The 285,078-nt window shown below is 36.5% G+C and overlaps 37 protein-coding genes, 2 long non-coding RNA genes and 1 pseudogene across 44 annotated transcripts; 27 read left to right on the plus strand and 13 right to left on the minus strand.

Moving 5' to 3' along the window:
- The first annotated feature begins 1,010 nt into the window (after nt 1–1,010).
- Nucleotides 1,011–6,845, plus strand: LOC110614085 (triosephosphate isomerase, chloroplastic). Its single transcript, XM_021755558.2, has 9 exons — nt 1,011–1,417; nt 1,790–1,816; nt 2,747–2,816; nt 3,102–3,225; nt 4,189–4,273; nt 5,240–5,372; nt 5,475–5,648; nt 5,862–5,944; nt 6,489–6,845. Exons 1-9 carry the CDS (start codon nt 1,211–1,213, stop codon nt 6,543–6,545), a joined length of 960 nt encoding a protein of 319 aa, XP_021611250.1. The 5' UTR covers nt 1,011–1,210; the 3' UTR covers nt 6,546–6,845.
- A 4,512-nt stretch (nt 6,846–11,357) lies between these two features.
- On the minus strand, nt 11,358–11,750 carry LOC110612609. Its single transcript, XM_021753387.1, has one exon. The coding sequence runs from the start codon at nt 11,748–11,750 to the stop codon at nt 11,358–11,360; it is 393 nt and encodes a 130-aa protein (XP_021609079.1).
- A 14,059-nt stretch (nt 11,751–25,809) lies between these two features.
- Nucleotides 25,810–28,768, plus strand: LOC110614178 (ER lumen protein-retaining receptor erd-2.2). Its single transcript, XM_021755672.2, has 6 exons — nt 25,810–26,177; nt 26,996–27,195; nt 27,344–27,484; nt 27,563–27,643; nt 28,228–28,352; nt 28,469–28,768. The coding sequence occupies exons 1-6, from the start codon at nt 25,955–25,957 to the stop codon at nt 28,515–28,517; spliced, it is 819 nt and encodes a 272-aa protein (XP_021611364.1). The 5' UTR covers nt 25,810–25,954; the 3' UTR covers nt 28,518–28,768.
- Nucleotides 28,769–29,293: 525 nt separating this feature from the next.
- LOC110614177 (type III polyketide synthase B) lies at nt 29,294–31,490 on the minus strand. Its single transcript, XM_021755671.2, has 2 exons — nt 30,775–31,490; nt 29,294–30,532 (listed from the first exon to the last, which is right to left on the minus strand). The coding sequence occupies exons 1-2, from the start codon at nt 30,956–30,958 to the stop codon at nt 29,541–29,543; spliced, it is 1,176 nt and encodes a 391-aa protein (XP_021611363.1). The 5' UTR covers nt 30,959–31,490; the 3' UTR covers nt 29,294–29,540.
- Nucleotides 31,491–32,217: 727 nt separating this feature from the next.
- Nucleotides 32,218–39,712, minus strand: LOC110613712 (5'-methylthioadenosine nucleosidase). The gene is made up of 8 exons (XM_021754960.2): nt 39,434–39,712; nt 39,261–39,324; nt 38,227–38,318; nt 37,493–37,599; nt 37,143–37,217; nt 36,632–36,706; nt 35,092–35,184; nt 32,218–32,660 (listed from the first exon to the last, which is right to left on the minus strand). Exons 1-8 carry the CDS (start codon nt 39,516–39,518, stop codon nt 32,463–32,465), a joined length of 789 nt encoding a protein of 262 aa, XP_021610652.1. The 5' UTR covers nt 39,519–39,712; the 3' UTR covers nt 32,218–32,462.
- A 7,362-nt stretch (nt 39,713–47,074) lies between these two features.
- LOC122723579 lies at nt 47,075–48,718 on the plus strand. Its single transcript, XR_006350566.1, has 3 exons — nt 47,075–47,384; nt 47,796–48,393; nt 48,514–48,718. It is a non-coding gene; the product is annotated as an uncharacterized LOC122723579 (long non-coding RNA).
- Nucleotides 48,719–64,422: 15,704 nt separating this feature from the next.
- LOC110614020 (protein NTM1-like 9) lies at nt 64,423–66,029 on the minus strand. Of its 2 annotated transcripts, none has more exons than XM_021755469.2 (5): nt 65,956–66,029; nt 65,611–65,775; nt 65,272–65,537; nt 65,047–65,175; nt 64,423–64,812 (listed from the first exon to the last, which is right to left on the minus strand). In XM_021755469.2, exons 2-5 carry the CDS (start codon nt 65,756–65,758, stop codon nt 64,705–64,707), a joined length of 651 nt encoding a protein of 216 aa, XP_021611161.1. In that variant the 5' UTR covers nt 65,759–65,775; nt 65,956–66,029; the 3' UTR covers nt 64,423–64,704. The 2 variants fall into 2 exon arrangements, with proteins under 2 accessions (XP_021611161.1, XP_021611160.1); XM_021755468.2 differs by having other exon boundaries at nt 65,929–66,014.
- Nucleotides 66,030–81,661: 15,632 nt separating this feature from the next.
- Nucleotides 81,662–83,037, plus strand: LOC110612906 (aquaporin TIP3-1). The gene is made up of 2 exons (XM_021753757.2): nt 81,662–81,873; nt 82,223–83,037. The coding sequence occupies exons 1-2, from the start codon at nt 81,721–81,723 to the stop codon at nt 82,952–82,954; spliced, it is 885 nt and encodes a 294-aa protein (XP_021609449.2). The 5' UTR covers nt 81,662–81,720; the 3' UTR covers nt 82,955–83,037.
- A 238-nt stretch (nt 83,038–83,275) lies between these two features.
- On the minus strand, nt 83,276–88,225 carry LOC110614164. Its single transcript, XM_021755653.1, has 5 exons — nt 87,732–88,225; nt 85,197–85,493; nt 84,719–84,937; nt 84,481–84,609; nt 83,276–83,696 (listed from the first exon to the last, which is right to left on the minus strand). The coding sequence occupies exons 1-5, from the start codon at nt 87,996–87,998 to the stop codon at nt 83,490–83,492; spliced, it is 1,119 nt and encodes a 372-aa protein (XP_021611345.1). The 5' UTR covers nt 87,999–88,225; the 3' UTR covers nt 83,276–83,489.
- Nucleotides 88,226–108,349: 20,124 nt separating this feature from the next.
- Nucleotides 108,350–108,967, minus strand: LOC122723570 (auxin-responsive protein SAUR22-like). The gene has a single exon (XM_043956259.1). It carries the CDS (start codon nt 108,810–108,812, stop codon nt 108,513–108,515), a length of 300 nt encoding a protein of 99 aa, XP_043812194.1. The 5' UTR covers nt 108,813–108,967; the 3' UTR covers nt 108,350–108,512.
- A 14,913-nt stretch (nt 108,968–123,880) lies between these two features.
- LOC110614071 (auxin-induced protein 15A) lies at nt 123,881–124,750 on the minus strand. Its single transcript, XM_021755534.2, has one exon. The coding sequence runs from the start codon at nt 124,494–124,496 to the stop codon at nt 124,191–124,193; it is 306 nt and encodes a 101-aa protein (XP_021611226.1). The 5' UTR covers nt 124,497–124,750; the 3' UTR covers nt 123,881–124,190.
- Nucleotides 124,751–127,212: 2,462 nt separating this feature from the next.
- LOC122723536 lies at nt 127,213–128,273 on the minus strand. Its single transcript, XR_006350468.1, has 2 exons — nt 128,170–128,273; nt 127,213–127,366 (listed from the first exon to the last, which is right to left on the minus strand). It is a non-coding gene; the product is annotated as an uncharacterized LOC122723536 (long non-coding RNA).
- A 6,846-nt stretch (nt 128,274–135,119) lies between these two features.
- LOC110614078 (auxin-induced protein 15A) lies at nt 135,120–135,623 on the plus strand. The gene has a single exon (XM_021755543.2). The coding sequence runs from the start codon at nt 135,220–135,222 to the stop codon at nt 135,517–135,519; it is 300 nt and encodes a 99-aa protein (XP_021611235.1). The 5' UTR covers nt 135,120–135,219; the 3' UTR covers nt 135,520–135,623.
- An 8,027-nt stretch (nt 135,624–143,650) lies between these two features.
- LOC110614080 (auxin-induced protein 15A) lies at nt 143,651–146,994 on the plus strand. The gene is made up of 4 exons (XM_021755546.2): nt 143,651–143,671; nt 143,810–143,927; nt 145,546–145,621; nt 145,697–146,994. The coding sequence occupies exon 4, from the start codon at nt 146,604–146,606 to the stop codon at nt 146,895–146,897; it is 294 nt and encodes a 97-aa protein (XP_021611238.1). The 5' UTR covers nt 143,651–143,671; nt 143,810–143,927; nt 145,546–145,621; nt 145,697–146,603; the 3' UTR covers nt 146,898–146,994.
- Nucleotides 143,652–162,810, plus strand: LOC110614081 (auxin-induced protein 15A). 4 transcript variants are annotated; one of them, XM_043955983.1, is made up of 5 exons: nt 153,561–153,827; nt 153,986–154,424; nt 161,348–161,421; nt 161,497–161,571; nt 162,458–162,810. In XM_043955983.1, exons 2-5 carry the CDS (start codon nt 154,385–154,387, stop codon nt 162,701–162,703), a joined length of 435 nt encoding a protein of 144 aa, XP_043811918.1. In that variant the 5' UTR covers nt 153,561–153,827; nt 153,986–154,384; the 3' UTR covers nt 162,704–162,810. The 4 variants fall into 4 exon arrangements, with proteins under 4 accessions (XP_043811919.1, XP_043811918.1, XP_043811920.1 ...); XM_043955982.1 differs by having other exon boundaries at nt 153,565–154,127; nt 154,277–154,424; XM_043955984.1 differs by lacking the exons at nt 153,561–153,827; nt 153,986–154,424 and adding exons at nt 143,652–143,671; nt 143,810–143,927 and having other exon boundaries at nt 161,497–162,810.
- LOC110614073 (auxin-induced protein 15A) lies at nt 143,924–144,694 on the plus strand. Its single transcript, XM_021755536.2, has one exon. The coding sequence runs from the start codon at nt 144,296–144,298 to the stop codon at nt 144,593–144,595; it is 300 nt and encodes a 99-aa protein (XP_021611228.1). The 5' UTR covers nt 143,924–144,295; the 3' UTR covers nt 144,596–144,694.
- Nucleotides 151,983–152,644, plus strand: LOC110614075 (auxin-induced protein 15A). Its single transcript, XM_021755540.2, has one exon. The coding sequence runs from the start codon at nt 152,245–152,247 to the stop codon at nt 152,542–152,544; it is 300 nt and encodes a 99-aa protein (XP_021611232.1). The 5' UTR covers nt 151,983–152,244; the 3' UTR covers nt 152,545–152,644.
- On the plus strand, nt 154,709–155,477 carry LOC110614077 (auxin-induced protein 15A). Its single transcript, XM_021755542.2, has one exon. The coding sequence runs from the start codon at nt 155,079–155,081 to the stop codon at nt 155,376–155,378; it is 300 nt and encodes a 99-aa protein (XP_021611234.1). The 5' UTR covers nt 154,709–155,078; the 3' UTR covers nt 155,379–155,477.
- Nucleotides 162,811–165,313: 2,503 nt separating the features above from the next.
- LOC110613305 (auxin-induced protein 15A) lies at nt 165,314–167,361 on the plus strand. The gene has a single exon (XM_043955987.1). The coding sequence runs from the start codon at nt 166,962–166,964 to the stop codon at nt 167,259–167,261; it is 300 nt and encodes a 99-aa protein (XP_043811922.1). The 5' UTR covers nt 165,314–166,961; the 3' UTR covers nt 167,262–167,361.
- Nucleotides 167,362–168,444: 1,083 nt separating this feature from the next.
- On the plus strand, nt 168,445–169,695 carry LOC122723535 (auxin-induced protein 15A-like). Its single transcript, XM_043955989.1, has one exon. The coding sequence runs from the start codon at nt 169,295–169,297 to the stop codon at nt 169,586–169,588; it is 294 nt and encodes a 97-aa protein (XP_043811924.1). The 5' UTR covers nt 168,445–169,294; the 3' UTR covers nt 169,589–169,695.
- A 2,503-nt stretch (nt 169,696–172,198) lies between these two features.
- On the plus strand, nt 172,199–174,241 carry LOC122723534 (auxin-induced protein 15A-like). The gene has a single exon (XM_043955988.1). It carries the CDS (start codon nt 173,846–173,848, stop codon nt 174,143–174,145), a length of 300 nt encoding a protein of 99 aa, XP_043811923.1. The 5' UTR covers nt 172,199–173,845; the 3' UTR covers nt 174,146–174,241.
- A 181-nt stretch (nt 174,242–174,422) lies between these two features.
- Nucleotides 174,423–176,551, plus strand: LOC110614083 (auxin-induced protein 15A). Its single transcript, XM_021755552.2, has one exon. It carries the CDS (start codon nt 176,170–176,172, stop codon nt 176,452–176,454), a length of 285 nt encoding a protein of 94 aa, XP_021611244.1. The 5' UTR covers nt 174,423–176,169; the 3' UTR covers nt 176,455–176,551.
- Nucleotides 176,552–179,543: 2,992 nt separating this feature from the next.
- LOC110614074 (auxin-induced protein 15A) lies at nt 179,544–182,133 on the plus strand. 2 transcript variants are annotated; one of them, XM_021755538.1, is made up of 3 exons: nt 179,544–179,885; nt 180,777–180,956; nt 181,731–182,133. In XM_021755538.1, the coding sequence occupies exon 3, from the start codon at nt 181,734–181,736 to the stop codon at nt 182,031–182,033; it is 300 nt and encodes a 99-aa protein (XP_021611230.1). In that variant the 5' UTR covers nt 179,544–179,885; nt 180,777–180,956; nt 181,731–181,733; the 3' UTR covers nt 182,034–182,133. The 2 variants fall into 2 exon arrangements, with proteins under 2 accessions (XP_021611230.1, XP_021611229.1); XM_021755537.1 differs by having other exon boundaries at nt 179,544–179,866.
- A 1,841-nt stretch (nt 182,134–183,974) lies between these two features.
- LOC110612610 (auxin-responsive protein SAUR21) lies at nt 183,975–186,671 on the minus strand. Its single transcript, XM_021753388.1, has 3 exons — nt 186,395–186,671; nt 185,388–185,452; nt 183,975–184,112 (listed from the first exon to the last, which is right to left on the minus strand). The coding sequence occupies exons 1-3, from the start codon at nt 186,669–186,671 to the stop codon at nt 183,975–183,977; spliced, it is 480 nt and encodes a 159-aa protein (XP_021609080.1).
- A 3,231-nt stretch (nt 186,672–189,902) lies between these two features.
- LOC110614082 (auxin-responsive protein SAUR23) lies at nt 189,903–190,542 on the minus strand. The gene has a single exon (XM_021755551.2). It carries the CDS (start codon nt 190,286–190,288, stop codon nt 189,995–189,997), a length of 294 nt encoding a protein of 97 aa, XP_021611243.1. The 5' UTR covers nt 190,289–190,542; the 3' UTR covers nt 189,903–189,994.
- A 702-nt stretch (nt 190,543–191,244) lies between these two features.
- LOC110614079 (auxin-induced protein 15A) lies at nt 191,245–192,948 on the minus strand. Its single transcript, XM_043955986.1, has one exon. It carries the CDS (start codon nt 191,710–191,712, stop codon nt 191,413–191,415), a length of 300 nt encoding a protein of 99 aa, XP_043811921.1. The 5' UTR covers nt 191,713–192,948; the 3' UTR covers nt 191,245–191,412.
- Nucleotides 192,949–193,092: 144 nt separating this feature from the next.
- Nucleotides 193,093–193,490, minus strand: LOC110614084 (auxin-induced protein 15A). Its single transcript, XM_043955990.1, has one exon. It carries the CDS (start codon nt 193,488–193,490, stop codon nt 193,209–193,211), a length of 282 nt encoding a protein of 93 aa, XP_043811925.1. The 3' UTR covers nt 193,093–193,208.
- A 6,181-nt stretch (nt 193,491–199,671) lies between these two features.
- On the plus strand, nt 199,672–200,346 carry LOC110614072 (auxin-induced protein 15A). The gene has a single exon (XM_021755535.2). The coding sequence runs from the start codon at nt 199,945–199,947 to the stop codon at nt 200,248–200,250; it is 306 nt and encodes a 101-aa protein (XP_021611227.1). The 5' UTR covers nt 199,672–199,944; the 3' UTR covers nt 200,251–200,346.
- A 1,532-nt stretch (nt 200,347–201,878) lies between these two features.
- On the plus strand, nt 201,879–202,471 carry LOC110613304 (auxin-responsive protein SAUR21). The gene has a single exon (XM_021754360.2). The coding sequence runs from the start codon at nt 202,024–202,026 to the stop codon at nt 202,312–202,314; it is 291 nt and encodes a 96-aa protein (XP_021610052.1). The 5' UTR covers nt 201,879–202,023; the 3' UTR covers nt 202,315–202,471.
- A 1,847-nt stretch (nt 202,472–204,318) lies between these two features.
- LOC110613194 lies at nt 204,319–204,945 on the plus strand (annotated as a pseudogene).
- An 825-nt stretch (nt 204,946–205,770) lies between these two features.
- On the plus strand, nt 205,771–206,405 carry LOC122723568 (auxin-responsive protein SAUR21-like). The gene has a single exon (XM_043956253.1). The coding sequence runs from the start codon at nt 206,007–206,009 to the stop codon at nt 206,307–206,309; it is 303 nt and encodes a 100-aa protein (XP_043812188.1). The 5' UTR covers nt 205,771–206,006; the 3' UTR covers nt 206,310–206,405.
- A 6,843-nt stretch (nt 206,406–213,248) lies between these two features.
- On the plus strand, nt 213,249–213,757 carry LOC110613195 (auxin-responsive protein SAUR21). Its single transcript, XM_021754211.2, has one exon. It carries the CDS (start codon nt 213,384–213,386, stop codon nt 213,672–213,674), a length of 291 nt encoding a protein of 96 aa, XP_021609903.1. The 5' UTR covers nt 213,249–213,383; the 3' UTR covers nt 213,675–213,757.
- A 26,817-nt stretch (nt 213,758–240,574) lies between these two features.
- On the minus strand, nt 240,575–241,425 carry LOC122723463 (cell surface glycoprotein 1-like). The gene is made up of 2 exons (XM_043955615.1): nt 240,837–241,425; nt 240,575–240,600 (listed from the first exon to the last, which is right to left on the minus strand). The coding sequence occupies exons 1-2, from the start codon at nt 241,423–241,425 to the stop codon at nt 240,575–240,577; spliced, it is 615 nt and encodes a 204-aa protein (XP_043811550.1).
- Nucleotides 241,426–255,742: 14,317 nt separating this feature from the next.
- On the plus strand, nt 255,743–256,326 carry LOC110612947 (auxin-induced protein 15A). The gene has a single exon (XM_021753810.2). The coding sequence runs from the start codon at nt 255,927–255,929 to the stop codon at nt 256,227–256,229; it is 303 nt and encodes a 100-aa protein (XP_021609502.1). The 5' UTR covers nt 255,743–255,926; the 3' UTR covers nt 256,230–256,326.
- Nucleotides 256,327–256,959: 633 nt separating this feature from the next.
- LOC110612946 (auxin-responsive protein SAUR23) lies at nt 256,960–257,784 on the plus strand. The gene has a single exon (XM_021753809.2). The coding sequence runs from the start codon at nt 257,386–257,388 to the stop codon at nt 257,686–257,688; it is 303 nt and encodes a 100-aa protein (XP_021609501.1). The 5' UTR covers nt 256,960–257,385; the 3' UTR covers nt 257,689–257,784.
- Nucleotides 257,785–259,682: 1,898 nt separating this feature from the next.
- Nucleotides 259,683–260,333, plus strand: LOC122723481 (auxin-responsive protein SAUR21-like). Its single transcript, XM_043955645.1, has one exon. The coding sequence runs from the start codon at nt 259,955–259,957 to the stop codon at nt 260,243–260,245; it is 291 nt and encodes a 96-aa protein (XP_043811580.1). The 5' UTR covers nt 259,683–259,954; the 3' UTR covers nt 260,246–260,333.
- A 3,129-nt stretch (nt 260,334–263,462) lies between these two features.
- On the plus strand, nt 263,463–264,101 carry LOC122723563 (auxin-induced protein 15A-like). Its single transcript, XM_043956233.1, has one exon. It carries the CDS (start codon nt 263,716–263,718, stop codon nt 264,016–264,018), a length of 303 nt encoding a protein of 100 aa, XP_043812168.1. The 5' UTR covers nt 263,463–263,715; the 3' UTR covers nt 264,019–264,101.
- Nucleotides 264,102–264,568: 467 nt separating this feature from the next.
- Nucleotides 264,569–265,735, plus strand: LOC122723464. Its single transcript, XM_043955616.1, has one exon. It carries the CDS (start codon nt 264,569–264,571, stop codon nt 265,733–265,735), a length of 1,167 nt encoding a protein of 388 aa, XP_043811551.1.
- Nucleotides 265,736–274,054: 8,319 nt separating this feature from the next.
- On the plus strand, nt 274,055–274,883 carry LOC122723562 (auxin-induced protein X10A-like). The gene has a single exon (XM_043956232.1). It carries the CDS (start codon nt 274,260–274,262, stop codon nt 274,791–274,793), a length of 534 nt encoding a protein of 177 aa, XP_043812167.1. The 5' UTR covers nt 274,055–274,259; the 3' UTR covers nt 274,794–274,883.
- Nucleotides 274,884–276,605: 1,722 nt separating this feature from the next.
- Nucleotides 276,606–277,496, plus strand: LOC110608407 (auxin-responsive protein SAUR21). The gene has a single exon (XM_021747624.2). It carries the CDS (start codon nt 277,118–277,120, stop codon nt 277,406–277,408), a length of 291 nt encoding a protein of 96 aa, XP_021603316.1. The 5' UTR covers nt 276,606–277,117; the 3' UTR covers nt 277,409–277,496.
- Nucleotides 277,497–285,078: the final 7,582 nt, after the last annotated feature.

The following is a 285,078-nucleotide window of genomic DNA, read 5'->3' on the forward strand; positions in this document are numbered from 1 at the left end:
TAGTAAGATATCAAATTACAGTATAATTATAAATATATTTTTTATATATACTACAGATTGAAATGTTTATAAAATAGAGAAAATTCTGTGAAAATTTTAATTTAAAATATTATATTTACTTTACTTTTTTATAGAATTATATATAAAAAAAAGATTTAATTTTAAAATATTTAAAAAAATATAATTTACAGTAATTTTTATTCTGTCTACATTATGTCTACATTTTAACAAGATAGGAGATGTTACATAAATAAATATATGTTACTTCGTATAAAATATTTTTCATAAATTGATTCATAAAAAAATAATAGAGTAATTAGGGATGAGATGTTAATAGAGTGGTGAGATAATTTATATAAATTAATTTTTTTAATGTGAGTAAATGTATTTTTTAATGTAACATTTACTATTTAATTTTTATATTATAGAAAAATTTATTAATTAAATTTTTAATTTTAAAAAACATATTACAATGTTTATAAAATTTTTAAAAAATTATTAATTAGACATTATTTTTAATTAATAAATATTTTATTATTTAATTTATATAATTTAAAAAAATTATTAGTTATTCGCTTAATTTTATAAAAAGTTTATTAATTTTTTTATTTGAAAATATTTTAATTTTTTATAATATTTAATAGTTAAAATTAATAAAAAGTTAATTTTTAGACTTTTAAAATTTTAGAAATATTTTAATATAGTTTTTAAAATTGATAAATTAATTAATAGATTTTTTAATAAAATAAAAAGTAAATAATAATTTTAAAATTAAAATTTATAGACATTTTAAATTAAATTAATATAAATAAATAGATAAATAACGATAGAAGTAAATTCAGAATCAATTCGGTATTTTTTCAAGTGAAAGTATATTGTTTGTGGCTAAGCTAAAACAGTTAGTTAATTAGTTTGTCAGTTTGTTTGTTTTTTTTTTTCAAAAAAACAAAGGAGAGGAAACCAGTAAAATTTTAGGACACGAAACGGAAGGACCAAGAGACCCAGTGGTCTGGATATCAGGAAATCATCGTTTTTGACCGTGCGTGTGACGCGAAGGAGACTCGCGTGAACCTGATCCAGCCGCCCAGTCCCTTTCGATTAACCTAACACACACATACGAACGCAACAACACCCACAGCTTCTTCTCCCATTTCCATTCTCCCACACAGACCACAGTAGAGAAAGTGAATAAGTCACAGCCAATTCAACCATGGCGATGCTCTCTACATCTCTCTCCGGCCCCAAATCAACTATCTCATGTCCCGCTCCTCAGTTCTCTGGTCTCCGCCGTTTATGCACTAAGCTCGACGCCACGAAATCTAACTCTTCCTTTCTCCATCATTTCAATTCTCAACTCCGCTTTTCTTCTCCTCGTAAAACTTCCAGACAAATCGTCGCCATGGCCGGCACAGGAACGGTGCGTTCTTTCTTTTGTAATGTATCTCTCCTGGATCTTGTTTCAATGCTTTCAAATACTGTTTAGTCTTATTTTGGTTATTGCTTTCTGTGTAGTTAATCTTTGTTCTTTTGCTTGTTTACTGTGGACATTGTGAAGAAACCGGTAATGAATATAGTAGATCTAATATAATTGGAACTTTACCGTTATTTAGTTATTTTGTGTTTGCTTGGAAAGTGAAAGTAATTTGCTTAAAACTGTGGTTTACAAGCAGCCAGATCTTTCAAGATTGGTTGCTTTGTTTCTTTAGTTGTGTTTTTTTTTTTTTTTTTTTTTTTTGGCTTTTTTGACATGCCATTTATTAATTGGTATTTCTCTTTGCTCTGCTTGCAGTTCTTTGTTGGGGGGAATTGGAAGTGTGTAAGTATCTTTGTTCCTCACTGATTCAATCATTTCAACTTGTTTCATTTGGTTTATATATATATATATATATATATATATTTACTTTATCACTATCATTGTTACTTCTAGCGTATTGTTTCCTCATTAACTTGTGTAATTCTTGACTGAACTTGACCTTGAACAAAAGTGTTGCTAGACCATTATAACATGCCTTTGAACAAAAGTATTGTCGGACCCATCTAAGTTGACACAATGAAAGATGATAATCTTGTGTTAGATCTAGTAAAATAAGAAGAAGATGCAGTTATTTATTTAGAACACATTTTAAATCTGCAAGTGTATGTTTTTGACCTTTATTGGGAATATTTCTTTACACTTTGAAAATTACGCTCTTTGCATTCACTGTTAATGACCTCGTAACCTTTCTCACTGATGTATTCATAAATTTGCGAGATTTGGTGAAGTGTTTTTTGATTGAATTGATAATATCTCCATTGCCACATAAGTTATGAAAAATTTGAAGTTTATGCTGGTTATTCAGATGCGTTCCTGTTCTTTATATTGTTATTGCTGTCAGTGTGGGTTTCTTCTGTTTAAACGTTTAACTATACACTTTTCATCTGTGTTATTGCAACGATTGGCATTATTTCCTTTTTGTAAGCTTTATTATTATGAACTATTTATTCTCTGGACACTGCCTCAACCTTTTAACAAGTTCTGATGATTCTTTTTTTTTTTTGGTCATGCCATTTAAATTATAGTGCGGTTACTTTTATGTACATTTCTCAACTTTAGTTTTTCCTGGGTTCTGAGAAGGTCTTTAGCTTTCTGTCTTTTCTTTTTGTTAGCATCTTGGTGTGGGTAGTGGATAGTGCGGCTGGATAGCTATTGTATCCTTTCATTTCTTCTCTTTGGTTTCTCTAATTACTTTATTTTTACGGTTTCCAGAATGGGACGAAAGAATCTATCACTAAGCTTGTTTCTGACCTGAATGATGCAAAATTGGAGACCGATGTAGGTGAGATAATATTTTTCTCTAGTTCTGGTGTCTCATTTTCTGATTTCCATTAAGTTTTCTATTTTTGTGAATAATCTCGTGCTATACAAGATATGCTTGTCATGCAGCGTATTCTAGTTTGACATGGTTGATTGTGTAATGTCCAAACTTCACAATGCTCTATATCCTTATAGAAAAGGGAACTCTACACTTGGAGCTTTATTCCTATTTTATCTCGTTTTTAGGAAAAAAAAATCCAAATACTGTATTGTTCTTACCTTTTCCTTTTTACCTGTGAATGGGCAGATGTTGTTGTAGCGCCTCCCTTTCTTTACATAGATCAGTTGAAGGCTTCATTAACAGATAGAATTGAGATTTCTGCTCAAAACTCATGGGTTGGAAAAGGTGGGGCATTCACAGGAGAAATTAGGTTGGTTTCATTTCCCTTTTTAGTTCCTCTTTGGCATAGCTATGACAATTGGTATTAATTTTCAAACCCTTCACATGATTTTCATTTAGATATGAGTCATAGCAATAGATTTTGGTATTGATTTAATAATCCTTAAATTATTTTATTCCTTTCCTTGTTTTCTCTCTGCTGTATCTTAAGGTGACAAAACTATGTAGCTTGAAGCATGAAAACTTCAGCTTACCTAAAAGTTAATATTTGTTGCTGTATTGAATAGTTTACTAGATGGTAGAAGAAAATGTGAGTGATATATTGCAGCCTGATCCTTTTTTAATTTTTAATTTTCTTTTTCCCCCTCTATGTTTGTGTTTATCTTTAAAGGGTCAAACTATATTTGTATTGAGTTTAGACTTATTTATTGAAGGAAATAAGATCACCCTGCTTGGCTTTTCAAAACTGTTCTTTGGTTCCGTTCTAATTTGTGTGTGCCTTTGAAATGATATCTCATTCTAGTTTTTCCTTTTGTAATGTCTGATCTAAGAAACTCAAATACCATTATATCTGTAGCTTATGTGAACCAGATAGTAGTTAATTGCATGTTCTGTTTCCCACTTATTCTCTTGTAACTTTGACTAATACACAAGCACTTTCTATTGTTTATGGTTGGAGGATATATGCTATTGCTTAGGTGCAAAATGCCATTAGTTTACTGTTGATGCCAGAGTTTTCACCATATGCAGCCAAACACAAGTCTAATTTTATTGTTCTTAGACGATAAGCAGTGGGTTGTAGTTAGTTTCAAATGCAACGACTCCAATACTCCACCCTTGCTTTGCTTTAGTGCTTTACATGTGTGGATTAGGATATCCAGGTTAAGAAACTATGGTGTGTCTTACTCTCGTAAATTAACTCATGCATGAGGCTTATCCGTTGTTTCTCTTCTCCTGAATTTTTTTTCATATAATTGTTATACTCTATTTTCAGCGCGGAACAACTGAAAGATATTGGCTGCAAGTGGGTCATTCTTGGGCATTCTGAACGCAGACATATAATTGGTGAAGACAATGAGGTGAAAATATTAGAAGCTAAAAGTATTATGTTTTTGAGAGGTTTGAATGAGTAGATTGTTGTCTTGTGGCTTATTGTCATTTTGTTCAGTTAAGTTATCACTGAATATCAATATAGTCACTAAATTCAATTTGCTGCAGCAAAATCATTCACCTTTGACTTAGTTTCAATGCTATCACTGTTACTGGATTTTGGTAGAATTTCCACCAAAATTTTGACTTGACATCCTAGTAAAATTTGCTAATTTAGTTGTATAATTGAAACTAGGATATTAAATTTTATTAGTCAACACAAAAAAAGTTGTCTAAATGTTTGCAAGAATTTGGAAATGATAACATCGTTAACACAAATTCAAAGACACAATTTTTGTATTACAAATTGGAGTTTTATCTGTTGTGCTTATTAGTGATGCATCAAAACCATGTGTTTGATTGATGTAAGTAGATAGAGAAGAGGACAAATTCAATGGCAGAAATTCTATTTGTACCAGGGAATATGGAAGTTCAATGAACAGGAACTGGAACTAGATACAGAAGAGAAGAGAAGAGAAGAGAAGAGAGAATCCTGTAGAGAGAGAAAAATGTAATTGATCTTCCCTACCAGAATGATACAATCTGCTAGCTTAAGTAGGTCACCTTGTATGTTATGGATTATATTATCACTTTTCCTTAACTATTACAACTTTCTACAGCTGGCTTAAGCTAGTTAGCATAATTATAAAATTTAACTACCCTTCCCCAATTATTTGAATTTGTTGTTTTTTTTTTTTCATGATCAGCTAGTCTGATATTAATTACATTATCATTACATTTGTTTAACAGTTACAACCATCTACAGCTGGCAACAACTAACTAAACTTCTCCTATTGTTTAAGTTTCTGTTAGATCTTCCACACATAAGAGATTATGCATTGTTTTTTGTTTAATTATTTGGATTTATTTTGACTGAAGTTGTTTTCTTGTTTCAGTTTATAGGAAAGAAGGCTGCTTATGCCTTGAGCCAGGGTCTGGGTGTGATGGCTTGTATTGGTGAACTTTTAGAAGAAAGAGAGGCAGGGAAAACCTTTGATGTTTGTTTTGAACAGTTGAAGGCATTTGCAGGTAATTGCTGATTTTTGTTTCTTTCGACATACAAAGTGAATCGTACATGCATTGTGAAAGAGAAGAGACATGTCCTTAAATCACTAATATCATTATTTGTAGATGCTGTGCCCAGTTGGGATAATATAGTTATTGCATATGAGCCTGTATGGGCTATTGGGACGGGAAAAGTGGCCACACCTGTGCAAGCTCAGGAAGTGCATGCAGCTGTCCGTGACTGGCTTAAAAAGAGTGTCTCAGAAGAAGTTGCATCCAAAACACGTATCATCTACGGAGGTACTTTACGTGTCTACAATGTGAAGTGCTTTTTTCTTTCTTCCTCTGCAATGTTTACTAGACAAAAGGAAAATACTCAGTTCACTTTTTCTTTCTACAAATAGACAGAATAATCTATGAACCCTGCATCTAGGAAGGATTTTGGAATATTATGGTTCTCTATGTCTTGTTAGCTTCCACTTATAATCTCATACATCTGAGTTGCCTTATTAGGATCTGTAAATGGAGGCAATTGTGCTGAACTTGCAAAGCAAGAGGATATTGATGGTTTTCTTGTTGGCGGTGCATCCTTAAAGGTATACTATCCTGCTATTATTGTTTGCTTCAAGATTTCAGGACTGTTGAAATATTTAGGGTAATTTATAATATAGTCCTTGAAGTTTAATAAAACCCAACTTAGTCCATGCCATTTTAATGAAAAACAATTTAGTCATCGAGGTTTCATTCTGTTAACAAAATGGTCCTATTAAAAATTCATTGTTAGAATATAACATTTTAGTCCTTCTGATTTCGCTTTTTATAATAGTTTAGTCCCCTTAATTTTAATAATATGCAACAATTTAGTCTTTATAGTTTTACTATTTATAACAATTTAGTCCTTTTAATTTGAGTTGACTTCTTCCATTAAGAGTTGACTAAGAACAAAATTAACAGAAGGACTATTCTGTTAACAAAATAAAAATTTGGGGACTAAATTGTTTACTATTAAAAAAGTAGCAAACTTCAGGGACTATGCTGTAAAATGCCCAAATATTTCTGCTCTGGTTGTGAAAGGCCTCGGCATAGTTTCAATCTTTAATGTATTGGGGTTGCTGGATGACTAAAATGCTTGTAATGTAGGGCCCTGAATTTGCAACTATTATCAATTCTGTAACAAGCAAGAAAGTTGCTGCTTGATTATGCACTAGTCTTGGCGACTCAAACAAACAAAGGACATACAGCGGATACATCAGTTTGAAGCTTATCACGATCAACATATGAGCTAGTCCTTATTAGGTGTATTAATCCATTTTTATTAATTTCCCAGAAGAAAGAAATAATCTGTTCACTTGTATCAATGTTTGTAAAATGGAACTGCTATACTATGAATCATGTAATAATCTCTGTGAAACAGTCTTTTTGTGACAAGAAGCTTACTTGATGAAGTATGTTATTCTGAATACAAAAAATTAAAAAAAAAAATCTTATTAGCATTCACATGGGGCATATCATAAAATGAGGGAATGGTCGTGCATGGATTGGTTCCCTATCTTTAGCTTGTGCAAGTGCTTATTGCTTACTTTTAGTATTTAGTATTTCTCGGGGAATTAGCTGAAATGGAAATTAGTTCGCAGATGTGACTGAGTTTGTTTGGTATCGAGTTTGAGGAATCAGAAAAGCACTTAACGGACCTTTACATATTGGAAAATGGAAATGCATATGCAACTGTAGTGTTTTCTTTTTCCCCATGCGAAGAAGAATTTTCTCATCCAATCTCGTGAGCTAAAAGTTTAAACTTCTTTCGAAAGGACAACCAATTCTAAGTAATAAATAAAATGAATAGAATCTAATTGAAATATTTAGTTTAGTTCTATTCAGTTAATTAGTTTCTCTATTCAATGTATACGCATTTGTATTCTCAATCTAAAATACAGATATGAATGACAGCTGAGTAGGTATTTTGGATATCTAACTCTTCTAAATCTTAATGGGATAGATTTGAACAAGTTTTAGGACGGATTTGGACTAAATGAGGTTTAAAGCTTTGGACTGAATGAGGTTTAAAAGATTATACTCGTTGCAAGAGTTCAACACTAGGATATTTACTATCCAAACTCATTGGATATCCATATGTTCTCTAACTAATTTATTTTATGTCAAATACATGATGTAGCCTTTTACCTTTATAAAAAAAAAAAAGATAATTAACTTGATATTTTTATTTTTAGCTTTTAATACCTGATATTTATAAAAGTTTCACTATTTTAACTCCTAAAATTTATAAACATAACTAATAAATTGTGAAATTTTATAATATATAATTATTTAACCCTTGAAATTTAGAGTATATATAACTTACATTAATAAAAAGGTTAATTTGCCTAACTGACCTTTTTATATAAAATTTAAGGGTCAAATTACATATTCAACATTTATTTTATTTAAAACTTATGGTTAAAGTTTTTAATTTGTTTTTATTCACGTTGTGGTAATTAAGATTTTTTCATGACTATAATTAACTTGAATTTTAATTTATATGTCATACCCTTTTATGATTTACTTAATAAAATTAACATGTGAAATGGAATTGTAGTATTATTTTTATTTAATTATTTTTAAGTATATAATTTTTCACCAATATTTTTTCATATTCTGAATATGAGTTTACACTTTTTAGTAAAAATATAAAAATAATCAGATTCATATAATATCAGCAATAGTAGAAAATGGTTCAGGATGAGTATAAACGAAAAAAAAAAAAAAATATATATATATATATATATATATATATATATATATATATATATATATATAATTAGATTTAGAATGAATTTAAATACTCTGCATTTAATTTTATCGGTACCTTACTCGAAATAAATTTTAATATTTAAATTATTAATTTAATTAATATTGAAGTATAATGAATTTTTTATATGTATTGTATTTTGTGTTATCCCTATATGTATACATATTTAAGATATTCAAACTCTGTTTCAAATTTATTTCAATTTCAGTTAAATTTTACTTTTTTTTATTAAAAATTTATCAAAACAACCGTTGTCCATGTGGCAAAATAAATTAATAAAATAGGATATTTATATAAAATTATATATATTCTTTTTTAAAAAATACTAATTAATTATATTTTTTTATAATTTAATTAAACTCAAATCGCTATTTTGGGTGCAAATTTTAGTTTTTTTTTTTTGAGTCATTTGTCGGGCAATTGTAAATATTTTTTTTTCTTGTATGATTAATAATATATTTGCTTAAATAAAAGATTAGAAGAAAAGTGCAAATCTTAATCTTTTTTCTCTGAATTTAAAAAAATATGCAAACAAATCTTTAATATCACTCTTTTTCTCATCACATTTTATGCGAGAAAAATAAGAACTTAGAATCAAGCTTTAAGAGTGCTCATTAGCCTAACAAAAAAGTCTACTAAGGAGATTTCCTCACTCAAAGCATATATTCTCTAAGGACTAAATATTAAAGCAAATCCACCCTAATCACATCTTGCACAAAATTCACTCAATCTTGAAATCAATTGGGAAAAAACATGGAGTGGTTCCATCCAAAAAGAAGGGGTCCACAGTGGAAACATGGGTGGGCAAGCCAGACTTTGGCTTCCATGTCTACACCACCACCACCTCCATTGCTCACCATTTTCTTCATAGTTATTCTCCTGTTGTGGCTCTCTCAATACACAGGTTACAAGGCCCAGTTCCACCAAACAGCCATCAACTTTCAGCTGTTTCTTTTCTTGCTGCCTATTTTGCTTATTTTCTTGATAGCTTCTTATTCCACTGACTGGATGCTTTACTTTCGGCCCCGGCAGCCACAACATCATCGGAGTCGTTCGGCTCATGGGGGATCTTCGCCTTGGGTTATTGCCATCTTTGTGGCTGTGCTTCTTGTTTTGCTTTCTTACCAATCTACCTTTCATTCTAAATGGTTTGGACCTCTTAGATCAGATTAAATTATATATGTTTTTTTATTTTGAAAAGAAAAACTACAGGCATTGTAATGGAGCATTGTGTTGGAAGAAAATGTTCCCTTTCCTACCTTTGTAACCTGCTGTCGAAAGCAAAGTAGCCTATAGAATATAATTAAATATGAAAATTTTAATTTTTATGCTTAAGATTTTTCCATAATTTCAATTTTTGTTCTTTTAGCTTTATCCTGACAAGCAACCAAATTGAAAATGCCGAAAGTATTAAGCGATCAATGTAGGAGATGAGCCCACAGTCAGTTCTAAATTCTAATGGTTCCAGGCTTCATTAACATTGGACCACAGTCACTACTCAATTAAGCAGGAATGGGTTCTTCTCCTCAAATTTTTTTTTTCACTGCATCTTCACGGGAAAAACTTGTAGCACAGTCAAGCTTACAAAAGCATGCCCCACCATCCATACACAAGCTACTAAAAAACATGGCAACGTGATTTCTTCCAGGATTCAGTAGTGCAAGTTTGGTTTGGCTTGAGTGGACAAGTTTGGCTTCGGTCCCTCTCCTTGTAACTCTCTTTGTGAGATGTTCCTTCCATTGAGGATGACTCTAGGTGGCCAAAGAATGCCATTTGTTGGAAAAGCTTGTCCTTTGCAATTGTAAATCAATTTCCAACTAGGGTTTCATTACAATCGCTGAGAACTGCTCTAACTTGATTGCTTTGAATTTGAATGTTTAATTTTGTCGAAGCATAGGTAACGAAGACTTGCAAGCTATTGGGAATTTTGCCCAAGCTGCAGTCCATCTCCATTAAAGGCTGCCTCTTACTTGGGACCACAAGACATCAAGTTTATTGTAATCATCTACTTGGTAAAGCTTCAGGCATTGAACATCACAGATTTCTCCTTTGTTGTCATAAGCACTATGAGAAGACTGTTACCAATCTTGTCCTATCCGCAGTTTGCGGCATGTGAGTGAGAAGGGTTCTTGGGTCATGGGTAATACTCAGGATTTGTAGAAATTATTATCTCTGGCAATCTCTTCTTGTTAGGTAATGCTCAACAGTAGTCGCCCTTTGATCGCTTGAGAACCATGAGAAAGAAGCAATCCTTCTTGCAAGAAATCGTTGGCGAAGGATTGCAGTCTTTGCTTGATGCAGTATAGTTTAGTTTCTAGGGAGACCATGTGGCTTGAAATTGAATTTATGATATTCTATGGAACAAAGGGCATAATAGTTATTTCAACAATAATAAACCGCACTTTAACAAATGTATTACACTAAATCAAAATCTATAAATTAATTAGGGTTCTCTATAAATTAATTACTGTTAAAATAAGTGTGATTTGACTTTTTTTTTAAATGAAATTGAAACTTTATGATAAAATAAATACCCGTTTAAAGTATGTTTTTTTCTTAACCGGTCGATTCGACTATTCGGTGAATTATGAAAATTACCTTTTATTTTTTTTTGATGTGATACAAATCTGACCAATGGCACCTTGTAAATGGAGCGATGACTTGACTTTTAAAACAATTATTAGCCATAAACAATTAAGCAAGGGTTGGTTAGTGCCTAAAAAAGCAGCAGCAGCAGCTTCAAAATCAACATAAAAAACTTCACTACTTCCTTTGTGATTAATTAATTAATTTTCAAGGTTCTGTTAATAATCATTAGAAGACATACAGCACAAGGAAATAAATTAGGAAGTTCTGTGAATCCAAAATTATTCTTCACGATAGATATCCAAGAAAAGAAATACTAATCTTACCCTGACTATATGATTTCTTCATATTACCATAATTTCCTCTGCATCCAAACAGGGTAAACATTTGCAATCAGAAAAGAAAATGAATTAGAGATAGCCAAAAATAAATAAATAAAGATACCCTTCACTAAAATCTCACAGAACCATATCAAACAAAGGCAGCAAACTCCAATCATACAGCTTAATCCATCAAAAAAAAAAACAAACTCTCTATATTTAAACTGTCTATCTTATGAACACAAAACCCAAAATCCAAATTCTTGAAAACCAGACCCAGAAAGAGCATATACAGTGTCAAAACCAGCTATCAAGAAAGGCAGACTGGAATTGCACCAAAACAAGCAGCAACACAATCAAAGCAGCCACACCCCACGGTGAGCTTCCCTCCGGTGGACGGTGGTAGGTCCGCCTTTTCCATTCCCACGGTGATTTAGCAAACAACATGTCAGGATTCTCCATAGACGACAGCCAACGGACGAGGAAGAGCAACAGTAGAGGTGTGGCCAAAAGCAACAAGTTCATTTGCAGCTTTGCAGTCTCCACAATTTCTTCGTAGCTGAAGTACCATGATATGCCAAGAAAGATTGAGATGACAGCCAAGATTAGAAGAACTGGGTATGGCAGAGGATCGAGAGTGAAGGCCTCAAAGATTGAGTTGCTTCTTCTGCCATAGTAGTAGTAGCTCATTTTCTTGGCTTGCAAGGCTTATTACAAATTATCATGGCTCGAGAGGCCTTTAAGAACTGCAGGCTCTCTTTATTTATAGCAAAATTTGTGCTAAGGTATGGTAATGACTATTGAACTAAGTTATTTTAACCGTTGATTTCTTGATTTTGTTGTTTAGTCAATTGGTCAAATGATCTGGCGGTGGTGATTATGCAGACTTCAGATTTGTTAGGCCCAGTAATCAAATTTAGCTTTAGTGGTTGAGTACTTAAAGGTAAAGTTTAGACTATTAACACCAATGAGAGATTTTTTTTGTCTTTTTATCAATGCTAGCTATAAAAATTTGTTGAATAAATACTAAAATAAAGTTTAATATTTTACATTACATCATGGTAAAACAATATAAATTATTTTTCAGGAGTTATTTAAAATAAAGTAAAATAAAATATTTCCTGAGTACATAAATAAAAAAACTAAATCCCTCACCCTAGATCAAAGGTCTTGAACTTAAATTTGATTGGTTTAAGTTTAATTTGGTCCATGTTCTAAATTGATTGCGAGCTTTGATTTTATTATTTTATTTTTTGAAATGATTTTGTTCTCTTCGTCAACACATATACGATTCAAATTAAAAAAATCGATAAAACTAAATTAATTTAAAAGTTCAGTTTAATTTTTTATTTATTTCGGTTTAATTTTTAATTTCAAAAATTTTGATTATTTTGATTCGATTTAATTTTAATAAAAAAATTAAAAAAATCGAACGAACATATTAAATTATATTAAAATTAAAATATTTTAATTAAATTTTAAAATATTAAAAATAAAGTGTAAAAAATAAAAAATCTATTAAAAATTGAAACCGATCAAACCGAACCAGATTGAATCAAATCAGACCGGTTTAGTTCTATTTCTGATAGAAATCAGTTCGATTTGATTTTTATAAATACTAAAATTTTGATTTTCAATTTATTCGGTTCAGTTCGATTTTAAATCTAACCGACCGAATGTTCACCCCTACTCATTAGCCTTCGATTTTTTTTTAAGATTACTATTTAGTTTTTAATATTGTTATTATTATAAAACAATTCCTATATTTTCAGAAATTTATTAAAATGTGTTTATCTTTTTTTTTTTCGTCAATAAAATATTCTCTTCATCAATAAAATAATTATTACGTTCTCTTCATTATGTTATCTTTTTCATTAAAAATAGGTGAATAATGAGAGAAAAAATTTTTAAAATCTAATTTTATCCTCAAATAAAAATTTTTATTTAGTCCATTAATATTGTAATTATTAACAAGTCAGCGCTTACATTTTTGAAAATTTATTAAAACATTTTATCTTTTCAAAAATTTATTAAAATATTTTTATATTTTCTCTCCGTCAACGAAATAGTCCCTCCTCCTCCTCTTAAAGAAGAAGAAGAAGCGAAGAAGAATAAGAAGTTTTAATAGATTTCTCAAAACTAAGAGACTGACTCGTTAATAATGACAATTGTTACGTAATAAATAAAAGGTACGACGACCGTTCCAAAAGTCGAACGGTCATTCAAGATCATATGAAAGTCGGACAAGTCAAACGACTATTCTAAAAGATCAGGTCGGACGACCAATCAAAGTCAAACGAAGATCGGACAGGTCGAATAATCATTCCAGAAGATCAAGTCAGATGACCATCCAAGACCAGGCCAAATCACTCCAATTACAATCAATTAACCGGTCGGATGATGACTCCAATAAATCAGGTTGGACGATCACTTTAAGATGACCAGGTCTGACAACTATTCTAAAAATGACCGGATTGGAATTAATGGACGATCAAACGATCACTCCAAGATGACCAAGTTAGGTAATTATTGTAAAATGATCGGATTAATGAACGGCCAGACGATTACTCCAACAACAAGAAGAAGAAGGGTAAGAATTTGTTTTTTGCTATATTTTTAATGGCAGAAATAAATGGAAGAATGATTTCGTTGACGAAGAAAAAAGATAAAAATGTTTTAATAGATTTTTTAAAATCGAGAGACTGACTTGTTAATAATGGTAATTATTACGTGATAAATAAAATTGTAACAGCCCGGAAACCGAACTGCCACCGGCACTAGGATCCAGATCGACTTAAGGTCGCCGGGACCCGTAGTAAGCCTGCTATCCTGTCTGTAGACCTGTGAACTCCCATACATGATCATACATTTTCTGTAAAACCATAAAACTTTTCTTTAGTCCAAGGCTTAACCTGTGCATGCACTCTCTCTGTGCTCTACTAATCCCTACTAGAGCTCCTCATGGCTCTAGGCGGATCAAGCTCATAATGTTAAGCCTGGTTTTACTCATAAACATACAACAATAAAGAAACATACATAAACTGATCATGTGACTCCAAGGGATTACAAGTCTTATAAATCAAGCACCATTCTATACACTGTACATATACATTATCTCTGTCCAAATACATGTCCACACTAGCTATTACAAAACTCTGTACTCTTCCTGTACCCTGCTGAGTTCTCTCTGATCTCTGAACCTGCACAACTGAAGTTAGGAGAGAGGGATGAGCTACAATAGCCCAGTGAGTAGAATAGGCAAATACAGGTGATAAAACATGCTCTCATGGAATGCAACACATAATCACATAACCTCGGCCGGACGGATCAAAACTCCCTCTATCTCATCTGGGGTACCTAAGTACCATTTGCCTGGTCCCCGTAGGGCTGTTCCAGGTCTTTATGCCTGGTCCTCGTAAGGCTGTTCCAGGTCTTTCCTCTGAGGGCTAATGAATCCTCACGAAGTCCGTGCCGTCTCACATAAGCAATGTACAAGGAGCAATGCCAAGTACAAGGATCAATGCAATGCATCATCTTTGTGTACACTAATGCACTCACCCTAAAGCATATTCATGATGCATGAAGCATGATAAAATATCAGTTTTCATATTAAAACATTAAGTTAAATTCCACTCACCTGTAGTTCTCTCTGAACTGACTCTGCAGGTTCTGACACTGAACTCACTGCTGATGTCCCTGATTCCTCTGGTCCGTACCTACACAGGTGGACTCAAATGAGGGACTAAACTCACTCAAGAACATCTCTAAGAAACTCCCCAAAACCCCTCTAAACAATCCTCAAACCATCACATAAAACATGCAAAAGGAAGCTGGACAGGGCACTTTCGGCGGCAGGTTCGGCGGCCGAAACCCCACTCCAGAGACGAAACTCATGCATGTTCGGCGGCACCTTCGGCGGCCGAAGGTCTCGTCCAGAGACGAAACTCACATACTTTCGGCGGCCGAACTCCCTCTTTCGGCGGCCGAAAGTCCCTTTCTAAACCGAAAGCCTAGCTTTCGGGGGCAACCTTTGGCAGCCGAACTGCCTCCACAAAGGGTTCGGCGGCCGAACCTTCCTTCGGCGGCCGAACCTGGTTTTGCCCGAAGGGCAGAACCCTGCTCTGTTTCATGCAAACTTTGCCCAAAAACCTACCAACATGCATAGCAACTACTCCCAACTAGCATATACACATATATATGCACAAAGGGGTCTAAAACTATCCTAAAACCCCAAACAAACATAGCACATAACACTTAATCATGCTAGAACACCACAAATCACCAAAACCTCACCTAAACCTAAACATGCATACTACCCATACAAACTTCATAAAACCTTTCAAAATCATCAAAGAAGCTCAGGATCTTCACTTACCTCTTACACAACTTGAGGATGAAGGATCCTAACGTGGAGATATGAAGAAAAGCTCTTCCAAAGCTCCAAGCTTCAAAACTTGGTTCTTTTGCTCAAAACCTTCATAAATCACCAAAACTCTTAAAACTCTTGAAAGATTTGATGAAAATCATGGAAAACAGGAAAGTCAACGTAGGAGAGGCTGGAACTCACCTCTGGCTGCAAGTGGAGGAGAAATAACCTCCTTCCACCGACCCTTGGCCCTTTTATAGGTGGCTGGCCAGACCACCTTCGGCAGCCGAACGTGAAGCCGCAACCATGCAATGTTCGGCGGCCGAAAGTTACCTTCGGCGGCCGAACCTTTGCATTTCTCCCTTGTTGCTTTTCTTTCAAAACTCAAGTCTTTTAACCCTTCAAACCATGAAAACAAATGAAAAGACTTTAGAAAACATATGCATTACCCTTCTCGAGGGTTCCGACACCCGAGATTCCACCGGACTACAGGAATTCCGATGCCGGACTCGAGCCGGGTATTACATTCTCCCCCCCTTAAGAACATTCGTCCCCGAATGTCCCTAACACAACATAAACACATAGAAAAAGGGAAAACTAACCTCAAAACAGATATGGGTATTGCTGGAGCATGGACTCCCGAGTCTCCCAAGTGCACTCTTCTAGGTTGTGGTGGTTCCACAAAACTTTCACCATTGGTATCTCCTTGTTTCTCAGCTTTCTGATCTGGGTGTCAAGGATCCGCACTGGCTGCTCTACATAGGTGAGATCACTTAAGATTTCCACCTCAGGTTCACTAAGAACCTTCTCTGGATCTGACACAAACTTTCTCAACATAGAAACATGGAATACCGGGTGAATTCGTTCCATAGAAGCCGGTAAATCTAGCTTATACGATACAGGCCCGATCTTCTGCAAGATCTCAAAGGGACCAATGTACCGTGGGGCTAGTTTACCCTTCTTTCCAAACCGAACCACTCCCTTCATCGGAGACACCTTAAGCAATACCATATCCCCCTCCTGGAACTCTATCTGCTTCCTACGGATGTCTGCATAACTTTTCTGTCTGCTTACAGCTGTTCTGATCCGCTCTCTGATGATAGGCACTAACTTGCTGGTTATCTCAACTAACTCTGGCCCTGCAAGAGTTTTCTCTCCTACTTCTTCCCAGCAAACAGGTGTTCGGCACTTCCTCCCATACAAAGCTTCATAAGGGGCCATCCCTATGCTAGCATGATGGCTGTTGTTGTAGGCAAACTCCACCAAAGGTAGATGCTGCCTCCAAGAACCGCCAAAGTCTAACACACACATTCTCAACATATCTTCAATGGTCTGGATGGTCCTCTCAGACTGACCGTCTGTCTGTGGATGGAAAGCAGTGCTGAAATCCAACCTTGTGCCCATTTCATTTTGCAGACTCCGCCAAAACTTGGAGGTGAACTGAGGTCCTCGATCTGATACTATCGACACTGGAACTCCATGCAACCTTACTATCTCGTCTACATACACCTGCGCCAACTTGTCCACAGAGTAGTTACTCCTGACTGGAATGAAGTGAGCAGATTTAGTGAGTCTATCCACAATCACCCATATGGAGTCTAGTCTGTTAGACGTCGCCGGTAACCCCACTACAAAATCCATAGCTATGTTCTCCCATTTCCATTCTGGGATCGGCAGTGGGTTAAGCATTCCAGCCGGCTTCTGGTGCTCTAGCTTCACCCTTTGACATGTCTCGCAGGCTGACACGAACTGTGCCACTTCTCTCTTCATTGCTGGCCACCAATACACCTTTCTCAGATCTTGATACATCTTGGTGGCTCCCGGGTGAATGCTATACCGCGCATTATGAGCTTCCCTCATAATGTCTGCCTTCAAACTGCTATCATCTGGTACACATAACCTCTTACCGTGCCGAAGAATCCCCTCACTATCAAATCTGAACTCTGTACTGTTGCCCGACTGAACAGTCCTGGCAATCTTCACTAACTCGGGGTCTTCGTGCTGTTTCAGAGCCACTTGCTCTAGAACCCCTGGTGTCACTCTCATCTGTGCGATCAAAGCACCCGTACCAGATAACTGCAATTGTAACCCTTCTTCTACGAGCTTGTAGAAATCCTTCACCACCGGTCTTCTCTCTACTGCAATGTGGGATAAACTGCCAAGTGACTTTCGGCTTAAGGCATCAGCGACAACATTAGCCTTACCCGGATGATACTGGATCTTACAATCATAATCACTGAGCAATTCTACCCACCGTCTCTGCCTCAAGTTTAACTCTCTCTGACTTAAGATGTGCTGCAGGCTCTTATGATCCGTATAGATCTCACACTTTACCCCATAGAGGTAATGCCTCCACATCTTAAGTGCAAAGATAACAGCTGCCATCTCCAGATCGTGTGTCGGGTAATTCAGCTCGTGCTTCTTCAGCTGTCTAGAAGCATAAGCTATCACTCTATCATTCTGCATCAACACACAACCTAATCCCACTCGGGATGCATCACAGAACACTGTGAAATCTTCATCACTGATCGGCAGCGCTAACACTGGTGCTGAAGTTAACCGTCTCTTCACCTCTGCAAAACTTTCCTCACATTCCTCTGACCACACAAACTTCTGATTCTTTCTGGTCAGTCTGGTCATAGGAGCAGCTATCTTCGAAAAGTCCTGAACGAACCTCCGATAGTAGCCTGCCAAACCCAGAAAACTCTTGATCTCGGTCACCGTAGTGGGTGTAGGCCAGTTGGCTACTGCCTCTACCTTTTTGGGATCTACGGATATACCGTCCTCTGATACAACATGTCCCAAAAAGGAAATGCTCCTTAACCAGAACTCACACTTGGAGAACTTGGCATACAAGCCATGCTCTCTCAAGGTTTGCAGCACTATCCTCAGATGCTGGGCATGGTCCTCTGCATTCCTGGAGTACACCCAGATATCATCAATAAAGACGATCACAAAACGATCCAAGTACTCCCTGAAAACCCTGTTCATGAGATCCATGAATGCTGCAGGGGCGTTAGTCAACCCGAACGGCATCACAAGGAACTCATAATGCCCATATCTGGTTCGGAAAGCAGTCTTGGATACATCTCCTTCCCTGATCTTCAACTGGTGGTATCCGGATCTCAGATCTATTTTAGAAAAACAACCTGCTCCTGCCAGCTGGTCGAATAGATCATCGATCCTGGGTAAAGGATACTTGTTTTTGATAGTGACTTTGTTCAACTGTCTGTAGTCGACACAAAGTCTCAGAGGTCCATCCTTCTTTCTGACAAATAATACTGGAGCACCCCAGGGTGAGGTACTCGGGCGGATGAAACCCTTAGCTACCAAATCCTGTAACTGCTCTTTCAACTCTCGCAACTCTGCTGGTGCCATCCTGTAGGGAGGAATAGAGATCGGTCTAGCATTGGGCATCAACTCAATCTCGAACTCTATTTCCCTATCTGGTGGCAATCCTGGAAGCTCTTCAGGAAACAAATCTGGAAAGTCTCGAACAACTGGTACTGAGGATGGTTCCCTAACCTGACTGTCTAGCTCTCTCACATAAGCTAGGAACCCCTGACACCCCTTCCTTAACATTCTACGAGCCTGGAGGGCTGATATCAAACCCCTAGGTGTCCCTCTCCTGTCTCCTCTGAAGACACACTCTGATCCATCCTGGTCTCTGACACTGACTACCTTGTCTCTACAGTTCAGGGTAGCATCATACGTAGATAACCAATCCATCCCTAGAATGACATCAAAATCTGTCAACTCTAGAACCACCAGGTCAGCTGGAAGGTATCTACTCTCTATGCACACTGGACTGAACCGACAGACTGACTCTGCCAAAGATGGATCACATTTGGGTCCACTGACCCATAGAGGACACTCTAACTCAGACACTATCAGACCCAACCTCTCTGCAGCTCTAGAAGAAATGAAAGAGTGAGAAGCACCGGGGTCCATTAAAGCATACACCTCTGAACACCCAATGATGAGATTACCTGACACCACTGTGTTCGACGTGTCTGCCTCCTGCTGAGTCAGGGTGAAAATCCGTGCTGGGGCTGACGGACCTGCACCTCGGGAACCCATCCCTGATGAAGAGGCTGCCCCTCTTCCTCTTCCTCTGCCACTGCTTGGTGGTACGGCTGAAGCTACGGGCTGAACTACACTGCCCGTACTCATCTGCTGGGATGGTGCAACCAAAGTCGCCTGAGGACATTCCCGTGCATAATGTCCCTCCTGCCCACATCTATAGCAGGCTGTGGATCCCAACTGACAAGCTCCTCTATGCTGTTTACCACACCTCTTGCACACTGGAAAATCTGCGCCAGAACTGGAGCCACTACTCATTCCTAGACCCGACTTAAGCCTGTTCCAGAACTTGCCTCTCTTTCCTCTGAATTTCTCCCATCTTCTCTTACTTGCACTTACTGTACCCTGTGAGGAGGAACCTGGTTTACCACCAGAAGACTGTGCCTTGACTACACCTTGACTTATGGCACTGGCCTCCATCTTTCTAGCAGCATCCACAATAGAGTGGAAACTTTCCTTCTCCGCATGAAGAATCAAAGAGAAATACCTGGGATGAAGCCTTGTGGCATATCTCTTTGCCTTCTTCTGATCTGTATCATATGCTTGACCGACATATGGCAACAATTCCAGGAACTTATCTGTATATTCATCAACGCTCATCACCTCCGTCTGTCTCAACTGCTCAAACTCCACAACCTTTAGTTCCCTAGAACTGTCAGGAAAAGCCCATCCAGCAAATTCATTGGCGAACTCTTCCCATGTCATACTCTCAAGTCTCGGGTCCACATAGTTCTTGAACCATTCTCTAGCTTTCTTGCACTTTAACGTGAACCCTGCCATCTCAATGGCTCTACCATCATCTGCTCCCAACTCACTTGTTATCATTCTGACTGCACTGAGATACTCAAAGGGATCATCTCCTGTATTGAATTTCGGAGCATCCAACTTTAAGTACTCGGTCATCTTCACCTTACTTCCCCCTGACGAACTGGGTTGCTGTGCTTCCACAACAGGGGCTACTGGTTCAGGAGGTGGTGGTGGAGGAACTGATTCCCTCACTTCAGGCTGTACTGGACTTGGATGAACAGGTGGGGGTGGATACATGTGATAGGGTGGATAAAAGGAAGGATAGGGCATATATGGCATGTAGGGTGGATATGGGGCAAAACTGGAGTAATCCGACGTGCCTCCCATCGGATACTCTGGGCCCTGTGGAAAGGGTGGATAGCCAAATCCCGAGGCCTGCATGCCTCCCTGGGACTCCCCCATACCTTCTTCTGACCTTCCTATACCCATGCTTGCATCTCTACTCTGATCCTCTTCCCTCACACCTCTTTCTTCTACTGACCTTCCCCCTCTACTTACTCCTCTCCTGCTCTCGTCAGAAGACCTTCTAGGGTCTCGTGACGTTCCTTCCCTGCTTGACCTGTGAGATCTTGCCCTTGGCAAGGCAGGTGGACGAGCAGCTGTACCCTCACTTACGGGTGGGACTCCTGTCAATCTCGCGGATCGACGAGTTCCTCGCATCTTCACTCTCTGGAACACAACATCACATAACACATCAGCAACACATCAAAAACATGCACATGCATAACTCAGGGCATTGCACATCAGCATATAGACAGGACTGACATCCTATCCTAGTGGACATGTTTTCCTATGGTGCTTGACCTACTAAACTTCTCTATGAGCCCAACTCTCTCTATAGGTCCGACCATGTGAACCTAGGGCTCTGATACCAATCTGTAACAGCCCGGAAACCGAACTGCCACCGGCACTAGGATCCAGATCGACTTAAGGTCGCCGGGACCCGTAGTAAGCCTGCTATCCTGTCTGTAGACCTGTGAACTCCCATACATGATCATACATTTTCTGTAAAACCATAAAACTTTTCTTTAGTCCAAGGCTTAACCTGTGCATGCACTCTCTCTGTGCTCTACTAATCCCTACTAGAGCTCCTCATGGCTCTAGGCGGATCAAGCTCATAATGTTAAGCCTGGTTTTACTCATAAACATACAACAATAAAGAAACATACATAAACTGATCATGTGACTCCAAGGGATTACAAGTCTTATAAATCAAGCACCATTCTATACACTGTACATATACATTATCTCTGTCCAAATACATGTCCACACTAGCTATTACAAAACTCTGTACTCTTCCTGTACCCTGCTGAGTTCTCTCTGATCTCTGAACCTGCACAACTGAAGTTAGGAGAGAGGGATGAGCTACAATAGCCCAGTGAGTAGAATAGGCAAATACAGGTGATAAAACATGCTCTCATGGAATGCAACACATAATCACATAACCTCGGCCGGACGGATCAAAACTCCCTCTATCTCATCTGGGGTACCTAAGTACCATTTGCCTGGTCCCCGTAGGGCTGTTCCAGGTCTTTATGCCTGGTCCTCGTAAGGCTGTTCCAGGTCTTTCCTCTGAGGGCTAATGAATCCTCACGAAGTCCGTGCCGTCTCACATAAGCAATGTACAAGGAGCAATGCCAAGTACAAGGATCAATGCAATGCATCATCTTTGTGTACACTAATGCACTCACCCTAAAGCATATTCATGATGCATGAAGCATGATAAAATATCAGTTTTCATATTAAAACATTAAGTTAAATTCCACTCACCTGTAGTTCTCTCTGAACTGACTCTGCAGGTTCTGACACTGAACTCACTGCTGATGTCCCTGATTCCTCTGGTCCGTACCTACACAGGTGGACTCAAATGAGGGACTAAACTCACTCAAGAACATCTCTAAGAAACTCCCCAAAACCCCTCTAAACAATCCTCAAACCATCACATAAAACATGCAAAAGGAAGCTGGACAGGGCACTTTCGGCGGCAGGTTCGGCGGCCGAAACCCCACTCCAGAGACGAAACTCATGCATGTTCGGCGGCACCTTCGGCGGCCGAAGGTCTCGTCCAGAGACGAAACTCACATACTTTCGGCGGCCGAACTCCCTCTTTCGGCGGCCGAAAGTCCCTTTCTAAACCGAAAGCCTAGCTTTCGGGGGCAACCTTTGGCAGCCGAACTGCCTCCACAAAGGGTTCGGCGGCCGAACCTTCCTTCGGCGGCCGAACCTGGTTTTGCCCGAAGGGCAGAACCCTGCTCTGTTTCATGCAAACTTTGCCCAAAAACCTACCAACATGCATAGCAACTACTCCCAACTAGCATATACACATATATATGCACAAAGGGGTCTAAAACTATCCTAAAACCCCAAACAAACATAGCACATAACACTTAATCATGCTAGAACACCACAAATCACCAAAACCTCACCTAAACCTAAACATGCATACTACCCATACAAACTTCATAAAACCTTTCAAAATCATCAAAGAAGCTCAGGATCTTCACTTACCTCTTACACAACTTGAGGATGAAGGATCCTAACGTGGAGATATGAAGAAAAGCTCTTCCAAAGCTCCAAGCTTCAAAACTTGGTTCTTTTGCTCAAAACCTTCATAAATCACCAAAACTCTTAAAACTCTTGAAAGATTTGATGAAAATCATGGAAAACAGGAAAGTCAACGTAGGAGAGGCTGGAACTCACCTCTGGCTGCAAGTGGAGGAGAAATAACCTCCTTCCACCGACCCTTGGCCCTTTTATAGGTGGCTGGCCAGACCACCTTCGGCAGCCGAACGTGAAGCCGCAACCATGCAATGTTCGGCGGCCGAAAGTTACCTTCGGCGGCCGAACCTTTGCATTTCTCCCTTGTTGCTTTTCTTTCAAAACTCAAGTCTTTTAACCCTTCAAACCATGAAAACAAATGAAAAGACTTTAGAAAACATATGCATTACCCTTCTCGAGGGTTCCGACACCCGAGATTCCACCGGACTACAGGAATTCCGATGCCGGACTCGAGCCGGGTATTACAAAAATGTTGGACTGAAAATCGAACAGGTTGGACGATCATTCCATAAGATCAGGTTGGACGATCACCCAAGGTTAGATGAAGGTCGGACAGGTCAAACGATCATTTCAAAAGATCAGGTCAGACAACTACTCCAATAAATCAGGTCGGACGATCACTCCAAAATGATCAAGTCAGATAACTATTCTAAAAATGACTGGATTGAAATCAATGGACGACCAGACGATCACCCTAAATTAAAATGATGGGATTAATGAACGACCGGCTGTTACTCCAAGATGACTAGGTCAAATAATTGCTCTAAAATGACTAGATTGGAATCGATCAGATATTCCAACAACAGTTGAACATTATGACGCATACTTTCTTCCAGAATACTCAATAGAACTGTATATAAACACATTCTATTCAAATAAAATAATCAAGTTTGTTTTACTTTAATGTCTCTGTTTCAGTCAAGTTTCTTTTTGTAACGACAATATCCAGAGACTAAATAGTAAATCTTTTTTTTTTTTTTTACCGGAAGATAAAGAAGTTTCAATAATAATAATGGCTTAATTGTAGAGGACGAAGCCTAATTACAAAGAAAATAAATAGATTCTGAAGTTCAAAAGTCCAAAAACAAATTAAAGCTGACTGGTCCAAGGAAAACTTAAAGCTAATGAGAGACTTTCAATAACTTCACGGCTACCACCTTCATCGGCTCCACTACACAGCTGAAAACAGCATTTCTGAGGATACAACTATCAAAACCAAGCACACTGAAGAGTTTCAAGAAAGACAACCAAAAGGGAGGAAGCAACAGCACCAAACTGGCTCAAATTCTAATAAGCATAATACACAAATGAAGCCCCAAAACAGAATGTCCACCTTAAAAACAATTGATCTAGGACGGAATGACAGGATTAGGGTACATGCAATCAAGAAGAACTTGGGATTTGAAGAGTAGAGATCTGAATGCTATTTAGGGCATATTTGGTTTAATTGTTAGATATAGCAACTAAATACCATTTAAAGTATGTTTGGTTTAGCTATTAAATATAATTGATAACTATTATTGATGGCTAATAGCCGATAATTGATTGTAATTGGACTGATTCTAAGTGATATATGTTAAGTGATTGATAAATTATTACTATTAGTATGTAAAATGACTAATACGAATATATATTAGTTTATTATATTAATGAAATAAATATAAAAATTTTAATTTATTATATAATATATAAATAATTAAAATTAAAATTTTAGAATTTAATTATTTTTTATACACATGTTAATATAATAATGAATATTATAACTAATTTAATTATTGATGCTCCCTCGAACATAAAACCTGAAAAAAAATATGGTTCAAAACTCATGAATTCAATAAAAATAAGTCTAAAATTTCGATACTAAGTTCTATTAAAAACCTGGTTTCTAAGATGTCAAAATCTTTAATGAATTAGATTGTAACTAAATTTTTGAAAGATTGAGTCTTTATTAATCGAATCCCTTAAAGAATTCGACAAATTCAAGGGATTCGACAGTTTTTGCTGAATCCCTAGAAAGGGATTTCAAGGAATTCGGTGGTCCGAATCTAAGAAACTTGGCAAAGACTATCGAAACTCAAAGAGTTCAGCAATCAAGGTGGAAACAAAATTGATCAAGGCTGAATTTTTTTTTCTTGGTGTGGATCCGAAAACAAACACTCTAAACAAAAAGATAACTTAAAGAGTCCATATTTTCAAGGGATTGAGTTCCACTTTGGTCACAAAACAAAGATCATTAAATCGTATAAAAAGAAATATTTCAGGGATGTTCCTCCTCAAGTTATTTATTTTATAGTCTTGTTATCATACATCAATTACTAATTTAAGTATCGAAAGTTGCCAAACAAACTCACTGATATCCTCTTTACTCTTACAAATTCATATTTGATATGTCAATCCGACAAATAAATAAGAACAATATTAATTATTATTATTTATAGTATTTTTAATTTATATATTATGTATCATAATTTTAAATAATATATTAATATAAAAATTATATTTTTTAAAATTATAATTTATAAAAAATAATATAATCTATAAAAAAAAATTAAATTAAATCAGCTATTAATTTATTAAAAACCACTCTAATTTTAGAGTTATCTAAAATACAACTCATAATTTTCATATGAGCTGTCCTTTATTTTTTAAAAAATTTACTAAATATTTAATTTAAGTGTTTAACACTAAGAATTGATTATGCATACCATATAACATCCAATAGAAAAAAGACTGTCATCCTATTTTATTTTTGGATAAAAAAATGCTAATAATAAAATAAAAAAACAGAAAAAAAATTTTTGATTTCGTAGGAAAGCACCAAAAGATTTGAAATTGATTCCATAGCGAAATTGGGGTTTAGCTTAGAGTAATTTCTTATCCGGACACGTAACCCATCAAACCCACCAGCCCTAAACCCCCGGTCTCCGGAATTTAATATAATTCAAAGCAACCCAAACTCCCAAAGTCCTAAATTTGTAAACTCCCGCAAACTAATAAATAAAATCCACTTACGTATTCTCTCTCATTAATTCTCTCCCACTTTCCATCCTTTTCTGGGAAAAATCAATCCTTTTCGCCGATGAGGCCGCAGCAAAGGCCGATTCACGCCGTCACTTCATGGGTACGGCGACAGCCGTCCAAGGTCAAGGCTTTTTTGGGCGTGGTGTTGGGGATGGCCGCTCTCGTTTTCCTCAGATTTATTGTACATGATCATGACAGTCTCTTTATCGCTGCTGAGGCTGTTCACTCAATCGGTATCATTGTACTTATATACAAGCTTACGAAGGAGAGGACTTGCGCTGGTAAAAAGAGGAAAATTTTAGTTTTTTTTTTCTTTTGATGGTAATTGTAGGAATTAGAGAGAAATTCACGACGTAACACTAAGTTTTGGAATTTCTTACTGGTTTTGCCTATTAATTTTGATTTTGATTTTGATCGTTTTATGTTGGGTTTCTTTCTTTGGGTTGTCGGGTGTTGTGCATAAATATTGGCTTTTTTTATTTTAATTTATTTTTTGTTTTACATGAATGCAAACTTCTGAAGAACAGCGAAATCCTTTTTATACCCTTCAGCTAGTTAGCTTTCTCGTAGGATTCTCTTCTATGAGTGGCGAGCTATGATTTTTTATTTTTTTGTGAACTTAAAATTTCAAGTTCAATTCTTTGGTGGATTTGTGCATATTCAGCTTGTTGGTGTGAGTGATCTCTATTGAATTGGATGATAAAAAGAATGTGCAATGCAAATTTTTTGGATTGGTTGCTTAGGATGGGCTATAATTGGCATCGTCTTGCTTAGTGCGAGTACATTCTAATAGTCTCATCGACTTATTCCTTCTGGATTCACTGTAGTAGGTCTGAGTCCAATGATAGGGGCAAAAGCCTTTTTTTTTTAGTATAGCCTATTTTCATCAGATTTTGTTTTAGTAAGGATCCTTCTGGCTAATCTTGTTTAGCTTGAAGTGGGTTTTTCTTACTTGAAGTCTCCTTCCAGCAAACTAACGGAAGGATTAATTGACACTTCACCAATCTCATTAATTGACAATAAGGGTTACATAGGTCTTTATTTTGTTTTCCTTGAAAGATATCAGTTCTTTCTTGACAATCCATTCAATGATTTGCAGGACTATCACTCAAGTCCCAGGAATTGACAGCTATGTTTTTAGCTGTCCGGCTGTATTGCAGCTTTGTGATGGAGTATGATATACATACCTTACTTGATTTGGCCACGTTGGCTACGACTTTGTGGGTCATTTATATGATCCGTTTCAAATTGAAGTCTAGTTATATGGAGGACAAAGACAACTTTGCTATATATTATGTGGTGAGTATACATCTGAAACCACCTTTGCAGTTGTTGCTTGTCAGACTCCTTTCATTCTCTTGTTATTGAATGATGTTTTATGTCTGACATTCATATCTCTTTAACTGAAATCCTTGTTTTCTTTTTTAAATTTTTAATTCTGATGCAGGTGCTACCCTGTGCTATTCTAGCACTTCTTATTCATCCATCAACATCTCATAATTTATTGAATAGGATTTCATGGGCATTCTGTGTGTACCTGGAAGCTGTCTCAGTATTACCTCAGTTGCGGGTCATGCAGAACACAAAGGTATTGTTGCATAAGGTAGAAGATTTATGTTTAAAAGGTTTTTGAGTTGAAAATTATCATCGTCTCTTGTACTTTCAGATAGTTGAACCATTCACAGCACATTATGTATTTGCGTTGGGTGTTGCGAGGTTCTTGAGTTGTGCCCATTGGGTTCTCCAGGTTTGTTCTTGCAAAATTCAAGCTGTATTTATTATGTTTGAGTTAGTTTGTATTTGGTTTCAAATGATTGAGCCCTCATCTAAGTTGTTGGGAACTAATTACATCTTGTATTCAATCTAGATAGTTCTATCTTGGTACCTGAATCTGCATGAAGGGATGTCAGGATATCACTTGAATTCCTATTCTGTTCTTATATTTACTTATATTTTGATGATGTATTTGCTCAGTTATCCATAATTGAGCGGTATCAATGTTATTTAGGAGGGTCACTTTGAATAATTCTGCAAAATATGTAATACTTTTATCAAAATTTGTAGAACTTGCATATTTTAAATTGCAATATGATAAGGAATTCATGCAGAGTGGTTATCATTCAACAATTCTCTTTTCCTGCAACCCATCATATATTCCTATATATACCCTGTAATAATACAAATCTACAAAATGATGTTGAGGCTTAATTGTATGTGGTCATTTTACAAGCATCCGTTTGTTTGCAATCTGGTTGGTTAACTGGCACCACAAGTTATTCTCCATCTATATTCCTGTTTTGATTCTCATATTATTGCTTATAGCTTGAACAGGTTTTAGATACTCGTGGACGCTTGCTGGTAGCCTTGGGGTATGGATTATGGCCTTCTATGGTTCTTATCTCAGAAATTGTCCAGACTTTCATCTTAGCAGACTTTTGTTACTATTATGTCAAGAGGTATGTTAATTTTTGAGCATCTTTTCTTTTAACCAGGGACTAAATAGATGTGCCATTTGACATTTTTCATGACAATTTTGTCATTCTTATTATGAATTTCAATTTGGGTTTTGCAGTGTGTTTGGAGGACAGCTTGTTCTCCGCCTTCCCTCAGGAGTGGTGTGATTTAAGTTTGTCATCTGTTGTGGTGCTTTGAGCAACATAACCATCCAAAATTAATGTTTCCAGGCAATTTTTCCCCCATACATTGTTCTCCCCTGCTGTTATGACTGGAAGTAGAGTAGGTCATTTGTAAATTTGGGGATGCAGAAAATCTGATGGATATTTATATTTGAGACAGTTTTTTATAGTTGGATTAACTTATTTTGTCAGTGCTGATCATTTACTGAAGTGTATAGACCAGTCCCTTGCCTTTTTTTCCCCTTCTTATGGATATAATCCTTGTCAATTTTGAAACTAGTTGGATTACTTCTGAGCAAATTGTCGATATTGGAGGTTGTCACTAGGAATGTGAGGCGACATTCTGTGTTGCTTTCGCTTATTGAATGTGATTTTCATAAAGTAACAGGCATGATTCTGTCTGCAAATTGTTGGCAGATTCTAAAAGACATGAATGCATCGCAACTGCTGCCACAAATGACTCTTGATTTCATCTGCAAATTGTCAGCAGATTCTAAAAGACATGCCATTAATCTGCTCATTAACGCAACAGCTTGAGCATTTTGTTTATAGTATGCCCTTTTGTCCAATGAGATTTCTGTGTTCTCTGAAATTTGATGAATCTTCGTCCGTGTAGCATGCAAGTGTACATTTAACACAAACTGATCTCTGGATGCTTTACTCCTACCACTTTGATTAATCCATATCTTGTCTTTGTTTAAATTAAAAGGTGCACTTCCTATCAGGCTGAGCACGTCGGTGCATGTTGAAACTATATTCAGTATCTGTTTTACATATTGAGCTAATCTAATATGCAAGATGACTGCACAGTTGCAGCAGCTCAATTGAAAGAAAACATCGATATTGGATACGTCACTAAGATCTAAGTTTGAGTGAGAGAAGAAACAAAATGGATTATCAAGTTACACGGAATTCATTTTATTAGGCGGATGAAAATTCAAGTACAGACATCCCTGGTATGACATCTAGAGGGAACCCAGGTTATTACATAGAAACATGACATTGTAATTAGACGGTGAGGTTCCTGGCAAGAATTCCCTCAAAGGTAATTCCAGGTCCAAAAGCGAGTATCAATCCCCATTCACAATTCTCATTTTTCTCCTTGATCTTGAAGCTCTCTTCTATCATGTACTCCAGCACATAGACAATGGTATTACTGCTAGCATTACCATAGTCCATCAGAGCTCGTCTACTGGCATTTAGTTTCTCCGGCAGCAAATCAAGTCGCTTTTCGATCCTATTCAATATTGCAGGTCCTCCTGGATGAACTGCCCAAAACAGCTTATTGTACTCCTTTTCTGCTACTCCAGCATTTCTCATTAACTTATGACAGAATCCCTCAACATTGTCTTCAATTATATGGGGAAGCTCCCTTGCCAGCTTGAAGCTGATCCCTTCTTCTGTGAGCTTGCCATCAATAATCTTTTCTGTTTCAGGCAAGAAATTTTGGATTGCTGTGTGAAGTTCGAAGAGTGGACGCTCACTGTATGAAACTGGGTCTGTGCCGATTATCATGGCTCCGGCACCATCACCGAAGAGTGCAACCCCAACTAGATCATATGGTCTATCTATACTTGGTGGTTTGAATCCAATTATGGTAGTTTCAGAAGTAGCTAGCAAAACTCTACTCCCAGGGTTGTTCTCAGCAATGTCCTTTGCGACCCGGAGACCGGCCACGCCTCCAGAGCAACCCATGAAGTATAGCATGATACGCTGTGTTTCGGGGTTGAGACCAAGGCCTCTTGCAAGATAAAGATCGCCACCTGGTAGCCTAGCTTCACTTGAGGAAACGTAGACTAAGTGAGTTATGTCTGACATTGACCTGCCCCAGTTCTTGATGCAAATTTGTGAAGCTTCAATAGCCATCTGCGTCACAGCATCATTGCAGATATCCAATCGCTGCTTTACAGTAGGGAGGCCTTCGGCCGCGAGTTCGGGGTATTTCTGTAGTATTTCCTCCGACATCACCACATACCTTGTTTTGACGGTTGTTGTCTTGCCTGTAAGAAGCCACAGAGGAAATAAAAGACAGTTACTTCGGTTAGGATAGTGAATGTATTTGTTGTATTAAGTTCTAAGTTCTGAGTTCTGCCAAAACCAATAGCTGGCACTAGTAACAAGTTTCAGTTATATATTATAGTACTTTGTCCCTTCATTTTAAGTTTGTCTCAATAGATATGCAAGCATTTATCATAAAAATGGAAGCAAAAATCAGTAAACAAAAGAGAAAAGTTGAAATTACAGAGTCTAGCTAGCTTCTGCTTGAGATCTGGATTATCACAATTGGTGTTCTTGAAATACCCATCAACCAGAAACTCCTGCATGACAAGTTGGTGAGGAAATGCCTTGCCAAGAGCCAAAATTGTAGCTTTGCCAGGATTGGCCTTCTTCGAAGAACCTGATTGTACAGTCTCTTCACTCCCCATTCCTTCACTTCCGAAAATAGAAACCGAAGAAAACTACAGTGTCTAGAAGAAATAGTATACGAGCTTCTTTATGGGCAATGAAGCAACGAGCAATCCTTGTGTATACATATATATATAACTGCAGTACATGCAATGGATATTCAAAAGGCTTATGGGAAGCCTAAGTATTTTAAGTTTTCTTGCAGAAGGGTGCGAGACACAAGTGTGCTTTTGTGGTATATATATAAAGCAGTAGTTGAGAAGCAAGCCTTTCATGCAGGTTATTTTTAAAGATCTTGGTAATTTTTTGGTGCTTAGTCATAGCTGAACTGATGGTGCTGCTACATATACTTCAAAAATGTATGCCTATACCCTTCTATCGAGGATGACAATTTATCTGAATCCGATCATTTTCCCTGAATTCACCATGTCTGCTCCGATTTTGTGTGGGGCAGAAACGAGAGAAGATAACTCCGCCGCCGAATCTCTATAATTCAACTGGACAGTAATTTATATATTTATTAAAAATTTATTTATATATATAAACATTTAACATTTTATTAAAATATATGTATGTTTAAAGTTTATTCTTTTAATAAAATAAATTTATATTTTTCATTTATTAAATTAAAATAAAAAAAAATAAACGCTTAAAACTATCTTCAATCTCATCATGATTTAATTCTCAACCGCTATCTTCAATCTCATGATTTAATTCTCAACTGAGAGAAATAAAAGAGTAATTTCACATTCGACCTATCCTATTATCATTTATAAAGACTTTTTTTTTCGAAAAATCACACTTTACAAAGACTTTTTTTTTGAAAAATCACACTTCACAACTAATATAACTAGTATAGAATCCTGAATTTCGAAGAATTGAGCTTCATAATCAATGTAATAACATATTTGTTGAAGTTGAAAAAAAAGGCATCAGGAAGTGGCATGCAATCTTAAAGATTTGTCAAGACAAATAGCCACTGAAATAAATAGGTGCAGAAAAACTTAATATTTTTGAAATACTAGCTAGCATATTTGGGTCATCTCGAAATAAATAAGGATGTCTATATCTGAAATTTCCCATTCCAAGTTTATTTTTGGAATGACTTGATCGAGTTTAATGAACTTACAAAATTACACATAAAAAGCATGTCTTTTTAACATAAATTCATGAAAAATACAAAATATCATTAAGAAAATGAATCTTCTTGTGAACCGAATAAGAAAAAAACTATTAAAAGCAGCAGCATCGCAACCACAACTATCTCAGACACAAGTAATGAACTAAATCCGTGTATTGAAATAATTGTAAATCAAGGTGTGAACACTCACAAATCGAGTAAAATGACTATGATTTATCAACATTCACCTTTTAAGCCGCTCAATTCATATGCTTTCAAGTAATAGTGGTTCTAGCCCAGACATCACATTTCTTTAAACAAACATGGCAACTTATACACCAATCCACATATGATACTTTCTCAGATAATATTCAGATTAATCATGAAGTGAAGCTCGAGGGATTTCAAAGTTCAGAGAGAGACTTTCCGTTGATGAAATCAACTACTTGGGCAACTGCCTGGTCAAGTGCAGCAGTCACTGCAGCCAAATTCTGCAGGAATTCCTCTGCAGTTGGCTTGTCACCATCTACAATATCAGTCACTGCTTTTACAAATATTACAGGGACTTTCAAAAGGTCAGCAACATAAGCAACTGCAGCTCCCTGAAACAAAATTTCAAGAAAATAATTAAACCTTTGTGGAAGCAGAAGGAACATGCACAATGCATTGAGGACTGTTACAAAGGCAGCAATAGAAAAGGGTCCAAACCATTTATGGTTTATTCTAGAAGGCTAAAAGAGAATAACAGAATTGATGACGCAGTAGGGGGCACGTGAGAGAGGCTAGCTAGTAGCAGGGATAGGTATCAGTTATAAATAAGAGTAGAATGAGAAAGGCATGTTTTTTATTCCTTGTATGTGGTGACTCCTTGCGAGTGGCTGGTTATACTCTGCTGTAATAAGATTTCTCCCCTTGGGTATTTGGCCATTGATATGAGTAAAGAAACACCAACTCATCTCTTCCTATTGTTTTTGTCTGTTAATTGTTCCTTACTCTACCAAAATGGTCCGACCTGCCGGTGTTAGTCCATGCCCAAGACTAGAATGGAGTCGCTTCTCGTTCCTTACTCTACCAAAGTGGTCCGACCTGCCGGTGTTAGTCCATGCCCAAGACTAGAATGGAGTTGCGTGTCGATTAGGTGGAGAGTAACACGATAGACTTGGAAGATGTCTTTGAATCATTCCGACTGGAACAAGCTGCTTGGCGATCTGAACAAGACCAGCGTTTTACCAAACTGGAATCTCTCGACTTCCTTCATCCGGAGTAAGTCTATTGCTTTGGATGATTCCACTACTTCCCAATACATCCCTTTCACCTCTTCTTCCCCAATTATCAACATTACCTTCTGCTACTTCCCTTACTGAGAAAATTGAGATGTCATTGTTCGACAGGATAGACCCAGTAGGTTGGATTGCCTCATTTTGCATTCACCCGGTTTTCCATGTGTCTCAACTAAAATGTGTCGTTGGAAATCATACTCCTGTTTCTACCTTACCTGCAGATTTGGCTACTCATGACTTACCAATGGTTGAACGAGGGGCTGTTTTGAATACACGCACCATTCGTAAACAAGAACTTCCAATCCAACAACTCTTAGTTCATTGGGTGGGCCAATTGGTTGAGAATGCTACTTGGATAGACAGTTGATTTCAAGGGCCAATTTCCTTTATTTAGCCTTGAGGCCAAGGCTTCTTCTTTAGGGGATGTGATGTTACAAAGGCAACAATAGAAAAGGGCCCAAAACCATTTATGGTTTGTTCTAGAAGGCTAAAATGGAATAACAAAATTGATGACTCATCTGGGGGCACATGAGAGAGGCTAGCTAGTAGCAGGGATAGGTATAATTATAAATAAGAGAGTATAGAATAACGAGAAAGGCATGTTTTTTATTCCTTGCATGCGGTGACTCCTTGAGAGTGGTTGGTTATACTCTGCTGTAATAAGATTTCTCCCCTTGGCTATTTGGCCATTGACATCAGTAAAGAAACACCAACTCAACACTTATTTATAATTGATACCTATCCCTGCTGCTAGCTAGCCTCTCTCGCGTGCCCCTGCTGAGTCATCAATTCTGTTATTCTCTTTTAGCTTTCTAGAATAAACCATAGATGATTTTGGGCCCTTTTCTATTGCTGCCTTTGTAACAAGGACTGTTATCATTCCTTTAAAATAGCATTCTCCCTAAATCATTTTAAGCAAGTAAATTATCATAACAGCAGTGAACAGAATGTAAATGACGACCACCTAATTTTTATGCAATTCCTAGATCAGGAGGAACTAGAGAGTGAATATCCACATTCTTCTCCATGAATGAAATTATTTTCCATCCATTGCTGCAATGTGGCCAAAGATGTTCTCAAAAATCACTCTCTTTTTGGTATAGAAAGCGTGCTATGAAATTGAAACTATAAACATATGCACAAAGGTACTGCCTTTAAAAGGAAAAAGAATGAAGTTAAATATGTGCAAACTGCAGGGAGGTATTGAACACGAGGTTTGGCTGTGAAAAACACATTGTTTTAAGTTCATCAAAACTGAAATGAGTTGGCATGAAATCCAAACCTGAAAGTCATGCATTGTATGCAACAGCGCCATTGTTTGGCAGTCCAATACGACGCAAGAAAATGAAGGGCAAAAAGAATTTCATAAGCCTCACATCTAAGACAGCTAGATTACAGGAAGAAAAGAATTCAAATCTTTGAGAATACAACTATGGAATAATAGATAATCTTCATCTAACATGAAAGAATAGCACAGGAAGTCTAAGACTAAATAAACATTTGCCATGAGGCTATTACAGAGTTGACAACTTGATTTGTACATACTTTCACTTGTTTGACCTTCCACAATAAGGCATAAACAAATAATCATGATCCATTATCAAAATGCAAGGCTCCTTACATGAAAATCTTAGTTATACCAATCGCAACAGCTTAAATAAGCATACATCTAATCTATAAGATACTAAAATCTAAGGCAGGGATGCCATGACCCATTCAGCTCAAATCTTATTAGATGATGTTCAAACGTTACCTCCATGTCTTTAACTGAAGCATCATTTGCAATAATTGTTGCTTCGTCCTGTGTAGACATGTCCAAAGAGTCTCCAGTAGACAACTTGCCAATCTGAACCATGAACAGATTGCATATTAGAACTTCTAGCTGATGCTGAAGGCTCCAAATGAATGAATCAGAAAAATTCAATCATGCTTTAAAAATAAATACAAATTCTTGTAGAAGAACTCTTATATTATTTTTCATGAATTCAAATGATCCCAAAATATGTTCAAGCCTATCCTTGTTATTTGAAGGAAAATCCTACCTATATATAATTCAATTTTTCACTTAGCACTATTAAATTAAAGGCACCACAAACAGTAAAACTCAACCAACAAAAGGTTTTGTTAACTGAGTCTGGCAAAAGCACATAGGTGATAGGACTGACAAATCACCTGTAAAACAGATAGTACACATGTACAAATGAGATCAATAGATGTCACACTTAATACTGCATTCGACAGCAAGGCCATTGAGAACTATAATAAAATGAATCGTTCAAAGGAATAATAGTCCAAACCACCACCACATAAAATAAGTAAAACAAAATACACATAAAGTGCACCTTTTCCGGCAGGGTTGGTTTGCTGTGAAATCTGAAAAGGCCTAAACTATACTCCCATCATTGAAACAATAAAAAGGTTCATTTATGAATCTCACCTCTTTCGCACGCCTATTAAAGAGAAATAGCAAGGGCCCAAAATTATGTTCACTTTCTTTAGCACCAAGAACAATATGAGGATGCATTTTGAACATCCACAGTTGAAGTTCTCAAGCAACATATTCAGATCCTTTTTCTCTTAAGATGTCCATGCCTTATCAACACAATGGTAATCATTGAGAATCAAATACAAAAAACAGAGCAAGACAATAAACCACCTACACTTGATGACTTGCCAAAAAGTTATGCAAGTTTTTGAAGTTAGGGTCCATGAAAAAGAAGATCGATTACAACCTCCTGGCAATAATTACTAATTAACAGTCTTTAATTTGCATAAGTATATTTCTACTCTAGTTACTCCATAAGCTTAGCAAGAACCCAGACTGAACACATATGACCCTTTGGCACTCCAGAAAAATACCTGGAATGATGCTTTTAAATTGCATCTCCTTGTTGACTAATGCGTATCCTTTTCACATCCAAACCAATTTTACGGCACAACATGATATTTGACAGAACATGCAACACGCATATACTCTTTTTTGGCAAAGGAAAAAAACACATGCTAATTTCAAAATGTAATATTGAGTCCATAGTGGATTATTAGCCATGTCTAAATTACAAGTCAAGGCAGGTAGTTAAGTTTCCCATAAGTATTTTTACCTTAGGGTGGCTTTTTCTTCTGTTTTTTTTTTTTTTTTCTGGCATGTGTCTGGACCCTAGGTATTGGGTTCCATTTCCATATGGAGATATGCAGGAGGCTAAAATTGCAACAAACTAAAATCTAATTCCTGAAAGAAAACATTTTATAACACACAAATAAGGAGTGATTTTCCAGGCATTCAGTGTAACTACCTTCAGGTTAAGGTCCTTCCGAAGATTGGGTGTTGAGTAAGCCTGACGTAAACCAACACCATACAGATCAAAAACCTACAAGAGGCAAAATAAAGGCATAAATTGAAGGGAAAAGGGCACAAAATCCATTACAGAGAAATGTAGAAATTTACTTTGTAATGCATGCAGCAGAATTGAAGTTCTTAATCTCAACCTTAGCCATTTGCTAGGGACATGCATATATTTTCCATCTTGTCTGAGATTTTTGGTTTGCTTCAAGATTTCACTAGGATTTCCAGTGATCTTTAGCATCTACAGAACTCTAGTTCTAGGTTGCAAATGTAAGGGCTAAAGTAAGCAATTTGATTTGGCAAAAAATAATGATAAAAAAGTAACTAAGTTTGTAGCTTGTATATATACTCTTAGGCAATCACAAGGTTCTATATACAACAAGAATAGAGATACGTGAATTTCAAGTCCTGTTGCATCATTAAGAGGATAAGAAGCAAATGAAGGAAAACTGAGTACTTACAGGGATAGGGATTCTTCTGTCATGGAAAGCAACATCGCTTACAAGGTACACATCACCAATAGATGATCCTTTCGCCTGGAAACATCAAATTTAAAAGAAAATGCATTATTTTGCTTCTAATGGAAATAAAAACATGCTATATCTTGCTTAGTGCCAGTGCAATCCTTACAATACTAGCAAATTCCAAGTAGCTCAGACCCAGAAAATGATATCATACACCATAATATGATAAATTAAAAGAACAAAGAAAAGAATCCTTACTGTAATGGAAGAAATTTCAGTATAAACAGTAGAAAGATAACTAGAAGTTCATTTAAGTTTTCGAACTCTATTAAAGAAGAAGAACAAACCTTAAAGCCACCAGCAGTGCCTGCATTGATGATTAAGTCAGGCTGTAATGCTTGGATAGCAGCATATGTCACAAGAGATGCAGAAACTGTGCCTACACTATCGACCCCTGAAAGAAATGGATGGTTTAAACATGTAATTGAGAGACTAATCCATGCAGCTGCTATTGGCATATAATGTCTGCTCTTAGACATTCTAATTAGTTCAAGTATTGCAGCAGCATACGAAATTTGATGCCCACTTCAAAAAACGTGCATCCTATTGGCACTACTTATGTCTTAAAATTTGTGATATAGGTGTAGTAGTGGAACATTCAGTCTAAAATACATAAAAAATTTAAATAACAGTTAAAAAAACAGAAAATATAAGAACCATTATCATTATTATTATTTCTTTCAATAATCTTATATCAAAAGAGTGTATTGCCCTTTTATTCCCCCCCCCCCCCCACTAGTGTTTAATGTTTAAAGCTATTTGTTAATTATTGTAACAACTCAACTCTAACTGGCCAAAAAAAACTTTGGGATCCTTTTTTCACTAGGCTCAAAATAGTTAACACAAATTATTTAGTAGTTCTGGACTATGATTACATATAACTCTTGCAAATTTCATTTCCTTTCAAAGTGGGACGGAAGTGCCTGCTCGGGACGTTATGATTATCATGGAAAGCTAGCCAAAAATCCTTCAAAGAACTATGAAATTACGGGAGAAAAACTTGCAATCAAAAACAACTTACCTAGATTTGAATCTTTTCCTGGCCACACCAGGTTGATATGGAGATCCTTGTAAATACCATGATAGCGAACCCAAGGAACCCCTTTTGGAAACCTACGCAATCAGACATTGACTCATTAATGTTAAGCACAACCAAGAACATGTATGGTACCTAAACAGAACAGGAAAACACATCAAATTTCACAAATTAAATTAGCCAGTAATGATAGTTACATCAGCACAAAGGGTAACTATTTTCACATTATGCGTAAAGCAAACAAAAGGGCCACTGCTAATTGCAAGCAAGAATCTAATTTTCTGAAGAAGTTTGTTAACTGAACTACAACTCAAACATAGATTAGAGACCTTAGGGAGAGATAGAGAGAGAAGAAATTTTGTTTTGTTGTTAGAAAAGAAGAGCTCTCTGCGGTCAATAAAGAGGAAAAAGAAAAGCACCAAGGTCTAAGAAATATATACATATCGATGTTCTGTAAATTAGTTTAGCCCAACAAAATTGGAACAATCAAATTACTTCATTTCACAAAAAAATGCGGCCAAGAAGAGGGGGGAAAAATACTAGCATAGGTTTAATAAGCATAAAAAATAAAAATAAAAAGAATAAAAAAACAGTGTCATCTAGCTAAGAGCTATCTCATACCATATTCACTGACAAAACCAATTAAAGCACAGAAACTCCATACCCAAGTAATTTTTCTCCGCTTATTTGAGAAAGAAAACGAAAATCCCTGAATTACCCATCAAGCTCAAAAGTAAAAGAATTGACTATTTACACAGATAAGAGAATGAAATGAAAATTAAAAGAAAAATTGACTCTTTTTACACAAATATAAGAGAATGAAACGAAAAAGGGAAAAAACGCAAGAAAGAAAGCTTCATTAGAACGTAAAGAACTATAATAAGACCGCGAGTTCCACGACAATATCAATTAACTCAAACTAAGAAAAAAAAAATTAAAGCCTAATAACAAAGTCCAGAGGAGTAGAGGAAAAAAAATGAAAAGAAGCACCGATTAAGATTTAGGAAACGAAAACTCACGCAGGCTCTGGTTCCTCCGTAAGCTGGAATCTGTTCACCACAGGCATCGCTTCCGTCTGCATAGCTGATTACTCCATCAAAAATCCAATCAATAAAGACAGTAAAAATCTATGCATATCAAACATACACTTGTACAGTGATATAATCAAAGGTAAAATACAAGAAAGGAGTACCGATTATAATGAGGATATTGGAAATTGGGCCTTGAGCAACCATGGCTTCACCTGCAGCGCCTGATTCCTCGCCGGCAGGAGCCATAGCCTGTTTCTATCTCTCTGACTAACGGAGTAATGGTAGTAACAAATTTCTTGGAAAGCTAAAGAAAAGGCCAAGAAAACAATTCAACAATGTAGTTTCCAATTTCTTCTTCACCCTACCCCCTTTCGGCCAATAGAAGAACACTGACAAATATTTTGCGGGGTAACAAATTATTATTATTTTCTGTGAAAAAATTTTTTTTTTCATGGATTTATAACTATTTATGTATTTAGAAAATATACTATTTTTTTTAATGCGATCACAAATAAATTTATAAAAAAATTATAAAAAATTATTTTAGTGGTTTTATGCATTTTTCAAATTAGATTTTAAGATTATTTTGTGATAAAAAATATTATATTAGTAAAGACATACTTTTCAATTAATATTATTAAATTTTGATCACATGATATTGAATATTTAATTAAAATAAAAAAATTACAAATGACTTTGTGATTTGAGTTAGGGTCTGAAGTTTATTTTTTTAATAAAAGGATGATGTATTTTTTGTCATTTAATAAAGTATGATTTTTTTATTAATCCTATTAAATTTTAATAATAAATTATTAAATATTTAATTTTAAATAATATATTGATGACCGCCGTATTTCACGCGTTCTAAGAGAGGGTTGAGTCTATGAAGACAGTGCTGGCCCAAAGCCCATGAAGTTTCTCTGTCAGATCGGCCCGACACTTCTAGCCCTGGCCGGAGTCCACGGAGCGGATCGGGTCACTCAAGAGTCCGGGTATATTAGGAGGGAGCCCAGCTCTGTGAGATGAGAAGGGGAAAGGCAGCAGACCCAATCATTTCGCAGCCTTGCCCGCATATGCGCCAAAGGGAATTAAATGGCCGACTGGCATTAAATGGCCGACTGGCATGGAGAGGGCATCTGACGCTTCCGTACGCACGGACCTGCGTGACATAAGAAGGTAGCACTGTAGCAGAGAGGCCATTAGGCGTCACTAGCAGACAAAAGGGAAAGAATAAAAGGAGAGGAACACCCTCATCTCAAGCCAAACTTACACAATTATTGTAAACCATATTCTCTGAATCTCATAATATCATATATAATTATAAATATGAGTTATATTTAAAAAATTAAAAAAATTGAATTCAATTTAGATCATTCTCAAATCAATTTCAATGCTTGAAGTGTCAATACTCATAAACTCATTTAGAGATAAAATGCTATGTGCTAACAATTCCTAGAGTTTGGTTCTCGTTTAAACACATACACCCTCCCTTTTCATTTTGCTTCTGATTCACTCACTGATAGTTGTAAATTAGAGGGTTGGGCAGTTATAGAGTTGGAGAAAAGAAGAAACAAAAGGGAAAATTAATAAGTTAGAAGTGTAGTTTAAGTTTTCTCTCTTTTCATTAAATTAATAGGTTACTTCAGTCAAAATGGTAAGGGTGAGTTCAACTATGAAATTTGCTAATGTCTGTACTTTCAAGGCTTGTTTTGATGTGTATCTGATATATCATACGTCCTTAATTGGATTTACCATTTAGTTAACCGCGCAGTAATTTTTTACCTATGAAGTGCCTTCTTAAGGAAGGAAATTTTAATTGTGTGGGCTTCAAAATAAGGGTGCAGCACACTGCATTTGCATAGGCTAACTTTTTTAGAGTTGGGTAATTGATGTTTACCCCTTCAATATCTAGCTTGTATAGTAGATAGAAAATTATTCCCCATGGTCCTCTCTTATCAGTACCAAGTTCACTTTTTCAATTGTTACCGAAAGGTATAAATATAAAATTTTACCCTCTCTTGATGTGTCTAGCAAAGGCGGTGTTGAAAGGAACGCTTTTAGTTCCTCGAAAGCAGTGTGGCAATCTTCTCTCCATTGAAACTGCTTTCTTGCTTTCAAAAGTCGCTAGAAGGGAAGGCATCTTCACGTGGAGTATGATATGAATCTACCGAGCACTGTTATTTTCCCATCAATTGTTACACCTCTTTTATGGTTTTTAGAGGTTGCTTGTCCATGATCACCTTAATCATATCTGGGTTGGCTTCTATCCCTCTCTCTGAAACTATAAACCCCAAGAACTTCCCAGCTCTAATCTCGAAGGTTCACTTTTCTGAATTAACATGTTTGCCTTATCAAGGATGTTGAAAGCAGTGACAATATTGTAGGCATAGTCTTCCATCCTCTTACTCTTAATGATTATAACATTAATATAAACTTCTACAATCTTGCCAATGTGATCTTGAAATAATCCATTCACTAAATGCTGATATGTTGCTCCAACATTTTTGAGACCAAAAGGCATAACTTTGTAACAGAATACTCCCTCATCAGTAATAAAAATTGTCTTCTTTGCATTAAGTTCATCCATTATAATATGGTGGTATCCTAAAATTGCATCCACTAAAGAGCAAACAATATGTCCAGCCATTGCATCTATCAATCGAAGGGAGAGGGTAGTGGTCTTTTAGGAAGGCTTTGTTCAAATCAGTAAAATTAACACACATCCTCCATTTTCCATTTGCATTTTTTCACAAACACCACATTCGCCATCCAAGTTGAGTATTAAACTTCTTTGACAAAACTAACATTTTTCAAATTTTGTACTTCTTTAGCAATTATCTTTTACCTCTTAAAGGTGAACTTTATCTTTTACCTCTTAAAGGTGAACTTTCTCTTTTTCTGTTTGACTAGTTTGGCAGATGGATCCACATTCAGCTTATAGGTGATGATGGAGGGATCTAACCCTATTACGTCTTCAGGCTTTAAGGCAGAAATGGAGATGTAGCTTTGGAAAGTTTTCAGAACCACCTGGTTCTGACCATCCAATACTGAATCCAACCTAACCTTCTTCCTTTCATCTAATTCACCATAGTAACCTTGTCTACTAGTTTTGGGGAGATAGCAACTCAAGTTTCTTTAGAAGGGTAGAGATGTTTGATAGATCACCTTAGTAGATTGCCTGTAACATTCTTAGGCGGACTTCTAGATCCTTTTTGCCACTATTATCCCCCTTACCACGGGGATTTTCAAGCATAGATACTCCACACTGATGATGATCCCATTATTGTTAAGTATGGCTTGCCCAAATATTGGATTATATGACAAAGAAATGTCCACAATTGCAAGTTTAGCATATGTCTCTTTTTTGAATTTCTCATTTCCAATCACTATTGTCAAGTTGGTGACACCAATTACTAGATCGACTTTTTTTTTCCAAACCCACTTAGTGATAGGGGACTCGATAGAGATTCTTTTTCTGGTGCAGTCCTAACTTTTCAAATACGTCTAATATGATCAAGTTCATGAAACTCCCATTGTCAATTAAAATTCTCTTCACAACAAATTTGTTTATTCGTGTCGTGATGACCAGTGGGTAAAAGTGAGGTGTTGAAATCTTGTTGTCAATTTCTACCCAAAAGATTATTGGATTTTGAGATAGTGATTTTATTTAGGGGTGAGCAGTATTCAGTTCAAATGGAAAAAACTAATTAAACTGAATTAATTTGAAAAATTGGTTTGGTTTTTTTATTTATTTCGATTCGGTTCGGTTTTTAATTTTGAAAATTTTGGTTATTTTAGTTCCGTTTGATTTGATCAGAAAAAATAAAAAAAATCTGAACTGAACCGATTAGTGATAAAAATATATTATTTTCAATAATATAGAGAGATTAGATTATATTAAGGTTTAAATATTCCAATTAAATTTTAAAATATTAAAAATAAAGTGTAAAAATAAAAAATTATTAAAAATTAAAACTGATCAAACCGAACCGAATCAGATCGATTCGATTCGATTTGATTTCTGATCAAAATCAGTTCGGTTCGATTTTTAAAAATACTTAAATTTCAATTTTCGGTTTATTCGATTCGGTTTGATTTTAAACCGAACCGACCGAATGCTCACCCCTAATTATATTGCCATGATTTTAGCTTCCTCGCTAACTTGCTTTCTCTTCTTTCGTTTATCCTTGACAGGATCAAGACTATCTACAATTATATTAATTATTTGCAGAGGTTCATTATCATCCTCTTCACCCTGGCTTTGCCCGTAAATTCATTCCTCATTCTTGTATATTCTGCCCTTCCATCTTCTCTTCTACGGTTCTGACTATCTAATACTGAGTCCAATATGAGCTTTTTCCCTTCATCTAATTCACCGTGGTAACCTCATTTACTGGTTTTAAGGAGGTAGCAACTCAGGTTTCTTTAGAAGGTTGATTGGTAGAGATGTTTGATAGATCACCTTAGTAGACTGCCTGTAACATTCTTAAGCGGACTTCTGACTCCTTTTTGCCACTATTATCCTTCGTACCGCCAAAATTTTCAAGCATAAATACTCCACACTGATGATGATCCCATTATTATTAAGTATGGGTTGCCCAAATATTGCATTATATGACAGAGAGATGTCCACAACTGCAAATTTAGCATATATCTCTTTTCTGAATTTCCCGTCTCTAATCACTATTGTCAAGTTGGTGACACCAACTACTAGGATCAACTTTGTAACGACCCGGAGACCGGACCGCTACCGGCGCTAGGATTCAGATCGACTTAAGATCGCCGGAACCCGTAGCAAGCCTACTATACATTCTGTAAACCTGGTAAATCCCATACATGATCAACAATTTCCATAAAAATTTGAAACTTTACATCTACCAAGCTTAATCCTGTGCATGCATATTTATCTGTAAACATAAAACCCCATACTAGAACCCTCATCAAATGCTCTAGTTGGGTCATCATTTCATATATTAAGCTTGGTTCTCAACATATATCATTATAACACATAATAATATACAGATCATGTACAAAAGGGATCAACCAACTCTAGGGCCAAGCACAATTCTATCAATATACATTACATGACTTTACATCATTTTACAATACATGTCCACTACCACTCTTACATAAACTTTGACTCTTGCAGCTATCCCATGCTATTTTTGGCCCTGCAAACCTGGGGGTTAGGGAGAGGGGTGAGCTACTAGAATCTAGTGAGTAGAACAATAATAAAAACCTTTTTCCTAAACCCACTTAGGGATAGGGGACTCGGGAGAGATTCTTTTTCTAATGCAATCCTAACTTTTCAAATACGTCTAATGTGATCAGGTTCACGAAACTCCAACTATCAATTGAAATTTTCTTCACAACAAATTTATTTATTCTTGTCGTGATGACCAGTGGGTCAAAGTGAGGTGTTGAAATCTTATTGTTAGTTTCTAGCCTAAAGATTATTGGATTCTAGGATATTGATTCTATTGCCATGATCTTAACTTCCTCGCTAACTTGCTTTCTCTTCTTCCATTTAACCCTGACTGGATCAGGACTATCTACAATTATATTAATTGTTTGCATAGGTTCATTATCATCCTCTTCACCTTGGCTTTGCCCTTAAATTCATTCCTCCTTCCTATGTATTCCGCGCTTCCATCTTCTCTTCTACAGGTAAATTTCCTCAAGTTTTCCTACCGAATCAGCCTTTCGATTTCATCTTTAAGGTTTCTACACTCATCAATGGTGTGGCCATAATCATTATGGAATCGGAAAAACTTGCTTTCATCCCTTTTTCCTGCTCCGTCAAGATTCAACCTTCTGGGATATTTGATAGACTCATATTCTTTTAGATCTACACTAGAATGCGGAACCTACTTTCGGTTAGGGAAGTGTGGTTTCGTAATTTGTCCTTTCCTCTATTTGTTAGCATCCCCCTTCCCTTTCAAAGTTGCCTATCATCCTTGCTTTCAACTTTCTAGACTTGGTTTTTGTCATTCAAATGGATATACTTTTGGGCCCTCTTTATCAATTGGTAATAATCTTTAGCCAGATTATTTATTAAAGATTCCACAAACCTGGTGTTTTGGCATCCCTTTTTGATTGCTTCACAAGTTGTTTCACGGTTTAAGTTATCCACCTGAATCGCTTCTACGTTGAATCTCTGCACATAACTTTTCAGTGATTTGGTTTCGCACTACCTTATTTTGTGCAAATATGATACAACTTCTTAGGAGGAATGCATATGATGAGCTGCTGCTTGAAAGCATAAGCTAGCTCCTTAACATCATAAATGGAATTGGAATGAAGGTGCTGATGCTATTTTTGTGCTAATCCGGTGAGGGTAAAGGGGAATACTCGATAGAGAATCAGGTCATTAATGTCTTGAAGGAGCATGGTTGTATGAAAGTTGGCCAAATGACTATGTGGATTTGTCTTCTCGTCATACTTGTCTAAAGAAGGCAACTTGAACTTCGAGAGAAAAGCTTCCGTTAATATTTTGGGAGAAAGAGGGGAGATGTCTCCAATTCCAGAATCATCATCCAACTGCTCCTTTTGGATATCCCTCAGCATCATGATTGCTAAACTTTGTTCTAAAAATCTTTTACCTTTAGACTAGTCTTTGTATAATTTGGATACATTACGCTCTTTGTTGCAATACTTTCCTACTATTTGCAACCATGCAATGCAACTTTGATTGCTAGTAAAAAAAAAAAGAAAGAAAGAAAGGTTCCAAGAAATAACACCCCTTTTTAGAATAAAGAAAAGGAGAGAGAATAAGGAGAAGCGATTTCGTTGAATGATTTTTGCCCTTTTTCTCTACCATTCGAGTAAGGAAAGGTTCTTTTTATTATCTTTTTTCTAGTTTGTATAGTTTTAAGCTTCTATTTCGGTTTTGGTCTTCCCTCTCCAAAGATGGGTAGAAGCTATAGTTTTTGTTTAATTTAGGTTCAATGATTTTCATCTGTAGATTGGTGTTTTTGGGTGTAAGGCATGAGGGTATCTTATGAAGTTTGCAATTGGACGTTTGTGTTGGTTCTAGTCTCTGATGTTTTTGTACTATAAGAGCTCTTGCATGCGTGTGATGCTAGTGGCTCTAGGGAGTATATGACCGGTTCGATTGATGTCTAGCTTCCTTTAGGCAATTGAAAAAAATGGCATTGACGAGCTTGACCCATCACCCTACCAAAGTTTTCTTCAGTTGTTGTGTAGCCAGAGCCATACTTTGCTAATGTTGCCAATCTCTTTAGAGTTTTTCTGTGGTAGTTTTGACTAGGTTGGTGGAACAGTTGATTAGGAGACAGTGGTTAGTTTCCATACACTTCTTTCTCGGGTAGGGTTGGATAGTGTCGTAGGCTCCTATGGATTAGTTTAGAATGTGGTTGTAAGAACTTTGAGCTATGTTTTGAGCCCTTTACTATATCAGTCTTGTCCAAGTTGGGACTTGCAGTACAAGTATGCAATTCAAAAAAATAAAAAAAAGGAAGGAAAGAAAGATTCCAAGAAATGGAGCATCACTTTGGTGCTTACCTCACTTGCATTGATCCTCATAATGAGATTTTATCCTATTATATATCCTCAAGAGAAAAAAAAATCCTTAGCATCAATATTGATGTTAACAAAGTGTTTTCCTGCCATTATCGATATTGCCAAATGATGTTAATACGAATAATCAATCACATGATCTTGCCACCCCCTTTCTCATTTCTCTCAGGTAGTCTTTTTTATCCAGGAACCAGGTTCCCTTAATCTATCTTTGTGTCGGTCTCCTTTTGCCTCGTTCAGATAGGGGGGAGACCTCCTTCCTTCCACCTAAAGTGTGGGTTCCCTCCCACCTCTGGGTGGCTTTTTGGTTTTATTTCTGTTTTGTTTTTTCTCGATTTATGGCAGATATGTGGATGTCTGTGGATGGTTCTTTAATCTTTTTTTTTTTTTTTCAGTTCGTTTTGTGATGAGTTTATTACATGCAGGTTTTGACTTCATAGATCAACAGCTCTGTTCTTCTGTCTAGACTAGTGATTGGTTGTCGGAGGCAACTCGCAGAGTTATATCTCAAAAGGCGTGATTGGATCGCTAAAGAGCACATCTTCCACACCTTTAGCCAGCGTCATCTTCAATGTAAAGGAGTTCTTTGATCTTAGTACTAGATCTATGGTTTTAACATTTCATAAAGGCTTTTGATGACGATTCAAAAATAAAGATGCGAAATGATTTTTTTTTTAGAAAGTTAAAGAGTTAAATAATTAAAATTTATAAAATTTAAATATAAAATAGTATATTGGGAAATGTGAAGGTGTAAAAAATGTATAAAATTCAAATATAAGATAGTATATTGGTAAATGTGAAGATGTAAAATAACTTTTCTCACAAAAGCAAGATGGTTAAATGATGCCTTTTGTGATTATTTAATATTTTTTTCCTTGTCTCTATTTTTATCTTCATCTTCAATCTGTTTTATCTCTTTTTGGTGTTATTTGTCTTTCTTAACCTCTCTAATATTTTATGTTTCTTCTTCTTTCTCTATGGCAGGAGAGATACAAAAGATGGAGAGATTAGAAGAGACAAAAACAAGAAGAGAGAGGGAAAGAAAGCAGCAAAGGAGAGATAAAGGGAGGATAAAGGAATGCACATATAAAGATAAATAAAATAGAATCCTAGAAGTGTATATAAATTCTTATTTGTACTAGCTTTAGAGAAAAAAGAAAGCGACAAAAAAAAGAGAGTAAGAGATCGAAAAGATGACGGTTTTCAAGGTTGAGATTTCTTAGCCCATCGGTGGAGGAATCCTACCCTGTCCATGGTAAAGAGTTTCATTCAATTTTGATGATTCTCTTGCTGTGATTTCTGTATAGTTTTAGTTTTGGTCTTATGATCTGTAGTGAGGTGTTTGGTTGGGATTCGATTTTGTTCGTGTTCGGTGTGTGAGCAGTGCAATTGTGTCTTTGGTTGCATGGTTTATTTTTACGCCTCAAATCTTGTTGTTGAAGGTGGTGCGAATGATAGATTACTCGGCGCTGGAGTGCGAATCTGCCTCCTTCTTGCGGCCCCATAGTTATATGAAATTGAAAACACCATGACATCATTTCTTCACTTTGGATTTCAATTGGCGATTCTGGTCTTGAGTCTGGTATGAGTTGGATGTGTTTCATTGTTTGGATTATTTCGTTTTCTTCCCTGTTAGGATATTGCTCTCTTGAGTTGTTTCTGAATTTGGATTGCTGATTGTTTGCTTGAATTTTATTCTCAGTGCGTATGGTTGTCAGCAGTCTCATTCTGGCGAGGTAGAGGGATGGAGCAATGGATTGTTCAAAAAAATTCTTGAGATGAGCTAGATTCTATTCGGGTTTAGGCTGGGATTTGAGTTTATTTTGCTACTAGGCTAGTTTGGCTTTGGAATCAGTTGTCTACTTGGACTTTAAGTGCAATTAGCCTTGTATGATAAAAAAAAATTAGAAACCTAGAAATGGAATTTAATTAGTTTATTTTTAAAATATATAGATTTAAAATATTATTAATAATAAAATAAATAAAAAAATTGTTAAGAAAAAATGAGTGTGGATTTTGACGCTTGAAAGTTGTGCTTCAAATTGCGTAATTAATTAATATAATAATATAAAATAATTTTTTAATGCAACATAATGAAATTAATTAATTAATGAAAATATACATAATAAAATTATTTAAATAAAAATTGAGACTTTTTTATTTGAATGAATATAAAATAACAGAATGATCAAATTCATTTCCAAATTATATATTAAAACTAAAAATATTCAATTTCATCTTTTTATTTAAATATATATAAATTATCATTTAAAAAATTAAATAAACAATAAATCATCAAAACTTTGAAATGTGAGATATGTCTTTTTGTGGATAGTGTAAAGTTTTTTAGAATAAAATAATAAGGTAATGAAAAAAAAGTTTTTTCTAAATTCAAAAAATATATATTTTTTAAAGTCTTTTTTGTTCGATCCAAAAATCTTTCAAATTGGTTAATGTGCAACCCTGCTGATATCAGGTGACCGTCTTCGTTGATTCCGACCTTCATTTCCCATCTTCCTTTTACGATTTTATCTGCTCTCTATCCCTATGGACTTCATAAAGAAGTGCAGAGATAAGGAAAATTGTATTTGTAAAAATCCAACTCTTTCTACCGTCACCGCTTCAACCCCCTTAACCCCACAAGCCATTTGCAAGGGTACACTACAAGAAAACATGGCTTTATTTCATTGCAAAAAGCTTAAGCAACAGATTGGCGACAACACTTAACCCGTTTATGATACTCTCATATGAAAAAATAAAATACTTTTAAAATTAATTTTAAGAAAAAATAATTTTTTTTAAAAATATTTTATTATTTAGTTTTTAAATATTACCATAATTAATATTGATTAAGTTCTTATATTTTAAAAATCTATTAAAATATATTTTTTTCTGTCAACAAAACAATACTTCTATTTTTTATCCGTTAAAAATAAGTGAAAAATATTGGAGAAAATTTTTTAAAATCCAATATTACTCTCAAATCTAACTTTTTATTTAGTCTCTAGATATTGTCATTATAAATAAATCATTCTTATATTTTCATAAATTTATTAAAACGTTATTATCTTTTTTAGATCTATTAAAACGTCATTATCTTTATTCAGATCTATTAAATCATTATTATTATTATTTTTATTAATAAAATAGTTCATCATCCTCTTCAAAAAAAAAAAAAGAAGAAAAAGAACCGAAGAAGAAGAGAAAAAATAATCGAAGAAGAAGGAGAAAAAGGAGAAAAAGGGGTAATATGTCTTTTATTATATTTTTAATAATAGAAATAGATAGAAGACCTATTTTATTGACAGATAGAAAAAATAAAAATATTTTAATAAATTTTTGAAAATACAAAAATTGACTTGTTAATAATAGTAACATTCAGAACTAAATAATAAATCTCTTTTTATTCTAATTCAGTAACAGAGCTAAGGGTAGTCAAGAAAGGACCGTCTCTCCTTAAAAAATTAATTTTTAAATGAAAGTAGATTAAATATGAATTTATTTTTAATATATAATTACATTTTGTCTTTATTTTTAACAAAAAGTTTAGAGAATTGCTTTTTTCATTGTTAGTCCAACCGAATAAAAATTTAATAAATTAAATTAGAACTATATTTTACTAAATTTAATTATAATTTAATTATAATTAATTTAATATAATTATATTAAATTTAAATCTACTAAATATATATTTTGCTCCTACTAAATATCAATAGTAATTACTTTTATCTCTTAAATATAAATATTATGTTGGTCCTATAATTAAAAGTGCTACATTCATAATTGTAAATAGGTTTTTCATTCTAATATGATATTTATAAATGTTATGAAATAGAGATTGAAAATGAATATTAGAGAATGATTGATGATCTATTTATTTTCTAGCTACTCAAGCTTGCCGACTGTACCAATTCAATAACCGATTGGCTTAACTTATTATAATTGATGGTCTGAGATCCAGAAAATAGGGTTTTTACAAAGGGTTCTGTAAAACTTAGAAAAGGCTTAAACATAGAGAGGAGTATTTCTCCTTTTATATGTTTCCTTTTGTCTGCTAGTGACGTGTAACAGAATGTATGTCATTGGGCCACCTGTCCCTGCTACGCTGATACGGACGTACAAGGGAATCAGATCTCTGCCCCATGCGTAACGGCCTTTGATTCTCTCTGTGCGCGTGTAGGCGGGTCTACGAGGCGGATGGATGAATCCTTCTTCGGGTTCCGGGCTGGGCCGGAGGATTGGAACAAAGCTGGGCCCAAATGGGATCGGTCCGAGGTGCAGTGAAGATGAGGCCGGCCTGGTGGAGAAAGCCAGATGAAGCCCGGTCGTGAGGCTGAGCGGACTGGACCCAATTGGCGCGAGTGGCTTGAGGGTCTCTAAGTAATGGACTATTTTCTTGGGCCTGGCCCTAGACTGGGGTGAGGTGAACTCAGGAGTCATCAATTGCCCCTTTACCTTCTCGGCAGTTATTGCCCCAACTGTCGAGGGGGTAAACCCCTAGGATCATTATGACCGCGTCTGTTTGAATTTGGCTTGCCCTTTCATCTTATTGTCACTTGTAGCTTTAAATCTTCTCTGTCTTTTTTCTATTTTTAGCTTTCCTCTGCTCTTTGTACGCGCTGTTATCCTCACTTTCTTACTTTTATCTTCCCGGTACGCTTTCTTTCCTTTCTGGTGAATAGCCTTTAAGGATTCTGATGCTATTAGCCTAGAGTATAAAGTCGCCCTGTTTCACATTAAAAGCTTAGCCTCTGACTATATATTACTAACCTTTCCTTCTCATCCTTGGGATCCTTAACGAAACAGCGAGATTTCTCTTTTCGATCTTTCTTCCTCTTGTTCAACCAATCTCCCGAAAGATGCGGGTTTAGTTTTCTTTGTTGTGCTGAAGGGGTATGGTTTGCCTTTCCCTTGCTCCAGCTCGGGCTTCCATGCCGAGCTCTCGAGGTTTCGAATCTTCAAGGCTGTACGTCAGTGTCACGTTAGTCTCAGCTGCTCTAATTGTTCGAACTCTCAGGTCCTCTCGGACTTTGAGATCAATCGAAGACTTTAGGTCGACAGGAACGAAGCCTGTCCCACCTCTTGATGGTGCCTTTCCACATATGTTTCAAGATATTGAAAGTTTAACTTGTTCCATTGCTCTTCAGAATGTTTCGCTGGTTTTCCTGGGTGTGCACGAGTGTATCGTGCATCACACTTGGGTGTAGGTTTGCAACATTCACTTGTTCCATTGCTCTTCAGAACGCCTATCTATGACGGAACAGTGAAGGATGCTTATAGGGATCGACTTGTTCAGTTCCCCTATAATAACGAGACAGAGCTCAACCGACCTGCAGAGCTCGTCTTCCGAACTATGAGAATTCTTCTAAAGTCGAAAGCTAAGGTAGTGGTGTAGGTGATGATGATGTAAACGTAGATGATGATGTATCCGGGCATGTAAATCCTTTAAGGGTAGCCCGTTATCCCGTAGTGTGGGTATTTGTGACATGCTGTAATGTGTTTTTCTTTTAATGAAATTCTTGTTTTGCGTTCATACTCGAGCTGTTCTTTCCTTGCCATAAATGAAGTACTTAGATTGCTTGCTCCGTAACTTTTCTCGAGGGATCTGCTGTATTGTTTTTTCCTTCTCGCCCCCTTAGTCGTTCAGGACTAGAGTTCATTTAGCCAACTGAGCTTTTGACTTACTTTTTCCGAGCCTGACCAGTCGTACCCGTGGGCTCTGTTTTTAACCTGTGAGTCGAGCTCTTGATCTTCTTAGGTGATGAGCAGGCCTGGTCTTTATCACGCTTCCATCTACTTGCGTCTTTGAACTTTTTATCTATCTTTTTTCCGAGCTAGACTAGTCGTAACCATGAGCTCTGTTTTTAACCTGGGAGCCGAGCTCCTAATCTTTTTAGGTGATGAGCAGGCTTGGTCTTTATCGCTGAGTGAGAGGTCCAAGTGGAGCCTGGTCTTAATGTTTGAGCAAGTTGGGTTTGTTTTATGCAGATATCGTGTGGGCCTTCAGGTGACAAGCTATTGCCATGGGCTTGGCCCTAGACCGGGTGAGGAGAATCCAGCGGTCATCATTGCCCCTTTACCTTCTCGTCAGTTATTGTCTAACTGATGAGGGGGTAAACTTCGAGAGTGGTTAATGACTGCGCCGCTCCAAGATAAAATTGTGCAGAGCAACGCTTCGTCTCATTATTGCCTTTCATTTTGAATTCTTTCTGTCTTCTGAAGAAACTAGTTCTCGTCTGCTCTCTGTTTTCCTTCGACTTCTTCTGCTTTCTCAACCTTATTGCACTTCAGGTACGCTCTCTCACTCTTCCATGGAGGGTCCTAAGCTTCCCGATGTTGCTAATCTCGAGTCGCACATTACTCCTTCTTCCATAACCAAGTATATTTCTCGGAGTTATTTAGACACTCCACTCTATCTTATTCGAGCGCCTCTCCGAAATGAAAGGATAGTTCTTCCAAACCCTTCCCCTCCTGGCTTGGTAGATCCCCAAAGGGGTCGTTGCATAATCTTCTTCCTTAAGCAGAGGGATTTCGGTCTGACTTTCCCTTTTACCCCTTTCTTCATCGAGGTTTTCCAGTACTTTGGGGTAACCCCCCGGATGTTGTCCCCAAACTCCATTTTGTTCATGGCTTGTTTCGAATCCATTTGCTTGAGTTGGGGTTTTACGCCCACGGCGTGTCTATTTGTCACTTTCTTTCGCCTTGTTAGGGCGACTCAGAAGTTTTATTATTTCTCCCCCCATGGTGGATTGTCTCTTTTCACGGGCTACAAGGATTCAATAAAGGGATGGGTAGAGAATTTCCTTGTGGCGGAGCTGAGAAAAGAGACCGACTTGTCGTGGGGAGTGGGGCTAGACTGGGAGGATGTCCCCTCGGGCATCAACGACCTGCCCCAACTAAGCCTCACCGAGCAGGTGGGGTATCTTCGACTGACTTCTGTTGACAAGAAGTATGACGTCGAGAGGTGTATGTTCGTGTCTAACCTTAGGGATATCCGGGACACGGGTATAATGCCTTGTTTAGCAACTCCGCTTTTTCCTCATAAGTTATATTAGAAAGTACTCTAACTCTTTCTGGTTTTGTGTTTTTTGGCAGCTTCTAACGTTAAAATGGATGAGATCAAGCCCCCGAAGAACTTAGTTCTGTCCCGAGAGAGTATGCACACCGCCTTAGATGCCCTTCTGGCTGGGCGCCGCGTATCTGAGGTCGCTGCAGAGGTGGCTCAGGTTGTTTCTGCCAAGAAGGTTAGGCGACCTCCTGCCAGAGCTTCCTCTAAAGCTCCTAAGTCGAGCTCCCACGGTGCCCAGTCCTCTCGGCCGTCTGGCCATGGTAGGTCGGCTCCTACCCTAAAACCTGTTCAGGAGTCAGAGTCTGGTCAGGGTTCTACGGAGGATGCGGGGGGAGCTCCCCTAGTTGTTGTGAAGCAGGCTGGGGACATCGAACAGGCGAGGGCGGATCCTGCTCTTCCTTTGGAGGAGGCACCAAAAGGAAGGTTTGAATCCCCTGTTATTGAAGAGGAGGCTCCCGGGACAAGGCTGGAGATCATTCTTGTTGAGGATAGTGTCCCAGAGGCTCCTACCAGGGATGCCCCTGAAGAGATGGGGTCTGACCTTGCTAAGGACAAGGATGTCATAGAGAAGGTAGGGGACAAGCGTCCTGCCTCCCTCGAAGTGCCATCCCCAGCTCCAGCTCAGAAAAAATCCAAAGCTTCCAAGGGATCAGCTCCAGCTCTCCCTCCTATTGGAAAAGAGAAAGAAGTCCCTGTGATACCACTGCTGTCCACTCCTGATAACGACATTCTGAATGCAGAGGATATCACTCATTAGTCCCCAGCGAGCGTGGTTGCTGAGATTGTCAAGGAACGGATGTTCGGTGGTGTCTTGGAGGCCTCGGATCCGCGCTTGCTTGCTCTCACTGGTCTTTTAGCCAGCTCTACTAGGGAGCAAGCAGCGTTCCATTCCCGACCTCGCGGGGAGCTTGGAGACACGATTAGGGAGATGCTTTTGATGGTAAGCTAAGCTACCTTCTTTGTTTTCATTCTGGTTTTCTTTGTTTTAACAGTTTTTTCCTTTGTATTAGGTGATGGGCCTCTTCATGGAGGTGGATGCCCGCGATCACTCCCTCCGGGAATCTGTAGACCGCCGGATAGAGGAGGCGCGTCTGGAGGAGAATTTGTCCGCAACTAGTGATGCTAGGGGCAACCTTACAGCAGCTCGAGCTCATACCCAGTCCCTCCAGGCGGAGCTACATTCTGCATTGGAGGCCCTCAAAAGAGCTGACGAGAGAACGGCTGAGGCGCAAGAGCATACCAAGTCCCTAGAGGCAGAGTTGTCTCATACTCGCAGGGTTCTCAAGGAGTCTGATGAGAGGGCGGCTGCAGCAGAGATTCAAAGTGAAGAAGTTTTGAAGCAGCTGTCCTCCCTGGTGAAGACCCTTCGTGAAAGGGATGAAGCTATAAGTCAGAAGGAGGAGGTCCAGCGCCGATATGAGGCCTTGAAGGCTGATTTTGAAGGGCTTCAAGTTCACCTGAATAAGGTGAATATTCAAAAGGAGAAGGCCTTGGTTCGGGTGGAGGTCCTTGAGCAGGAGCTGAGCACGAGTTCTGAGCGTATCAGAGACCTGGCTTCATCGGCCGAGGAGTCTACGCTTCGTAATCAACAGCTTAGCCATGAAGTCAGGGCTTTAGAACGTAAATGTTCGGCCCTGCTCGAGGTGGCTAGACAGGCTGAGGATAAGATCCAGCTGGAGTGCGAGAAACGTCTGGAGGAGTATCAGGAGTCGGATGAGCTGAAAAGAAAGATTGAGCAGGCCTGTGAAGCTCACCTCCAAGACTATAAGGATTCCTCTGAATTTAAGGCAGTTATAGCTGAGGTCTGTGAGTCGCATCTGGATGAGTATAAAGCCTCTGCGGAGATGAAGACTACTATCTAGCAGAAAGCCTTCCGCATGTTCAGGTCTGGCTACAATAGGGGTTTAAGAGAAGCCAGACGTGCTCCTGATACTCCTCTGGCAAAACTTTGAGCTAGAGAAGTGGATTCTGATGGCGAGGATGTTCTTTATGGGGAAGATGATTTCCCCTTGCCTAGAGGGACCTCTCGCATTGCAGCTGGGTCTTCTGGGGAAGAGTCCGAGCAACAGGGGGACAATATGGAGGACTTCGGGTCTGAAGGCGAAGGCCCCGAGCCTGAAGAGGGAGACCCTAGCCCAGAGTTGGAGGGTGCCAGATCTCCTTCGGATGTAAATGTGAATGTAAATAAAGATACTATAGGTGATGACATTCCGAGAGATATAAGTCCCTTAAGGACTGTGTTTCCTTCAAACTCATCAGATAAATAAGTTGTACTATCTTCTTCTTCTAATGAAATTTTAATTTCTTTTACTTGGACTATTGTTGCTTTTATTTCATTCTTGAACTTATTTTTTCTTATCGTAATTGGAGCACTTAATCTTCATATCTCGTGATTTTTCTTGAAAGGTCCCCTATGATGTCTTCTTCTTTTTGCCTTTAGATCCATCAGAACTGAAATTCTGGATCAGCACTGAAATTCTGGCTTGTAGATTTATCTATTTTACTGAGATATTTCGCTAAGAAATCTTTATTCATGAGCTTTTTCCGACCTAAACTAGTCGAGCTGAACTAGTTTTTAGCCATGAGCTCGATTTTTAGCTAATTGTCCGATCTTATGGGAAGTCAGATCACGTACCTTTTAACGGTGAATAACAGGGCTGACTTTTTGCCTTTAATTCTGTCTTGACGGGGACTGGAGCTGAGGTTTTATCTGTTTCATGCCATTAGATTTTCCTCGGATTGCCCCTTTACTTCCTCAATATTTATTACATGAATAGCGAGGGAGTGGATCCCTGTATTTTATTTGTACTTGCATAGCCTCTTCTTAGGTGATTTTACTTTGCTTTTTTAGTTGCGAGCCCGGCTTTCTGGTCCTCTTCGAAGTGACCTTTCGTCTGGTGGTGCCACTCAATCTGCGTGCTCTACTGGGACGAGGAGGTCGGCTTTTATCGTTTTCCCTCTGCTTGGGTTGTTCTTTGCTAAATGTTTGTTCATGACCGACTGGCTCGAGCTAGGAACACGATCCTTTGCCCCTATTTATCCTCCTGAATGCTGCATATTGCGAGTCTATCCGAGCTGGGAGTTCGGTTCTTTATTTTTTACTTAGGCTTTTATACCTATAATTTGCGACGCTTCTTTGTACCCCTGAGTATTTTCCGGGCTCTTTGCTGTTCGGACCTCTTTCTAGGCTAGCTGGTTCAGCGCCAGAGGTCAATATGCGAGGTTGATGCTGTACCGAGCTCGCTATTGCACCCCGAGTTCCTTTGGGAGGTCGGAATTTGATTTTCATCGGTAGCTTAGGACTTGTCTTTCATGTGAGGTCGGAACCATATTTTTAGGAGTTGTCCCTGCATATGATATTGGGAATTTTTGCTTTGGGGGGTCCTTAAGGCCTTCTCCGATTGTTTTGTGTTTTCCCGGGAGTTCTAGGGGATCCCGGTCTTCTTTGTTTTCCCGGGAGTTCTTAAGGGATCCCAGTCTTCTTTGTTTTCCCGGGAGTTCTTAGGGGATCCCAGTCTTCTTTGTTTTTTCGGGAGTTCTTAGGGGATCCCGGTCTTCTTTGTTTACCCTGGAGTTCTTGGGGGATCCCGGTCTTCATGCTCCGGGAGGTCTTTAAGATCCTCACCGGCCATTTTTTGTTTTGTTTTCCTGGGAGTTCTTAGGGGATCCCGGTCTTCTTTGTTTACCTGGGAGTTCTTGGGGAATCCCGGTCTTCATGCTCCGGGAGGTCTTTAAGATCCTCACCGGCCGTTTTTATTTTGTTTTCCCAGGAGTTCTTAGGAGATCTCGGTCTTCTTTGTTTATCCGGGAGTTCTTGGGGGATCCCAGTCTTCATGCTCCGGGAGGTCTTTAAGATCCTCACCGGCCGTTTTTGTTTTGTTTTCCCGGGAGTTCTTAGGGGATCCCAGTCTTCTTTGTTTACCCGGGAGTTCTTGGGGGATCCCGGTCTTCATGCTCCGGGAGGTCTTTTAAGATCCTCACCGGCCGTTTTTGTTTTGTTTTCCCGGGAGTTCTTAGGGGATCCCGGTCTTCTTTGTTTACCCGGGAGTTCTTGGGGGATCCCGGTCTTCATGCTCCGGGAGGTCTTTTAAGATCCTCACCGGCCGTTTTTGTTTTGTTTTTCCGGGAGTTCTTAGGGGATCCCGGTCTTCTACCCCTGAGGTTTCTCTGGTACAGGGTCTTCATATTTTGTTTTTCCTTTTGAAGAGTAACATTCAGAGTAGAAATAACATTATCATATAAAGAATGACGTCATTTTATTAAGTTGTGTTTTTTCAGAGTATAATATTTTTCTTTACAAATATTTTAAGGGAAATACCTCTTTAAGTGCTGGATATTCCAAGCATGGGGCTCAGGGTTTCCCTGCATATCCTCAATTCGGTATACCCTCGGCCTGACCACTTTTGTTATTCTGAATGGGCCCTCCCAGGTCGGTGCCAACTTACCCATTGCGGCTCTTTTTCCCGTGGCTTCCAAGTTTCTGAGGGCTAGGTCCCCTACCTTTAGACTTCTTTCCCTGATCTTTTGGTTGTAGTAACGGGCTACCCGTTGTTGATAGGCGGCAGCTTGGACTTGAGCTTCCTCCCTAATTTCTTCGAGAGCGTCCAAGTTGCTCCTTAGTTTGTCGTCGTTACTGTTCTCGCTGACAAATTAGACTCGATGAGTGGGGATTTGCAACTCCACTAGGACTACAGCCTCTGTGCCGTAAGCAAGGGCAAAAGGTGTTTCTTTAGTGGACGTTCTGGGGGTAGTTTGGAGTGCCCACAGGATGCTGTTGATCTCTTCTGCCCAGTTCGCCTTTGCTCCACCTAGCCGTTTCTTTAATCCTTAGAGGATAGTTCTGTTAGTAACCTCTGTTTGGCCATTAGTCTGAGGATGAGCTACGGAGGAGAATTTGTGCAATATGCCCATGTTTACCTTAAATGCTCGGAAGGTGCTACAGTTGAACTGTCTGCCATTGTCTGAAATAAGTACTCTTGGTATGCCAAATCTGCAGATAATATTTCCCCATACAAAGTCTATCATCTTGCGAGCTGTGATCGTGGCTATTGCTTCCGCCTCCATCCATTTTGAGAAGTATTCTACAGCCACCACCACGAATTTCCTCTGCCCCATGGTCTTGGGAAAGGGTCCCAGGATGTCTATTCCCCATTGTGAGAAGGGCCATGGACTGGATATGCTGGCTTGAGGAGTGGCTGGGACTCTGATGGCATTAGCAAATCTTTGGCATATGTCACACCTTCGGACGAACTCTTCTGCCTCCCTTTTAACAGTGGGCCAGTAGTACCCTTGCCTGAATATTTTGTTGGCTACTGTCCCTGCCCCTTCGTGAGCTCCACATATTCCCCTGTGTATCTCTTCCATCACCTTTGTAGCCTCCTCCGGGCTCACACACCGGAGCCACGGGCTGGACTTTCCTTTTCTGTACAAGGTTCCCCTTATCGCTTGATAGTTGGCGGCACGAGTTGCTATCTTTATGGCCTCGTCGTTATCCTCGGGAAGCTTTCCCTTCTCCAGGTATTCTAGGTATGGGGTCATCCAAGTCGGGCTTTGTTCCACCTGCAGCACCATGTTTGTTTTGCTAAAAACAGGGGTATGGACATGTTGTATGTACACTTCATCGGGGAGCTGTTCTAGCTCTTCTTTGGACAACCGACTAAGCAGGTCTGCTTTCTCATTTTCTTCTCGTGGTATTCTTTGAAATTTGATTGTAACTCCCTGTTCTATGAACTCAACCTCCATTGCTTTTACTTTTGCCAGGTAGCTCTGCATGGTTGGATCCCTGGCCTGATATGCCCCAGTTATCTGATTGACCACCAGTTGTGAGTCGCTATTTACTTCGAGGTCGGTTACCCCTACCTCCATTGCCACCATCATTCCGTTTATTAGGGCTTCGTATTCCGCCACATTATTGGAGGCCTTGAATCTTAAGCGCAGGGCGTAGCAAACCTTAAATTCTCCAGGCCCCTTAAGCATTATTCCTGCACCGCTGCCTCCGGCTCCTGAAGCCCCGTCCACATATAACTTCCAGTTGAACTTTTGGAAGAGTTCTTCCTTTCTTTCCTTCCCCGATACTTCCGAAGATGATTCTCCTTGTTCCTTACTGAATGTGCACTCTGCTATGAAGTCGGCGAGGGCCTGAGATTTTATAGCTGTTCGAGGTCGGTACTCTAGGCAGTAAAGACTGATCTCCAAGGACCATGCTAGCATCCGGCCTGAGGTCTCTGGTCTATGCAGAATTTTCTTCAATGGTTGATCTGTCATTACTACTCCTTGGTGGCTTTCTAGATAAACCCTGAACTTTCGGACTGCCAATAGTAGAGTGTACGCTATCTTCTCAATATTCATATATCTGACCTCGGCATCTTTAAGCACCTTGCTAACATAGAAAACAGGCTTCTGCTCTCCTTCTTCTACTCTTATCAACACAGCGCTGACTGCTTGCTCAGAGGCTGCTAGATATATCAGAAGTTCTTCGCCCTCTATGGGATTACTAAGCACGTGAGGCGAGCTGAGGTAACTTTTGAGTTCTTTGAAGGCTTCTCGACAATCTTCTGTCCATTCGAAGTTTGGCACTTTCCTCAACTTTTTGAAGAATGGTAAACACTTTTCTGCTGACCTCGACATGAATCGATTAAGTGCCACTACTCTTCCGGTCAATCTCTGGACGTCCCTTACGCAGGTCGGTTCTGGCATATTCAATATGGCCTCTACCTTCTCCGGGTTGGGCTCGATGCCTTTCCCACTCACCATGTATCCCAGGAATTTTCCTCCTCTGATGAAGAAGGCGCACTTTGCTGGATTCAGCTTCATTCTGTATTGATCTAACACTCCGAACACCTCCCTCAAATCTGTCACGTGCTGTTGGAAAGTTAGACTCTTGACCACCATATCGTCCACATAAACTTCTACGTTTTTGCCGATCTGTTCTTTGAAGATTTTGTTCATCAGTCTTTGGTAAGTTGCCCTAGTGTTTTTCAATCCGAAAGGCATGGCTCTATAGCAATAAGTCCCATCTTCTGTTATGAACGAGGTCTTTTCTTCATCCGACTTATCCATTGGGATTTGATGATAACCAGACATTGCATCCAAAGACGACATATAATCAAAACCGGCCGTAGAATCGACCATTTTATTAATATCAGGGAGGGGATAACAATCTTTAGGGCAAGCCTGATTCAAGTCAGTGAAATATATGCACATCCTATATTTGCCATTGGCTTTTTTGACTAGTACAGGATTAGCTAACCACTGCGGGTACATGACTTTCCTAATGAAGCCTGCCTCTTCCAACTTCTGTACTTCCTCCCTGGTAGCCTGTTGCTTTTCCTTTCCTACCACCCTCTTCTTCTGCTTCACTGGTTTGGCTTCGGGGAGGACATTCAGCTTATGTGTCATCACTTCGGGATCAATCCTGGGCATGTCAGAAGGCTTCCAGGCGAAGCTTGGTGCGTGACTTCGGATCAGAGTCATGACCTCGGTTTTCTGCTCTTTTGTGAGGCCGGCGTTGAGACTGAAGACTTTGTCTGTTTCCCCCTCTGATAATGGAAAAATCTCCAGTTCTCCTACCGGCTCTGTCCTTGCCTCTGTTTTCTCGTCCCTGACCTCTAAGACTTCTGAATCCAGCCCTTCCTCTGTTATGCTCGGCTCTGCCACTGTAGCCAGGTATACTGCCCTTGCTTCCTCTTGGCTTCCCCGAACTATCTCCACCCCTGCTTCTGTTGGGAACTTCATCGCCAGATATCTGATACTGGTGACAGCCTCAAAGTCGAACAGCACAGGTCGCCCCAGAATCGCGTTGTAGCTTAAGGGGAGTTTAGCCACCAGGAACACCGCATAATGGGTGCGAGCCCTCGGAGCCTCTCCCAAAGTAAGGGCTAGCTTTATTTTCCCTTCCACTGTCACTGGTGTTCCTCCAATCCCTTTAATCGGAGCTTGATCCCGAACCAGTTGCTCTTCAGGAATTCCCATTTGCTGGAAGACTCGATAAGGCAACAGGTTCACCTTGCTTCCGTCATCCACCAAGATCTTCTTTACCCAGTAGTTGTGATTGACAGCTTCAATGACAAGGGCGTCGTCATGAGGCATCTGAACACCCTGAACGTCCTCCGAGGAGAAAGTGATGGTTGCTGGAGAGTGTTCGACGATCTGCATGACCTCAACACTGCTGTTTTCTCCCTCTCGGTTTCTCTTTTTCCCCCTTCGGCTCATCCGACCTCCTGTGCCTCCCACGATCATATTGATGGTTCCACTGGACCCGTCATTCACAGCGTTAGCTCCTGCTCTTCTCGGCGTTGGGACTGTCGGATTGGGTTGAGGTCTCTGTCCTTCCGGTTTTTTTACAAAGTTCTTTAGGTGCCCTCTCTTTATCAACCTCTCGATTTCTGCAATCAACTGGAAATAGTTATTGGTGTCGTGACCATGAGTACGATGGAACTGACAGTATTTGTCAGGATTTCGCTGGTCGGCTTCCGATTTCAGGGGCTTGGGCCATTGTAAGAATTCTCTGTCTTGGACGGCTATGAGCACTTCGGCTCTAGAGGCATTAAGTGGGGTCGGCTTCTCCGGAACCCATGAAGGGAGTAGCCTCTACTCTGAGGCCCGAGAGGGAAGAGATCTTTGGTCCCTTCGCTCCCAGGGCTGTCTGTAAGGCTCAGACCTTTTGCCATGTTTCTTTTCATGCTTCTCTGGCCTCCTTTCCTCCGGGGCTTTCTCCTTGCCTGCCACTCCCTTGGCGAATCGGCTCGTCACCAGAGCATCATCCTATCTTATATACTTCTCAGCCCTCTTCATCAGCTCGGCCAGTGAGGTCGGAGGCTTCCTGCTTAACGAGCCGAAAAACTCGGCAGAGGTCGTCCCTTTCTGCATGGCCTCCACCGCCCTTCCCTCATCGAGCTCGGGAATCTGCAGGGCTTCCGTATTGAAACGAGCTACATACTCTCTAAGCGATTCCTCCCGTCTCTGCCTTACTGTTTCCAGATAGCTCGTCTTCCTATCTGCTGGCACCCCGGTGATGAACCGGCTGATAAAACGAGTGGCCAGATCTCCAAAACTTCCAATGCTTCCAGTCTCCAAGCTGTTGAACCACGCTCGCGCTGGCCTCGAGAGCGTCGTTGGGGATACCTTACACATCAAGGCATCCAATAAAGTTTGTAGTTCCATGAAGGTCTTGTAGTTCATGACGTGTTCCCTTGGGTTACCAGCTCTGTCATAGGCTGCCATTGATGGCATCATAAACTTCTTAGGGACAGTCTCCTACTGTACCCACTTCGAGAAAGGCGAAGAAGTGGGCAGGAAGGTTTGGCTTTGGTCCTTCTTTCCTAGCTCGGCCAAGAGCTGCTCTCTCAACTTCCGCAGCTTCTGGTCCACATCCTCATCTTCCGGCCTGGGCTTCTTCTCTAGGCGATATTCTTCCTCCTCTGCTTCACTTCTGGTCCACCTGGTTGTTCCGACGGAACAGTTGTCAGCCTCATCATTTTCTATCATCTCCCTCACCCTCCTTCCATGGATTCGGGCCTCCGGCTCTTCCTTTTCTCCGGCTCTTCTCTCCCTTTCCCCGGCACCGCGGCTACTGGTTTGAAGGCGGTCGGGGATAGGTTGGGGCTCATTGGTTTGGGGTTCTTCTACCACTGGGAGTGTATTCATCGGGGTGCTGAGGTCCCTTTGTTGCATTATCTGGCCTAACCAGTGGGCGGTGTTCTGTAGTTGGAGGGCCATGGTTTGAAGGTCTTGGTTGGATAAGGTAGCGGTGGGAGCATTCCCTGCCAAACTTGGCGAGGGATTGAGAGGAATGGGTGTTTGGTTGTTTAGTGTTGTCGGGCTAGAAAAGGAGAACTGCTGCCCCTCTTGAGCAGAACTCAGGTCATTTGGGATGTTAAGGTTGCTTTCATTGTGATTAGCCATCGTGGATCTCAGTGGGTTTGGTTAAGAGTGGAACTCCGGTGATGAAAAGATCTCCTTCGCTTCCCACAGACGGCGCCAATTGATGGTCTGAGATCCAGAAAATAGGATTTTTACAAATGGCTCTGTAAAACTTAGAAAAGGCTTAAACATAGAGAGGAGTATTTCTCCTTTTATATGTTTCCTTTTGTCTGCTAGTTACGTGTAACAGAATGTATGTCATTGGGCCACCTGTCTCTGCTATGCTGATACGGACGTACGAGGGAATCAGATCTCTGCCCCATGCGTAACGGCCTTTGATTCTCTTTGTGCGCGTGTAGGCGGGTCTACGAGGCGGATGGATGAATCCTTCTTCGGGTTCCGGGCTGGGCCGGAGGATTGGAACAAAGCTGGGCCCAAATGGGATCGGCCCGAGGTGTAGTGAAGATGAGGCCGGCCTAGTGGAGAAAGTCAGATGAAGCCCGGTCGTGAGGCTGAGCGGACTGAACCCAATTGGCGCGAGTGGCTTGAGGGTCTCTAAGTAATGGGCTATTTTCTTGGGTCTGGCCCTAGACCGGCTTAAGGTGAACTCAGGAGTCATCAATAATAATATAGAAAATGACAACCATATACAATACAAAGACTTGGGTAATCAACAACAGTAATAAACAGTAGCTTTTGCTAAGTAACAGCTTTTTTTATTTCATCATGATAATAACTTGATGATAAAAGAGGTACAGAGACCAAATGCAAGTAGGTTTACATGGCACGAACAAACAAGCATGAAATACATATAAAACTGTAAGAAGAAAACCTAATCGCGTAGCTAGACTACAATTAACTGCAGATGCTGCATCTGGCTAGAGCTTCTTGTCATATCTGACAAGAAACCAAAACCATCTATGGCATCAGCTACGTACCCCTTTCAAACACCCATGTAAATTCTTAGTTATAATAGTTTGTCGGCCACTGCATTGCAGAGTTAAGATTGTAATCTGTCTCATTAATGCCACCCAATGAATCCATGTATGCTTGTAGCTGAGATGAGTCTTCCTGTAGTTCACAATAAAGGAGAAGTGAGCTCAAGTTCTTAACTAGCTTCTTCACAACGTAAAACCACTGGGAGAAACGTTAGCAATAGTCTATAATAATTAATACTTAATTAATGAGAGAAAATAATTATTAATATACTATATATATTTCATCCAAGAGTATCAGACAGTTGCTAACATTTTTCAAACCACCAAATAAATATGTATTATGAAAAAATTATGAGCTACTTCTTACATCTGCCGCATTATTTCCAGAAGCAGAAGCCACCATGGTACTTGATCCACCTTCTTCCTGGGTTGGAACATCATCTACATCATCTGCATCATCTGGCCTTCTCTTTAACTTGCAAAGAACGAGATCCCTCTACACAAATATTTACATATAATGCGTGAAATGCTGCACCATGAAGTATATATTACTAGAATGACGTAAAAATGACAGCAAAGTATATATCTTTACCTGGGTTCGGAAGCCGAAAGTGGGATTGTACTCATGCATGACCCAATTGGTCTTGACACCTTTTGGACGACCTTGATAGAAAACCAAAGTCTTTTTAATACCATTCTCGTTGATACGACGATCCTTGCTTGTCACCTTCCAGTATCCAGCATTTGTTGTCCTTTTTGCCCGATTGCTGTTTGAGTACTTGTAATTGCGAGGGCAAAAGAAATACCACACTTGGTCATTCGAATTATTAGCTATCGCTGCCTCTGGATGCTCGATATCTGCAATTTCGCAATCACTTAATACTGCAGAAGGAGAAAATAATCAATGATATACACATGTTCTTATGCTTACGAGGCAAATCCCAGGGTTCAAAATCCAAGAGATTAACTTCTGGGATCTCTTGGACTTGATCGTCATAGCCAAGCATCTTCAGCCTCAGGTAGTGATTCACCAATTCTTCATCGGTTGGATGGAATCTGTATCCAATTCCAGAGTCCATCTTTCACGCGCTTTTGTCTAAAACGAGACAGAAAACGTAGAATAAAATATGTTAGTAAAAGAAACACCATTTCCATACATATCATTCTAATATAGCAATGCATGAATAGAGAAGAAAATGCAATGGTTGATTTAGGAAACTGAAAATGAAATAGAGAAGAGGCAAGTAACTTGAAATGGAGCAAAGTAATTAAGTACAGTTGGGGTTTGAGAACACTTGACTAAAGAAGAAGAAGCAGCTAGCTTGTGTGTGTTCATATCTATCTAGTTAACAGCTTAAATAGACATCGTCAAAGGTATTGATTAGCTACTTCAATAAGAAGGTAGTTCCTGAAAAATGACTTGGATTGGAATATCAGTTGACTGGTTACTCTACTGAAAGAGTAGTACTAGTAGGGATTAAAAAACAAACAAAGAAAAACAAACCACAACTTATTCTCCAAGGTTGGTACGCAATATTCACCAACTTCCTTCACAATCCTAGGAAACACCATGAACATTCTCGAACTTTGAGAAGCTCATAGTTCTCATGTTAATAAAAAATATTTATTATAAAAAATATTTTTTTCATAATAAATATTTTTTAAATATAAATTATTTTTCACACAGAAGTCTAATAATAAATAAATAAATAAAAGCCAGCCGCTGGTCAAAATCAAAACAACCACCTTAACAAGTAGTTAGTTTGGGAATGAAGGTCGTCTCTTGGTTGACGGGATCATCCAATGTGTCCCTTTCCAAACCTGTATAAAAAAACAAAAAAAATGTTATATTCATTCTTCTCTGGACCCTTTTGTACTAAGTTTAAACAAATTAAATCAAAGCTTTTTTTTTCAATAGTTAAGTTATGCTGTACGATTAAAAATATTTTAAAAGATTTATTAATAAAATAAAATTAAATAAAGTTATAATAGTTAATTTTTTTTAAATTAAAATTGGCGATTAATCGGAGTAGAATCGGAGATCTATCAGATTTACTCATAGTTATAATAATTAATTTATATGTTATTACAGCGTAAAAAAAATTAATAATAATTTTGAAATAATTAAAAAAAATAGATAAAAATATTTAAAAGTTATTTTTTTCCGGATCAGGATTCCGTCGGAAACAGTAGCAACGGAATTTCGACGGATCTGAAATTCGTCGGATAATTTTGCGATGGATAATTTTGTCGGAAATTTTTGCGACGGATTTTATTCGTCGCTAAATCCGTCGGAAATTCCAAAGTCATCTATGAACAATCCGTCACTAATCTGTCGAAAATAATTAGCGACGAAAAATTTTCATCGGAAATCCATCGGAAATATTAATACATTTTAACGAATATTCTCACAAATATGTCGCTAATCTGTTAAAATTCAATCACAAAAAATAATTTCCTGATTTTATTTAGATATTTCCTGTATAATCAAATAATTTATAATTAAAAATCATATTTAATATAAATCAAATATCATTCATAATAATTATAATTAATTAGCATAATACTTAACAATATTCATAAAATTTAAAATAAATCCATAATATTTAACAATGTTCATAAAATTTAAAATAAATTCATAATATTTAACATTGGTCATAAAATTTAAAATAAATCCATAATACTTAACAATGTTCATAAAATTTAAAACTAATATATGAATTTGGTTAACCATCTGATAAAATGTCCCAAATTCGGACTTCTAGTTCGAACTGATATGATGAAGATGCGTTTGCTTGCCCCCCTAATGCTTGTGGAGTATGCTCCTATGTTTCCTCTTGCGCCTGTATTGCATCTTCTATTTTATTCATAGAGAGCTGCTGGCTATGTCCTCTACCTCTAGATGATACTGCTCTTCGAGGCATCTGAAAAAATAATTGTCCATAATTTTAAATTAACAATAAAGACAAACAATATATAAAACTATAATCAAATATTAAGTCTATGAATATATATAAAAATATGATATATTTTACAATGTATCATTCATAATCATCTTCTAAGTTGACATTATCATCACTATCAACACCATCAACTTCTAAATCGTCATCTGACTCTTCAGAGTCCTCATCCTCTTCCTCTTCCTCATCCTCTTCCTCATCCTCTTCCTCTTCCACCACTCCAAGTGGTTGTTGCACATATTACAATTCATAAACATCCACCTCAACTATAATACTTGAATCAAGTAACATTGTGGGATCATCAAGTTCGGTTGTTGGTACAATTTCTTGAGGTCTTGAGACATCATCATCCTGATAAGCAACATCACTGAAGTTTTGCTCATTTAAATTGTTGTTAACCATGGAAGGTCCAATATTGTAAGTGCTCCTAGCTTTGGTTTTGAAAACCGCACACCAGTCAACTCTGACTTTATTGATTTTAGGGTATTTAATATAGCAAACTTGATGAGCTTGTTGAGCTAAAATAAATGGATCAGATGAAGCTAGCCTTAATTTGACATTGATTTCCACAAGACCATGTTGAGGATGGACTCTTACCCCCTCTATTAGTGTCAAACCATTTACACTTGAAAAGGATTATCTTGTTTCTCTCTCCAAAGTACTCTAATTCTAATACCTCATTCAGCAAGCTATAGTAATCACTTTCATATTCATTATAACAACTTCCTTTGACCCATACACCACTATTTAATGTTTTTCGCTCTCTGCCATAATCATGTCGATGGAATTTAAATCCATTCACAAAGTATCATTTATATGATTGTACTTTTCGGCTGGGCTCTTGAGCTATTTGATAAATGCAATTATCAACTTCTTTCCTTCCCACCTAATGTTGAAACATTAAGTTAGAAGTAAACAACAATGCACATGTTAAAATCATCACTTGCAATACTTACATAGTCTTTTAACCAATTAGCCAGTTCTTGCTCTCGCATTCGCTCAATTTGTTGATCGTTGATATTTGGTATTGTTTCTCGTAAATGAGAATAAAAAATCCTACAAAAAATTAATTTTTTTATATCATAATTTATTTTACCATTAATATGTTAATACTTAATTTAAATCACTTACTCAATAAACAGATCAATTTCAGGACAATTCAACAACACATATAAATGTGCTGCGTGATACTCTTCATTTGACAACATTCTGCCATGATCCAAATGCCCAAAAGGCTGACCTGCATGAGTGAAAATTGAAAGGCGTCCCATAGGTTCTACATGTCCACTATCATCATTTATTGGGACTCTATTTAGCCTTGTCGAGATAGATGGCTCAAAGTAATGTGAGCAAAAAGATGAAATTTCCTCAATAAGATATATCTCAACAATTGAACCCTCAACAAAAGCTTTATTTTTGACTTTTTTCTTCAAGTCAAAGAGGTATCTAGTAAAAGAAAAATTAGACTGTTAGTTGGTTATTTGACATTTATTATTTACAATACACCATATGTAAATATTTAGTATTGCATTTACCGTTCAAAGGGATACATCCAACGATATTGCACAGGTCCACCTACTTTTGCCTCGTATGCCAAGTGAATAGGTAAATGCTCCATTGAGTCAAAGAAACCAGGTGGGAATATCTTCTCCATCTTGCAAATGCTCTCAATAATATTTTTTTTTAAGATATTCAAATTTTCTTCTGTGAGTGTGGTTGCAGTTATGTCTCTAAAAAAATGACTCAACTCAGTCAAACCATCCCAAACTGCTTTAGGCAATATGTCACGAAATGCAATTGGTATCAGTCTTTGCATCAATATGTGGCAATCATGGCTTTTTAATCCATAAAATTTACAATCATTCACACTAACAGACTGGGCAATGTTCGAAGCATAACCGTCAAGCAACCTCAAATCCTTAAGCCACTGATAAATTGACCGTTTCTGTTCTTTATTCAAAGAATAAGTGGCCTTAAGTTTGTACAATTTACCATTATTATACAACAATTCTAACTCGGGACAATTGCAATAGACTTTCAAATCTTGTCTTGCCTTGATATTGTCCTTTGATTTGCCATTCACATCCATAACTGTGTAGAATATGTTATTAAATACATTCTTTTCTATATGCATAATATCCAAATTATGTCGAAGTAAATTTGATTGCCAATATGGAAGCTCCCAAAATATACTCTTTTTTACCCAGTTATGCTGTACTCCAAACCCCGGTATTGTTTGCTTGTCCGCAGTTGTTCCAAACACAACATCACTCAACAAATTAACTCGATGTTATATAACATCACCTGCCATACGAGAAGGAGGAGGAGTTTTTTTCTATGGAACCTTTTCTAAATTTATCTTTTTGTCTTCGATATGGATGGTTAATAGGAAGGAATTGACGATGACAATAAAAAAAAAGATGGCTTCCCACCATGCTGAAGTATAAAGGCCTTACTATTTTCCATACAATATGGACATGACATTCTACCATGTGTGCTCCATCCAGATAACATACCATATGCAGGAAAATCACTTATTGTCCATAACAATGCTGCTTTCATTTGAAAGTTTTGGTTAGAATTAGCATCATGAGTCCAAACTCCTTCATGCCACAATAATTTCAGCTCATCAATCAAAGGCCTCAAAAAAACATCCAAGCTTTTTCCAGGGCTTTTAGGACCTGGAATTACCATATTCAGAAACATGTAAGGTTTTTTCATTGCCATCCATGGAGGTAAATTGTAAACTACAACAATTACGGGCCAACAAGAATACGGCTTAGACCGTTGCCCAAAAGGATTGAATCCATCAGTACATAATCCAAGTTGAACATTTCTTGGATCAGATGCAAACCAAGAGTGGGTGCGATCAAAATGTTTCCATGCCTCACTATCAACAGGATGCACCATACTACCATCTACATGTTGGTTAGAGCATGCCAAACCATATACTGAGCAGTTTTGGATGACATAAAAAGTCTTTGGAGTCTAGGAATCAAAGGTAGACATCACAACACTTTAAATGGTCTCTTTTTTCGTCGCCCTATAAATGATTGTATTGGTTTATATTGAGGGTGACCACATATTGTACATTATGTTCTGTCGATGTTTTCTTGAAAGTACAACATACAATTGTTTACACAAACATCGATTTTGTATAACCAAGGCCTAGGGTGGACATCATCTTCTTCGTATTATAAAAATTATTTGGTAAGAGGTTTCCTTCTGGTAGCATAGTTTTTACCGTTCCTATAAACTTATTAAAACAACTATGACTAATGTGAAATTCTGACATTAAGTTCAGCAATTGAGATACAGCAGATAACTTGGTATGATTATTGCAGCCTTCTCATAATGGCACATCCACACCATGTAATAATTCATAGAATTTTGAAACTTCTAAGTTCGGCTCCATGGTTTGATTGCCCATTTCAGAACTACCAACTCCAACTGTGCCATAATTTATATCCATTGCTTCTATGACCATGCTTCTATAATCATTGACATTGTTGGTTGTAGCAAGATAATCAGTAGACTGTTCCTCAAGTTGTTCAGAATTTATTTCATGAGTGATAGATTCACCATGCGCAATCCACTTAGTATATCCTCCAACAAATCCACTTTTGCAAAGGTGATAAGTAACATCTTGCCTATTCTGAAATTTTCTATTCTGACACTTAGAACATAGACAACGAATTTTATCTTGGCATATAAACTGTACTTGTGCATAGGCAAAGTTTAGAAATGTCTCCACTCCAATCTCAAATTCAGAATTAAGAAAGCCATTTTGATCTAGTCGCTCATACATCCATCTACGATCTACCGACATGATAAATATATTCTAAAATATAAGTAAATTCAACTCTAATTATATACTAATTTAACAAATCAAACACACTAATCAATTTAACAATACATATCAAAGAAAAGTTGAATGAAGGCACATAAAGTAAATTGACCAAGCCGAACTATACATTGATAAGGAGTAATATATATTAATAAAATTATATATTATTATTATTATTATTTTAAAATTTATAAAATGACTTATTCTTTTAAAATTAAAAATATATATATATATTTTTTAAAAGGTCAGTTTTCCCTTTTAATTAAAAAAATTATATTAATTAATTTTTTTAATCAATTTTAAACATTAAAAATATTTCATTGTTTATCCAATTTTTAAATTATTTGTTATCACTACTTTTGATTACCTCTATAAGCAATTCATCTAATTTGCTAGAAAAAAATAATTAATAATTAAAATATAAATATTGGAGGCAATTTACAAAATGGGGACAAAAAAAATTTTAATACAGCTGGGCAGCAAGGCAGGGCAGCACAGCAGCAGCAAGGCAGCAGCAAGCTAGCTGCTGCACAAGCAAGGCAGCAGCAAGCTAGCTGCTACACAAGCAAGGCAGCAGCAAGCTTGCTGCTGTGCAGCTATAAAAGTGCTGAGCACTTATTCTTTTTAAAACTAATGAATATAATTTCACATTATTTTTAACATAAATTTACAAGCTATATTTCATGATTTATAAAAATTAGTAGCATAATAAGCATGTCCTCAATAATTGATGTCATCTCAAAACCCCAAATAAATAAATAAAAAACATAAAAACAAACAATTAAGCAATAAACCCATCAAACTCAATGGCTAAATAATCACCTAATCTTTTTCAAAATTATTAATTTAATAATTAATATAAAATTAAAAATTAGTAGAATAAGCATATATTAGGATCAACCAATCATTCCATCACTAACTTACTAGGAGTAGCGACGATCGGCAGCTGCAACGGCGGTGAGTGGCAACGGTGGTGGCAGCATCGGTGGCAGCTCCAGCAATGACGACACAGCCGCGGCAGCAACAACAGCTACGGAGAGGCAACAGCAACGCGCGACAGCTCGGGAACGGCAGCGGCGGCGACAGTGGCAAGAAGAAGGATGGAGCGATAAGGAGAAGAGAGGAGAGGAAAAGGGCGGCTGAAATCAAAAAAGAGTCTTTCTAGATTAGGTTTTTAAATATACTTTTTCCAATTTTTGATGGATTAGTGACGGAATAGATTTCGTCGCTAATATTTTAAAAGTCCGTCGCTAATCCGTCGCAAATCTGTCAGAAATATAAACATTTAGCATTCGTCGCTGATCCGTCGTTAATTCCATCATTAAATTTTTTTTTCTGACGAAAGTAATTTCCGTCGCTAATAGTCCATTTTTTTGTGGTGTTTATTAATTTAATTAAATAAAAAAATTAATAATTTTAAATTTAATAAATTAAAAATTATATTTTCAATAAATTTAATTTTAATTAAATTATAATTATTTTAATATAATCTTATTAAATTTAAATTTATTAAATATATATTTTATTTCTCTTAGGTATATACTCTGACTTAAATATTGCATTCGCCCTTTAAGCGGTCACTGTTTTAATTAGATTGAAGAACAAACATAAGGAGAAAGGTAAAACGAGGATTAGGGATGACAACGGATAGGGTATTTTTGGATATCCGATTTGACCGAACCCTAATAGAACATATTTGGGTAATTATAATCGGATTTGGAATGGGTTTGAATTTTAAAAATAATACTCGTTGCGGGTTCGGATCGGATTCTGATTTTATGTACATGGTATTCACTACCCGAATCCGTTTATATAAATATTTAATTTAATATAAAAAATATATTTTATAATAATATTTATAAATTTTTTTTATATATTTTTATTTAAAAATTTAAATTTAAATATTCTTTAGAAATATTAGATTTTTTAAATGAAAATTATTAATGAAAAATATTTTTTTATATAAATTATTAATTAAAATATATAAGATTAAACGGGTTCTGATTTTATTCGGATAATAATAATCGGGTTCGGGACGGATTTGGATAGTTTAAATTAATTTTTAATCGAGTTCAAAATGGATTCGGATATTACTAATATAAATCGGGTTCGAGTTCGGGTAGTTTAATTTTTGCAGGTACCCTATTCGTTTACGTCCCTATGGAGGATATACTGAAAAAAATATGGTGAGAGGTTATGTTGAGATTTTTTTAAATTTTATTTAGAAAATTCAAAATTATTATTACTTAAAAATATGGTGAGAGGTTATGTCGAGAGCTTTTTCTCTTGCTCTACGTTAGCAAGTTTTTCCAATCTTATCATCTTCTGATCTACGATTTCCCTTTTTTTCTTCTATTTTTTTCTTTCTAATCTTTGCAATCTGTTCCTATGGGTAGTGCGGAGGATCGGTTGGTTCAGGAGGTTTATAGGAGATTAAATATAGGAACCAATGATGGGGTGCTTACTTATAATGACCCTATTCAAGCTCAACAACAGGAGGATTCGGAGGTTGGGTGGCAGAATTGTATAGTGGGACGACTATTAACGGAGAAAGTTATAAACTTTCAGATTTTTCAGAATATGCTGGCATGTATTTGGAAACCGGGGAAGGGTATGATGGTTAAGGAGTTGGGAAATAATTGCTATCTTTTTCAGTTCTTTCACGAGTTGGATGTTGAAAAAGTGATCGACGGAGGCCCCTGGAACTACCAGCAAATCCCAATCATTTTGCATGAACTACAACCCAATGAAAACCCTAGGCGAGTGGAACTGACAAAATTGTTAGTTTGGGTGCAGATTCATAATGTCCCGAGTGGATATCAATCTGAACAGGTGGTCAAGGATGTTGGAAATTTTCTAGGAGAATATGTTGCATCTGATCCTAGGAATTACATGCGCATATGGCGAGATTTTATGCGCGTTCGAGTTTTCTTGGATGTACGTGTTCCTATCAAAAGGGATATCATTATACAGAGACCAAACTGTCCTGATGTTTGTTTCAATTTCGAATACGAAAGGTTAAACACTTTTTGCTATTTTTGTGGTATAATCGGACATGGCGATAGAAACTGTAAGTTATTGTATGATATGCCGAAGATACCAAAGGAACGCTATCCTTATGGGCCATGGTTGAAAGCAGATTCGAAGAAAGTGAAACACTCTGGTGCTAAATGGTTGCGTTCTGAGAGAGATATATTACAGAGTAGCCGATCCCAAGCTACACCGGTGGATACCGCCGGATATTTTTTTCAACCAGGTCAAACGTCTGCCGGGCAGGGCAATTCAGATAAGGATAACCATATCCCTATCCCAAGTAATCAGGGAATCTTTTCCACAAATAATGCTAATCAAATGGGTAAGGAGGGCGATAATGGCGGGATTGCTGCTCATTTGAATATACAAACGGGTTCGATTTTACTTACGGATCCAAAACGGCGTAGGACTGATGACGTGGAGGATTTGGATACACAGTCTATGGAGGATGACGTCATACCCGAAACAAATGATTTGGGCTCAAAAAACTCTCAACAGGTGGGTTCCGAGTTTGGAATCCACCCAGCAATATGACGACTTTGAGTTGGAATTGTCGAGGGCTTGGGAACCAAGAGACAATTAGGGAGCTTCATGAGTTAGTTACATCTAAGAGACCCAATTTTATCTTTTTAATTGAAACAAAAATTAAAAAAGAACGTGTGTTTAAAATAAGGAAGGAGTTGGGGTTTGCTGGGGGTTTTGCAGTTGACCCGATTGGTATTGGAGGAGGTATTGCTCTTTTTTGGAAGATAGAAAATAGTGCACAGTTGCTGAGCTTTTCCAATCATCACATTGATGTTGAGGTTAAGCTAGATGGTTGTACGGGTTGGCGCTTGACAGGTTTTTATGGGTATTCAAAAACTTATCAACGAAGGCTAGGATGGAATTTACTTCGAATTCTGGAAAACAAGTCAACACTACCATGGTGTGTAATTGGCGATTTCAACGACATTTGTTTTCAATCTGAGAAGCAAAGTTCTACAGCTCATCCAACGTGGTTATTAACTGGTTTTCGACAAACTTTAACAGATTGTCAGCTGTATGACTTGGGTTTTGAAGGGGTAAAATTTACCTGGAATAATGGTCGGACAGATCTGACGAGGGAAAGACTTGATAGAGCTGTGGCTAGTAATTCATGGAAAAGCAAATTTCCTATGGCGAAACTGCATGTTTTACAGACAAGTGAGTCGGATCATTTGCCTTTATTTCTTTTTTTGGGCATTACAATTCAGAAATATGTAGCAAGGAGGTTTCGGTATGAAAATGCCTGGTCGTTGGAGATGGATTGTAAGAAGGTTGTTGAAGACGGATGGAGAGTAGAGCAGCATGCAGATATCGAGCATCGCATTTTTAACTGTACACAAACCATTCAACAGTGGGCGAAACATCACCAACAGGAATTTCGAACTCAGTTGAATGATGCAAAACGTCGGATGGACTGGCTTCAACGTCAATCAGCTCTAAATTCTTCAGAATTAAAAAAAGCACAGGAACGGTATAGTAATCTGTTGTTACAGAAGGAAATGTACTGGAAACAGAGATCTAAACAGTATTGGCTTGCTCACGGGGATGCTAATACGAAATATTTTCATGCTACCGCTTCCAATCGAAGACGAAAGAATATGTTCCAGAAGCTGAAAAATGACGATGGTAATTGGGTAGAATGGGAGTCGGGTCTGCCTAATCTGATTCTTGATTTTTACACGAAGCTGTTCACTTCTGAGGGTGGTGACACAGAACCAGTATTAAGATATGTACAGAAGCGGGTTACGGTGAGGCAGAATGAGAAACTGATGACTGATTTTTCTGCAGAGGAGGTCAGAGAAGCAATTTTTTCTATGCATCCGGATAAGGCACCAGGGCCTGATGGTTTAAATCCTGGTTTTTTCCAAGCCTATTGGGAGATTGTAGGTGAAGATGTTACAAAGGCTTGCCTAAAATGTCTTAATGAAGGGAATTCTTTGCCTGGAAAAAACGTGACGAACGTGGTGCTTATTCCCAAAAAGAAAACTCCAGAAGTGGTGGCTGATTTGCGCCCAATCTCGTTAAGTAATGTGGTGGATCGAATAGTATGTAAAGCCTTGGCAAATAGACTTAAATCTATATTAGCTGATGTGGTTTCTGATTCACAAAGTGCTTTCATACCAAATCGGTTAATCACGGACAGCATTATAGTGGCTTATGAATTGTTTCACACTATGAAGCGGAAGACCCAAGGGCTTACGGGTTTTTTATCTCTCAAAACAGACATGTCCAAAGCTTACGATAGAATTGAATGGGGTTACTTGAAGCAAATAATGTTGGGGCTTGGTTTTTGCGAATTGTGGGTGGAAAAAATTATGAGAATTGTAACTTCAGTTTCATATATATTTGTTCGAGGGGCAGAGGAGTATGGTCCGTTATTTCCACATAGAGGGTTGCGACAAGGGGATCCTCTGTCACCCTACTTATTCATTCTATGTGCTGATGGTTTATCTCAAATGCTGTCTAAAATGCAGGCTCAAGGGAAGATTCATGGGGCTCAAGTTTGTCGAAATGCTCCACCAATTTCTCATATTTTTTTCGCTGATGATGCCCTTTTTTTCACTAAAGCTACTGAAGGAGAGGCGGTACATTTAAAGGAAAGCTTGTTGGCATATGAAATTGCATCTGGTCAGAAGATAAATCTGTCCAAGTCATCAGTAATGTTCACTCCTTGTACACCACAACCGAAACGAGACGTTTGTTGTCATATTTTTGGAGTGCAGGCTGTAGATAATCACGGCAGCTATTTGGGGATGCCCTCAATTATTGGTAAGGATAAAAAAACAAATTTTTCAGTTTGTGGTGGAAAAATTGACGAAGAGGATTCAGGGCTGGAAAGCAAAAATTTTGTCCAAAGCGGGGAAAGACGTTCTTTTGAGAACAGTAGCACAAGCAATGCCGAATTACATCATGTCATTATTTCTACTTCCTATTGATGTTTGTAAGGAGTTAGAGATGGTGATGAATTCCTTTTTTTGGAACAATGGCAAGTCAAGCTCCATTCACTGGCTACGATGGAAAAGAATGGTGGTGCCCCAAGCCAATGGAGGTCTCGGATACAGGGACCTACGGCTGTTTAACTTGGCCCTTCTCGCCAAACAAGGGTGGCGGATTTTACGTCATCCAGATTCTTTGATGGCTAAGATTTTGAAACAACGGTATTTCCCTGATACTGATTTTTTCTCAGCTGAAGTAGGTGGAAATCCAAGCCAGATTTGGAGAAGTATATGTGCAAGTCGTTCAATTTTAATGGCAGGTTGTAGAAGAAGAATCGGTGATGGTCTCTCTACAAGGGTTCGAGAGGATCCATGGCTTTTAGATGACAACCCTTATATTCAGTCTGTTTTTTTGGATGATGAGATTCAGTTGGTTGCAGATTTAATTCAGGGTGGAAGATGGAATTCTCAATTCATTTTGAGTAATTTTCAAGCTAGAGATGTGGAGCTCATACAACAAATTCCTTTATCCATGCGCCAACAATCAGACATGTGGTATTGGAATCAGAACAGGCTTGGGGTTTACAAGGTGAAAGAAGGATATAGACTTGCTATAGATGAAGCGGACCATCAGTTTTATTTGAATGATGATATGTGGGAACGAATTTGGAAGGTGAAGGTACCAGCAAAAGTCAATTTTTTTATATGGAGAGTACTTCGTGGGTGCTTACCTTGTAATTTTAATTTGAGGAAGCGTAAGGTTGAAGTACAGGATGCTTGCATTGTTTGTGGCTTATTCCAGGAAACCGAGTTACACCTGCTTCATGATTGTACTCACGCCCAAGCTGTGTGGGTGTCTTCCATAATAGGATGGGAACCCATACATGATCTTAAAATATGGTTTTCTAATCTTATTATGACAGGTACACATACCCAGAAAGAAGAATTATTTATGTTGTCTTGGAGTCTATGGCACAGCAGGAATCAATTATTATGGCAGCAGAAGCATGAAGATTCTTTGGTGGTTCTTCATAGAGCCCGGTCAACTTTACAACAATGGCAGAATGCTCAACTAAAGCCGAAGGAGAATGTAGTGGCATTGGCGCGTAATAGACAATGGATAGCACCAGAAATTGGAAAGTTCAAATGCAATATTGACATAGCTATTTTGACAAACAGCAGGTTCGGGTTGGGTTTTATTCTGCGTAATCATCAGGGGTTATGTGAGGCTGGAAAGATTGAAGCTATTTATGGGAATGCTGACCCAACGATAGGAGAGGCGTTATGTTTCAGAGAAGCACTAAGTTGGTTGAAAACATTGCCATATCATCATGTTACTGTGGAGACGGATTGCCAGGTAGTAACGAAAGCCTTGATATCTCAAGATAATGAGGTTTTATCTTATTTTCAGAGTATTATCGTTGATTGTAAAGCTCTATTAAATGAGCTACCGAATGTGAGTTTTCGTTTTGTGTATAGATCAGCGAATCATGTTGCCCATTGTTGTGCAAGAGCGGCTGGTTCCATGTCTGGTCTTTCTTGGGGGGTATGCCCTCCTAATTTTCTGTATGAGGCTTTGATGATGGATTTTAATAATATGCGCTAATAGCGCGAAGCCAAAAATTTTCAAAAAAAAAAAAAAAAATTATTTATTTAAAATATATACTTAAATTATCATTATAAAATCTAAAATATTATGGTAGACACTCATAATAATTCAGTATTTAAACAATGACTAAAAATAATATTGAGAAAAGAATTTTACAAAATTATTTTTTTAAAAAATTTGATGTTTTAAAATTTTATTGATAAATAATCATATATAAAATATATATTTAATAAATAATGATTTTATTAAAAACTAAATAAATTTATTACTAAATATTAATTAATTTAACTATAAAATTAATTATTTTCTTTTTAATTTCTTCTAACATTGATATAATTAATTTATGCTTAGCACTCAAAATCCACGAGTTAAACGTTTTATAAAAATTATTTTCAACAACATCACATTTTGAATGAGACTGTCGAGGACTATTTTCAATAAGATAAGCTAAAAAATTTTCGTAGATATCTTTATCTAATTTTGCAACTCTTTCAAGTTTTATTTTTTTTTTTAACTTTACAATATCGCTGGTAATAAAAAATAATCTTTAAGAACATAATGTTAGAAAACATAAAATTACTTGATATGGTATATGTTATATATACCTAAGGCGTGTTGGTGGCGATAGCACTCTTTTTCCTGGTTTCAAGATCTAGTTCATCCTTTAAAACTCTTAATAAACCACTTCTATATAACTTTAGTCTCTAAATCTACAATTGGTCAAGCAACTAGAAATATTTGGCTGCTTCCACCTTTGGAGATAGCAACCAAATATTGTCCTCTCCAAGGTCTTGTAAGAAGTTATCCATCCAACTTGATGATCCTCATACGACTGAGCTTAAAGTTTTATTCTGTTGAATTGAAGCAAACGTTAAATCTATTAAATTGAATTTTTCTTTACTCGTTCCGTCTAAATCTGATGCGGAACAAGTAGCCCTAGATTTTATAAAAGATTTGAACTGAACTTAATTTTTAATGTAGATGTCCATTTGAAATCCATAATAATTTTTTGAAAAAGAAATTTCGAAATAAACGATTTTTGAAAATGCAACAAAAAGCTATACGTTTATTATAAAATTCGAAATTCAAATTTTATCATTTAAGAGTCAATTTTACATTTTAATTTTTTTAAAATTTTTTCTTAAATTCTCGTATTATAATTTTTTTGTTTTTTTATCATTATAAATAAATTTTTTCTTGATTGTTGGAAGCATTTTAAAAATTATCGAGAATAAATTTCTACTTTTAAACTTTTTAAATTTTATTTTAATCTAAATTTTATTTTAATCAAACGATATTATTAATATTCTCAACGGAGTATAAATTATCTTATTTTTATAAATCGTCATGTTTCATAATATTTATAAAGATAGTCTGAAGTCATCAACATAATCATATAACCTTGCATACTCAACCCTATAATTTCTCATGACTCTTTCTTAATATTTTTATCTTTTTAACTCTTTTACAACTAGTTTTTTCCTACAAAACATTCCTATTTTCCTTTACCCAATTTTTATAATTCCCAAAAACTTGATACCAGGCCGAGAAATAATCTTATTTCAAAATATTTTGCTATGAAATTTTAATTACACTATTTAGTTCGTTGGTTCTATATGTACTGGATTATAAGACTTAACAATAAAATTATTTGATTGTATCTCCAAACTAGCAAACAACCATGGATAATCTTCCTTGCATGTTATCTTCACTCTTGTAGGTTCATCGAGTTTTACTTTTAAAAAAAAACACCCCTTCTTTACAACAGGGTTACTAATAGTTTACGTAAATTGATTCGCATTGTCAAAACCATACCCAGTTTTCATTTTGGGATTTAGCAATATAGATCATGAGTTCTCATACTCTTTTTTCTAACTCGTGAATTTTCAATCTCATCATTTCAGTCATTTTCAGATAAGCTGAACTCTCAAAATATTCCTCTTTTCCAGCTATGTATGTATATAAATTATTTTAAAAGAAATTGAAATTATACACTATTTTATAAGAATTTTTTTTTTTTTCTAAGAATAATTGAAATTAATTAGTTGTAATATGATTGCCAAAAATATCTTTAAATTTATATTTTAAATTAACAAAACTTTATGAAAACCCAATTAATATATAATATTCCTATGTATATCTAAATAAACCTCGAGACACTAGAGAATCTACGAGAGTTTATTATCTTTGGATTCATAACTTTATGCTCTTTATTGCTCTCTTCCTTAATTTCGAGCCAATTTATGAACCATTTGAGAATAAGATTGACTTCACATGATAGTCCCTAGGGACAACTCATACTCGGGCAACCTGGCTACTTTCCAAACATTCTTAATTAGCTGTAAGAATTCTAATCTAATCTAATCATGATCCCTTTGTATTTTTCCTTATAACCTAACATTCTTTTTATGTATAATTGCAAAACCTAGGGATGTTTACGTAGTTTACAAATGGATTATTCCACTTGGGAAGTTTTTTTAATCAATGAACAAATCGGCAATAGCGAAGCATTATAATCCATTTCTTCTGTATGAGTATGATGATCATTCTATTCATATCATTTATATTATTGTCGACTTTCTTGCATGTTTGGAAATTAGAAGCCACCTTTCTTTCCTTTTCTTTCAGGCTCATGGATTTGTCGCCCCAACAAGATGATAATAATCACCATTCATTCTCAAAATCGCTTGAAAATTGCGAGGCAATCAATAATGTCACAGGGACAAAGTCCCCCAAGACAAGTTTTCTTGTTTTTGTTGGTGCCTATGAATTCTTTTCACCAGAGGTAATGCTACATTTGAGTACTTTAATTATTATAAAATAATGTATATAAATAGCTGCAAAAATTCATGATAAATGGTTAATAATTTAATGGCCAGTATTTCATATAGTCCTTATAATTTTAATTATACATATTATTTAGTTTTTGTAATTTTAATTATTCATATTATTTAGTACTACTAAGATTAAAATAAATTAATTAATGGTTTTTTTTACGGAATAACTAAAAAGTTTAATTTTATAAAATATAAAAATATTTTAATTAAATAATTTTAAAATAAAAAGGAACTAGTGAATTTTCTGAAAATCTAGGGATGTTATAGTGATTCTCCCTGTATTTGTTGATTTTCCAGATGTGGAGAGCAGTACTCGTGGAGCTAGTAGCAACAGCTTGTCTATTATTCACACTAACCATTTGCATACTCTCATGCTTGGAATCACGTGAGCCTGAACCCAAGCTTCTAGTCCCATTCGCCGTCTTCATTATCGCTTTCTTCTTCCTCTTAGCAACAGTTCCATTATCTGGGGGTCACATGAGCCCAGTTTTCACCTTCATTGCAGCTCTCAAAGGTGTTATAACTCTTGTTCGTGCCATCTTCTACATCTTGTCTCAATGTGTAGGTTCAATAATGGCTTACATGGTAATCAAGAGTGTGATGAACAATGCTACAGTAGAGAAGTATTCATTGGGTGGCTGCATGATTGATGGAAACGGGGGAGGGATAGCTCCAGGAACTGCACTGGTGCTGGAATTTTCTTGCACTTTTGTGGTGTTGTTTGTTGGTGTAACGGTGGCGTTTGACAAGAGAAGGTTCAAGGAGCTAGGCTTAATAATGGTCTGTGTGATATTGGCTGCATCCATGGGACTTGCAATTTTTGTGTCGATTACTGTAACTGGGAGAGCTGGGTATGCTGGTGTGGGGCTGAATCCTGCGAGATGCTTAGGTCCAGCACTGTTGCATGGAGGTTCATTGTGGCATGGGCATTGGGTCTTTTGGGTTGGGCCTTGTTTGGCTTGCACTGTTTATTATGTTTACACTTTGACCTTACCAAGGGATAGGATGGGAAGTGTAGATGAAGATTAGAAAAAGCAGGACTTTTGTTTTCTAATTTTTTTTTTTCCTGAGAGTTCTTGTTAGGAAATAATTAAGCTCTCCCTCAATCATGATCACTCTCATTTGAATTTAAAGAATTTAATTATTTTTTATTTTAAAAAAAATTATTTAAAAAATTATTCAAAGAAAAATAAAAATCATAAGAGATTGTGTAATAATTTATTTCATTTTTTTTTTAAAAAAAAATTTGTTCGATGACACGGGATAAAAGTGGGATAATGTAAATGGTTGAAATGAGAATTTCAGGAAGTCTATGTTCTAAGGATATAGCCACAAGGCCATGTGTACCTCTAGACGAAAGAAATTACAGATTATCATTGACAATGGTCGGCTAACCATGACCACATGATTGAATATTAGCACAATCAAGTTAATTGCACATAAAACACAACCATGAGTTGCCATCCACCTTCACTGTATGCTAACAAATAATTGTTCCTCTTTTTATATTTTTAATTATTCTGACATATTAATATATTTAGAACACCAAAGATAGATATAATAGCTAGGAAGTTGGCTGCAGAAGTTTAGAGGAGGAAGCAAGAGGCTCATGCACAACAGAATTTGAAGAAACTGAGATGGAATTTCCTTCTAATTGCAACATAACACTCCCCAGGATTTCAGTCAATATTCTCTTGAACTCATCTTCTTTAACCAGCTTTCCATCATCTGCATCGATCATCTTAAACACTTGATCTACCACCTTGTCTATCTGCAACAATTAATTAAACTCACATTAAAGACCATGCATGTTTACGTAATCGGAAATTTACTATTTTGATTTTTGTATAATGAAAAATTTTTTTAGTATTTTGAAACTGTTAAGTATTTTACTATTTAGTAGTTATGAGTTTTTCAATTTTGTGAAAATATCAACTAATATGACATGAAATACTTAGTTTTGAACTTTACGACAGACTTGAACCGAATCTAATTTTTAAGGTCGACGTTTAATAGAGACCCACAATAGTCTTTTAAAAAGAAATTTTCAATACGTAAGATTTTTAAAAGGGTGACGAGAGTCGTAGGCCTGTCACAAAGTTCGATACGGAAATTCCATCGTTTATGGATTAATTTTGCATTTTAATTATTTTTTTGAATATTTTTATAATTTTGCATATTAAGATTTTTTTCTATTATAAATAGTATTCCTTAACTATTAGAGACTCACCTTTTTAATTTTCAAAAAATTTTAATAAAACTTTTCGTTTTCTAGTATATTTTTCATCTTATATCATCTTAACCAAACCATATTAGTTAAAACTCTTGACAGAGTCTAAATAGTTCTTTATCATAATCAATTCCTCTATATTGAGGAAATATTAGATTTTTACGCCACATTTAGTGACTAAAATTAACGGATGGACTAATAAATAGACTTTTTTAAATCTCGTGAACGTTTTAATGTATTCTTTAAAATCAAAAAACTAATTAATGAGTTTTATAGAGACTAAATAATAATTTTTACTTGTGTAATTTAATTGTTGTTTTAGTACCTCGTCGACAGCACCAATTGGAGGTAGACCAGCTGATGGAGCCAATGAATCCAGTGCCACCCGTAAATACTCCTTGGACATTTTCCCATTTCTATCTCTTGGTACATTTTCTAAAGCTGCATTCAGAGTCTGCAATGTATAACAGAATGAATTTTAAGAAGAAAGCAGCTCGGATGGAGTAAAATTCAAGTAAACATGCATGAATGAATAAAGATAAAATTAAATTAAATTATTTAACCTTTTCTAATTCAAACTTGTTGGTTAATAGTCTCTTAATGCCACTCCCATCAAATGTATTTTCACTATGAGCAACAATAACAGGCTGTTCTTTGAGACGTTGAGCCATAAGTTCTGCTGCTTTTTTGAATTCCACCAAGAACGTTTCTTGAGATATGGGTTTATCATGATCTTGTCTAGTGCAAGATTCCAAGGCTGGTTCCACAATGTTGCTCGTTACCTGCACCCAAAAACAAGCCACATTAAATTTCATAACATAGTCCGAAACCCAACTCACAAGAAATAGTTCGAACTTAACAGTCCGAACCACTGTAAGAAAAGTAAAGCTAGGAGTTTGATGTTTGATGTCATCTTAAGAAAATAGACCTAATCTAACTTGCCTCTAAAAGCTAGGAGTTAGAAGACTAACATGGTAATTTAACAAAAAACTCTCTTCTTTTGCAGAAACTAGAAGCTCTTCCAAGGAGCAAAATCATTACCCAGGAATCTGAAGATGGGGGCATTCCTTGATCAACTGTAAGCTTTTCAAAGGCTTTAACGATGAAATCATGCAGGGATCCATCAGCTGATTGTAGCTGTGAAAATATGGAGACCAATTCTGGTTCATAACTTGGTCCGTTGATGAAGTCCAAGAGATCTTCACCATCCATGCGGAGGATAACTACAGGGTCTCGCTTCAAACCAGTAGCCATTCCTAGTAAAATATCTGAGAGAACCTCTTTGAATTCAGTCTTGGTCACCTTTTCTTGCTTGCCATGGGTGAATTCGTTGAGAACCTACAAGCTTGTAGAGTTCAGTTAGTTGTATATCTCAAAGATGTAACAATTGTCAGCAAACAGTACAAGCTCAAAGAGCTATAATTAATCCACAGGATGTGTAGAGAAAGAGACAATAAATAAAATAAATAAATAAATCCACTTGATTAAATGATTGATTTCAAAATATCAAAAACGTCTAAAATGATGATGTCCATATGAAAAGAACAGCAACATTCCTGATAATATACTTCAGGTTAGAATAAGGTAGCTTTTACAGTAAAACCTACAAGAAAAAAGTTTTAGGGTAAAATTATTATTGAGTCCCTATAGTATGAGCTTGTTTTTTAAAAGTACATTAAAAACGTTTTTTGAATTTTAAAAATTCTACTAATTAATTTTTCCGTTATTTTTAATTAAAGTAAATTTACTCATTTTAATTATTAAGTATTGAAAAAAACTCTAAAATACTCTTAATACGTAGAAACTAATTAGCAAACTTTCTTAAAATTTCAAATACATTTTATTATATTTTTTAAAATTGAATGACCTTATTAACGAGTTTTACATAGAAACTAAATAGTAAACACTAACAGCTAAAACTAACGATTGATCTCATAAGCATTTTAATATATATTCAAAATTTAAAGGACTAATTACTGAATTTTTCCATATCACATAAACTAAATAGTAATTTTATTTTTTAAGATTTAAATACTTAAATTAATTTGAACTAATTAATTACTATATTTGGCTAAGTAGGAATTTGTTTTAGTCATTTGTTTTGTTCATTTTATTATTTTTAAAATATATATTAATCTCATCAACATAAGAGGGAGATTTATATCTTTTCAAATAATTCAAAGCGAATATAAATAAAATATTAATCATTTTAGCTTTAAGATTAAATAAATAAAATATTTACTTAGGCGATTGCAGCCTCCGCTGGTTTACTAAAAAATATTGTTTAAAGAATATTTTTCATATTGTTTAAAATATTTAAAAAAAATTAATCAGGATAAAATATTTTCCTGATAAAAAAATTAAATTATTTAAAAAAAAAACAAATAAACGGAAGTATAAAAAATTATGGATCATATAGCACTATATATAGTAAATATTATCAATTAAAGTGTTTTTTATTTCTTCTAAAAATAAAACGGGATCCCACGTTTGAGGTTATTACTATTCATTTTCAATAATATATTTCTTTAGTCTCATAATTTTTATTTATTTTTACTCTTTTAATTATTTTAAAATTATTATCCATTTTTTCTTTTAAACTATAATAATAATATATAAATTCACTATTATAATTCTATTTAATCTTATATTATTTTTTAAAAAATTTAAAAATTTTTTAATATTTAATAAAATTTAATATATTTAAAATAAATATAATTAAAAAATTAATAAAAAAAATTATATTTTTTATTATATATAAAAAAGTAAAATAGATAAAAATTATAAGATAGAGGGTAACTCTCATAATCAACTTTTCATTATTTATAAAGCAAGCTCATTTAATAGATAAAGTATTATGTGTCATTTTCTCAAGAATTCAGAAGAGAAAAAAATAAAAGAAGATTAATATTAATTGGTTTATATTATAAAGGAAAAAAAAATTATGTGCATTTTTGTCATTTTAAATAGAGTTAATTTTGATAAATCAATCGTTATAAAATTATTATAAACATACTCTAATTTTTAATAATACATGTTGATGTAGCTATTAATTAGATTTTTTTAATAAATATTAAATAAAAATAAATTATTATTAAATATTTATACTTAGAGAAATGAGTAAATCTGATATATTTCAGATTTAATTTCTAATTTTTAATTAGATTTAAAAAAAATAAAAGTCAAGCGAGAAAAAAAAAAAAAAAAAAAAAAAGCTAAGGATGAAAAAGTGGAGTCCCACAACACCGACCACTGTTGAATATTCTGCAAGGATGATTCTCGAACTACCTAGAAGTAGAATTATTTTTTGTTACCATTTGTTTCAACAGAGGGCAGCTCTAATTTATTTATAGAATTTTTAAATAACAGTATATATTCATAATTTTTAATAATTATAACCCCATTTTTAAAAAATTTCTAAAATTCTAAATGACAACCAACAATTTTAATCAGTCCAACTAAACTAATTGAAATTAATAATTATCAAGCTAGGGTTCAAGAATTAATTAGAGATATCAAATCAAAACAAAGAATAATGAGAAACCCAAAATCAAAGATTTGAATAGAGAGACAAACCTCAGAATAGATATGATCAGAATCAGGAGATGAACCCTGAGCAGGCAAGCCAAGGGCAGCACCAATATCAGCAACAGCAGGCTCAAGTTCCTTCAAAGAGAGCTCACCGTCTTTGTCTCTATCAAGCTCCTGGAACTTATGATCCACGAAACTCCTAAACACCTCCTCGTTCTCAACCAACTCCATTATATCTGAACCGTCTAGAACTTGCCCATGTTCTTCTCCGCTTTTCTTTGTTTTCTCTGTGCTTCTGCTGCTCTTCTCCATTAATTCTCTTGCCTTTTTTTATCAATCCCGTTGTTTTTCTTGTGAGTTTAAGCGGTTCTCGTGACTCGCACGAGGTAAAGTTGGATTTTGCTGTGGATGCGGCTCCCTCCGCTGCTTTCTCTGCTTTTCTTGGGTTTTGTTCAGCCCTCTGCGGCCTTTAAATATGAGAGAGAGAGAGAGAGAGAGAGAGAGAGAGAGAGGCTGTGTGTCAGAGAGTAGATGAAAGAAGATGGATTCTTTAGCTTTTGTTTGTTTAAAGGAAGAGTATACAGGTATTTGACACGTTTACTTTATCTGTTTTTCAATCTCTTTATTATTATTTTACAATTAAACATGTGTCTTTGAAATTTTTCTCTCTGGTAGCACATCAAATTATTACCGAATTTTGATTTTGTTGTTCTCTTTCTCCTCTTCTTTTTTCTTTTTAATAATTTTTTTATATTTACTTCAAATAATTTTCATATCTATATTTATTTGAAGAAGAATTTAGGTTTATCCCATGTGATATAAACTGAGTGTTTTGATACATTTCATGGAGATGGAGATATCTTCCATAAATATCAAACGTGTTTTATTTTTTTATGGTATAATTTTATTAATTTTGGGCATCTTTTATGCTAACCCAGGGTTGTGGTTCTCTCCATAATATTTTACAAGTTCTAACTAACTAGTTTAGGTGAGGCATTTTGAGTAATCCTCTGTGCCTTATCTATCAGCCTTAACAAAAATTTATTAGAATATACTTTCTTTTGATGTCCCTACACTTAAGAATTTGAGGTCTTAATCTTTGTGGGTATCACTCTACTTTTGAGGGGTTCCTAATTTTCAAAAATAGTGGGAAGGCCTATTGGACAATTCTAGGCTAGATTTGGGTGGCATTTTGCTCTTGACCTTATCACAATTACTTTGTGGTACATTTGGAAATAGACAAATAAATATGTTTTTTTGATAAGGTGGAACCTAATCTTGTAGCTACTTCGATTGTATAATTAATGACTTCTAATAGTTCCAACAGAATAGTGTTTTTGCTTCCAAGACTTCCACATCTCCCCATACAAGATTATCAAAACTTAAATGTGGTGTGGTATCTATAGCTATTATTGTGATAGTTATGAATATTGTAAGGTTGACAATATCTGACATTCCAAAAAACTTTGATGTAGGCTCATGCCTTGTTAAAAGGGATTAAATGGACTTCTATAACTGGATTTTTATGTATTGATTATGAAACATATTTTGCAATTTTATTTACATTTCGATGTTCTCGACCTTTCCCATCGTGGAACATTATTAGTGCATTTATCACTAATAATTCGAACCGTTAGTTTTTATTTTCAACAAATCAATTTCAAATGTATTTCTTAGAAGGTTAATTATTTCACTTCACACGGTAGCTAAACTTTATTTAAAAAAATTTTTATCTTTGGATTAGACGACATGTGAATTGTTTGATCTACTGTTACTTTAATAAATAGAGTGTCAACCTGAGTTGCATCATTGTAAGGTCATTTTTGGCAGGTCAAAAAAAATAAAATCAAACTTGTGTCCTTTTAGAATAGATATCAAAGAAAATAAAATCAAAACTTGTGTTCTTTTAGAATAGATATTGAGCATGAAGGTGATTCTCTTTCTTATAAGAGTTTTTTATTTTAGTGGTTGAATATACTTATTAAAGAAAAAAAAATTACTACTTACTCTTTATGGTATGAAAAAATTTATTACTTGATCCTTCACTTTTAAAAAATACACTAAAACGTGTCTGACATTTTAAAAGGCTTATTAGTTAATTTCTTTATTAATTTTAACAGTTAAATATTTTATTATTTACTTTCAGTTATTTGAAAAAAAATTCATTAATTAATTTTTATATTTATAAAAAGTTCACTGATTAGTTCTTTCATATTAAAACTATTTTAAATTTCTTTTAATATTTAATGGATAAAATTAACGAGTACTAATTAATAAATTTTTAAAATATCAATAATATTTTAATATATTTTTTAAAATAAAAAGATTAATTAATAAATTTTTTTGTAGCATAATAAAATTACTAAAATAGGTAAATATTTATGTTTCTCAAACAGAGATTCTGAATTTAAAAATCATCCAATTAACTTGGTTGAGAAAAATCTTTTAAAAAAAGTATCACATAAAAGGCTAACCATTAGAAATAGAAATGCATTTCTTATCATTTTGTTCAAGTGACAATTTTATAGTATGCAATATAATATTCTATTAATTCAATTGGAATCACCTCTCTATAGTTGGTGCCCTTCACCTTTTGTTCGGAAAGAGATTCTTCTAAGTAAGGAATGATTCTTCAAAATTTAATGGATACGTATTCCAGAGAAAATGATTTTCTTTTAAAGTACGATTTTAAAGTTCTTAAAAATTGAAAGTTTTTTTGAAAATTTTTAAATATTTTAAAAAAAATTATTTCTCTTCTAAATAATAAAAAAATTATTAAGATTTAAAATTATTAAAAATTTTACTTTATAAAACCATATTTTAAAAAGACTTACTCTACTCTTCTTTTTTCTAAACAGAGTGTTAGTCTCTCTTTAGGGGAGCTCCAGCTAATATGACCATCGACTCTAAAGTTAAATTGATTTTTGAGGCACTTACTTTTTCCTTTTTATCCATGATATTTTTTTTAATGTATATTAAAGTTTCATGCTTTTTTTTTTAATTTTTTTATTAGTACATAATAGGTTGCATTTTAACGAAATCTATTAGATTATATACAAGAAGATTTAAAGAATCCATTTGTCCAATTTGGAACAATCAAATAAAAAAATGAACTAGTAGAAAAACCATAACAAAATAAATCAAAACACTCGACTAAATCAACTAAATCGAAAAGAAAAAGACATAGCAAATCCAATGCCACCGCTTCACCGATTGCACTAGTACCAATGTCACCACCGGTGCATCGATTTCTCCATAAACACACCACTGTAGATGATATCAGATTCAGAAATAAACAAAAAGGCAAGCAAAAGACACATCTAAAGATAAATCATGAAATAAAAAGAAAGAGACACATGCAATAGAGAACTAAACTGAATAAAATATCGAAAAAAAATCTAAAAATAATCATCCAACCATCCACACGAGGGAGGATATGGTAGAGTTTAGCCATTCAACGACGTATTATAATGGTACTCACTGAATATAGTTGAACGTAGCAGATCCCTAAATGCCACATCGTATAAATAAATCATCCTCCTCAGAAGATAATTAGTGCCCTTAGCAAACCCAAATTCATCAAAACAACTCTCTAACCAAGAACAATGGAACTTGCAAAATATGTAAAATAAAAACAATCAACTCAAAAAAAACAAAACCATCTCCACACTGATAAATGAAAAATAAAAAATGGCTCTTTAAAAATTGAAACAAAACAACCATCCCTTACCCTAAGATAGGGGATGCTAACCATAAGTATGCAAGACCGTCAACAAAGAAATCACTATAAAGGACCTCTCTAACGATGGTCAATTCCTTTCTTAAACATTTACTCTCACAATTACTTTCTCTTCTCGCTAGCTCTCTTTTCCTTTCTCTCACTTATAAGAGAATTTGAAATTCAAATAAGATACGAGGAATTGATATTAATAATTAATTTTATGAATTTTGTAACCATTTTTTAATCTAATCTTATTTTACATAAAGAATAATAATTTTATATCAAATAGTTATACTTAATTTTCTTAATTAGAATTAATTAGTGTCTAGATAATTGAAATAAGAGAAATTATTATTTAATTATTATATTATAATAAAATCAGTTTAAAAAACACTAGTAATTACTTCTTAAATTTTGATTAACTGGCCTCATCCCTCTGCCTTTTTTAACTCATTACATAATAATAAGAATAATTATTATTTTATCTACGAGTTTTTAATATTATAATTAAATATTTTTATCTTTTATATTTTTACCATTATATCACTTTTTAATATATATTGGGCAATGAATAAACAAACAAAAATAGATGAATCATATTAATTATTAGATTTTACATAATCAAATATTAAATAGTATCAGATAAAAAGAATTATAAAACCATAATTTTATATCAAGTTTCACTACTCAATTTTAATAATTTAATATTATATTTAAATAATAAATTATAATTTTGCTCATTCTATAACTTTTACATAATTTAAAAAGAAAGAAAAATCCGTCAAAATTTTTTTCATTTTCCAAATTTTTATTAAAAAAAAATAAAAGAAAGAGTTGTAATAATACAAGGGAGGGCCGGGGGAAAGAGGACCACTAATCGGTTTTGTGGACAGGACACGTGGGGCGGTTAGAGCAACTTTAAAATCGATGTGTAGATAACGCTGACACATGAAATGGTCTCACACTTTTAGCCTGCCTTCTCCGCTCGGCCTATAGCTGCGTGACACTTGGGCTGCTCAGGTCAAACTGCTCCTCTCTGCCAGCCCACCCGCCTGGATTTCGTAGCAATCGTCTATTTCGGTTGCTTTTTTTTTTTTTTAAAGAAAAAAAGAAAAAAAATTGTAAATTTCAAGTTTTCTTTTTTTTTTTTTCTTTTTTTCTTGCACCTTTCTGGCCCACTAGAACTCAGAACAGTTCCAAGCTAAAATGTATGGTTTTGATTCAAATCATGCTATAATGGGGATAAATTTTAATTAAGATAAATATTATTGTGAAGAATAGCTATAATTTCTAAATTAAATTTTGTTTGACAAAGTAATATCTACTTTACAAATTTTAAATAATTTAAAAGCTTGATTAAAAAAAAAAATAATTTAAAAGCAAATTAAACTATCAAATAAATTCCTGATTCAAAATTTATAAAAATAGTTTTTTTTGGAATAGTGACATTTATTAAAATTAACATTGGGCATTTTTTTATATAATTATATTTTAATAATTTTTAAATTATTATTAAATATTTTTTAATATATTTTTTAAAAAATATCTAAATTTTTATATGATATCACTGTTATTATTTATTTTGGATCATTATTTTTTTATATATATATAAAAATATATAATATTAGCTTCTAATGGGACTTCTACTGATCAAAAAGATATTATATAAATGAGATAATAAGGTAGGTAATAATTTCGAGATGGACTTTATAGACACTTTAAAGGTGATAATCTCGAGATGGATCTTATAGACACTCTAAATAAGATAAATTGTCTAGTGTAGTTTATTATCAATATGATTTTTTATAATTTTTTTGGAAATATTTTTTTCCCAAGACAAATAAAGATATATATATTTTTTAAGAATCGTACTGCCTAATTTCAATTTAAAAGAGAAATTTTAGATTTCATTTGGGAGAATGACAACGAGTTCAGTCGCCTTGTATTGAAATTTATTAGTAAATATTCTAAATAGTTACAAATAAGATGGTGTGTCGTTTGATAGTATATAGTTAAGTCTATTTTAGACATCAATAATTTCTTTTAAAAATTATTATTATTTATATAGTTTATTTACGCTGTTGTGGATAATTTTATAGTGAATAATTTATCTTTTATTATTTTATAATTTTAAATAATATATTATTTTATTTCATAAATTTCTAATTATTTATTATTGTTTACGCTATTGTGGATAATTTTATAGTGAATAATTTATCTTTCATTATTTTATAATTTTAAATAATGTATTATTTTATTTCATAAATTTCTAATTGTTCATTATTTTTATATTATATGTTGATATATGGTGCATGATTTAATATTTTTAAATATCAATCATAAAATATTTTAAAACTCTTAAATTATAAATAATTTAAGACATGAATCATAACATAATATTATAATTAATTTTTATAATATATTAGAATTTAAGACGATAATTGAGAACATAGTGAATTTTCGACTCTAAAATCTAATATAAAATAATTATTAATATAATTTATTATTATTAAGCTTAATATATTTATGAACTAAGACATTAACTCAATAGATATTTCTAATTTAGATTATGAATAATATCTATTTTCAAATCTTTTTAACTTATCTTAATAAGTGAGAGAAACTAAATTAGGATAATCATGAAATCTAAAGTAAAAAAATTCAATATGTGTTCGAGTAACAGGAAGTTCTAGAATCTCGTAATTTAGTTATAGAAATACTAAAATAGGGCAACAGGGCAATATGATCCAATATAGGCCAGACCGTGAGGCATATGATATCTGGAAGAAGTAAATTCAACTGCTCACATCACTTTAGTGAGCAATATACATGATATTGTTATGCATGAGTTTACAAAAATATAATTTAACAACAAACATATGATTTGAACCTGAAAGTGAAGTTTGATAAAATATCGCTTGTCAATTTTATAGCTTACACTATATAATAAGACACTTATGAGAAGAGTTGTCATCATGATATAAGAATACGTCTTAAGATCATGAGTAGTATAATGGATGAGTTAAAAGATATTTGTCATATTTTGATTGACAAACAGAATATTCAAGCGGTTATATATTTTTTGACTAAACACCTAGAATCACGTGAAAAATGCTATTTACTTACAACGTCCACATTAAGTATATGGAAGATGTTATGTGCTTCTTAGAATTAGAGAAGGAACGTCTGCGTTTAAATTTAATGAGTACAAATCTGCAACCCAGAAAATGATTACGAAAAAACCTTCCTCACGCAATTCAAAGAAGGTGTTTTATGTTCACTCATTTTCTCTCTTTTCGGTTTTCCACACTTCTTTTCATAAAACAGTTGTATTCACAGTATCACAAATACTAATCTATATAATAATAACAAATAATTAGTAATAATAATAATAATATCTTTATTAATATTATTATTAATTACGTTAACAGGCTCTTAGCCCATTAATATGACATAGCACATCAATGACGTTATTTTGTGTGTAACTCAATAGGCTCACATTAATTAGCAATAGGCCCAATCCAATAAGACCCATAAATTATAAGCGACCTCTAGCAAGATGTTATGACTATCCAATTAATATGAGGATCGATAGTCCGATAAAACCTAATAAACAGAACATGTATTAGTCTCTTTGTCACACGATATTCAGTTTGAACATAAGTCATGGTCAATGTCAAACTTATGATTTCTTGATCTTTAAGTAGACTGATAATATCAAATGATATTAATCATATTATCAATTCATTTGAGCACAGTCATGCATTTCTCAATTTCACTTATCGAGGGACCCAGAAGATATCTCTCAAAGAGAAAGACAAATCTTATCTTGATTATTCAATATTCTTTACATAGGGGTGTAAATGAGTCAAACCGTTCGTGAGTTATTCGAGGTTCGATTCGATAAAAGCTCGACCGAACTCGACTCGATTTATAAACGAGCCAAGCTCGAGCTTAATTTTTAGGCTCGTTTAGTAAACGAGCCAAGCTTGAGCTCCATAGTATTCGGCTCGTGAGCTCGACTCATTTCTGAGTTCATGAGCAGGCTCGCGAATAGGCTCGTGAACAGTCTCGTTAAGTAAACTGAAATTACTATCATAAGAGAAATAAACTAAACCCTACATATACTTTCATGAGCCAAATCTGAATTTTTTAAAATTCAGCTCTATATAGTTTAGTTATACTCTTAAACTTGCATATATTTAGATCATTAAGATTTAAAAACTCATCTTTATAAGTTTACATGCTAATTTATAGATATACTTATAAGTTTAACTAATAAGTTTAACTAAAATTATTTTAGTTTTAAACTTATTAGTTTTAAACTAAAACTCATTATACATGTAAATAAATTAAATTACTCGTGAACTATTTGAGACTCAGCTCGATAAAAGCTCGACTCAGGTCGATAAAAGCTCGACTCAGCTCGATAAAAGCTCGATTCGTCTAAGCTCGTTTGCTAAACGAGCCAAGCTTGAGCTTCTTAATACTCGGCTCGTGTTCGATATGAGTAAAGCTCGAATTCGGCTCGAGCTCGAAAAAATTTTAACGAACCAAGCTTGAGCTCTTCAAAGCTCGGCTCGACTCGGTTCGTTTACACCCCTATGACTTTACATAATTTCTATTATACTCAATTATAACCTTTATGATTGTCCGATTAAAAATAATATTTGGTTATGTCAAAATATAACCGTCCTTATGTTGAAAATTATAACAATTTCAAGACTAAAATATAACTATCTTGAGATTTACTTATGACAATAATCTATATAGTGATCTCAATTGTAATACCCGGCTAAGCTCCGACATCGGAATTCCAACTTTTCGGTGGAATCTCCGTTGGAATCTGGAATCCCGAGGTCAGAAACCCTTAGAAGGGTAGAAATGAAAGTTTTCATATCATGTTTTAATGTTTTTACGGTTTTAATAAAGAAAGAAAATTGAGTTTTGAAAAAGAAAAGAGCTTGAGGGAAAAATCCAGGTTCGGCTGCCGAACATAGGGCGGATGCGGAGGCACTTTTGGCCCCTGAAGGTGGTCTGACCAGCCACCTATAAAGGGCCCCTTGTCCGAAAATGAGCAAGTTTTCTCTCTTCATTTTCGAGCAAGGTGAGTCTCCGCCACCCCTTGTCGATTTTGTGCTTTTCCTTCAAGTCTCTCATGATTTTTATGAGTTTCTATCTTGTTTTTGAAGATTTTAAGCTAAGATCAAAGTTTTGAAGCTTGGAGACCCCCGGAGCTCGATTTCTCCCAATCTCCAAGTTTGGATCACCTCTCCTCTCGATCTTCAAGAGGTAAGCGTAGATCCTCACCTTGTTTTATGTTTTAAGTAAGTTTTGAGAGATTTTAAGGGTGTTTAATGTATGACTAGAGTAGATCTAGAATGTTAGGGTTTATGTTAGTTTAATGATAAATGTGATGTTATATTGATGTTTTGTTGGGGTTTATGCTAGTTTTATACCCCTATGTGCTTGAAAATGTGTTTATGCATGTTTTAGAATAGTTGGATGCAAGTTGGAAAGTTTTGGGTGGCTGGATGAGTGAGGCGGAATCAGGTTCTGCCCTTCGGGAGGACCCAGGTTTGGCCGCCGAAGCCAGTTTCGACCGCCGAACCTGCCTGTGGAGGCAGTTTTGGTAGCCTAAACTCGCCCCGAAAGTTTGGACTTTCGGCTCTGTGGAGGACTTTCGGCCGCCGAACCTTGCCCCCGAAAGTGCTTGACTTTTGGATCTGTAGGAACCTTTGGCCGCCGAACCTGCCGCCTAAAGTCCCCTGCCCAGCCTTCCTTTGCCTGTTTTCTATGCATGTTTTATGATGTTTTGGGGGGGTTTTTGGGGAGTTGTTTAGAGTCATGTTAGAGTATGTTTGGTCTCTCATTTGAGTCCACCTGTGTAGGATCGGACCTGAGGAACCGAGATGATCAACAGTGAGATAGCTGCTTCAGAGTTAGTTCAGAGTCAGCCAGAGGTGAGTAGAACTAAACTAATCTTTTATTGCGAGAAATCAAATGTTTTAAGCATGTTCATGCATCATGTATATGTAATAGGTTGGTTGCATTAGATCTCACGAATATGTCGCATTGCATAATTGGTTGTTGATGTGGATGGACAACAGGATGGACAACAGGACGACCATTAGCCCTCTAGATGTTATGTTATGTAATGAAAGACCAGGGCCGCCATTCTACGCCCCTGGCACAGCGTACAGAAAAGACCAGGTGTGGCCTGCACTACGCCCCTAGCACACAGCTTATGTTATGTAATAGAAGTCCTGAGGAGCTCCACTGAGAGCCGGGCACAGAGTAGAGGGATTTTTTGGTCAGTCCATCTGTGATGTGGATTGTTTGTATTGTGATGCATTTCATGAAAGCATATATTTAATGAACCGTTTTTACTGTTCTGCTCACTGGGCTCTTGTAGCTCACCCCCAGGTTTGCAGGGTCAGAGATAGCAGGAAGTCAGCAAGGGTAATGGCTATGTCATGTAATAGGCTTGTAACAACCCGGAAATCGGACCGCTATCGGCGCTAGGATCCAGATCGACTTAAGGTCGCCGGGACCCGTAGCAAGCCTAACATACATCCTGTATATCTGTTTAATACCATACATGATCAATCATTTACATAAAAATTTAAACTTTTTCTTTCATTCACCAAGCTTAACCTGTGCATGCACAACTCATAACCATAAAACCCCACACTGGAGCCCTCATCAAATGCTCCAATGGGGTAACATATCATATATTAAGCTTGGTTTACATAAACCTCAATAAAACATCTCATTAAAAGGATCATGTACCAAAGAGGGATTAACATACACCAAGGCCAAACACAATTCTATTCTCAACACAATTCTTTACATAATACCACATTACAACATTTTACAATACATGTCCACATCTAACTATTACATACAACATGACTTCTTTACTCTTGCTGACTTCCTGGTCTGTCCCGTACCTGCAAACCTAGGGATTAAGGGAATGGGGTGAGCTACTTGAGCCCAGTGAGCAGAATAATAAAATGTTGTATTTAAAACATATGATCTCATTGAATGCATCACATCACAAACAAATCACAATCAAGGATGGTCTTGTCACCAATAGTCCTCTACATATCCATTAATGCAAGGGGCGTAGAATGGGCCTCGACTTGGTCTTTCTCTTAACATAACATAGCATAACATTACATTCCAATAATGCCAGGGGCGTAGAATGGGCCTCGACTTGGTCTTTCTCTTAACATAGTGCCAGGGGCGTAGAATAGGCCTCGACCTGGACTTCCATACCATACCATATCACATCATATCACATCATATCATACGAGGACTAAAGGATCATCCAATACTCATCCACATCATCATCATATTATGCAATGCAACATATTCGTGAATTCTAATGCAAACAACCTAATATATCTCATGGCATACGTGATGCATGAACATGCTCAAAAATTGATTTATTTCCTTTGAAGCATAAAGAGTCATTATACTCACCTTAGGTTAGCTCTAAAAAGACACTGAAGCAGCTAACTCACTGCTGGGGTCCTCGGTTCCTCGGGTCCAAACCTACACAGGTGGACTCAAATGAGGGACCAAACATAGACTAACATAACTCTAAACTACTCCCCAAAAACCCCCTAAAACAACATAAAACAATCATAGAAATCATGCAAAGGAAGGCTGAACAGGGCACTTTCGGTGGCAGGTTCGGCAGCCGAAAGTCCCTCCAGAGCCGAAACTCAGTCACTTTCGGCGGCACCTTCGGCGGCCGAAAGTTCCTTCCAGAGACGAAACTCATGCATGTTCGGCGGCACCTTCGGCGGCCGAAACTCCCCTCCAGAGCCGAAAGTCCAACTTTCGGGGGCAGGGTTCGGCAGCCAAAGGCTTGCCTCCACAGGCAGGTTCGGCGGCCGAAAGTCCTTCGGCTGCCGAACCTGAGTTCTTCTAAAGGGTAGAACTCAGCCTCCTCATGCACAATTAGCCTCCCAAACCATTCAAACATGCATTTAGCTATTCTACAACATGCAAACCCAAGCAAACAAGCATATAGGGGTCTCAAACTAACCTAAACCCCAACGCAAACACATATAACAACTCATACAACACACATTATCCATAAACTCAACATTAATCTAAACATGCATTTCTACCCCATAACCCCTCAAAACTTGCTTAAAACATACAAGAAAGATAGGATCGAAGCTTACCTCTTGAAGATCGAGAGGAATGACGATCCTAACTTGGAGATGGGAGAAATCTAGCTCCTTGGGTTTCCAAGCTCCAAAACTTGATCTTAGCTTCAAAAACTTCAAAAACCAAGCAACCACTTGTTAAAACTTGAAAGATTTGAGGAAGAACATCAAAACCAACCATGGGAGGGCATGGACTCACCGTTGCCTGAAAATAGGGGAGAAAGCTCGCCCATTTTCGGCCATGGGGCCTTTTATAGGCGGCTGCCAGACCACCTTCGGAAGCCAAAGGTGGCCCCAAAACTCATGCAAGTTCGACGGCCGAACATGAGGTTCGGCGGTCGAACCTGGATTTCTCTCCATGGTCTTTTTTATTCAAAACTCAATTTCTTTCTTACTTAAAACCTTAAAATACATTAAAACATTTTATAAAAACATGATTTTACCCTTCTAGAGGTTTCTAACATCCGGGATTCCACCGAACGGTAGGAATTCCAATATCGGAGTCTAGCCGGGTATTATAAGGCTAGTAGTGGATATGTAATATCAATGGATTAGAATTGTGCTTGGTCCTAGTCTATGTTGTAAATCCCTTTTGTACATGATCTTTATATAAATGTTTTAATGATAAGTTATGTTGAACCAGGCTTGATGTATGAGATGTTGACCCAACTGGAGCATTTGATGAGGGCTCCAGTATGGGGTTTTTATGTTTACAGTTATGATGCATGCACAGGTCAAGCTTGGTATATGAAATGTTTTAAAGTTTTTATGAAATTTTGATCATGTATGAGATTTTAGCAAGTATACAGGATGCATGTTAGGCTTGCTACGAATTCCGGCGACCTTAAGTCGATCTGAATTCTAGCGCTGGTAGCGGTCCGGTTTCCAGGTCGTTACATCAATGTGGGTCCATTCAGTCATTCACATTCATTAAGTCTGTACCCACTTATGAGTTTGATACTTATAATAAATAATATTTTATTATGAAATAATATATTTTAATTTCATAGCTGCGCTGGTTTGAGCTTTTTAGTTTGAGTTATAACTTTCTAATTTTTAATATTATTATCAAATTAAATCCCATTGAGTTTTCATATAGTTCATTTGTTGATTAGAAACTAATTAGTGAACTGATCATTTTTAGTCTATTATCGAGAGAAAGATGACGCTATTAAACCGTATTAATAACTATGACGGATTGACTAGAAAATAATTTGGATATCCTTGCATTTATAACAAATCTCGAAAATTAACATTAAGATATTCTCAAAACTAGATATTTTCTTAATCTAGTTAATCTCTTTAATTATTTGTTTCTTAATTTTTTTACTTTATATTCATTTAAATCTCTTCAATTCTTTATAGATTAATTTGATACGTTCTCACAAAAAATAATAGTTAATCCGTTCTCTATTGATTTGATCTACTTATCATGTTCGCAAGATTTATTTTTATTAAATTCGACATCCAACCAAAATTTTAAAAAACTTTATTACAACCTTTTTTGAACTAAGAAATACTATCTCCCCACCTTTAGCTCTCGGGTTCAACAAGTTATTATCAATTTCAGTCTCATGTTTCTTCACAAAAAGTCGGAAGAAACTATCATAACAAATATGGTTTCCGATTATGAACGAAATCATCACAACAACCACATAGTATTTTTTCATATCATATAGACTAAAATCTTAGGAAAAAAATAAAAAGAAGTGAATTTATGAAGATGATTAATTTATATATACACCGTAACATGCATACCGATACAGAATTGAAAAAAAAAAAGAAGTGCATACCCAAATATCATACAGTTCAAACGTCATAAATGTTAGTATTGAAGAAAAGAGAAAAGGGATTGATTTAGAATTTGTTTTAGATCTTTGCAGCAGTAGTTTTAATCTGCAAATTGCAGTAATTAAAATATAATGTCCTAAATTCTGAGTAATCAAACCAAAAATAAATTATACTACTAAAAAAAAAAAAGAAAATACTTATTTAGATCAGATTCGCATTAAATGAGAGTAGGATCCATGTATGTGGTTACAGACAAAACGCAGAGCAGAGGACTTCACCACGAAATGAAAAGAAAGAAGTTACTGAAATGGAGAAGAAACCGAGAAATTAGAAATCGCTTGTTTGGCTTACGAGGGTTTTATTTTTATTTTTATTATCAAAGGCTTACGAGGGTTTGGTTTGGTCGCAACGCTTCAGAGTCTGCCAGGAGAGTGGATGGTTTTGAAATTTGGTGGACCGTGTTCCAGAATCAGGTCGAGACCAGCCCAGAGGAAATTGGGTCAGTGAAATCACTGTTCATCCATAGAGATTTATCCAATTGAATTATCACCAAACCTAGAATTGAAATTGAAACTAGGGTTCCTTAATTATTAAAATTATTATGCATGTAACTAATTAGTAGTGAGATGAGTGGTGAGATATTCTTCGAGAATTTGATTTTCATGAATAGGGAAAATACTTGCTGGGACTATTAATTTTTAATTTTTAATTATTTTTTATTAAAATTGTGTTTATGTATAATTTTTAATTATTTTTTCTTTAATATTATATATTTTCCGTAATATAATTGACTATGGAAAAATATTTGCTTTAAAAAATTTAAAGTAAAATATAATATTTTTATAAAATTTGATTTTTTCAATAAAATAATTGTTTATCATAGAAGTTAATTATATTCTTCTTGAAAACTTAACATTAATTGAGTTTATTTGAAAATTAAGGTGAGAATATAAAATGGTGGTCTGTGATGAGAGTATTAAATATTTTATCAGACATTTTTTTCTAATTATTTAAATATTTAAAAATTGGTGAATATAAAATATTTTTTTCAGATAAAAAAAATTAAATCAATTTTAAAAACATAACTTTATTCTTTTAAAAGAATAGATGTTGTTTATAAATTTTAAGAATATAATTAATATTATTATATATAAAATTATTTTTTTTATCTTATATATAAATTTATTAATATTATATATTTTTGAAATTACAATCAAACAATATAAAACAAGTTATTTAGTTTTTTTTTTAAATTGCTCAAATTAAAAAAAAAAGTTCTTATAGGTGAATAATCCAAGAAAATAACTTAATTGTGATTATAATTTGAAAATAAAGGATACTAATAAATTTATATATAACAGTTTTAATAGAATTCACATAATTTAAAAAATAACTTTATCTTTTTAAAAAAATAAATCATTATTCTTAAAAATAATTTAATTATTTTATTGATAAAAAATACTTTTCACTCACTAAAAGTTCAAAAAATCATGCTTTCATGTTGAACTTCCAAATTTGAATGCAATTACATTTTTAGTTAAAAAAAAAACTCAAAAAATCTAAAAAATACTTTTTCAATGAAAGTTATTTTCTGAAATTAATAATTTTATAAAAATTTAATTTAATTAATTTTTTTTATTTCAAATAAAAAAATTTAAATTTTTTTTAATTTAAAAAATTTTCATTATATATAAAGATAAAATTATCAATAATTAAATTATTTTTTTATACAAATAGATTTAAATTTTTTTATAAAATTATTTATACCAAACTAAAAAATTAAAATATTGAACCTGAAAACTTTTAATGTTTAATTAAATACAGCATATGTTTTATTAGGTCAAGATAAATATTATATAGTCTACCAAAGTAATTAATAATTTTTATTACTAGTCCTTTAATTTTAGGATATTTAACTATTTCTCTATTTTTATTTTTTTAATAATTTTTCTCTTTTTTGTTACAACAAAATTTCTAAAATTTTTAAAAGTTTGCAACAAAATCTCTTGTACTAAAATCCGGTGAATTCTCCAAGAATACTCATATGTTGCGGTGCAAAAGTATAATATATAATATAAAATAAAATAAAGAAAATTAACGAAAAAATTTATTAATTGATTTTTTAATTTTAAAATATATATTAAAATTATTAGTTAATTTTTTAAATTTTAAAAATTTATTAATTAATTTCTCTATATTATAAATATTTTAATTTTTTTATAATATTTAATAGTTAAAATTTATAATATTTAATATTAATTAATAAATTTTTTAAAAGGCTAAAAACACTAACAAATATTTTAGTTATAAAATACCTGTATTCGAGAATGAGAAGATAAATGGAGTATGACTCTTCCACGTAAAAATGGTGTCATAAGATTGGCTGAATTAGCATGAGCGATTTTATTATAATATTTTAAAAGTTTAGAAATATTATATTTTTACATTTTTAAAAATTTATTTTAAAAAATATAAATAATGTATGATTGTATAAAAATTTATTTAAATTTTTTTCTTTAGAATTTATTAAAAATTGTTTCTTTAAAATTTATAGCAGGAAAAATTGCTAACAAATTTTTAAATTTTTAAAACATTTATTACTTTATCTTTATTTCAAAATTACTAGTTAAAATATCTATATATTTTATAAAATCAAACTTTAAACTCTTTAGTGATTTTATTGAAAATATAAAAAAAATTAATTGAAAATTTTAAAAATAGAGATAAATTAGTGAGTTTTTTAAAATTAATAAATATTTTATAATTTTTTTTTCAAAATTATACCAAAATATATATATTTAGGATAGATTTAATATCGATAAAAAATGTAACTCAGAATTAATTTATTTCAAAAATTAATTTAAAGAGAAGGAGTCAACCGTATTATTATCTTTCAAATCGACATGAGAAATCTTTAAGGTTGGGCAAGGGTTATGTTCTTAGGGCCAACTTGGTCCATAGGCAAAGGTTGGGCAAGGGTTATGTTCTTAGGCACAACTTGGTCCATTGAGGTTGCCTATAGGGTAATTCATGTTCATATAGGGCTTGAGATAAATGTTTATACAAGGCTTGACCTCTGGCTACAAATATGAAGGTTTGAATAGTTGAGCCAGTTTGCGTCTAAGCTGGAATATAAAATTTCTAGCTTCCACCTGGCTAATCTCATAATAGGCTTATTATTGATATACAACTCATGCCCAAACTCATTGGTGAAGATTTTTCCATCCTCATCAAACAGTTTCACTATATGCTATTTTAAAATAGAACTTTCAAAATTAAAAAAAAAAAAAAAGTTAAGAATCTATAGAAAATATTTCTAATAAAACTCTCTGATATTAAAATTAAATCTAAATTATTAAAATTTGATTCTATTAATAATTAAATTATTAATTCAATGATAATCATGAAGTATATATGTGTAATTAATGATTGGCAGCGAAACCACGTGATTCCATGTGTTTAGATATGCAAAATTTTAGTAAACATGTTAAGCAGGCCGTCATTCTCCCTCCAAGTTCACATTCTCTCATATGGTTTTAATAAAAAATTTAATAAAAATATTAAATTTTATTAAATATTAAGAGATATTTTAAAAATAATAAAATAAAATAAAATTATTTATATATTATTTTTCAACTTTGTTTAGTGGTTCTTGTTTGACTTTGAACGATTGTGTGCAAAATTAGGAATGTTGCCACTCCACAAGGATTTCATAGGAGTTGATGAGTTGTTCCTGAAGTTTGAACATATATAGCTTATAAGTACTAAGCACATGTCAACTCCAAATTTAGTGGAAGTTTGAAAAAGCTGTCATGGACATATAGATAAATATAATTAAACTTAATTAATGATTAAGAAAAAAAAAATTACTAAAAGATCAAATTGATTGAAGAGAACTTAGCTCATACTTTTACATCTTTACAATAATGTCGTATTTGATACTTTAATAAAAATTTTGAATTGAAAAATATAAATTAATATTTTTAATTTCTACTATATCGTTTAAGAGTTAATTTAATATTATTTTTAATCAGTCAGTGAAATGAGCACGAATAGCCACTCCACCAAGCAAATGAATCTATCTATAGGTTTAATCATAAGACACTTATTTTCTTTTACAAAAATAAAAATTGATCAAGTATCCTAGATCAGCTCCCGTTTTACCGGATCGGCGAGTTTAAGGTCCTGTCTGAATCTTCAAATTTTGCTTTATAAGTTATCATTAAGTGTTTCCATGCAGTTTTCAATATTATAAGAAATCATGTTTTATCTTTAAGGAAAGCATTATTAATTGGTAAGAGTAAATCAAGGCAATAGTTTTTTGTTTGCGTACCATTAGAACCTCTCGCTTAGTTTTTTTTTTTTTTGGTGTCATCCATTACATTTTTTATCATTAGTGTGTGGCCGTTCTCTAATTCTTTGAGCGCAGAACGACTGTTTCCTCCCCATCCAATGATGGTTTCAGTCTTTTCTCCTTCTAGTGAGGTTTGTGGATAAATAAATATTTTCTCTTTTTGCCTCTGATCGGTGCTTTACAATGAGACATCATTTTAGATTTAGATTCGTGTGGTGTTTATTTGCATGTAGGTGCTTTTAAGGGGTTTGATGTGCATATTGTGCCTTGCTGCTTGTTTGGGAGAGTAGTTTTCTCAATATTAGGGTTCAGAAGTCATCTCTTTTTCTCCGTCTATAAGCTTCTTTTGGTGTATATCTTTTCCCAATCGTGAAAGAATTCTTCTTTTCCTGATGTCAAGCTTCTCCGAGATCGTTGTATCATTTTTCCCTTTCGTAGGTGGGATCTTTAAAGCATATAGTTTATTAGTAGGCTTTCTTGGTGTCCTCTCCCTTAGTCCAGATGAAGACTTAGTATAGTTCTTTCAATGACTTCAATGGTTGGAGGGTTTTTTTTTTTTTGTGTTTGATAATCACCTTTTTATGGTATTTTAAAACTTTTTTAAAAAAATATAATTACTAAGATTTAAATATTAAATTTCATATATTATAACGTAGCACTCCAAAATTAAATTATTAATTTCATAATATATCTTATTTCTTTAATTTCTACGACGTGGAGTCTTAAATTCTTGTTTTTTATTTAATAAATATTATAATTATTATTACTAAGTGAAATAACGATAAGGAAAGTAAAGGAGTCAAACATAAGAAATGGGTGCGTATGTGTGAAAAGAATAAATTATGGAGTAGTTATAAACAATTATTGCATCTACATGAAGATTTCATGTTGTATTTTCTATAATAAAACGTGGAGTAGTTGTAATTTCCTAAGACGAATATTCCATTATTCACATGATATATTGTATTGAGAAATTATTGTATAATCCTGGCGTATCATGTTACTATGATGATTTAGTGCATGCAACCAATGAAATGATAACACATTATGTGCAAGCAAATTATTTCCCTTACTTTTTGAAATATATGAACACACATAATATAAAAATGTTTGAATTTATTTTTTCATTCGTTTACTATTTCATCACGTAGTGATTTTAGCCCTTTAAAACTTCTAAAATATGGTATTTCAGTCTAGACAAGAGGTTTGATTGCTTTCCATTCATGAGATCATGTATTTTCTCCTAATGCTTGGGGATTCGAGATAATAATGATACTTTATTAAATAGAGTGACTAAATGTATTTTAAATTATTCTTTTTAATATCAGTAGTTCGTATAATACTTAAAACTTTCTAAATAATTTTAATTAGAGACACAATAGTTTATTTGTTCGAAAGATGTTAATGTTGTATTTAGTATCGACGGAGTTTGATTTTTCATTTTTTTAAAATAATTTGACTACTGTTACTACCATTACTATTATGTGATTTTAATTATTTAATTTCTCATTTAAATTTGTACATAAATACAGAATAATATAAATACATAATAAAAATTATATAAAATTTTATATATTTACCATATGAATTCATAAGAATTTAGTGTAGATAAATTTTTTTTATTTAATAATTTTATGTATTGTATTTTGTGTAGTAATATATTTTCTATTTTTGTTTTAGAAAAATTCGCACGGTACAATTTATATATATTTTTTGAAAATAGAAATTAGGGATTGAGAGAGTAAAATATGAAATCTCACAGATATATTTACTATCAGTTAAATCTGTGAGTAACACTAGGCGGTTTATATGTTCGCATTATTAGTTTCTATCTTAATTAGGTGACCAAATAGTTTATAATCTCTTAATCATAGCTTTAGAGAGGAAGAAACATGTGAAATTGATTGATAAGCCAACGGGCCAAAGCATAATATATATATAGAAAGCGAATATCCTTCCATCCTATAATTATTGTTATTTTTTTAATTATTTTAAAATTATTATCGTCTCTTTATACTCTAATAATATATAAATTAATTATTATAATTTATTTAGTTTTATTTTATTTATAAAATTTTTTTAAAAAAAATTCTCAAAATATTTTTTAATATTTAATAAAATTTAATATATTTAAAATGAATAAAATCAAAAAATTAATAAAAATTATTTTTCTATGAAAAAAATAAAAAATTATAAGACGAAAAAATAAAATTTTATTATTATTATATTGTCTATAATATTTATTTTTATAATGTTTCTAATAATATTTTAATTATCTCTATTAACAAAGGGTTAGATTGAGACAACATTTTACTCGAAGAAATTAATTAGCTAGGTGAGATATTTTGGTTCTACTGAATCATTATGGATGAAGGAAAATTTTTTGTAGGCATAGTGATGTAAAACTTATATACTCAACTGATGAAAAATTAAAATTTTATATTAAGAGTTTTATCATATTTCAAATAAATTTATTTTAATTTTAAATTATGTGTTAGAGTGTATATATCAAGTGCATGAAAAAATTTACCATGGATGAATCCGATTCCTTAATTCTCTCCGTCAGAAAAAAAAAAAAAAAAAAAAAAAAAACATGTCTTGCTACTAAACATTTGAAAAAACTATGTGGAATAATATGCATAGATGGTTTTACAGATTAATCCTTTTCTTTTTCTTAGAAAGAAAATTAAGAAATCAAGAAAAGGAAAAAAAAGGGAACAAAGAAAATATCCTACAAAAATTTGTGCAGAACTCAAATTTCCTAGTTAATTTTTTCATGAGGCCGTTTGCAGACGAGAAGTGAGTTCAATGAAGACGTGTTCTTGGCAAGGAATGGTAAGGCCACCCATGGGATGATTGAAGCCGAACTCTTCTTCAGCTCGATTAAGCAAGGCAACGAATAAAGGATGATTTATATAAGAAATCGGAACCACAAATCTCGTCTTCTGGTATTCTCCGACGTAGACAGCAATGTGGCCTTTAGGGACATCTCCTTGATTTCTGCTGAGAAGAGGCTGCTGCTTCTTCAGAATTTGCTTCGCACTGAAAATCTTGGATGCCAAGTGGATACCCATGATAGAAATTTTTTGCAGGAGCTGGAAAATTCTGCAGTGGGAGTGAGGATTTATAGAGAGTTCAGAATAATAATAATAATAAAAGCAAATGGGATCCTGATCCTCCCCCACATGAAGGTGGTCACATGGCTTTAGCTATGGTGATGGAGCTGACCCACTTGATTCTTGGAAGGTTATGGTTTCAAATAAATACACATCACACTGTGTTTCCTTTTAAACTTCAAAACAGGCGGCCGTACACCGGTAAATTATAACCGCCGAATCTAACCAGCCGTCTCCATATTTACTTGTACGTAATTTGTATAAATGCTTAATTATATTTACACATCACACTGTATAAATGCTTAATAAATATTCTTGTTATATTCATTTATTTTAATTTTAATTGATTTTACTTCATCAATTATGGTACAAAAATTTTGTTTCTAAAATAATAATAATACAATAGTTGAAAATCTTTTTTTTTTTTTAATTCCGAGGCTTTTAAAGAAAAAAAACCTGAGGCTTTTTAATTTTTATTTCCAGAGCCACTGTTTTGTAAGCATAGGTTATTTATTTATTTATTTTTATTATTACTTTTTTTAAAATATTAAGATTACGTCGACAGTCATGAAAAATCATGTAAGAATAAGAATAAACGATATCACGATGGAACAAAATGCGAAAGCAAAGTATGTCAATAAATATATACCCTCAAAAAAAGTTTATTCTTTATGGGTTTGGATACTATCCCTCTTTGCTCATCCTCGATTCCAATTCCGCATCTAATTTCTAAATAAATAGACCTGTCAATTAGAGGTGACCATTCGGTCGGTTCGGTTTTGTTTTGAACCGAACCGAATAAACCGAAAACCGAAATTTTAGTGTTTATGAAAAACGAACCGAACCGATTTTGGTCATAAACCGAATCGAACCGAACCGGTCTGATTCGGTTCGATTCGGTTCGGTTTGATCAGTTTCGATTTTTAATAATTTTTTTATTTTTTACACTTTATTTTTAATATTTTAAAATTTAATTAAAATATTTTAATCTTAATATGATTTAATTTCTCTATATTATTGAAAAAATATATTATTATCACTAATCGGTTCGATTCAATTTTTTTGGTTTTTTTCTGATCAAAACCGAACCGAACCAAAATAACCGAATTTCTAAAATTAAAAATCGAACCGAACCGAAATATATAAAAAACCGAACTAAAATTTTAAATCGATTCGATTCGGTCGATTTTTTCAGTTTAAACCGAATACTGCTCACCCCAACCTGTCATGCGTAATCTGCTTAGCTCAGTTTTTCTTAATTTAACTAATAATTTGAAATAATTTGACCTTTCATTTATTCTATATTGCTCATCCCAATTGCATTTGAAAATGTTGAACTTATCAATTTATTGAATAAATTGTTGAAAATTCATGTAACTCATACTAGATTAATCGTATTTTAAATCAGATGAATGAATATATTTTATAGATTAATTTATAAAAAATATTAAGTAAAGAAAATAATGTCTAATGATAATCACTGTAATGTTTAAATCAGTAATAAAATAAAATAAGAGGTGGTAAAATTCGTTTAAAAAATTTAGAGAAATCTATAGAATAACATATATGATGTATTTAAGATTTTCAGAATTTAGTTGTATTTTTGAAAATGCACCGTTAAATATGAAATTAATAAAGTCAAATAAAAAAAATTTATTTAGCTAATTGATAAAATGAGTGAACTAATTTATTTATTTATAATTTTTTTTTTATATTTTTATAAATTATTTATTATCACCTTAGCGGGATAAATATCACTCATCAAATGTCGAAAAAATCAATACCTAGAATGAGGGTGTTGAGCCCTATCATTCCTTGAAAAAAAAATCAAAATAATTGAAATTGGAATGAAGATGCCCTAAGGGTTGAGGGGTAGAGCCATGATGGTGGCAATTGTGCACATGAAATAGCGCAGTGTTTGCGTCTGTTGTGTGGATTGATAATTTGATGAATTGGTTTAGGATAGGATAAGCACATGACCCAAATTGATTTTGGTATGGGCAATACGATGAACAGCTAAAAAACAGTAGGAAAGAGAATAATATAAAACTGAAAACAGTTATTTATTTATTTGTTTATAATAAAGAAATCTATGGGTAACTGACTACTCATTTCAGACACTGACTGTCATGCACATTTGATTAGAGATACACAAGATCTTAACATTCATGTTCGTTATTTCTATACGTAATACTCTTACATTTATCTCTTGTGGGCCTCTTTTCTTATACATACTATGGGCCTGATATTTCTTTTTGTAGCATAAACATTCATGGTAGAGTTATTATTAATTCTTTAATTTTTTAAAAAATTTATTAGTTGGTTGATATTTTAAAAATACTATTAAAATAGAATGGAATATTTTGATTATTTTATAAAAAAAGTCATTAATTAATTTATTTTAATTTCAATTAAAGAAATTAAATAGTATGAATAGTTAAATAATATAAACTAAAAATATATATATATTTAAAATTATGGCGACTAAATAGTATTGATGCGGGCGAAGAGAAAATTGTGCTGTAATTGATTAAACCTGTAAGAAAGAGAATGCTGTGATTGATTAAATCTGTAAGAAAGAGAACGTGAGGTGATGGGTGCCCACGGTAGCCACTCCAACACTCAAGTCAATAAACTAGAGAATAGCTTGAATGTAATGAATTGTTTAGAATTCAAGTGTAGTTGTGTAAGAGAATTGCATACTTTTATTTTTGTGATCATTTAGTTTTTATACTATAAGAAGATAGAGTTAAATATAGCATGTCCTGAGAATCCGTTGATGATGTAGCTGACTGTTTGATAAGAGATTTCTAGCAATTACCGATGTAATGGGGTACGCTGAACTGTGCATGTTGACGGTAACTTTATACCAAGACTCGACCTATACAGGAGAGTGTGAGTTTTGATGATGAACCGGGTATTATGATGTTTAGATCTTCCTTTTCTCGGGTGGGACCGTGCCTTAGATTTTCAGATCCTTGTCACGTAATCTTATTTTGTGGTGACAGCTCATGACTTATTTTGGGCGATCATTGTGTGACATCAAAGGTCCCTCACTAATATTCGATTCTTCATATTCGAAAGTGATAGTTGTTCTCATGATCTAGGGCACATGGCTCATTGAGATTGATTTTTTTTTCCTGCTCACGCCACTTTGCCTACCTAGCTCTTTAATGATGGCTGCCTTGTTTCTCGAGTCACATTTAAAGCATGGTATCAAAACAGTCTTATAAGAACCCTCTTTCTTATCCAAATATCACTTTTGCTCACAACTATAATCTTTTGCTTCTGGAAAGACTTGGTCACTCCTTCTTTCTCGTTTATACTCGCTTGCTTTCAAGGTAATTTCTATTTTCCATTTCCTTTTAATATGAATAAGAATACTTCCTCTTCTTTTCTTACTCCTAGTAAAAATTCTACCTCGAGCTCCTCCTCCGACGGCTCCATCCGCGTCTCAGCTCCTATCATTCCGCTGAGGGCAACTCATGAAAGCGAAGGCAGCCTGATCAGCGACATTCCTTTCATCCAAACGAAGAAAGATGTAGGCCGTCTTCACGACAAGTACCAGAATTCTCAAGAAACCTTCCATGTCTTTGCCCCCTCCTTGGGCATTCGCACATATGACCATATCCCTACAGAGGATACCATCATAGTTTATGAAGAGCAGCTGAAAGTAGGGGTGAGCATTTGGTCGGTTCGATTTTGAATCGAAAACTTAAATTTGAGTATTTTTTAAAAATTGAACCGAACCAATTTTGATCAGAATTCGAATCGAACTAAATCGGTCTAATTCAGTTCGATTCAGTTCGGTTTGATCGATTTCGATTTTTAATAAATTTTTTTATTTTTTACATTTTATTTTTAATATTTTAAAATTTAATTGGAATGTTTTAACTTTAATATGATCTAATCTCTCTATATTATTGAAAATAATATATTAGTATCACTAATTGGTTCGGTTCAGATTTTTTGATTTTTTCTGATCAAAACCAAACTGAACCGAAATAACCAAAATTTTTAAAATTAAAAATTGAACCGAACCGAAATAAATAAAAAACCAAACTGAATTTTTAAATTAATTCGATTCGGTCGATTTTTTTGATTTGAACCGAATACTGCTTACCCCTAGCTGAATGTGGGACTTCGGTTTCTCATGGACCCATTTTTCATTGAGGTCCTCCTATTTCACAAACTTTTAGTCACCCAACTGAAGAATCCTGATGGCCTTCCGGTTTGTTTGTTCTAATAACAACATCGAGTCGAGCATGGCCCTTTTCTTCTAGCTGTACCAGCTAGGTACTCGGAGAAATGAAGAGTTTTGATTTTTTAGCGGACGAAAATGCCAAATGATGTTCGAACGAATACCTTCTTCATTAAAGCGGTGGAAGAACAAGTTTTTTGTCCTCCATCAATGGACGTCTGGGGTTTTGGATGCCTCGGAACGAGCTAGAACCTGTAGGTGGAGCTGAGGAAGAATGGGGTCCAACCAAGGACGGATGAGGATGAGGCTTTAGCCTTTCTTTTGATGATGGCTAGGTCCTCTCAGAAAATGGACATTATCGAGGTAGTGAGGGACACAGTTTTGTCTTGGCGGAGTCATCTCTAGGCGAGTTAGACTCGGGGTCCTCGCCGGCCCGGCCTTTTCAACCTTGAGGAGAGCACTTCTCTGACTACAGATCATGGTATTTTTCTTTTTGCGTTCTTTTAGATTTCAAATTGACTGACTTACTTTTCAATTTATGTAGATATGACTGGGTCAAGAAGCAAATTTGCTAAAGCGGTACGTGTTGCCTACAAAGGCAAAACTGTCTTTGGGGCAACCAGTCCCCTTCCCAAGCATACTCGCTGGGAAAAAGAAGTAATTATGCTTCTTCCTCCTCCTCCTCCTCCTCCCCAACCTATAAAAGAAGAGTCGGCTCCTTTGCAACCCGAGTATTTTGCAGTGGGCGTCTCTGCATCTGTCTCGATTCCCGAGTCTTCTATTGCAGTCTCCACTTCTACTGAACCTATTCCTGCGAACGTAGGGGTTGATTCTTCGTGGCCTCCTAGCATCCAACGGCTGGCATTGACACTAACCCGAACGCCTCTCTCCTTGAAGATCCCAGCCTAGCCATCCTGTTAACTGAGAAAGCTTTGAGGTCCGGGGACTATCGTTGCCTAAAAGAGGTTGAGACGAACGAGCTTTTTGACAACATCATACATTCTGCCCTAGAGAGTGCCCTCTATGCCTTTATAGCTAAAGAGCGTAATAGGGTCCTGAGGCGAGAGTTTGATGCTCAAGAAACGGACAGAAGACTCCTGGCAGAGGAATACTTGAGACTGGAGACTCGAGTTGACGACGTGGAAGGCACAATAAAAGAGATTCTAGAGTCAATAGACAAACTCCAGGCAGACCTGGGTGAGGCTAACGCTTCTAAACTTGCCCTTGAAAATTGAACTAAGAGTGTTGAGGATCAAGTGGTCATGCTTCAGCGCCAAGTCCAAGAGCTACAGTCTTAAGTAAAGATGAACCAGGCTGCGTCTCGCAAAATTGCTGAATTATAGGTCGAGCTTCAAGAAACGGTAGTCCGGAGAGAAGAGATATTCGTTGAAGGGCGAGACTTAGTCAAGAAGGAGCTGGTGAAGTGATTTTCTTCTGAAAACTTTGCTTGGTTAGATGACATCCTTCCAGAGGAGGAGGAGGGCGGGAACAAGGAAGGAATAATTGAGGACAACCCTCCTGACCCGACTTCTACTGTAATAGCCAATGATGTACCTGTATTAGAAGTTCAGGAGGAGGCGACTGATGATGTCCCTCCTATCCTGTAATACTCTTTTCATTTGAATGAAAAATTGAGCTAAGAGTGCTGAGGATCAAGTAGTTATGCTTCAGCGCCAAGTCTAAGAGCTACAGTCTCAAGTAAAGATGAACTAGGTTGCGTCCAGCAAAATTGCTGAATTATAGGTCGAGCTTCAAGAAATGATAGTCCGGAGAGAAAAGATATTCGTTGAAGGGCAAGACTTAGTCAAGAAAGAGCTGGTGAAGCGGTTTTCTTCTGAAGACTTTGCTTGGTTAGATGACATCCTTCCAGAGGAGGAGGAGGGCGGGAACAAGGAAGGAATAATTGAGGACATCCCTCCTGACTCGACTTCTACTGTAATAGCCAATGATGTACCTATATTAGAAGTTCAGGAGGAGGCGACTGATGATGTCCCTCTTATCCTGTAATACTCTTTTCATTTGAATGAAAAATCTTTCCATTTTATTTTGACAGTTTTGCATGATCAGTATTTAGCCATAAATCTTGTATTTCTTTTAAAAGACTGCTAAGGGATTAACATCTAACCATGATGGTGGTGATAAAATAAATAACTTGAAAACTTTTAAACAACGAAATTAGCACCCGGACATATGGCTCGGCGGATGCCCACATGGGGCCTGAGATACCTTATAGGATTTCTTATAATCATGAGGCTAGTACCCGATCATAAATACCCATCTTGTGGCTTGGGTCTCAAATACCTCTAAAATTTGTACATGGAATTAACACCTGGTAGTTGTGTCTGCCTCGTGGTCTAGCATGAATATCTTTTTTAGTGGGATCAATGCCCGGTCTTCTGGTTTGACGAAACCCACCTTGTGGCCTAGTATGAATATCTTTTTTTGGTGGGTCCAATGCTCGAATTATAGCCTGGTGAAACCCATCTTGTGACCTGTTTTGGCGGAACTCACCTTATGGCCTTTTAGTGGGACCAACGCCCGGTCTTCTGGCCTGGCAGAATTCGCCATATGGGCTGACATGAATACCTTTGTTTCCATAGTACAACGCCCGGATTATGGTCTAGCTGAAACTACCATGTGGCCTTTTAATGGGACCAATGCTCGAATTGTGGTTTGGCGAAATCTGTTTTGTGACTTGACCTAGCGGAACACTCCTTATGGCCTTTTATTGGGATCAACACCCGGTCTTCTGACTTGGCGAAACCCGCCTTGTGACTTGGTATGAATGTCGTTGTTTTCACGGTTCAATGCCCGTATTATGGCCTGGCTGAAACTGCCTTGTAGCCTTTTAATGGGACCAATGCACGGATTGTGGTGTACCGGAACCTATCTTGTGACTTGGCTTGGCAGAATTTACCTTGTGGCCTTCTCTGAATGCTCTTTGTATTTTTTTAAGAAGGCAACCCATTGTTCTTTGTTACTGAAGAACACAATATTTGAAAAAAATATCTCGTTAACTGTTATTAATAAAATTTTCTTAAGTTACAAATATTTCATGACTCAGCAATTTAATTTGGTCAGCGTACAAGACTCTGGACGAATAAATTTCGAGACTCTAACTAGTGCTTTCCGATTTTCACCAAGCTTACTAGATTGGCATTAAATTTAGATAATTAAATGAAAATTAAATGAAAACAATTAAATGAAAATAAAATAATTAAATTTAAATATTAAATTTTAAATAATAACGAAGCAAACAATATCTAATTAATTTTATAATTTATACACTTTTAAATCTTATAAATTAAAAAAAGCTTAATTTTAAAATAAAATTATAACGTTAATTTTAATTTTTTAGAAATTAAAAAGAATTAAAATAATTTTTACAAATTATTTTCAAGATATGACTAATTTAATTTTATAAAAATTAAAAAATAAAATGTATTTTATATATTATTTTAATTATTTTTTAGAAACATGGCTATTTTTAAATTTTGCATAAATTAAAAATTAAAATAATTTATACATATTAACTTAACATTTTTCATAAATGTGACTAATTTTAATTTTATAGAAATTAAAAAATTATTTACCTAAAATAATTGTAGAAAAATAAAATAACGTATATACAAAATATATTGCAAGTGCAAAATATAGCTAATTTTTTATTTTTTTTGAAATTAAAAAATAAAAGTAAAATAATTAAATTGAGATATTACATTGCTAATAATAATAGAGATACAAAAAAATCTAATTTGTATTATATTCCAACTAAACAAAAAAATACTAAGAAGTGGAGATAAAATTAGAATTTAAAATGTGTAATTAAATATAAAATAGTTATTTATTGGTTAACCAATAAAATTAATAAAAAAACTATATGAATTGGATAAAATATCCAAATCAATCCAACATAACCATTTAATCAAGTTTATTGGTTTGAATTAGGTTGAATTCGTTGGATTTCATGGATTGAACCAATCCATGAACATCCCTACTTCAGACTGAAGCCCTTGGCTTTTGAGCCTTTGGATTTTGATCCCTTAGAGACTGAAACTAAGAATCTTGGTCCTTAAAAATTGAAGCCCTTGCAAAAACCTTGAGGATGTGGGTGGATATTGACCCATGGGTCTTTTATTAATTTCGGATTTTGGGTATCTGAATATTGAATTGATACTGGGTTGTATCAATAATATATCGTAAGTTATTGCAAAAACACTGTTAAAAAAACTTTTAAGTTACAAGGTTTATACATACCATCATGCACTTATTAATAATTCTTATTAATAACATGTTTTAATATTTTCACAATATTTAAAGTATAATGCTAAAAGGGTAGATTTGTGGTAGTGTTTCTATCGCTAATTTTAACGAATAAGTATCTGTCTAAGCACCAAATTAGATTAGCAATCTCGAGCAAGAAAAAAGGTTTAATTCTCTGTTAAACTTATAAAAATCAATTAGAAAGCACAAGGGAGAAGCACATAGACCTATATACAACTTAAATTCAAAATGAACAACAGCTAACAATAAAAATTCTCAATTTGAGATTACAATAGAAAAATATCTACACTCCGTTATGAAGGTAGAGAGGGCGAAAACTACTCTTCAAGTTGAAAAAAAGACTCCCTCCTCCAATAAAGTAAAATGTGTGTTTTTTATAAGAGTTTTAGACACTCACCCATTTAAATTAGTTTTTGAGGTGGATTAGATTAACCCAATTTTAATATTGTATCAAAGCCTCCATCCATATTGAGCATTCATATTGGTATTCTGTAAATGTGTCGCGCTCCGGTATAGTTCTAAGTGTGAGAGAGTGTGTGTGCCCTTATAAAAATTTTAAACACTTCTATTTTTTGAGTTAGTTCTTGAGATGAATGAAGTTAGATCCAAATTTAAAAAAGAAAGTATTTATAAAAAAAACAGATTTCATGATTTTTTTTAAAAAAAAAAAAGAGTTTTCTCACTCTAAGATTTAGAGATAAAATAGGAGAACTTTCCTAGCCTACCACATTTGGGTCAAGAAGGATTATTTAAAGCTCTTATTATGTTTTGGTAAAATTGATATATGTAATTGAAAATATTTTAATTAATTTTAAATAATTAATTTATACAGAAATCATATGCATTAGTATAATTAGTAAATAAACCATATAATAGCATTTTTTTGATTGGTTGGATATATATATATATAATTAAAAATGAGGGTGACAAATTAATTTAAGGTATTTAATATAAGTCCAACCTTGTATAAAAATGAATTTAATCATTGTCCGATTAAATATTTATATTGAGATTAATTGATAAAAATATATAAACAAGAAACCATATGCAAATATTAAATTTAGAGTATGTTTAGCTAACTTAATAAAATTTATCTTATAAGCTCTAAATGGTTATAAACTATTTAAAACTTATAAGTATTTAAAATTTTAAGTAATTATATATTTAATTAAAATGCTTATAAGTGATTGATAAATTTTATAAGCACATTTATTATTAAAATTACTAAAGAAAATATTAAATAAGATATTTGATGAAGTTTTAAAATTAAATGAAAGCAATATAATAATTTACTTAATTAATCAGTTTATAATTTTATTATAAGCATTAAAATACAAATTTAGTCACACCTAATTTATTTTTTAAACTTATAAGCATATAAAATATTATAAATAAATAAATAAATTTATTTTTAGAGCTTACGATCTAATTTGACTAGTTTACGAGTCAAAATAAACATCCCTTAATTGTCACAACCTCATTCTGGTATAAGTTGGAACCCAAGGTATACCTACCCTTATTCATCAATTTAAAAAGAACTAGGACAAATTCACACTTCAAGATGATGTATGTGTCGGCTCGTGGGCCTGACAATTTTGATTTTAGAAAGGTACTCTACAAGTAGAATGTGCTTAACCTTACAAGGCTCTAACTTCTTATTCTTATAATGCTAGTGAAATTTTATACTATCATCAAAACAGGAAAATGTGAAAAGTATTTTGTAGAAGATAATTTTTATGGAAGGATATATTTTAATTATAACATCACAATCACTTTCAGCAAAATGTTACTAAGGAAAATAAAATGTACTAATAAGTATTTTGATGATCGATTCAATACTCTTCTCTCTGTAGAGATCAACAAGGAATGAAGTTTACTTAAACTGATTAGCTAAGTAAAATTCAATAAAATGAGCGAGTGTAAATTGCGGGAACAATTATTGTAGTTATAACTGATTGATGGTTATAACTGATTAGTAATAGAAAGTCTAAATATTGGGAGATTGTATTGTACAAACTCATTCTATTCATTCAATAACAATACTCTCCTTTCTCTCTCTATCTCTCTCTCCCCCTCGATACTCTCTTCTCTTTCATTACTGAGTACCTATAATGAGGGTTAGGTCCATGTCTTTAAAGCTTAACTTTCTCTTAAGAGAAATTGTGAATTTAATTTTCGTGAATGGAGCTAATACTTAATGGAAATATTTTATTTCTTAGTGAATCGATATAATGCAAATAGGATAGTACTTGTGATTAATACGAAAAAAACCAAATAGAATGTAATCAAGTAAAAAGTTTAATAAAACACTCACAAAATTTCATTTATTTACATAATATATTTAATTACATATTTGATGTTGCTGAAAATAAAATGACGATGTGGCTAGAATGGAACTGTACTGTGATTGGCTAATTTTGCAAGACAGAAAAAGTGAGGTGGGCACCCACTCCGACGCTCAAGTCAGTAAACTGGAGAAAATTGTGAATGAAGAACTTGAGAGTATTTGCGTGGAAGAATCGCATACCTTTATCTCTGTGATTCTTCTCCTTTTATACTGTAAGTAGATGAGATAAGTATAGCACTTTCTAATAATCCGACGATGATGTAGCTGACTCGTTGGTAAAGGTTCTTCATCGGCTAATTGGTCGAAAATCTTGTGATTGAAGGTGTAAAGGGGATCTGCTAGTTTGTAGTTGTTAATTGTAACTTCCTTATGGAGCCTCGCCCTGAAGTTAAGAGGGCGAGTCTTGTCCGACTTGAGATCGACCTCTTCTGAAGTGCCCGGGTCTTCTTTTCTCTTTGTTTCGGCTACCATGATTGTTCAGGTCTTCCTTTCTATGGGTGGGATCGAGTATTGGTTTATCATATCCTTGCTACGTGGCCTAGGCTTATGGTAACAACTCACTACCTACTTTGGGTGAGTCTCATATAGCATCAGAGGTCCCTCTATTGGTCTTTGATTCTTTAGATTTGAAGGTGACAGTTATCTTCATGATCTGGGTCATGTGGCTCGTTTTTCTGGACTGAGCGCATGATGTCCTTGCTTTCTTCTTGCTTGCCTTGCCGACCAGTCAGGTTTAAGATCTTGTCTTGGCAAAAATTGATCCGAGTGATATAATAATGCATTGACGAGTTTCCAGGCATTTTTTAACCATTGCAAGCTCCTTGGTTTTTTCTAGCCTTAATGAGCTTTCAAGCATTTTTCTAGCCCTTGCAATCTCCTTGGCCCTTTTCAGCCTTGTCAAGCTTCCGGACATTTTTCAACCTTAGCATTCTTTCGGGTTTTCTCTAGCCTTGAGAAGCTTTCTAGCATCAAATACCTTTGCGAGCTTCTAGGCATTTTTCTAACCCTTGCGAACTTTCTAGCATTAAAATGCCTTTGCGAGCTTCCAGGCATTTTTCTAGCCCTTGCGAGCTTCTGGGCTTTCTCTAGCCCTGATGAGCTTTCTGGCATCAAATGTCTTTGCCAGCTTCCAGGCAATTTTCAGCTTTGGCATGCTTATAGACTTTCTCTAGCCTTGACAAGCTTTCTGGCATCAATGTCTTTGCAAGCTTCCGAGCATTTTTCTAGCTCTTACGAGCTCCTTAGCCTTTTCTAGCCTTTACAGGTATTCTTCTAGCCCTTACGAGCTCCTTGGCCTTTACCAGCCTTGTCGAGCTTCCAGGCATTTTCCAGCCCTAGCCTGCTTTTGGACTTTTTCTAGCCCTAACGAGCTTTCTGGCATCAAATATCTTTGCCAACTTCTAGGCAATTTCAACTCTAGTGTGCTTTTGGACTTTCTCTAGCCTTGACTAGCTTTCTAGCATCAAATGCCTTTGCGATCTTTCGGAAAATTTTCTAGTCCTTGTGAGTCTCTTGGCCTTTTCTAGCCTTTATAGGCATTCTTCTAGCCCTTGTGAGCTCCTTGGCCTTTTTCAGTCTTGTCGAGTTTCCGGGCATTTTTCTAGACCTTGCGAGATTCCGGGCATTTTTTTAGCCATTGCGAGCTTTCCGGCTTTTTCTAACTCTGACGAGCTTTCTAGTATCAAATGCCTTTGCGAGCTTCTTATGAGCGGGACTAACACCCGGTCTCCTAGCTTGGCGTATATCCGCCTTGAGGTTTGACATGAAATACCTTAGAAACTTTTCGGGACTAACACCCGATCTTTTGGCCTAGCGTATACCCACCTTTCAGCCTGGCATCGAGTGTCATATTGTGAGGGGCCCATGCCCGAATGGCTTTGCGGCCTTTTACGAATTTGTTTATACGGATTAACGCTCTGATTATAATGTGGGATACATGCTCAGATGGTCTTGTGGCCTTTTATGAATTTATTTTTGCAGACCAATAACCAGACTATAATGAGGGACCCACCCATGCCCGAATTATATGTAGAACTCATGCCCAGATGACATTGTGGCCTTTATGAATCTGTTTCCCCAGAACAATACCTGGATTACAATGTAGGACCCATACTCGGATAGCCTTGTGGCCTTTTATGAATTTATTTCCATGCTCTCATTCATCTAACGATTCTAATTTTTCTATCAAAAAAGAAGCTTAAAGAATGTATCTTGGTTTTATAACATTACCATAAATCAGAAAGATTTCTCTAAGTATAAAATAAAAGATTTAGTCTTCTGACTTGACTGTTTTCAAGACTCGGAGTTTGACTCAGGAGTTGGACATCGTGGTACTCTCCTTATTATCATGTCTATTAACGCTTGGTCCTCCTGCAAATATATGAATAACCCCCACAGGCTCATTGTCAGGGGTAGTTTCGAAAATTATTACCTCGCGCTCGAGTCTCTTATCTCTTCTACTCTTTCTTATGAACTTTCGAAGTGTATGTTCCTTATTAACCTCTCAAGCTCGTCTTTCAGGTGCCGGCACTCCTCCGTTGTATGTCAATAGTCTTTATGAAAATGATAGTATCTGGTCCTATCTCGTTTCTCGGCTTTCTTAGGGTTGAATTTGAGAAGCCATCTAATTTTCTTGTTGTTTTTCCTAATTCACATTAGAATATATGCTCGTGAGTCATTCAATGGGGTGTAATTCTTATATTATTTTGATCATCCCTCCTTTGGGAGACTGGGTAACTTTTGTATTTTTCCCTATATCCTTGCTTCTTCGGCTTTTGGTCTTATTTTTTGCTCATTCTTTTGTCCTCTTCCTGTCCTCCCTGGTACCTTGGAGCAACCCGTACTAGCTTCCAGCCGACATCCTTTGAGCATCATCTGATGGCTCCTCTTCCTCGGACATGTCCTTCCTTATAGATTGAGTCTGGATTGCCTCTATTTGAGTCCTTGAGGTCTTTATGAAAAATTTCTTCCTCCCCCTGGGAGGCATGAGTGATGTCTCTTTCCGAGTTTTGTATTGTTCGAAAATAACCTGCAACCTTTTGATGTACTGGAGCATTTGCTCGGTACTTAGATTATTGAAATCTGCCTCGTTGACAATAGGGGGTGTGTTTTGTCCACCCCGAGAAGTGAAAGAAACGATAACATCCTCATCGATAGCAACCTTAGCAGCAACTCGTGAATTATCGGCCATTTTTAAAGATAAAAGGGATATTTCTTTTTGAGAGAAAAGGGATAAGAGACCGGTTTTAATCTAAATGAACAGAGAGAATTCAATAGATTTTCTGGCAACAGAATAAAATGATGTTGCTGAAAATAAAATGACGATGTAGTCGGGATGGAGCTTGTGCTGTGATTAGTTAATTCTGCAAGACAGAGAAAGTGAGGTGGTGGGTGCTTACGATAGCCACTCCGACTCTCAAGTCAGTAAAATAGAGAAAATGGTGAATGAAGAACTTGAGAGTATTTGTGTGGGAGAATAACGTATCTTTATATCTATGATTCTTCCCTTTTTATACTGTAAAAAAGTGGGATAAATATAGTATTTCTTGATAATCTGACGATGATGTGGTCAGCTTGTTGATAAAGGATCTTAATCGGTTAATTGGTCGGGAATCTCGTTATCGAAAGTGTAAAGAGAATCTATTGGTTTGTAGCTATTAATAGTAACTTTTTTATTGAGCCTTGCTCTGAAGTTAAGAATGCGAGTCTTGTCCGATCTGATACCGACCTATCCTGAAGCGCTCGGGTTTTCTTTTCTCTTGGTTCCGGGCACTATGGTCGTCTAGGCCTTTCCTTTTATAGATAGAATGACGTATTGATTTATCAGATTCTTACCATGTGGCCCAATCTTATAATAATAACTTCCTGCCTACTTTGGACAAATTTCATATAGCATCAATATCATATAAACATGCATGCATTTAGCTGGTAACTTTTCTATTACTTTCTAGATTTTTGTATTGAACTAATTGGGTGATCTCAACAAAACGACCTAACCCAAGGTGCTCTGCTCTGAGTTAAGGCGATATTTAATGTAATAAGGTCATAATTTTAACACATTTCAGTGTCGAGTACAAAAAAAATGAGAAGTTTTATTATGCAACCATGACATGTACAACGATTTTAATGAGTCTCAGGTAGGTATTACTATAATCAATGGTCAATGTTCAACGTGAGAATTTTTCATACTACAGGGTTGTTTTTTTTTTTTTTTTTTTTGTCTTTTTTATATATGTATAATAGCAAACAATTGCAATTTTTGAAATTCTACGACAGAGAATTTATTTACAAAATTGCACAACGTCTACATAAGATTGAATTATAGCCTAAAGCGATGAGGAAGAACAAAACTGAGACAGAATTGCAGTCTCAAGTTGTTTACAGCTTCAGAAAAGGGGAAAAGAATCAGTGGACAAATAGCTGGAAACCCAACATAGCCAGATAAATGTCGGTGCTCGTACACCAATCACAGGCAAGAATTTTCTGTCAAATGAAATCATTTGCTTTACGAGCAACTCAAAACTGAGGTTAAACTAGTGAAATACTCTTCACTGCAGGGCAACGAGAGGCCTCCCATTGGATGATCGAAACCAAATTCTTCCTCTGCACGATTCAGCAGCTCCAGAAACAAAGGATGATTCAAGTAAGATATTGGAATAACAAATCTCTTTCTGTAGCCTTCTCCAACGTAAACTGCAACGTGACCTCTGGGAACATTGTGAGAAGTAGCTAAAACACTTGTAAGTTTAGCTGAAAGACTACGTTGAAGCTTTTGTTTTGCATGAGAAATCCCCATAAGCTGGATACCCATTTCAGAAAAGATTGAGAAGAATATTAATCAACTTATGCTTTAAAAGCTTAGTGTGCGGAGACTGAAGACTGATGACTTGACTGGGTTGAAATGTTGATCTGTATGTATATATAATATGATGAAAATGAAGAATAGCAAAGGCATGAGACGTGGTTATTGAGGAATATTGAGGGACATAGCAGGTGAAGGACTTGTTGAAGTTTCACATGCTATGCTTTTTGTTTGTTATTAGACATATGATGCCCTACCACATTTATCAACAAAGGAGAGGCGCAGCTCTATCTCTCTCTCTACATGTATGTGTGTATGTGAGAGCAAGAACGTGTGTGATGATGAGATTGTTGAAGTATTTTGGATATTCAATTATGTATGATTAGATTATATAAATTTTGAGTATTTATAATCAGATAGACTAAGTGGAATTATAGATGCATCCATGCATGTGCACATTTTTAAAGAAAAATAAATTTTGTTTAAATTATGAAAAAAATAAAAAGAAATAATCGAATATATATGAATAGATAATATTAATGTTTATTCTACAATTGCAAGATTGCAACATACATATAAAATATTCTAGAATATGAGTCGTGGATGCTAGACATATGGGTTTGCCATAGAAAGACTTGTCCAATCGAAAATGATATTATGATTTGTTTGGGTTATGATTCAGAAGGAAGCATTGAACTTAGACCAGCTGGTGTTATTTGTGGGTATTTTGAAGGCAGCCGACTAGATCTTTTGACACCCCACTTTCTACTATTTGATAGCAGTAGCTGCTTGCAAAGCTCAATCATGAACCACCCACTTGTTCCATTCTTACCCTCCAACTATACCTAATATTTTGATTTCCATGTTTCAAGATGTTTCTTAATTTCCCCAAAAAAAAAAAAAAGAATTAAAAAAAATAAAATGTTAATCTCTATCTCTTATTTCTTATTAAATTTCAGAGATTTAAATAATTTACTTAGTTATTCTATCATATAATATCTATTTTATACTATAAAAATTAAAAATTATAGTGTCTCTTTTTAGAGTTTAACATATAAAATAAAATACTCATTTTATCTTATAAAAATATACTTAATTTTTTCCCACTTACTTTAAATTAAATTAAAATTTTATTTTAAAATAATTATTAATTTATTAATATGTTTCTACATAATTAATCTAAAACCACACTTATAAATTATTGTTTTATACTTAAAAGCCTAATATAAGTTAACGATAACGATTCGAGAATTACTATATTTATTTCAACTATCATAACAACGAAGAATAATTTATTTGTTTTTTCATAAAAGATAAAAATATTATAATTAAATATACAATAAAATATTTATTAAAATATATTATTATATTATAATAAAAAAATTAAATTTATTTTATAATAATTTTAAACTTTTACTAAAGCATGATTTTAATAATATTAAAATAACAATTTTATATTTACTGCGGACATACTATTCTTTAAAATTTAAAATTAAAAATTAAAAAACTGCCCGTAGTTGACTCATCTACTTATAAGCTATATTTATCTATTTATTCAATTTCAATTAATTTATTGTATAAACAATCTTGCATAATATGATACTGACAGTTTGTATTGTATAATTTCTATAAGTAGAGATGTCAATTAGACATAGATAGTGGACAATTTAAACTTACAAAACTCGTATAACTAGAACAATTCGTTAATTTTCAGTCATTATGTAATGTCTATTTTGTATTTCATGAAATTTTTATATTTAAATTTGAAAATTTGTAATATCTCCTTTTTTTTTTCTCATTAGTCCATCAATTAACAAGGTATATATTCAATATATATTTTAATTAAATATTTAATCAAATAAAATATAAATATTATTTATTTTAATAATTTTATAAAATTTAAACCGTGATGCAAATGGTAGTAAAACATAAATCAAACTCAAAAAGAGAAGAAATTATACATAATTATTTTTTATTGAATTTGGATGGGTAAGTTTGTTGATTTTAACACCCAAAAAATTAGCGCCATTGTCAGTGAATTAATTTTAACTAATTTGTTTTTTTTTTCATAATTAGATTTGATCATGAAAAAAACTTGCTTTACGATTTGAAATATATGGCTTGAAAAAACAAGTCAAATTGAGGAAGAATCCTTATCAGTGTCCACTTCTGAAGCTTTTAAAGAAACAGTCCAAAAATTCGAAATTATTGTAAAAAAAAAAAAAAAAATTCTTGAACTAGCCCTTAAAGAAGTAATTACAATTGCAATTATTCTTGAACTAGCTGTTGCAACGTTGGAATTAAAGGTTGAAATTGAAGAAGAAGGAGCACCCATGATGCAAGAAGGAACTTTGTGCAAATTAGCAGCCTCAGATGGCAATCAAACATTTTGCATCATATATCCAGCCTTAAGAATACTTTTTGAGTTGAAATCAGATTTAATCACTTACTTTCCAAGTTTAGAGGGCATGAGAATAAAGACCCACATAAGCACCTAGGAGTTTTATGTAGTTTGTTTAAATATAAAGTCTCGAGGGATATCCAAAGACCATATCAATTTGCGTGCATTCTCTTTTTCATTTGATGAAGTCATGAATGATTGGTTATTTTACTTATCACCTGGCTACATCACTATATGGATCGAAATGGTAAGAGCTTTCTTGGACAAGTATTTCCTAACATCTAAAGCCATTGAGATAAGAAGGAAAATTAATGGGATCAAGCAAAAAGAATATGAGGAGTTGTAAAAATATTGGGATTCAAAAAGTTATGCACAAGTTGCCCCCAACGTGACATCTCCAACTAATCTCTTATCCAATACTTCTATGAAGGTCTTCTATCCTCAGAAAGGAGGCTCATTGATGCAGCATGTGGAGAATCTACTGAGAATAAGACACCTCAATCCATTAGAGAGTTGATTTATATCATGGCCGCAACTTCCAAACAATATAGAGACTAAAAGGAGCAACCAAGAAGGGTTAATGAGATAAATGTGTCTTCTCTTGAATCGAAAATTTCTAAGTTAACATCTACAGCACAAAGTCTTATTGTAGGAAATAAGCAACAAATAAGAGCATGTGAAATTTGTGCAAACTTATGAACATTTAATAAATATGTGTCCCACACTCCAAAAAGATCGATAACATGTCAATGCCATAAGAGGTTTTGAGGAACATCAACAACAAAGTAAGACCTTTACTCCAATACATACAATCCATGATGGAGGGATTATCCAAATTTTAACCATGTGAAGTAACAATTTTCAGAATTTTCAGTATCATTACCCTCAACAAGCACCTCCTTAAAAGTAAGGTATGCCTCTTGAAAATATTGTAAAATCTCTTGCTAATTTTGTATAAAGTTTAAAAAATCAAATGAGCCAAATGGCTTCATAAGTAGTTTGGAATCATGAGGCTTTACCATTTCAAGTGATAGTCAATCCATAGTAAAATGTAAGTGTAATAATTTTAATGAATGAAACAGAGTTGCAAGAAATTCTACATGAGGAGAGATTTAGGCAAAGATCAGTAATAGATCTGCAGAATACACCTGCAGGATTTTCATATATAAGGCATAAAATTCCACTATGAGTACAAACTTAGGCAAATCTTAATGACTATACAACAAACAATACTTGCAGAAATTTAACAGAAAAAGGAGAAAACTTGCTGCAAAAACATACCAGGAAAAAGAATTTGTCATTTCACCATCCTTCCTCAGAGATTTACCAAATCTAAAAAAGAAAAAGAGTAAACAGAAATTCTAGAAACTTTTTACAAGATTGAGATAAGCATTCTTTTAATTGATGTCATTAAGCAAGTGTTATAAATATATAAATATTTTTGAAAGAATTTTGCATAAAAAAAATTACCGAGAATAAAATGGTAAATGTAGAGAAAAATATTTTTACAGTTATTTAAAAGAAATTATCTCTTAAATGTAATAATAGAAATATATTTATTATTTCTTGCACCAATAATAATATTAGATTTAAAAAGGCTATTTATGATATTAGAGTTTTAATTAGTGTCATATCTTTATTTATTTGTAATTCGTTAAATGCTTATCGTTTAAAAAAATAAGTGTTATCATCCAACTCATTGATATATATATTATTTATTCTGAAAATATTTTGAAAGAAGTCTTAATCTTGAAAATGTAATTTGTATCGATTTTTGCCACATGGCATGCATTATACATGAATCTGCCTGCAATTAACTGAAGTTTGCAAATTTTAGGATAAGGGTTGTTCTGATGATGGCATTAGGGCATGGTTTCAGAAAGCAATAACGTCCTGCATGTGTCAATTTGTGGGAGTTGTATGATCCACTGTATTAATTGTAAAGCGAAGAACTCAGTGTTTATTATTGGAAAAGGGTTAATTATAAAGTATACATAGAGTACCATTTCACAGTAGAGTCAATTATATTATAATAAATTATTATGAAATAAAAATTTAATAAATTTTATTTTTTATTCTATGTAAAAAGAAAAATTTAATAGTTAGGAACTTTGTGTTAGTGAGTATTTTTTTAATTTTTTTATCAATATATTATAATATCATTAGTTTGATTTTTCAACTCACACGGTGAGGTAATACTCTAAGAACACCCGATAATTTATCTTGAAAAAGACATTGCTAGTAAAGATAGCCTCCAAACTCAAAAATATTATTGGAAATTTGAGAGTGATCCTGATAAATCTAGTTGTATTCCAAAATTTCTTATGAAATAATTATGTTGTAGTCTTGTTGAAACGAAGATGTGGCTGAAAATAACTCCACTTTTAGCAAGTAGCTAGGTTAGATAAAGCATGTGAATGTGGCTACTTTTGCTATTAGCAGTACTTGTGGTTAAGAATAGAGAAAAAAGAAAGGAAAAGAAGAAAGAATATCATATGAATGTGTTTGTTAGATGTTCCCATTCAACCCACCATCCCTTCAAAACATAGCCCCATCTTTACGTTTTCATCAGCAGCAACTCATAGTTTCATGTGTATTCTCAAAGGTCAAGAGAGACATGAGTGCTAGTGGCCACTTTGAGGACTTGTAGTATTTGGTGATTAATGACATATCATCAAAACCCAATAGAATATGAAAGATTTGGGCCGCACGTTTGTCACTTGTTGCTACTCCTTCACTCCAAGAATCTGCTAAGAATACAGTGTATGAGCAATCATATAAAGGTTTATGGATAATAACGTTGATCTACCGTTGGTTTTGCTAAAGTGGTAGGCCAGATCATCATAATTCGTGATGGTTATCATGGAAGATCTTCCCAAATCTTATCCATAGAGAGGTTGTACAGCCATGCAAGGAATTGTTTAGTACGTATATGTCATTCATTCTTTCCCATTGTATAATTCTTTTCAAAACATAAAATCAAAAGTAGCAGTTCAGATACTTGGAATGAATTGAGAGTTCTGAAAAGAGTTAAAAGATAAATACTAAGAATATGTTAATGTAAAGTTTTTTAGGGTTTTAGGGTATAAAAAATATGGATGTCCAATAATAAACAACCGAACTTTTTTTTTGTTAATAGGTATTTAGGAGGAGAAGAGGAATCAAATTTTGGTCGATAAGGAATTCATATATGTTGACACGGAACAATTAATTTTAAATTTTACAGCAAATTTTAATCGAGTCTAACTTTTATTGTCGGTCCGATGGATATCTACGACAATTTTTTGAAAATGAAATTTCGAAACACACGACTTTCAAAAGTGTGACGAGAGCCGCAAGTCTGTCACAAAATTCGAGATAAAAATTTTACCGTTTATACTTAATTTTACATTTTAATTTTTTTTAAATATTTTTATAATTTTGCATATTAGGGTTTTTTTCTATTATAAATAATTTTTCTTTTACTATTTAAAACTCACTTTTCAATCTTTCTAGATTTTAATAAGACTTTTCGATTTTTAATTTTTATTTTCTATTATATTATTTTAATTAAACGGTATTAATTAAAATTTCCGACGGAATCTATTCAATTCTTTACCATATGTATTATCAATTTAAATAGTGGGCGGTAGGTACAAATAAAGGAGATTGTCAAACCAACTAGGAAATTTCATATAGTTTTCTCTATGAGTATAATATGTTCTATAATCTATCTGTTTATTTTATTTTTAAAAAAATCAAATTAAATCAGAAACATAACTAGTTCTCATATTTTACATCCAGACCAGTTGAACCATTGACTTGATTTGGTTCAAGGTTGTTCGACTTGACCCGTGATTGAATCTATTTGGGAGCAAGTAAGGAAGTGGCATGGATTGCAAAGGTTAAAATCCTCTCTATTAATTAATATTTTTTAAAAGGGCAAATTTTGAAAGCTCATTTAAAATCACTGGTTAGCTATTTTAATATTTTTATATTAAATATATTAAATTCACAAATATGAAATGATCAATAATTAAAGCAATAAACACATCTTTAATTACTTTCCATATCTGATATCCACCACTACGTTAAAGCTTTGCCAATGGAGGATGTCGTTGGAGGAAAAGCCCTTATTAACTAATGGCTATGATCAGTGGCGGAACCAGGAACTTCTCTTTGGTAGGGCATTAGCTGCGCCGCTGCGGCATCATCGGCTACGCCGTTGTGGCACCTTCATCCCTTCAAATCATTTTTCGGTCACCGGTACGGCACGTGCTCCCTTACCGTACCTTCCCTCCGCCCCTGGCTATGATGATGTGTGTGTTTATTTTACCATCTTCAGAGAGAAAAGCCCATTTTCTTTGTGCTTGGCATTGTCAATAGTGGCCGAGTTTCTTCTGCTCAGACAGCTCTATTTTATTTATTATTATGTTTATAAATTTTTATATTACTTGTCATTTGCCTATTTATCTTAGTATTATTACTCAACTTATGAATTGATCCTAAATAAATCCGCACTTGCAGGTCAGAGAATTTCCTAAACAACTACTGTCCATATTCAATTTCACCCATCTTTAAAGAGAAAGTTGCAAAGTATAACCCATCATAGCTCACTGAAGAATTTAAGAATTTAAATTTCTGGGGACTTTTTTCATAGTACTATCACACTTTATAGATACAGTAATTTAATAAATAAATAAAAAATCTTCCCCTACATTATATGTACAGTAAAATATATTTTATATTTATATATTAAAAGTTGATTTACGCTATGATTTTTTAAAATTTAATAAAATATATTTTTTTTAAAATTTATTATTAATCACTCTAAATTCATAATCTCAATTTTTTTATTTTTTAATTATATTAATATATTTTATAGTAATCTTATATTAAATATTTTTTCACTGTATAAGTCTCACATCTTTAACTTTTAAATTTTTTAATTTCTAATTTATATCAAGATATTTTATTATAATCTTGTATTAAATATTTTTTTAACTCTATTAAAATAAATAAATTTGATATAATTTAATAAATTATTTTTTATAAAATTTATATAATTTTTTATAAAATTTATATAATTTTTTATAAAATTTATATAATTTTTTATAAAATTTATATAATTTTTTATAAAATTTATATAATTTTTTAAAATATATTGCAATAAACAGATGTATAAAAAAAATAAAATATAAACACTTAAATTAAATTATTTATATTAATATAATAAAAAAATATTTAATATAAATGCTTAAATTAAATTATTTTTATTAACATAATAAAAAAATATTTAATAGAATATTGTTATAATATGTAAAAGAATTTTATTTTGTTAATTATTGTATTAAAATTTATTGATGGATTATAATAATTTAGTCGTTTGAATTTTATTTTTATAACAATTTAACTCTTATATTTAAAATAATTATATAAATTTTATAAAAATAATTGTTAACTTAATAGTGTTGAAAAAATTGTTAATATAAGTTTATAATAAAAAAATCTTGATCCCTCCATTTGAAATTAGAAATTTTATAACAATTGAACACCTTTTTTCTAAAATTTTTATTTAGAATAAAAGAATTCAAAAATTTTTAACTTCAAAATTTTCCATCATATATGCCGATGAAATTATAAATGATTTTGCAAAAATTGATTTGAAATTTTTTTTACAAAAATCATTCATACTAAAAGAGGGAAATTGATCACTTTTTTCTTATTAAATTTTATGATTTTAATATAAATAATTGATTTTTATTAAAATTTGATTTTGGATAGATTTTTGAACAGAAATTAAAAAAATAGAAAAAAAGGCTGAATTATAATTTTTCTGACTAAAGATATAACCGTATTCAAGATTGTAACCCAAGACAACAGACAGATTCTAAAATTTAAATTTACGAACTGTAATCTCGATTTTTTAATTGAAACAAACACAATCATTTTATGATTGAAATAAAATAAAAGTAGTAGAGTTTCTTTTAACTTTGAATATTTATCCTTTTATTAGGAAAAATCCTATATAAAGGTTGTCCTAAAACTAACCTATGCTTCTATTCCTTTTTCATATTCCAGCTCCTCTAGCCGCGCTCTTCCTCTTCTTTATTTTTTTAATTTCTTTATAATTTTATTATGTCCATTAGAGTCTAAAATTAAAATTGAGATTTATTCAAAATTGTAAGATTATATTCTTAATTTCTCAAATCTTATTTTTTTTAATTAATTTCTGTTTTTTTAATTAATTTCTGTTTTTTTAAGAATACCACGAGACCTATTAAATCTTCTGGAAAGATATGGCTAATTAACTCAATTAAATCCGTAATTATTTAATTGGATTAATAACTCGTAACAATTAAAATATTTAATTAATGTAATTTAAATAATTCACATGTTATTATTGATCTGAATTTTTCTCTCTTAAACAGTTAACTAATTAAATCCATACGCGTATTAAGGTTATTAGTTAAGTCGAAATTGATTGAAGTGCGTAGCAAATTAATTTAATCATAAAAAAAACTGATAAAATTCACGTTTTCAACACTATAATCAAATAATATATAATAAAATAAATTATCTTTTTAATAAATAATAATAGCCCACTCTTCAATTTGATTACCTTAAATTTTAATTTGATTATTTGTTTCACCATTTTAATTACATTATTTTTCTTTTTTCAACATTATTCTTATTCTATTAATCATCTAAATTAAATAAAATTAACATTTATGTGAAATTCACAATCAATTGCTCTATCTATAAAATTAATAAGTTTTGATTGACAGATTTAATGTCGTCAAGACATAAATTAAAAATTAATAAATTAAAGCTTAAAAATTTAGATTTGTTTAATAAATAAAATATTTAATACAAACTTGCTATAAATATTTTGATATAAATTAGAAATTAAAAACTTTAGTGTTTAAATATTTTGAAATTTATATAGCTGAGAAAATATTTAATATAAAATTACTATAAAACATTTTAATATGTATAAAAAATTGAGAAAATTAAATTTTATCGGATGATTAATAGTAAATTTTTTTAAAAAAATATGTATTATTATACTTCATTCTATTTAAATAGATTATATTATACACTATCTTTATATTAATAGAATTTATATTAATAAAATATAAATTATTAAAATCAAACTATATATATATAATTGTTAATTAGATTATATAATAATAAAATATAATTTGATAAAATTAGAAATAAATTAAATTAAATTAAAATAATTGTGATTATTTAAAAAAATAATATTAAATTAAATTACATAATTCTAAATACTATATAGTTTTATTTTAAATTATTTAGTTTTCTCATAAAAAAAAAAAGAAAAGTAAATATATTTATAAGATATAAATTATAATAGTAGGTCATTTACGCACTTTTGTAATGAAAGGCAAAAAGCCATTTGATAACTTATGAACTGAGAAACAGAGCAAGTATAAACCAATATGTTCCTTGAGGATGTTCTCACTCTTGCTTCCGATCTCTCTTACCGAGTTTGCAAGATAATGCTGGTGCTGTTTATCATTTTTGTATGATTCATACATTCATTATTTGTTCTGTGATGAAGCAGTAATATCTATATATATTTCATTTAATTTTATCAATTCAATGATTGAATCCGTAGAATCTATGTGTAATATATCCATTGGAGATATCACAATCATACCAAAAGAGTACTAAGGGTTGGCTGGTGATGGAGACATGATGGCAGGGAATGGCTCATGTGAACTTCAGGGCACTGCAGTAAAAAAGATGGCTATCTGATTCATCTGGAAAAAAGATTTTAATGTTTTGTTAAAAAGAAACATCCCACCATTTCTGTTGTAACGTTTAGTTCTTGTCAAGTTGCTAAACAAGCAGGTGCGAAGTTCACATGAAAGTTTCCCTGCATTCTTCATAGTTCAGAGTTCTATCTCATCTGAATGCTTGGACCATGTCCCTCCAGTGAAGAAAAAAGATTGAATAGGTCAGCTCTTTGCTTAAATAATTAGCATGAACCTGTCAAATTCTCAATTCAAGTGGACCTCATAGTCCTCCCTGGAAGTGGTAGGTCATGATGTTTCAGAAAAATCAAAATTGGTGTGCCAATAATTTACTGTTGATGATTAGGTTGAAGACAAAACCATGTGATCCTTCATGAGCATCAATAGACCTGGTCCAAACCATACACTACGTAGATTAGAGCATTTCCACTGTACCCTTTAATTTTTTTTGTATATATAAACAAAAACATTTAGATTTAAAAGCAACACAAGTCCTTACATTCTCAAGCATCAAGAGCTCCTTCCCTTTCAAAGTCGATTGATCTCTCTTGTTCGTCCATTACAAAATATGGGTTTCCGTCTGCCTGCTATTCTTCGTGCTAAGCAAATCCTTCAGAGGTCTCCTTCTGCAAATCAAACAGCTTCAGTAGCCATGGATGTTCCAAAGGGCTACCTTGCAGTCTATGTAGGAGAAAAGCAAAGGAAGCGATTTGTGATTCCAGTATCATACTTGAACACACCTTCATTTCAAGACTTATTAATCCAAGCTGAAGAAGAATTTGGATATGATCATCCAATGGGTGGTCTTACAATTCCCTGCAGTGAAAGCATGTTCTTTGATGTCATTTCTTGCTTAAATTGTTCATGAGACTGAAACACTGAACACAATTTTGTAAAGAATAGAGTTACAAGTACAATGTATACAAAAGCATTAGCATTAATCAATTATTTCTTATTGTTTTATTTCTTCCAGACCGTTATGTATTATGTTCTATTTGTTCTTTTCTGTATGACTTTCCTGTTCCAATTTTCTTCTGTGTGACTTTTCTTTTGTGGAAAACAGTTTCTTCAAACCACAATACTAAGGTTGGATCTTGGCTTAGCATTCATTTGTTATAGATTGGACAATGGATTTAAATAAGCCTAAACCCAAATAGGTGTGTGTTCGGTTCTGGTGCCTCTGTAGTTTTAGCTAAGAACCAAAACTAGGACTAGACATTCGGTTCTTTGATTTTTAGGATTTAGACTAGAAGGCAAATTTCAGTTCCGATTCCGATTTGGTTCTAATAAATTTTCAGTATGGTTCTGATTACCATTGTGGGCTTATGGAAAATATTTTAGTATATAGTCCTAGCTTCAATTACCATCACAGCTTGTTTAATCATCCTCTGCCTAGTGATTTAGGGCTTGAAAATGGTTAATATTAGTGACTATGTGTTCAAGAACGAGTGAGAGAGAGAAAACATTCTGGTTTTATTTCAAATGGAAAGAAAAATATGTCGTTACATCACGTTCTGGAAGCTTGTATCTTCCTTATAAGACAAAAGACCAGCTTGTGCACATCACGTGCAAGAGACCCAAAAAACTGTCCTAAAACGACACTGTCTAAACAATATACATAACCAAAGGGAAACTAACAGAAAACGATGTAGTTTTGACACCCCCTCCTCAAGTTGAAGCTGGTAAAGGCAGAAGGTTCAACTTGTGAGTGAGATTAACATGGCGACATGCTGGCAAGGCTTTTGTAAAGATGTCTGCCAACTGTTCTTCAGTAGGGAGATAATGAGGTAGTATGAATCCCTTTTGAAGCTGATCTCTGACAAGGTGACAGTCTATTTCGATGTGCTTGGTGCGTTCGTGAAACACTGGGTTCGCAGCTATATGCATGGCCGCCTTGCTGTCACAGTGTAGTGGGATTGGCAACGGGACAGTAACCTGCAAATCCTGCAAAATGTAGCTAATCCAGAGGAGCTCACATACTGTGTTAGCCATGGCACGATACTCAGCCTCAGCTGAGGATTTAGAAACAGTAGGTTGTTTCTTAGTCTTCCAAGAGATAAGGCAAGGCCCCAAATATATGCAATAACCAGAAAGTGATTTTCTGGAGTAAGTACAAGCAGCCCAATCAGAGTCACAATATGCATTTAGTGACATATCAGCACTTACAGGAAAATAAAGGCCTTGTTGTAAGGAACCTTTAAGATAACGAAGCACATGTAAAGCTGCCTCCCAATGAGGCTTTCGAGGCATGCTCATAAACTGGCTTAAGTGCTGGACAGCATAGCAAATATCAGGCCTTGTGAGATTAATGTAAAGCAATCTGCCAAGGAGCCTTCTATACATGTCAGGTGTATCAAAAGGCTCCCCTGTATCAGGAGATAAGTGTAAACCTTGAGGTAAAGGACAGGAGGCAGGCTTACAATTGAACATACCTGCATCCTTCAATACATCTGAAATGTATTTAGTTTGACTAATGAAGGTTGCTTGACTGGATCTAGCAATCTCTAGACCCAAAAAATATTTCATGGGCCCCAAGTCTTTAATAGTAAACTTCGTGTGTAAAGCAAGCTTGCACTCAGTTATAGCATCAATAGAGTTTCCAGTGAGAATGATATCATCAACATAGACAAGTAATATCAGAGTTATAGTATCAGTATGCTGTGTAAACAAGCAGTGATCATGAGGAGATTGCACAAAGCCTAAATTTTTGAGGAAGTTGCTGAATTCAATGTTCCATTGCCTAGAGGCTTGTTTAAGCCCATATAAGGACCTTTTTAGCAAGCAAACATCCCCAGGCTGGGCTTTGTGATATCCCTGTGGGGGTGTCATGTACACCTCCTCATCCAAATGTCCATGCAAAAAGGCATTATTTATGTCTAGTTGGAAAATAGGCCACTGTCTAAAGGTGGCAAGGGCAATGAAAATTCTCACAGTGGTAAGTTTGGCCACAGGAGAAAATCTGTCCTTGTAGTCCAGGCCCTCTATTTGGTTGTATCCTTTAGCAACCAGCCGAGCCTTATACCTTTCTACATCCCCATTTGGTTTAAACTTCACTTTATATATCCACTTACACCCTATTGCTTTCTTACCCTTAGGCAAGCTAGTAAGAACCCATGTGCTATTGTTTTCCAAGGCATGAAGTTCCTGATTCATGGCCTCTACCCATTGTGCATCCTTGGATGCTTGAGCATAGGTACCAGGCTCAGTAACCTTGTTAACATTACAAATATAAGTCTTATGCATAGGATGGAAAGACATGGAGGATGTTTCTAAAGAGTTAACATAGTCTTTCATCCAAGCAGGGGCCTTTCTTGGCCTTTGCATCCTTCTAATGGAAGGGCAATTTTGAAGATCCTCATTGGTGTGACTGGGAGGAGAGGAATCTGGAGCTACTTTATCATCCTCAACCATAGGAAGAGGAATCACAGGTCTTTCTACCCTATCAGTCCCTTGAAAGGGAAAGATATTTTCATGGAAAATTACATCCCTACTCACAAAGAAGGACTTGTCATTCATGCTATACAATCTATAGGCTTTGTGTGTGTTAGCATAACCTATCATAACAGCTTTAACAGCTCTTTCTTGGAATTTATCCTTTTGTGTTCCCACAGAAGTTGCATAGCATAGACAGCCAAATTTTCTCAAATGGGAATAATTAGGTGATGTCCCATAGAGTCTCTCATAGGGAGTGGTCCAATCAAAGTGTTCCATGGGCATTCTATTTATTAGGTAAGTGGCAGTAAGAATGCATTCTGACCAAAACTCAATAGGAACATGTGATTGCATTTTCAAAGCTCTGGCGGTATCAAGAATATGTCTATGTTTCCTTTCCACAACCCCATTTTGTTGTGGGGTGTATGGGCAGGATCTTTGGTGTATTATCCCTTTGTTCATAAGCAAAGATCTATAATTCTGACTTAGAAACTCTTTCCCATTATCAGTTCTAATGACCTTAATGCCAGTATTAAATTGGTTCTCTACCATATGAATGAAGTGTCTAGTTATGCTAAAGGTTTGATCTTTCAAGTGCATCATGAAGGTCCAAACAGCTCTACTATAGTCATCTACAATGGTGAGAAAGTATTTAGCCCCAGTAATAGAGCTGGTCTTATATGGTCCCCATATATCGATGTGTATTAACTCAAAGGGTCTTGAAGTCAAAGTATGACTTCTGGGAAAGGGTAACCTTGCTTGCTTTGCTAGAGGACAAACAGGACAACATTGCATAGACTCATTGCTCATATTCATTCCTTTAATATGTTTGAGTTTACTAACAGATGCATGTCCTAGTCTATCATGCATGTCATTCATTGTTACAAGACAATTATGAGCTTGTTCATATTGCATTGAGCATTCTTTATTTAATTCCACTAGAGAAAAAGTACTATTTACAAAGCTGTAAAGATCAGCATTAAAGTTCATGATCTCAAGTAAACAATGTCTGATGTCAGAATGAGAAAAGCTCATCTGGTTAAGTCTGAAAAGACCTCTCTGCTTCTTGCCTATGGCCACCACCCTCTTATTCAGTGGGTCCTGTATGAGGCAGTAATGATCACATATGATTATACAGTAGCCATATCTACTTATCAACTGACTAACAGAGATCAGATTATACTGAAAGTGAGGCACATATAAGACATCATCAAGAAACAATTTCCCAAAAAGATTGACCTTTCCAGATTGAGAAACTTGAGTGGTTCTTCCATCTGGGAAGCAAATAGATATGTGTTTGTGTGATGATTGTAGAGTGGTGAAGAGAGTACTATCTGAACACATGTGGTTTGTGGCTCCAGTGTCTAAGATCCAACTAACATTGTTGTGTATTTGTGCATTACAAGTCTTGTAGATAGTAGATTTACCTGCAAAGTCCATGAAGTGTGGTTCTGGACCATGAGAAGTGCTTGGGCCAAGAACTCCTTTCCCTTTTGCAAGTTGGGAGACTTCTTGTTTCAGGGAGCTCAGCATCGAAGACAATTCAAGTATTCTATTTGATGTATCCAGATATTCCAGAGGACTGTCCTCCTCTGGATTATTTCCATCAATGGCAGCCATAATTTTGGTGCTTCTAAAATTTTTGACTGGTTGTGTCCCAGCCTTGCTCTTACCCTTGAACCAATCCGAGTACCCAATCAACTTGAAACACCCTTCCCGGGTGTGACCATTCATGTTACAGAAGGTGCAATGCCCCTTCTTATTCTCAGACCTTCTTGGTCTATTCAGGTTTTCTGATTGAGTTTTGTTTAATAAGGCAAGGGATTCAGTGTTGTCATTCATGGCTCCTAAGATTTCCCTTTGAGACTCAAACTTTACTACCATAGAGTAAGCTTTGTTTAACGTTGGCAGAGGATCCATTCCTAGCACTTGGTCCCTTACAGACCCAAAGACTTCGTTTAGACCCATTAGGAATTGCATGAGCCTATTTCTGTTGGCTATGTCAGCCATAGCCTTAGATGCTCCACAGGTACAGGTTGGGAGCGTTTCTACTGACTCAAGTTCATCCCATAACCTCTTCAACTTAGTGAAGTAAACAGACACAGAAGCATTTTCCTGAGATATAAGAGAGATCTTTCTGTGCAACTCATAGATCATCGGTCCGTTGCACTCTCCAAATCTCTCACAAATCTCTGACCAGAGATCTCTGGCAGAGGCAGTGTATATGAAACCATCAACCAACTCCTTAGAGATGGAATTAAGAATCCAAGATGTGACCATGAAGTCACATCTTTTCCACTGTTCATATCCCTCAGAATCTTTACTAGGTGCCGAAGTTGTGCCTTCGACAAAACCTAATTTCATCTTGGCACCCAGCGCTATTCTAATAGCCCTGCTCCAAGATCTGAAATTAGTACCTATGAGAGGAGCGGAGACCAGACTCATACCTGGATGATCGGAGGTTTGAAGACTCAGCAGATCTTCCATCCCGGTATTCGCGATCTGTGCTTTCTCGGGTGGTCTCGTCGCCTTCTGATCGTTACTACTGTTTCCTCGCTCCGCCATCGTCAGATCTTTCGAAAGAGCAGATGATCGCCTTCAGGCGACCAGCAACGCGCCGGCGTGAGCTAGAGACCAGGCTCTGATACCATGTTCAAGAACGAGTGAGAGAGAGAAAACATTCTGGTTTTATTTCAAATGGAAAGAAAAATATGTCGTTACATCACGTTCTGGAAGCTTGTATCTTCCTTATAAGACAAAAGACCAGCTTGTGCACATCACGTGCAAGAGACTCAAAAAACTGTCCTAAAACGACACTGTCTAAACAATATACATAACCAAAGGGAAACTAACAGAAAACGATGTAGTTTTGACACTATGGCTTGCTTTTGATGAGAAAAGATTTGTAGAACCTTATCATCAATGTAGTTGAATCTCTTCAGTGAAAAGGAAGATTTTAGGGTCGTGGACAAAGTGAAACATCCCACAATTTTCGTAACTTTCAGTTCGTCAAGTAGCTAACAAGTTGCTATGAAGTTCACATGAAGGATTCCCTACCTGCTTGAGAGTTCAGAGCTCAATCGCCTCTGAATGCTTAAATAATTAGTCCCGCCTGGAAGTGGTGGGTCATGATGTTTCAGGGAATTCAGAATTGGTGCATCAATCATTTATTATAAACGATTAGGTTGAAGACAAAACCATGTGATCCTTCATGAGTATCACTAGACCTGATCCAAACCACTCATTAGCTTGCATTAAAGCATTTCCACTGTACCTTAATGTGTATTGTATATATATATGCACAAAACATTTAGATTTAAAAGCATCACAGGTCCTGACAATCTCAAGCATCAAGAGCTCCTTTCTTTTGGAAGTCCTTACTGATCTTTCTACTGCTCATTCATATTCAGAATATGGGTTTCCAAAGGGCTACCTTGCAGTCTATGTTGGAGAAAAGAAAAAAGAAGCGATTCGTAATTCCAGTATCATACTTGAACAAACCTTCATTTCAAGATTTATTAATCCAAGTTGAAGAAGAATTTGGATATATATAATCAAATGTGATAGTAATAAAATATATCAGTGGGTGTTTAAGAGTCATCACTATTAGAAGAAATTGTAATATATACTTTGATTATTTTAAAATTTAATGATAAACAACAAAATTCCTGATAATTTAAAGAAATCAAAATATATTAATCCATTAAATTTTTATTTCCTTTTGATTATATTTAGTAAATAAAAATAACAACTAATGGCGTTTGAATCCTATTCCTAACCTATCCTTGTTTAGAAAATGAATTACTTTCCATGGAGGAGAGTACCAAATCTTTAATTCTTCAGGTTTCAAATCATGACTCTGCTTCGCAAGAGAATCTGCACTATAATTTCTTTGCCTATAAACATGAGACAAAGTGCATTGCCAGTCTAAATTCAAGAGTGTCCTGCAATCTTGAATATAATCACCCAAAGGATGAAAAGAAATATCTTCTTCGGTGATCAATCTAACGGCCTTTAGAGAATCTGATTCTACAATAACTCTACGAAATCCCATAGACCAAACTAGTTGAAGTCCGACTAGAATTCCAATTATCTCGGCATTTAAAATAGAAGTCTCGCCAATATTCAAACCAAAACCAATCACCCAATTAGATGAAGAATCCCGTAAAAGGCCACCTGCACTTGCAGGACCAGGATTTCCCAAGCAACTGCCATCTACATTTAATTTCATCCATCCTTGAGGAGGAGGTTGCCAAGCATAGGTTGCTTCATAGTCTACAGGATAATTTAGGAATTTAGACTTCGGTGGACTTTTTCCACATCCACACCCACATAAACTTCTTTCACACCCTTCAAAATTTGCAACCTCAGCCATGTAGGTGCTGGGTGATGTTTTTTTTTTTCCTTTTTCTCGAGGCTGCTGATGCTTTTTTTTCTTTTTTTTTAGTGGAAGCTACTGATGATATTTCGTTATTGCTGGGGTCCATATTTATACTACTTTCAAAAAAAATCCTTTTCCAAATGGGAAAAAGAAATTATAAAAAAAATAATCTAATTGGATGTCTAAGTTAGTTGGGCCCTAAATCCTAGCCCAACCGGGAATTTGATTTCATGGGCTTGGAGGAAACAACCAGAACGTGTGGCTTTTTTGTCTTCGTGCACTTTCTGTTGTAGTCAAACATCTCCAGCATCAGTTAACCACAGTTCATCTCCCCCCTCGGGCTTTCTTCGAAATTAGTTTTGATGCATCTGTTAATAAGAATCAGAGGAAGGATTCGATTGCATAGATTGAAGAGGGAACCCCTGTGGCTGCTCGTGCAAGCTAATTCGAGGAATCGTATCTATATACAAAGTATGGCATGCAATCAGCTCTTTGCTTGGTCAGTCGAAAGGCTTCAAGGATATAGTGGTCGAAGGGAGTGAGTGATAGTCTATCTAGCAGCTGTTATGTGGGAATTGGGTAAGCGTGTATTGTGGAGGTTAGTATTATGTAACTTATCTCTCTTGTTTGATGAAATGCCTAGGAGAAATATCGTTTGTGAATAGCTATAATTTTTTTTTTTATGGTTTTTGTTTGATTTTACCAATTACAAATTTAAGATTTTGTTTATTGTGATCAGCACATGTTGATGGTTGTCTACTCTACCATTTTTACACCGCTGGGTATGAATAGGTCATTTACGCACTTTTGTGACGAAAGGCAAAAAGCCATTTGATAGCTTATAAATTGAGAAACAGAGCAAGTATAAACCAAGTTTGCAAGATAATGCTGGTGTTGTTTCTCATTTTTCTATGATTCATACATTCATTATTAGTTTATCTGTGATGAAGCTTTAATATTATTATTATTATTTTATTTAATTTTATCATTTCAATGATTGCGTGTAGTATATCCATTGGAGATATCAACGTAACTATACGGGAAAGCAGGATAAGATTTATTTGCTTGATCAATCATATGAAAAGAGTACTAAGGGTTGGCTGGTGATGGAGACATGATGGTAGGGAATGGCTCATGTGAACTTCAGGGCACTAGAGTTAAAAAGATGGGGTATCTGATTCGTTCATGAGAGTTTAATTTCATACAGGTTTGCTTTGAAGAAAAGATTTTAGAACCTTATCATAAAGTGGATTTGATTTTTTTTTTTCTGGAAAAAAGATTTTACTTTCTTGTAAAATGAAACATCCCACCATTTCTGTTGTAACGTTTAGTTCTTGTCAAGCAGCTAAACAAGATGGTGTGAAGTTCACATGAAGGTTTCCCTACCTTCTTCATAGTTCAGAGTCCTATCACATCTGGATGCTTGGACCATGCCCCTCCTGTGAAGAAAAAAGATTGATTAGGTCAGCTCTTTGCTTAAATAATTAGTATGAACCTGCCAAATTCTCAATTTCAAGTGAACCTCTCAGTCCACCCTGGAAGTGGTAGGTCATGATATGTCAAAAACATCAAAATTGGTGTGTCAATAATTTAGTGTTGATGATTAGGCTGAAGACAAAACCATGTGATCCTTCATGCGCATCAACAGACCTGGTCCAAACCATTCACTGGCTTACATTAGAGCATTTCGACTGTACTCTTTAATGTTGTTGTATATATACACAAAAACATTTGGACTTAAAAGCAACACAAGTACTTACATTCTCAAGCATCAAGAGCTCCTTCCCTTTCAAAGTCTTTATTGATCTCTCTTGTTCGTCCATAACAAAATATGGGTTTCCGTCTGCCTGCTATTCTTAGTGCTAAGAAAATTCTTCTGAGGTCTCCTTCTGCAAACCAAACAGCTTCAGTAGCCATGGAAGTGCCAAAGGGCTACCTTGCAGTCTATGTAGGAGAAAAGCCAATGAAAAGATTTGTGATTCCAGTATCATACTTGAACACACCTTCGTTTCAAGACTTGTTAATCCATGCTGAAGAAGAATTTGGATATGATCATCCAATGGGTGGTATTACGATTCCATGTAGTGAAAACATGTTCATTGATGTCATTTCTGGCTTAAATTGTTCATGAGACTTAAACTCTGAACACACAATTTTGTAAAGAATAGAGTTAAAAAGTACAATGTATACAAAAGCATTAGCATTGATCATTTACTTCTTTTTTCTTCAAGACCATTATATGTTATGTTCTACAATTCCTTTTCTGCATGACTTTCCTATTCCAATTTTCTTGTATGTGACTTTCCTATTGTGGAAACAGTTTCCTTCAAACCACAATACTAAGATTGGATCTTAATTGTCTTAGCATTCATTTGTTATAGATTGGACAATAGATTTAAATTAGCCCACATCTAATTAGGAGTGTGTTCAGTTCTGGTGCCACTATAGTTTCAGCTAACAACCAAAACTAGAACCAAACATTTGGTTCTTTGAGTTTTAGGAATCAGACTAGAAGGCAAATTTTGTTTCCGATTCCGATTTGGTTCTAATCCAGTTCTGATTACCATTCTGGGCTTATGGAAAGTGTTTTGTATATATATAGTCCTAGCTTCAATTGCCATCTCAGTTTGGGTTTAATAATCCTCTACTTAGTTATTTAGGGCTTGAAAATGGTAAATAGCAGTGACTGTGGCTTTTCTAAACAATTGATAGAAGAAATTCTGGTAAAGGTCAGGTATCAAGTACCAGCTGTGTAACCCAAAAAGCTACAGCTTTCTGATAAGATCAATTTGAAGAAACTAATAGAAAAAGATGACTCATACGGTCACTATCAGGGAACTAGCAGGGAATATATCATCATTAACTAAGGAGTAGATATCTTCTTTGTGACTGTCAGTGAAGGGGCTCTAAAGACAAGGTATTGGTGGTGAATGCTGAAGGTCAATATATGTTTTCGCTTGATCATGAACCTCCACTAACATGTACCAAAGGGATGTTTAGTTGCTGCTGCATCAAATTATGCACAACTTGATCCACATGCTAGTTCTTTTTATTTGATCTTTAATTTGAATGTACTGCCAGGCATATGCCGTGACACAACGCTTGCAATTGTTGAAGTGGCAGGCCAGTATAAATTGCAGCTGAGAGAGAAAGAAAGGTTCTTGAATCTGTCTTTATCTTCAAATTTTTTGGGAGTCAAACCATATGATTGCTTATGAAGAGTTTGTTTCAGGTACCACATTGCAATTTCCAGCCTGCAAATTGAGTGTGGTTGAAAGTTTGGCTAACATATATGTGATTAGCAAGGTTAGCAATCCAGCGCCAAATTTTTCCTTTGATTTCCATAGTCTCCAAATTCAAAAAATCTAGCCTTGGTCATAAAAGAAGAGCTCTAATATTTGTTTTGTATTTAGTGTTATATTGTGCAATGATTGAATCCATAGAAGATACCTGTAGTATTTCGTAGGATAATCTGCAGTACCATACGAAAAAGCTGGAAATGATATAATGTGTTGGCAAAGGTTCTATAGGTTGTCAAAATTAGTTGGCTGGTGATGGCTACCTGATGGTAGGGAATGGCTAATGTGAACTTCAGGGTGTCTTTCAGAAAAGTTGATGGGATGTCTGACTCATTTGGTCGTGGTCAAAGTGAAACATCCCACAATTTTTGTAGCTTTCAGTTCATCTAGTAGCTAAACAAGCTGCTGTGAAGTTCACATGAGGGATTCCCTACCTTCTTCAGAGTACAGAGTCCTATCACCTCTGGATGCTTGGAGAATGTCCCTCCAGTAAAGAAAAAGATTGAAAAAGTCGGCACTTTTGCTTAAATAATTAGTCCTCCCTGGAAGTGGTAGGTCATGATGTTTCAGGGAATTCAGAATCGGTGCATCAATCATTTATTATAGAAGATTAGGTTGAAGACAAAACCATGTGATCCTTCTTGAGTATCACTACACCTGATCCAAACCATTCACTAGCTTGCATTAGATTATTTCCACTGTACCTTTAGTGTTGTGTATATATACACACATAAACTTTTAGATTTAAAAGCATCACATGTCCTTACAACCTCAAACATCAAGAGCTCCTTTCTTTTGGAAGTCCTTACTGATCTTTCTTCTGTTCATTCATACCAAAATATGGGTTTCCATTTGCCGGCCATTCTTCGTGCTAAGCAAATTCTTCAGAGGTCTTCTTCTGCAAACCAAACAGCTTCCATGGATGTGCCAAAGGGCTACCTTGCAGTCTATGTTGGAGAAAAGCAAAGGAAACGATTTGTAATTCCAGTATCATACTTGAACAAACCTTCATTTCAAGATTTATTAATCCAAGCTGAAGAAGAATTTGGATATGATCATCCAATGGGTGGTCTTACAATTCCCTGCTGTGAAAACATGTTCATTGATGTCATTTCTTGCTTAAATTGCTCATGAGACTTGAACGCTGAACACACAATTTTGTAGAGAGCGGAGTAGTAAGTGCAATGTACACAAAGTATTGGAATTTAATCAATTATTCTTTTATTTCTTCAAGACCCTTTTAGATTATGTTCTAGAATTTTCTTCAGCATGATATTTCCTATTGCAATTTTCTTCTGCTTGACTTTCCTACAGTAGAGAACATTTTCTTTTAATAGAAGAAGGAAGCCTTTTTATTTTCTTACCTCACTGTCGTGAAAGGAAGACTAAAATCTCCAAGTTCTCTAGACATTATGCAAATTCTTCATGCAAAGCAAAATATTTCTGATTTCATTCCCTATGTTCTGCTTTAACCAGTCCTACTTTGTTACATGGACTGGCAAGCTTATGTTGATCATACCAAATATATGTGGTATATACATGTCATGCATGAAACTTCCAGTGATCATATTTATCATTTGACAGGATAAAAACTCGATTAGCATTTGCTGCTAAACACATCTTTTTGACATTTCTTTACTTCAAAAGTAGCCTTGGCCACTAGAGCTGGCTTTGTCAAGTCTTGAGTTGACTGCTTAGGAACACAAGTTTTGACAATTCAATTTTTGCTTTTTCAAAGACTTTGAAATGCATATCTGAATGAAAGGTTGAGCAAACTAAATAACTAGGAAAAAGTTTTCAGTGATCTCATTTTGAAGTTGTAGATTGTATCAAGAAATTGTGTACAGGTTAATGAATTGGATTTGCACACAATGGGGTGTAACCTTAGGTTCTCATTCATCAAGCAGTGACAGATGCTGGAACCATTTGATGTCTTAACATTTAATTTCATCAAAAAAATTTGAATAATTATTGGTTATTAATCCATAAGAAATTTGAAAAGATTTGCCTGTCTGTTCCGGACTTTGAAATAATCATCCTATTCGTTTTGGACATTGATAAAGTCAGAGAGATTAGTGGTCTGATTTTCATACTTTATAAATCAGACTTCTAACTATCTTGTCAAACTATATGAAAAGATTTGTATAAATATCTTTTAAATTATGTGTATGTATGTTATAATCTTATAAAATAAACTCTGTGTAAACGGATGTTTAGATGATAAAAAAAATTATTTTCATATATATATATATATATATTAACAATAATTTCATAATAAAAGATCATGTAAAATGTTTTTATTATTCTACAGTTATTCTACAGGAGTATTGTTTATTGATTAGATAATTTTTTGAAATCATAAATAAAATAATCTAATTAATAAATGTATATATTTTTCTTCTAATGTGAATAATTATATAGAATAAATATATATAATAGACAAATTATTAATTATAAAAATATTAATTATGATAAAAGTATAAAATAATTAAAGAATTAATAGAAATTATGTAAAATTTTATTCAATTCAAATAACTATAAAAGAAATTAATAGATATAAATAATTAAAGTATAATAAAAGTAAAATAGCGATTTTAATATTTTAAATCAAACGTGGAAGTTATTAAATTTAAATTATTACCGTTTATATATTAATAACTGTGATAATTTTAATCTAAAAAATATAACTTTCATATATATTTTATATATAAAACTCACTACCACAATCTTCATATATACCTTGTACTTTTTCACACAACTCTTTCTCTCTTATATTTCTAAATGGCTCATGTTTTGATATTTTTCTTTTTTATTATTCTCTTAATATCTAGTATAAAATGTATGACCTTACAATTTTCAACAACAAACTCAACCTTTTAGACTATATTGAAATTAGATGAAAATTCATTTAGATGCTAGAATTCTTTGATTTAAATTCAAGTATGTTTTGGAAAGATTATTTTATCATTCTTTAATAGTGAATCATATTTAGACCATAATTATTATGAAACAATTCATACTATTACAAAGCAGTGGCATACTATGATTAATACACTAAATTTTACCACTAAAGAAAGTGACGTACTTAAAAGGTAATGTGATAAAATAAATAATTCTCCACCACTACAACGTTATCACTACAATCGTCGCCATGCTGGAGCTCAGTAAACTTTATTTTACTAAAAATATAACTCATTGAATGGAACATGTTATTGGATGTTAAAAATATATGATAATCAGTACCAAAACCTTTAATTCTCTTTGGTGCAATTGAGTTTGATGATGTATGATTTTGTGCTTGATTAATATTTCAAGTGTTTAAATTTCTTACTATAGAATTGAAAATCATATATATTGGTTGGATTTCTAATTCTTCTCTACAATTATTTTTTTTGTTTGTAGGTAATAGATAGCCTATTTAATTAATATACAAAATAAATTATATAGATAAAAGTAAACATTTTATTCTGTAAAAAATTATTTTTCCTTACATTATTTTCAAACACAAGAGGTAAAATAAAATTGTTATGATTCATTCTCTATTAATCAACAGATTTTATTCGTAAAAGATTAGTATGAATAATCTAATAAGTAAAAGAATTTAATGGGGCAGAATCTGGGTGACTCCCCCAGCTAACTGCATTCTTTGCACGCAGACACTAGCTAAATTTCTCTACTTATAACCCATGTAACAATTTTGGTTAATTGAGAAATGGAAGTAAATATATTTCATTCTTTTATTGTTAACATCTCGTGCATATAATAGCTTTGCAAAATCAAGTTAAGCCAAATTTTCTTCAGCTTGTTGCCATTTCTTCCTTCCTTTGTCCTAAGTTTATGCTTTTATTATATTTATATATACTAAAATATATGATCAGGTGGTTAAGAGCCATTACTATGAAAAGAAAATTTAATGTATGCTTTGCTTGGTTTAAAATTTAATGGTAAACAACAAAATTCTTTGATTAACTCAAAAAAAAAAAAAAAATCAAACCATATTAATTCATTAAGTTTTTATCTAGTTCAATTGCATCTAACTAATAAAAATAATAACTAATGGCGCTACACCTAATCTATCATCATTTAAAAAATGAAGTACTTTTCATGGGAAAAGTGTTGGATATTTAATAAATTATTTTAAAAGAATTATAAATAATTTAAAATATTTTAAAATAAGTTACAGATTTTAAATTGGTTAAAAAGATTTTTTCCATTTTAAATTATCTTAATCTTTATCCTAACTTAATCATATTTTTAGTTGATATTGTGGAAATCTAAATTTTTATCTGAATCATATTTTTAATTGATATTACGTTAATATTGTTGCTGTTCTTGCTTCTAGGTTACTTGTAATTCAGAAGGCTTGTTGCGCCAACCGCAGGCGAATAGGCTTGTTGAATCCTGAAGGATACACAACCGCATGCGAATTATCTTTAAGGACAGTTATTATTATCACACCTCAAACAATATTCTGCTCATCTTTCATTTAATTTCTATATCTTTTTCTACCACTTTTGAACAATTTTAAAAACAATGGCTAAAATTATTTCTCCTAACAATACTTCCATTACTGACCTGTTAATCCTTCTACTACTGGCATTCCAAGTGGTGTTTCTACATGCAATCTGCCATGATAATGTCCAAGCCATTCTTAGATGTCTCCAAAATTGAACAGTCCATGCTGGGAATGTGTATTTTCAGTTCTTGATATGCATGGAGTTGCTTTTGCTCTCACCGATGTGAAACCTGCACAAACTTCCAACAAACAATGGAAATTATGGGTTCATGCTAATAAGGTATATAGCTACACTATTATTAGCATATTATCTAACGATCTCTTTGATATTTATTGTTCTTATGAAAAAGCAAAACAAATATGGGAGTCCAGCCTACTTTGTTACATGGACAGGCAAGTTTATGTTGATCATACCAAATATACGTGGTATATACATGTCATGCATGAAACTTCCAGTGATCATATTTATCATTTGACAGGATAAAAACTCGATTAGCATTTGCTACTAAACACATCTTTTTGACATTTCTTTACTTCAAAAGTAGCCTTGGCCAATACAGCTGGCTTTGTCAAGTGTTGAGTTGACTGCTCAGGAACACAAGTTTTGACAATTCAATTTTTGCTTTTTCAAAGACTTTGAAATGCATATCTGAATGAAAGGTTGAGCAAACTGAATTACTAGGAAAAAGTCTTCGGTGATCTCATTTTGAAGTTGTAGATTGTATCAAGAAATTGTGTACAAGTTAATGAATTGCATTTGCAGAAAATGGGGTGTAACCTTAGGTTCTCATTCATGAAGCAGTCACATTGATCCACATGTTCTATATATTTGTATCTTTAGTTTGAATGGACCATCAGTTATATGTCATGACGCAATGCTTTCAATTATTAAAGTGGCAGGCCATATAAATTGCAGCAGAGAGAAAAAAAAATGGTTCTTGAATCTGTCTCTATCTTCAAATTTTTTGGGAGTCAAACCATATGATTACTTATGAGAAGTTTGTTTCAGGGTACCACATTGGAATTTCCAGCAAGCAAATTGAGTATGGTTGAAAGTTTGGCTTACATATATGAGGTTAGCAAGGTTAGCAATCCAATGCCAAATTTTTCTTTGATTTCCAGTCTTTGGAAATTCAAAAATCTAACCATGGTCATAAAAGAAGAGCTGTGATATTTGTTTCTGTTTTGAGTATTATAACGTGCAATGATTGAATCCATAGAAGATACCTGGAGTATTTCATAGGATAATCTGCAGTACTATACGGAAAAGCAGGAAATGATATAATGTGTTGGCAAAGGTACTATAGGTTGTCAAAATTAGTTGGCTGGTGATGGGTACCTGATGGTAGGGAATGGCTAATGTGAACTCCAGCGCGTCTTGTCAGAAAAAAATGATGATCTGAAGCTAAAAAATGATGGGATATTTGCAGGTTTGCTTTTGATTAGAAAAGATTTGTAGAACCTTATCATCAATGTAGTTGAATCTCTTCAGTGAAAAGGAAGATTTTAGGGTCGTTGACAAAGTGAAACATCCCACAATTTTCGTAACTTTCAGTTCGTCAAGTAGCTAACAAGTTGCTATGAAGTTCACATGAAGGATTCCCTACCTGCTTCAGAGTTCAGAGCTCAATCACCTCTGAATGCTTAAATAATTAGTCCCGCCTGGAAGTGGTGGGTCATGATATTTCAGGGAATTCAGAATTGGTGCATCAATCATTTATGATAGACGATTAGGTTGAAGGCAAAACCATGTGATCCTTCATGAGTATCACTAGACCTGATCCAAACCACTCATTAGCTTGCATTAAAGCATTTCCACTGTACCTTAATGTGTATTGTATATATATATATGCACAAAACATTTAGATTTAAAAGCATCACAGGTCCTTACAATCTCAAGCATCAAGAGCTCCTTTCTTTTGGAAGTCCTTACTGATCTTTCTACTGCTCATTCATATTCAGAATATGGGTTTCCGTCTACCTGCTATTCTTCGTGCTAAGCAAATTCTTCAGAGGTCTTCTTCTGCAAACCAAACAGCTCCAATAGCCATGGATGTGCCAAAGGGCTACCTTGCAGTCTATGTTGGAGAAAAGCGAAAGAAGCGATTCGTGATTCCAGTATCATACTTGAACAAACCATCATTTCAAGATTTATTAATCCAAGCTGAAGAAGAATTTGGATATGATCATCCAATGGGTGGCCTTACAATTCCCTGCAGAGAAAACATGTTCATTGATGTTATTTCTTGCTTAAATTGTTCATGAGACTTAAACTTTGAACACGCAATTTTGTAAAGAATAGAGTAGCAAGTACAATGTACACAAAAAGCGTTGGAATATTTTTTCAAAATTTTCTCCAAGACCATTATTGATTACGTTCACAATTTTCTTCTGCATGATTTTCCTATTATAATTTTTATATATTTCTTTCAATAGAAGAAGGAATATTTGTGATTTTCCTACATCAGAGTTCTGAAAGGAAGATTAAAATATGGAAACCTCCGAGTTCTCTAGCAATTATGCAAAGCACAATATTTCTGATTTCATTCCCTATGTTCTGCTTTAACCAGTTCTACTTTGTTAGATTTGCAGAATATGGGGTGTATGTTTAGATTCTTATTCATCAAGCAGTGACAGATTCTGGAACCATTTGATATCTTAACATTCAATTTACATCCAAAAAATTGAATAACTACTGTTATTAAACCTATCAATATCCTTACAATTAAATCAGTTTATTTCTCCAAAAACAACACTTTAATTTGAACCGAACTAGTTGAAATCCAATTAAAATTTCAATTATCTCAGCATCTAAAATAGAAGTTTCGCCAATATTTAAACCGAAACCGAAATCTTTTAATATGTGTTATCAATATATAATATTTTATATAATAAAAATTTATTTAATATAATATATTTAATATTGTATAAAATATATATAAATATCACTTGTAATTTATCATTAATTTATATATAACTATAATTATAGCAAATTAAAAAGGTTAATTTTATCATTAAATATCATATATATATATATAAATAAATTATTAAAAATATTTAAATTTTTTAATATCTAAAAATAAATTAAATTTTCTAATTTTTTAAAAATGTAATATTTAGTGGCACCATTGATTTTACTATCTAGTTCCATAATTTTAAAATAAATTAAGAGTTCTTAATTTTATAAAAGTGTAATATTTAATTACTTCATTAATTTTAATTTTACTATTTAGTCCATAGTTTTTAAAAATTTACTCAAGTTTTTAAAGTATTTATTAATTAAAAAAATCTTAAAATTTCAATGAAGTTTTAATAAAAGGATCAACAATAAGTTTTTCCATAGTATTAATTTTGATGCGGCTGTAATTAGGAATCGGAGGAAGCGTTCGATTGCAGCTACATACAGAGATTGTAGAGGGACCCCCTGTGGCTGGTCGTGCAAGCTAGTTCGAGGAATTGTCTCTCCGCTGGTTTTGGAAACTATGGCATGCAGATCAGCTCTTTGCTTGGTCAGTCGAAAGGTTTCAGGGATATAGTGGTCGAAGGGAGTGAGTGATGGTGTATCTAGCAGTTAGTATTGTGTAACGTGTCTCACTTGCTTGATGAAATACCTAAAAGAAATATTGTTTGTGAATGGCTATAGTTGTTTATGGTTTTTGTTTGATTTTACCAACTACAACTTTAAGATTTTGTTTACTGTGAACAGCACATGGTGATCGTTGTCTTCTCTACCGTTTTTAAACCGCTGGGTATGAGTAGGTCATTACGCACTTTTGTAATGAAAGGCAAAAAGCCATTTGATAACTTATGAACTGAGAAACAAAGCAAGTATAAACCGAGTTTGCAAGATAATGCTGGTGCTGTTTCTCATTTTTCTATGATTCATACTTTCGTTAGTAGTTTATCTGTGATGAAGCTGTAATATTATTATTATTGTTATTATTATTTCATTTAATTTTATCAATTCAATAATTGAATCCATAGAATATATGTGTAGTATATCAATTGGAGATATCAACGTACTATACGGAAAAGCAGCATTAGATTTATTTGTTTGATCAATCATACGAAAGAGTACTAAGGGTTTGCTGGTGATGGAGACAGGATGGTAGGGAATGGCTCCTGTGAACTTCAGAGCACTGCAGGTAAAAAAATGCTGAATCTGATTCATTCATGAGAGTTTAATATCATACAGGTTTGCTTTGGAAGAAAAGATTTTAGAACCTTATCATAAAACAATTTTTTTTTTCTTTTCTGGAAAAAAGATTTTACTGTCTTGTAAAAATGAAACATCCCACCATTTTTGTTGTAACGTTTTCAAGTAGCTAAACAAGGTGGTGTGAAATTCACATGAAGGTTTCCCTACCTTCTTCAGAGTCCTATCACATCTGGATGCCTGGACCATGCCCCTCCTGTGAAGAAAAAAGATTGAATAGGTCAGCTCTTTGCTTAAATAATTAGTATGAACCTGCCAAATTCTCAATTTCAAGTGAACCTCTTAGTCCACCCTGGAAGTGGTAGGTCATGTCAAAAAAATCAAAATTGGTGTGTCAATAATTTAGTGTTGATGATTAGGCTGAAGACAAAACCATGTGATCCTTCATGCGCATCAACAGACCTGGTCCAAACCATTCACTGGCTTACATTAGAGCATTTCCACTGTACCCTTTCATGTTGTTGTATATATACACAAAAACCTTTGGACTTAAAAGCAACACAAGTACTTACATTCTCAAGCATCGAGAGCTCCTTTCCTTTCAAAGTCTTTATTGATCTCTCTTGTTCGTCCATAACAAAATATGGGCTTCCGTCTGCCTGCTATTCTTAGTGCTAAGAAAATTCTTCTGAGGTCCCCTTCTGCAAACCAAACAGCTTCAGTAGCCATGGAAGTGCCAAAGGGTTACCTTGCAGTCTATGTAGGAGAAAAGCCAATGAAAAGATTTGTGATTCCAGTATCATACTTGAACACACCTTCGTTTCAAGACTTGTTAATCCAAGCTGAAGAAGAATTTGGATATGATCATCCAATGGGTGGTCTTACAATTCCATGTAGTGAAAACATGTTCATTGATGTCATTTCTGGCTTAAATTGTTCATGAGAGTTAAACTCTGAACACACAATTTTGTAAAGAATAGAGTTAAAAAGTACAATGTATACAAAAGCATTTGCATTAATCATTTACTCTTTTTTTTTTTAATTTCTTCAAGACCATTATATGTTATGTTCTACAATTCCTTTTCTGCATGACTTTCCTATTCCAATTTTCTTCTATGTGACTTTCCTATTGTGGAAACAGTTTCTTTCAAACCACAATACTAAGATTGGATCTTAATTGTCTTAACATTCATTTGTTATAGATTGGACAATGGATTTAAATTAGTCCACATCTAATTAGGAGTGTTCTGGTGCCACTATAGTTTTAGCTAACAACCAAAATTAGAACTGTTATAAGTTATAGAAAGTAAATATGTTAATATAGGAAGTAAATATTGATAGATGGGTCAGTTGCTTAATTTTAGGGATTGTATAATCATAGGCTTGATTTTCCTTGCTGTTTAGATACCGTCTTTCATGTATAAATAGGTTGTAATCTCTATTGTGAAATATAACAAAATATTATCCTTTTACATGGTATCAAAGCCATTCTCGTAGAGATTTAATTTTTTGAAATATAACAAAATATTATCCTTCTACATGGTATCAAAGCCATTCTCGTAGAGATTTAATTTTTTCTCTCGTCAAGTTTTAAAATTTTTTAGAGACTTAGGGCTCTGTTCATTTGGGTTACCCATAAAGGGTAATATTTGGATCTCACCATCGCCAGAGTCGCCACACCATTCCCTTGTCAGATCTGAGGTTTGTTTGCCTTTCGGGTGTTGGGTGGAGGTGTTTTAGGTATTATTCATATTCGGGTATTGTTCATCGGCACTGTTCATGGTACTGTTCATCAGTACTGTTCACGGTTGGTTGTCCTTATGGCTGAAGTTAAAACCACCACCGTAACTAATGTGATTCCTATGATAACTAAAATCACGGAACACAAATTGAATGGATCTTCCAATCAGGGAGTTTTGATATTTGCAGATGAGTATGCACAATTCATCCAATACCAGGCATCTCTAAAATCCTCTAATTCCTCCTCTATCACTGCAATTGCCGAGTCAGGTAACTCTACTGCATGTCTTGTGTCTTCATCCTCCAAATGGGTTATTGATTATGGTGCTACCGATTATATGTCAGGTAATTCTACCATTTTGTCCAATTTTGAGTCTCATACATCGCCTTTTTATGTTACTCTTGCTGATGGCACTAAATCTTCTGTCATGGGTTCTGGTCATGTCAACTTAACCCCTTCTCTTTCTGTATCCTCTGTGTTATATCTTCCTAAGTTCGCGTTTAATTTGCTTTCCGTGAGTAAACTCACTCGTGCATTGAATTGTTGTGTCTCATTCTTTCCTGATCACTGTGTTTTTCAGGATCTTTCGACGAAGCAGATTATTGGTAGAGGGAGTGAATCAGAGGGTCTTTACGTCTTGGATCAGCAACTACCTCGATCTCCTCGATCTCTGGTATGCTCCACGCGTTTAACACCTTTTGATGTTCATTGTCGTTTGGGGCATCCTTCTCTCTCGGCTTTGAAGAAGTTATATCCACAGTTTCATTCTTTGTTTATTGTAGATTGTGAGTCTTGTCAATTTGCCAAACATCATCGTTTACCTACACTGCCTCGAGTCAATAAACGGGCTTCGTCCCCCTTTGAGTTAGTCCATTCAGATGTTTGGGGTCCTTGTCCTGTGGTGTTTAAGTCTGGCTTTAAGTATTTTGTTACTTTTGTTGATGATTTCTCTCGTACTACTTGGTTATTTTTAATGAAGAGTCATTCAGAATTATTTTCTATTTTTTATGCATTTTATGCTGAAATCCAAACCCAATTCAATACTTCCATCCGTATATTGCAAAGTGATAATGCTAAAGAGTATCTCTCTGGGGAATTTCAATCTTATTTGTTACAAAAAGGGATTCTTCATCAGTCCTCTTGTGTTGCCACTCCTTCACAAAATGGAGTTGCTGAAAGAAAAAATCGACATCTTCTTGAAGTAGCCAGAGCCCTCTTATTCCAAATGAAGGTACTTAAATGTTTTTGGGCTGATGCTGTATCCACTAGTTTTTGATCAATCGCATGCCTTCCTCCATCCTTCATGGTGATATCCCTTATAACATTTTGTTTCCCACTAAATTTTTGTTTCCTATTGAGCCACGTATCTTTGGTTATACTTGTTTTGCTCATGATGTTCGTCCACAGGTTACTAAATTGGATCCCAAATCACTCAAATGTGTCTTCCTTGGCTACTCTCGACGTTAGAAAGGGTATCGTTGTTTTTCTCCTGATCTGAATCGGTATCTTGTGTCTGTGGATGTAACATTCTTTGAGTCCACTCTGTTTTTTCTGCCATCATCTGTTTATAACACCCAGGAGGAGGAAGATGACCTCTTGTTATACACTGTTCGCTCTCTGTCTCCTCAGACTACTCCTATGCCTTCCGCTCATGTGTCAGGTCGCCCTTCCATCTTTCATGTATATTCCAGACGCTTAGAGGACTCTGAATCCATTCCGCTCCGCTTCTTCGTCGACCGATCCTGCTCCCACTGATCCTTCACTGTCTGATTTGGATTTGCCCATTGCTCTTCGCAAAGGTAAACGTACTTGCACTTATCCTATTTCATCTTGTGTCTCTTATGATCAATTATCCTCCTCTTCTCGTTGTTTTGTCACTGCTTTAGATTCTATTTCAATTCCCAAAACTGTTATTGAGGCTTTGTCCCATCTTGGTTGGCGTGCTGCAATGGAAGAGGAAATGATGGCCCTTGACACTAATGGTACTTGGGAGTTGATGTCCTTGCCCCCAGGAAAGCGGGCTATTGGGTGTAAATGGGTGTTTGCAGTGAAAGTAAACCCTGATGGATCTATTGCTCGCCTCAAGGCCCGTTTAGTGGCCAAAGGTTATGCACAAACTTATGGAGTTGACTATTCTGATACATTCTCCCCAGTTGCCAATCTAGCATCTGTCCGATTATTTATTTCCTTGGCGGCTACTCATGATTGGCCTTTGCATCAACTGGATATTAAAAATGTTTTTCTTCATGGTGATCTTCAGGAGGAGGTTTATATTGAGCAACCACTTGGTTTTGTTGCTCAGGAGGAGTCAGGTAAGGTTTGTAGACTTCGAAAATCCCTTTATGGCTTGAAACAGAGTCCTCGAGCATGGTTTGGCAGGTTTAGTGAGGTGGTCCAACAGTTTGGAATGAAGATGAGTAAGTGTGATCACTCAGTGTTTTATAGAAATTCTGATAGTGAAGTAATTCTGCTTGTAGTATATGTGGATGATATCGTTATTACAGGAAGTGACATTGCTGGCATCACATCCCTAAAAGAATTTCTTAAAACACAGTTTCATACAAAGGATTTGGGTTCCTTGAAATATTTCTTGGGAATCGAAGTTATGCGGTGTAAGAAATGCATCTTCCTATCTCAAAGAAAATATGTTCTTGATTTGTTGGAAGAAACAGAAAAATTGGGTGCTAAGCCTTATAGTGCCCCAATGACCCCTAACCTTCAACTTACCACAGAAGACAGTGAGCCATTTGCAGATCCTGGAAAGTATAGAAGATTAGTTGGCAAGCTGAATTATTTGACGGTGACTCGTCCTGATATTGCATATTCAGTGAGTGGTAAGTCAGTTTATGTATAAGGCCCAGGCCTAGGCCCATAAAAAAAAAAAAAAGAGAGGAGAGAGCAATAAAGCTCTGGTTTCGGGAATGTCCCGAAACATTCCCGAAACCCATCCGTCTCCCTCCTCCAAAAACAGAGCTTGCTCTGTTAGTTTAAAAAAAAAAAAATCCTTCTCTTTAATCCAAATCTCCTTCCTCTCAACCCATAAACTTTTGAAATCCTCAGCTAGATCCTATTTTAAATCTATATCCTACTCAGAAATTCAATATTTTCTTACAGAGGTTCCAAAATTGGGTAGGTGAGTTTTATCCCTTTTATTCGATTTATTGCGATATAGTTTATTTTCTCTACCTTTTAATAGTGATTTTTGTGATTTGAGGATAAAAATGGGTTATGTTTTAGTTAGCTCCAATCAATGGGGTTTTATATTTCTTTTTGGGATTAATGATTTTCTTAGGTTGATCTAAATAATATTTATAGGTTATTGAGTATTTTTGTTAAGGTTGTTCATTTTTGGGAGGTTTAACTATGCCGAAATTTTCTTAAAAATATATATAAAAATATATTTAAAATTTCGTATTTTACATTTTATATTATTATCCTAGTAGATTTATTTATTATTTGATATATTATTTTCTTTTTACTTCTAGTAAATTTCATTCCTTCCCCATCGTCCACTCAGAGTCTAGAGGAGGTCGGACCAATTCTAGGTCTTTTGTCTTTTCTTTTTGTAATTTTGGTGGATCATGTATAAATTGGACAGCCCAGTGAAAAATGTATTTTGTTTATTGTAAATATATTATGGATTGACTAGTCCAGCTATCAATCCTCTCCTATATGTTTTATAATTTGAAATTATAGCAGGTTAAATGTGTTCATATGTATAAATATTAGGGGGAACTCTGTCAGTTTTCCTGGTCATATCCGTCTCTACAGATTAGAGAATGGGTGTGACATTATGTCTTCTCTTACTGTTGCCCAGTGGGATGCTTTGGAACAGATTCTTTGTTACCTTAAAGGGGCCCCAGGACGAGGCCTATTCTATGGTAACCATGAGCTCTCAAATATTGAATGCTTTTCTGATGCTGATTGGGCAGGCTCGAAAGTTGATAGAAGGTCAACTACTGGGTATTGTGTTTTTGTGGGAGGTAACTTGATCTCATGAAAAAGTAAGAAGCAAAATGTGGTCTTCCGTTCTAGTGCTGAATCTAAATATCGAGCCATGGCACAAGCTGTTTGTAAAATCTTGTGGGTACGTCAACTATTGGAAGAAGTTGGGTTCACAAATTCGGTGCCTGCTAAGTTGTGGTGTGATAATCAAGCAGCTATTCACATTGCCTCTAATCCAGTATTTCACGAGAGAACTAAACACATCGAGATTGATTGTCATTTTGTTCGTGAAAAGGTCCAACAAAAGATAATATCAACAGGACATATCCGAACTGGAGAACAATTAGGAGATATTTTCACTAAAGCTCTAAATGGGACTCGAGTTGATTATATATGTAACAAGTTGGGCATGATTAACATTTATGATCCAACTTGAGGAGGAGTGTTATAAGTTATAGAAAGTAAATATGTTAATATATGAAGTAAATATTGATAGATGGGTCAGTTGTTGCTTAATCTTAGGGATTGTATAATCATAGGCTTGATTTTCCTTCCTGTTTAAATACCGTCTCTAATGTATAAATAGGTTGTAATCTCTATTGTGAAATATAACAAAATATTATCCTTTTACAAGAACCAAACATTTGGTTCTTTGATTTTTAGGAATCAGACTAGAAGACAAATTTTGTTTCCAATTCCGATTTGGTTCTAATCCAGTTCTGATTACCATTCTGGGCTTATGGAAAATGTTTTGTATATATATAGTCCTACCATCAATTGCCATCACAGTTTGGGTTTAATAATTCTCTACTTAGTTATTTAGGGCTTGAAAATGGTTAATAGCAGTGGCTGTGGCTTGTCTAATTAATTGATAGAAGAAATTCTGGTAAAGGTCAGGTATCAAGTATGTTATGTATCAGCATTTCCAGCTGTGTAACCCAAAAAGCTACAGCTTTCTAATAAGATCAATTTGAAGAAACTAATAGAAGAAGATGATTCATACGGTCACTAGCAGGGAATATATCATCATTAACTAAGGAGGGGATATCTTTTTTGTGACTGTCAGTGAAGGAGATATCATCATTCAATCATATGTTTTCGCTTGATCATGAACCTCCACTAACATGTACCGAAGGGATGTTTAGTTGCTGCTGCATCAAATTATGCACAACTTGATCCACATGCTAGTTCTTTTTATTTGATCTTTAGTTTGAATGTACTGTCAGGCATATGTCATGACACAACGCTTGCAATTGTTGAAGTGGCAGGCCAGTATAAATTGCAGCAGAGAGAAAAAAAGGTTCTTGAATCTGTCTTTATCTTCAAATTTTTTGGGAGTCAAACCATATGATTGCTTATGAAAAGTTTGTTACAGGGTACCACATTGGAATTTCCAGCTAGCAAATTGAGTGTGGTTGAAAGTTTGGCTAACATATATGTGATTAGCAAGGTTAGCAATCCAGTGCCAAATTTTTCTTTGATTTCCATAGTCTTCCAAATTCAAAAAATCTAGCCTTGGTCATAAAAGAAGAGCTCTAACATTTGTTTTGCATTTCTTTTTATATTGTGCAATGATTGAATCCATAGAAGATACCTGTAGTATTTCGTAGGATAATCTGCAGTACTATACGGAAAAGCAGGAAATGATATAATGTGTTGGCAAAGGTTGTATAGGCTGTCAAAATTAGTTGGCTGGTGATGGGTACCTGATGGTAGGGAATGGCTAATGTGAACTTCAGGGTGTCTTTCAGAAAAGTTGATGGGATGTCTGACTCATTTGGCCGTGGTCAAAGTGAAACATCCCACAATTTTTGTAACTTTCAGTTCTTCGAGTAGTTAAACAAGCTGCTGTGAAGTTCACATGAGGGATTCCCTACCTTCTTCAGAGTACAGATGCCATCACCTCTGGATGCTTGGAGAATGTCCCTCCTGTAAAGAAAAAGATTGAAAAAGTCGGCACTTTTGCTTAAATAATTAGTCCTCCCTGGAAGTGGTAGGTCATGATGTTTCAGGGAATTCAGAATCGGTGCATCTATCATTTATTATAGAAGATTAGGTTGAAGACAAAACCATGTGATCCTTCATGAGTATGACTACACCTGATCCAAACCATTCACTAGCTTGCATTAGATTATTTCCACTGTACCTTTAATGTTATGTGTATATATACACACATAAACATTTAGATTTAAAAGCATCACAAGTCCTTACAACCTCAAACATCAAGAGCTCCTCCTTTCTTTTGGAAGTCCTTAACTGATCTTTCTTCTGTTCATTCATACCAAAACATGGGTTTCCGTTTGCTGGCCATTCTTCGTGCTAAGCAAATTCTTCAGAGGTCTTCTTCTGCAAACCAATCAGCTTCCATGGATGTGCCAAAGGGCTACCTTGCAGTCTATGTTGGAGAAAAGCAAAGGAAACGATTTGTGATTCCAGTATCATACTTGAACAAACCTTCATTTCAAGATTTATTAATCCAAGCTGAAGAAGAATTTGGATATGATCATCCAATGGGTGGTCTTACAATTCCCTGCTGTGAAAACATGTTCATTGATATCATTTCTTGCTTAAATTGTTCATGAGACTTGAACTCTGAACACACAATTTTGTAGAGAGCAGAGTAGTAAGTGCAATGTACACAAAGCATTGGAATTTAATCAATTTCTTGACCATTTTAGATTATGTTCTAGAATTTTCTTCAGCATGATATTTCCCATTGCAATTTTCTTCTGCATGACTTTCCTACATAGAGAACATTTTCTTTGAATAGAAGAAGGAAGCTTTTTTATTTTCCTACCTCACTGTCCTGAAAGGAAGACTAAAATCTCCAAGTTCTCTAGAAATTATGCAAATTCTTCATGCAAAGCAAAATATTTCTGATTTCATTCCCTATGTTCTGCTTTAACCAGTCCTACTTTGTTACATGGAGTGGCAAGCTTATGTTGATCATACCAAATATACGTGGTATATACATGTCATGCTTGAAACTTCCATTGATCATATTTATCATTCGATTAGCATTTGCTGCTAAACACATTTTTTTGACATTTCTTTGCTTCAAAAGTAGCCTTGGCCAATACAGCTGCCTTTGTCAAGTGTTGAGTTGACTGCTCAGGAAAACAAGTTTTGACAATTCAATTTTTGCTTTTTCAAAGACTTTGAAATGCATATCTGAATGAAAGGTTGAGCAAACTGAATTACTAGGAAAAAGTCTTCGGTGATCTCATTTTGAAGTTGTAGATTGTATCAAGAAATTGTGTACAAGTTAATGAACTGAATTTGCAGAAAATGGGGTGTAACCTTAGGTTCTCATTTATCAAGCAGTGACAGATGCTGGAACCATTTGATGCCTTAACATGTAATTTCATCCAAAAAATTTGAATAATTATTGGTTATTAATCTATACGAACTTTGAAAAGATTTGCCCGTCCGTTCCAGACTTTGAAGTGACCGGTTTGTTCGTTTTGGACATTAATAAAATCAGGGAGACTAGTGGTAAAATCTTCATATTCTATAAATCAAACTTTCTACTACCTCATCGGATCATATAGAAAGGTTGGCACTATCCCCTTCTAAAATCAGCCCCTTTGGACATGCAATTTTGTAAAGAATAGAGTAGCTAAGTACACAAAAGCGTTTGAATATTTTTTCAAAATTTTCTTCAAGAGCATTATTGATTATGTTCACAATTTTCTTTCAATAGAAAAATGAATATTTGTGATTTTCCTACATCAGAGTTAGTTCTGAAAGGAAGATTAAAATATGGAAACCTCCAAGTTCTCTAGCAATTTTAATCATGACTCTCTTTTTTGCTATTCTTTTACATTCCTTTATTTCAGTTTTAGTGAATAATCAAAAGATAAAGATCTAATCCAATAATCTAATAAGTGGAAGAAACTCCCACTTATTTGCAAATCAGACAAATCCAGTTATGATCAAATCGTTGAATCCATGATAACACCATCTGCTGTACTTCCCCTTGTTTGCACAATAAGAATTATCAACATTTATTCAAGCTATGGCGGAAGAGGGAGGGAGGGAGGGAGGTGTGACAAAAGGAATGGTGGCCTATACTTAGATGGAATTGACCACAATATCCAAACCCAAGTAAAAAATAAAAAGACAAAAAGAACCTCCCAATTAGGTCAATATATATAGTCAAATCTGATAGTAATAAAATATATCAGTAAGTGTTTAAGAGTCATCGCTATCACAGGAAATTGTAATGTATATTTTGATTATTTTAAAATTTAATGATAAACAACAAAATTTCTCTAATAATTCAAAGAAATCAAAACCTATTAATCCATTAAATTTTTGTTTTCTTTTGATTATATTTAGCTAATAAAAATAACAACTAATGGCGTCTGAATCCCACACCCAACCTATATTCGTTTAAAAAATGAAAAATGAAATACTTTCCATGGAGGAGAGTACCAAATCTCTAATTCTTCCGGTTTCAAACCATAACTCTGTTTCGCAAGAGAATCTGCACTATAATTTCTTTGCCTATAAACATGAGACAAAATGCATTGCCAATCCAAACTCAAGAGTGCCCTACAATATTGAATATAATGACTCAAATGATGAAAAGAAATATCTTTTTCAGTAATCAATCTAACGGTTTTTAGAGAATCTGATTCTACAATAACTCTACGAAATCCCATAGATCAAACTAGTTGAAGTCCAACTAGAATTCCAATTATCTCAGCATCTAAAATAGAAGTTTCGCCAATATTTAAACCGAAACCAATCACCCAATTAGATGAAACATCCCGTAAAAGGCCACCTGCACTTGCAGGTCCAGAATTTCCTAAGCAACTGCCATCTACATTTAATTTCACCCATCCTTGAGGAGGAGGTTGCCAAGCATAGGTTGCGTCATAGTCCACAAGATAACTTAGGAATTTAGACCTTGGTGGACTTTTTCCACATCCACACCCACATAAACTTCTTTCACACCCTTCAAAATTTGCAACTTCAGCCATGTAAGTGCTGGGTGATGTTTTTTTTTTCCCTTTTTCTCAAGACTGCTGATGCTTTTTTTTCTTTTTTTCCGTGGAAGCTACTGATGATATTTCGTTATTGCTGGGGTCCATATTTATACTACTTTCAAACAAAATCCTTTTCCAAATGGGAAAAGGAAATTATAAAAAAAAAATATATGTAACTGGATGTCTAAGTTAGTTGGGCCCTAAATCCTAGCCCAACCGGGAATTTGATTTCATGGGCTTGGAGGAAACAACCAGAACGTGTGGCTTTTTTGTCTTCGTGCACTTTCTGTTGTAGTCAAACAGCTCCAGAATCAGTTAACCACAGTTCCATCTCCTCCCTCGGGTTTTCTTCGAAATTAATTTTGATGCATCTGTAAATAGGAATCAGAGGAAGGGTTCGATTGCAGAGATTGAAGAGGGAACCCCTGTGGCTTCTCGTGCTAGCTAGTTCGAGGAATCGTTTCTATATACAGAGTATGGCATGCAATCAGCTCTTTCCTTGTTCAGTCGAAAGGCTTCAAGGATATAGTGGTCGAAGGGAGTGAGTGATGGTCTATCTAGCAGCTGTTATGTGGGAACTGGGTTAGCGTGTATTGGGGGGGTTAGTATTGTGTAACTTGTCTCTCTTGTTTGATGAAATGCTTAGGAGAAATATCGTTTGTGAATAGCTCTAGTTTTTTTATGGTTTTTGTTTGATTTTTCCAATTACCAATTTAAGATTTTGTTTATTGTGATCAGCACATGTTGATGGTTGTCTACTCTACCATTTTTACACCGCATGGGTATGAATAGGTCATTTACGCACTTTTGTAAGGAAAGGCAAAAAACCATTTGATAGCTTATGAATTAAGAAACAGAGCAAATATAAACCAAGTTTGCAAGATAATGCTGGTGCTGTTTCTCATTTTTCTATGATTCATACGTTCATTATTAGTTTATCTGTGATGAAGGTGTAATATATATTTTTTTTTTCATTTAATTTTATCAATTCAGTTATTGAATCCATAGAATATGTGTAGTATATCCATTGGAGATATCAACGGTACTATACGGAAAAGCGGGATAAGATTTATTTGCTTGATCAATCATATGAAAAGAGTACTAAGGGTTGGCTGGTGATGGAGACATGATGGTAGGGAATGGCTCATGTGAACTTCAGGGCACTAGAGTTAAAAAGATGGGGTATCTGATTCGTTCATGAGAGTTTAATGTCATACAGGTTTGCTTTGGAAGAAAAGATTTTAGAACCTTATCATAAAGTGAATTTGATTTTTTTTTTTTTTTTTCTGGAAAAAAGATTTTACTTTCTTGTAAAATGAAACATCCCACCATTTCTATTGTAACGTTTAGTTCTTGTCAAGTAGCTAAACAAGATGGTGTGAAGTTCACATGAAGGTTTCCCTACCTTCTTCATAATTCAGAGTCCTATGACATCTGGATGCTTGGACCATGCCCCTCCTGTGAAGAAAGAAGATTGAATAGGTCAGCTCTTTGCTTAAATAATTAGTATGAAACTGCCAAATTCTCAATTTCAAGTGAAACTCTTAGTCCACCCTGGAAGTGGTAGGTCATGATATGTCAAAAACATCAAAATTGGTGTGTCAATAATTTAGTGTTGATGATTAGGAGACAAAACCATGTGATCCTTCATGCGCATCAACAGACCTGGTCCAAACCATTCACTGGCATACATTAGAGCATTTCCACTGTTCCCTCTAATGTTGTTGTATATATACACAAAAACCTTTGGACTTAAAAGCAACACAAGTACTTACATTCTCAAGCATCAAGAGCTCCTTTCCTTTCAAAGTCTTTATTGATCTCTCTTGTTCGTCCATAACAAAATATGGGTTTCCGTCTGCCTGCTATTCTTAGTGCTAAGAAAATTCTTCAGAGGTCTCCTTCTGCAAGCCAAACAGCTCCAGTAGCCATGGAAGTGCCAAAGGGCTACCTTGCAGTCTATGTAGGAGAAAAGCCAATGAAAAGATTTGTGATTCCAGTATCATACTTGAACGCACCTTCGTTTCAAGACTTGTTAATCCAAGCTGAAGAAGAATTTGGATATGATCATCCAATGGGTGGTCTTACAATTCCATGTAGTGAAAACATGTTCATTGATGTCATTTCTGGCTTAAATTGTTCATGAGACTTAAACTCTGAACACACAATTTTGTAAAGAATAGAGTTAAAAAGTACAATGTATACAAAAGCATTAGCATTTATCATTTACTTTTTTTTTTTTTTTATTTCTTCAAGACCATTATATGTTATGTTCTACAATTCCTTTTCTGCATGACTTTCCTATTCCAATTTTCTTCCATGTGACTTTCCTATTGTGGAAACAGTTTCCTTCAAACCACAATACTAAGATTGGATCTTAATTGTCTTAGCAGTCATTTGTTATAGATTGGACAATGGATTTAAATTAGTCCACATCTAATTAGGAGTGTGTTCAGTTCTGGTGCCACTATAGTTTTAGCTAACAACCAAAACTAGAACCAAACATTTGGTTCTTTGATTTTTAGGAATCAGACTAGAAGGCAAATTTTGTTTCCAATTCCGATTTGGTTCTAATCCAGTTCTGATTACCATTCTGGGCTTATGGAAAATGTTTTGTATATATATAGTACTAGCTTCAATTGCCATCACAGTTTGGGTTTAATAATCCTCTACTTAGTTATTTAGGGCTTGAAAATGGTTAACAGCAGTGACTGTGGCTTGTCTAAATAATTGATAGAAGAAATTCTGGTAAAGGTCAGGAATCAAGTATGTTATATATGGGCGTTTCCAGCTGTGTAACCCAAAAAGCTACAGCTTTCTGATAAAGATCAATTTGAAGAAACTAATAGAAGAAGATGACTCATACGGTCACTAGCAGGGAATATATCATCATTAACTAAGGAGTAGATATCTTCTTTGTGACTGTCAGTGAAGGGGCTCTAAAGACAAGGTGTTGGTGGTGAATGCTGAAGGTCAATATATGTTTTCGCTTGATCATGAAGCTCGACTAACATGTACCAAAAGGATGTTTAGTTTCTGCTGCATCAAATTATGCACAACTTGATCCACATGCTAGTTCTTTTTATTTGATCTTTAGTCTGAATGTACTGCCAGGCATATGTCATGATACAACGCTTGCAATTGTTGAAGTGGCAGGCCAGTATAAATTGCAGCAGAGAGAAGAAAAAAAGGTTCTTGTATATGTCTTTATCTTCAAATTTTTTGGAAGTCAAACCATATGATTGCTTATGAAGAGTTTGTTTCAGGGTACCGCATTGCAATTTCCAGCCTGCAAATTGATTGTGGTTGAAAGTTTGGCTAACATATATGTAATTAGCAAGGTTAGCAATCCAGTGCCAAATTTTTCCTTTGATTTCCAAAGTCTCCAAATTCAAAAAATCTAGCCTTGGTCATAAAAGAAGAGCTCTAACATTTGTTTTGTATTTCTTTTTATATTGTGCAATGATTGAATCCATAGAAGATACCTGTAGTATTTCGTAGGATAATCTGCAGTACTATACGGAAAAGCAGGAACTGATATAATGTGTTGGCAAAGGTTGTATAGGCTGTCAAAATTAGTTGGCTGGTGATGGGTACCTGATGGTAGGGAATGGCTAATGTGAACTTCAGGGTGTCTTTCAGAAAAGTTGATGGGATGTCTGACTCATTTGGCCGTGGTCAAAGTGAAACATCCCACAATTTTTGTAACTTTCAGTTCTTCGAGTAGTTAAACAAGCTGCTGTGAAGTTCACATGAGGGATTCCCTACCTTCTTCAGAGTACAGATGCCATCACCTCTGGATGCTTGGAGAATGTCCCTCCTGTAAAGAAAAAGATTGAAAAAGTCGGCACTTTTGCTTAAATAATTAGTCCTCCCTGGAAGTGGTAGGTCATGATGTTTCAGGGAATTCAGAATCGGTGCATCTATCATTTATTATAGAAGATTAGGTTGAAGACAAAACCATGTGATCCTTCATGAGTATGACTACACCTGATCCAAACCATTCACTAGCTTGCATTAGATTATTTCCACTGTACCTTTAATGTTATGTGTATATATACACACATAAACATTTAGATTTAAAAGCATCACAAGTCCTTACAACCTCAAACATCAAGAGCTCCTCCTTTCTTTTGGAAGTCCTTAACTGATCTTTCTTCTGTTCATTCATACCAAAACATGGGTTTCCGTTTGCTGGCCATTCTTCGTGCTAAGCAAATTCTTCAGAGGTCTTCTTCTGCAAACCAATCAGCTTCCATGGATGTGCCAAAGGGCTACCTTGCAGTCTATGTTGGAGAAAAGCAAAGGAAACGATTTGTGATTCCAGTATCATACTTGAACAAACCTTCATTTCAAGATTTATTAATCCAAGCTGAAGAAGAATTTGGATATGATCATCCAATGGGTGGTCTTACAATTCCCTGCTGTGAAAACATGTTCATTGATATCATTTCTTGCTTAAATTGTTCATGAGACTTGAACTCTGAACACACAATTTTGTAGAGAGCAGAGTAGTAAGTGCAATGTACACAAAGCATTGGAATTTAATCAATTTCTTGACCATTTTAGATTATGTTCTAGAATTTTCTTCAGCATGATATTTCCCATTGCAATTTTCTTCTGCATGACTTTCCTACATAGAGAACATTTTCTTTGAATAGAAGAAGGAAGCTTTTTTATTTTCCTACCTCACTGTCCTGAAAGGAAGACTAAAATCTCCAAGTTCTCTAGAAATTATGCAAATTCTTCATGCAAAGCAAAATATTTCTGATTTCATTCCCTATGTTCTGCTTTAACCAGTCCTACTTTGTTACATGGAGTGGCAAGCTTATGTTGATCATACCAAATATACGTGGTATATACATGTCATGCTTGAAACTTCCATTGATCATATTTATCATTCGATTAGCATTTGCTGCTAAACACATTTTTTTGACATTTCTTTGCTTCAAAAGTAGCCTTGGCCAATACAGCTGCCTTTGTCAAGTGTTGAGTTGACTGCTCAGGAAAACAAGTTTTGACAATTCAATTTTTGCTTTTTCAAAGACTTTGAAATGCATATCTGAATGAAAGGTTGAGCAAACTGAATTACTAGGAAAAAGTCTTCGGTGATCTCATTTTGAAGTTGTAGATTGTATCAAGAAATTGTGTACAAGTTAATGAACTGAATTTGCAGAAAATGGGGTGTAACCTTAGGTTCTCATTTATCAAGCAGTGACAGATGCTGGAACCATTTGATGCCTTAACATGTAATTTCATCCAAAAAATTTGAATAATTATTGGTTATTAATCTATACGAACTTTGAAAAGATTTGCCCGTCCGTTCCAGACTTTGAAGTGACCGGTTTGTTCGTTTTGGACATTAATAAAATCAGGGAGACTAGTGGTAAAATCTTCATATTCTATAAATCAAACTTTCTACTACCTCATCGGATCATATAGAAAGGTTGGCACTATCCCCTTCTAAAATCAGCCCCTTTGGACATGCAATTTTGTAAAGAATAGAGTAGCTAAGTACACAAAAGCGTTTGAATATTTTTTCAAAATTTTCTTCAAGAGCATTATTGATTATGTTCACAATTTTCTTTCAATAGAAAAATGAATATTTGTGATTTTCCTACATCAGAGTTAGTTCTGAAAGGAAGATTAAAATATGGAAACCTCCAAGTTCTCTAGCAATTTTAATCATGACTCTCTTTTTTGCTATTCTTTTACATTCCTTTATTTCAGTTTTAGTGAATAATCAAAAGATAAAGATCTAATCCAATAATCTAATAAGTGGAAGAAACTCCCACTTATTTGCAAATCAGACAAATCCAGTTATGATCAAATCGTTGAATCCATGATAACACCATCTGCTGTACTTCCCCTTGTTTGCACAATAAGAATTATCAACATTTATTCAAGCTATGGCGGAAGAGGGAGGGAGGGAGGGAGGTGTGACAAAAGGAATGGTGGCCTATACTTAGATGGAATTGACCACAATATCCAAACCCAAGTAAAAAATAAAAAGACAAAAAGAACCTCCCAATTAGGTCAATATATATAGTCAAATCTGATAGTAATAAAATATATCAGTAAGTGTTTAAGAGTCATCGCTATCACAGGAAATTGTAATGTATATTTTGATTATTTTAAAATTTAATGATAAACAACAAAATTTCTCTAATAATTCAAAGAAATCAAAACCTATTAATCCATTAAATTTTTGTTTTCTTTTGATTATATTTAGCTAATAAAAATAACAACTAATGGCGTCTGAATCCCACACCCAACCTATATTCGTTTAAAAAATGAAAAATGAAATACTTTCCATGGAGGAGAGTACCAAATCTCTAATTCTTCCGGTTTCAAACCATAACTCTGTTTCGCAAGAGAATCTGCACTATAATTTCTTTGCCTATAAACATGAGACAAAATGCATTGCCAATCCAAACTCAAGAGTGCCCTACAATATTGAATATAATGACTCAAATGATGAAAAGAAATATCTTTTTCAGTAATCAATCTAACGGTTTTTAGAGAATCTGATTCTACAATAACTCTACGAAATCCCATAGATCAAACTAGTTGAAGTCCAACTAGAATTCCAATTATCTCAGCATCTAAAATAGAAGTTTCGCCAATATTTAAACCGAAACCAATCACCCAATTAGATGAAACATCCCGTAAAAGGCCACCTGCACTTGCAGGTCCAGAATTTCCTAAGCAACTGCCATCTACATTTAATTTCACCCATCCTTGAGGAGGAGGTTGCCAAGCATAGGTTGCGTCATAGTCCACAAGATAACTTAGGAATTTAGACCTTGGTGGACTTTTTCCACATCCACACCCACATAAACTTCTTTCACACCCTTCAAAATTTGCAACTTCAGCCATGTAAGTGCTGGGTGATGTTTTTTTTTTCCCTTTTTCTCAAGACTGCTGATGCTTTTTTTTCTTTTTTTCCGTGGAAGCTACTGATGATATTTCGTTATTGCTGGGGTCCATATTTATACTACTTTCAAACAAAATCCTTTTCCAAATGGGAAAAGGAAATTATAAAAAAAAAATATATGTAACTGGATGTCTAAGTTAGTTGGGCCCTAAATCCTAGCCCAACCGGGAATTTGATTTCATGGGCTTGGAGGAAACAACCAGAACGTGTGGCTTTTTTGTCTTCGTGCACTTTCTGTTGTAGTCAAACAGCTCCAGAATCAGTTAACCACAGTTCCATCTCCTCCCTCGGGTTTTCTTCGAAATTAATTTTGATGCATCTGTAAATAGGAATCAGAGGAAGGGTTCGATTGCAGAGATTGAAGAGGGAACCCCTGTGGCTTCTCGTGCTAGCTAGTTCGAGGAATCGTTTCTATATACAGAGTATGGCATGCAATCAGCTCTTTCCTTGTTCAGTCGAAAGGCTTCAAGGATATAGTGGTCGAAGGGAGTGAGTGATGGTCTATCTAGCAGCTGTTATGTGGGAACTGGGTTAGCGTGTATTGGGGGGGTTAGTATTGTGTAACTTGTCTCTCTTGTTTGATGAAATGCTTAGGAGAAATATCGTTTGTGAATAGCTCTAGTTTTTTTATGGTTTTTGTTTGATTTTTCCAATTACCAATTTAAGATTTTGTTTATTGTGATCAGCACATGTTGATGGTTGTCTACTCTACCATTTTTACACCGCATGGGTATGAATAGGTCATTTACGCACTTTTGTAAGGAAAGGCAAAAAACCATTTGATAGCTTATGAATTAAGAAACAGAGCAAATATAAACCAAGTTTGCAAGATAATGCTGGTGCTGTTTCTCATTTTTCTATGATTCATACGTTCATTATTAGTTTATCTGTGATGAAGGTGTAATATATATTTTTTTTTTCATTTAATTTTATCAATTCAGTTATTGAATCCATAGAATATGTGTAGTATATCCATTGGAGATATCAACGGTACTATACGGAAAAGCGGCATAAGATTTATTTGCTTGATCAATCATATGAAAAGAGTACTAAGGGTTGGCTGGTGATGGAGACATGATGGTAGGGAATGGCTCATGTGAACTTCAGGGCACTAGAGTTAAAAAGATGGGGTATCTGATTCGTTCATGAGAGTTTAATGTCATACAGGTTTGCTTTGGAAGAAAAGATTTTAGAACCTTATCATAAAGTGAATTTGATTTTTTTTTTTTTTTTCTGGAAAAAAGATTTTACTTTCTTGTAAAATGAAACATCCCACCATTTCTATTGTAACGTTTAGTTCTTGTCAAGTAGCTAAACAAGATGGTGTGAAGTTCACATGAAGGTTTCCCTACCTTCTTCATAATTCAGAGTCCTATGACATCTGGATGCTTGGACCATGCCCCTCCTGTGAAGAAAAAAGATTGAATAGGTCAGCTCTTTGCTTAAATAATTAGTATGAAACTGCCAAATTCTCAATTTCAAGTGAAACTCTTAGTCCACCCTGGAAGTGGTAGGTCATGATATGTCAAAAACATCAAAATTGGTGTGTCAATAATTTAGTGTTGATGATTAGGAGACAAAACCATGTGATCCTTCATGCGCATCAACAGACCTGGTCCAAACCATTCACTGGCATACATTAGAGCATTTCCACTGTTCCCTCTAATGTTGTTGTATATATACACAAAAACCTTTGGACTTAAAAGCAACACAAGTACTTACATTCTCAAGCATCAAGAGCTCCTTTCCTTTCAAAGTCTTTATTGATCTCTCTTGTTCGTCCATAACAAAATATGGGTTTCCGTCTGCCTGCTATTCTTAGTGCTAAGAAAATTCTTCAGAGGTCTCCTTCTGCAAGCCAAACAGCTCCAGTAGCCATGGAAGTGCCAAAGGGCTACCTTGCAGTCTATGTAGGAGAAAAGCCAATGAAAAGATTTGTGATTCCAGTATCATACTTGAACGCACCTTCGTTTCAAGACTTGTTAATCCAAGCTGAAGAAGAATTTGGATATGATCATCCAATGGGTGGTCTTACAATTCCATGTAGTGAAAACATGTTCATTGATGTCATTTCTGGCTTAAATTGTTCATGAGACTTAAACTCTGAACACACAATTTTGTAAAGAATAGAGTTAAAAAGTACAATGTATACAAAAGCATTAGCATTTATCATTTACTTTTTTTTTTTTTTATTTCTTCAAGACCATTATATGTTATGTTCTACAATTCCTTTTCTGCATGACTTTCCTATTCCAATTTTCTTCCATGTGACTTTCCTATTGTGGAAACAGTTTCCTTCAAACCACAATACTAAGATTGGATCTTAATTGTCTTAGCAGTCATTTGTTATAGATTGGACAATGGATTTAAATTAGTCCACATCTAATTAGGAGTGTGTTCAGTTCTGGTGCCACTATAGTTTTAGCTAACAACCAAAACTAGAACCAAACATTTGGTTCTTTGATTTTTAGGAATCAGACTAGAAGGCAAATTTTGTTTCCAATTCCGATTTGGTTCTAATCCAGTTCTGATTACCATTCTGGGCTTATGGAAAATGTTTTGTATATATATAGTACTAGCTTCAATTGCCATCACAGTTTGGGTTTAATAATCCTCTACTTAGTTATTTAGGGCTTGAAAATGGTTAACAGCAGTGACTGTGGCTTGTCTAAATAATTGATAGAAGAAATTCTGGTAAAGGTCAGGAATCAAGTATGTTATATATGGGCGTTTCCAGCTGTGTAACCCAAAAAGCTACAGCTTTCTGATAAAGATCAATTTGAAGAAACTAATAGAAGAAGATGACTCATACGGTCACTAGCAGGGAATATATCATCATTAACTAAGGAGTAGATATCTTCTTTGTGACTGTCAGTGAAGGGGCTCTAAAGACAAGGTGTTGGTGGTGAATGCTGAAGGTCAATATATGTTTTCGCTTGATCATGAAGCTCGACTAACATGTACCAAAAGGATGTTTAGTTTCTGCTGCATCAAATTATGCACAACTTGATCCACATGCTAGTTCTTTTTATTTGATCTTTAGTCTGAATGTACTGCCAGGCATATGTCATGATACAACGCTTGCAATTGTTGAAGTGGCAGGCCAGTATAAATTGCAGCAGAGAGAAGAAAAAAAGGTTCTTGTATATGTCTTTATCTTCAAATTTTTTGGAAGTCAAACCATATGATTGCTTATGAAGAGTTTGTTTCAGGGTACCGCATTGCAATTTCCAGCCTGCAAATTGATTGTGGTTGAAAGTTTGGCTAACATATATGTAATTAGCAAGGTTAGCAATCCAGTGCCAAATTTTTCCTTTGATTTCCAAAGTCTCCAAATTCAAAAAATCTAGCCTTGGTCATAAAAGAAGAGCTCTAATATTTGTTTTGTATTTAGTTTTATATTGTGCAATGATTGAATCCATAGAAGATACATGTAGTATTTCGTAGGATAATCTGCAGTACTATACGGAAAAGCAGGAAATGATATAATGTGTTGGCAAAGGTTGTATAGGCTGTCAAAATTAGTTGGCTGGTGATGGGTACCTGATGGTAGGGAATGGCTAATGTGAACTTCAGGGTGTCTTTCAGAAAAGTTGATGGGATGTCTGACTCATTTGGTCGTGGTCAAAGTGAAACATCCCACAATTTTTGTAACTTTCAGTTCATCGAGTAGTTAAACAAGCTGCTGTGAAGTTCACATGAGGGATTCCCTACCTTCTTCAGAGCACAGAGTCCTATCACCTCTTGATGCTTGGAGAATGTCCCTCCAGTAAAGAAAAAGATTGAAAAAGTAGCACTTTTGTTTAAATAATTAGTCCTCCCTGGAAGTGGTAGGTCATGATGTTTCAGGGAATTCAGAATCGGTGCATCAATAATTTATTATAGAAGATTAGGTTGAAGACAAAACCATGTGATCCTTCATGAGTATCACTACACCTGATCCAAACCATTCTCTAGCTTGCATTAGATTATTTCCACTGTACCTTTAATGTTATGTGTATATATACACACATAAACATTTTGATTTAAAAGCATCACAAGTCCTTACAACCTCAAACATAGCTCCTTTCTTTTGGAAGTCCTTACTGATCTTTCTTCTGTTCATTCATACCAAAATATGGGTTTCCGTTTGCCAGCCATTCTTCGTGGTAAGCAAATTCTTCAGAGGTCTTCTTCTGCAAACCAAACAGCTTCCATGGATGTGCCAAAGGGCTACCTTGCAGTCTATGTTGGAAGGAAACGATTTGTGATTCCAGTATCATACTTGAACAAACCTTCATTTCAAGATTTATTAATCCAAGCTGAAGAAGAATTTGGATATGATCATCCAATGGGTGGTCTTACAATTCCCTGCTGTGAAAACATGTTCATTGATGTCATTTCTTGCTTAAATTGTTCATGAGACTTGAACTCTGTACACACAATTTTGTAGAGAGCAGAGTAGTAAGTGCAATGTACACAAAGCATTGGAATTTAATCAATTATTCTTTTATTTCTTCAAGCCCATTGTAGATTATGTTCTAGAATTTTCTTCAGCATGATATTTCCTATTGCAATTTTCTTCTGCATGACTTTCCTATAGTAGAGAACATTTTCTTTTAATAGAAGAAGGAAGCCTTTTTATTTTCCTACCTCACTGTCCTGAAAGGAAGACTAAAATCTCCAAGTTCTCTAGAAATTATGCAAATTCTTCATGCAAAGCAAAATATTTCTGATTTTATTCCCTATGTTCTGCTTTAACCAGTCCTACTTTGTTACATGGACTGGCAAGCTTATGTTGATGATACCCAATACACGTGGTATATAGATGTCATGCGTGAAACTTCCATTGATCATATTATCATTTGACAGGATAAAAATTCGATTAGCATTTGCTACTAAACACATCTTTTTATACAGCTGGGTTTGTCAAGTGTTGAGTTGACTGCTCAGGAACATAAGTTTTGACAATTCAATTTTGCTTTTTCAAAGACTTTGAAATGCATATCTGATTGAAAGGTTGAGCAAACTGAATTACTAGGAAAAAGTCTTCGGTGAACTCATTTTGAAGTTGTAGATTGTATCAAGAAATTGAACAAGTTAATGAATTGGATTTGCAGAAAATGGGGTGTAACCTTAGGTTTTCATTCATCAAGCAGTGACAGATGTTGGAACCATTTGATGTCTTAACATTTAATTTCATCCAAAAAAATTATTGGTTTTTAATCCAAATTTAAAAAGTTTTGCCCATTCGTTTCGGCTTTGAAGTGATCTGCCTATTCGTTCATTCTAAGTTAAGAAGACTAGTGATATGATCTTCATACTCTATAAATTAGACTCTCTATTATTCCGTCAAACCACATATATATATATATATTAACAATAATTTCATAATAAAAAATTATGTAAAAAGTTTTTATTATTCCACGGTAGTATGATTTATTGATTTAATAATTTTTTAAATCATAAATAAAATAATTTAATTAACAAATGTTATATATTTTTTTAATGTGAATAATTATATAGAATAAATATATATAATCGATTAAAATTATTATAAAAATATTAATTATAATAAAAGCATAAAATAATTAAAGAATTAATAGAAATTATGTAAAATATTATTAAACTAAAATTTTATTCAATTCAAATAACTATAAAAAAATAATAAATATAAATAATTAAAGTATAATAAAAATAAAATAAAAATAAAACTGCGATTTTAATACTTTAAATTAAGCGTTATAAATAGCGAACAAGTAAGTTATTAAATTTAAATTATTACGATTTATATATTAATAATTGTGATAGTTTTAGTTTCAACGGTGTATCCTTCCTATATACATTTGATATAAAACCCACTACCACAATCTTCATACCTTATATTTCTTCTCATAAACTCTTTCGCTTCTCTATTTCTAAATAACTAATGTTTTGATATTTTTCTTTCTTATTGTTCTCTTAACATCTAGTATGGAATGTATGACCGCACAAGTTTCGACAACAAACTCAACCCTTTAAACTATATTGAAATTAAATGAAAAGTCATCCAATTGCTAGAATTCTTTCATTTAAATTCAAGCATATTCTGTAGATATCATTCATTTTCAGAAATTTATTAAAATATTCTTATTTTTTCTTAGATCTATTAAAATGTCTTTCTCCTGTCAATAAAATAGTCTCTCTTCCTCCTTTTCAAAAAAAAAGAAGAGAAAGAAGAAGAAGGAGAATAAAAAGATAATCTCCTTCTTCTCTTCCTTAAAGAAGAAAAAGAAAAAAAAAAAAAAGAAAAACCTGAAGAACAAGAGGAAGAATCGAAGAATGAGAGGAGGAAAAAATGAATGATAATTTGATCTTTTGCTATATTTTTAATGACAAAAATAGATAGGAGGACTGTTTTGCTGACGAAGAAAAAAGATAATAACATTTTAATAAGTTTCTGAAAATATAGATACTGACTTATTAATAATAACAATATTTAAAAATTAAATTATAAATTCCTCTAGATAAGTTAACCGTAAGGAAATTTATAACGTAAATTTTGCATTTATTGTGGTCCTCACTCTCTTTTTCTTCATTTGGCTATATAGTTTGTACTTTAAAATTTCAGAAGATTCTCCTACAAGTCAAGACAGTATCTTTTCCAATCCTGCATGATCTATGGGTTCTACGAAGTCAAGCATTTTCTATCTTTCTCTATTTTTTTTTCCTTTTTCAAATAAATAAATAACCCATTTATCGGAATGACGCTTAATCTTAAATGAATCACAATTATGATTCCGAAGACAATTCTGCAAGTCACATAGAAAATTTAGTAAAATCTATTAGTTCAGCATTCATGAGTTTTGGTTAATAAGTTGAAATGTGGAAATTACACGAAAAGATTATCAGAGAAAAACTACCACCCTGGCTCTGAAAATGATCATATAGTAGCAGGATCTATTGAGAAAAACAAAAATCATCACTGTCAGAAGAAATTGTAATGTATGCTTTGATTATTTTAAAATTTAATGATGAACAACAAAATTCCTTTGATAATTCAAAGAAATCAAAGCATATTAATCTATTAAAATTTTTTTATTACATTTAATAAATAAAAATAACAACTAATTACGTTTGAACTCTACACCCAATTTATTCTCGTTTAAAAAATGAATTACTTTCCATGGAGAAGAGTACCAAATCTTTGATTCTTGAGGTCACACCCTTCAAAATTTGCAACCTCAGCCATGTAATTGCTGGGTGATTTTTTTTTCCTTTTTCTCAAGACTGCTGATGCTTTTTTGTTTTTTGTTTCGTGGAAGCTACTGATGATATTTCTTTATTGCTGGGGGTCCATATTTATAGTAATTTCAAAGAAAATCCTTCTCCAAATGGGAAACGGAAATTATATATATATAAAAAAATGTAACTGGATGTCTAAGTTAGTTGGGCCCTAAATCCTAGCCCAACCGGGAATTTGATTTCATGGGCTTGGAGGAAACAACCAGAACGTGTGGCTTTTTTGTGTTCGTGCACTTTCTGTTGTAGTCAAACAGCTCCAGAATCAGTTAACCACAGTTCCATCTCCTCCCTTGGGTTTTCTTCGAAATTAATTTTGATGCATCTGTAAATAGGAATCAGAGGAAGGGTTCGATTGCAGCTATATACAGAGGTTGTAGAGCGCACCCCTGTGGCTTGTCGTGCAAGCTAGTTCGAGGAATTGTGTCTCCGCTGGTTTTAGAAAGTATAGCATGCAGATCCAGCTCTTTGTTTGGTCAGTCGAAAGGTTCAAGGATATAGTAGTCAAAGGGAGTGAGTGATGGTGTATCTAGCAGCTGGTATGTGGGAACTGGGTAAGTTTGTATTGTGGAGGTTAGTGTTGTGTAACTTGTCTATTTTGTTTGATGAAATGTCTAAGAGAAATATCATTTCTTGCTTAAATTGTTCATGAGACTAGGACACTGAACACATTTTTGTAAAGAATAGAGTTACAAGTTCAATGTATACAAAAGAATTAGCATTAATCATTATTATTTTGTTTATTTCTTCAAGACCATTATATATTATGTTCTATAATTTTTTTTTTCTGCATGACTTTCCTATTGCAATTTTCTTCTGTGTGCCTTTCCTATTGTGGAAAACAGTTTCTCTCAAACCAGGATACTACAGGTTGGATCTTGGATTAGCTTTCATTTGTTATAGATTGGATAATGGATTTAAATAATCCTAAGTCCAATTAGGAGTGTGTTTGGTTCCGGTGCCACTATAGTTTTAGTTTAGAACCAAAACCAGAACCAAATATTGGGCTCTTAGATTTTTAGGAATCAGACTAGAAGGAAATTTTCATTTCCGATTCTGATTTGGTTCTAATCAATTTTCAGTACGGTTTTGATTACCATTGCAGGCCGATGGAAAATGTTTTAGTATATATGTAGTCCTAGCTTCAATTACCATCACAGCTTGGGTTTAATCATCCTCTAACTAGTGATTTAAGGCTTGAAAATGGTTAGCATTAGTGGCTGTGGCTTGTCTAAATAATTGATGGAACAAATTCTGGTAAAGGTCAGATATGATTGCTTATGAAATGTTTGTTTCAGTTTACCACATTGCAATTCCCAGCCAGCAAATTGAGTGTGGTTGGAAGTTTTGCTTACATATATTTGATTAGCGATCCAGTGCCAATTTTTTTTTTGTTTCAATTATCTTCCAAATTCAAAAAATCTAATCTTGGTCATAAATTTGAAACTGGGTGTTCGCTTGCAGGGATTATAAATGCTAAACCAATTATAACGTGGATTCTACTATCAAGGAAAATTCTGCTAATGTTCCTAAAGGCCAGTTTGCTGTATATTTTGGGAAAGAGATTTAGTGTTCCAATATGGCACTTGAAGCATCCTTCCTTTGAGAACGTTCTGACACATATAATGGAATTGTTGCTGCCAGGTATATATTTCCATAATTCGAAATATATGAGGCTGTAATGTCTAATGTTCATCAAAAGGTGGAGGAAAAAGAAACAATAATAAAAGATAAGCTGTAATATTTGTTTTTGCATTTAGTTTTATCATGTGCAATGATTGAATCCATAAATGATATCTGTAGTACTATACGGGTTTTCAAAATTAGCTAGCAGGTGATAGGTACCTGATGGTAGGGAATGGCTAATGTGAACTTCAGGGTGTCTTGTCAGAAAAATTGATGGGATATCTGACTCATTTAGGTTTAGGGTTGCGGACAAAGTGAAACATCCCACAATTTTTCTAACCTTCAGTTCATCAAGTAGCTAAAGAAGCTGCTGTGATGTTCACATGAGGGATTCCCTACCTTCTTCAGAGTACAGAGTCCTACACTTCTGGATGCTTGGAGCATGTCCCTCAGTAATGAAAAAAAGATTGAATAAGTTAGCATTTTTGCTTAAATAAGTAGTCCTCCCTGGAAGTGGTAGGTCATGATGTTTCCGGGAATTCAGAATTGGTGCATCAATCATTTATTATAGACGATTAGGTTGAAGACAAAACCATGTGATCCTTCATGAGTATCACTAGACCTGATCCAAACCACTCATTAGCTTGCATTAAAGCATTTCCACTGTACCTTAATGTGTACTGTATATACATGTAGATTTAAAAGCATCACAGGTCCTTACAATCTCAAGCATCAAGAGCTCCTTTCTTTTGGAAGTCCTTACTGATCTTTCTACTGCTCATTCATATTCAGAATATGGGTTTCCGTCTACCTGCTATTCTTCGTGCTAAGCAAATTCTTCAGAGGTCTTCTTCTGCAAACCAAACAGCTCCAATAGCCATGGATGTGCCAAAGGGCTACCTTGCCGTCTATGTTGGAGAAAAGCAAAAGAAGCGATTCGTGATTCCAGTATCATACTTGAACAAACCTTCATTTCAAGATTTACTAATCCAAGCTGAAGAAGAATTTGGATATGATCATCCAATGGGTGGCCTTACAATTCCCTGCAGTGAAAACATGTTCATTGATTTTATTTCTTGCTTAAATTGTTCATGAGACTTAAACTCTGAACACACAATTTTGTAAAGAATAGAGTAGCATGTACAATGTACACAAAAGCATTGGAATTTAATCAATTATCTTTTTAATTCTTCAAGACCGTTATAGGTTATGCTCTACAATTTTCTTCTGCATGACTTTCCTATTACAATTTTTTCGCGTGGTCATCTTAGTGTAGAGAATATTTTTCTTTCAATAGAAGAAGGAATATTTGTGATTTTCCTACATCAGAGTCCTGCAAGGAAGATTAATATATGAAAACCTCCAAGTTTTGTAGCAATTATGCAAAGCAAAATATTTCTGATTTCATTCCCTATGTTCTGCTTTAACCAGTCCTACCAAAAACATTGACTGGCAAGCTTATGTTGATCATACTCAATAGGTGGTTTTGCATGTATCATGCATGAAACTTCCATTGATCATATTTATCATTCGACAGGTAAAAAAGAAGATTAGCATTTGCTACCAAACACATCTTTGACATTTCTAATTCAAAAGTAACCTTGGCCAATACAGCTGGCTTTGTCAAGTATTGAGTTGACTGCTCAGGAACACAAGCTTTGACAATTCAATTCAATTTTAGCTTTTTCAAAAACTTTGAACATGTATATCCGAATGAAAGGTTGAGCAAACTGAATTACTAGAAAAAAGTCTTCTCATTTTGAAGCTGTAGATTGTATCAAGAAATTGTGTGTACAAGTTAATGAATTGGATTAGTAAAATGTATACTTAGAACGTTTGAATTTTAATATTTTTATTATAGCATCTTTAACTTAACTTTGATCATGAGCTAATAAATATCTAAATTTTAAAAATCATTACTTTTAAACACTTAAATTTAAAAAAAAAAAATTTAAACACTTAAATTTAAAAAAAAATATACTTTTGAATACAATTTTAAAATTATGCATTTGAAAAATTATTTTTAAATATAATTTTAAAACTATTTATTTAACTATGAATTTAAAAAATTATATTTAAAGATAATTTTAAAATTATAAATTTAATAAAATTGTGTTTAAACATAATATTTTGTTTAAAGTTTAAGAATTTATTAAGTTATAATTAAAATTAGCTGTTTAATAGTTAAAAGTACCGAAGAATGCATCTAGGCAATTGGATTTGCAGAAAATTGGGTGTAACATTAGATTCTCATTTTGAAGTTATAATTAAAATTGGGTGTAACATTAGATTGGATTTGTAGTAAAAAAAACAATATCAAGTCAGAAATGGCAAAAAGACAGGAGATTAAGCATCAATCTGTATAAATACTATAAAGCTGAGCTTAGAAATGGGTTCACAAAATATTGCCAAGTGTTTATCTTATTTGCCAAGTGGCACCTAAAACTCATAGATTCTCATCATTCATCTCATTTAATCTTAATCATGGCTCTCTTTTTTGCTATTCTTTCACATTCCTTTGTTTCAGTTTCAATGAATAATCAAAAGATAAATATCTAATTCAAAAATCTAATAACTAGAAGAATTTAACCCTTAGGAATTTTATGAGGTAACTTTTGTATTTTTAATTACGAATCCCTCTTTTATTGTGTTTTTTTCATTATTTTACTTCAGTTTAAACTTTAAAATTTCAGACTCGCGTGATTTTCCTGAGTTAGTTTAGATTCTCCTGTTCTACTACAAGAATGGTTAAAGTTTCCATTTTTATCTATTTGTATGTAGTCCAAGACAGTATCTTTTCCAATCCTGTATGATCTATGAACTACCCTGGCTCTGGAAATGATCATTAGTAGCAGGCACTATTGAGTAAAAGAAGAACTATGTATAATGTACAAAATTGTGTTTGATGATTTTCTTTTCAAACATGAAGTGAGATTTTCATTCTTTATATCTCTGCAGGGAATTGTGATACCGCCCAATGGGTGATTGAACCCAAATTCTTCCTCACACTTCCTTAGCAATTCTTGAAATGAAGGCTTATTTAACAATTATACTGGAAATATATATGTATCTCTTCTTTTGTCCTTCTCCAACATATACTGCTAAGTAGCCTTTTGGAACATCTGTAGAATTAGAAGCAGATTGATTTGGAATCAAGTTTGATCGATGAAGAATCTGCTTACCATGTAAAATAGCAGAAAAACAAATAACCATTGCTATTTGTTTATGTTGAGTTTCTAGGAGTTGAAAAATAGCTAAAATGATGATCGAGAAGAAGCGAAAGTTTGGTTTGCAAGTAGACAATGTGATGACTTGAGGACTTGAGTTAGGTGTGGGTTGACATTGATGTATGTGTATATATAGATGCAAGGGTCTGTGAGAATATCTATTACAAGTATGTATGAGTGCTGAAGAGGCCTCTTGGTGGAGTTATCCCTGTGACATAGGTAACCAAAGGATCACATGCTGCTGTCTAGATCCCTTGTCAGGAAATTGAGGAGAAGTTGACAGGAAAATGTTATCATTTATGGCCCTTGGGCATGAAATTGGAAGACAAACCCCAGTGAAGAGTGCATGAAAACTGTCCTACCACACCACCATCATCACTTGTCATCAAAACCTCGTCCAGATTGGCAAAGTAAATGAGAAAGGACAATCATTGGCAGGTACTAATTACCAATCCACCGCATTTTTTCTGTGATCCATCTATTTTTCTCCTATACTGAAAGTTTCAGCCTTTCATGGGGTCCTTGCAGCCAGCAATAGGCCTTGCATGGGTCCTCTATGTTGTAAAATGAAATGAACTTCAGAAATGCTTACTGTACTATTTGTTAATTTTCACATGAATATGAGACCCATTGTTAGCTCTGATAAATTAAAAACTATAACATGCATATGTAACTTCCAACCATTGAGCTAGGGGGCCTGAGGACGAGCTAGAAAAATGAGCAATAAGATAATTAATGCTGATCATATACTTCCACAACAGGATTTGGAACAAATTTTTTGTAGGTCAGGAAGATACTTGGGACATGATGATTCAGGTTCTATTATATATATAATGAAAGGAAGATAGAATGTATCTTATAACTTCAGAAGGAGAAAATGACTTGGAATTTTCAGAACAAGAATATGCTTATAAGTTTGAAAATAAATGAAATCCTGAAACTGCAAGGGCTAGTACTTTTGTTAGACATATCAAGTTTATAGGATTAGCCATCATTATAATAATTCTGTCCTGAAATTGACCTTCAACCCACATGCCATTTTGAACTGGTTAAATCTCAGAAAATCAAGTTGCTTTCAGCAATGAAAAATGTGGAATGTGGGTGTTAAGGCGTGGGATTTTGCCTGATATAGAGCAAGAATGCTGCTGCCTGAAAGGGAAACAATTTAGATGGTTTTAGAATCCTTGATTAGTGATATCACGTGAACTAAGTATTAGAGTACATGCTTCAATTTTGTAATGAAGGCAACGTATGCCAGATGATTTTCAGCCATTATATTAGCCGATTCTGCCATTACCGTAGATGATGTTAACAAAGATATTGAATTGAAGGATCTTTCAAAAGATAATAGAACTCAAATATGCTAAAATTGAAGATGTTATTGCCTGAACTTAAGTAGCTGCTGGGATAAGAAGATAGGGGCCAGAGGATTCATATCATCCAATTAGGACTAAGAGTGATGTCTAGACTAGGGACATGATCTAGTATTCCACAACAAATGATCTAAAACTAAGAAAGCAGGATGTAAGATGAAGCTTTCACGCCTACTGAAAGAAGGAAACAGAGAAAAAGAGGGAATCATAATTTGTGTAATCCATTAACATTACATAATTTTTTCCAAATCCAACTGCACCTCATGAATTGTCCTGAATTCTGAGTTGAAGTATCAAAAAGTGATTAGTGAAGGCATTTTGTTGGACTTAGTAAAATAATGACCAGCTGTTTCAAGAAGAACAACCTGCAAAGACTACTTGTGACTGATGAGCTGCAGATTATTTAAGTGGCAGAACGTTGAAATTGAGCACACTAATCAAAGTATTACGCTTAACAAATCATGCTTAATCTTAAATGAAAAATGGTACCAAAGTAAGAAAAATAGCTCTGAAATAAATCTTTGAAATGTGGCCCTTGGAATTGAATCGCAATTATGATCCAGAAAGACAATTCCATGTATCTAATCCCTCTGGAGCATAGTTTCTAGTTTTTAGTTGCTCATAGAAAGTTCAGTTTAATCTGTTAGTTCAGCATTCATGGGTTCTAATCATTAAGTTGATAGGTAGAAATTAGTGCAAAATAAATCAGAGAAAAACTACCTTTGTTCTGGAAATGATCATAGAATAGCAAGCACTGTTGAGTAAAAGGACTATAATTATCTTTATATCTCATTGGGGAATAAAAAAAGATCATGTGTACAATGTACAAAATTGTTTGATGATTTTCAAATCTAACTTGAAGTAAGATCAATAAAGATGTCTTCTCTGCAGGGAATTGTGATAGCGCCCATTGGATGATTGAACCCAAATTCTTCTTCAGCCTTCCTTAGCAATTTTTGAAATGAAGACTTATTCAACAACGCCACCGGAACTATGAATCTCTTCTTTTGGCCTTCTCCAACATATACTGCCAGGTGGCCTTTTGGCACATCTTTAAAATTAGAAGCAGATTGATTTGCTGATCTACCAAGAAGCTGCTTAGCATGTGTAATAGCAGGAAAGCGAATAGCCATTGGTATTTGTTTATTTTAACTCTCTAGGAGTTGAAAAATAGCAAAAATGATAAAGAAGAAGAAGGGAAAGCTTGGTTTGCAAGTAGATGATGTGATGACTTGAGAACTCGGGTTGGGTGTGGGTTTGAATGTTGATGTATGTGTATATATAGATGCCAGGGATATGTGAGAAGATCTGATACTATATATGAATGGTGAGGAGGCCTCTTGGTGGAGTTTAATTAGCAGGAGACATATGTAACCCAAGGATCACATGGTCCTGTATAGCAATTCCTTGTCAGGAAAATTAAGGAGAGGCTGACAGGAAATCTTGTTATATCCTGATTTTCTTTTTTCTTTTTGTATTATAAAATTTATGCAGGATGTCATTTGTGGCTCTTGGGCATGCAATTGGGAGACAAACCCCAATGAAGAGTGCATGAAAGATGTCCTACCAGGCTACCATGACTAGTCATCAAAACCTCACCCCACCTTTTCTCTGGTCCATCTGTGAGAGCTTGTTGCAACCAGGAACAGGCCTTCCATGGGTCCTCTATGTAGTACAATTAATTGAATTTCACAATAACCTTGTTGTACTTCACATGAATATGGGATCCATTGTCTGCTCTTGTAAATTAAAAACTTTTTTTTTTGTCAAAAACATTATAGATGATAAGTGTATTTTAATTAAAATATATTATAATGTCTTCAGTGATAATGTAGGTTTGTGTTTTTTTTCTATATTTTTTAGAAGAAAGCTGTAATATCCTAAGCACAAGAACTTGGAAGCTTATGGGTATTTCGCATGGTCTTGCCTTGTCACTAATCAACAAAATGTTGGGTAGTGAGGATTCATATCCATTATGCAATGTCTACTAAAGAGATGAGCCAATTGATGTCCTGATAGAGATTGGATATTGCTTAGACATGTCGTTAAAGAATATGTGGGACTAAGAAGCTGAGACAATTAGCTAAATTCAATCAATTACCTAATTTCCAACTAATTTATTTCTTTCATTTTCTTAATAATCTTTTGATTCCTTGTGAAACTTTCAATTGTATGTCACAATAAGAAGATATAAATATTAGAAAAATCAGCAATTTTTGGACTAAAGAAAAGAAAATAAAAAACTGACTTAAGCAACAACTGAATTCTGGAAATCTTCTGAATTCTATATTGATTCATTTGTTACTTGACTTAATTTAACTTTTTGCCAATTCAAATCAACTAAAGAAGTATTTAATGGGCAAGCTAAAGATTAATTTCATGCCTTACAAGTGAAGACAAACCAAAGACAAGCTGAAAGCTGAAACTGTGAGGGTAAAAACTTCTGTAAGGGTAAGTTCTTCTGTTAGAAATTTCATGTTCCTTGGGATGTGGGTGCTAGTATTTGTTCTATGAGTCTGATATATTATAGAGATGATATGATCAACTCAATTCAATCAACCATCAAGAATTAGGTTTGACAAAAGAGAGGGAAGTATAAAAACTATAGAACACAGAGTGAGCAAGAAAGCAATAATTTGTATCCAAAAAATTTTCTCATTTGGCAAAATTTTTTAATCCTGTAACAACTCATATTTACAATTGAATTTGGGAATTCCTGACGAAAAAGTCAAATGCTTTCTCTTATGATCTACTCAAGTTGGAGATGACTGCATTGAAAGTATCCACTCTGCAGGGAATTGTTAAGCCACCCATTGGATGATGGAAACCAAACTCCTCTTCAGCCAAACTAAGCAGATGTTGAAATGAAGGCTGATTCAAGTAGGACACAGGAATCAGAAATCTCTTTTTCTGGGCCTGCCCAACATAAACTGCTATGAATCCTTTTGGGACATCAAATGAAGTTGGAGGTGCTTTTCTTATTTGCTTAGCAAGAACAGCAGCCAATTTGACTCCCATTGTATGTTTCTTGGTGTATTGTTTATGGAAAAACTATCACCAGAGAATGTGAATGCTTGAGTTTCTCTTGATCATTTTGTAGGTATATATAGAAGTGATTACTGTGCAGGGCTATACTGCAAAACAGGAGTCTGTGGCTGAGAACCATTTACTTGTGTCTGCTTGGGGTGTTGGCTCAAGAAGGCATCACATGGCTTTGTCTTCCAACTACTCGTATCTTCTATATTGGCTACAATTGCTGGGATAAGCCAATGGGGGACCAGCTGATGAAGCACTGAAAAAGGAAGGCTAGAAGGTGGATGCAATGGCACCTCATTTTCCCTACAGGGGACCACTTGTAACAAATAGATATGATAGAAAGCTTATTCTTCTCTGAGAAATGCATATCAATTAGTTAAAATATTATGCTTAACAATATTGGATCAAGATCTAATGGAAGTCCACATCAGGCTTTCTAGTGGGAACTAAAATTTCTATTGTTATAATTATATGGTAGCTTCTTGAAGAATAAAAAATATGCTATGAATTGTAAGAATTACACATTCAAATACACAAATAACCCTTTTATCAGAACGTATGGAATAAATATTTTCCATAAAGACTGCAAGTATCTTTCTAATAAAATTACGCTTAGGCTTAGCCTTCCGTTTAGAATCAAGAATTTTATAAAAATTCAATTTAATTAATTTTCTTTTTATCAATTCTCTTGTTTGGAATGAAAAAAAATTTAATCCTTTTTAATTTTTTTTTAAAAAAAATCATTTTAAAAGGGGTTAAAATCTTGTAAGATTTTATAAGAATTTATTTGAACTCTTGTTTGCAAAATGAATCATGCCAAAAAAAGCCTAAATGATAAGGGGTAGAAAAGAGAGAGATAAGCTCTAAGACCATAATTTCTATTAGCCACTTGGAATTGATTCACAATTACAATCCACAAGACAATTCCATGTATGTAATTTCTATTAGTATCTTCAAATTGACAACTAGTTTATATATTCCTCTCACAAAGAATTTCTACATTTCAATTGCACAGAGAATATGCTTTCCTAGTACTATTTGATTGTGATTATTTGGTCATGACAGAGAAGTGAATGAGAACAGCAATGAAATTGCCTTCTGTGCAAGGTATTACATGCCATCAGTTGGATGACCAACACCAAACTCTTTTTAGCTTTTTCAATGGAGCTTTAACAGATACAAGATTTGCTTAGGAGGTTTAGTTAAATCGGTAAGGTCAGCATTTATGGTTTTTAATAATTAAGTTGATGTGTAGAAAACATTGGAAAAAAAAAAAATCAGTGAAAACTACCCTGGCTATGGAAATGATCATAGAGTAGCAAGCACTATTGAATAAAAGAACTATAATTATCTTTGTATCTCATTGGGTAAAACAAATAATGTGCACAATTTACAAAACTGTCTTTGATGATTTTCAGAGCTAACGTGAAGTAAGATCAATAAAGACGTCTTCTCTGCAGGGAATTGTGATACCACCCATTGGATGATTGAACCCAAATTCTTCCTCAGCCTTCCTTAGTAATTCTTGAAATGAAGGCTTATTCAACAATGATACTGGAACTATGAATCTCTTCTTTTGGCCTTCTCCAACATATACTGCTAAGTGGCCTTTTGGAACATCTGTAAAGCTAGAAGCAGATTGATAATTTGGAATCAAGTTTGATCGGCGAAGTATCTGCTTAGCATGTGTAATAGCAGGAAAGCGAATAGCCATTGCTACTTTGTTTTTGTTAACTCTCTGGGAGCTGAAAATTAGCAGAAATGATGAAGGAGAAGGAAAGTTTGGTTTGCAAGTAGATGATGTTAATGACTTGAGTTGGGTGTGGGGTGATAGTTGATTATGTGTATAAATAGATGAGCTAGGAGACACAGGTAACTCAAGGATCACATGGTCCTGTCTAGTAATTCATTGTCAGGAAAATCAGGGATAAGTTGAGAGGAAAATCTTGTTATTTCCTGAAAGTTTTTTAATAAAAGCTCTGAGCAGGAAGTGATTTATTGCTCCTACCAGGTCACTGTTATATCCCAACAAAACCTGGCCCATATTAGCATAGTAAACAGTAAAGGATGATCATCACAAGCCCTGTCTAATCTGAATGGTGGGTACCAAATGCCAACCCTCCAATTTTTTTTTTCTGCGATCCATCTATTTTCCATCTGATCTAAAAGTTTCAGGGCTTGTTCCAGCTAACAATAGGCCTTTCATGGGTCCTCTGTGTAGTACAATTATTTGAATTTCACATGTCCTCATTGTACTAATTGGTAATTGTCACATCAAGATGGGACCCCTTGTCAGCTCTTACAACCTTAAAACTATTATTCTGCTACTTTGGTATTTTCAAACAGAAGGCCGCAGTAACTGAATGAGAAATTATACTATTAGCCGGTGTATACCAACGGGGACTTTTAATTAGTATGATAGTCCAACTCATGAATGGGGTATATATATCTACATATTCCATTGATCATGATGAACTTAATTAGTCATTCAAAAAGTAGAGGTCAAATTTGCCTAATAAAGACGTGGACTTCAAGCTCCTGTATCTCATAGATTCAGACATGTGGGATCAGAATTATTTTGCATTGAATGAAGAATTTGCATGGTTGCTAGAGATTCTTAAGGGCTTGTGGACAATGTAGGAAAATTACAACGATTCCTTATTCTGGTGAAGCAAAAAGTATTTGTACCGCAGCAGGAAATTCATGCAAAAGAAAATTGCAGAACAAAATCTATAACATTCTTGAAGGAATGAAAAATAATTGATTAATGCTAATGCTTTTTGTGTACATTGTACATTGTAACTCCACTCTTTACAAAATTGTGTTCAGTGTTCTGCTTCATGAACAATTTAAGCAAGAAATGGCATCAATAAACATGCTTTCACAGCAGGGAATTGTAAGACCACCCATTGGATGATCATATCCAAATTCTTCTTCTGCTTGGATTAATAAGTCTTGAAATGAAGGTGTGTTCAAATATGATACTGGAATCACAAATCGCCGCTTCTTCTGCTTTTCTCCTACATACACTGCAAGGTAGCCCTTTGGCACATCCTTGGCTGCTGAAGCTGTTTGGTTTGCAGGAGACCTCTGAAGAATTTGCTTAGCACGAAGAATAGCAGGCAGACGGAAACCCATATTTCGTTATGGACGAACAAGAGAGATCAATAAAGACTTAGATAGAAAAGGTGCTATTGATGCTTGAGAATGCAAGGACTTGTGTTCCTTTTAAATCAAAATGTTTGTGTGTATATATACACACACGTATAGTAAAGGGTACAGTGGAAATGCTCTAATGCAAGCTAGTGAATGGTTTGGATCAGGTCTAGTGATACTCATGAAGGATCACATGGTTTTGTCTTAAACCTAATTGTCAATAATGAGGAATACTGATTCACCAATTTTGGTTTCTCTGAAACATCAGGGCCTACCAATATCAGTAAGGACTAAAAAATCAACTTGAAATTGATTAGAAGAATTTGACAGGTTCATTCTAATTATTTAAGCAAACTGACGACTTTTTCAATCTTTTTTCTACTGGAGGGACATGCTGCAAGCATCCAATGTGATAGGACTCTGAAATCTGAAGAAGGTGGGGAATCCCTCATGTGAACTTCACAGCAGCTGGTTTAGCTACTTGATGAACTAAAACTTAAAATAATAATAATAATAATAATAATAATAATAATAAATTGTGGGATGTTTCCTCATTCAAGACTGTAAAAATCTTCCTTTTTTGCTGTACAAATTAAAATATATTTGATAATAAGGTTCCAAAGATCTTGTCTTCAAAAGCATATCACTGCATAATCAATGAAATTACACTCACGAAGGAGCCACATATCTCATCTTTTTGAAAAATAGTGCATGACACCCTGAAGTTCACATGAGCAATTCCCTACCATCAGGGCCCCATCACCAGCCAACTGATTTTGCCAAAATTACAACCTCTGGGAAGCAAAATTTCCATTATATCATCATTTAGATGTGGCAAGAAATAAATCTATTATGGTCTTCATTCTTGAAGAAATCAAAAAACAAAAAAGAAAGGAATTGACTAATGCTAGTGCTTCTTTTTTTCATGTAACATTTGAAATGACAGGACAGAACAAACTTCACCTGCACTAATGTGTAATTTGAATCATGATTAAAATTCTTTTTCTGGTGCCATGAATTGAAAGTGTTTGATGTTTCAAATAATTTTGATATATATTTGTAAGACATCAAGGGGTTAGATATTCCATGAAAGGATACTTATTTGCATGCTTCAACTTCACTGTAAATTAATTCAATAATGGAGGAGTTGGATTTGCCGATTTATGTGGAATAACAGCAAGATAATGTAGTTTGAGTTTAATTAGCAGTAACAGATGAGCTATTAATAATAAAGTAATATATAAATGTCAAGATCACCATAAAAAAGCAGAACTGAAAACAGGGTTGAGAGTAATGGCAACAAGCTATAGATATTTTTTTGGCCTCAATTTGATTTTGCATAACTATGATATGCACAAGACGTTATAAAAGAATGAAATATATTTACTTCCATTTCTCAATCCAAAACTTGTAAATAGGTAAGTTAGAGAAAACTAGTCCTACAGGTATGATCATCAGTTCATCATTTCTGATGATGTCTACAAACTGAAAATAACATCAGTGAAGACTTGTTCACTGCATGGGATTGTGAGACCACCCATAGGATGATTGAATCCAAACTCTTCTTCTGCTTGACTCAGCAAGTTCTGAAAGGAAGGATGCTTCAAGTACGACACAGGGACAGTGAATCTCTTCTTTTGACTTTCTCCAACATATACAGCAAAGTGGCCTTTAGGAACATCTGCAGAACTTCCCTGGGAGAGTAGAATCCGCCTTACAATTTGTTTAGCACTCACGATCCTTGGTAGGCGAATACCCATTATCAATTCTTCAACAAGATTAGATCGTTTGAACTTGGAAAACCTGGAAATCAAAGAAAATTTGGCACTGGATTGCTATGCGTGCTACTAGATATATATATAAGTCCAAAGCTTCCATCATATACTCAATTAGATTGGGTGGAAATTGCAGTGGGGTCCCTGAAAGACACTTTTCATAAGCAATCACATGGTTTGCCTCCCAACTAATAAACAGATTAGGATGGATTCAAGACCTTTTTAGTTCTCTGCTGCAGTTTATCTTGGCCTACCACTTAAAAATTGAAAGCAGTGCGTGAATACATATGCCTGGCAGTCTACTCCAATTAAAGATCAATCAGTAAAGAGCTTATATGTGGATCAAATTCTGCATAGTGAACCTCCTACAGATTAAGTTTGCTCAACCTTTCATCCAGAGATATATGTCCTGAGCAGTCAACTCAACACTTGACAAAGCCAGCTGTATTCCAAGGCTACTTTTCAAGTAATGTCAAAGATGTGTTTACCAGCATATGCTAATCTTATTTTTTATCCTGTCAAATGATAAATATGATCAATGGAAGTTTCATGCATGATACATGTACGACCACCTATTGGGTATGATCATCATAAGCTTGCCAATCCATGTAACAAAGTAGGACTGGTTAAAGCAGAACATAGGGAATGAAAGCAGAAATATTTTGCTTTGCATAATTGCTAGAGAACGTGGAGGTTTCCATATCTTAATCTTCCTTTCAGGACTCTGATGTTGGAAAATCACAAATATACCTTCTTCTATTGAAAGAAAAAATTGTAATAGGAAAGTCATGCAGAAGAAAATTGTAGAGCATAATCTATAACAAACTTGAAGAATTAAAAAGATAATTGATTAAATTCCAATGCTTTTAATGTACATTGTACATGCTACTCTATTCTTTACAAAATTGTGTGTTCAAAGTTTAAGTCTCATGAACAATTTAAGCAAGAAATAACATCAATGAACATGTTTTCACTGCAGGAATTGTAAGGCCACCCATTGGATGATCATATCCAAATTCTTCTTCAGCTTGGATTAAGGCTGAATTAATAAATTTTGAAATGAAGGTTTGTTCAAGTATGATACTGGAATCACGAATTGCTTCTTTTGCTTTTCTCCAACATAGACTGCAAGGTAGCCCTTTGGCACATCCATGGCTATTGAAGCTGTTTGGTTAGCAGAAGAAGACCTCTGAAGAATTTGCTTAGCACGAAGAATAGCAGGTAGGTGGAAACCCATATTTTCATATGAATAAAGAGGAGAAAGATCAGTAAGGACTTCCAAGTTCCAAAAGAAAGGAACTCTTGATACTTGAGATTGTAAGGACTTGTGATGCCTTTAGATCTAAATGTTTTTGTGTATATATACATGAAACATTAAAGGTACAGTGGAAATGATATAGTGCAAGCTAGCGAATGGCTCGGATCAGGTCTAGTGATACTCATGAAGGATCACATGGATTTGTCTCAGCATAATGATGAATTCCCTGAAACATCATGACCTACCACTTCCATGGAGGACTAATTAATTAAGCAAAGTGCTGACTTTTTCAATCTTTTTTCTTTACTGGAGGGACATGCTCCAAGCATCCAGAGATGATAGAACTCTGTACTCTGAAGAAGGTAGGGAACCCTCATGTGAACTTCAAGCAGCTTGTTTAGCTACTTGATGAACTAAAAGTTACAAAAATTGTGGGATGTTTCACTTTGTTCATGACCCTAGAATCTTCCTTGTTCTGAAGAGATTCAACTCTATTGATGATAAGGTTCTAAAATTTTTTTCTCATCAGAAGCAAACCTGCATATATTCAGTGAAAGTACCCTCTTGAATGAGTCAGACATCCCATCATTTTTAGCTTTACAGCATCATTTTTTTTTTTTGACAAGACGCCCTGAAGTTCACATTAGCCATTCCCTACCATCAGGTATCTATCACCAGCCAACTAATTTTGACAACCTATAGTACCTTTGCCAACCCATTATAGCATTTCCTGCTTTTCCATATAGTACTGCAGATTATACTACGAAATAATACAGGTATCTTCTATGACTTCAATCATTGCACATGATAAAACTAAATGCAAAAAAAATATTACAGCTTACCTTTTGCTGTTATTTCTTTTTTCTCCACTTTAGAAATGGAAATATATATGCGCAGCAACATTTCCATTATGTGTGTCAGCATGTTCTGAAAAGAAGATGCCTCATGTGCCATATTGGATTTCTCCAAAATATAAAGCAAACTGGCCTTTAGGAACCTTAGCAGAATTTTCCTTTGATGGTAGAATGTACATTATAATTTGTTTAGCATTCACAGTCCCTGCAAAAGAACACACATTTACAAATTTATGACCAAGATTAGATTTTTGGAATTTTGATGACACTGAAATCAAAGAAAAACATGGCACTAGATTGCTAACCTTGCTAATAACATGCATGCAAGCCAAACAGACTCTCAACCACACTCAATTTGCTGGATGGAAATTGAAATGTGGTACCCTGAAAGAAACTTTTCATAAGCAATCATATGGTTTGACTCCAAACTAATTTAAAGATTAAGATAGATTCAAGAACCAATTTTTTTTTGCTCTGCTGCAATTTATACTGGCTGCCACTTCAACAATTGCAAGCACTGTGTCATGACATGTGCCTGGCAGTCCATTCAAACTAAAGATAAAATAGAAAGAACAAGCATGTCAATCAAGTTTTGCATAATTTCATGCAGCAGCAACTAAACATCCATTTGGTACATGTTAGTGGAGGTTCATGATCAAGCAAAAACGTATATCGACATTCAGCACCAACACCTTGTCTTTAGAGCCTCTTCACTAACAGTCACAAAAAAGATATCTACTCCTTAGTTAATGATGATATATCCCCTGCTAGTGGTAGTAAAATCTTTTTTGCAGAAAAAAAAAATCCAAATATATTTTATGATAACGTTTTAAAAACATTTTCTTCAAAAGAAAACCTGTATGAAGTTAAACTCATGAATGAGTCAGATACCCATCTTTTTAACTGGAGTGCGTCAATTTTCTGATAGGAACCCTGAAGTTCACATGAGCTATTCCCTACGATCATGTCTCCATCACCAGCCAACCCATAGTACTCTTTCCGTATGATTAATCAAACAAATAAATCTTAGAGAAAAGAAACCAAACAAATAAACCTTATCCTGATTTTCCGTATGGTACAGTTGAGATCTCTAATGGATATACTCAAATGCATTCTATGGATTCAATCATTGAATTGATAAAATTAAATGAAAAGAAAATAATATTACAGCTTATCTTTTCTTACACCATTTGATAGAACGAGACATTAAAAATACTTCTGGCACCAAAATGCCCAACACTAGCAGAGATACTGCAAGGATCCACCAGCTGCATCTTCCCCAAAACTTGCCCATCTTTTTGTTTTCTTTTTGTGTTTTGCAGCAGACAAACAAAATCTTAAATTTCTAAGGTAAAATCAAACAAAAACCATAAAAAACTATAGGCACTCACAAACGATATTTCTCTTGGGCATTTCATCAGACAAGAGAGACGTTACACAACACTAACCTCCAAATTATACACTTACGTTCCAACATACCAGCTGCTCGATACACCATCACTCACTCCCTTCGACCACTACATCCCTGAAACCATTCGACTGACCAAGCAAAGAGCTGATCTGCATGCCATACTTTCTAAATCCAGCGGAGACACGATTCCTCGAACAAGCTTGCACGGCCAGCTGCAGGGGTTCCCTCTACAATATCTGTATATAGCTGCAATAGAACCCTTCCTCTGATTCCTATTTACAGATGCATCAAAATTAATTTTGAAGAAAACCCGAGGGAGGGGATGAACTGTGGTTCACTGATTCTGGAGCTGTTCGACTCCAACAGAAAGTGCACGAAGACAAAAAGCCACACGTTCTGGTTGTTAGACATGGCCAGGGGCCGGTTCCGGTTCGGAACCGGTGGTTCCCTTTATTTTTTCAATCGAATCAGAATCCATCTGATTTTAAAAAAACGGTTACGGTTTCGATTTTAAAGGTTCTAATTTTTTATAATTCTAATTTCAATTTAAAATAAATATTATTGAATATATATTTTATTAAATAAGTAAGTTTGTAAAAATATATCCATTTATATAATAAAAAATAAAGTAAGATTACATATAATATAAAAATAAAATAATATTATATTTATATATAAATAATATTTTTTATAATTAAAAATAAATTTAAATTTAATTAATAATTTAATTTATTTATATATTAATTTTAAATAGCACAATTTTATAAAATAAATTATTTAAAAAATAAAAAATTAAATTTAAATCGAATTGGATGGCCGATTCAACTGATAGATTTCTATCTGATTTTAGTTTTGGTTTACAGTGTCTCCGAGTCTAAGGTTCCGGATCGTGGCCCTTTCTACTGGTTGTTTCCTCCAAGCCCATGAAATCAAATTCCCCGTTGGGCTACGATTTTAGAACCCAACTAACTTATATATTTCAATTTCTGTTTCCTCTTTGGAAAAGGATTTCTTTCAAAGTACTATAAATATGGACGCCCAGCAATATCCAAATATCATCAGTAGCTTCGACGGAAAAAAGAAAACATCAGCAGTTTTGAAGGAAAAAATGAAATAAAATCACTCAGCAATAACATGGCTGAGGTTGCTAATTTTGAAGACTGTGAGAAAAGTTTATGCGGCTGTAGATGTGGAAAAAATCCGCCAGTCTACAGGTCTAAATCGTTAAATTTCTCTATGGGTTTTAATGTGAGTTATGCTTGACAACCTCCTCCACAGGGATGGATAAAATTGAATGTGGACGACAGTTGCTTAGGGAATATAGGGCCTGCAAGTGCAGGTGGTGTTTTAGGATGCGTCATCTTTTTGGTTATCGGTTTTGGTTTGAATATTGGTGAAACTTTTATTCTAGATATTGAGGTAATTGGAATTTTAGTTGGATTTAAATTAGTTTGGTCTATGGGATTTCGTAGAGCTATCGTATAATCAAATTCTCTGAAAGCAGTTAGATTGATTACTCAAAAAGATATTTTTTTTCATCATTTGGGTCATTATATTTAATATTGTAGGACACTTTTGAGTTTGGATTGACATTGCAGCTTGTCTCATGTTTACTGGGAAAAAAATTTTAGTGCAGATTCTCTTACGAAGCAAATTCATAGTCTGAAACTGCAAAAATTAGAACTTTGGTATTCTCCTCCATGGAAAATAGTTCATTTTTAAAATGAGAATAGATTGGGTATAGGCTTTAGATGCCATTAATCGTTATTTTTATTTGTCAGACTCAGATGTAATTCAAGGAAACAAAATTTTAGTGAATTAATATTGTTGGATACAAATTGTTGCTTTCTTGCTCATTCAGTGCTCTATAGTTTTTGTACTTCCCTCTCTTTTGTCAAACTTAATTCATGGTTAATTGAATTGGATTATCAGATCATCCCCATAATATATCAGACTATATAGAACAAATATTAGCACCCACATTCCAGATTTGTTGTTGCTGAAAGCAACTTGATTTTATGAGATTTAGCAAGTTCAAAAGGGTCATGTGGAGTTGAAGGCCAATTTCAGGAGAGAAGTGTAATAATGGCTAGTCAAAAAACTTGAAATTTCTAACAGGAGCACTTACCCTTACAGTTTTAGCTTTCAGAATTTCTAGCAGAAGTACTAATAAGCTCTTTCCAAGTTCTTGTGCTTAGGATATTACAGCTTTCTTCTGAAAAATAAAGAAAAAGCACAAAACTGCATCATCACTAAACACATTCTAATATATTTTAATTAAAATACAGTTATCACCTATAATGTTTTTGGCCAAAAAAAAGTTCTAATTTATAAGAGCTGACAATGGATCCCATATTCATGTGAAGTAAAACAAGGATACTGTGAAATTCAATTAATTTTACTACATAGAGGGCCCATGGAAGGCCTATTCCTGGTTGCAACAAGCTTTCACAGATGGACCAGAGAAAAGGTGGGGTGAGGTTTTGATGACTAGTCATGGTGGCCTCGTAGGACATCTTTCATGCACTCTTCATTTGGGTTTGTCTCCCAATTGCATGCCCAAAAGCCATAAATGACTTCCTGCCCAAATTCAGGACATAACAAGATTTTCCTGTCAGCTTCTCCTTAATTTTCCTGATAAGGAATTGCTATACAGGACCATGTGATCCTTGGGTAACCTATGTCTCCTGCCAAAGTCCACCAAGAGGCCTCTTCATCACTCATATATAATTGTGTTAGCTTTTCTCACATACCCCTGGCATCTATATATACAAATACATCAACATTCAAACCCAAACCCAACTCAAGTCCTCAAGAAGTTATCACATCATCTACTTGCATACCAAACTTTACCTTCATCTTCTTTATCATTTCTGCTATTTTCAGCTCCAAGAGAGTTAACATAAGCAAATAGCAATGGCTATTCGCTTTCCTGCTATTACACATGCTAAGCAGATACTTCGCCGATCAAACTTGATTCCAAATTATCAATCTGCTTCTAGCTTTACTGATGTTCCAAAAGGCCACTTGGCAGTATATGTTGGAGAAGACCAAAAGAAGAGATTCATAGTTCCAGTATCATTATTGAATAGGCCTTCATTTCAAGAATTGCTAAGGAAGGCTGAAGAAGAATTTGGGTTCAGTCATCCAATGGGCGCTATCACAATTCCCTGCAGAGAAGACATCTTCATTGATCTTACTTCACGTTTGAACAGATCATGATCTGAAATTCATCAAAACACAATTTTGTACATTGTACACATGATCTTTTTTTATTCCCCAATGAGATATAAAGATAATTTTAGTCCTTTTACTCAACAGTGAGGTAGTTTTTCTCTGATTTACTTTGCACTAATTTCTACCTATCAACTTAATGATTAAATCCCATGAATGCTGAGCTAACAGATTTAACTGAACTTTTAGCACATCTCCATATCACTATTTTTCCCAAGCAAATCCTGTGTCAATTTTAGTATTTGAGATTATGTAAGTACTTCATTGCTTCCCTACTCATTCTGTTCTCTCTCATGACCAATTAATCACTACTCAGTATGAGCTTTGATACAGGGAAAGTAAAATTTCTATGAGCAACTAAAACCTAGAAACTATGCGCCATAGGAGATGCCAATTTGAAGATACTGATAAGGATTAGATACATGGAATCGTCTTCTGGGTCATAATTGTGATTAAATTCCCATAGGAACGAGAGTGTGCTCCTCAAATTTCAATGTTTTGCCATTAAAATAAGCATTCTGTTCTCTCTAATAATCTGCAGCTCATCAATCACAAGTAGTCTTTGTAGGTTGTTCTTCTTGAAATAGCTGGCCGTTATTTTACTAAGGCCAACAAAATGGCTTCAATAATCACTTTTTTCATACTTCATGTAAGAATTCTGGATTTGGAAACAATGATATAATGTTAATGGATTACATAAATTATGATGTTCTATTTCCTCTGTATTTCCTTCTTTGAGTACTGGAAAGCTTCCTCTTACATCCTGCTTTCCTATTTTTAGATCATTTATTGTGACATACTAGATCATGTCCCTAATCTAAACATCATTTAGTAACTTGATTTTTCATTCCTGAAAGCAGCTTGATTTTTTGATATTCCAATACTTATAAGCATATTCTTGTTCTAAAAATTCTAAGTCATTTTCTCCTTTTCAAGTTATAAAATGCTTTACGTCTTCCCTTGATTATCTTATGTTCATTTCTAATCTTTAGCTTGTCCTCCATTGGTTTATCACTTCGGTTGTAGGGCATGATGTTGATCTTTTTTTAGCTCGTCGTCAGGCCATCTAGCTTAGTGGTCGGAAGTTGCATATCCCTGTCATAGTTTTTAATTTATGGGAGCTGACAATGGGTCTCATATTCATGTGAAAATTAACAAATAGTACGATAAGCATTTGTGAAGTTCATTTCACTTTACAACATAGAGGACCCATTCAAGGCCTATTGCTGGCTGCAACGACCCCTGAAAGGCTGAAACTTTCAGTACAGGAGGAGAGTAGATGGATCACAGAAAAAATGCGGTGATTACTAATTGGTACCCGCCAATGAATGTCCCTTCCCATTTATTTTGACAACCTGGCAAGGTTTTGATGACAAGTGATGATGGTGGCCTAGTAGGACACCTTTCACTCACCTGCCTAAATCTTCATAATAAAAAAATTCTGGACATATAATAAGATTTTCCTGTCAACTTCTCCTTAATTTCCTGACAAGGAATTGCTAGACAGCAGCATGTGATCCTTGGGTTACCTATGTCTGAGGGATATCTCCACCAGGAGGCCTCTTCACCACTCATACATACTTGTATTAGATATTCTCACATACCCTTGTATCTATATATACACATACATCAATGATCAACCCACACCCAACTCAAGTCCTCAAGTCATCACAATTATCTACTTGTAAACCAAACTTTCCCTCCTCCTTCATCATTTTTGCTATTTTTCAAATCCTAGAGAGTTAACATAAACAAATAGCAATGGCTATTCGCTTTCCTGCTATCACACATGTTAAGCAGATTCTTCGCCGATCAAACATGCTTCAAAATCAATCTGCTTCTAATTTTACAGATGTTCCAAAAGGCTACTTAGCAGTATATGTTGGAGAAGGACAAAAGAAGAGATACATAGTTCCCGTATCATTGTTGAATAAGCCTTCATTTCAAGAATTGCTTAGGAAATCTGAGGAAGAATTTGGTTTCAATCATCCAATGGGCGGTATCACAATTCCCTGCAGAGAAGACATATTTATTAATCTTACTTCATGTTAGATTTGAAAATCATCAACCACAATTTTGTATATTGTACATATTATTCCCAACGAGATATAAAAATAACTATACTTCCCCTTTTACTCAATAACGCCTGCTGCTATATGATCATTTTCAGAGCCGGGGTTTTTTTTGTGATAATATTTTCCTGTAATTTCCACATATCAACTCAATGATCAAAACCCTTGAAGGCTGAACTAACTGTTAAGATATGGAGCTAATAATATATTAGGACTATTTTGTCTTTTTATATTTTTCCTAAGGTGTATTTTATTCGAAAACTCACATAAATAAGAAAACTCTAGCCTCTGTGAACGTAACTAAATTGGTGAGTCATGATAACGTTAAATCTTTGTGTTGATTTTTTTCGTATATTTTTAGATTATATAATTGTTCGATTCTTAACGACTTGTATTAGCTTTTTAGTTCGTATCACAATAATCTCAAAAGACGATGGAAAGTCCGAAGGTTGGAATTGAGAAATTGGATGGAACCGATTATGCAGATCGAAGATTATCTGTATCAGAATAACTTTCATAAACTTTCATAAACAGAAGTCAGAAATTATAAAACAGGAGGTTTGGGATCTGAAGGATCGGAAGGCACTAGAGTTTATCCATTTTACATTGACGAGAAACATTGCCTTCAATATTGTTAAGGAGACAACAACTGTAGGATGACTGGCAAGTCTGGCGAACATGTATAAGAAACCGCCGGCCATTAACGAGATATATATGATGTGTTATCGTTGTTGGGATATTAGGTCGGTCACATGGTCATCAAGTAATTTTTTCTTATAATAATAATATAAATTTTAATATCATAAATTTTAATTTTAGGCAAAATGGCAAAAAATTCCCTGAATTTTAAAAAAATTTACAATTAAACTCGTTCATAGAGTAATTTTTCCTTATAATAATAATATAAATTTTAATATCATAAATTTTAATTTTAGGCAAAATGCCTAAAAAAATCCCTAAATTTTAAAAAAATTTACAACTAAACTCTAACTTTTTAGATTTTTATCGATTTGTACATTGAAATTTGTTGATGTAGCAGATGATATGGCAAATTACATTGTAATGATGTGGCGGATGATGTTAGACACTAATGGCAAAAGTAACGGTGGAGTATATTTGGAACAACATATGATATTCAGGGTTTAATTGATAATTAAATTAATATGGGTGTAATTGCAAAAATTTGAAAATGATAGGAATTTTTTGTGATTAACTCTATACTATAGCATAACTTATATAAGATATAAGCATATGATGCACTCATAAACAAATAATCACTCATTCATTATTTATAAACTTTATAAACATATATATATATATTATATATATATCAACTTCAATAAAAATATATATCAAAATTATTTGAAACATCAAATACTTTCAATTCATGGCACCAGAAAAAAAAAAAAAATCATGATTCAAATTACACATTAGTGCAGGTGAAGTTTGTTCTGTCCTGTCATCTCAAATGTTCCAGGAAAAAAGAAGCACTAGCATTAGCCAAAGTTTTTTTTTTTTAAATTTCTTTAAGAATCAAGACCATAATAGATTTATTTCCTACCACATCTAAATGATGATATAATGGAAATTTTGCTTCCACGACGTTGTAATTTTGGCAAAATCAGTTGGCTGGTGACGGGCCCCTCATGGTAGGGAATTGCTCATGTGAACTTCAGGGTGTCATGCACTATTTTTAAAAAAGATGAGATATGTGGCTCCTTCATGAGTGTAATTTTATTGATTATGCAGTAATATGCTTTTGAAGACAAGATCTTTGGAACCTTATCATCAAATATATTTTAATTTGTTTAGGAAAAAAAGGAAGAATTTTACTCTCTTGAATAAGTGAAACATCCCACAATATATATATATATATATTTAAGTTTTAGTTCATCAAGTAGCTAAACCAGCTGCTGTGAAGTTCACATGAGGGATTCCCCACCTTCTTCAGATTTTAGAGTCCTATCACATTGGATGCTTGCAGCATGTCCCTCCAGTAGAAAAAAGATTGAAAAAGTCAGCAGTTTGCTTAAATAATTAGAATGAACCTGTGAAACTCTTCTCAATTTCAAGTTGATTTTTTAGTCCTTAATGATATTGGTAGGCCCTGATGTTTCAGAGAAACCAAAGCAACACGAGTCCATACATTCTCAAGCATCAAAGCACCTTTTCTATCTAAGTGTTTATTGATCTCTCTTGTTCGTCCATAACGAAATATGGGTTTCCGTCTCCCTGCTATTCTTCGTGCTAAGCAAATTCTTCAGAGGTCTCCTTCTGCAAACCAAACAGCTTAAGCAGCCAGGGATGTGCCAAAAGGCTACCTTGCAGTCTATGTAGGAGAAAAGCAGAAGAAGCGGCGATTTGTGATTCCAGTATCATATTTGAACACACCTTCATTTCAAGACTTATTAATCCAAGCTGAAGAAGAATTTGGATATGATCATCCAATGGGTGGTCTTACAATTCCCTGCTGTGAAAGCATGTTTATTGATGTCATTTCTTGCTTAAATTGTTCATGAAGCGGAACATTGAACACAATTTTGTAAAGGGTGGAGTTACAATGTACAATGTACACAAAAAGCATTAGCATTAATCAATTATTTTTCATTCCTTCAAGAATGTTATAGATTTTGTTCTGCAATTTTCTTTTGCACGAATTTCCTGCTGCGGTACAAATACTTTTTGCTTCACCAGAATAAGGAATCGTTGTAATTTTCCTACATCATTGTCCAGAAGCCCTTAAGAATCTTTAGCAACCATGCAAATTCTTCATTCAATGCAAAATATTTCTGATTCCACATGTCTGAGTCTCTAAGATACAGGAGCTTGAAGTACACGTCTTTATTAGGCTAATTTGACCTGTACTTTTTGAATGAGTAATTAAGTTCATCATGATCAATGGAATATGTAGATATATATACCCCATTCATGAGTTGGACTATCATACTAATTAAAAGTCCTCGTTGGTATACACCGGCTAATGGTATACACCGGTTTGAAAATACCAAAGTAGCAGAATAATAGTTTTAAGGTTGTAAGCGCTGACAAGGGGTCCCATCTTGATGTGACAATTACCAATTAGTACAATGAGAACATGTGAAATTCAAATAATTTTACTACACAGAGGACCCATGAAAGGCCTATTGTTGGCTGGAACAAGCCCTGAAACTCTTAGATCAGATGGAAAATAGATGGATCGCAGAAAAAAAAAATTGCTAGAGAAAAGGTGGGGTGAGGTTTTGATGACTAGTCATGGTGGCCTCGTAGGACATCTTTCATGCACTCTTCATTTGGGTTTGTCTCCCAATTGCATGCCCAAGAGCCATAAATGACTTCCTGCCCAAATTCAGGACATAACAAGACTTTCCTGTCAGCTTCTCCTTAATTTTCCTGATAAGGAATTGCTATACAGGGCCATGTGATCCTTGGGTTACCTGTGTCTCCTGCCAAAGTCCACCAAGAGGCCTCTTCATCACTCATATATACTTGTGTTAGATTTTCTCACATACCCCTGGCATCTATATATACACATACATCAACAATCAAACCCACACCCAACTCAAGTCCTCAAGAAGTTATCACATCATCTACTTGCATACCAAACTTTACCTTCATCTTCTTTATCATTTCTGCTATTTTCAGCTCCAAGAGAGTTAACATAAGCAAATAGCAATGGCTATTCGCTTTCCTGCTATTACACATGCTAAGCAGCTTCTTCGTCGATCAAACATGCTTCAAAATCAATCTGCTTCTAATTTTAAAGATGTTCCAAAAGGTCACTTGGCAGTATATGTTGGAGAAGACCAAAAGAAGAGATTCATAGTTCCAGTATCATTATTGAATAAGCCTTCATTTCAAGAATTGCTAAGGAAGGCTGAAGAAGAATTTGGGTTCAGTCATTCAATGGGCGCTATCACAATTCCCTGCAGAGAAGACATCTTCATTGATCTTACTTCACGTTTGAACAGATCATGATCTGAAATTCATCAAAACACAATTTTGTACATTGTACACATGATCTTTTTTTATTCCCCAATGAGATATAAAGATAATTTTAGTCCTTTTACTCAACAGTGCTTGCTATTCTATGATCATTTCCAGAACAAAGGTAGTTTTTCTCTGATTTATTTTGCACTAATTTCTACCTATCAACTTAATGATTAAATCCCATGAATGCTGAGCTAACAGATTTAACTGAACTTTTAGCACATCTCCATATCACTATTTTTCCCAAGCAAATCCTGTGCCAATTTTAGTATTTTAGATTATGTAAGTACTTCATTGCTTCCCTACTCATTCTCTTCTCTCTCATGACCAATTAATCACTACTCAGCATGAGCTTTGATACAGGGAAAGTAAAATTTCTATGAGCAACTAAAACCTAGAAACTATGCGCCATAGGAGATGCCAATTTGAAGATAATGATAAGGATTAGATACATGGAATCATCTTCTGGGTCATAATTGTGATTAAATTCCCATAGGAACGAGAGTGTGCTCCTCAAATTTCAATGTTTTGCCATTAAAATAAGCATTCTGTTCTCTCTAATAATCTGAGCTCATCAATCACAAGTAGTCTTTGTAGGTTGTTCTTCTTGAAGTAGCTGGCCATTATTTTACTAAGGCCAACAAAATAGCTTCAATGATCCCTTTTTTCATACTTCATGTCAGAATTCTGGATTTGGAAACAATGTGTGACATTCGGCTGCCTGCTTATGGGAAAGAATCTCACATGAGCAAATTACCAATTCAATTGGTAATATATAAATGGGCAAATTACCAATTCAATTGGTAATATATAAATCTTGACTTAATAGTAATAGTAGTAAATAACTTTGAGTTAACCATTTTGGACCAATTAGAAAATAAGTCCAAAAGTTATTTGAGTTAATTTGCGTCAGACTCGGACTGTATTGATATCAGAGCCACTCTAGGTCAAGGCAGAGCTAGTGGAGCTACTACTAGCGAACTACAGTACCCGAGGGTTTACAATGATATAATGTTAATGGATTACATAAATTATGATGTTCTATTTCCTCTGTATTTCTTTCTTTGAGTACTGGAAAGCTTCCTCTTACATCCTGCTTTCCTATTTTTAGATCATTTGTTGTGACATAATAGAACATGTCCCTAATCTAAACATCATTTACTAACTTGACTTTTCATTCCTGAAAGCAGCTTGATTTTCTGATATTTAATCAGTTCTAAAACTCATGCGAATTGAAGGTCAATTTGAAGGCAGAATTTGTTGGAGCTGAATAGATCAAACATAAACTGACATTAAGGAAAACAACATAAACATGAAAGAAAATTGACTCACAGCTGCTCAAAGAAGACTCCTTTCTCTTATATCTCAAAGCAAACTTACATACATCATCATCTAAACATCTTTACATATTTATATTTACAGAGCTGTTACAAGAGTTCCAGAAAATTCTAGGTGGCAAAAAATATAGTCTTTACACTTGTCAACAAAAGTGTGGCTTGATAAGACACCACTAAAGTTTTCTAGAATTAACTACATCTATACTTAATTAATTTACTAAACATTCTGGAACTTTCATTGAAAAAACTCTCAATTCTAACACTCCTCCTTGAGAGTTTTTTTAGAAACTACCAGCTTGTTTCTCAAACATTCAAACCTGCTTCTTGAAAGTGCCTTGGTGAGGATATCAGCAACCTGCATCTCCGATTTGCAATGCACTAGCTTCACTTCTTGATTTCTTTCAGCTTCTCTGATTGCATGATACTTGACCAAGATGTGTTTGGTCCTACCATGTTGCACTGGATTGTTAGCAATGGCAATAGCTGACTTGTTGTCACACCATAGCAAAGTAGCTTCAGATTGATCATTTCCAAAATCAGCAAGTAACCTACGAAGCCAAATAGCTTGATTTGAGGCTGCAGCAGCTGCTATATACTCTGCCTCTGCAGTAGATTGAGCAACAACTTCTTGCTTCTTAGAAATCCAAGAAAAATAACCTGATCCAAGAGAAAATAGATAACCTGAAGTGCTCTTCATATCTTCAGCACTACCAGCCCAATCACTGTCAACATATCCTTCAAGTTTTGCATTTTCATTCTTTGAATACAACACACCATAATCAGAGGTTCCTTTCAAATATTTCAGAACTCTCTTAGCAGCCATGAAATGAGAATTACTTGGAGAGTTCATGAACCTAGACAAGAAACTTGCTGAGAACATAATATCAGGTCTTGTTGAAGTTAAGAATAACAAACTCCCAACTAGACTTCTATAACTTGTAGTGTCTATTAAGGAATCATCATCCTCTTTACTAAGCTTCATATTTGGATCAAGAGGAGTTGCCACAGCTTTGCATTGATTCAGATTGAACCTTTTAAGGACATCAAATATATATTTTTTTTGTGAAATGAAAATTCCAGAATGTGATTGTTCAATCTCCATACCCAAAAAATAGGTCATTAAGCCCAGATCAGACATCTCAAACTCCATTTGCATTTGGAGCTTAAAATCTTTTATCAATTCTGAAGAGTTTCCGGTAACAAGCATATCATCGACATAGAGAGAAATAATTAAGATATTTCCATCTTGACATGTTCTTATATAGAGAGTAGCTTCATTCAAGCTCCTCCTAAAACCATGATGGATCAAATAATCGTCAATTCTAGAATACCATGCCCTTGGAGCTTGTTTTAATCCGTATAAAGCCTTCTTTAGCTTATAGACTTTGTCTTCATGTCCAGCAATAATAAATCCTTCGGGTTGGTGAACATAAATCTCCTCCTGAAGCAATCCATTTAAAAAAGCCGATTTGACATCAAGATGGAATACCCTCCATCCTTTTTGAGCTGCAAATGCAAGTAATAGCCTGATGGTGTCATGTCTTGCTACGGGGGCAAAAGTATCTCCAAAATCGATTCCTGGCAGCTGAGCATAGCCCTTCACAACAAGTCTTGCTTTGTGTTTGAACACGGTGCCATTTGGATTAAATTTTGTTCTAAATACCCACTTTACTCCAATGACATGCTTCTCCTTTGGTTTGGCAATGAGTTCCCACGTTTTGTTTTTCTCAATCATAGTCATTTCATCTTCCATAGCTTGCTGCCATTCAGGAAACTTGCTTGCCTCTTGATAATTAGATGGCTCCATATTCACCATATTACATTTTTCATAAATTTCAGCAATTGACTTGGTTTTTACATTAGGAGAATCAAGTTCAGAATCACTTCCATCATCAAAGGAAGCATGCAATTCTGAAATTGCATCTTCTTGTTGTCTTCTTGCAATAGAATCATTTGAAGGCATCTCAACTTCTTCCTTCTTCCAATTCCAAAAAGCTTGCTCATTCACCACCACATCCCTTGCAACCATTATCTTATTAGATTTTGGTTCAAGAATTCTATAGCCTTTGGAATTTGCAGCATATCCAAGGAAAATTCCCACCATAGCTTTATCATCCAGCTTAGATCTCTTTACATCAGGAACATGAACATAACAAGGAGAGCCAAATACTTTGAGGTGTTTAACAGATGGTTTCCAACCAAACCAAGCTTCATATGGAGTCATTCCTTTAACAGACTTAGTGGGAAGCCTGTTTAAGAGATAAACATGCCCATAAGTGCTTTGGTAAGTTCTTCTCAGCCAACATACACCTTGCCATTTCAACAATAGTTCTGTTTCTCCTCTCAGAGACACCGTTTTGTTGAGGTGTATAACTCACAGTCAATTGATGCTGAATACCAGCTGATTCACAGAACTTTTCAAACCCTGAAGAGTTATACTCCATGCCATTATCTGATCTCAAGGTCTTAATCTTCATGCCACATTGGTTTTCTGTTAGAGCTTTAAATTTCTTGAATACAGAAAATGCTTGAGATTTGGCACTCAGAAAATAGACCCATGTCATCCTTGAAAAATCATCAATAAATAGAATAAAATACTTGTTCCCACTCATTGAGGGAACTGACATAGGGCCACATTTTTAGCTCTAACAGCTTGATTTACAGGAAAAGATTGTCTATGCATCTTTCCAAGTTGGCAAGCTTGGCACACATCATCATTTAGATAGATCTCAGGCATGTCTTTGACTAAATCAATTGAAGAGAGAGATTTTAAGGCACTTAAATTAAAGTGGCCAAATCTCTTATGCCATAACTTCACATCAACATCAGCAGCATTATATACATGATGAGATGCATTTGTTATATCAAATGGAAAGCAATTATCAATCATGGTGACATTAGCAATCTCAGCACCAGTAGAATCATAGATAATGCAAGATTCATCCTTAAAAAGGATAGAATAATTTTTTCTCAATAATTGCGCAACACTCAACAAGTTCTGATTCAAGCCAGGAACAAGTAACACATCAGAAATAAACTTTGTACCTGACTTGGAGTATATTGATACAGTCCCCTTGCCTTCAGCTTGCACTAGTTGGCCATTTGCCAACTTAACTTTTGTTTTGATAGATGAATCTAGAGAAGAGAACAAATCAGCATCTTTGGCCATGTGTACAGTGCAACCACTGTCAATAAACCATGTGCAAGAGCTGTTTAGAAAGGAAGAAGAGTGATGAGAGGCCATAAACAAATGCTCTTCAGCTTCTTGTTGTTGATTTTCAACAGAGTTAGCATGTTGGGTTAATTGCTGCTTCTCCTGCTGCTCCTTGTTTTGCTTTGCTTTGCAGAATTTTTCAATATGGCCATGCTTTTTGCAATACCAACATTGTAACACTGGTTTACCTTTATGCCAACAATCTTTCTCTAAGTGATTTGTTCTTTTGCAGATGCTACATGGAGGGAACTTGCCTTTTCTTGCTTCTTCTCTTGAATTCTCAACTGATTTGCTCTTCCCCTGCTTTTCATGGGAGAATTTCCTCCCATTTTTGCTTGGAGTTGGTTTCCCCTTTTGCTTCACTTGAAATGCAGATTCACTGATTTCTTGATTCCTCATGGAGCATCTCTGTTCCTGAGCTTGAAGCTTGCTGATGAGTTCAGTAATTGTGAGAGTCTTGAGGTCACATGATTCCTCAATTGCAGAAATTTTTGACTCAAATTTCTCTGGAAGACTAATCAGAATCTTCTCAACAACTTGGCTATCAGGAAATTGAGCACCATAAAGTCTCATTTGATTCACCAACTCTATTAGCTTTGAGGAATACTGCTTTATGGTTTCTCCTTCCTTCATCCTCAACATCTCAAATTCTCTCTTTAGAGTTAGAAGCTTGACTGATCTAACTCTTTCACTTCCTTGAAACTCATCTCTCAGCTTGTCCCATGCCTCCTTGGCTGTTTGAGCTCCCAAAATTCTTGGAAAAATTGCATCTGAAACAGATTGATGGATGAATGTCAAAGCTTTAAATTTTTTGGAACACTCATCATTATGATACTTGATTTGCGCCAATGTAGGATCTGCGGGCAATGGAGCTGGTTCTCTACCTGTAGAAACAACCTCCCATAGATCATGAGCCTTCAAGAATGCTGTCATTTTGACAGCCCAGAAATCATAATTCTCTCCTGTAAAAATAGGAGCTGAAATGGAGGAAATGCTTGCTGACATTTTTGAGAGACCACCGAAATTAAAAGAGAACAGAAGAAGACTTAATAACTCAAACAGAAAATACAGGACCCGTAGGAAGAAGGGCTCTGATACCACTGTTGGAGCTGAATAGATCAAACATAAACTGACATTAAGGAAAACAACATAAACATGAAAGAAAATTGACTCACAGCTGCTGAAAGAAGACTCCTTTCTCTTATATCTCAAAGCAAACTTACATACATCATCATCTAAACATCTTTACATATTTATATTTACAGAGCTGTTACAAGAGTTCCAGAAAATTCTAGGTGGCAAAAAATATAGTCTTTACACTTGTCAACAAAAGTGTGGCTTGATAAGACACCACTAAAGTTTTCTAGAATTAACTACATCTATACTTAATTAATTTACTAAACATTCTGGAACTTTCATTGAAAAAACTCTCAATTCTAACAGAATTATAATGATTTCTAGTCCTATAAACTTGAAATGTCTAACAAAAGTACTAGTCCTGACAGTTTCAGGATTTCATTTATTTCCAATACTTATAAGCATATTCTTGTTCTAAAAATTCCAAGTCATTTTCTCCTTTTCAAGTTATAAAATGCTTTACGTCTTCCCTTCATTATATATGCAACAGAACCTGAATCACATGTCCCAAGCATCTTCCTGACCTACAAAATTTGCTCCAAATCATGTTGTGGAAGTATATGATCAGAATTGATTATCTTATGTTCATTTCTAATCTTTAGCTTGTCCTCCATTGGTTTATCACTTCGGTTGTAGGGCATGATGTTGATCTTTTTTTAGCTCGTCGTCAGGCCCCCTAGCTTAGTGGTCGGAAGTTGCATATGCATGTCATAGTTTTTAATTTATGGGAGCTGACAATGAGTCTCATATTCATGTGAAAATTAAAAAATAGTATGATAAGCATTTGTGAAGTTCATTTCATTTTACAACATAGAGGACCCATGCAAGGCCTATTGCTGGCTGCAACGACCCCTGAAAGGCTGAAACTTTCAGTACAGGAGGAGAGTAGATGGATCACAGAAAAAATGCGGTGATTACTAATTGGTACTCGCCAATGATTGTCCCTTCCCATTTATTTTGACAACCTGGCAAGGTTTTGATGACAAGTGATGATGGTGGCCTAGTAGGACACCTTTCACTCACCTGCCTAAATCTTCATAATAAAAAAATTCAGGACATATAATAAGATTTTCCTGTCAACTTCTCCTTAATTTCCTGACGAGGAATTGCTAGACAGCAGCATGTGATCCTTGGGTTACCTATGTCTGAGGGATATCTCCACCAGGAGGCCTCTTCACCACTCATACATACTTGTATTAGATATTCTCACATACCCTTGCATCTATATATACACATACATCAATGATCAACCCACACCCAACTCAAGTCCTCAAGTCATCACAATTATCTACTTGTAAACCAAACTTTTCCTTAGTCTCCTTCATCATTTTTGCTATTTTTCTACTCCTAGAAAGTTAACACAAACAAATAGCAATGGCTATTCGCTTTCCTGCCATCACACATGTTAAGCAGATTCTTCGCCGATCAAACATGCTTCAAAATCAATCTGCTTCTAATTTTACAGATGTTCCAAAAGGCTACTTAGCAGTATATGTTGGAGAAGGACAAAAGAAGAGATACATAGTTCCCGTATCATTGTTGAATAAGCCTTCATTTCAAGAATTGCTAAGGAAGTCTGAGGAAGAATTTGGTTTCAATCATCCAATGGGCGGTATCACAATTCCCTGCAGAGAAGACATCTTTATTAATCTTACTTCATGTTAGATTTGAAAATCATCAACCACAATTTTGTATATTGTACATATTATTCCCAACGAGATATAAAGATAACTATAGTTCCTCTTTTATTCAATAATGCCTGCTGCTATATGATCATTTTCAGAGCCGGGGTAGTTTTTTTCTCTGATAATATTTTCCTGTAATTTCCACATATCAACTCAATGATCAAAACCCATGAAGGCTGAACTAACCGTTAAGATATGGCCCTAATAATATATTAGGGCTATTTTATCTTTTTATGTTTTTCCTGGGTGTATTTTATTCGAAAACTTATAGAGAAATAAGAAAACTCTAGCCGCCGTGAATGTAACCAAGTTAATGTTAAATCTGTGTGTTGATTTCTTTTTGTACTTATTTTTAAATTGTATAATTATTTTATTCTTAACAACGGGTATCAGGGTTTTTTAGTTCCTATCACAACAATCTGAAAAAGACGATAGAAAGTCCGAAGGTTCCAATTGAGAAGTTCAATGGAACCGATTTTGGTTTCTAGAAGATGCAGATTGAACCTTCATAAAGAGAAGTCAGAAACTATGCAACATGAGATGCCACATCTAAACTCTGATACGGAAGTTTAATAAGTAAACTTTTTAATAATTTGAGGGACCAACTAATAAATTTTTAAAATTATAGGAGCTAAATAATAAAATACTTATAGAGGGACTAACTAGTAGATATTTTAAAATGTCAAGAAGGTTTTAATGTATTTTTCAAAATTAATGAACTAATTAACGAGTTTCTTCATATCATAAGGATTAAATAGTAATTTTTTTATTTTGTTATTGATAAGGGTATTTTTGAAATTATATTTAATCTATTTCCTTTAACCAGGTTTAAATCATTGACTTAACAAAAATTTTTTACGGAGGGACTTTCGATGAAATTAAATTTTAGGGACGAAAGTGTTGGATTCCAAAAATAGAATGACAAATCCGTTATTTATGCTATATTTCATAGACTAAAAAGTAATTTTTCCTTATAATAATAATATAAATTTTAATATCACAAATTTTAATTTTAGGCAAAATGGCTAAAAAAATCCCTGAATTTTAAAAAAACTTACAATTAAATCCTAACCTTTTAGATTTTTATCGATTGTACCTTGAAATTTGTTGATGTGGCATATGATGTGGCAAATGACATAGTAATAATGTAGCAAATGATGTTAGACACTAACGGTAAAAGTTGAAACAGTCCGGTCTAAACTGACCTAAATAACTTTTGGACTCACTTTTTACTTGGTTCAAAATGGTTAACCTAAATAATTTGGTAGTTTCGTGCTAACTATTATATACAATTCGAAATTGCTGTAATTCGCCGATGTGGGACGATTTTCCACAAGCAGGCAGCTGACCGTTACACTCGGTCCTGCTAAATTTGTAACGTCTTTATCGCAACTGAATCGAATATAATTGCTAAACAGGATCTGACCCTTGGGTACTGTGGTTCGCTAGTACCTCGAACGACTCCACCCGTATGATACGAATAGCCTTTTCCTCGCAGGTCCGCTAGCTCCGCACAATTTATCTGACTATCAATTGAAACAGCCCTATTTTGGACCCCACTTTCCACTTGTGGTCCAAAATAGTTAACTCAAGTTATTTAGTAGTTTCGTGCTAACTATTATATACAATTCCCAATTGCCGTAATTCGCCTAGGACGATCTCCCACAAGTAGGTAGCAGACCGTTACAAAAGTAACGATGGATATATTTGGAACAACATATGATGTTCAGAGTTTAATTGATAATTAAATTCATATGGATGTAATTGTAAAAATTCTAAAATGATATGATTTTTTTGGTGATTAACTCTATACTATATCATAACTTATATAAACATAAGATCCACGTATAAACAAATAATCACTCATTCCTTATTTATAAACTTTATAAACATATATATATCAACTTCAATAAAAATATATATCAAAACTATTTGAAACATCAAACACTTCCAATTCATGGCACCAGAAAAAAAAAAATTTTAATCATGATTCAAATTACACATTAGTGCAAGTGAAGTTTGTTCTGTCCTGTCATCTCAAATGTTCCAGGAAAAAAGAAGCATTAGCATTAGTCGAGGTTTTTTTTAAAAAAAATTTCTTTAAGAATCAAGACCATAATAGATTTATTTCCTACCACATCTAAATGATGATATAATGGAAACTTTGCTTCCACGAAGTTGTAATTTTGCCAAAATCAGTTGGCTGGTGATGGGGCCTGATGGTAGGTAATTGCTCATGCGAACTTCAGGGTGTCATGCACTATTTTTAGCAAAGATGAGATATGTGGCTCCTTCATGAGTGTAATTTCATTGATTATGCAGTGATATGCTTTTGAAGACAAGATCTTTTAGAACCTTATTGATGATCGCTGGATTTCACTACTCTGGTCTAAGGCCAGGCCCACGATGACAACCCATGACCTGAAAGCTTCTAAGTCTCCCGCGTGAGTCAGGTCCAGCCCGCTCAGTCTTAAGACTGGGCTCCATTTAGATTTCTCAATCAGACCGGCCCTGCCTTTTCCGGCCCAATGATCAGATCTCCTCTAAGCTCAGCCTTAATATCATCTTTTAGCCCAGCCCAGAAGAAGGAGGGTAGCCAGCCCATCCATCTGGTGGGACCCTCCACATGCATGCCAGAGGAGAATTAAATGGCTGTTACGCATGAAGCAGAATATCTGATATTCTCGTACGACTGTATCAGAATGGCAGAGACAGGTGGCCCAATGGCGATAAGGCCGTTACACATCACTAACAGACAAAGGAAAAGGATAAAAGGGGAGGAACACTCTCCTCTCGGTTTAAGCTTTTCTAAGTTCACAAAACCTTGTAAAATCCTATTTTTTTTGGATCTCAGATCATCAATTGGCGCCGTCTGTGGGGACGAAGGAGATCTTTTCATCGCCGGAGTTCCACTCTTACAATACCCACTGAGATCCACAATAGCCAATCATAATGAAAACAACTTTGCTAACACCCCCAATGACCTGAGCTCTGTTCAGGAGGGGCAACAGTTCTCTTTCTCCAGCCCTACAACCCCAAACAACCAAACACCAATCCCCTTCAACCCCTCGCCAAGCTTAGTAGGGAACGCATCCGGAGCTGTTTTATCCAACCAAGACCTCCAAGCCATGGCCCTTCAACTACAAAACACAGCCCGCTGGCTGGGGCAGATGATGCAACAGAGGGGCCTTAGCACCCCAATGAATGTGACGCTGGTAGTAGAAGAACCCCGAACCAATGAACCCCAGCCCACCTTCAACCACCTCCAAGCTATCAGCTGAGAAACCAGAGAAAGGGGATGAAGAATAGGAGGAGAAGATGAACCAGAAGCTAGAGTTCATGGAAGAAGGGTGAGGGAGCTGATAGAAAATGACGAGGCAGACAGTTATTCTGCTGGAACAACCAGGAGGATGGAGAGTGGGGCATAGGAAGAGGAGTATTGTACGGAGAAGAGGCCCATACAAGAAGAAGAAAATGTAGATCAAAAATTGCAGAAGCTGAGGGAACAGCTCCTGGCTGAGTTAGGAGCGAAAGACCATAGCCAGACTCTATTACCCACCTCTTCTCCTTTCTCAAAATGGGTGCAGCAGGAGACTGTCCCCAAGAAGTTTATGATGCCGCCTATGGCAGCATACGATGGAGCCGGGAACCCCAGGGAGCACGTCATGAACTATAAGACTTTCATGGAGTTGCAGACTTTATCAGATGCCTTGATGTGCAAGGTATTCCCAACGACACTTACGGGGCCGGCACGGGCGTGGTTTAACAGCTTGGAGGCTGGGAGTATCAGGAGCTTCGGGGATCTGGCCAATGCCTTCATCAGCCGGTTCATAGCCGGGGTACCAGCAGATAGGAAGACCAGCTATTTGGAGATGGTTAGGCAGAGAAGGGACGAGTCGCTGAGGGAGTATGTTGCTCATTTTAATACGGAGGCCCTACAGATCCCCGAGCTGGATGAGGGGAGAGCGGTGGAGGCCATGCAGAAGGAGACGACCTCCGCCGAGTTTTTTGGCTCGTTGAGTAGAAAGCCCCCCACCACGCTGGCAGAACTGATGAAGAGGGCGGAGAAATATATAAGGCAAGATGACGCCTTAATGACGAGTAGATTCGCCAAGGGGGCGGAAGACAAAGGAAAAGCCCCCGAAGAAAGGAGATCGGAGAGGCATGAGAAGAAGCAGGTCAAGAAACCTGAGCCCTACAGGCAGCCCTGGGACCGGAGAGACTAGAGACCTTTCCCTCATCAGGTTCCAGAACAAAAGCCATTCCCTCCGCGTATTCCGGAGAACCTGACCCCACTCAACGTATCCAGAGCCGAGGTGCTCATGGCAGTTCAGGATAAGGAGTTCCTACCATGGCCCAGGCCTATGAGGGCAGAAGCAATCAACGAGATCCTGACAAATATTGTTAGTATCATCGCACCCACGGCCATGATACCAACAACTGCTACCAGTTGATTAGTGAGATCGAAAGGTTGATCAAGAGGGGACACCTCAGGAACTTTGTGAAGAAGCCGGAGGGGCAAAGGCCTCAGCCGAACCCAACAACACAAGCACCCAGGAGGACGGGAGCAGGGCCGGTGAATGATGGCTCCAGTGGAACCATCAACATGATCGTTGGGGGAACCGGAGGTCGGATGAGCCGAAGGGGAAAGAAGAGAGGCCGAGATGGGGAGAGCAGTAGTGCCGAAGTCATGCAGGTAGTTGAGCACTCTCCAGTAACTATCACCTTCTCTCCGGAGGATGCCCAGAGTGTTCAGATGCCTCATGACGACGCCCTTGTTATTGAAGCAGTCATCCACAACTACCGGGTTAAGAAGATCTTGGTGGATGACGGGAGTAAGGTAAACTTGCTGTCGTACAGGGTCTTCCAGCAGATGGGAATGCCTGAAGAGCAATTGGTTCGGGACCAAGCCCCAGTCAAAGGGATCTGGGGAGCCCCAGTACCTGTGGAGGGGAAAGTAAAGCTGGCCCTCACTCTAGGAGAAGTGCCAAGGACTCGCACTCATTATGCGGTGTTCTTAGTAGTCAAACTCCCCCTAAGCTATAACGCAATACTGGGACGACCTGTGCTGTTCGACTTTGAGGCTGTAACCAGCATCAGGTATCTGGCTATGAAATTCCCGACAGAAGCGGGAGTGGGGGTAGTTAGAGGAAGCCAGGAGGAGGCAAGAGCAGTGTACCTGGCCACGGTATCAGAGCCGAGCTCAGCAGGGGAGAAGCTCGACTCGAAGGTTCTTGAGGTCCGAGATGAGAAAAAAGAGGCCAGAACAGAGCCAGTCGGAGAGCTGGAGACCTTTCCCTTATCAGAAGCAGAGACAGACTAGGTCTTCAGTCTTAACGCCAGCCTCACTGAAGAACAGAAGATGGAAGTCATGGCCCTGATCTGAGGTCACGCGTCGAGCTTCGCCTAGAAGCCTTCTGACATGCCCGGGATTGACCCCAGAGTGATGACACACAAGCTGAATGTCCTCCCAGAGGCCAGGCCGGTGAAGTAGAAAAAGAAGGTGGTAGGAAGGGAGAAGCAACAGGCCACCAGGGAGGAGGTTCAAAAGCTAGAGGAGGCCGGGTTTATTAGGGAAGTGATGTACCCCCAATGGTTAGCAAATCCTGTATTAGTCAAAAAATCCAATGGCAAATATAGGATGTGTATAGACTTCACTGACCTAAATCAGGCATGTCCCAAAGATTGTTACCCCCTCCCTGATATTAATAAAATGGTCGATTCTACGGCCTGATTTGATTACATGTCATCTTTGGATGCTATGTCGGGTTATCATCAAATTCCAATGGACAGGTCGGATGAAGAAAAAACCTCGTTCATAACGGAAGATGGGACCTATTGCTATAAAGCCATGCCTTTTGGGCTGAAGAATGTCGGGGTAACATACCAAAGACTGATGAATAAAATCTTCAAGGATCAGATCGGCAGGAATGTCGAAGCATATGTGGATGATATGGTGGTGAAGAGTCTGACTTTTCAGCAGCACTTAGTGGATCTGAGGGAGGTGTTTGAGATGCTAGAGCAGTACAGAATGAGGCTGAACCCAGCGAAGTGTGCTTTCTTTATCAGGGGAGGAAAATTCCTGGGATACATGGTGAGTGGAAAAGGCATTGAGCCCAATCCAGAGAAAGTGGAGGCTATCCTAAATATGCCCGAGCCGACCTGTGTAAGAGATGTCCAAAGACTTACTGGAAGAGTGGTGGCGCTCAATCGTTTCATGTCAAGGTCGGCAGAAAGGTGCTTGCCGTTCTTTAAGAAGTTGAGGAAAGTCCCAAACTTCGAATGGACTGAAGACTGTCGGGAAGCTTTCAAAGAGCTCAAAAGCTATCTCAGCTCGCCTCATGTACTTAGCAGTCCATTGGAAGGAGAAGAGCTCCTGATTTATTTGTCAGCCTCAGAACAAGCCGTCAGTGCTGTGTTGGTAAGGGTAGAAGGAGGAGAGCAGAAGCCTATTTTCTATGTTAGCAAAGTGCTCAAAGATGCCGAGGTAAGATACCTGAACATTGAAAAAATAGCATATGCCTTGTTGCTGGCAGTCAGAAAATTCAGGGTCTATCTCGAAAGCCACTAAGGAGTAGTGATGACAGACCAGCCGTTAAAAAAGATCCTCCACAGGCCGGAAATATCAAGTCGAATGCTCGCCTGGTCCATTGAAATTAGTTCCTATTGCTTAGAGTACCGATCCCGGACCATCATAAAATCTCAAGCCCTTGCTGACTTCATAGTAGAGTGCTCGTTCAATGAAGAACAGATGGAACGGGGTGAGTCATCTTTGGAAGAGTTGGGGAATGAGAGAGAAGGGCAGTCCTCTCAAGAATTCAGCTGGAAGCTGTATGTGGACGGGGCATTAGGCGCTGGGGGCAGTGGTGCTAGAATAATGTTGAAGGGACCTAAAGAATTTAAGGTTTGCTACTCCCTACGCCTAGAGTTCAAGGCCTCTAATAATGTGGCAGAGTATGAAGCCCTGATAAATGGAATGCCGGTAGCAATGGAGGTAGGGGCAACCGACCTCGAGGTGAATAGTGACTCCCAGCTGGTGATCAATCAGATAACAGGGGCATATCAGGCCAGAGACCCTACCATGCAGAAATACCTAGCGAAGGTAAAAGCCTTAGAAGCCAAGCTTAAGGGTCGGGGAATCACAGTCAGATACCAAAGAATACCTCGGGAGGAGAATGAAGAAGCAGACTTGCTCAATCGGTTGTCCAAGGAAGAGCTAGAATAGCTCCCTGACGAGGTGTACATCCAACACATTAGCACACCTGCCTTTAACAAAATGGCCACTATATTGCAAGTGGAGCAAAGCCAGAGCTGGATGACCCCATACCTGGAATACCTGGAGAAGGGAAAGCTCCCTGAAGACAAGGATGAAGCAAAAAAGATAGCAGCTCGTGCCGCTAATTACTAAGCAGTAAGGGGGACTTTATACAGAAGGGGGAAATCCAGCCCGTGGCTTCGATGTGTGAGCCCAGAGGAGGCAATAAAGGTGATGGAAGAAATACACAGGGGAATGTGTGGAGCTCACGAAGGAGCGGGAACGCTAGCAAACAAGATATTCAGGCAGGAATACTACTGGCCCACTATTAAAAAAGAGGCAGAAGAGTTTGTCCAGAGATGCGATGTATGCTAGAGGTTTGCCAATGCCATCAATGTTCCAGCCACTCCTCAGTCCAGCATATCCAGTGTAATACCCGGCTAGAATCCGGCACCGGAATTCCTATTGTCTGGTGGAATCCGGGGTGTTGGGATTCTATCTAAGGGTAGGAGTTGTGTTTTCTAAGTGTTATGATGTGTTTTATGGTTTTCTAGTTCGATAGTTATGAGTTGAAATGAACCAAGGCAGAGGAGCCAAGTTCGGCCGCCGAAGATAAGTTCGGCCGCCGAAAGTGCCCCATGTTCGGCTTTCAAGTTTGGCCCCCGAACGTTGCATGGTCTTGCATGTGATTGGGCAGCCGACGATGAGTTGGCCAGCCAGCTGAGTCATGGCTTTTGACAGATGTTGGCCTCAGATTCTTGCCATGAATTAGCCACGTCTTCTATGACTCATCTGCAAGTGTTTTGAGCAGCTCATGCAGGAGTTTGCTCATTTACCACGTTTTGAAGGGTTTGAAGCAAAAAGTGAGTTTGAGAGAGTTTGAGAGTGTGAGAAGAGGTGATCCGTTTTCCTTAGGTCAGAGTGTTCATCTTCTTGTTACAGGAGGTAAGTGATGCTCTTGACCATGTGTATATGTTTCTGCAGGTTTTATGGGAGTTGGGGAGAGAGAGATGCATGTTGAGGTTTTAAATGGGAGTTTTGCTGATTTATGCATGTATTCATGATTATGTGTTATGTTTGTTTTGTTGTTTGGGGTTATTAGCTAGTTTTGGACCCCTGTGACCATATACTTACGTATATGTGAGTTGAGTAGAGGAGGTACGCATGTTTGGAGAGATTGAAGGGAAGGCGGAGATGGTTTGCCGTTGAAGCTGAGTTCTAGATGAACTCAGGTTCGGCAGCCGAAGGTTCATTCGGCCGCCGAACCTCTTGCATGGTGGCTTAGGCTGCCACAGCTTGCCCCCGAGTGTTTTGCATGTTCGGCTCTGTTTGGGGGATTCGGCCGCCGAAGGTGCCGCCGAAGGTACTTGAGTTTCGTCTCTGGAGAGGACATTCGGCCGCCGAACCTGCCGCCGAAAGTGTCCTGTCCAGCTTTCTTTTGCATGCTTTGCATAGATAGTTGAGTGAGTTTAAGAGGATTCTTGGGGAGTTTTCAGAGAGGTATGTTTACGCTTGTTTGGTCCCTCATTTGAGTCCATCTGTATAGGTACAGACCAGAGGAACCAGAGAGAGCAGCAGTGAGTACTGCTCCAGAGGTTCAGAACCTGCAGAGTCAGTCAGTCCAGATAGCCAGAGGTGAGTGGAACTAAACTTATGACTTTTAATTGAACCACAAACTGCTTTTAGCATATCTCATGCATCATGTTTATGCCATAGGTTGATTGCATTAGTGTTCACGAATATGTTGCATTGCATTGTAATTTGGTGATGTGAGTGAATGCTGAATGATCCAATAGTCTCAGACAGGAAGTCCAGGAGCCTTTGACTACGCCCTGGCAGGTATAGTGAAGTCCAGGAGCCTTTGACTACGCCCTGGCAGGTATAGCAAAGTCCAGGAGCCTTTGACTACGCCCTGGCAATGGTAAGTACAGAGGTGTTATATACACATATACATATATGACAGGAAGACCAGGTGCTCGATTCTACGCCCTGGCACAGAGTTACTGGGACTATGTGGTGACAGGTTTACTCTTGATGTGGCTTGTCTGTGATATGGTGCATTCCATGAGATCATATTTTACTGAGATGTTTTACTGTTCTACTCACTGGGCTATAGAGCTCATCCCACTCCCTTAACCCCAGTTTTGCAGGTTCAGTGTACAGTGTACAGGGACAGTCCAGCAGAGTGCAGAAAAAGTAAAGAGATCTGTAATAGCTAGAGTGGACATGTAATATTAAAGAGATGTAATAGTTGTTGCTTGACCTAGTGATGTATGTTTTGTACATGATCTATATATGTATATATGTTTTCCTGTATGTGAAAACCAGGCTTAACAGGTATGAGATAACCCATCTAGAGCAAGCTCTAGTCAGGGATACAGAGTACAGAGTACATGAGTACAGAGTACAGAGATAGTGCATGCACAGGTTAAGCCTTGGTTTAGAAAAGAGTTTTATTTTCACAGCAAATGTATGATCATGTATGAGGTTTACAGGTACACAGAGAGTATAGCAGGCTTGCTACGGGTTCTGGCGGCCTTAAGCCGACCTGAATCCTAGCGCCGGTGACGGTCCATTTTGGGGTCGTTACAGATTGGTATCAGAGCCCTAGGTTCACATGATCGGACCTATAGAGACAGTGTTGGGCTCAGACAGGTTAGAAGTGGTCAAGCACAATAGGAAATCATGTCCACTAGGATAGGGTCTTGAGTCCTATCTGCTATGATATGCCATGAGTGTTGCATGTGTATGATTGATATGTGATGTTTATGTGCTAAAGTGGTATGTTATATGTTGTGTTTCCAGAGTAAAGATGCGAGGAACTCGTCGATCAGCTCGATTGACTGGAGTCCCACCAGAGAATGAGAGACCAGCTGCTCGTCCTCCTGCATTGCCAAGGGCAAGGTCTCAGAGATCTAGCAGGGAAGGTACGTCAATAGACCCTAGAAGGTCTGTCGACGAGAGCAGAAGAGGAACAGCTAGGGGAGGAAGATCAGAGGAAAGGAGGGAAGCTATGGAGATTGATCAGTCTAGAGATGATAGCATGGGTATAGGCAGTTTTGAGGAAGGTATGGGAGAGTCGCAGGGAGGTGCTCAGACCTCAGGTTTTGGCTATCCAGAGTATCCGATGGGAGGTATGTCGGAGTACTCGAGTTTTGTGCCATATCCTCCTTATATGCCTTATATGCCTTATCCTTACTATCCACCATATCCTATGTATCCCTCTTCCCCTACCCATCCAAGTGCAGCACACTTAGAGCCAAATGAACCAGTACTACCACCAGAACCAGTAGCCCCTGTTGTTGACAGACATGAACCTAGCTCATCTGGAGGTAAAGTCCAAATGACGGAGTACTTGAAATTGGATGCTCCTAAATACAACACAGGAGATGATCCATTTGATTACCTCAGAGCAGTTAGGATGATCACCGGTGAATTGGGAGCAGATGATAGGAGAGCCATTGAGATGGCAGGTTTCACAATAAAATGCAAGAAAGCCAGAGAATGGTTTAAGAATTATGTGGAGCCTAGAATGGACAGTATGTCATGGGGAGAGTTCGCCAATGAGTTTGCAGGGTGGGCTTTTCCTGACAGTTCGAGGGAGATGAAAGTAATTGAATTTGAACAGTTGAGACAGACAGATGAGATGAGTGTTGATGAATTCACAGATAAGTTCCTGGATCTGCTTCAGTACGTGGGTCAAGCCTATGATACTGATCAGAAGAAAGCAAGGAGATATACTATGAGATTGCATCCCAGGTATGCTTCCTTGATTCTTCCAGCAGAAAAGGAGAGTTTCCATACCATAGTCGACGCAGCTAGGAAAATGGAAGCTAGTGCCAATATTCAGAAACAGTCAAAGGCACAGGCTTCGGGGTCTAAAGTCCCTACACCAAGTAGTAAAAGATGGGATAGAGCAAAAGGAACAAAGAGTAAGTTCTGGAGTAAAGTCAAGTCAGGTCTGGGAATAGGTAATGGCTCAAGCTCTGGCACAGCTTCAGTCTGCAGACGATGCGGAAAACCACATGGAGGAGTTTGTCGGTTGGGATCTACAGCTTGTTTTCGATGTGGACAGGAAGGGCATATTGCTCGGGATTGTCCGCAGATGACTTTTGCACCATCCCAGCAGATGAGTTCAGGCAGTGTGGTACAGCCAGTTGTACGGCCAGCAGCTCCAGTCATGCCTCAGACTAGTGGCAGAGGTAGAGGGAGAGGGGTAGCCTCTACTTCAGTAGCAGGTTCCCGAGGTGGAAATCCGGTAGCCCCAGCACGGATTTTCACAGTGACACAGGAGGAGGCTAACACGTCGAACACGGTGGTGTCAGGTAATCTCATCATTGGGTGTTCAGATGTGTATGCTTTGATGGACCCCGGTGCTTCTCATTCCTTTATTGCTTCGAGAGCCATAGAGCGATTGGGTTTGATCAGTTCTGAGTTAGAGTATCCTCTCTGGGTCAGTGGACCTAGATGTGACCCATCAGTGGCAGTGTCAGTCTGTCGTTTCAGTCCAGTATTCATAGAGGGTAGATGCCTTCCAGCTGACCTTGTGGTTCTAGATTTGACAGATTTTGATGTCATTCTAGGGATGGATTGGCTATCTGCATATAGTGCTACGTTGGACTGTCGAGAGAAGTTAGTGAGTCTCAGAGACCAGAATGGGTCAGAGTGTGTCTTCAGAGGAGACAGGAGAGGTACACCCAGAGGTATGATTTCAGCCCTTCAGGCTCGTCGTTTGCTTAGGAGGGGTTGTCAGGGGTTTCTAGCTCATGTGAGAGAGCTAGACAGTCAGGTGAGGGAACCAGCCACAGTACCAGTAGTCCGAGAGTTTCTCGATGTGTTCCCAGACGATTTGCCAGGACTACCACCTGATAGGGAGATAGGGTTTGAAATTGAATTACTGCCAGGTACCAGACCTATCTCTATTCCTCCCTACAGGATGGCGCCAGCTGAGTTAACAGAGTTGAAAGAACAGTTGCAGGACTTGGTAGAGAAGGGTTTCATCCGCCCTAGTACCTCACCTTGGGGTGCTCCAGTGCTTTTTGTCAGAAAGAAGGATGGATCCCTCAGACTTTGTATCGACTACAGACAGTTGAACAAGGTCACTATCAAGAATAGGTATCCCTTACCTCGGATTGATGATCTATTTGACCAGCTAGCTGGAGCAGGTTGTTTCTCGAAAATAGATCTGAGATCTGGATATCATCAGTTGAGAGTCAGAGAGGCAGATGTGCCTAAGACAGCTTTTCGGACCAGATATGGGCATTATGAGTTCTTAGTGATGCCGTTCGGGTTGACTAACGCCCCTGCAGCATTTATGGATCTCATGAACAGGGTATTCAGTGAGTTTCTGGATCACTTTGTCATTGTGTTTATCGATGATATCTTAGTGTATTCCAGAGATGCAGAGGAGCATGCCCAGCATCTGAGGATCGTTTTGCAGACACTGAGAGAGCATGGTTTGTATGCCAAGTTCTCGAAGTGTGAGTTTTGGTTACGGAGCATTGCCTTCTTGGGACATGTGGTATCAGCAGAAGGTATTGAGGTAGACCCCAAGAAGATAGAGGCTGTAGCTAACTGGCCCAGACCCACGACAGTGACTGAGATTAAAAGCTTTCTGGGACTGGCAGGTTACTACAGGAGGTTCGTTCAGAACTTCTCAAAGATAGCAGCTCCTATGACCAAATTGACTCAGAAGAACCAGAAGTTTATCTAGTCAGACCAGTGTGAAGAGAGCTTTGAGGAGCTCAAGAGGAGATTGACAACAGCACCAGTGTTAGCGCTGCCTGTCAGTAATGAAGAGTTCACAGTGTTCTGTGATGCATCTCGAGTGGGATTGGGTTGTGTATTGATGCAGAGTCATAGAGTAATAGCTTATGCTTCTAGACAGTTGAAGAAGCACGAGTTGAATTACCCTACCCATGACCTAGAGATGGCAGCAGTTATCTTTGCACTTAAGATGTGGCGGCATTACCTCTACGGGGTTAAATGCGAGATCTTCACCGATCACAAGAGTTTACAGTACATCTTAAGTCAGAGAGAGCTGAATTTGCGGCAGAGAAGGTGGGTTGAATTGCTCAGTGATTATGATTGTACAATCCAGTATCATCCGGGTAAGGCGAATGTTGTCGCAGACGCCCTAAGCCGGAAGTCACTAGGCAGTTTATCCCATATAGCAGCAGAGCGGAGACCAGTTGTGAGGGAGCTTTATAAGCTCTTTGACGAAGGATTACAGCTAGAGTTGTCTGGTACAGGTGCGTTGATAGCACAGATGAGAGTGACACCTGTGTTTCTGGAGCAGATAGCTCAGAGACAGCATGAGGACCCTGAGTTGATGAAAATTGCCAGGACTGTTCAGTCAGGCACTAGTGTAGAGTTCAGATTTGACAGCAAAGGGATCCTTCGCTATGGGAGTCGACTTTGTGTACCAGATAGGGGCAGTGTGAAGGAAGACATTATGAGGGAAGCTCATAATGCGAGGTATAGTGTTCACCCAGGAGCTACCAAGATGTATCAGGATCTGAAAAGGGTCTATTGGTGGCCAGCCATAAAGAAAGAAGTGGCGCAGTTTGTGTCAGCCTGTGAGGTTTATCAGAGGGTGAAATTAGAGCATCAGAAACCAGCCGGAATGCTTAACCCATTACCGATTCCAGAGTGGAAATGGGAGAACATAGCCATGGATTTTGTAGTGGGTTTACCAGTAGCGTCCAACAGGATAGACTCGATATGGGTGATTGTGGACAGACTCACGAAATCTGCTCATTTTCTTCCAGTACGGAGTAACTATTCTGTGGATAAGTTGGCACAGGTCTATCTGGATGAGATAGTGAGATTACATGGAGTTCCAGTGTCTATAGTTTCAGACAGAGGACCTCAGTTTACCTCTCGCTTTTGGCGGAGTCTGCAAAGTGCGATGGGCACGAGATTGAATTTTAGTACTGCTTTCCACCCACAGACTGATGGACAGTCAGAAAGGACCATCCAGACCATAGAGGATATGCTTCGACTATGTGTGTTAGACTTTGGCGGTTCTTGGAGGCAGCATCTACCTTTGGTGGAGTTTGCCTACAATAACAGCCATCATGCGAGCATCGGGATGGCTCCTTATGAAGCTTTGTATGGGAGGAAGTGCAGATCTCCTGTTTGCTGGGAAGAGGTAGGAGAGAAGGCTCTTGCAGGGCCAGAGTTAGTAGACATTACCAGTAGAATGGTGCCCATGATTAGAGAGAGAATCAGAACAGCTCAGAGTAGACAGAAAAGTTATGCAGACGTTCGCAGGAAGCAGTTAGAGTTTCAAGAGGGTAATTGGGTATTGCTGAAAGTGTCTCCAATGAAAGGAGTGGTTCGTTTTGGGAAGAAAGGTAAATTAGCTCCACGGTACATTGGACCCTTTGAGGTGTTGCAGAGGATCGGAAATGTGTCGTATAAGCTGGATTTACCTGCTTCTATGGAGAGGATTCACCCGGTATTTCATGTTTCTATGCTACGACAGTTTGTGTCAGATCCGAATCAGGTTCTGAGTGAGCCTGAGGTGGAGATTCATACAGATCTCACCTATATAGAGCAGCCAGTGCGGATTCTGGACACGCAGATCAGACAGCTAAGGAACAAGGAGATTCCGATGGTGAAGGTTTTATGGAACCACCATAATCTAGAAGAGTGCACGTGGGAGACGCGGGAGTCTATGCTCCAGCAGTATCCATATTTGTTTTAAGGTTAGTTTCCTCCTTGTGTTTTATTGTGTTTTGTTTTGAACATCCGAGGACGAATGTTCTTAAGGAGGAGAGAATGTAATACCCGGCTAGAATCCGGCACCGGAATTCCTATTGTCTGGTGGAATCCGGGGTGTTGGGATTCTATCTAAGGGTAGGAGTTGTGTTTTCTAAGTGTTATGATGTGTTTTATGGTTTTCTAGTTCGATAGCATCCTGTGGGCACTCCGAACTACCCCTAGGACGTCCACTAAAGAAACGCCTTTTGCACTCGCGTTCGGCACTAAAGCTGTGGTGCCAATCGAGCTGCAGGTCCCTACCCATCGAGTCCAATTCAATAGCGAGAGCACCAACAACGATAAGTTAAGAAGTAACCTGGATGCTCTGGAAGAAGTTAGGAAGGAAGCTCAAGTCCGAACTGTCGCTTATCAGCAAAGGGCGGCCCGTTATTACAATCAAAGAGTTAGAGAAAGAAGCCTGAAAGTAGGAGATCTGGCCCTGAGAAACCTGGAAGCCACTGGAAAGAGAGCGGTAGTAGGAAAGTTGGCACCGACTTGGGAAGGTCCCTTCAGAGTAGCAAAAGTTGTAACGACCCGAAAATCGGACCGCTACCGGCTCTAGGATCCGGGTCGACTTAAGGCCGCCGGGACCCGTAGCAAGCCTGACATGTAACCTGTAAACCTGTTTAATCCCATACATGATCAACAATCATACATAAAAAATTTAAAACTTGTCCTCATACGTACTGTCATCAACTAACTCAACCTGTGCATACCCTGAACATATACATAACATAGTCCCTCTGTGGGATCTCATCATGCCTTAAAGGCAAAACAGCCTGTTTGAGTTAGTTTACATAAACATCATAACATAAGATCATGTATAGAAAAAAGGGATTAACAATACATTATGGTCAAGCACAACTCTATCCTCGATAACCTCATTACATAACATTCTGAATATTTTTACATTTCATCAATTGTCATGTCCACAAACTAACTATTACATACATAAGACATACTTCAAAACTCTGGCTAACCTTCTGATCTACCCTGTACCTGCACATCTGGGGTTAGGGGAGAGGGGTGAGCTACAAAGCCCAGTGAGCAGAATAGTATAAAACAATATATTAAAATTTCATGCTTTCATGGAATGCAACACATCACAACAAATCACATCTCGGATGGTATTGTCACCTATAGTCCTCTACATAGGTCCAACTGTGCCGGGACGTAGAATGGGTCAACCGGTCTTTCCCTTATCATAACATATCATATGGACCAACTGTGCCAGGGACGTAGAATGGGTACAACCTGGACTTTCTCTTACATCGTGCCAGGGACGTAGAATGGGTACAACCTGGACTTCCATACCATCACATGCCATAACATCAATCATATCATATGAGGACTAAAGGATCATCCAATAACCAATCCACATCAACATAAACATCATAAATGCAATGCAACATATTCGTGAATACTTATGCAAGCAACCTATTATATCTCATGGCATTCATGATGCATGGATCATGCTCAAAATTCATATTTCATTTATTTAAAACTTAAGGTTTATTCCACTCACCTCTGGCTAGCTCTGACAATACTCTGAAGCAGCTATCACTGCTGGGGTCCTCGGTTCCTCGGGTTCGAACCTACACAGGCGGACTCAAATGAGGGACCAAACATACTTAAACAAGACTCTAATATACTCCCCAAAAACCCCCTAAAACATCATGAAAAGCTCATAGGAATTCATGCATGAAATGGCTGGACAGGGCACTTTCGGCGGCAGGTTCGGCGGCCGAAAGTCCCTCCAGAGACGAAAGTCAGGCAGGTTCGGCGGCACCTTCGGCGGCCGAAACTCCCAGACAGAGACGAAACTCATGCATGTTCGGCGGCACCTTCGGCGGCCGAAAGTCCCAGACAGAGACGAAAGTCTCCCTTCGGGGGCAACTTCAGCAGCCGAAAGGCCTGCCTCACCAGCCATGTTCGGCGGCCGAAAGTGCCTTCGGCTGCCGAACCTGGTTTCTGCCGAAGGGCAGAAACTTGGCTCCCAAATGCATTTTCGCCTCCAAACTCACCAATCATGCATATACCTCAGTTAAAACATGCATACAAGTTCCTAGGGGCCTCAAAACATCAAATACCCCAACTACAACACTTCAAACACACAAAAACAACATACATTGTTCATCAAAACATCAAAACCCATAAACTCATCAACAAGCCTAAACATGCATCTCTACCCATAAAACAACTTAATGCTTGTTTAAAACACATAACAAGGGTGGATCCGAGCTTACCTCTTGAAGAAACGAGAGGAAAGGCGATCCTAGCTTGGAGATGGAGAGATTGAGCTCTTTGAACCTCCAAGTACCCAAAACTTGCTCTTTACTCACAGATCTTCAAAACAGAAGTTAAAACCCGTGAAAATCATGGAAGATCTAAGGAAAACACTCAAGATCGAGGGAGGGGTGGCGGAGACTCACCTTGGCCGACAACGGGGGAGAAAAAGCTCGCCCGTGCGGACCTAAGGGACCCTTTTATAGGTGGCTGGCCAGGCCACGTTCGGGGGCCGAAAGTGCCTCCGCATGCATGCCATGTTCGGCGGCCGAACTTGGGTTTCGGCGGCCGAACCTGAACTTCCCTCACTCATGCTTTCGGGGGCCTAACGTGCCTCCAAAACGCATGCATGTTCGGCGGCCGAACTTGACCTTCGGCGGCCGAACCTGGGTTTTCCTCCAAAGACTTTTCATGTAAAAACTCATTTAATTTTCATACTTAAAACCATGAAATACCTTAAAACATTTTATGAAAACATGTTTCTACCCTACTAGAGGCTTCCGACATCCGAGATTCCACCGGACGATAGGAATTCCGATACCGGAGTCTAACCGGGTATTACAAAAGTAGTCAAACCGGGGGTATATCGAATTGAGGACATGCAAGGAAACACTGAGCCTCATGCTTGGAATATCCAGCATTTGAAAAGGTACTTCCCCTGAGATATTATCAAATGTAAAAAGATCGATTGTACTTTAAAAGCATGGTAATAAAATAGACGTTGTCATCGTCTAAAATTTTATTTGCCATAACTTACGTTGCTTTCGTGAAAGAAACAAAAGAGAAAACTAAAACAGGCACCAAGGCCCAAAGCCTCAGGGAGGTAGGTGACTGGAATCCCCAAGATCTCCAGGCGCCACAAAGCCGAACTGAGATGACAAGACCGGGATCCCCAAGATCTCCTGGAACCACAAGACCGGGATCCCCAAGATCTCCCGGCACCACAAGACCGGGATCCCCAAGATCTCCCGGCACTACAAGACCGAGATCCCTAAGATCTCCCGGCACTATAAGATCGGGATCCCCAAGATCTCCCGACACCACAAGACTGGGATCCCCAAGATCTCCTGGCACTATAAGACCGGGATCCCCAAGATCTCCCGATGTCACAAGACCGAGATCCCTAAGATCTCCCGACACTAAAAAACCGACAAAAGTGCCGATCTGAGACATGCAAATATAAGCCCAGAAAAGCGAGCAAGAAAAAGGCCAAACTCAGCAAGCTACAAGCCTCCTATGATCCAGGAGGAGACCTAAAGCCTGAGCAGACAAGGCCCCAGTCTCGATCCCTATCAGAGCAGAACTAAAAACAAAAGCCAGCCCTGCTCATCACTTTAAAAGGTACATGATCCTTTTTACTTTGGTTATATGAAGGTTATACACCCGAGCCCATATTAATGAAGAAATGAAAGAAAAACGAGGACGTCTAGTCAATTGTTAAAAATCGAATCCATGAAGATTAATTAAACACGTAACTTGAAAGTTTTTTTATCCCTAAGGCAGATCCAGTTCGGAAAAGGCCTGCAGATAAGAATGCCCTTATGAAATTGGAAAAGTTCATAAATCAAAAGTCAAGTCTCTTGCTAATTTTCTAGCCCTGATTAGCTTAAGTATAAGGAATAAAGGACAGTATGCTCGATCCCTCAGAAATTATTGGGCATAGCTTAAGTGCTTTATTCTTAAGTCTTTAACAAATTAAACAAATTGGACTTTTTAACATAATAAATAGCTTGATGAAGCAGGAAAAATAAACGAAGGAAAAAATAACTTATGTATAAATATAAAGCAGAAAATAGCTCAAGTGTGAACAGAAAACAAAAATAAAATTTCATTAGTGAAAAAATAAAAATTACAACCTAGTCTACTGAAGGAAAAACTGTCCTTAAGGGACTTACATGCCTAGGCGTATCTACATTGTCTACATCACTATTTCCTATACTACTATGTACAAAGGGTACAATTTTCCCCACTTGGGGCCCTGCTTCCTCCTGCCCCTGAGGCCCAGCACCTTCATCTTCCTTCCCTAGCTCGGCATCTGCCTCAGAAGGCCCAGCTACAGTGCGAGAAGCGCCTTTAGGCAAAGGTCTGTCATCCTCCCCATAGAGCACCTCCTCGCCATCAGAGTCTTCCTCAGTGGCTCGAAGTTCAGCCAACGGGGTGGAGGGGGCATATCTGGCAGTCCTCAGGCCTCGATATGATTGTATCCAGAGACGAACATGCGGAAGCTCTTGTTCCATATGGCTGTCTTCATCTCGCCAGAAGCTTTAAACTCCGCAAGTCACTCCTCGCAGGCCTCAGCTATCTTGGCTTTCAGCTCCGAAGAGTCCTTATAGCTCTGAAGATGAGCCTCACAGGCCTGCTGGATCTCCCTTTTTAGCTCAGCCGACTCCTTATACTCCCTCAGATGCTCCTCGCACTCTAGCTGGACTCTATCTTCAGCCAGCTTGGCATTTTCGAGCAAGGCTAAGCACCTCTTCTCCAAAGCATTGACTTGTTGGCAGAGTTGTTGATTCTAAAGTTTGAACTCCTCTGCCACCAAGGTCAAGCCCTTGATGCTGTCAGCTTTCTTGCTCAGCTCTTGCTCTAGAACCACGACCCGAGCTAGGGCTTCTTCTCTCTGCACCAGCACGGCATCAAAATTTGCCTTCAGTAGCTCGTGCTGGTGTCGGGCCTCATCCTTCTGGCTCAGGGCCTCATCCCTTTCTCGTCGGATCTCCTCCAAGGAGGACAACTGCTTTAAAGCCTTGTCACACTGATCTTCTGCCTCAGCTGCCCTCCCATTAGCCCTTTTGAAGGCCTCCAACGCAGTGTGTAGCTCTATCTGGAGGGATCTGGAGTGTTCCCGAGCGACTGCGAGATTGCCCCGGGCGTCACTGGTTGCTGATAAGTTCTCTTCCAGGCGTGCCTCCTCAATCCGGTGATCTACGGACTCACAGAGAGAGTGGTCACGAGCGTCTACCTCCATAAAGAGGCCCATCACCTAGTACAAAGAAAAAACTGTTAAAACAAAGAAACAAAGAAAGCCAAAATGAAAACAAAAGGGACAACTTACCATCAAGAGCATCTCCCTACTGCTATCTCCGAGCTCCCCTCGGGGTCGAGATCGAAAGGCTGCTTGCTCTCGAGTAAAACCAGCCAAAAGGCCAGTCAGAGCAAGCAAACGAGGGTCCGAAGCCTCCGTGATTCCACCGAACATCCGCTCCCGCAAGATCTCCGCTACAACGCTCGCCAGAGTTTGATGAGTAATATCCTCCGCGTTCAAAATATCGTTGTCAGGAGCAGACAACAGGGGCACCACGAGAGCCTCTTTCTTCTTCTCGAGAGGAGGGAGAGCTGGAGCCGGTCTCCTAGAAGCCCGAGACTTCTTAGGGATGGGAACCAGGGCAGGCACTTCGGCTGGAGTAGGACGCTTGCCCCCGACCTTCACTGCGACATCTCCACCATCAATGGGTCCGGGCCCCATTCCCTCGAAAGCAAGGACAACCCTAAGAAGGGCCTCCTGGGCACCTTCACCCGCCGGGATAACCTCCGTTCCTCTTTCCAGAGCCCTCTCCTCAGCGGCGGAGGTCTCAAGCCTCACCTCTAGAACCTCCTCAGAAGGAAGGATAGGATCTGTCTTCGCCTGCCGGGTGCCCTCAACCGGCCTAGAGATGGCCCTTGGAGCCTCTCCCATCCCTTCATTAGAAGTCCGTCGAGACTGGGGGGCCTGGGAGGACTGAGGAGCCTAGTTCGATCTGCTACGGTTGGATGGCTGAGAAGACTTGCTACTTCGGGAGCTCGGCTTGGGAGCTGGAGAAGGGGCTGGGGTAGGAGGCCGGCTAGCCGACCTTGCGGAGATGACGTCGGCCACCCTTTGAGTAGCCTCTCCCACGGATCGCCCAGCCAGGACGGCATCCAGAGCAACGTTCATGCTCTCCCGGGACAATGTAAGTGATAGGCGGTTGTCGAAGCCGTCAAAAATAAACCTATTAAACAATCAACAATAAACTTGTAGATAGTGGCAATAGGGTCGAACCATAGGGAATTGACACTAAAGATCTTCCTAATAATAACCAAGATGAGTAAATAACAAATAATTAAAAGAGGGGGGTTTGAGTTGAAGTGTAACGACCCCAAAATGGACCGTCACCGGCGCTAGGATTCAGGTCGGCTTAAGGCCGCCAGAACCCGTAGCAAGCCTGCTATACCCTCTGTGGACCTGTAAACCTCATACATGATCATACATTTTCTGTGAAAATAAAACGCTTTTCTGTACCAAGGCTTAACCTGTGCATGCACTATCTCTGTACTCTGTACTCATGTACTCTGTACTCTGTATCCCTGACTAGAGCTTGCTCTAGATGGGCAACTCATACCTGTTAAGCCTGGTTTTCACATACAGGAAAACATATATACATATACAGATCATGTACAAAACATACATCACTAGGTCTAGGTCAAGCAACAACTATTACATCTCTTTAATATTACAAGTCCACTCTAAGCTATTACAGATCTCTTTACTTTTCCTGTACTCTGCTGGACTGTCCCTGTACACTGCATACTGAATACTGAACCTGCAAAACTGGGGTTAAGGGAGTGGGATGAGCTCTATAGCCCAGTGAGTAGAACAGTAAAACATCTCAGTCAAAGATGATCTCATGGAATGCACCATATCACAGACAAGCCACATCAAGAGTAAACCTGTCACCACATAGTCCCAGTAACTCTGTGCCAGGGTGTAGAATCGAGCACCTGGTCTTCCTGTCATATATGTATATGTGTATATAACACCTGTGAACTTACCATTGCCAGGGCGTAGTCAAAGGCTCCTGGACTTTGCTATACCTGCCAGGGCGTAGTCAAAGGCTCCTGGTCTTTGCTATACGTGCCAGGGCGTAGTCAAAGGCTCCTGGTCTTCCTGTCTGTGACTATTGGATCATTCAGCATTTACTCACATCATCAAATAACAATGCAATGCAACATATTCGTGAATACTAATGCAAACAACCTATGGCATAAACATGATGCATGAGATATGCTAAAAGCAGTTTGTGGTTCAATTAAAAGTCATAAGTTTAGTTCCACTCACCTCTGGCTATCTGGACTGACTGACTGACTGACTCTGCAGGCTCTGACCCTCTGGAGCAGTACTCACTGCTGCTCTCTCTGGTTCCTCTGGTCTGTAGAAACACATAAAGACATAACTGAGGGACCAAACTACCGTAAAATCACTCTAGTGAACTACCCAAGAATCCCCTTAATCTCACTCTAAAACTCAGGCAAAGCATGCAAAAGAAAAGCTGGACAGAACACTTTCGGCGGCAGGTTCGGCGGCCGAATGTCCTCTCCAGAGACGAAACTCAAGCACCTTCGGCGGCACCTTCGGCGGCCGAATCCCCCAAACAGAGCCGAACATGCAAAAACACTCGGGGGCAAGCTGTGGCAGCCTAAGCTACCATGCAAGAGGTTCGGCGGCCGAATGAACTTTCGGCTGCCGAACCTGAGTTCATCCAGAACTCAGCTTCAACGACAAACCATCTCCTCCTTCCCTTCAATCTCTCCAAACATGCTTACCTCCACTACTCAACTCACATATACTCAAGTATATGGTCACAGGGGTCCAAAACTAGCTAATAACCCCAATCAACAAAACAAACATACATATAAACATGTAGCCATGCATAATTCTTTAAAACTACCATGAATACCCTAAGCATGCATCTCCTTCCTTTATCCCCATAAACTCAGAAACATATACACATGTTCAAGTGCATCACTTACCTCCTGTAGCAAGAAGCTAAACACGCTGACCAAGGGAAAACGGATCACCTCTTCTCAAACTTGCAAACTCTCTCTCAAACTCACTTTTTGCTTCAAACCCTTCAAAACGTGGTAAATGAGCAAACTCTTGCCTGAGCTGCTCAAAACACTTGCAGATGAGTCATAGAAGACGTGGCTAATTCATGGCAAGAATATGAAGCCAACATCTGTCAAAACACATGACTCAGCTCACTAGCCAACTCAGCTTCGGCTGCCCACTCACATGCACACGCATGCAACCTTCGGGGGCCGAACTTCCCTTCGGAAGCCAAACACTTTCGGCGGCCGAACTTACTTTCGGCGGCCGAACTTGGCTCAACTGCCTTAGGTCATTTCAACTCAAAACTCAAAACTAAAGAACTGTAAAACCATAAAACACCTCATAACACATAGAAACCATAACTCCTACCCTTATATAGAATCCCAACACCCCGGAGTCCACCAAACAACAGGAATTCCGGTGCCGGATTCTAGCCGGGTATTACATTGATGAATTAAAACTAAATAGCTAAAGAAAGCAATAATTTAAAGATGAGTAAATCAATAAGAGAAAAGCTTCTAGTTGAAGTATGGATCTTATTTCAGATTGTTTAGAATTGATCATTGATCCTTTAACTCTCCTATTTATTCCAATAAATTAGTTTTGGATGTGGAAGATGCTTCTCACAATCCAAATTCCTCCTTAGTTCTAGTTTGATTAGGAAACGTTCGCTAATCAAACACTAGTTAACAAGTTGCCAAGGAACGTCCTTGGGGCATTATAGCATCGAACAACTGTTAACTGCATTAAGACTTAGAGAAACCTAATTCTAACCTTACCAACCGCGTGGTCAAGTTTAGATTATGCAATTTGATTAATGTGAGTTTAAACAATTTAAGCAATTACGGACCTAAATCATTCAAACAATTTATCACTTAAGCAATTTAAAAGCAATGGGCCCTTATTGATTCTAAAAGCAAAGTAATAATTATGGAAAAGATTAGATTGCATAAATATTGAAATAAACAAGAGTTCAATAATGGAGTATTAAATCTCCCAATTCATCACAAAATCTGAAATTCACCAACTTCAACTAGAAAAGAAGGAGTTTAGCCACTCATGGTGGACTAAATACACAAAAAGATGAAAAGAAAAGAAAAAGGAAGATGCTGGAGAGTTTCTGGCGAGTTGAGTTGCTGATCAGAGAATGGGTTGCTGGTTTGGAGGCTCTCCTTTTATAGCTGCAGATTTCCATCCATCTAGGGTTTCAAAATCCCTTTTTGATTTGGTGTTTGACTCCTCTTTTGATGTTGAATTTAATTGCAATTGGAATTCCTTGGATGAGAAGTTCTTTTCGTGGCTCTTGGATTTGTATTGATAGTGATTGAGTTGGATTTGGACTTCTAAAAATTCGGATTTCTGTTTTCTGCTGTTTTTCCCGCTCTGCTGTCAAGTTTCTGCTTTCAAAGTGATTTGCCCGGTGGTTTGACTAGTTTCTTCAAGTGATTGGGCAAATCACTGACCAGATCGCTTCTCTGTGAGTCAGTCCTCTATGTCTCTGCGAGTGATTTGGCCAGTGATCTTCGAGTTTCTTGGGTAAATCACTGCCCATATCACTGCTGTCTGTTGCCTCCGGGTTTCTGCTTTAGCTTGATCTGGGCAGTGATGGGAGCATTTTAGCTGGTGATCTTGGGCAAATCACTGGGCAAATAATCCTTCTGTACTTTTTCTGCACTTTTTCTCCCATTTTCTAATTTCTTCCTTTTCTGTAAAAACAAGATAAAAACCATAAATTAAACTGAAAAATGTGTAAATAAGCAATAATAATTATGATAAAAATGTGGCTAAATTATGCTTGATCAAATACCCCCACACCTAGCTTTTTGCTTGTCCTCAAGCAACAAATAACTTAGCCAATCAAGCCCCCTTTTTCCTTAGAGCCTAAGTACCACTTAATAAGCCCCCCTAGACTCCTAATCTGAATTATCACAGTATAGAGTACATGCACTAAGGTCATCCTCTCCTTTCCTTGTTTCCTTTCACCTACCATGGTCAAGGGAAAGGTTTTTGATTCAATCATGCTTATTCTTTTATGTTAGGTTTAATGTAACCCCTAGAAGTGACTTGCCACCTTCTCTCTTTCTCCTTTTTATTTAATTTTTATTTTCAGCAGCACTTATTCTTATCCTTGCCTGAAAAAGTCACTAACCTTTTTACGCGATTGTGTACATGGGTGATACACCCCCGGTTACTCAGTTAGTCACTTGTTCAAGTGGCTACTAGCTCTGTTCATAGTCTAGACCATCGAAACTTATTTGCTTGAAAAAGTTACTGACCTTTTTACGCGATTGTGTACATGGGTGATACACCCCCGGTTACTTAGTCAGTTACTTCTCCAAGTGGCTATTAGGCTCAGTTCATAGTCTTAGACCATTGGAACAAGTTTGTGATTTGTGCTTTGTGCTGGTTTGTCATGATAGTTTGGGCAAATCAGCTCATAGGGAGTTACACTAGCTTTTTATTTGCATGTATTTTTATTTTTATTTCCCTTGACCACAACAAATTTAAGGATTCAATTCAAGTAAAGAACTTCCTAAGTGAAGGTAACATACTGTGAATGATTCAGTTTAGGCTTAAAGGGGTGGCAAATCAATGGGGTCATGAGATAAAGAAACTCTTTTAACCTTGTTATCTATGTTGAGTAGAGCAAAAGCTAAGACAAAATTCTGTGTGTGTGTGCAAAAAGTGTGAAAAAATTCTGGTGTGTGCAAAAAGGGGTAAGAATAATGTAAAAAGAAACAAAAAGAAACAATAAGAAACAAATAGAAATCAAAAGATGGTGTGATCAGTGAATAAATACTCTCCAGTACCCCCACACCTATCCCACATATTGTCCTCAATGTGTGAATAAATATATAGAAAACTGAAGGAGAAAAGGGAAAGGGACTCCTTGGCCTGTGAGTGATTTGACCAGTGACTTGGGCAAGTACTGGGCAAATCACTGGGCAAATCGCTATCTGTTACGGTGCTAGGGCAGAAAATGGTCCACCAGCAGGTCCAACAAGTGCTCCATCCTTTGCATTCGATCTTCAATCCTTCTGAGACGAGCCTCTACTGTCTGGTTGGGGGCTTCGTCTTCAGGTGGCTGAGGAGCATCCTGTTGGGGGCTGCTGGGGGTGGCTCATTTGCTGGTTCCTGCCCTATTGCTTGTGTTGTCTCATCGGTAGTAGCTGCTATAGTGGCTGGCTGCTGGGTGGTGGTGCTTATGGTGGCTTTCTTCCTTCTGAAAACACGCTCATGGCGTGGCGTTACTGGACCTGCAGGTGCAATGGAAAAAACATCCCCCACCTTGCAAAGCAACCCCATGTCATCTAATGTGCGAAGGTCCAAGGGGGTTGTCTTGGAAGTGGGGGAGAGGTCAGTATATGCTGGGTGCAATAGTTTGAGATTCACTGCAATGACAGTGATCAAGGGGCCAAAAATCAGTGGCCTGTTATATTGAATGATGCTAGATAGTTGGGTGGCAACCCAGTATCCCAGATGTATTTTCCTTTGTGTGTGCATGCACCAAAGAATATATAACTCAGTTCTGGTCAGGATGTTGGAGGCATCCTTCCTCCCAGAAAATGTGTAAGCTAGGAATCTGTGGAGGTATTTCAGGCTGGGGTTTCTGAGGTAAAGGTCCTTGGACCTAGTGGGTGAGTATGATTTTGGGGGATTATCACTTAATTCCAAGTACACAGAGCTTGGATCAAACTCAGCAGGGAAGTCCCAGGTGGACTGAGGGCATTCACAGCCCATGGCTATGCCGAATTCCTGCAGGGATAAGCGAAATCGCTTCCCCAATAACCTAAATCCAACAGTGCCTGGTGTGTGTATGTTGTGCATGGCAGGTTTATCAAAATAGAATGTGGTGAAGAACTCATGTGTGAGTTCAAGGAAAGAGGGCATGCGCAGGAGGAAAAAAGTGTCCCAGCCAATAGCAGAAATTAGAGAACGTACCTGGGAATGGAGTCTCAGTGCTCCAAGGGTGGCATGGTGGATATACTTACCTGGGTGATATGGTAGGGATGAAATTTTAAGCAGCCTGGTGCGCTCAGAAATTTTGTTGAATGTCAGTGATTTGACGATGTGATCAGGGTACGCTGGCCTGGGCAAATCGCTGGGCAAATTGCTGGGCATATCACTGAGTGTGTCGCTGGGCACATCGCTAGGCACATCACTTGGTAAGTCCATGGGCGCATCGGTGGGCACATCGCTGGGCATAACGCTGGTGAAATCAGTAGGCGCATCGCTTTCTTTGTGTCCCGCGGGATGCATGGCAGGTTCTGGCTCTGGGTCTGATCTTGGTGGCGACTGTGTTCGTGGCTGTTTCTGGCTGTAGCCGGAGGAAGTGGTGGCTTCAGGTAGCATTTCGCCCGCAGGGTTTGCCGACGGGGCTATTGTGGATGGTGGTGGCGGTGTCCTTTGCCGTTTCTTTTGCCGGCGATATGTCTGGGCGGCCGGTGAGTCGGTGCGTCCTGTTGCTGTACTTGTGGCCGGTGGTGTCTCGGTGTTGGTGGTGGCCGGTGGAGGTGTGTCCCACGTTTCATCGTCACTGTCAGAGGGGATGGGTTTCGGCAGCCCTAGTTTCTTCCACATGAACGGTCCGCCTGTGGCCTTCATCTTGATTCTTACCATGGTGGTCTTGAGTTTGCCGGTGGGTGAGTGGTGGTCGGAGAGGAGAAAGCTTGAAGAAGAAGAAGAGATAAAAAAAACAGTAGTTTAGCGTAAAAAGTAAAAGAATAAGAAAAGAACTACTTAAAGTGATTTGGGTATGTGAATCTGCCCTGATCATTTAATGCTGGCCTTTTGGATTCTTGACAGGGTGATTTGCCCAGTGATTTGGACAAATCACTTTGGCCAGATCACTCCTCCTTTGCAGTCGCTGGGCTGGTACTGTTCACGCCCTTTGCTGATGATGTGCTTGCTTTTGCGATGGGACCGGTGATCTGGTCACATTATCAGGGCAATTGGGCATATCACTGCCCCGATCACTTATGATTCAGTCGATTTGCCTGACGATTTGGGCAAGCAGTGGGCAAATCACTGGGCAAATCACTGGGCAAATCACTGCCTCTGGGCTGCCTCCCAGTAGCGCCCTGTTTTCTGTCTTGGGCTGGACTTCAGTGTTTTGCTCAGCAATCTTGGGAAGGGGGATCCAAGGGGACCTCCTCCACAACATGAACAGTAAAACCTTCATAGAATCTCTTCAAGCGATGCCCATTAACTTTGAAAACTTTGCTTGTTTGTGGGCTCCTAATGTCAACAGCTCCATGTGGATAGATATGTTCAACCAAGAATGGTCCAATCCACCTAGACCGAAGCTTACCAGGGAATAATTTGAACCTGGAATCAAAAAGCAAGACTTTATCACCAACCTGGAAGTGTTTTCTGGAGATATTCTTATCATGGAAGGCTTTAGTCTTTGCTTTGTAATCCCATAAAGCTTCATAGGCATCACGCCGGATCTCCTCAAGCTCTTGAATCTGTAATTTTCTGTTAACTCCAGCTTCTTTTTCATCAAAATTACAGCTCTTCACAGCCCAATAGGCTTTGTGTTCAAGTTCCACAGGAAGATGGCATGCTTTTCCATAAATCAGCCTATATGGAGACATCCCAATTGGAGTTTTATATGCTGTTCTATATGCCCATAAGGCATCATTTAGGCGCATACTCCAGTCCTTGCGACTTGGGCAGACTGTTTTCTCTAAGATTGACTTGATCTCCCTATTTGACACTTCAGCCAGCCCATTTGTTTGAGGATGATAGGCGGTAGAGGTTCTATGGATGACATGGTGCTTCTTTAGGAGAGTTTCTACCACCTTGTTGCAAAAATGGGTGCCTCGGTCACTGATTATAGCCTTGGGCAGTCCAAATCTTGAGAAAATGTGGGACTTTACAAAATCACATACTGTTTTTGCATCATCAGCCCTTGTTGCCTTGGCCTCGATCCACTTGGACACATAATCCATAGCAAGAAGTATGTAGGTGTTGCCAAAGGAAGGTGGGAATGGTCCCATGAAGTCAATGCCCCATATGTCAAAGATTTCACACACTATGATGGGTGCTTGTGGCATTTCACTTCTTTTGCCAAGGTTTCCTGTTTGTTGGCATCTTGTACATGACCTACAAAATAAATAAGCATCTCTAAATATGTTAGGCCAAAATAATCCACTTTCAAGGACTTTCAAGGCTGTCTTGCGTGGCCCAAAGTGACCTCCACAGCTGTAAGAGTGGCAGAAAGTTAGGACAGATGTGATCTCATGGTTTGGGATGCATCTCCTTATGACTTGGTCTGCACAATGCTTCCATAGGTAAGGCTCATCCCACACATAATACCTTGCCTCTTTCTTGATCTTGTCTCTTAGGTGTTTGGGCAAATCAGTGGGCAAATCACCTATGGCAAGGAAATTAACAATATCAGCATACCATGGTTCCTCTTCTTGGACAGAAAAGAGGTGCTCATCAGGGAAGGTCTCATTGATGGGGCATGTCTCTATCTCGGTCAGAATTCTGCTGAGGTGATCAGCCACAAGGTTCTCCTTGCCTTTCTTGTCACGGATCTCCAAGTCAAACTCTTGTAACAGCAATATCCATCTCACCAACCTAGGTTTGGACTCCTTTTTCTTGATTAAATACCTTAGTGCAGCATGATCTGAGTATATAATCACCTTTGTACCAAGTAGGTAGGGTCTAAACTTCTCCAATGCAAACACAACAGCCAGCAACTCTTTTTCCGTGGTGGAATAATTGCATTGTGCAGCATCTAGGGTGCGGGAGGCATAGTGAATGACATGAGGAGAGTTACCTATACGCTGTCCCAATACTGCACCTATAGCAAAGTTGCTGGCATCACACATGATCTCAAATGGAAGAGTCCAATCAGGTGGCTGGATGACTGGGGCAAAAATTAGGAGTGATTTGATCAAATCAAATGTTGATTTGCAGCTGTCATCAAAGTTGATGGGTACATCCTGCTGTAACAATCTGCAAAGAGGCTGAGTTATCTTAGAAAAATCCTTGATAAACCTCCTGTAAAAACCAGCATGTCCAAGGAATGATCGAATCTCCCTAATGCTGGTTGGGTAGGGCAGATTTTTGATGGTGTCAATTTTGGCTTTGTCCACCTCAATCCCTTTTGCTGAAACAATATGGCCTAAGATTAAGCCATGGCTGACCATGAAGTGGCATTTTTCGTAGTTGAGAACTAGATTTGTCTCCAAGCATCTTTGAAGTATTTTCTCCAAGTTGGCAAGGCATTCATGGAATGAGTTGCCATACACCGTAAAGTCATCCATGAAGACTTCAATGATCTTCTCCACATAGTCAGAAAAAATGCTCATCATGCACCTTTGGAAAGTGGCTGGTGCATTACAAAGACTGAAGGGCATCCTCCTAAATGCGAATGTGCCAAATGGGCATGTGAAAGTGGTCTTCTCTTGGTCTTCAGGTGCAACGGGGATTTGATAAAACCCCGAATATCCATCTAGGAGGCAGTAATGGCTTTTTCCAGCAAGTCTCTCAAGCATTTGGTCCATGAAGGGCAAGGGAAAGTGGTCCTTCCTTGTGGCTGTGTTGAGCTTCCTGTAGTCCATGCAAACTCTCCACCCATTTTGTACACGAGTGGGTACTAGCTCTCCTTCAGAATTAGGGACAATGGTAATCCCGGTCTTCTTTGGTACCACATGGATGGGACTCACCCATTTACTGTCAGAAATGGGGTAGATTACCCCAATGTCTAGGAGCTTCACAATCTCCTTCTTTACAACCTCCATCATAGGTGGATTCAGCCTTCTTTGTGCCTCACGAACAGGTTTGCACTCATCCTCCATAAGTATCCGATGCATGCACATTGAGGGTGAGATACCCTTTATGTCCTCCAATGTCCACCCAATTGCCTTCTTGTGTTTCCTCAACACATCCAGGAGCTTTTCCTCTTCTTCATGGCTGAGCTGGTTGGAGATGATTACTGGAAGTGTATTTCCAGCTCCCAAGTAGGCATATTTGAGGTGGTTAGGCAAGGGTTTCAGTTCTGGTGCATTTTCTGTCTGCTGGTTTTCTGCCTGCCTGCTGTTTGATTTGAGCTGTGATTTGAGCAGATTTTCTGGTGTTCTGGGCAAATCACTGGGCAAATCACCCACATCCAGCAAGTTACAACAGTCTGCTGTTTTGTCTGCTTCAGAGATGTTGCTGTCCACTTCTCCTCTCCTGCAAAGACTTTCATAAAGTAAGTTTTCTTGATCAAAATCAAAAACTTCTTGACTTAAATTATCAATAACATCAAGGCCATAAACAGGAGAAACATCATTGGGGAATTTCATAACATCATAAACATTAAATTTGATAACTTCCCTTTCAAACTCCATAGTCAATGTGCCATCATGCACATCAATTTTTGTTCTTGCTGTGCTTAAGAATGGTCTTCCAAGTAAGATATCAGAGGTGGTGTTGCTCTTGTCTTCCTCCATGTCAATAACATAAAAATCTGCTGGAAAGACTAATTGGTCCACTTGCACCAACACATCTTCTAGCACTCCCTTGGGGTAGACAATGGATCGGTCAGCTAATTGGATCACAATGCTGGTGCCCTTGAGTGTACCTGCATTCAACAAGTTAAAAATAGACAGAGGCATGACATTTATTGAAGCTCCAAGATCACACATGGCCTTCTTTATTCCCACATTGCCTATTTTGCATGAAACTGCAAACATTCCTCTATCCTTGCATTTGACTGGTAGTTTTCTTTGGATGACAGCTGAAACACACTCCCCCACACTTACCTTTTCATGTTCAGCAAGTTTCCTCCTATTGGTGCATAGCTCTTTGAGAAATTTAGCATACCTTGGTATTTGTTTCACAACATCAAGTAGGGGAATGTTAATTTCCACTTTGCGAAGTGTCTCCAATATCTCTTTTTCCTCTTTCTCCTTTTGGGACCTTGCAAATCTCTTTGGGAAGGGAGGTGGTACCTTGAATTTCTCCATAGGTTACTGTTTCTGCCTTTGACTTGATTCTGCCTGGTCTGTTGATTTGGGCAAATCACTTCCTGCCTTCTCTGAAGAATTGGTCAAATCACTGCTGGACAGCTTAGTTTGCCCAGCGATCGGGTCAGTTCCTATCAGTGAACTGGGCAAATCACTGCCCTGATCACTTTCTGGCAGAATTTCTTCCATGGTCTGTTTTTGCAATTTTTCAGCCCTATTGTCTTGCAACTCCTTTCCACTCCTCAATGTGATGGCACTAGCATTTTGCCTTGGATTTATCTCAGTTTGGGAAGGTAGCTTCCCTTGAGATTCATATTTGCTCATTGAAGTGGCCATTTGGCTCACTTGTTTCTCAAGATTTTGCACAGTACTTGCTAAATTCTTCACAATTTCTTCAAAAGATGCATTGGAGTTCTGAGGTGCAGCTTGAGCTTGGTTCCTTTGCTGGTAGCTTGGATATTGATTTCCCCTTGCATAACTGAAATTTGGATGGTCCCTCCAACCTGGATTATAAGTATTTGCATAAGGATCATACCTTCTTTGCCCATTAAAGCCTCCAACAGCATTGACTTGCTAGTCCTCCTCTTGAAGGGAAGGACATAGATCAGTTGGGTGGTTGTTGGCACATATTCCACATGTCTTGGGCTGCTGAATCTGCTGGACTTGTTGGGTTTGACTCACAACAAGGCTACGGACAACATTGGTGAGTTCAGAAAGTTGGGATGATAAAGTGGAATTACTCACCTCATTTACATTCCTTGTTGGCAGCTCTTGGTCTCCAAATTGTTGAGAAGCTGCAGCCATGGAGGAAATTAAGTCCCTCATCTCTCGAGGTGATTTTTTTTCAATTGTTCCTCCACAGGCTGCGTCAATAAATTTTCTCTCTGAGGGTAGCAAACCTCCATAGAAGTACTCAATGAGAGATTGGTCAGAAATATCATGCCGAGGGCAGCTTGTGCACAACTTTTTGAACCTCTCCCAGTACTCATACAAGCCTTCAGAGTGCTTTTTCTTTATACCACTTATTTCTCGACGGATGCCTATGGCTTTTGAGGTTGGAAAGAATTTTCTCAAGAATGCTCTTACCATATCAGCCCATGATGTGATGGATCCGGGTGGCAAGTAGAATAGCCATTCTTTGGCATAGTCTTCAAGGGAAAAAGGGAAGGCTCTAAGCTTGATATCATCTTCTGGAATGCCTTGGGGTCTCATGGTTGAGCACACAACGTGGAATGCCTTCAAATGCTTGTGAGGATCTTCATTCTCTAGGCCTCTGAATTTAGGAAGGAGATGAATCAGACCTGTCCTTAGCTCGAATGGTGCTGTCAATAGGGGATATTCAATGCATAAGGGTGCTTGATCTCCTGCTGGTTCAGCTAACTCTCCAAGAGTTCTCTCCCGTGGTTGTGGTGCTTGGATGGGCACGTTTCTTGCTTGATTTTCAGCTTCTACATGTGCAGCAGGTGGTGCTGCCATTGCTGGATTTTCTGCCATGACCAGAAATTCAGTTTCTGGTAAAAATTCTGCTGTAGCAGGTGCGGTGGTGGAAGTTTCTGCTGGTGCAGAAATTTCTTCAGCAGGGGCAGTAGGTGGTCTGTGAGATGGTGTTGTTGATGAAGATGGTCTTGAGGCTTGGTTCCTCAAATTTGCTTGCTTCCTTAAGCTCTTGGCAGTTTTTTCAATCTCTGGGTCGTAAAGAAGAGTGTCTTTACGGCCAGACCTGGTCATAAAGGGAAAATACGTTAATTTAAATCAATTCCCCGGCAACGGCGCCAATTTTTGATAGGCGGTTGTCGAAGCCGTCAAAAATAAACCTATTAAACAATCAACAATAAACTTGTAGATAGTGGCAATAGGGTCGAACCACAGGGAATTGACACTAAAGATCTTCCTAATAATAACCAAGATGAGTAAATAACAAATAATTAAAAGAGGGGGGTTTGAGTTGATGAATTAAAACTAAATAGCTAAAGAAAGCAATAATTTAAAGATGAGTAAATCAATAAGAGAAAAGCTTCTAGTTGAAGTATGGATCTTATTTCAGATTGTTTAGAATTGATCATTGATCCTTTAACTCTCCTATTTATTCCAATAAATTAGTTTTGGATGTGGAAGATGCTTCTCACAATCCAAATTCCTCCTTAGTTCTAGTTGATTAGGAAACGTTCGCTAATCAAACACTAGTTAACAAGTTGCCAAGGAACGTCCTTGGGGCATTATAGCATCGAACAACTGTTAACTGCATTAAGACTTAGAGAAACCTAATTCTAACCTTGCCAACCGCGTGGTCAAGTTTAGATTATGCAATTTGATTAATGTGAGTTTAAACAATTTAAGCAATTACGGACCTAAATCATTCAAACAATTTATCACTTAAGCAATTTAAAAGCAATGGGCCCTTATTGATTCTAAAAGCAAAGTAATAATTATGGAAAAGATTAGATTGCATAAATATTGAAATAAACAAGAGTTCAATAATGGAGTATTAAATCTCCCAATTCATCACAAAATCTGAAATTCACCAACTTCAACTAGAAAAGAAGGAGTTTAGCTACTCATGGTGGACTAAATACACAAAAAGATGAAAAGAAAAGAAAAAGGAAGATGATGGAGAGTTTCTGGCGAGTTGAGTTGCTGATCAGAGAATGGCTTGCTGGTTTGGAGGCTCTCCTTTTATAGCTGCAGATTTCCATCCATCTAGGGTTTTAAAATCCCTTTTTGATTTGGTGTTTGACTCCTCTTTTGATGTTGAATTTAATTGCAATTGGAATTCCTTGGATGAGAAGTTCTTTTCGTGGCTCTTGGATTTGTATTGATAGTGATTGAGTTGGATTTGGACTTCTAAAAATTCGGATTTCTGTTTTCTGCTGTTTTTCCCGCTCTGCTGTCAAGTTTCTGCTTTCAAAGTGATTTGCCCGGTGGTTTGACCAGTTTCTTCAAGTGATTGGGCAAATCACTGACCAGATCGCTTCTCTGTGAGTCAGTCCTCTATGTCTCTGCGAGTGATTTGGCCAGTGATCTTCGAGTTTCTTGGGTAAATCACTGCCCATATCACTGCTGTCTGTTGCCTCCGGGTTTCTGCTTTAGCTTGATCTGGGCAGTGATGGGAGCATTTTAGCTGGTGATCTTGGGCAAATCACTGGGCAAATCATCCTTCTGTACTTTTTCTGCACTTTTTCTCCCATTTTCTAATTTCTTCCTTTTCTGTAAAAACAAGATAAAAACCATAAATTAAACTGAAAAATGTGTAAATAAGCAATAATAATTATGATAAAAATGTGGCTAAATTATGCTTGATCAGTAAGGTTCTTGGGAGGCTTGATTTGGTCCATTTTCACTTCAGAAGCTGCAAAAATCCAAAGTCAGGGCAAGTCAGAACAGTACTCAATAAAAATCATCAAAACCATATTAAAATGAGCAAATGGAATAAAGTACTCGCGTCCTTGATATCCCGAAGGTTGGACGCATACAAGCACTTTTCGACGTCATACTTCTTTTCGACAGAAGTCAGTCGAATAAACCCGACCTGCTCGGTAAGGCTCAACTGGGGCAGGTCGTTACAACCCAACGAGACATCCTCCCAGTCGAGTCCTATCTCCCAAGCCAACCCAGTCTCTTTCTTCAATTCCACCACAACAAAACCCTCTACCCAGCCCTTGATGGAGTCCTTATAGCCCGTAAAAATTGACAGCCCTCCGCGAGGGGCAAAGTCGTAAAACTTTTGGCTCGCCTTGACTAACCTGAAGAAGGTAATGAACAGACGCACCGTGGGTGTGAACCCTCAGCTCAGACACACAGATTCGAAAGAAGACATGAAAAGAATGGTGTAATACCCGGCTAGACTCCGGTATCGGAATTCCTATCGTCCGGTGGAATCTCGGATGTCGAAAACCTCTAGAAGGGTAAAATCATATTTTTATAAAATATTTTAATGTAACTTATGGATTTAAGCAAAAAGGAAATTGAGTTTTAAATGAAAAAGACCAAGGAGACATTTCCAGGTTCGGCCGCCGAACCTCAAGTTCGGCCGCCGAATGTGGGATGGTTTAGGGGGGCAAGTTAGGCTTCCGAAAGTTTCAAAGGTTCGGCCGCCGAACCTCATGTTCGGCCGTCGAACTTGCATGAGTTTTGGAGGAACTTTAGGCTGCCGAAAGGTGGTCTGCCAGCCCCTATATAAGAGCTCCATGGCCGAAACGGGCGAGTTTTCTCCCCATTTTCGCCCACGGTGAGTTCATGCTCTCCTATGGTTGTTTTCAATGTTTTTCCTTCCGATCTTTCATGTTTTAACAGGCTTTATGTTGATTTGAAGATATTTGAACAAAAAGAGCAAGTTTTGGAAACTTGGAGACTAAGGAGCGGATTTCTCCCCATCTCCGAGTTGGATCGTCTCCCCTCTCGTTCTACAAGAGGTAAGAGTAGATCCGTAGTTCCCTTCATGTTTTAAGTAAGTTTTATGAAGTTTCTTGGGGTAGAAATACATGTGTAGGTTTATGTGAAGTTTATGGGTTTACTATGCGTTTTATGAACAATGTATGTTGGATATGCATGTTTGATGTGTTGTAGACGGGGTTTAGGATAGTTTGAAGCCCCTAGGAGCTTGTATGCTTGAGTATGCATGTTGTAGAATAGGAAAATACATGATTGAATGAATTGGGAGGCGTTTATGCATGTTGAGCTGAGTTTCTGCCCTTTGGGAAGAACTCAGGTTCGGCAGCCGAAGGCTCTTTCGGCCGTCGAACCTGCCTATGGTAGCATGTATCGGCTGCCGAATCCTACCCCCGAAAGTGGACTTTCGGCTCTGGAAGGGACTTTCGGCCGTCAAAGGTGCCGCCGAACATGCATGAGTTTCGTCTCTGGAGGGAACCTTCGGCCGCCGAAAGTGCCGCCGAAGGTGCATGACTTTCGGCTCTGGAGGGCCTTTCGGCCGTCGAACCTGCCGCCGAAAGTGCCCTGTTCAGCCCTCCTTTGCATGATTCCCATGATGGTTTTAAGGTGTTTTAGGGGGTTTTTGGGGAGTATTTTAGAGTCATGCTTATGTATGTTAGGTCCCTCATTTGAGTCCACCTGTGTAGGTTCGGACCCGAGGAACCGAGGACCCCAGCAGTGAGTTCAGCTGCTTCTGAGTCTGTTAGAGCTTCAGCCAGAGGTGAGTGGAATACCTTATGTTATTTCGAAGTAAATAAATAAATCCTGAGCATGATACACGCATCATGAATGCCATGAGATATATTAGGGTGCTTGCATTAGAATTCACGAATATGTTGCATTGCATATTATGTTGTTAATGTGGATGAATGTTGAATGATCCATTGGCCCTCACACGTTATGACATGATGTTAGGATATGGAAGTCCAGGCATGCCTGCACTACGCCCCTGGCACTATGTAAGAGAAAGACCGGGTGAGCCTACACTACGCCCTCGGCACTATTGGATATGTATGTTATGCTATGGAAGTCCAGGTGTGCCTGCACTACGCCCCTGGCATGATTAGACTGTATGGAAGGCTAAATGGTGACAAGTTCATCCTTGATGTGAATTGTTTGTGATATGTTGCATTCATGAAAGCATGAAATTTAAATTGAATGATTAATTATTCTGCTCACTGGGCTTTATAGCTCACCCCTCTCCCTTAACCCCCAGGTTTGCAAGTACAGGATAGACCAGGAGGTCAGCAGGAGTAGAGTTATGTTTATGTAATAGCTAGATGTGGACATGAATTTGATGTAATGTAAAAGTATAGTATAGAAATGTTATATTATGATGCTTATGAAAATTTAGAGTTGTGCTTGACCATAGTATTATGTTAATCCCTTTCTAGTACATGATCTTAATGTTTAAATGATGATTATTGAAAACCAAACTTAAGGTATGTATGTTACCCCATTGGAGCATTGTTGAGGACTCCAGTGTGGGTTGATGATTATGATTATGTATAGTGCATGCACAGGTTGAGTTTGGTGAATGAATGGAAAGAAAAGTTCAAAATTTTTATGTATGTTGTTGATCATGTATGGGATTAAACAAGTTCACAGGATGAATGTTTGGGGGATTAAACAGGTTCACAGGATGAATGTTTGGCTTGCTACGGGTCCCGGCGGCCTTAAGCCGATCTGGATCCTAGCGCCGGTAGCGGTCCGATTTTCGGGTCGTTACAAATGGAATTAGGAGTCAGCATTCGAGGAGTAATCTCGAAATACCGGAAGACCTCGATGAAGAAGGGAGAGAAAGGAAAGGATAGACCATATTCCCTTTGCTTAACGAAGAATACTAAACTCACATCCTTCTGAGGGTCGATCAGACCAGAGGGAGAAGGATCGGGAAGAACGATCCTCTCATTCCGGTAAGGGGCCCGGATGTGAAAAAGGGGGTATCCAAGTACTCCCTAGAAATGAAGTTTCTGATGTTGGACGGGGTAATGCTAGACTCTAGGTTGACGACATCGGGAAGACTAGAGCTATCCATGGTAGGAGAAGAGACGTACCTGGAAAGCAGTTAGAGCAGATGAGCAGAGGAAAGCGAAAGGAGCAGAAGGACGGAACAGGCAACTCGCACAGAGAGCAAAGGAATGCAAGAGTTTGGAGAAGATGGAGAGAATTCAAAATTTGAAGTGACAATAATGTGAAAAGATGTTCTGAGGCAAGCTGTACTTAGACAGCGCGGTCATAATAATTCTCGGTATTTACCCCCTCATCATTCGGGCAATAACTGATGAGAAGGTAAAGGGGCAATTGATGACCGCTGGAATTCACTACTCCGGTGTAATACCCGGCTAGACTCCGGTATCGGAATTCCTACTGTCCGGTGAAATCTCGGATGTCGGAGACCTCTAGAAGGGTAAAACCATGTTTTCATGAAATGTTTTAATGTTTTTTATGATTTTAAGTAAAGAGGAAATGAGTTTTTGAATAAAAACACCCTTGGAGGAAACTCAGGTTCGGCCGCCGAAACTCAAAGTTCGGCCGCCGAACATGCATGCACTTCGGGAGTGCTTTAGGCCCCCGAAGGCATAAGTGAGGAAAGTCCAGGTTCGGCCGCCGAACCTCAAGTTCGGCCGCCGAACATGGCATGCATGCGGAGGCACTTTCGGCCCCCGAACGTGGCCTGGCCAGCCACTATAAAACGGGCGAGCTTTTTCCCCATTTTCGGCCAAGGTGAGTCCTTCCGCCATTCTTCACCATCCTTGAGTTATTTCCTTCAAATCTTTCAAGATTTTCACAAGTTTTTACGTTGTTTTGAAGATTTTCGAGTTTAAAGCAAGTTTTGGAGCTTTGAGGTTCAATAACTTAAAAATCTCCCACCTTCGAGTTTAGGACGTCTCTCTCTCGATCTTCAAGAGGTAAGAGCCGATCTTAAGCTCATTTCATGTTTAAAGTAAGTTTTATGCAAGATCTATGGGGTAGAATGCATGTTTAGCTCATAGTTAGGTTTTTGAGTTAATGTTATGTTTTTGAGCATGTATGTTAGATTTGAGTTGTTGTTGTGTGTTGTAGTTGGGGTTTAAGTTAGTTTGAAGCCCCTAGGAGCCAATGTATGTATATTTGCATGATTTGGATGAGTTATATGCATGTTGAAAGATTTGGGAGGCAAATGCGCATAAAGGAGCCAAGTTTCTGCCCTTTGACAGAAACCAGGTTCGGCAGCCGAAGGAACTTTCGGCCGCCGAACATGGCTGGGGAGGCAGGCCTTTCGGCTGCCGAAGTTGCCCCCGAAAAGAGACTTTCGTCTCTGTCTGGGACTTTCGGCCGCCGAAGGTGCCGCCGAACCTGCCTGGGTTTCGGCTCTGGAGGGACTTTCCGCCACCGAAGGTGCCGCCGAACCTGCCCTGTTCTGCCTTCCTTTGCATGTTTTTGCATGATTGTTTTGAGGTGTTTTAGGGGGTTTTTGGGGGATGTTTTTAGAGTTATGTGCTAGTTGTTTGGTCCCTCATTTGAGTCCACCTGTGTAGGTTCGGACTCGAGGAACCGAGGACCCCAGCAATGAGTTAGCTGCATCAGTCTTTGTCTGTAGAGCTTCAGCCAGAAGTGAGTAGAATAAACCTTTATGTTTTTAAAGCAAATGAATTATAAAGTTGAGCATGTTCATGCATCATGAATGCCATGTGATGAATTAGGTTGTTTGCATTAGAATTCACGAATATGTTGCATTGCATTTATGATGTTGATGTGGATTGGTCATTGAATGATCCTTTAGTCCTCATATGATACGATGATGCTACGGCATGGTATGGTATGGAAGTCCAGGTTGTACCCATTCTACGTCCCTGGCACTATGTAAGAGAAAGTCCAGGTTGTACCCATTCTACGTCCCTGGCACATTGGTATGTTATGATATGTTATGTTAAGAGAAAGACCGGTTGTACCCATTCTACGTCCCGGCACTTTGGAAATGTAGAGGACTATTGGTGACAATACCATCCGAGATGTGATTAGTTGTGATGTGTTGCATTACATAATAGCATGAGATTTAAATGTTGTTTTCTATTATTCTGCTCACTGGGCTCTAGTAGCTCACCCCTTTTCCCTAATCCCTCAGGATTGCAGGTACGGGCTAGACAGAGAAGTCAAGAAGAGTAAAGTCTTATGTTTGTAATAGTTAGAAAGTGGACATGATAAATTGTAAGATGATGTATAACTGAATAGTTATGTTATGTATAATGATATTGAGGATTAGAAGTTGTGCTTGACCCTATAGATTTTGTAATCCCTTTTTGTTACATGATCTTATGTTTATTGATGACTATGTTAGCCAACTCAACACATGTTATGCCACCCATTGGGGGCATTGATGAGATCCCATAGAGGGGTCAGGTTATGATGATGATTATGTATATGATCAGTGCATGCACAGGTTGAGTTTGGCGTATGATAGAATGTATGAAAGAAAAGTTTTAATTTTTATGTATGTTCTTGATCATGTATGGGATTAAACAGGTTTCCAGGATGTATGTTTGGCTTGCTACGGGTCCCGGCGGCCTTAAGTCGACCCGGATCCTAGCGCCGGTAGCGGTCCGATTTTCGGGTCGTTACATCCGGTCTAAGGCCAGGCCCACGATGACAGCCCATGACCTGAAGGCTTCTAAGTCTCCCGCGTGAGCCAGGTTCAGCCCGCTCAGTCTTAAGACCGGGCCCATTTAGATTTCTCAATCAGGCCGGCCCTGCCTTTTCCGGCCCAATGATCAGATCTCCTCTAAACTCAGCCTTAATCTCATCTTCCAGTCCAGCCCAGAAGAAGGAGGGTAGCCAGCCCATCCATCTGGTGGGACCCTAAGCATGCGTGCCAGAGGAGAATTAAATGGCCGTTACGCATGAAGCAGAATATCTGATATTCTCATACGACTGTATCAGAATGGCAGAGACAGGTGGTCCAATGGCGGTAAGTCCGTTACACGTCACTGACAGATAAAGGAAAAGGATAAAAGGGGAGGAACACTCTCCTCTCGGTTTAAGTTTATCTAAGTTCACAAAACCCTTGTAAAACCCTATTTTTTCTGGATCTCATATAATCACTTATCATCAAATATATTTTAATTTGTTTAGGAAAAAAAGGAAGAATTTTACTCTCTTGAATAAGTGAAACATCCCACAATATATATATATATATATATATATATATATATATATATATATATATAAAAGTTTTAGTTCATCAAGTAGCTAAACCAGCTGCTGTGAAGTTCACATGAGGGATTCCCCACCTTCTTCAGATTCTAGAGTCCTATCACATTGGATGCTTGCAGCATGTCCCTACAGTAGAAAAAAAGATTGAAAAAGTCGTGAGTTTGCTTAAATAATTAGAATGAACCTGTCAAATTCTTCTCAATTTCAAGTTGATTTTTTAGTCCTTACTGATATTGGTAGGTCCTGATGTTTCAGAGAAACCAAAATTGGTGAATCAGTATTCTTTATTATTGACAATTAGGTTAGACACTAGACCTGATCCAAACCATTCACTAGCTTGCATTAGAGCATTTCCACTGTACCCTTTACTATACGTGTGTATATATGCACACAAACATTTTGATTTAAAAGCAACACAAGTCCTTGCATTCTCAAGCATCAATAGCACCTTTTCTATCTAAGTCTTTATTGATCTTTCTTGTTCGTCCATAACGAAATATGGGTTTCCGTCTGCCTGCTATTCTTCGTGCTAAGCAAATTCTTCAGAGGTCTCCTTCTGCAAACCAAACAGCTTCAGCAGCCAAGGATGTGCCAAAGGGCTACCTTGCAGTGTATGTAGGAGAAAAGCAGAAGAAGCGGCGATTTGTGATTCCAGTATCATATTTGAACACACCTTCATTTCAAGACTTATTAATCCAAGCTGAAGAAGAATTTGGATATGATCATCCAATGGGTGGTCTTACAATTCCCTGCTGTGAAAGCATGTTTATTGATGTCATTTCTTGCTTAAATTGTTCATGAAGCAGAACATTGAACACAATTTTGTAAAGAGTGGAGTTACAATGTACAATGTACACAAAAAGCATTAGCATTAATCAATTATTTTTCATTCCTTCAAGACTGTTATAGATTTTGTTCTGCAATTTTCTTTTGCATGAATTTCCTGCTGCAGTACAAATACTTTTTGCTTCACCAGAATAAGGAATCGTTGTAATTTTCCTACATTGTCCACAAGCCCTTAAGAATCTCTAGCAACCATGCAAATTCTTCATTCAATGCAAAATATTTCTGATTCCACATGTCTGAGTCTCTGAGATACAGGAGCTTTAGGCTAATTTGACTTGTACTTTTTGAATGACTAATTAAATTCATCATGATCAATGGAAGATGTAGATATATATACCCCATTCATGGGTTGGACTATCATACTAATTAAAAGTCCTCGTTGCTATACACCGGCTAATGGTATAATTTCTCATTCAGTTACTGCGGCCTCCTGTTTGAAAATACCAAAGTAGCAGAATAATAGTTTTAAGGTTGTAAGCGCTGACAAGGGGTCCCATCTTGATGTGACAATTACCAATTAGTACAATGAGAACATGTGAAATTCAAATAATTTTACTACACAGAGGACCCATGAAAGGCCTATTGTTGGCTGGAACAAGCCCTGGAACTCTTAGATCAGATGGAAAATAGATGGATCGCAGAAAAAAAAAATTGCTAGAGAAAAGGTGGGGTGAGGTTTTGATGACTAGTCATGGTGGCCTCGTAGGACATCTTTCATGCACTCTTCATTTGGGTTTGTCTCCCAATTGCATGCCCAAGAGCCATAAATGACTTCCTGCCCAAATTCAGGACATAACAAGACTTTCCTGTCAGCTTCTCCTTAATTTTCCTGATAAGGAATTGCTATACAGGGCCATGTGATCCTTGGGTTACCTATGTCTCCTGCCAAAGTCCACCAAGAGGCCTCCTCATCACTCATATATACTTGTGTTAGATTTTCTCACATACCCCTGGCATCTATATATACACATACATCAACAATCAAACCCACACCCAACTCAAGTCCTCAAGAAGTTATCACATCATCTACTTGCATACCAAACTTTACCTTCATCTTCTTTATCATTTCTGCTATTTTCAGCTCCAAGAGAGTTAACATAAGCAAATAGCAATGGCTATTCGCTTTCCTGCTATTACACATGCTAAGCAGCTTCTTCGTCGATCAAACATGCTTCAAAATCAACCTGCTTCTAATTTTAAAGATGTTCCAAAAGGTCACTTGGCAGTATATGTTGGAGAAGACCAAAAGAAGAGATTCATAGTTCCAGTATCATTATTGAATAAGCCTTCATTTCAAGAATTGCTAAGGAAGGCTGAAGAAGAATTTGGGTTCAGTCATTCAATGGGCGCTATCACAATTCCCTGCAGAGAAGACATCTTCATTGATCTTACTTCACGTTTGAACAGATCATGATCTGAAATTCATCAAAACACAATTTTGTACATTGTACACATGATCTTTTTTTATTCCCCAATGAGATATAAAGATAATTTTAGTCCTTTTACTCAACAGTGCTTGCTATTCTATGATCATTTCCAGAACAAAGGTAGTTTTTCTCTGATTTATTTTGCACTAATTTCTACCTATCAACTTACTGATTAAATCCCATGAATGCTGAGCTAACAGATTTAACTGAACTTTTAGCACATCTCCATATCACTATTTTTCCCAAGCAAATCCTGTGCCAATTTTAGTATTTTAGATTATGTAAGTGCTTCATTGCTTCCCTACTCATTCTGTTCTCTCTCATGACCAATTAATCACTACTCAGCATGAGCTTTGATACAGGGAAAGTAAAATTTCTATGAGCAACTAAAACCTAGAAACTCTGCGCCATAGGAGATGCCAATTTGAAGATACTGATAAGGATTAGATCCATGGAGTCGTCTTCTGGGTCATAATTGTGATTAAATTCCCATAGGAACGAGAGTGTGCTCCTCAAATTTCAATGTTTTGCCATTAAAATAAGCATTCTGTTCTCTCTAATAATCTGCAGCTCATCAATCACAAGTAGTCTTTGTAGGCTGTTCTTCTTGAAATAGCTGGCCATTATTTTACTAAGGCCAACAAAATGGCTTCAATAATCACTTTTTTCATACTTCATGTCAGAATTCTGGATTTGGAAACAATGTGTGACGTTCAGCTGCATGCTTGTGTGAAAGAATCCCACATCGCCAAATTACCAATTCAATTGGTGATATATAAATCTTGACTTAATAGTACTAAATAACTTTGGATTAACCATTTTAGACTAAATGAAAAGTGAGCCCAAAAATTATTTGGGTCAATTTGGGTCGGATTGTTTCAATTGGTATCCGAGCCACTCTGCAGAGCTAGTGGAGCTGCTACTAGCAAGTTCACAATGATATAATGTTAATGGATTACATAAATTATGATGTTCTATTACCTCTGTATTTCCTTCTTTGAGTACTGGAAAGCTTCCTCTTACATCCTGCTTTCCTATTTTTAGATCATTTGTTGTGACATAATAGATCATGTCCCTAATCTAAACATCATTTAGTAACTTGATTTTTGATTCCTGAAAGCAGCTTGATTTTCTGATATTTAATCAGTTCTAAAACACATGCGAATTGAAGGTCAATTTGAAGGCAGAATCATAATGATGGCTAGTCCTATAAACTTGAAATGTCTAACAAAAGTACTAGTCCTTACAGTTTCAGGATTTCATTTATTTCCAATACTTATAAGCATATTCTTGTTCTAAAAATTCTAAGTCATTTGCTCCTTTTCAAGTTATAAAATGCTTTACGTCTTCCCTTCATTATATATGCAACAGAACCTGAATCACGTCCCAAGCATCTTCCTGACCTACAAAATTTGCTCCAAATCATGTTGTGGAAGTATATGATCAGAATTGATTATCTTATGTTCATTTCTAATCTTTAGCTTGTCCTCCATTGGTTTATCACTTCGGTTGTAGGGCATGATGTTGATCTTTTTTTAGCTCGTCGTCAGGCCCCCTAGCTTAGTGGTCGGAAGTTGCATATGCATGTCATAGTTGTTAATTTACGGGAGCTGTCAATGGGTCTCATATTCATGTGAAAATTAACAAATAGTACGATAAGCATTCGTGAAGTTCATTTCATTTTACAACATATAGGACCCATGCATGGCCTATTGCTGGCTGCAACGACCCCTGAAAGGCTGAAACTTTCAGTACAGGAGGAGAGTAGATGGATCACAGAAAAAATGCGGTGATTACTAATTGGTACTCGCCAATGATTGTCCCTTCCCATTTATTTTGACAACCTGGCAAGGTTTTGATGACAAGTGATGATGGTGGCCTAGTAGGACACCTTTCACTCACCTGCCTAAATCTTCATAATAAAAAAATTCTGGACATATAATAAGATTTTCCTGTCAACTTCTCCTTAATTTCCTGACAAGGAATTGCTAGACAGCAGCATGTGATCCTTGGGTTACCTATGTCTGAGGGATATCTCCACCAGGAGGCCTCTTCACCACTCATACATACTTGTATTAGATATTCTCACATACCCTTGCATCTATATATACACATACATCAATGATCAACCCACACCCAACTCAAGTCCTCAAGTCATCACAATTATCTGCTTGTAAACCAAACTTTCCCTTCTTCTCCTTCATCATTTTTGCTATTTTTCAACTCCTAGAGAGTTAACATAAACAAATAGCAATGGCTATTCGCTTTCCTGCCATCACACATGTTAAGCAGATTCTTCGCCGATCAAACATGCTTCAAAATCAATCTGCTTCTAATTTTACAGATGTTCCAAAAGGCTACTTAGCAGTATATGTTGGAGAAGGACAAAAGAAGAGATACATAGTTCCCGTATCATTGTTGAATAAGCCTTCATTTCAAGAATTGCTAAGGAAGTCTGAGGAAGAATTTGGTTTCAATCATCCAATGGGCGGTATCACAATTCCCTGCAGAGAAGACATCTTTATTAATCTTACTTCATGTTAGATTTGAAAATCATCAACCACAATTTTGTATATTGTACATATTATTCCCAACGAGATATAAAGATAACTATAGTTCCTCTTTTACTCAATAATGCCTGCTGCTATATGATCATTTTCAGAGCCAGGGTAGTTTTTTTTCTGATAATATTTTCCTGTAATTTCCACATATCAACTCAATGATCAAAACCCATGAAGGCTGAACTAACCGTTAATATATTAGGCTATTTTATCTTTTTATATTTTTCCTGGGTGTATTTTATTCGAAAACTTATAGAGAAATAAGAAAACTCTAGCTGCCGTGGATGTAACCAAGTTAATGTTAAATCTGTGTGTTGATTTCTTTTCGTACTTATTTTTAAATTGTATAATTGTTTGATTCTTATCAACGGGTATCAGAGTTTTTTAGTTCCTATCACAACAATCTGAAAAAGACGATAGAAAGTCCGAAGGTTCCAATTGAGAAGTTCAATGGAACCGATTTTGGTTTCTAGAAGATGCAGATTGAACCTTCATAAAGAGAAGTCAGAAACTATGAAACATGAGATGCCACATCTAAACTCTGATACGGAGGTTTAATAAGTAAACTTTTTAATAATTTGAGGGACCAACTAATAAATTTTTAAAATTATAGGAGCTAAATAATAAAATACTTATAGAGGGACTAACTAGTAGATATTTTAAAATGTCAAGAAGGTTTTAATGTATTTTTCAAAATTAATGAACTAATTAACGAGTTTATTCATATCATAAGGATTAAATAGTAATTTTTTTTATTTTGTTATTGATAAGGGTATTTTTGAAATTATATTTAATCTATTTCCTTTAACCAGGTTTAAATCATTGACTTAACAAAAATTTTTTATGGAGGGACTTTCGATGAAATTAAATTTTAGGGACGAAAGTGTTGGATTCCAAAAACAGAAAGACAAATCCGTTATTTATGCTATATTTCATAGACTAAAAAGTAATTTTTCCTTATAATAATAATATAAATTTTAATATCACAAATTTTAATTTTAGGCAAAATGGCTAAAAAAATCCCTGAATTTTAAAAAAACTTACAATTAAATCCTGACCTTTTAGATTTTTATCGATTGTACCTTGAAATTTGTTGATGTGGCATATGATGTAGCAAATGACATAGTAATAATGTAGCAAATGATGTTAGACACTAACCGTAGAAGTTGAAACAGTCCGGTCTAAACTGACCTAAATAACTTTTGGACTCACTTTTCACTTGGTTCAAAATGGTTAACCTAAATAATTTGGTAGTTTCGTACTAGCTATTATATACAATTCAAAATTGTTGTAATTCGCCGATGTGGGACGATTTTCCACAAGCAGACAGCTGACCGTTACACTCGGTCCTGCTAAATTTGTGACGTCTTTATCGCAACTAAATCGAATATAATTGCTAAACAGGATCTGACCCTTGGGTACTGTGGTTCGCTAGTACCTCGGACGACTCCACCCGTATGATACAAATAGCCTTTTCCTCGCAAGTCCGCTAGCTCCGCACAATTTGTCTGACTATCAATTGAAACGGTCCTATTTTGGACCCCACTTTCCACTTGTGGTCCAAAATAGTTAACTCAAGTTATTTAGTAGTTTTGTGCTAACTATTATATACAATTCCCAATTGCCGTAATTCGCCTAGGATGATCTCCCACAAGTAGGCAGCAGACCGTTACAAAAGTAACGATGGATATATTTGGAACAACATATGATGTTCAGAGTTTAATTGATAATTAAATTCATATGGATGTAATTGTAAAAATTCTAAAATGATAGGATTTTTTTGGTGATTAACTCTATACTATATCATAACTTATATAAACATAAGATCCACGTATAAACAAATAATCACTCATCCGTTATTTATAAACTTTATAAACATATATATATCAACTTCAATAAAAATATATATCAAAACTATTTGAAACATCAAACACTTCCAATTCATGGCACCAGAAAAAAAAATTTTAATCATGATTCAAATTACACATTAGTGCAGGTGATCATCTCAAATGTTCCAGGAAAAAAGAAGCACTAGCATTAGTCGAGTTTTTTTTTTTTTTTTAATTTCTTTAAGAATCAAGACCATAATAGATTTATTTCCTACCACATCTAAATGATGATATAATGGAAACTTTGCTTCCACGAAGTTGTAATTTTGCCAAAATCAGTTGGCTGGTGATGGGGCCTGATGGTAGGTAATTGCTCATGCGAACTTCAGGGTGTCATGCACTATTTTTAGAAAAGATGAGCTATGTGGCTCCTTCATGAGTGTAATTTCATTGATTATGCAGTGATATGCTTTTGAAGACAAGATCTTTTAGAACCTTATTGATGACCGCTGGATTTCACTACCCCGGTCTAAGGCCAGGCCCACGATGATAGCCCATGACCTAAAGGCTTCTAAGTCTCCCGCGTGAGCCAGGTCCAGCCTGCTCAGTCTTAAGACCGGGCCCCATTTAGATTTCTCAATCAGGCCGGCCCTACCTTTTCCGGCCCAATGATCAGATATCCTCTAAACTCAGCCTTAATCTCATCTTCCAGCCCAGCCCAGCCCAGAAGAAGGAGGGTAGTCAGCCCATCCATCTGGTGGGACCCTCCGCATGCGTGCCAGAGGAGAATTAAATGGCCGTTACACATAAAGCAGAATATCTCATATTCTGGTACGACTGTATCAAAATGACAGAGACAGGTGGCCCAATGGCGTTAAGGCCGTTACACGTCACTGACAGATAAAGGAAAAGGATAAAAGGGGAGGAACACTCTCCTCTCGGTTTAAGCTTTTCTAAGTTCACAAAACCCTTGTAAAACCCTATTTTTTCTAGATCTCATATAATCACTTATCATCAAATATATTTTAATTTGTATAGGAAAAAAAGGAAGAATTTTACTCTCTTGAATAAGTGAAACATCCCACAATATATATATATATATATATATATAAGTTTTAGTTCATCAAGTAGCTAAGCCAGCTGCTGTGAAGTTCACATGTGGGATTCCCCACCTTCTTCAGATTTCAGAGTCCTATCACATTGGATGCTTGCAGCATGTCCCTCCAGTAGAAAAAAAGATTGAAAAAGTCGTCAGTTTGCTTAAATAATTAGAATGAACCTGTCAAATTCTTCTAATCAATTTCAAGTTGATTTTTTAGTCCTTACTGATATTGGTAGGCCCTGATGTTTCAGAGAAACCAAAATTGGTGAATCAGTATTCTTCATTATTGACAATTAGGTTGAAGACAAATCCATGTGATCCTTCATGAGTATCACTAGACCTGATCCAAACCATTCACTAGCTTGCATTAGAGCATTTCCACTGTACCCTTTACTATGTGTGTGTATATATATACACAAACATTTTGATTTAAAAGCAACACGAGTCCATACATTCTCAAGCATCAAAGCACCTTTTCTATCTAAGTCTTTATTGATCTCTCTTGTTCGTCCATAACGAAATATGGGTTTCCGTCTACCTGCTATTCTTCGTGCTAAGCAAATTCTTCAGAGGTCTCCTTCTGGAAACCAAACAGCTTCAGCAGCCAGGGATGTGCCAAAAGGCTACCTTGCAGTCTATGTAGGAAAAAAGCAGAAGAAGCGGCGATTTGTGATTCCAGTATCATATTTGAACACACCTTCATTTCAAGACTTATTAATCCAAGCTGAAGAAGAATTTGGATATGATCATCCAATGGGTGGTCTTACAATTCCCTGCTGTGAAAGAATGTTTATTGATGTCATTTCTTGCTTAAATTGTTCATGAAGCGGAACATTGAACACAATTTTGTAAAGGGTGGAGTTACAATGTACAATGTACACAAAAAGCATTAGCATTAATCAATTATTTTTGTTAGTCTAGTTGAGATTGTAGTTGGAAACTAGTTAGAAATATTTTGTATTTTTGTTAAGTTTTATCCTTTGGTTACTGCACTCTGGTTCTGTTAAACCTGCTTTATCAGAAACTCTGTTTCTGAAATCAGAATCCCAGATTTGATGGGATTATGTTTTTTAATGTTAGAAAGGTTAGATGCTAAGATGGACACTTTTGACTTGTAAAAGCTTTCTATAAAAGCTTCCTTTTGTAACTTCTCAAGTAAGAGAATACCAGATCAATAGAGAAGTCTTCTTCCTCAATTTTTCATTTTCTTCCCTTGCTCTCCATTGCTGCAATTGTTAACAGTGGTATCAGAGCTTTTTATGGTCTTTGTGTGACCTGTAAAAGAGAGAAAACTAGCAAGGAAACCTTCCTACTTATTTACATTAGAAACCTGAATCCAGGTTGCGGTCAAAATCAAATTCTTGTGAGTGAAAATATGGCTTCAAGTAGCTATTCAGCTCCTCCACCACCTGTTTTCTCAGGAGAAAACTATCCCATCTGGTCAGTGAAGATGAAGGCTTATTTGAAGGCCTATGATCTATGGGAAGTTGTGGAAACGGGTAGAGACCCACCTCCTTTGAGAGACAATGCTACGGTTGCTCAAATGAAGCAACATAGTGAAGAGTGTGCAAAGAAGTTCAAGGCACTCTCTTGTCTTCATTCTGCTGTTTCTGATGTTATTTTCACAAGAATCATGGCTTGTGAATCAGCAAAAGAAGCTTGGGATAAGCTGAAGGAAGAGTTCCAAGGAAGTGACAAAACTAGAAGCATGCAGATTCTAAATTTGAGAAGAGAGTTTGAAGTCCTTAAAATGAAGGATTCTGAATCTGTCAAGGAGTATTCTGATAGATTACTCTCTGTTGTCAACAAAATTAGACTTTTAGGAGAGGAGCTTAGTGATAAAAGAGTTGTGGAGAAAGTTCTTGTAAGCCTACCCGAGAGATTTGAGCCAAAGATCTCTTCTTTGGAAGATTCTAAAAACTTGAGCACCATTTCTCTTTCAGAGTTGGTTAATGCTCTACAAGCTCTTGAGCAAAGGAGGACATTCAGAATGGAGGAGTCCTCAGAGGAAGCTTTTCTTGTGAAGCAAAAGGGCAAGCTAGTTGAAGAAGTAAAGAAAGCTGCAAGTAATTCTTTTAACAAGGGCAAGCAACATGCAAATAGAAGGAAGGGAGGTAGAAGAGCAAATTTTCCACCTTGTCCTACTTGCAACAAAACCAACCATCTTGAGAAAGATTGCTGGCAAAAGAGTGGAGTTAAGCCACCACAATGTGGTTATTGCAAGAAGCTGGGTCATGTTGATAAAAATTGCAGACTCAAGCAATATAGGCAAAACCAGAATCATAACCAGCAACCTGCACAACAACTTAATTACCATGATGATCAAGCTCAATGTGATGATCATATTTTTGCTGTTACACACTCCTCAAATACCGGTTGCAGACACACTTGGCTTGTGGATAGTGGTTGCACTTGTCACATGGCAAGAGATGAAAGCTTGTTCTCTTCTATTGATAAATCAGTGAGGGTCAAAGTAAAGCTTGGAAATGGAGAAATTGTGGAGTCTCAAGGCAAGGGTTCAGTATATATTCAGACTAAGTAAGGTATCAAACTAGTTCCTGATGTTCTTTTCATTCCTAGTTTAGATCAAAACTTGCTTAGTGTTGCTCAAATGATGAAGAAGGGTTATTCCTTGTCATTCAAAGACAATGTGTGCTCCATTTTTGACTCTCATGGTGCTGAAATTGTTAAAGTAAATATGGTGGGTAATAGCTTTCCTTTAAATTGGAATTCAGTTCAACAACACACCTCATATATTGCTAGAAATGTTGAATCTGATTTGTGGCATAAAAGATTTGGCCACTACAACTTGAATTCTCTCAAATACATGCAAAATAAAGAAATGGTTAGAGATATGCCTGAAATTTTTCTTGATGGTAGTGTATGTGGAAATTGCCAACTTGGCAAGTCTCATAGACAATCTTTTCCCTATAATGCAACATGGAGAGCCAAGGAAAAGCTGGAATTGGTTCATACTGATGTTTGTGGGCCAATGAGGACAGCTTCCATGAGTAACAACTTGTATTTCATCCTCTTTATTGATGATTTGACAAGGATGACTTGGGTTTATTTTCTCACCAACAAATCTCAAGTTTTTTCAGTATTTAAAAAATTTAAAGCTCTTGTTGAAAGGCAAAGTAGCTGCAAATTAAAAACTTTGAGATCAGATAACGGTACTGAGTATACTTCTGGTGAGTTTAACAAATTCTGTGAAGATTTGGGAATGAAGCATCAATTTTCAGTTAGTTATTCTCCTGAACAAAATGGTGTCTCAGAGAGGAAGAATAGAACAGTAATGGAGATGGCTAGATGCATGATGATTGAGAAGAAATTACCAAAGAATTTCTGGGCAGAAGCTGTACATACAGCTGTATATCTTCTCAACAGGCTTCCTACAAGGTCAGTGCAAGGAATGACACCTGTGGAGGCTTGGTTTGGTTCAAAACCATCAGCAAAACACGTGAAAGTGTTTGGTTCCGCTTGTTACATCCATGTTCCTGCAGTAAAGAGAGGCAAGCTTGATGATAAGGCAGAAATTGGTATCTTTTTGGGTTATGCAGCTCAATCGAAGGGTTATAGAGTGTACAAAGTTGAAGCCAAGAAGGTGGTTGTGTGTAGGGATGTGAAGATTGATGAAGATGCTTATTGGAATTGGAAAACAAATCAAGTTGAGTATTGTTGTTCAGATCAGCAGCAAACTAGAACCGTTCCTGCAGTTCCAGAATCAGATTCTAATTTCGATACAGATTCTGATTTTGATTCACCTCCACTAAGAACCAAATCTCTTGCTGAGATTTATGAGAGTTGTAACCTGGCTATTTCAGAACCTTCAAACTATGTTGAAGCCTCAACCAATGATGCATGGATAGCTGCAATGCAGGAGGAGATTGGGATGATTAACAAGAATGAAACTTGGATTCTTACCCCTAGACCTCAGAATAGGAGGGTCATTGGAGTTAAATGGGTATACAGAGTTAAATTAAATCCTGATGGAAGTGTGTTCAAGTACAAAGCAAGGCTAGTTGTTAAGGGATATGCTCAAGTCCCTGGTATTGACTATGGAGACACATTTGCTCCTGTTGCAAGGCATGATACTGTGAGATTGCTGATTGCACTTGCTGCTCAAAACAAATGGAAGATTTTTCACTTGGATATCAAGTCTGCATTCCTCAATGGCAACTTGGAGGAAGAAATCTTTGTTGAACAGCCTGAAGGATTTGAAATTGCTGGTTGTAAAGATCATGTCTACAAGCTTAATAAAGCCTTGTATGGGTTAAAACAAGCTCCAAGAGCTTGGTACAGCAGAATGGATTCTCATTTACTTGATCAAGGCTTTCAAAGAAGTCCTAATGAGCCCACTTTATATGTGAAGCACACCAAAGGCAAGAGTTTGCTTATTGTTTCTTTGTATGTTGATGATTTATTGGTAACAGGAAACAACTTAGAGGAAATTCAAAGATTCAAAGAAAGGGTTATGCATGAATTTGAAATGTCAGATCTTGGTTTGATGAAGTATTTTCTTGGCATTGAAGTCGACCAATCTAAAAGTGGAATATTCATCTCTCAGCACAAGTATGCTCTTGATATGTTGAAGAAATTCAATATGGAGAATTGCAAATCAGTTGCAACTCCATTGGTACTGAATGAGAAGCTTCATAAAGATGATGGGGAACCAAAAGTAGAAGGTTCTACTTTCAGAAGTCTAATTGGCAGCTTGTTGTATTTGACTGCTACAAGGCCTGATTTGATGTTTTCAGCTAGTCTTTTATCTAGATTCATGCAATCTCCAAGTCAGAAGCATTTTGGTGTTGCTAAAAGGGTCCTCAGGTATTTGAAAGGTACTGCAAACTATGGTATTTATTATACCAATGTTGAGGATGCTACTTTGATTGGCTATTCAGATAGTGATTGGGCTGGTTGCTTGGATGATTATAAAAGCACCTCTGGTTATGTTTTTTCCTTTGGGTCTGGAGCCTTCACTTGGAATTCAAGGAAACAAGATATTGTTGCTCAATCCACAGCAGAAGCAGAGTATGTTGCAGCTGCATCTACTGCCAATCAAGCCATTTGGTTAAGAAAAATTTTATTTGATTTGCAACAACCTGAAGAGGAACCTACAACTATTTTTGTGGACAACAAATCAGCTATTTCCATAGCTGAAAATCCAGTTCAGCATGGTAGGACCAAGCACATTAATGTGAAGTTTCATGCTTTGAGAGAAGCTGAGAAGAATGGAGAAATCAAGCTGGTCCATTGCACTTCAAATTTGCAGCAGGCTGATATTTTTACAAAAGCATTACCGAGAGCAAAACTTGAGTTCATGAAATCCTTGCTTGGTGTTTCCAAAAACAATCTCAAGGAGGAGTGTTAGTCTAGTTGAGATTGTAGTTGGAAACTAGTTAGAAATATTTTGTATTTTTGTTAAGTTTTATCCTTTGGTTATTGCACTCTGGTTCTGTTAAACCTGCTTTATCAGAAACTCTGTTTCTGAAATCAGAATCCCAGATTTGATGGGATTATGTTTTTTAATGTTAGAAAGGTTAGATGCTAAGATGGACACTTTTGACTTGTAAAAGCTTTCTATAAAAGCTTCCTTTTGTAACTTCTCAAGTAAGAGAATACCAGATCAATAGAGAAGTCTTCTTCCTCAATTTTTCATTTTCTTCCCTTGCTCTCCATTGCTGCAATTGTTAACAATTTTTCATTCCTTCAAGACTGTTATAGATTTTGTTCTGCAATTTTCTTTTGCATGAATTTCCTGCTGCAGTACAAATACTTTTTGCTTCACCAGAATAAGGAATCGTTGTAATTTTCCTACATTGTCCACAAGCCCTTAAGAATCTCTAGCAACCATGCAAATTCTTCATTCAATGCAAAATATTTCTGATTCCACATGTCTGAGTCTCTGAGATACAGGAGCTTTAGGCTAATTTGACTTGTACTTTTTGAATGACTAATTAAGTTCATCATGATCAATGGAAGATGTAGATATATATACCCCATTCATGGGTTGGACTATCATACTAATTAAAAGTCCTCGTTGGTATACACCGGCTAATGGTATAATTTCTCATTCAGTTACTGCGGCCTCCTGTTTGAAAATACCAAAGTAGCAGAATAATAGTTTTAAGGTTGTAAGCGCTGACAAGGGGTCCCATCTTGATGTGACAATTACCAATTAGTACAATGAGAACATGTGAAATTCAAATAATTTTACTACACAGAGTGATAAGGATTAGGATTCTATTTTCCTAATTTGTATAGAATTCGGTTTCCTAGTTTGTATAGATTTCAAATACTTGTTAACCAAGTCACACTTGTATGTATAAATACCTATTCTGTAATCAATAAAGATATCTCTGATTGCCCAATAGGGTTTAAACACCATTATTTTTTTTTTCAGATCTCAGAATTTCTAATCATGGCGTCAAGCTCTCGTTCTAGTTCTGCGAGTTCACCCCAGCTTAATCATCAAATCTCAATTAAGCTTACCTCTGATAATTACTTGTTATGGAAGACGCAATTTCTTCCCATGGTTAGCGGTTGCGGCTTGAAGCATCATCTTGATCTCAGTACTCCACCTCCAGCAAAAATAAATTCGGATGGAACAGCAAACCCGAATTACAGCCAATGGGAGACCACCGATCAGCTCGTGTTTAGTTGGATAGCGTCATCACTATCCGAACGAGTTCTTTCTAAGATTGTTGGACTTACAACTGCCAATGAAGCCTGGACAAAACTTCAAACGGTTTATGCGTCTGGCAACCGTGCTCAGATTCGTGAGTTAAGAGGACAGCTCCATAATCTTCAACGAGATTCTCTGTCTATCGATGAGTATATGTCGAATATTAAACTATTGTCCGATCGATTGACTGCTTTAGGACAGTCAGTTTTTGATGACGACTTGGTTGAATTTGCTTGTAATGGGCTTGGCCCAACTTATAGCAGTTTTGTTCGTTTGCTTGATCAAAGTGATGCTACAATTGACTTTGACGAATTACATGCTCGTTTGTTGACTGAAGAACGCAGATTAAAGAAAGAATAGAAAGTTGTTGTTGTGGCTCCATCAGCCCAGTTTTCGCAAAGTCAGTAGAATGCCCGAGGGAGAGGGCGAGGCAGAGGACGTGGTCGTGGTAGGAACTCCTCCGGCAGAGGTTATTATTCTGAAAATTCTGGCAGAGGGTATTCTTCGAATAATTATCCATTCTCTTACAATAATTATTCGAACCAATACTCTTTTGGTAATAGTCGTGGACAACAATCTTATGGAGGTTTGAATTCACTTCCTCAAGACAATTCCAATCTTCAATGTTATAATTGTAATGGTTTTGGCCATGTGGCTCGCATATGTCCTTCTCCCAAAACTGATAATGGCAGTACCAAGAATGAAGTTCGGCCAGCAGCCAATATGGCGTCTAACCGAGTGCACCCTTCAGCTCTGTGGTTAATGGACAGTGGTACTACACATCATCTGACCAATGATTTGGATAACCTAGCAATTCACTCTGAATATACTGGTCCCGAGGAAGTCGCTTTAGGTAATGGTTCCAAACTCCCAATTTCTCATGTTGGTCATTCCTCCATTAATGTTTCTCATCGCAAGTTTAATCTACGTTTGTGTTCCTAATGCCATTCAAAATCTTTTGTCAGTTTATTCCTTTTGTGTTTCTAACCGTGTATCTGTCGAATTTTTCCCTGACTTTTTTGATATAAAGGATTTGGTAACGAGGGAAATTCTGCACAAAGGACCGAGTAAAGGGGGGCTTTATCCATTATCCGCCACAACACTCAACAATATTCAAGCCCATGCCGCGTCTCTTACTACATGGCATGCTCGTTTAGGACATGCCAATTTTCCTACCATTCGGAAGGCAGTCGAGTCAAGTTTAATTTCGCCATCTATGTTACCTAAATCTTTATGTTCTGCTTGTTCAATGTCTAAGAGTCATAAGCTTCCTTTTGTTAATTCTGAATTTACGGCAAAAGCACCTTTGGAGTTAATTTGTTCTGACTTATGGGGCCCAGCTCCGGTTTCTTCCGCTGACAATTTCAGATATTATGTTATTTTTTATGATCATTATTCCAAATATACTTGGATTTATTTTTTGCAACATAAATCTGAAGTTTTATCAATATTCCAGCAATTTCGCACAATAGTGGAAAAACACTTTGATCGTTCTATTAAGATGTTTCAGGCAGACTGGGGTGGCGAATTTCAAGCATTGATAAGTTATCTTCGTGATAATGGTATATCTCAGAGAATCTCTTGTCCATACACACCGGAGCAAAATGGATGCGCTGAGAGAAAGCATCGGCATATTGTTGAAACAGGAAGAGCTCTCCTCGCTCATTCCGGCGTACCACACAAATATTGGACAAATGCTTTTGCTACTGCCGTTTATACCATAAACCGATTGCCTACACCAAATCTTAATCACAAATCCCCCTTTGAGATACTTTTTCATGTTCGGCCAAACTTCAAAAGTCTTAGAGTTTTTGGTTGTTTGTGTTACCCTTGGTTACGTCCATATACCAAAAATAAATTAGAACCCCGTTCTAAACCTTGTGTTTTTCTTGGCTATAGTAGACAACATAAAGGTTATATTTGTCTTGATATGTCTTCTTCCAAATTCTTTATCTCACGTCACGTTGTCTTTGATGAACAGGTTTTCCCATTCATTGGTCAATCGGCAACTCGTACCACTATCCCTTCACCATCAGCTTCTGCACCGGTTTTTTCCTTACCTACGGCTGCTATTCAAGAGCGGGTTCAATACCCAATTCAGGAGGTACTTCCCAATGGTACGGATTTACATTTGGCTGCCCATTCACAACCGCCTACACCATCTCAAGAAACTGCCGAGACTTCCCTAGCAGCCGAATCTAGTCCTCCACCTCTACAATTGGTTGAGTCACTACCTGTTGGTCTTGTCGAAGCTGCCTCTCCTGAACCAGTTACTACCCGACGCCATCATATGGTCACCAGAATTCAAACTGGGAACCTTAAACCGAGACAACCTTTCTCCTTGGCTGTTTCGGTTGATTCTACCTCAACACCAACTACTTTCACTCAAGCAAGCAAGGACTCTAGATGGCGATTGGCAATGCAAGAGGAGTATAATGCACTCATTTCGAATGGTACTTGGCAACTTGTTCCACCAACTCCAACTCAAAATGTTATTGGGTGCAAGTGGGTTTATCGCACCAAGTTAAAAACCGATGGTTCTGTTGATCGGTACAAAGCACGCTTAGTAGCAAAGGGTTACCATCAGAGGCCTGGAATTGATTTTGATGACACCTTCAGCCCGGTTGTCAAGCCATCTACCATTCGATTGATGTTAACTTTGGCTCTACAACATGACTGGTTTGTTGAACAAATGGATATTTCTAACGCCTTTCTTCATGGCAATCTCGACGAAGATGTCTTTATGATCCAACCACAAGGCTTCATTGATCCTCATAAGCTGAATCATGTTTGTCATCTAAAGCGTTCTTTATATGGTTTAAAACAATCTCCACGTATGTGGAATCAACGATTGACTGATGCTTTGCTTCACTTCGGGTTCCAGGGCTCCAAAACCGATACCTCTCTTTTCTTCTATACGGCTGGATCCTCAAAATTATTTTGCCTTGTCTACGTGGATGACATTTTAATCATTGGTAATAATCACTCCTTGGCCGAATCCTTACTATCCCATCTTAAGCAGCAGTTTGCAATCAAGCCAATGGGACGCCTCTCCTATTTTTTGGGCATACAAGCAACATGGAATAAGAATGGTTTGTACTTGAATCAAAAGAAGTATATTTCAGATTTACTCCATCGAACGCAAATGGCAGAATGTAGCCCGGTCAATACTCCATCAAATGCTAAAGCAAAGCTCTCCTTAACAAGTGGTGCTCCATTCCATGATCAAACCTTATATCGAAGTGTTGTAGGAGCACTTCAATATCTTACTTTCACACGTCCAGACCTCGCTTACTCGGTGAACAAGGTAGCCCAATTTATGCATTCTCCTACCACTGAACATTGGATGGCAGTAAAGCGGATTCTGCGCTATGTGAAAACTACATCAGAGTTTGGCCTCTTCTTTTCGAAAAGTACTCAACCAATTCTTCAAGGATATTGTGATGCAGATTGGGGTGGTTCTATTGATGACAGAAAATCCACCACAGGTTTCGCCGTCTACTTCGGCAAGTCATTGATTTCATGGGTTTCCCGAAAACAAAAGTCTGTATCTCGGTCCTCCACCGAAGCCGAGTATCGAGCCATTGCTTCAGTAGCTTCTGAAATGGTATGGTTAAAGTCATTACTGAATGAAGTTGGAATTTCATTATCCACTGCACCAATCATCTGGAGTGATAACTTAAGTGCCACCTATATGACTGCTAATCCGATTTTCCATTCAAGAACAAAGCATATGGAGATAGATTTTCATTTTGTTAGAGATTTGGTAAAAAATAAGCACCTCTTTGTTCATTACATTGGGACTGATCATCAAATTGCTGATGTACTGACTACACCACTACCAAAATCTCGTTTTCAATTCTTTCGAGACAAGCTGTACCTTGCTGCCCCTCCGGTACAGCTTGCGGGGGCGTGATAAGGATTAGGATTCTATTTTCCTAATTTGTATAGAATTTGGTTTCCTAGTTTGTATAGATTTCAAATACTTGTTAACCAAGTCACACTTGTATGTATAAATACCTATTCTGTAATCAATAAAGATATCTCTGATTGCCCAGTGTATTACAGAGGACCCATGAAAGGCCTATTGTTGGCTGGAACAAGCCCTGAAACTCTTAGATCAGATGGAAAATAGATGGATAGCAGAAAAAAAAAAATTGCTAGAGAAAAGGTGGGGTGAGGTTTTGATGACTAGTCATGGTGGCCTCGTAGGACATCTTTCATGCACTCTTCATTTGGGTTTGTCTCCCAATTGCATGCCCAAGAGCCATAAATGACTTCCTGCCCAAATTCAGGACATAACAAGACTTTCCTGTCAGCTTCTCCTTAATTTTCCTGATAAGGAATTGCTATACAGGGCCATGTGATCCTTGGGTTACCTATGTCTCCTGCCAAAGTCCACCAAGAGGCCTCTTCATCACTCATATATACTTGTGTTAGATTTTCTCACATACCCCTGGCATCTATATATACACATACATCCACATTCAAACCCACACCCAACTCAAGTCCTCAAGAAGTTATCACATCATCTACTTGCATACCAAACTTTACCTTCACCTTCTTTATCATTTCTGCTATTTTCAGCTCCAAGAGAGTTAAACAAATAGCAATGGCTATTCGCTTTCCTGCTATTACACATGCTAAGCAGCTTCTTCATCGATCAAACATGCTTCAAAATCAATCTGCTTCTAATTTTAAAGATGTTCCAAAAGGTCACTTGGCAGTATATGTTGGAGAAGACCAAAAGAAGAGATTCATAGTTCCAGTATCATTATTGAATAAGCCTTCATTTCAAGAATTGCTAAGGAAGGCTGAAGAAGAATTTGGGTTCAGTCATTCAATGGGCGCTATCACAATTCCCTGCAGAGAAGACATCTTCATTGATCTTACTTCACGTTTGAACAGATCATGATCTGAAAATCATCAAAACACAACTTTGTACATTGTACATGCGATCTTTTTCTTTTCGTCAATGAGATATAAAGATTATAGTTCTTTACTCAACAATGCTCCCTATTCTATAATCATTTTCAGATCCAGGGTAGTTTTTCTCTGATTTATTTTTCACTAATTTCTACCTATCAACTTAATGATTAAATCCCATGAATGCTGAGCTAACAGATTTAACTGAACTTTTAGCACATCTCCATATCACTATTTTTCCCAAGCAAATCCTGTGTCAATTTTAGTATTTGAGATTATGTAAGTACTTCATTGCTTCCCTACTCATTCTCTTCTCTCTCATGACCAATTAATCACTACTCAGCATGAGCTTTGATACAGGGAAAGTAAAATTTCTATGAGCAACTAAAACCTAGAAACTATGCGCTATAGGAGATGCCAATTTGAAGATAATGATAAGGATTAGATACATGGAATCGTCTTCTGGGTCATAATTGTGATTAAATTCCCATAGGAACGAGAGTGTGCTCCTCAAATTTCAATGTTTTGCCATTAAAATAAGCATTCTGTTCTCTCTAATAACCTGAGCTCATCAATCACAAGTAGTCTTTGTAGGTTGTTCTTCTTGAAGTAGCTGGCCATTATTTTACTAAGGCCAACAAAATGGCTTCAATGATCCCTTTTTTCATACTTCATGTCAGAATTCTGGATTTGGAAACAATGTGTGACATTCAGCTGCCTGTTTATGGGAAAGAATCTCACAAGAGCAAATTACCAATTCAATTGGTAATATATAAATGGGCAAATTACCAATTCAATTGGTAATATATAAATCTTGACTTAATAGTAATAGTAGTAAATAACTTTGAGTTAACCATTTTGGACCAAATAGAAAATAAGTCCAAAAGTTATTTGAGTTAATTTGGGTCGGATTGTATTAGTATCAAAGCCACTCTAGGTCAAGGGAGAGCTAGTGGAGCTGCTACTAGCGAACTACAGTACCCGAGGGTTTACAATGATATAATGTTAATGGATTACATAAATTATGATGTTCTATTTCCTCTGTATTTCTTTCTTTGAGTACTGGAAAGCTTCCTCTTACATCCTGCTTTCCTATTTTTAGATCATTTGTTGTGACATAATAGAACATGTCCCTAATCTAAACATCATTTACTAACTTGACTTTTCATTCCTGAAAGCAGCTTGATTTTCTGATTTTTTATCAGTTCTAAAACTCATGCGAATTGAAGGTCAATTTGAAGGCAGAATTATAATGATTTCTAGTCCTATAAACTTGAAATGTCTAACAAAAGTACTAGTCCTGACAGTTTCAGGATTTCATTTATTTCCAATACTTATAAGCATATTCTTGTTCTAAAAATTCCAAGTCATTTTCTCCTTTTCAAGTTATAAAATGCTTTACGTCTTCCCTTCATTATATATGCAACAGAACCTGAATCACATGTCCCAAGCATCTTCCTGACCTACAAAATTTGCTCCAAATCATGTTGTGGAAGTATATGATCAGAATTGATTATCTTATGTTCATTTCTAATCTTTAGCTTGTCCTCCATTGGTTTATCACTTCGGTTGTAGGGCATGATGTTGATCTTTTTTTAGCTCGTCGTCAGGCCCCCTAGCTTAGTGGTCGGAAGTTGCATATGCATGTCATAGTTGTTAATTTACGGGAGCTGTCAATGGGTCACATATTCATGTGAAAATTAACAAATAGTACGATAAGCATTCGTGAAGTTCATTTCATTTTACAACATATAGGACCCATGCATGGCCTATTGCTGGCTGCAACGACCCCTGAAAGGCTGAAACTTTCAGTACAGGAGGAGAGTAGATGGATCACAGAAAAAATGCGGTGATTACTAATTGGTACTCGCCAATGATTGTCCCTTCCCATTTATTTTGACAACCTGGCAAGGTTTTGATGACAAGTGATGATGGTGGCCTAGTAGGACACCTTTCACTCACCTGCCTAAATCTTCATAATAAAAAAATTCTGGACATATAATAAGATTTTCCTGTCAACTTCTCCTTAATTTCCTGACAAGGAATTGCTAGACAGCAGCATGTGATCCTTGGGTTACCTATGTCTGAGGGATATCTCCACCAGGAGGCCTCTTCACCACTCATACATACTTGTATTAGATATTCTCACATACCCTTGCATCTATATATACACATACATCAATGATCAACCCACACCCAACTCAAGTCCTCAAGTCATCACAATTATCTGCTTGTAAACCAAACTTTCCCTTCTTCTCCTTCATCATTTTTGCTATTTTTCAACTCCTAGAGAGTTAACATAAACAAATAGCAATGGCTATTCGCTTTCCTGCCATCACACATGTTAAGCAGATTCTTCGCCGATCAAACATGCTTCAAAATCAATCTGCTTCTAATTTTACTGATGTTCCAAAAGGCTACTTAGCAGTATATGTTGGAGAAGGACAAAAGAAGAGATACATAGTTCCCGTATCATTGTTGAATAAGCCTTCATTTCAAGAATTGCTAAGGAAGTCCGAGGAAGAATTTGGTTTCAATCATCCAATGGGCGGTATCACAATTCCCTGCAGAGAAGACATCTTTATTAATCTTACTTCATGTTAGATTTGAAAATCATCAACCACAATTTTGTATATTGTACATATTATTCCCAACGAGATATAAAAATAACTATAGTTCCTCTTTTACTCAATAATGCCTGCTGCTATATGATCATTTTCAGAGCCGGGGTAGTTTTTTTTCTGATAATATTTTCCTTTAATTTCCACATATCAACTCAATGATCAAAAACCATGAAGGCTGAACTAACTGTTAACATATGGAGCTAATAATATATTAGGGCTATTTTGTCTTTTTATATTTTTCCTAGGGTGTATTTTACTCGAAAACTCACAGAAATAAAAATCCTAGCTGCCGTGGACGTAGGCAAATTGGTGAGTCACCTTAACGTTAAATTTGTGTGTTGATTTTTTTTCATATATTTTTAGATTGTATGATTGTTCGGTTCTTAATAACTGGTATCAGAGTTTTTTAGTTTGTATCACATCAATCTAAAAAGACGATGGAAAGTCCGAAGGTTCGAATTGAGAAGTTCGATGGAACTGATTTTGATTTCTAGCAGATGCGGATTGAAAATTATTTGTATTAGAATAACCTTCATAAAGAGAAGCCAGAAACTATGAAACAGGATGTTTGTTTGGGATCTGAAGGATCGGAAGACACTAGAGTTTATCCATTTGACATTGGCGAGAAACATTGCCTTCAATATTATTAAGAAAACAACGACTGCAGGATGGCTGGCAGGTATGGCGAACATATATGAGAAACTGCCGGCATATATATGATGCGTCACGACATTAGGTCGGTCACTCATTAGGTTCAGTCAGCAAGTTGTCATTCATCATCTGGTTGTTAGGTGTTATAAAAAAAATCTAAAATACCTATGATACAAAGGGATTAATTAGTAAACTTTTTAATAATTTGGGGGACCAATTAATAAATTTTCAAAATTATAGGAGCTAAATAATAAAATACTTAACGATTAAATTAACAGATGAGCTAATTAGTAGATTTTTTAAAATGTCAAGAAGGTTTTAATATATTTTTCAAAATTGAGAAACTAACTAGCGAATTTCTCCGTACCATAAGGATTAAATAGTAATTTTTTATTTATTATTGATAATGGTATTTTTGAAATTATATATAATCTCTTTCCTTTGATTAGGTTTAAATCATTGACTTAATAAAAAAATTTTTTGGAAGGATTTTCGATGAAAATAAATTTTAGGGATGAAAGTGTTGAGTCCTAAAATTAGAGAGACAAATCCGTTATTTATGCTATACCTGGTAGACTAAAAAGTAATTTTTTCTTATAATAATAATATAAATTTTAATATCATAAATGTTAATTTAGGCCAAATGGCCAAAAAATCCCTGAATTTTAAAAAAATTTACAATTAAACCCTGATCTTAGTCTCAAGCTTAGTCTTGAATAGTTCATGAGTAGTTTAATTTATTTACATGTATAATGAGTTTTAGTTTAAAACTAATAAGTTTAAAATTAAAATAATTTTAGTTAAATAAGTATATTTACAAATTAGCTCGTAAATTTATAAAGATGAACTTTTAAATTTTAATGATCCAAATATATGCAAGTTTAAGAATGTAACTAAACTATATAGAGCTGAATTTTAGAAAATTTAGATTTCACTCATGAAAGTATATGCTGAATTTGAGTTTATTTCTCTTATGATAATAATTTCAGCTTACTTAAAAGAGTCTACTCACGAGTCTATTCGTGAGCCTACTCATGAACTTAGAAACGAGTCAAGCTCACAAACCTTAACGAGCTGAATACCATGGAGCTCAAGTTTGGCCCTTTTACCAATCGAGCTTAAAAATTAAGCTCGAACTTGACTCGTTTAGAAATCGAGTCAAGCTCGTTCGAGCCTTTATGGAACCGAACCTCAAGTAGCTCACGAACGATTTGGTTCATTTACACCCCTAGAAAAGATGAGATATGTGGCTCCTTCATGAGTGTAATTTCATTGATTATGCAGTGATATGCTTTTGAAGACGAGATCTTTGGAACCTTATCATCAAATATATTTTAATTTGTTTAGGAAAAAAGGGAAGAATTTTACTCTCTTGAATAAGTGAAACATCCCACAATATATATATATATATATATATATATATATATATATATATATATAAGTTTTAGTTCATCAAGTAGCTAAGCCAGCTGCTGTGAAGTTCACATGTGGGATTCCCCACCTTCTTCAGATTTCAGAGTCCTATCACATTGGATGCTTGCAGCATGTCCCTCCAGTAGAAAAAAAGATTGAAAAAGTCGTCAGTTTGCTTAAATAATTAGAATGAACCTGTCAAATTCTTCTAATCAATTTCAAGTTGATTTTTTAGTCCTTACTGATATTGGTAGGCCCTGATGTTTCAGAGAAACCAAAATTGGTGAATCAGTATTCTTCATTATTGACAATTAGGTTGAAGACAAATCCATGTGATCCTTCATGAGTATCACTAGACCTGATCCAAACCATTCACTAGCTTGCATTAGAGCATTTCCACTGTACCCTTTACTATGTGTGTGTATATATATACACAAACATTTTGATTTAAAAGCAACACGAGTCCATACATTCTCAAGCATCAAAGCACCTTTTCTATCTAAGTCTTTATTGATCTCTCTTTGTAATACCCGGCTAGACCTCGGTATCGGAATTCCTACGTTCCGGCGGATTTTCCGTTGGAAGTCGGGATTCAAGGATGTCGGAGCTTGCCCTAAGGGTATCAGAAAGGTTTTTAAGATGGTTTTAAGTGTTTTTATCATGTTTGCATGTTTTGAGTTAAGAAAATTGAGTTTTGAAATGAAAAGGCCAAGGGGACAAAAGCCAGGTTCGGCCGCCGAAGGTGAAGTTCGGCCGCCGAAAGTTGCATGGTTTCGCATGCACGTTAGGCCGCCGAAGGAAGAGTCGGTTGGCCACCACAAAAGCCCCTTTGCCCGAGACTTGAGTGTTAAACACTCTGTTTTTGGGTCAAAGGTAGGTTCAAGCTCTCCTTGGTGTGATTTCTCATGTTTTTCTCAAATCCTGCATGTTTTAACTTGATTTGAGCTTTGTTTTAGAGATTTGAGCAAAAGGAAGCAAAGTTGAGCACTTGGAGAGTTTGATTGAGTTTTTCCCCATCTCCAAGCTTGGATCATCAATCCTCTAGTTTTTCAAGAGGTAAGCATGGATCCGCACCTCCCTTTATGTTTAAAGTATGTTTTAAGAGTTTTAGAGAGTTTTATGGCATGTTTTGGGGGTATAAACATGAGTTTGAGCATATGTTGATCATATGAGTTTCTATGCGTTTTGTTGTTGTTTTTGAGGCTTGAGCTAGTTTTTAGGCCTCTATATGCATGAGTTATGTTCTTTGTGAGTTGAGAAGTGTTGGTATGCATGTTATGGGTGTTTGATAGGATTTTGGAGGCTGAGAGCATGAGTTGTGCTCGGATTCTGCCTTTCTGGAGAATCCAGGTTCGGCCGCCGAAGCAAGGTTCGGCCGCCGAACCCCTTGTGGAGGCAGTTTCGGCTGCCAAACCTTGCCCCCGAAAGCTAGGCTTTTGGGTGAGAAAGAGGCTTTCGGCCGCCGAAAGAGGGAGTTCGGCCGCCGAAAGTGCATGAGTTTCGTCTCTGGACGAGACTTTCGGCCGCCGAAGGTGCCGCCGAACATGCATAGTTTCGTCTCTGGAGGGAGGTTTCGGCCGCCGAACCAGCCGCCGAAAGTGCCCAGTCCAGCCTTCTTTTGCCCATTTTTCCATGCATGCCTATGATGTTTTAGAGGGGTTTTGGGGAGATAGTAGGAGTTATGTTTAAGTAAGTTTGGTCCTCATTTGAGTCCACCTGTGTAGGTACGGACCCGAGAGACCAAGGAGGCCCACAGAGTTAGAGTTACAGAGACTGCCCAGCAGTTGACAGAGGTGAGTGGAACAGAACTTTATTTGAAAAGTTAAGAACTGTTTTAGCATGATTCATGCATCATTAATGCCATGTTTATGTAGGATGCTTTGCATTAGTATTCACCAAGTTGATGCATTGCATTATTACTTGTATATGTGGATTGGACCGAGGCGATCTCAATAGCCCATAAGTCTGTCATTATTGTATGTCCTGTGTGAGCTCCTTTGGGGCCGGGCATTGACCTTGGATGAGTCCTGTGAGAGCCCTTATAGGGTCGGGCACCATGAGTAGTTAGTGAAAGACCTGTGTGAGCTCCTTTGGGGGCCGGGCACTGACAGAGGGAGTTTTGGGATCATGTCCAATCCGAGATGTGAAATGTTTGTGCAGTGATGCATCATATGATAGCATGTTTTAAATGTGATTTTTTATAGATTCCGCTCACTGGGCTTTAGCAGCTCATCCCTCTCCCTCACCCCATTTTTCAGGGCCTCAGAGAAGAGAAAGAGAAAGAGAAAGCAAGGGTAAAGGCATATGTAATAGTATAGAATAGTGGACGTGATAATGATGTACAGTACAGAGTTTATGTAATGTATAGAAATGATGTAATAGCAAGTTATGTATTGAGTTATAGAATTGTGCTTGGCCCTAGAGTATGTTTATCCCTTTGCACGTGATCATTGTATGATTGAGATAATGTTGTTATGATACGCTAGGCTTGGTGCATGGTAGTCTTTCTATCTCTGTAGTTACTGTATGGTACCATAGCAGGTATCACTCTTCGAGTGCATACAGACAGAGCATGCATAGTCCAGGCTTAGTGGATGAGAAAAGTTTCAAGAAAAGAAAAGATAGTCAAGCAAAGAAAAAAAAAAGAGTAAGTAACCGTGTTAAGCTTAAGTGTGATCATGTATGGGATTTATCAGGTACACAGAGTTGACAGTAGGCTTACTACGGGTCCCGGCGGCCTTAAGCCGATCTGGATCCTAGTGCCGGTGATGGTCCGGTAAGCGGGCTGTTACAGATTGGTATCAGAGCATAGGGCCTCTAGAGTACGGTGTGCTGAGCTAAGATGCTCAGGGATTAGAGATATCTCACATCGGAAAGAGGTTGTTTTAGAGGGCAAGCACAATAGGAAGATCATGTCCACTAGGATAGGATGTTGAGTCCTGTCTTGATGTGTAATGCCATGATTTTATGCATGTGCATTTAATGCTTGCTATGATATGCTATGCTATGAGTTGAGGGTTCATGTTTTTACATGGATCATATGATGCTAAAGTGTATGTTATGTTTTCAGAAGCTAAAATGAGAGGAACCCGTCGATCAGCTAGATTGACTGGAGCTCCGCCCGAGAATGAGGGTATGGAAGGGCGTCCCCCTGCTTTGCCAAGAGCTATGTCCCAAAGGGCAGGCAGAGAAAGATCATCAAGGGACCCTAGAAGGTCGTTTGATGAAAGCAGGAGGGAGACAGAACAGAGAAGAAGATCGAGTGATACAAGGGAAGAGATGGATGTGGATTCAAGAAGGGATGGAGGGTTAGGTGTTGGCACTACAGAGGAGGATGTGGGATCATCACAGGGAGGCGGTCAGGCCTCGGGGTATGGTTATCCACCCCACTATCAGCCCTATCCACAGGGCCCAGGATATTCGATGGGAGGTACATCGGATTATCCTAGTTTTCACCCATATCCCACATATATGCCTTATCCACCGTATTACCCCCCATATCCACCATATCCCATGTATCCACCCTCGCCTTTTTACCCCAGTCCAGCATACTCTACACCAGAAAGTTCTGCACCTCCCCCACCACCACCAGTGGTACAACCAGAAGCCCCAGTTATCCAAACACCTCAACCTGGCCCATCTGTGAGGAGCAAGGTAAAGATGACTGATTACCTAAAGTTAGATGCTCCTAAGTACCAATCAGGAGATGATCCGTTTGAGTACATTAAAGCAGTCAAGATGATAGCAGATGAGTTAGGGGCAGATGATACCAGAGCCATTCAGATGGCAGGGTTCACTTTAAAATGTAAGAAGGCGAAGGAATGGTTTGGCGTCTATGTGGACCCCAGGTTGGATAACATGTCTTGGGAGGAGTTTGCTAATGAGTTTGCCGGATGGGCATTCCCAGATAGTTCGAAAGAGCTAAAGATGATAGAGTTTGAGCAGCTCAAGCAGACAGAGGATATGAGTATTGATGAGTTTACTGATAGGTTTATAGAGTTGCTGCGGTATGCAGGACAGGCCTATGATACGGAACAGAAAAAGGCTAGGAGGTATGCAATGAAACTGCATTCCAGGTATTCCTCCTTGATCCATGCAGCCGAGAGGGAGAGTTTCCACACCGTGGTGGATTTAGCACGGAGGATGGAGGCTAGTGCCATTATACAGGGTACAGTGAAACAGCAGCCGGCACAGTCTTCAGGTTCTAAGACCCCAGGTAGGGGTAAGTCCGATCCCTCTTCACAGGGTGCAGCAACTTCCAGTGGTAAGAAGTGGAGTGGTTCCACTCAGAAGTCGAGGAAGAATAAGTTCTGGAACAAGATTAAAGCAGGTCTGGGATTGGGCAGTGGCATGAGTTCAGGTTCAGAGGTTCCAGTGTGTAGTAGGTGCGGTAAAGCGCACAGAGGAGTTTGTCGCTTTGGGATTACAGGATGTTACAGGTGTGGCCAGGAGGGACACATGGCTCGTGAGTGCCCTCAGGCAGTTTTCACGGCACCATCCCAGCAGACAGCTCCAGCTAGCATGCCACAGCCACCAGTTTCAGTGATGACGCAGGGCAGAGGCAGAGGGAGAGGGTCAGCCTCTTCATCTGCAGGTCCCAGAGGTGGAGGTCCGTCAGCTCCGGCGCGGATTTTCACGATGACACAGCAGGAGGCAAACACTTCTAACACCGTGGTGTCAGGTAATCTCCTCATTGGGTGTTCTGAGGTGTATGCTTTGTTAGACCCTGGTGCTTCGCATTCCTTTGTTGCTCCCAGAGCCATAGAGAGAGTGGGTTTGATGACGTCTGGGTTAGAGTGTCCCCTATGGGTCAGTGGCCCTAAGTGTGATCCATCGTTGGCAGAGACAGTCTGTCGACATAGTCCAGTGTTTATAGATGGTAGATGCCTTCCAGCTGACCTTGTGGTTCTAGAGTTGACAGATTTTGACGTCATTCTAGGGATGGATTGGCTATCTGCATATGGTGCTACCTTGGACTGCAGAGACAAGGTAGTTAAGTTCAGAGATGAGGATGGATCTGAGTTTGTCTTCAGAGGAGACAGGAGGGGCACGCCTAGAGGTCTGATATCAGCCCTGCAGGCTCGTAGGTTGCTCCGGAGGGGATGTCAGGGGTATCTAGCTCATGTGAGAGAGCTAGACAGTCAGGTTAGGGACCCCAGTTCAGTGCCCGTAGTCAGAGAGTTCCCAGATGTGTTTCCAGATGAGCTTCCAGGACTACCACCTGATAGGGAAATAGAGTTCGAGATAGAGTTAGTGCCTGGTACCAGACCGATCTCTATTCCTCCCTACAGGATGGCACCAGCAGAGCTAAAAGAGTTGAAAGAGCAGCTACAGGAGTTGGTAGATAAGGGTTTCATCCGTCCAAGTACCTCACCCTGGGGTGCTCCAGTGTTATTTGTTAAGAAAAAGGATGGATCCCTTAGACTTTGTATCGACTACAGGCAGTTGAACAAAGTCACTACCAAGAATAAGTATCCTCTACCCAGGATCGATGATCTATTCGACCAGCTAGCAGGAGCAGGTTGTTTTTCTAAGATAGATCTGAGATCGGGCTATCATCAGCTGAGAATCAGGGAAGAGGATGTA

Source organism: Manihot esculenta, chromosome 4 (genome assembly GCF_001659605.2).
Source record: "Manihot esculenta cultivar AM560-2 chromosome 4, M.esculenta_v8, whole genome shotgun sequence".
Lineage (NCBI taxonomy): Eukaryota > Viridiplantae > Streptophyta > Magnoliopsida > Malpighiales > Euphorbiaceae > Manihot > Manihot esculenta.

Excerpts from the sequence above, each read along its gene's own strand:
- LOC110613304 (XM_021754360.2), top strand. The coding sequence starts at position 202,024 with ATGGCTATTCGCTTTCCTGCTATCACACATGTTAAGCAGATTCTTCGC.
- LOC110614083 (XM_021755552.2), top strand. The coding sequence starts at position 176,170 with ATGGGTTTCCGTTTGCCAGCCATTCTTCGTGGTAAGCAAATTCTTCAG.
- LOC110612906 (XM_021753757.2), top strand. The coding sequence starts at position 81,721 with ATGGATTTGTCGCCCCAACAAGATGATAATAATCACCATTCATTCTCA. Across the intron at positions 81,874-82,222 it reads ATGAATTCTTTTCACCAGAG|ATGTGGAGAGCAGTACTCGT; the intron begins GTAATGCTACAT and ends TTGATTTTCCAG.
- LOC122723570 (XM_043956259.1), bottom strand. The coding sequence starts at position 108,812 with ATGGGTATCCACTTGGCATCCAAGATTTTCAGTGCGAAGCAAATTCTG.
- LOC110614071 (XM_021755534.2), bottom strand. The coding sequence starts at position 124,496 with ATGGGTATCCAGCTTATGGGGATTTCTCATGCAAAACAAAAGCTTCAA.
- LOC110614079 (XM_043955986.1), bottom strand. The coding sequence starts at position 191,712 with ATGGGTTTCCGTCTGCCTGCTATTCTTCGTGCTAAGCAAATTCTTCAG.
- LOC110612947 (XM_021753810.2), top strand. The coding sequence starts at position 255,927 with ATGGGTTTCCGTCTGCCTGCTATTCTTCGTGCTAAGCAAATTCTTCAG.
- LOC122723481 (XM_043955645.1), top strand. The coding sequence starts at position 259,955 with ATGGCTATTCGCTTTCCTGCCATCACACATGTTAAGCAGATTCTTCGC.
- LOC122723463 (XM_043955615.1), bottom strand. The coding sequence starts at position 241,425 with ATGTGGAAGAAACTAGGGCTGCCGAAACCCATCCCCTCTGACAGTGAC. Across the intron at positions 240,601-240,836 it reads ATCCCTACCATATCACCCAG|GAATTCGGCATAGCCATGGG; the intron begins GTAAGTATATCC and ends TTATCCCTGCAG.
- LOC122723568 (XM_043956253.1), top strand. The coding sequence starts at position 206,007 with ATGGCTATTCGCTTTCCTGCTATTACACATGCTAAGCAGCTTCTTCGT.
- LOC110614081 (XM_043955983.1), top strand. The coding sequence starts at position 154,385 with ATGGTAGGGAATGGCTCCTGTGAACTTCAGAGCACTGCAG. Across the intron at positions 161,422-161,496 it reads TGCAGCAGAGAGAAAAAAAG|GGTACCACATTGGAATTTCC; the intron begins GTTCTTGAATCT and ends AGTTTGTTACAG. Across the intron at positions 161,572-162,457 it reads ACATATATGTGATTAGCAAG|AGGTCTTCTTCTGCAAACCA; the intron begins GTTAGCAATCCA and ends CAAATTCTTCAG.
- LOC110614020 (XM_021755469.2), bottom strand. The coding sequence starts at position 65,758 with ATGGACTCTGGAATTGGATACAGATTCCATCCAACCGATGAAGAATTG. Across the intron at positions 65,176-65,271 it reads CTTTCGGCTTCCGAACCCAG|AGGGATCTCGTTCTTTGCAA; the intron begins GTAAAGATATAT and ends ATATTTGTGTAG. Across the intron at positions 64,813-65,046 it reads CTGGAAATAATGCGGCAGAT|GAAGACTCATCTCAGCTACA; the intron begins GTAAGAAGTAGC and ends TGTGAACTACAG.
- LOC110614080 (XM_021755546.2), top strand. The coding sequence starts at position 146,604 with ATGGGTTTCCATTTGCCGGCCATTCTTCGTGCTAAGCAAATTCTTCAG.
- LOC110614085 (XM_021755558.2), top strand. The coding sequence starts at position 1,211 with ATGGCGATGCTCTCTACATCTCTCTCCGGCCCCAAATCAACTATCTCA. Across the intron at positions 4,274-5,239 it reads TAATTGGTGAAGACAATGAG|TTTATAGGAAAGAAGGCTGC; the intron begins GTGAAAATATTA and ends TTCTTGTTTCAG. Across the intron at positions 5,373-5,474 it reads ACAGTTGAAGGCATTTGCAG|ATGCTGTGCCCAGTTGGGAT; the intron begins GTAATTGCTGAT and ends CATTATTTGTAG.
- LOC122723562 (XM_043956232.1), top strand. The coding sequence starts at position 274,260 with ATGTCTCCTGCCAAAGTCCACCAAGAGGCCTCTTCATCACTCATATAT.
- LOC110614178 (XM_021755672.2), top strand. The coding sequence starts at position 25,955 with ATGAGGCCGCAGCAAAGGCCGATTCACGCCGTCACTTCATGGGTACGG. Across the intron at positions 27,485-27,562 it reads GGGTCATGCAGAACACAAAG|ATAGTTGAACCATTCACAGC; the intron begins GTATTGTTGCAT and ends TTGTACTTTCAG. Across the intron at positions 28,353-28,468 it reads TGTTACTATTATGTCAAGAG|TGTGTTTGGAGGACAGCTTG; the intron begins GTATGTTAATTT and ends TGGGTTTTGCAG.
- LOC110614074 (XM_021755538.1), top strand. The coding sequence starts at position 181,734 with ATGGGTTTCCGTCTACCTGCTATTCTTCGTGCTAAGCAAATTCTTCAG.
- LOC122723535 (XM_043955989.1), top strand. The coding sequence starts at position 169,295 with ATGGGTTTCCGTTTGCTGGCCATTCTTCGTGCTAAGCAAATTCTTCAG.
- LOC122723563 (XM_043956233.1), top strand. The coding sequence starts at position 263,716 with ATGGGTTTCCGTCTACCTGCTATTCTTCGTGCTAAGCAAATTCTTCAG.
- LOC122723534 (XM_043955988.1), top strand. The coding sequence starts at position 173,846 with ATGGGTTTCCGTCTGCCTGCTATTCTTAGTGCTAAGAAAATTCTTCAG.
- LOC110614073 (XM_021755536.2), top strand. The coding sequence starts at position 144,296 with ATGGGTTTCCGTCTGCCTGCTATTCTTAGTGCTAAGAAAATTCTTCTG.
- LOC110614077 (XM_021755542.2), top strand. The coding sequence starts at position 155,079 with ATGGGCTTCCGTCTGCCTGCTATTCTTAGTGCTAAGAAAATTCTTCTG.
- LOC110614072 (XM_021755535.2), top strand. The coding sequence starts at position 199,945 with ATGGCTATTCGCTTTCCTGCTATTACACATGCTAAGCAGATACTTCGC.
- LOC110614164 (XM_021755653.1), bottom strand. The coding sequence starts at position 87,998 with ATGGAGAAGAGCAGCAGAAGCACAGAGAAAACAAAGAAAAGCGGAGAA. Across the intron at positions 84,938-85,196 it reads CCCCATCTTCAGATTCCTGG|GTAACGAGCAACATTGTGGA; the intron begins GTAATGATTTTG and ends TTTTGGGTGCAG. Across the intron at positions 83,697-84,480 it reads CAATTGGTGCTGTCGACGAG|ATAGACAAGGTGGTAGATCA; the intron begins GTACTAAAACAA and ends TAATTGTTGCAG.
- LOC110614078 (XM_021755543.2), top strand. The coding sequence starts at position 135,220 with ATGGGTTTCCGTCTGCCTGCTATTCTTCGTGCTAAGCAAATCCTTCAG.
- LOC110608407 (XM_021747624.2), top strand. The coding sequence starts at position 277,118 with ATGGCTATTCGCTTTCCTGCCATCACACATGTTAAGCAGATTCTTCGC.
- LOC110614082 (XM_021755551.2), bottom strand. The coding sequence starts at position 190,288 with ATGGCTATTCGCTTTCCTGCTATTACACATGCTAAGCAGATACTTCGC.
- LOC110612946 (XM_021753809.2), top strand. The coding sequence starts at position 257,386 with ATGGCTATTCGCTTTCCTGCTATTACACATGCTAAGCAGCTTCTTCGT.
- LOC110612610 (XM_021753388.1), bottom strand. The coding sequence starts at position 186,671 with ATGGCTATTCGCTTTCCTGCTATTACACATGCTAAGCAGCTTCTTGGT. Across the intron at positions 185,453-186,394 it reads CTTTATTGATCTTACTTCAA|AATCGGCTAATATAATGGCT; the intron begins GTTAGATTTGAA and ends CGGTAATGGCAG. Across the intron at positions 184,113-185,387 it reads TCATTACAAAATTGAAGCAT|ATTCTTCATCGATCAAACTT; the intron begins GTACTCTAATAC and ends CATGGTAAGCAG.
- LOC110612609 (XM_021753387.1), bottom strand. The coding sequence starts at position 11,750 with ATGAGCTACTACTACTATGGCAGAAGAAGCAACTCAATCTTTGAGGCC.
- LOC110613712 (XM_021754960.2), bottom strand. The coding sequence starts at position 39,518 with ATGGCTCCTGCCGGCGAGGAATCAGGCGCTGCAGGTGAAGCCATGGTT. Across the intron at positions 35,185-36,631 it reads GGAAGGACCTTAACCTGAAG|ATTGGCAAGTTGTCTACTGG; the intron begins GTAGTTACACTG and ends TTCATGGTTCAG. Across the intron at positions 32,661-35,091 it reads CTTCAGTTAAAGACATGGAG|GGAGCTGCAGTTGCTTATGT; the intron begins GTAACGTTTGAA and ends ATTTTGTTTCAG.
- LOC122723464 (XM_043955616.1), top strand. The coding sequence starts at position 264,569 with ATGGCTTCAAGTAGCTATTCAGCTCCTCCACCACCTGTTTTCTCAGGA.
- LOC110613195 (XM_021754211.2), top strand. The coding sequence starts at position 213,384 with ATGGCTATTCGCTTTCCTGCCATCACACATGTTAAGCAGATTCTTCGC.
- LOC110614075 (XM_021755540.2), top strand. The coding sequence starts at position 152,245 with ATGGGTTTCCGTCTACCTGCTATTCTTCGTGCTAAGCAAATTCTTCAG.
- LOC110614084 (XM_043955990.1), bottom strand. The coding sequence starts at position 193,490 with ATGGGTATTCGCCTACCAAGGATCGTGAGTGCTAAACAAATTGTAAGG.
- LOC110613305 (XM_043955987.1), top strand. The coding sequence starts at position 166,962 with ATGGGTTTCCGTCTGCCTGCTATTCTTAGTGCTAAGAAAATTCTTCAG.
- LOC110614177 (XM_021755671.2), bottom strand. The coding sequence starts at position 30,958 with ATGGGGAGTGAAGAGACTGTACAATCAGGTTCTTCGAAGAAGGCCAAT. Across the intron at positions 30,533-30,774 it reads GCAGAAGCTAGCTAGACTCT|GCAAGACAACAACCGTCAAA; the intron begins GTAATTTCAACT and ends GGCTTCTTACAG.